Consider the following 282657-nt stretch of genomic DNA (forward strand, 5'->3'; position numbering starts at 1 on the left):
TACATTGGATTCAATGTACTGTACTGTACATAATATCAACACTGTTGGGCAGAAAACTTGTTTGTCCAAATTTTTACTTATTAAAAAAAAAAAGGAAATCTGGATTACAAGCTCACAACATGTCGCATTGTGATTTATGGGAAATAATTAAATTAAATATGGAAGCTAATGCCTCAACTCGTAGTGCTCGTAGGGTGGAGGGGTCCCCAGTAAAAATATGATTATTTCAGGGTTCGCGGCCTGAAAAGGTTGAGAACCACTGCTCTACTGCATCGCACAAAAGCATCAATAGCAGATCCACAAACAAGGCGCAAAAGACACATTTTGGGCTTGTACTATTACTGCCCTTCAAAGGCAGAGTGAGTGCAGTAAGTACGTTGTACACCGACTTATTTGTGTCATAATATATGTGGAAGAACAATAAGTTCAAGAACAGATATACAGTCAGTGTAATATTATCACTTTTATGCCTTTATCTCATTTGGCTGACCAGCTGTAAGACTTTTAACCAATTGTTTTAGTGAAATTCTTGGACATAGTTACTGCACTCTGCCTTTGTAGGGCAGTGTAGATCTGCTACTTTTGAATTTGAATCCTGAAAATGTTTTGGACATGTGAGGTCACATTCATGACATGTGAGGTCACATTCATGACATGTGAGGTCACATTCATGACATGTGAGGTCACATTCATGACATGTGAGGTCACATTCATGACATGTGAGGTCACATTCATGACATGTGAGGTCACATTCATGACATGTGAGGTCACATTCATGACATGTGAGGTCACATTCATGACATGTGAGGTCACATTCATGTGAGGTCACATTCATGACTCGAAGCTTGTTAGAAAAATACATTAAATTAAGCCATTCAGATTTCCTTTCTTTGAGGCGCATTTACTGTAGTCAGCGGCGTCAGCGATTTCTCATCAACTGTTCACATACAAACTTCATAAATACATCCTTTAATGTACAATTTGTACTTTCTGGTTGCCTTAACATGCAAGAAAATGTCATGTTATTTATGTATATTTTTAAATAAAGAAAGCCTTTTGGTTTACAGGATAGACTGCTGCTTCATTGTGTGTTCTTTGTGTTTACTGTTTATCTATAAACTACTATTCTGCTTAGTTTATAATACTAGTCCTTACCCGTTCAAAGATATGAGCTCTGAAATGATGTGCAGTGTGTGGGTTATGGGATGTGCACTGTGCACACAGTATATGAGGGATGGAAAGTAACTTTAACTGGTGCTTCCATGATAATATGTAGGAGCATCAATGTAAGAAATACCCGTTTCGTTTAATGGCTACAGAGATACTGTGTACCGATCTGCATGATTTTTGGACAAAATCTGTAACAGGGCCAGACAACAGACCCAGTGAAAGTGACAAACGGGCTTCACAGTTACGGTATGTCAGGTGTGTTCATATGCTAATAGGGATGCGATTTCAGATCAATTGCTCCAGCCACTGAGGAGAAACGCTGTGACAGACACTCACTCAGACAGACAGACAGACACTCTATAGTTTATAATATATCGGTGCTGTGGGGTGGGTACCTCTTTTGCGTCAGTGTCAGACAAATGTATTAAAAGTATCAGATCCACAGCCTGGGCTGGCGTGTGGTAGATCTAAAATGTTTGATGCTTTTGAAAGATTCCTGAAAAGTTTTAGAGACATGAGGTAGTCTATATACACACCACAGATACAATATGTTCCTAGTGTTTTCCTCATAGTAATCTGTCTAAGTCAGGGCTATGAGGTCTTTGTCTGCGAAGCTCTTTGAATAATGCAACGACAAAGGAAAAAAGAATGCAATTTCAAAATAATTTGAGCATCAGCATGTTCATTAGGAATTCTGCAAGCTACATTTAGATTCTAATCTGAGATTCAATTGACCACAAATTGCCAATGATGAGAACATTTGGTGATGGGACCATAGACCAGTGTTTCTCAACCTTTTTCTGCATGAGCACACTTTTCATGTCCCAAGAATCCATGGGCACACCAACACAATATGGGGGTGTAAATATCGTCACTGTCGGGAAGAAACCTCGTATCTCCAAGTTTCAAATTTGTACGTTTCTTCGCAAAGTAAAGCCCTGTTTTGTCATACAAGGCTGTCGCACAACAGTAGTGAAAACAGCAGATCTGCTGTTTTTACTAGTTTAAATCATTTTTAAAATGATAAATACAATACTGGCTTTCAAGCAGTTTCAAGGGGCACACTTGACCCTTCTCAGGGGCACACCAAAGGTCCCCAGGCACAGTGGTTGAGAAACACTGCCATAGAGGTAATATGGGTGGATCCCAATACACAGTCCCAACAAGCTAGTTTTATTTGTGTAGAGGTGGATGGCAAATGAAAAGACAGGAGAGAACATGGCTTCTTGGCTTTGTTTAGCTTCTCAGCAGCATGGCATAACATTTTCTACAGGGAACCAACAGTGACACCAAGTGGTGTAGAAAAGTAGCGCATGTCAAAGCACATGTCAACAACAAGGGAATTCACAGATCAAGCAAAGGAAACGAATATACCATGAAATTAGGATGCATCAAACTAAACAACTTAAAATGACGTTATGATTACCATCCGTTATTAGTTTTAAAACTGTAGGCAAAGTGTCTGTAGGTTTTATAATTCAAGAAATTCATCAAGTTTGAAGTCCACAACTCCACATCTTCCATCTTCAATCGTCCAGGAAGTCTTTTACTCAGGTATTCAAGGAACTGGTTCAACCTGGAATGCTTCACACCAACACACAAACCAATGTGAACTTGTGGGAACCGAGAGGGTTTAGGCTTACAGGTTCATGATCCCTTCTTTGTATATACTGTTTGTTTAGACTTACTGTTTTCTTTTTTTCTTTTTCTTTTCATATCTACTGCATAGTACTGTGTTCTATTTGTCTGTCATTCAATGTTATATGAGATACTTCAATGGTTTCCAGTGGAAATAAGCTTAGTCTTGAACTGTACCGTCATGATGAAACTGTACCTTTTCCTATGCAAACTTCTAATAAAGTCTTCAATCAATCAATCAATGTAAAAGGAAAGAAGAAAAAAAAGATTAAGCTACTTTTACTTTTTACTCAAAGAGTAGTTTTTAAATAGCCTACTTTTTACTCAGTACTACTCTGCTCAATACTCTTACTTTGATTAGGATTTCTCAGTCTTTCCACCTCTAATTTCATGCTTTCATTATTTTTGGTGTCTTTTGCATTATCTGTCAAGATCTGACAGATAATGCAAGGTGGCCATTTTCGATTTAGTCAATAACTCATTCCTGTAGGAAGTGAGTTATTTTGAGCACCCCTTCTAGGATGTCCTAGGATGACCCAAGCGACATGTGCCAAATGTTATGCTTTTATGAGATTCTTTTGTTGTCTTTTGACTTTTGAGTCAATCGCCAACACTGTAGGTGGCCATTTTCGACTAGTGGAGAAGAGATCCAGTAGAACTAAAAGCAGACAAGTCATTTTATGTTTGGTTGTGCTTGTGTTTCGCTTTGGTTGTGCTTGTGAAAATAGCAGATCTACAAGCTCACAAGTTCACAACGTGTCGAAGCGCCACTCGTTGTGAGCTTGTAGATTGACTATTTTCAGCATGGAACCAAGTGTAAAATCAGTCATTACCACGCCATCAAGGCCTGCCAAATACAATTTAGGTGACTAAATTGATGTGGATTTGGTCGACAAAAAATGTTTGAAATGTACAACTAAAAATAGACACTAAAACATTTCAGATAACAAAGATATGACTAAAACTAAATGGAATTTCATTCAAAAGACTATATGACGAAAAAACAAATCAAAGTTTGCTGTCAAAATCAACATTGAGCGGAAGGTGTGCTCAGCCAGCAGTTGGTCTCTGAGTCAAACACTCTGATGTTGTTGTAGTTTGTGTTTGTCCCCCCGCGAAAAATAAACATCTTTGTCCCAATGACAGTGGCAGAGTGACAAATGAAACAGGTGCCACTACAGTGCCTCTGATGTTAATTAAAGACCAGACCATTGTGGCTGCGTCCTCTTGGGTTTAAATCCTATTAGTAGACCCAGTGGTGGAAAAAGTACTCACCTTTTTTTACTTGAGTAAAAGTATAGGTCTACTGAAATGTAGAAATGCTCTGTTAGGACAGGGGTTCCCAAACTTTTTTGGCTCGGGGCACCCCTATAAAAAGAAATCATCCGAGGCACCCCTACATTATTATATTCATAATTTACACTCCCAGCACCTTATATTTATAGCATATCGTCGTTGTCGGGTGGAAACCTTGTATGTCCAAAACCGTTCGTTTTGTATTTATCATCTATAAAAGGTACTAAACTAGTGAAAACAGCAGATCTACAAGCACACAGCGCCTCGCATCACCCCCATTCTGATTGGCCAGTTGACCATGCTGTATTTGACTCAGGGACGTGCTGGCAACTCCCGAACGACCGGTTCATTCCCGGCCGGCACAGGCCGGCCATTAGGAAAAATAAATAAATAAAATGTCGGCCTTCGTTCCATTTTGGGGGCTGGGCGGCCAACAAAGTAAATCGTCACTGTCGGGCAGAAACCTTGTATCTCCAAGTTTCAAATGTGTACATTTTTTCGCAAAGCTAAGCCCTGCTTCATCATACAAGGCCGTCGCACAAAAGTAGTGAAAACAGCAGATCTACAAGCACACAACGCCTCGCACCGCGAGGCGTTGTGTGCTTCTAGATTGGCTGTTTTCACTAGTTTAAATCATTTTTAAAATGATAAATACAAAAACAGTTTTGGACATACAAGGTTTCCACCCGACAACGACGAAATATAACTCATGTAATTGGCCCGCTGGCTTGTCAATTGTCATGATCTGAAATGGCAAATCTTTGAGTAGCAGCGGCGCTATAGAGAGAGATCTCTCTCTATAGCGCGCAATGAAGGCCTCTCCAACTCTTTTTCCCGGGCCGAATCAGGGGCCCAGCATGTCCCTGATTTGACTTTTATGTTGTGCTTGACTGGCCATCAGGTTGATGCTTGCTTGGTGGACTATATATAGTGTTTATGGCTGTGCTGTGGAATGCTGTGTACACTTGAGACAAAGTCCCGGGCAGCTGAGAAGACAGATCCAAATAGCCTATTGGTGCACCAGGCTCCAGCAACCCATTTAGGCGAGCCGCGGTCACATGCACTCATCATTACTACTGAAGGTTATATCAGAGCCCCATACAGTATACAGCGGGTCATCAAGCAGAGATCACAGGGCAATGCAGCGGATAGGATCGGTTTGCCAGATTGCTTTCTGACTTTGCCATAATTTTAGTTTTTTTTCCTTTCCCAGTGTTATTATTTCATATGAGGAACGGGGCCAATGTTGATGGAATACATTGTTTTGTTTTTTAAATTCGATTTGTTGAAGCACACGCCTGCTAATTTTCTTGAACAAAACAAACGTAACTGTGTTAATTTCCTGGAGGATGAGTGAAGGGACAGGAGCGAACGCGCAGCGTCCGGCCAAACCCAGGGCACTGGAGAGCAGGCCGGACACCACCGCTGGCAGGTAGAGTGATGCATGTCCTTAAAGTAGCTGTGATATTACATGCTTCTCATGCATTGCATTTACACAGCCATCAATCACATCACACCCATGTACTCTCCAGGGGAGGGGCGTCATCGTGGCCGCAGTGCTGCCTGTGTACTCAGTCAGCCTATAATTAAGTTCTGCGACTTTTGGGGTCAGCTGTTGTCATCTAGTTTCATATCTATGTGACATTTCTGGCATAAATCGTGTGTTTAGTGAAATATCTCTGCCCATCTCTACGCGTCCGCGTTCTCCGCTGATGTTCCCGGACCCGAAATGACAGCAGGACTGAACATACGAGAACTTTCCTCTGTGAGCTCATACTTACCACCAGGCTTGGAATTTCATCATTTTAGGCCTTTGGTGTTGTCCTTTTCTGGACGGCACAAAGACCAATTAAATGCCATCAGGGCAGGAATGCTATAAAATAAAACACGATTTTTGTCATTTGAAAGAATTCATTGAATTTAAGGGTTAATGATGATTTTAAATGTAATATGTAGACTATCTGCAGAGAAATACTGGTTTTGGTTTTTCCAATCTGATCCATGCTCAGCCCTGAAACAATGAAAGTCACTGGATTGGTTTTAAGGTGGGACTTGGGACTTTAAGAATTCAGAATCTGAACAAGACACTGGTGTTTACTTGACAAGAAAGATACACTGGTGTCTACATATTGACAAGAAAGATACACTGGTGTCTACATATTGACAAGAAAGATACACTGGTGTCTACATATTGACAAGAAAGATACACTGGTGTCTACATATTGACAAGAAAGATACACTGGTGTCTACATATTGACAAGAAAGATACACTGGTGTCTACATATTGACAAGAAAGATACACTGGTGTCTACGTGACAAGAAAGATACACTGGTGTCTACGTGACAAGAAAGATACACTGGTGTCTACGTGACAAGAAAGATACACTGGTGTCTACGTGACAAGAAAGATACACTGGTGTCTACGTGACAAGAAAGAGACAGAGGAGAAAGTGGTCATGGCCTTCGTGGCCACCCTGAAATTCCTGCCCTGCTTACGAGACACACAATTAACAGGTACGTTTCTATTGGGGAACCCTGCTATAAGGAGTAGAGCTGGCGAAAGCAGGAGGAGTTTAAATACCTGGGGTCAACTATCCAAAGTAATGGGAGTGTGGAAGGGAGGTGAAGAAGAGAGTCCAGGCAGGATGGAACAAGACGGAGGGATGGGACGACAATCGCTATTATCGTTTATCGTGATAAGAAACACTCACAATAATCGTGTCGTGGAGATTTCAATTCATCGTGAAATTGTCCTCCGTCATGCAATGGGATCAATTCACCTTTCATTTGTCGAGCTGCTGGTACCACTTAAACCTTCTATATTTCGTAAAACGGACCTGGAAATAACATACTTGATACCGTCTTTTTTTCACTCTCTACCAAAATTAATCTCTTTGCTAAAAAATAGCCGATCTACAGCTCACAATGCATTGCGTTGCGGCGCGTTGTGTGCTTGTAGATTGGCTATTTTGTTGGCAAATGTTCTGCCCCAGGAAAGATAATGGATTGGGGATATTTTGATTATCTCAACAATTCATTTTGTCACAATAATCGTGACATGACATTTTCATATGGTCCCATCCGTAACGGGACAGAGGAGTGTCAGCAGTGATTTGAGACAGAAGGGTAACAGCAGGAATGAGACATGGAGATGGAGGGAACCAGAGTCCTCACCAAGCTCAGTGTCCTTGTTGACAGGAGAGATGATCAGAGGAGCAGAGTTTCTACCTCCATCATTAGGCTCAGGACTGAAGTATGGGTAGAGTCTCACAGTGAAGGTGCAGCCAGTGAATGAGTAGAGATTAACTCTGGCCTCCACATCATAAAAGGAGACCAGACCCTCCTCATAATCCACAAACACTCCCACAGTACATGTCTGGAGCTTCTGTCTTACAGGGAGGAGGACAGGAGGGTCAGCAAGAGCCCTGTACTCATTGGTTGCCGCATGCCTCAACATTATAGATCAGTAACCGTTGTTGGGACAGCCGATCTACAAGCACACAACGCCTCGCGGTGCAAGGCGTTGTGTGCTTGTAGATCTGCTGTTTTCACTACTTTTGTGCGACGGCCTTGTATGATGAAGCAGGGCTTTACTTTGCGAAATAACGTACACATGTGAAACTTGGAGATACAAGGTTTCCACCCGACAGCGGCGATATAGCAAGCCGATTTTTGCGGCATTTTGAGCCAAACTATTAATGTTCATTACAAGTTTTCACACTGAAAAGATTTGAATTTCCTGTGCTGCATTGGCTGAGAATGCCCTGCTTCACAATTCAATTCAATTCAATTCAATTCAATTCAATTCAATTCAATTCAATTCAATTCAATTCAAAGGGTTTTAATGTTATGACTTCAGTGTGGTTGGGGGATGGTCTGAGTGGTGACATTGATGCACTCCTCTAACTAACCTCTTGGCCCAGTGGTTTTCAACCCTTTTCATATCAATGTCCATTATTTATTCAGCATTTGAGCCACGGACCACCATTTGATGATATTTAGCCTCTCAGACCCAAGACTTAGAATGTTTTCTTGTCGTTGGATAAGATTCTGTCCACAATTCCATGCTGTATTGATGTTGGCACCATAGCAGAGATGACAGGCAGACACTGATCAAAATAAGAATTATTCTACATTCACTAATTGTGTAGACATCTTGTAAATTAAGTAATGCTGATCTATTTGGTTACCAACTCTCCTGGAACCACCTTAGGGACTACTGGTGGTCCCCGGACCCCTGGTTGAAAAACCACTGCTTTAGGCCACTGCGGCCCTGTCATGTGATCTGCATCAAGTTACACATCGTGCTTTGATCATTGATTTTCATTTCATTTCCAATTAGAGCCAAGAACCTGCGCTTCCATCTCAAGCAGCTTTACGTCTCAACCAAACACGGGGAGCGCAAGACCGTCGTGCTGATTTTAGGTGTGTTCAAATTTCAACTGGCTGTCAACAAGTCTCACTCCCCACACGTCTCGTGTCTTTTGATAGAGCAAATGTGTCTTTATATTTCAGTGGATGGAATAGACTTCAAGATGAACAATGTCACACCACTCTATGCTGCAGCTGAGGCATGCTGCCGGGAGATCTGTCACAGGCTCATTATACAAGTAGGTTCCAAGTTCCAACTATGCAAACTATCTATTTGTGTGCGTGCGTGCGTGCGTGCGTGCATGCGTGCGTGTGTGCGTGCGTGCGTGTGTGCGTGCGTGCGTGCGTGCGTGCGTGCGTGGGTGCGTGCGTGCGTGTGTGTGTGTGTGTGTGTGAAACCCCAGTGGAAAAGGGGTCTATGTGCAGTATGTACGTATGTCACTAGATTCATAGATATATAAAGCTAGATACCTCATCTGCTGCTGCAGTTCATTGGAGCGACCTGTACAAAATGGGAGGGTGGGACATCCGTAAGTGCAGAAGGCTATCGCCTCACAGCTAGAAGGTCATGGGTTTGATTCCTGCTGGGGACGTTGTGGGCGCTGGGGGCGTGTTCTCTCCTCAGAGTCATCAGCGCCCACACCCTAGGTGGGGTTGGCAAAAGGGCCTTTCTGTGTGGAGTTTGCATGTTCTCCCAGTGTCTCCTATGGTAGGTAGTACTTGCCTGGTTAATAAACCATGACTCTATCACACACTTCGTTTTGGGAAGAGAGTCTGGAATTTCGGGGAGAGATTATTTTTCTGGGGGGCGGGCTAAAGCCTATTGACGTAATGTTAGGGGCAGTTTAAAAAAATGTCAAGGTGACTTGCTCTTAATTGCAGTAAACCGCAGTAATTGATTGAGTCAATAGCTCGTTAGTGTTCTCTCTAATCAATGAAACATCAAAGACAACTACCTCTTTGATGCCTGTCATAGAGGGGAGGGGGAGGGGGGAATGTTTTTGTGTCCACACAGCCTACAGCCCTGATTGGCTAACCCTTTCTGGTGGCTGGTGGAAATGGATTCTCAATTGTGAGGCTCCAGACCACACTACAACACGGGGTGGTGTTGTGCGGTATGGTTTATTAACCAGGCTAAGGTAGTACCCTCACAAAAAAACATGCAGTAATCCTGGTCTCTATACTGCCTCCCCCTGGCCAGCCGGGGCGCCTGATGGAGGGGAAAGGAACAGGTTGGAATAACGTGTTCCTTCCACACGCTACGTCCTACCAGGGAAACTCCCCTGTCAGGTGAAAAGAGGCTTGGACTCCTCATGCATAGAAAGAAGCATGAAGTCAGTCTGTTGCTCTCATCAGGTTGGCAGAGGGAGTGTAGCGCCCAGGATTACATTAGACAACATGAGTACCTGAGACGAATAACAATATAAGTCCATATTTTTTTTATATATACTGGATTTACCAGACTGTAAACCACAAACTAGTCATTTTTAATCTGTTAAATTGTTAATGCAATCCCCCCTCATTTTGTTCAATTGTCTGTTTTAATGTTATCTGCTCCCTTTGTCTGCTGAATATTGCTTGTACGGACTTATACTGTTGTTCCACAAACTGTTGGAGTATTATGTCTTATAATTCTTAATATATATGAGTTAAGTAAAAAAATCTAACTCAACAACATGAGGTTGGAGTACATTAAGACTTTAAGAAATTAAAAACTTCTAGTTTGGTAAATCAAAAAAATGTCATTATCCAAAATGTTTAAGTACGGACTTAGACTGTTATTCGTCTCAGGTACTCTTTTGACACCAGGTGAAAAAATGGGTTACAAAAATGGTGGTATAATAATGTAAAGGTAAATGGTGGTATAATAATGTAAAGGTAAATGGTGGGATAATAATGTAAAGGTAAATGGTGGTATAATAATGTAAAGGTAAATGGTGGTATAATAATGTAAAGGTAAATGGTGGTATAATAATGTAAAGGTAAATGGTGGTATAATAATGTAAAGGTAAATGGTGGTATAATAATGTAAAGGTAAATGGTGGTATAATAATGTAAAGGTAAATGGTGGGATAATAATGTAAAGGTAAATGGTGGGATAATAATGTAAAGGTAAATGGTGGGATAATAATGTAAAGGTAAATGGTGGGATAATAATGTAAAGGTAAATGGTGGGATAATAATGTAAAGGTAAATGGTGGGATAATAATGTAAAGGTAAATGGTGGGATAATAATGTAAAGGTAAATGGTGGTATAATAATGTAAAGGTAAATGGTGGTATAATAATGTAAAGGTAAATGGTGGTATAATAATGTAAAGGTAAATGGTGGTATAATAATGTAAAGGTAAATGGTGGTATAATAATGTAAAGGTAAATGGTGGTATAATAATGTAAAGGTAAAAAGAGGCTGCAGACTGTAGAGGGATATAAAGTGGTTATGGAGCACAAAGCCAACGCAGGTACAGTATAGAGCAAGGGTCTTCAACAGGGGGTCCGGGACCCCTAGGGGGTCCTCAAAGTCACTACAGGGGGTCCTCCAAGTCTTTGTGTGATAGAAACCTTTTTTCTCCTTTTTTAAATTAACCACTTTAGCTTCCATATTCTGAGAACTTTAGCCAAAACTAGCAGATCTACAAGCTTGTAGATCAGCTATTTTCGGCAAATAGGTTTTGTAGAGGGGAAAAGGAGCAGACCAAATACTGAGTGAAAGGTCAACTTTATTAAGTATTGACGGTTCAAGTGGTTAAATATCTGAAAACACAAATTGACATGAATCCAAAATGCAATGATGATTGTGCTGTCAAACAATGAAACTATATATATACTCATACAGCTCATGCATTATGTTGGCCTTCACAGGGTGTCCATCAATGTTGTCCTTTTCTCTGACGTGCACCGTTCCCTTTTCAGCACCATGCCCAGAGAGCTGCAGGGTCAAAGGGGACAGAAGACACAAATAAGTCATGGATCTTTATGTGGGTTTATCATTCTGATGAATTTATCATTCTGATGAATTTATCATTCTGGTGAATTTATCATTCTGATGAATTTATCATTCTGGTGAATTTATCATTCTGATGAATTTATCATTCTGATGAATTTATCATTCTGGTGAATGATAAAGACATTCATCAGATGCGATGCCCGCTTCACTTGAAATGAATTACATAATAATAACACAGGCTGCCTGTCTTTCTTGACAAGCAGCTTCATCGATTTGACTTGATTCCTTTCATTCATCATCCAACAACAATGTCACATTAACAGAGAAGATCACCAGTTAAAATGCAAACAAATACAGACCGAAGAGAAAAAGCCTCAGTAGTAAGCTAGGCCGGTCGTTCAATAACTCTGCGCAAATGGAACCAAATGGACTCCATGCATAATAGACCCTTACGGGCCCGTTCAATTTGTGCACTCTCAGAGTTACAGACCTACTGTATAAGGTCAGCACTTTGAGAAACAGTGTCCTAAACCAACTAATCCCTAAAAAAACACAACACGACACCTGGAGGAAACTGTGCATCACGACACAGCTCTATGCTATTGCCTACTCTGTGGTACGACGGTGTTGCTTGACAAAAAGAACACAATATTGTTCTTTTTCATTTGTAATATCTTTCATATCGTTGCTGTCGGGCAGAAACCTCGTATTCTAACTTTTTTGTGTTGTTTTGTAAATTAACGAACATACAGTCACACAAAAGTATAAAAGTAGCAGATCCACAAGTAGCAATTTTTGAATTCTGAAAAGTAACTGTTTTGGTAGAAGAGCCTTTCCAAATGAGGTTTCCACCTGGCAGAGATGATATGCAACTAAACACCCCCACTACCTGATAATGCACCGCACTGACCTACTGACCCTGACTGGTGGAATATACCATTTGATCAAGAAACGGGGAATATACAAATGTAGTTTTATTTGCATTCTTTGTTATTTTTACAATCATATTTTAACAAGTGAATTTTAATTAGGGAGCCAAGGTATAGCAGCAGCCATACCTTGCCATACCTAGCCTCGTAAACCAGTCTCTTCCTGCCTTCATTCGAAGAGAAGATGGGAGGAGTCAGTTTACTAGGCTATGCCATACCCAATTAAATGACGCCCTTAAATCAAACTAATCAATTTTCCTCTGCTATATGATCATGACTGAATAAGCCCTGTTCATGGTGTGGTCCGTTCAGGCTCTGTGTGATGAGGACCGGCCCACACCACTGATGATGGACTTCTACCAGAACACACACATAGAAACAGCTGGAGCCAGGTCCACACACAGGGTAAGGAAAACAGCTGTATGCTTAAACTGATTCGTTGGAAGTTTCATTTCAAGGCAGCCAGAGTGCAGTTTCAAACAATTAGTCAATTCCACAGAGGTTTGTGCTTTTATGGATAAAGATTTGGCGAGGTTTCCCTACTACTCTGATTTGTCACCTAAATGTAAGAATACCAGTAAGAATATAGAAATATTAAGTATATTAATAAGTAAAAGTCCTGATGTCAAATGTTTAAATAGCAGATCTACAATCTCTGCTATGACGACTGAAGCAGTCATCTGGTAGCAATGTGACGTATTGTGAGCTTGTAAATCGGCTATGAATAGGGCCAATCATGTATAGTGGTTAATGTATGCCCTGTAATAATGATCTAAATCTACAAAGTAACTAGTTACTAATTGATTGATTGATTGATTGAAGAATTTATTAGAAGTTTGCAATAGAAAAAAGTACAGTTTCATGACAGTACAAATCACTGGTACAAGGTCAACTAAAAGGAGATCCTAGAAAGCCGAGGCTTATTTCCACAGGAACCACCCTTTAAGTATCTCATATAACATTGAAAGACAGACGGATAGAACATAGTACTTTATCTAGGATAATATCAGTTTCAAAAGCATAACATCAAATACAAAAGGCAGAATACAAAGAAAAGGGGGGGGGGGAGCATGGGGGCTTCTATTTACAAGTCACGGGTAGCTGCTGTCTGAAGGTGACTTTTCATACCAATTTTGAAGGAGGCTAGGGATTTGCTCTCCTTTAGGGCTTGTGGAAGGGCGTTCCACATGTTGATGGTATAGCAGGAGAACGAGTTAGCGCCTTGTTTAGTGTTAAATCTACGCTGATGATGATTAGTGGAGCTGCCTCTGGTGTTATGATCGTGAACATCCTTGACCTTTATGAAGTAGTTTGTCAGGTACATGGGAATCTTGGAGGTGTAGTGTATCTTGTACACCAGGCCCATTGCAAGATGCTGTACTCTGTCAGCTACTTTGAGCCACCCCACGCTTTCGTGGTGATGCTCGGTAAGGTGGGTCAGAGGAGGGAGACCAAGCACAACCCTAATTAGTTTGTTTTGGGCTGTTTGGAGCTTTAGCTTTAAGGCAGCTGGGGCGTCGCGATACCAGACAAGGACTCCGTAATCAATGAGGGGCCCAATAAGAGCACCTCCTAGTGTCTTTCGGGATTTAATATTGATCAGTGGGGCAACTCTTTGCAAGAAGCGAATTCGTTGATTGACTTTATTGATTACCTTGGTGGTCATTTTTTCACTGGATAGGTTAGCCTCCAGGATGCAACCCAGGTAGCAGATGTGGTTTTTTCTTTCTATCACAGTGTCACCTACTTTGATTGTGAAGTTCTCAACTAGGCTAAGTTTCTGACTAGATCCAAAGAGGATACATTCAGTTTTGCCTAGGTGAATTGAGAGTCTGTTGTCATTGAGCCAGGTGCAGATCTTGTTAAGTTCACAGTTAAGGGCCTTTTCAACCTGCAAAATGTCTCTGCCTGAGACTAGGAGAGCCGAGTCATCCGCGAACAGGAACAGATTGCAGTCACAAGCAGATGACATGTCGTTTACGTATATTAAGAACAACAGTGGTCCTAGTATACTCCCTTGAGGTACTCCACAGTTTACTGGGAGGGGGGGGGGACAGGGTTCCGTTGACTTCCACCATCTGTTCCCTCCCCACCAAGTAAGAGTGCATCCATCTCACTGCTGTGCTATCAAGACCAATAGCTTTGAGTTTTTCAATCAGAATAGAATGATCGACGGTGTCAAATGCCTTCTGGAGGTCCAGCATGACCATGCCGCAATATTTGCCATCGTGAATTTCACGTTTGATGTAATCATTCAAATAGATGAGGCATGTATCTGTGGAATGGGACTCTCTGAAGCCAGACTGGAACTCGTAGATCAGTTTATTCTCTTCAAGATATTTAGCCACCTGTTCATAGACAATTTTTTCCATTACCTTAGAGATGGAACTAAGGATTGAGATTGGCCTGTAGTTGCCAGGGTCAAGTTTACTGCCTTTTTTGTGCAGGGGGGTTACCTTGGCTAATATGAAGTCCTGGGGGACATAACCCTGCTTGATAGATAGATTAATAATATGGGTAATGATTGGGGCAATGGTGGCAGCTGAGTCTATGAGAAATTTGGGGGCAATTTTATCATGGCCAGCGGCCTTGAATTGAGGTAGGGTGCGCAGTTTTTTAAACGCTTCATCAGTTGTCACCGTGGCAAGTTTAAAGTTGTCTTTGCATACCCCAAGGTTCCTGTAGAATTTCAAGATGTGCCTAACACCAAACAGCCCAGATGGAGCGGGCAGTTTATTGACCAGATTTTTGGCCATGGAGGTGAAGTAGATGTTGAGATTTTTGGCTACATCAAGACTATCAGTGAGGAGGGTTATGGGAGTTTGGATGGATATGTTGCTGGCTATGGATCTGAGTTTAGCACCACAGCCTAGCTGGGTTTTAAATAGCTTCCATAGGTCTCGTGGTTTGTGGATGTTTTCCTCAACTTTCTCATCCAAGTAGTTTTTTTTGGCAGAAAGGATTAAGGAGGTTGTCCGATTTCTCAGTTTATTAGCCTCTAAACTGACTATTTCTAATTTGGCTTCAAGGTGTTTATTGGGGCCTTTTTTGAGTTTGTGATTATATTTGCGTTTCTCAGAGTATTTTTTGTCTCTGAGTTTCATTGATTCACAGATTTCCGAATTCCACCATGGCTGTGAGCGGGCTTTAACCCTGACCCTACGCAAAGGAGCCACTTCGTCTAGGGTAGTGTTGAAAATGGATTTAAAGCCTAGCCAGGCTTCATCGACCTGAGTGCTAGCTAGTACTGGGGACCAGTCAGATATCTCCAGTTTGTGGTTAAAGGCTTCGCTAGAGTAGGTTTTGAGGTTTCTAGCTTCAACTGTTTTGTGGCCGTCAGCTTTGGACTTATGTATTTTGCGGGTGCAGTAAATTATATCATGGTCGCTTAGACCACCACATTCAATAGTCCCACTCGCGGAGACTTTAGATTTGTCTGTGGTTACAATGAGATCTATGGTGGTTTGAGAGTTATCTGTAACCCTAGTTGGCTTGATGATGAGCTGAGTGAAACCCTGTTGATTACATAGCTTATTGAACTTTTTGAATAGAGGAGCTTCTTTACGAAGCATGTCTATGTTCCAATCGCCAATAATGTATTTTTCAACATTGTCCACCGGTGCAAGGCTCTCCTCCAGTAACTCACAGAAATCATTTTGGTCGGGCGGTCTATAGATGGCACCGATTAGTATGTTTTTAGCTTTCTTAAGAATCACTTCCACCCATACAGTTTCTAAAGAGCTGTGTTGTAGGTCAGGGCGGGGGATATACTTAATACAGTTATGAACATACATGCATACACCACCACCAAATCTGTTTCTATCATTTCGGATGACCGAGTAGTTGTCAATTTCGATCTGAGAGTCAGTGATAGAGTCATCAAGTTTGGTCTCTGAGAAGGTTAGAAAATGGACCTTACCTTCGTGAACCATATGCTTGATTTGTTCATATTTAGCAAACAAACTGTTAATGTTTAAGTGCATAATATGAATACCTCTTTTCACAAAGCGGCTGGCAAAGTCCATGGCGAGGTCTATGGAAGTGTTCGCATCGGCGTCGGTGGGGGAGGGGGGGTTGGTTGCAGTCTCTGGGGGCTTCAGAGGGGGACAAAGGGACAAAGGGGTCTCCATGTATAGTTGGGGGATGGGGTGGTGGGGGCCCGTGGTCACCGATTTAACCCAGGTTGAAAACAGCGCTCTGGCCTTCTCCGTTAGCCAGCGTGGAGCAGAGTTAATGTAGACTCTGTTCTGGGGTGCTGGGTCCACGAGGGGGTCCGCCGGGTCCATGAAGGGGTCCGCCGGGTGCGTCTGCAGGTCGGGTGGGTCGGTGGGGCCGAAGGGGTCCGGTGTTGCGTGACTTGCGTCGATGATGCTGGTCTCGTGCTGAGCTAGTCATGCGGGGGCGATCGCCGAGGGTTCACCGGGGGTCCGTGAGCCAGGGGGTCCTTCGACGATCCGTGAGTCCGCGGAGGCGACTGCCGTGTGATCGTCGGGGGTCGGCTGGTCAGGACATCTGGAGTAGCCCGTTGTTAGTCCCTCAGGATTCATCAGTGAGGAGCTAGCTAAGTTAGCATCGTTAGCTTCGCTGATCACAGACAAAGAAGGATCTGCCGTCGTCAATCCAACTGCAGTAGCGAGAGCAGCTAGTCTTCGGGTCATCTGTCTGGTAGCTACAGGCCCTGGATTCGTTTCTATATCTCCTGATTGCAGTAATAATAAGAAGATCAAAGATCGACTCATACAACCATTCAGGGGTTTGTCTCTTTTGTTCCGGTTCGCAGCCAACAACGATTCAATAACACAAGATCCAAAGGTCGGGTGCTTAGCTACCGCTTTGGCAAGGAGGTATAACTCACTGTGTTTATCGTCCGTTTTGTCCATTTCCCATAAAAGATTCTCGTATTCCAGTGGTGTTAGGATCGTTGGTGATTTATAGCATAAATCCGTGATCCATAGTAGAAATAGAAGAAAGTGTGGGATGAACCAAGCCTTTGGTGTTTTGGTTCCGGGGCGAGCGTGAAAAACAATGCGACTTGCCATGGCGATGTCCGGAAGCGAATAATGATTATTTGATTATTATTATTTGATAGCCCTAACGCTATCAAATAATTGTAGTGGAGTAAAAAGTACAACATTTGCCTCCGAAATGTATTGTATTGAAAATGCTCAAGAAAAGTAAAAGTACCTGTTTGTACAGTAGGCCTACTTGTGTAAATGTACTTGGTTTGACTGTTTTCTCTCAGGATGTTGAGGGGATGTGTCTCCACCTAGCGGCAACGTCTGGTCATTACAACATTGTTGAGAAACTTCTCTGTGGACTGCTAGACATCTGTCAGGTTAGTATTTCAGGCTATGTCACTGCCTCGTATGTGATATTATCTGGTCCCTCACATCTATACTATAATTTTGCGAATGTCTGTCTGTCTGTCTGTCCCAGCGTTTCTCCTCAGTGGCTGGAGCAATTGATCTGAAATCGCATCACCATTAGCATATGAACACACCTGACATAACTGTGAAGCCCGTTTGTCACTTTCACAAATCATATGCTGTATATTAGCATTTTTATGGTGTAACTACTATCTATTCTGCATCTAGCATGAGGCATATCTATTCTGCATCTAGCATGGGGCAACATGTTTAACCAGCTGTGTGTGTGTGTGTGTGTGTGTGTGTGTGTGTGTGTGTGTGTGTGTGTGTGTGTGTGTGTGTGTGTGTGTGTGTGTGTGTGTGTGTGTGTGTGTGTGTGGGCGGGGGGGGGTGTTGGCTGGCCCTCTTTCAGATGTTGTCATGTAGATCGGTACACAGTATCTCTGTAGCCTTTAAACGAAACGGGTATTTCTTACATTGATGCTCCTACATATTATCATGCAAGCACCAGAAAGTTACTTTCCATCCCTCATATACTGTGTGCACAGTGCACACCCCATAACCCACACACTGCACATCATTTCGGAGCTCATATCTTTGAACGGGTAAGGACTAGTTTTAATAATTATGGTACCATTGTTGTCTGTTTACTCTGTGTCTCAGAGGAGGGCTGTGGACAGTTCAGAAACGTAATCCTAAGGTTGCTCTTTAGACTCTACAGGGCACCAAGTATATTTCTGGCTTTTTATGGAATGGTAATACCAGGGTTTGTGTGCTTAATATGTCTCCAATTAGAACTGCAGACTCACTCCCCTATAGCTTCCGCTGTGGTCTGAAGACTCACCACCTTACCAACTCACTCACCAACTTAGCCCATAGCACTTACCGTAGGACTTGCCCACACTTGATAACCATACAGGTCATTTTGACTGGGCATCCTATCCTACATCCAAGCTATTGTGTGTATAGCTTTGATGCCTACAGATTATTGATGTTTTAATTGCTTTTGAAATGTATTGAATAGGTTCTTGGTCTTAAGTTTTTTAGATTACTCTTTCTATGCATTTGATGTATTAATGTTTATGTATTGATGTTTTACCATGTGCTGTCCTTGCTTATTGTGAGTCGCTCTGGATAACAGTAAGAAGAGCGTCTACAAAATGCCTAAATTGTAAATTGTAATTGTAAATTGTCTTCAGGAGGAGAACTTCTGCGTTGACGGAGCAGTGTTCAGTGACATGGATGCACGTCATAACCTTCAGACGGTCACCGTTCCTCTTCCCTTCGCTGCACCAGAGGACAGGCAGGAGAGTGTCATCATGTGAGTGATATACATTAGGACACTCACGCACACTCTCCCTGCCACCTGTTTGCTGCCATGCACACACACACACACACACACACACACACACACACACACACACACACACACACACACACACACACACACACACATACTGTATGCACTGGATCCAGCTGCACAGGCAGGGTTTGAGACGCCCCTGAGCTCATGTATCAATTTACTATGATGTTTGTCTGTGTGTTTCAATTTAAACATTTGACAGACACTCTTATCAGACTCACACGTGTTAGAACAGAGTAAATGACATGAACACTAGGCAACAAACAACCGGGTAAATGGTCACATAAAATAAAGTACAAAGAACAATGGGTGCTTCAATATTAACTAGGACAGGGGTTTTCAAAGTGGGTGACGGGGCATCCTGGGGTGCCGCAACGGCAGTCCAGGGGTGCCGCGAGATCATTTGATAATATTTGGAATTTATTTGGACACTTGAAGAAATATTTAGTATCATTTTAAACTTGAAGTACAAAGTTATTTTCAATCAGTTCTAACCAAAATGGCTATTATCTCAACGTTTTCCTCGCAACAGCCGATCTACAAGCCGATCTACAAACAGCCGATCTACAAGCACACAACGCCTCGCGATGCGAGGCGTTGTGTGCTTGTAGATCTGCTGTTTTCACTAGTTTAGTAAATTTTATAGATGATAAATACAAAAAGAAAGGTTATGGACATACAAGGTTTCCACCCAACAACGACGATATTCTATAAATTTAAGGTGCTGGGAGTGAAAATTATAATGTAGGGGTGCCTCGGATTAAAAAAATATTTATAGGGTGCCCTGAGAAAAAAAAGGTTTGGGAACCCCTGAACTAGGATATCAGGTAAACATGTCAATTTAAGTGGGAGCGTTTCTCTTTTTGTTCTCAGGCTCAGTTCGGACATCAACCCTCAGAATGGAGAGGGAGAGACACCTCCAGGCTACACAGGCTGGTGGGTCGTCTGGCAGGCTGACAGGAGAGAGAGGGAAGCCAGGAGCCTGACGTTCCCTAAGAATGCAGAAAGACTCCTTCACAGGTAGGGCTGTCACGATATGACATTTTACATGACGATTAATTGTCACTCAAATAATTGGCGATTAACGATTTAATTGTGTTTTTTTCATTGATAATTACATTTCTGTTTGGCTTTTAGGCTTTGAAGTTGTACATGGTAGATATTACACATAACCTAAATATATAAAGAAATTACTGACATATTTGACAACTTACTACTTAAAAAATAACTTTGATAGACGCGTTATGAGCTTGTAGATCGGCTATTTCCACTATTTGTGACATTTTTCAACATTCACGATTATGACGATTATGACAAAATAATTGTGATAATGTCAAATAATCACGATTAGACGATTATGTAATAATTGTGACAGCCCTATTCACAGGTCAGTCTCATGTTCAACTGTCCAGGAGTGTGTATCAGAGAAACAGGAAGTCGAGTCTAGAATGGCGAGGCGATACAGGGTCTCTCCGGGCGGTATCGAACTAACTGCGCAGATGTTGCACTCGGGTGGTCGAACCGCTTCCCTTGATAACTGTTTGGCACTTTAGCATTACTTCCGCTGTACAGCGAAATAGCTGATCTACAAGCTCACAACGTGTCACGTTTGTGAACTTGTAGTCGTACAACCAGGTTAATGATAATTAAAACTATTTCAGCCCACGGGGTGAAGTCTGTTTTCAGCTTCAGTGGGGAGCAGTTTAGGTGTGTCTTAAGTGTCTTGCTCAAGGGACACCTTGTCACATAGCTGGGGCTCAAACTCGAACTTGGGACATTCTGCTTCGGTGCTTCCTAGGTGGGGCCGCCCAAAAAGCAGTTTACAAGTGTTTGGGGGGGAGGGAAGGTAAAAGCAAAAACTTTATTAGGAAAAAAAAAGATAAAAGCAATAAGAGCAACAAAACACTGGTTCATGGGTCAATAGGACACTCAGTAGTCTCCTACTGTACCAGAGACTCTGCCGATCATCAGATTGTTGGCTTAGGAATGTGACAAATTGATATAAAATAAGTTATTGAATGGCATTTACTGTATTTTGACTGATGATGAGTTGCAGCCATCTGCTACACTTTGGTAAAACCCCTGTATGAACCCCCAGTCTGTTTCCTTTTCCAGAGACATCTCTCGGGGACAGGAGAGAGTTCCAGTTCCCTGTGTCAACACTGTGGACGGTGACGGTTATCCAGAGGACTATGAATACATCCCTGAGTGTTGTGTCGCTTCCCCCATAAGCATCGATAGGGACATCACTCACTTACAGGTGAGTGGTGTAGGACACCGTGGCATTATATAAACTTAACTGCTTGTGATTTGTGAATTTGTCTTGTTGGTATTTGTACAGTGATCAGTAGAGTATATTGCCTTTAACAAAGAGAAAATGTGAGTTTAAATGCTCAGTTAAAGGGGAATTCCAGACTAGCTGTTTTACCACATTAATCTGTTATGATGTCCATGAACGATCGCTACAAAATGTTGTTGTATTATTATTATTTTATCCTGAGTCCTCGGCAGGTCCGACCGCGAGCAGTGGTATTTTACATCTGACTACATCTGACCTCTGGTCAATGCTACGGTAACTCGGTAGATTGTTTCCACCCACTTGTTAATGAACATTAGATTACGGTAAGAAAAGGACTCCTCCGGAATTCCCCTTTAAAGGAGTAGTTCACCCCCAAAATGACTTTGTTTCTATTGATTACTCATGCCATGGAGAGTAGAGTTCAATAATATTTTTAGTTTTTTGTCACATTCCTAAGACAAAAATTTGATTTGAGTAAATTTACCCCCATTGATTCCGGATGGGGACCCGTTTCGAAACGGGTCCCCATCCGGAATCAATGGGGGTAAATTTACTTAATTTAGGGGGTGAACTACTCCTTTAAGTCTTGTTGGTACAACAATATCGTGTGCTGAAAATAATCGATCTGCAGTCTTTGTAGATTGACTATTTGTACAATGGAGTAATCAGTAATCAGGCCTAAAATGCATAGCAGCGGGAGATGACAGTTTTTCTTTCTTTGCCTCTGGGCCCACAGAACTGTGTGTGTGAAGAGAACTGCTCAGCTAGTATCTGTTTGTATGATGAAGAAATCAGTCTGCAGTGTTGGTATGACGAGGTAAGTCTTGTGCTTGTGTGAATGAATCATTGTAAAACACTTTGAGCACTTGGAAAAGCACTATACATTTTCAATTCATTATAAACAGACATTAACTGTGTACAACACGGTCTGAGGTGAAAATGTATTACACGCTAACCCCTGTGTGTGTGTGTGTGTGTGTGTGTGTGTGTGTGTGTGTGTGTGTGTGTGTGTGTGTGTGTGTGTGTGTGTGTGTGTGCGTGCGTGCGTGCGTGCGTGCGTGCGTGCGTGTTTTTTCTTCTCCTTCTGTTGTTATTTGCCCCTCAGGAAGGGCGCTTGCTGCCACAGTTCTACCTTGAAGACCCTCCGTTCGTCTTTGAGTGTAACCAGGACTGCTGTGGGAGGGGCTGTCAGAACCGTGTGGTGCAACATGGACTAAGGTACTGAAGATGATGTAAATGGTGCATTTAGATAAATGGTAAATGGTGCATTTAAATAAATGTTAAATGGTGCATTTAAATAAGATAGACACTAACTCTAGGGGAGTGTGTGGGGGGGGGGGGGGGGGTTACAATGTTCATGTGTGTTCTCTGCATATACTGTAACAAAGACTAGATAGGCCTACGTTCGCATATTGTTGTTTATTTGTGAGTTTGAAAAACAAATAAAACAACTACTAATGAGAGTTCGTCCTCAGGACCAGACTACAGCTCTTCAAGACCAGTAAGAAGGGCTGGGGTGTTTGCGCATTAGAAGACATTCCTCAATGGACCTTTGTATGCCAGTAAGTACTAAATACTTATAGTAGCCTGCAGTAGGTTCAAGACTAGTGCCCAAAACTGTTTACTTTTAGTAGACGAAATCAACACTGTCCAGCATTATAGTCCTCCCTGTAGCATCCTGCTCTTGGTTGACCATGGCGAACTGAGGGAAATGACCGACCTTACGGACCTTTGTCTTAATGAAAACATTATTTTTGGACCTTCAATATTTGTATTTGAGTAGGCCTGCTCTAGTTCATATAAAGCGCAATGAAATAAACATGCCAAAGCACTGCTCATTTAGCAGAAGATAATACAATAGCTGAAGATTTTTCTTATGGGAATTTGTGCTGAGTCTTTCCTCAATACGTTTTGGAGCTAATTTGAAGTATTTAAAACCACGGTGTATGAAGTTGTAAGCCCTGTTCTGTACTGTAGGTACGCGGGGGAGATCATCTCGGAGACAGAGGCCTTGATGAGGGAAGATGATACCTACATTCTCAGCTTGGATTGTCACAGAGACCAGGTATGTACGCAGTGGTGTAAAAGTACATTTACTCAAGAACTGTAATTCAGTACCATTTCAAGGTACTTTTAGTTCACTTGAGGGTTTCCATTTTTCGATAAATCTACTCCACTACATCTCAGAGGGAAATACTCTAGTATACTAGTATACTAGTATATTGTCTCTGTCAGGTGGAAACCTTGTTTGTCCAACACGGTTACTGTTCAGGATACACAAGCTCTACAAGCTCAAAATACGTTGCTTCATGCTGCTTTTTGAGTTTGTTGATCTATTATTTTACAGCACTGTATCCCAAATACTAATTGGGACCGCAGACACATTTTTATGGGTTGCAAGTAAATATTCCTTCCTACATTTTTCTTTTTAATTATTATTTGTTTAAGCCAAAAAACTAAATGTTTAAAGGAGTAGTTCAGTAATTTATTTCCCCTATTGATTACTCAAGTTGTGGGCTTGTAGATCGGATATTTTCACTAGTTTGGGTCCTGGGGAGACATCACATCTTTCGTTTTGGATATCAAGCTAAAAGGTTTGGGAAGCACTGACTGTCATACAATATTCAAGTAAACTTGCTGTCCACCGCTGGTTATTTCATGAAGAGCCTTCATCTTCTTTCCCCTCTCAGCTGGAGGAGTCTTACTGCGTCGACTCCCTGTTCTGCGGCAACATCAGCCGCTTCTTCAACCACATGTGCGAGGCCAACCTGTTCCCTTGCAGAGTGTTCACCACACACCAGGACCTGAGGTTCCCCAGCATCGCCTTCTTCACCTGCACCAACGTGAAGGCTGGGGACGAACTGGGGTACGTTGGGGATTTGGGTTTCGTTTTTGTTTTTTTACACACAGTGGTCAGGGCCATTTTTGACTTGTGGTGAAGATGTTTGTCAAATTCTTTTTTTTTTCTTCTTTTTTTTTGCCACGGACATACAAAATGAGTGGACAATAATATTACCAGAAACACACAAAGAGCTGAATGACCATAGCAGGTCTGTAACAGGCTTTGAGTGAAGGCTTGCATTGTTTAATAATCTAATCATTCCTCTTCCTGTCATCATCCTGTGTCAGATTTGACTACGGCGACGCCTACTGGCAGGATAAAGGCAGATATTTCAGCTGTGAGTGTGGGTCCCCAAAGTGCAAGCATTCAGCAACGGCCATGATGACCCAGCTACAGGCAGACAACAGCCCAGAGGAATGACCCAGCTACAGGCAGAATGACCCAGCTACAATCAGAATGACCCGGCTACAATCAGAATGACCCAGCTACAATCAGAATGACCCAACTACAATCAGAATGACCCAGCTACAATCAGAATGACCCGGCTACAATCAGAATGACCCAGCTACAATCAGAATGACCCAACTACAATCAGAATGACCCAGCTACAATCAGAATGACCCGGCTACAATCAGAATGACCCAGCTACAATCAGAATGACCCAACTACAATCAGAATGACCCAGCTACAGGTAGAATGACAAGGCTACAGGCAGACAACAGCCCAGAGGAATGACCCAGCTACGTGCAGGCAGACAGAGACCCAGCTATACTGTAGCTGTACTGTATTACCAGTCATTTTATGTTGATGAAAAGTCTGTGTTTCATTACAACACACAGCCAGCTGGAGAACATTGTACATTTATGTTCTGTTATAGATTATGTGTGAAATATTTTAATAACTTTTTTTTTTTTGTGTTTGCTCCTGGAGAGTAGACTCAAGTTATCAGATGAAACCTGGACTAACTGCAGTGTGTCAAACTCACCAATAGATGGCATCACTACCTCAGACTTTGCATGAAAGACCATTAGAACTCACATGCAAACAGTCAGCATTTTAATGAGGGCTAGGCTTCATCCATCAAATAAACACAAACTGACTGTGGCATATTCTGATATCGTAGTATTATTATTACCAATAATATTACCGTATTTGCTAATAAAAGAATATTACACTTACATCTGATTTACACACAAGTCAGATGTGGTATATGACACCCATGTTTAAAAACATGTGTACACATGCACGCGCGCGTGCACACACACATACAGCAGGGGTGGTTTTGGACCCCTTGGCTAAGAGACAGATGATGCAGGGACCCCCACTACATATTTGTATTACATTGTGTTGCAGATTAAACTTTTTCATTGATTCCATAGATGGCTTCGTTGAGACTAGGCCAATAGGGTTCAAATGTTTAATGTTAAAAATAAAAATCCTATTACACAAAGACCGGTTTCTTGTTTACAAACATTGAGACTAAATGCACAGCTGAATGTATCATGTAATCAATTCCCACCAATCCCCAAACCTGTTGTTTTGGGGAGCGCTGCATGGTTTCTATTTATTGGCTAATTTTGGTACCGACCCATCAGTGTGACGTGGACCAGAAACCCGTCTATAGACTAGAGAGAGAGAGACAGAGAGGTTGAAGAAAAAAAAAAGAAATCTTCTCTTATGGGGTAGGCTACCTGGTAGGACATCTTTTCAAGTCCGCTGCCAAATACATATCAATTTGGGGGTCCTAGACATGAAACCTTTTGGGGGTCCTAGACATGAAACCTTTTGGGGGTCCTAGACATGAAACCTTTTGGGGGTCCTAGACATGAAACCTTTTGGGGGTCCTAGACATGAAACCTTTTGGGGGTCCTAGACATGAAACCTTTTGGGGGTCCTAGACATGAAACCTTTTCAGAAGCACTGATCCAGACTCTAGAGCAGGCCTGGTCAGCGTGACGTCATGAGGGGAACCTGACACAGGTTCTGTCAGATCAAATAGAGTGTGTTCAGGAAGGTGCTACCAAGATGAACTCCAAACCCAAAAGCAACTAAAGTTGAATTCAAGGCTACATGGGGTGTGTGTATAATTGAGAGCAAATAATAATCTTTGGGGTGAATACTCCTTCCACCATTGCATTTCAATGGGAAATGGGAAGTGGGGAGTGGTTTCTTGCTGAAATCCGCGAATGGCAACAAACCACTCCATAACCATTGAAATGCATTGGCAGAATCTGCTCTCATGGGGCTTTTAAGCCGTGACATCATTTTGTAGGCAGAGGAGAATCTGCCCCCAGAGCATTTTCTGTCCCTCGCTATTTCAAAAAACAACGACTAAAAAATAACGACCAAAGTATAATTCTAACACTTTCCTTTCAACAACAAAGAGAAGAAAAATTTGTAAATAGTAAAAATAGTAAAAAGATTCACAGAAACTGGGGGCAGAAATTCTCCTCTGCCTACAAAATGATGTCATACTTAACAGCCCAATAGGTAGAAATAGAATACAAGTGTGGTGTGACCCTTGCCCTATAGCCTAAGACAATTTTTTTAAATATTACATGTGTTAACACTTTGGATAAAATAGACAATTTTGCATATTGGTGTCCAGATGTCACTAGTAGTGCGAACTGACGTAGAAATCCTACTTAATTTATGGACTCCATAGCAGAATTGAAACTCTCAAAGGATCAGCAAAACCTTGACTCAGAAACCATGTTAAAAGATAATAGAAAACATTTATTTACAGCGCTGTAACAGTCACACAACATTCACATACATCCTTCACCAACGACACACAAGACAAGACTGCCTTGCCCTCCCTCTCACATACATTATTTCATCTGCTAAAACAAAAACGTCTATTCCTTCTCTTTCCCTAGCTCATTAAACGCCAAGAATCTTATCTCTTTCTCACAGTCGTAAAACAAAGAGGGATTATGTCAGGCACCCTGACCTCCTTACCTATCCTCCCTTCTTCCCTAGTCTAGCAGAGTCTCAGGGTCAGCAAATAGCAGTCAACAAGATATAATAATATATTTCATTCACTTCACCACCTATCCTGTATGCTGTTATAACAACAACAACAACAACAACAACAACAACAACAACAACAACAGCTCCAGTGAGTCTGGCTCCAGTTCAAACAAACAGAACTTTGCATAGTGACCTCATGCATCCACAGCTCATTGTGCTGCTGTTGTTGTAACAGGCAGGTGGACGAATCCATCATGGGGCAGAATAGCACTATTGTCACAAAGCAACCAGACGAAAAAGTACTCCTATTTCTTAGTTAAAGGACAACTTTGTTTTTTTACAACAAGGGTTCATATTTTAGATTGTAATTAGGGAAAAGAAAAAGTGATTGTTAAAATCTTTTCATTTGCTTCGTTCTATTGTTTTATCACGTTTACCGTGCTAAAATGTGGGGCATGCGTACGCATTGGGGCATGCGTACAAGTGGCTAAATATGTCTTATTAGACACAATAAGCCAGCAGTTTCTTTATTGCTATTTACAGTAACACTTCTAGCCCCCATAAGTCACATCCAACCATGAAAGGTTGCGTTGTATCTTGGGAATGGGCTTATTCTGTGTAAAATGACATATTTAGCCACTTGTACGCATGCCCCCAGCCACTGATATAAGAATCTCTAAAGCAATAGAAAGAAGTAAATTAAATCAATTTAACACTCATCTTTTATATTCTTTAATTACAATCTAAAATATGAACCCTTGTTGTAAAAAACTAAAGTTGTCCTTTAAAGGGGAAGACCACCCATTTTCAATATTGAAATATGTCATTAATATACCTTAGAGGAGTTGTGTGGAAATAGAAAAAAAGTTCCCCCCCTTCTGTGTTGCCTAGAACTGGAGGATAGATTTTGGGGTTTGTATTGTAAAGTACAATGTGTGATGTCATCAAGTTGTACTTTACAATACAAACCCCAAAATCAATCCTCCACTTCTAGGCAACACAGAAGAGGGGGAACTTTTTTTCTATTTCCACACAACTCCTCTAAGGTAGTAATGACACAGTTCAATATTGAAAATGGGTGGTCTTCCCCTTTAAGTAAAAGTATAAATTCTGCAATGTACGCCATTTTGAGTAAAAGTACAACGATATTCGCATCAAAATTACTTAAATTACCAAGAGTAAAAGTAAAAGTATGTCCCATTTCCATGTTTTCAAATGTATAAAAGCAGATCTACAAGCTCACAATGTGTCGAAAAAGGTGACACATTTTTATTATGTTTTGAAACATTTTGAGAAAACAAATCTGGTCCCTGGCACAAAGTATGTTTAGATGGGGCGGTTCAAATGAGATACGGCCCAGACGCTTTGAAGCTTAAAAGAATTTATAAGTGGCCTCCGCACGTCATTGTAGCTTTTTACAGTATGTGTTGAGTGTGTGTGTGTGTGTGTGTGTGTGTGTGTGCGTGCGTGCGTGCGTGCGTGCGTGCGTGCGTGCGTGCGTGCGTGCGTGCGTGTGTGTTACTGGATGCTTGTGCGTGTGCGTGTGTGAGAGAGAGATATAAAGAGTTGTGTGACCTGTTTGACCCTCAACACAGGATTTGAGAATCCAAGACTAAAAGTATTAGCATTGCCACCACCAACAATATAATAATAGTAAGAGCAGCAACAGTGCTATCTGCACATCAAGGTTCAAGGTTGTACTTTATTGTTACATCTTGTGTACAGGCACATAAGTGATGATATTATGTAAATATGTAATATCACATATGGCGATACGTATCTAATCTGGATGACCAGTTGAAACACTTCTAAATTCATTTATCAGTAAAAAAACTATTCTCGTAGTTACTGCACTTTGGCTTTGTAGAGCAGTATGGGTGTATGATAAACAAATTCACCACGTCGTTGTTGCCAGAGGATTTCCGACCAAAGGCAAGGTTTGCATATTGACTGGTTGATTAAATATTAATTTCCATGCGAAATCCATCAAAAGAAAGTAACAATGATCATAAGTGCATCTGTAAAACAAGCAGTACAGAGAAAGGGTGAGGAGGCAAAGTAGAGTGTACATCATTTGGAGGATTTGCTGATTCAAGAAGACTGACTGTCTAAAGAAGAGGCTTCACCAAAACACCCGACTCAGAGATCTGAGACTCTCTGCTGGCATCCAAAAACGTGAGTTCACCTTAACCTTGTGGTTCATAGAACAGTTGTTTTCAGAAGAGCCGTTCAAAATGTGCAGTTTAGTCAATGTTGCATTGCACTCAAATCCAGCCAATTGTGTTTTTCTCTTCTGTACCAGTTGCAGCGCGCACGCACACAGCCTTAAGATGACTGGGTTCGACACAGAGGGAAATTGCACCAACTCCTCCAGCCCCTCCATATACTCAGAGAGCGACACCATTCGGGCACTGTCTGGCGGCCATCATCCTGGGTCTCCCCATCAACAGCTACGTTGTGTGGCTGATACTGAGTGGAGCTGGTGGGACGATAGCCTCCGAGTTCTTTTATCTCAACCTGACTGTTTCCTAACCTGACTTTCGCCAGATGGTTTGCAGCATTGCGTATGCCTGCATAACGCTCTGCTTTACCATCTGGGCTCGGTCCAGCACAACCGATGTAAGGGGCGGGCCATTTTTTCAAATTCTAAAGCAGGTGATTGGATATGGCCGTGCCAACTCCAACCACTCATATTGGCCTGTCTGCATGACGTTGCACCCAGAATCCGCCTCCTGGGTTTCCACGTGGTCTGCAATCAGACTCTATTGGCTCAGAGCCGCTCAGAGCCCGCCCATAGCTGCCGCTGATTGGTCCGGCCCGGGACTTTACGAGTGTTATCAACTGTGCTGGAGCGAGCCCAGATGGTAAAGCAATGCATAAGCAATGCTGCCACCATCTGGCGAAAGTCAGGTTAACTGTTTCCATGATCATCTCTTCCCTGGCCTCTGTCTTTCACGTGGCATGGTTCTACGCACGCAACTTAATTTTCCTCTATATTAGAGACATAACTTTTTATTGTATGTTATGGTTCTCTGTTCCATCATTCCAGTGTTGTATCTGTGTGGAGCGTTACATAGCGGTGGTTCACCCTGTGGTATTTCTTGGGTACAAAGCTCGTCGGTACAGGGTGGCCTGTTGCTGTGTTGTCTGGCTCATGGTGCTTGCATTCAGCTCCTTAATGTTTTGGTCAATGCAAGTGTTGGTTTACATCTCTCTGGGCTTTGACATTGTGTGCATTTCTGGGATGTCTTTCTGCTGCTTCTCGGTCCTCAGAGCTCTGAAACAGCCTGGACCAGGAGAAGGACAGAGGGACAGTGGGGCGGGAAACAACATGAAGAGAAGGGCTTTTAGAATCATTCTGATCAGCTTGATAGTAATGGTGCCATGTTTCTGATGTTCTGACTAGACTGTTTGATCCCATCTCAGTTGCTAAGTTCATCACATATGCAATAGCAATGATGTCAGGGTTTGGTCATCCTTTGCTCTTCATCTACAAAGCTGGGAAGCTGCCTTGCTTCAAGGGGTTCTGAAAGCAGGATAGATCTCTTACCAGACCTGTTGTGTGTTTTAAATCTAATCGTATGTTTTTTGTGTGTGTGCATGGCATATGTCATTAATGTATGTTGATTTACACTGCGTCAAATACTGTATTGGAGTGTGTTGATATTGATATGAGTGCTACAGTACTGCATATGATGCCTGTACGTCATTCATCTCTTGTCGTGCAGCTTGACAATAAATATATGCTTTTCGAATAATGATATTTTCATCATCTGTTTGTTGATATGAGGTCTAGATATAAATGCAGAATTTTGGTTGATTGATTGAATACTTTAATAATAGTTTGCAAAACACAATGATGCTAAAACGAAAAGCCCAGTGGGCTTGTTTCCATTGTGGCCCTTTGTATTCAATTCATCAAGACATAGAGACAGCCTTACAAGACTATAAAGGAAATCATCAATACTAGCAGCTGTAAAAGTATAATTACAGAAAAACAGAATGGGTGTAATTTATTTTTTATGTTAAGCTATAAGACTTGGTGAGTAGTGAGAAGTGTGAGGTCTAGTAGCAGTGATTAGTTTGATTTGAGAGGTCTGTAGTTTTAGTGCCAGTGGTGGAAGAAAGAACATACGTTTTTTTTTTTTTTACTTTTTAAATTCAAGTATAAAAGTACTTAAAGTACCAAAAGTAGAAAGTAGTCATTATGCAGAATGTCCTATTTCAGGTTTTCAAATGTATAAAAATCTTTTGAAAATAGCAGATCTACAGGCTCACAATGTGTTGCATTGCGGCGCATTATGAGCTTGTAGATCTGCTATTTGCAAATGGCTGAAAATGTATCTAGGACTGAATGGTTAAGGTATGTTTTGTAATAATAATCCAAATCTGCAAAGTAACTATAACTGAAATTAGTAAAAGGAGTAAAGGTACAATATTTGGATCTGAGATGTAGTGGAGTAGAAGTAAAAGTATTGGAAATTAGAAATACTCAAGTAAAGCACAAATACCTCAAAACTGTACTTAAGTAAATGGTGCATTTGTATAGCGCCTTTATCCCAGGCGCTTCACGTAGATCATACATGGGCAACTGGCGGCCTGAGGGCCACATGCGGCCCCCACCTTCACTTAATGCGGCCCACAGGTTAATATTGGAGTACTGATATATTATTGATTTCAGCTGTTACAATTCCAAACATGGAAAAAATTACCAGCTTTAATTACTTTAGTCTATATTAGTAGCTAAATGACTATTAAAATGTTATTGTATTTTTCATGTCCAATGTATTTGTATTTAAGTTCATAAAGTTAACATAAGAACACATAGGCCTATAAATGCATTTGACATTTTAAAACAAAAGAAGAAAAAAAAAAGTTTCTTTTCGGGATTCCAATTCAAAAATAGCCGATCTACAAGCTCAAAGCGCGTCGCCCTGCGACGCGTTTTGAGCTTGTAGATCGGCTATTTTTGCTACTGTATATGCATTGTGGCCCTCTGGATCAAAGTTGCCCACCCCTGACATAGATTGTGCATTACATTCACCCATTCAGACACCGATGGCGGAGGAAACCATGCAAGGCACCAACCTGCTCACCGGGTCCAACTCAGGGTTCAGTGTCTTGCTCAAGGACACTTCCACATGTAGACAGGAGGAGCCGGGATCTGAACCACCGGCCCATGGATCATTGGCCAACCTACTCTACTTCCTGAGCCACAGCCACCCCTATACAGTATAGTAGTTAAAGGGATATTCCACTTTCAACAAGGAAACAGCTTATGGGCTTCTCTCCACATACACACCCATTGTAACTTGAAACTCCATTTTAACCATGATAGATTCATTAAAAACACCCATTATTTTATCTGGTTACTCATACTACCCTCCTAATACGGGAGCAGGCTGTGTTTTATCCATATTCTTTTTCATTTCTTTTTAATAATTATTTGGGAAAATGGAAAAAATTAAATACAAAACATAATTATTACAAATAAATGAAAAAGGTTATCGAAAAAACACGGCCTGCTCACGTATTAGGAGGGTAGTATGAGTCACCAGAAAATAAAATGGGTGTTTTTAATGAATCTATCATGTGTAAAATGGAGTTTGAAGTTACAATGGGTGTGTGGGGAGAGGCCCTGGGCCTGGAGGGCCTGATAACATATACATCAAATATCTAAATATTGAATCAAGCAAATTAAAAACTGTTCAGGGTGTTCATAAAAGCCTGATTAGACGATAAAATTACCAAAAGTTTTTTTGAAAGTGAAATATCCCTTTAAGTAATTGTACTTAGTTACTTTACACCACTGGTGTAAAGCATACATAGTCAAAATGACATTCATTGATCCAGGCTAGCAGCTTCCTACAGGGCTTTCCTACTGACCAAACAAGGAGATCCTGCCCAAAGATCAAATTCTTTGGTTGACTTTCTTGGTGACTTGTTTTGTTGCCTTTTTATCACAGAAAGATTGTTATGTAAAGTATAAATGCAACCCAGATACTGTAGGTAGGCAGGGGTGTCACAAGGGAAAGTGGGACTGAGTTACTGGGGCCCAAGTTGGAGGGGCCCTAATAACTTTATCTATTGAAAAATAGCAGATATACAAGCTCACAGCGCGGCACCGAGTGCCGCGCTGCGAGCTTGTAGATCTGCTATTTTTGAAAAGTTGTGAAAATGTGTGCAAATCTTTGAATATATGTATTTTTTAAGCGAACATTTCTACCTCAAATTTTGCTTCTGGGGGTCCCTGGAACTAAATATTTTGAGATCGGGGTCCGTGGCCAAATACATATCATCTTGGGGGTCCTTGACATAGGTTTCTTGCACACATTTTCACAACTTTTCAAAAATAGCAGATCTACAAGCTTGCAGCGTGGCACTCGGTGGCGCGCTGTGAGCTTGTATATCTGCTATTTTTCAATAGTTAACATTCATGGGGGGCCCGCAGTGAATCCTTGTACCCAGGGCCCAGAATTTGGTGTGACGCCCCTGTAGGTAGGTAATCTCTTATTTCCTTACGATAACAATTTGTCACCCACTGGGGCCTTTAATAATATTGAGGTAAATTTTGGACCCAAAAAGAATGGATTCAGTTTAAATGACAGTTTGTTATCAGCCATGTGCAGATTTCTGAGACCGGAAGCATGAGTCATCCACAAACAAGAACACAATTGCAGTCACATGCTGCTGATGTCATGTTGCTAAATGACCTGACCCTGAACTTTGGTACAACTTCACATCACCATGGAAGGAGGGAGGGATGTATTCTCTACTAGTTAAGAAGACCCTGATCAACAAATAGGACTTGTATAATGTTCATATGGACAACTTGGAAATGAACTCAAAGCCTGACTTTATCAAAGCCTACCATTATTTCAGAATATCAGTTATTTAGCCTATGTATTTAATTACATTCACACTATTAATTAAACAACAATGGTCAGAAGCTATATTCTTTGTTGCCTTATTTTCCAGCAAAGGTTTACTGAAAATAATATGTGTTATTGTTTACAACAGCAGGTTTCATTCATGAAATAAGGTTGAGTTTACACTTTCCACACATCTGCCACACTCAAAACCGGTAAAAATACAAAGCCAAAGCCTGTCCATAATTCCCCCCTCTACTAATAGGTTTAAATCCTATTAGTAGACCTCGTATCAGTGAACTGTAGGCCTACTGTCTTGTGCTTTTCCTATGCGAACAGCTAATAAAGTATTCAATCAATCAAAAGCCCAGCGACCACGGCCAGTAAAGTAGCTAGCTGCACTGGTGTGTTGGCTCCCCCTGCCGGTGCATTTGAGTACATGTGTTGGAGGTGTGTGTTTACATTGAGTGTGCTTAGTTGGGTGTTTATATCAGTGGTTCTCAAAGTGGATTCCTTTCCAGGGACTCTGTGGGTTCCTTCAGGGGGTCTACATTGACCCATACAAGACTGTAACTCTGACAGTGCAGATGGGTTCCATTTGTACACTGTCAGAGTTAACCTTGAAATGTTAAAGTTTGAGAAACACTGCTGTATAATGAACTTGCTAATGAACTTGAGACTGACGTTGACTCCTCCCCTACACTGACCCCTCCTCCCAGCGCCAGGGTGATCTCCGGTAAATGACGTCGTTATTTATGTGTTTCAGTTAGTTTAGTTATTGACAGTTGGAAGCAACAACAGCTACCGGCGAGACAACAACAAACTAACGTGATGGTGATGATGTTTTCCTTGCCGTTGTTTTCAGCCACTACGTGGACACTGCTAGTCCTGTGTTTCACTCTGCTGTTATTGTGAGTATTATTTATTATTTCCTTCCTCTTCCGCCTCCACTTGACATCTTTTGTTTTGCTGCATTCCACAAGCATCGTTTCCTTGATTATGGGTTCGAATAAATTATAGGCTACACTACATCTTTACGAACCTAGAATGTTTATATAAAGCATGTTTTTTTCCCCCGACATATTTACAAACAAGTAGCATTATACTGTCTGATTGCGACCGTAGGTCGCAGTTTAGTATGTGAACCGTCACAGCTTGACCACATGTCTGTAACGCAACACTGTGGGTCATGGGTTAGGGTTAGGGTTAGGGTGACATGATTAATTACAGAATTGAAATGTTCAATACTTTTACTTCTACTCCACTACATATCTCTGAGGAAAACACTTTTACTCCACTACAATTTTAGTTACCAGTTACATTGTAGCCATGGATCACGTGACGGTGGTCTGTCATGATATGACAGTCATGGTTCAGGGCTAGCCATAAATTATAATGCTTGTATAGAGGACTTATTTTGTAGACGTTTTCACTCTACAAGCTTTATAACGAGGAGAGGGGGAGGACCACTGGTTGAAAGTTGAAAGTTGAAAGTTGAAAAACAAACAAACAAGTTGAAAAACAATACTTTCAACCACTGGTGAGCCCGTTTGATTCAAACATGTACAAATGAAAAATATAAGGTGCTTCCCTTCTTGTGGGTTCTAACTATTCCGAACCTCCTCGGGATGTGACAGTCCATATTTTTCATTTCATTTATAAAGAAGTGTTTTACTCAAGCTTGTCTCGGAATCTCAGTGCATTTCTCTATTTCCCCAAATGAGCGCAACAAGCCCAGACATGCTTGAGTAACTCAAGCATGTCTCGGAATCTCAGTGCATTTCTCTATTTCCCCAAATGAGCGCAACAAGCCTTGACAAGCTTGAGTAAAATACTTCTTTATTAAAGATATGGACTGTCGCATCCCTAGGAGGTTCCGAATAGATAGAAAACACTCTGGGCAATGCGGTGAGCACCTTATATTTTGCAAATGTGCATGTTTGGAGCAGTAAGGGCCGGAGACAAACGGCCTCGCCGATGGTCCTATACCCCTCTCACCGTTATAACGATTGTATGTAGAGTGAAACCGTCTTCAAAATAAAAGTGCTTTACAAGCGTTATAATTTATGGCTAGTTCAGGGTTATATAGTTACTTTGTAGATTCTGATTTCGTTTACAAAACACGCATGCCCTTATAACCACACCACAACATTTGGGAACTTGTGAAGTGAAATGGTATAAGAGTAGCTTTCAGATGCTATGATGTTGCGCAATCACATTATGAATGATGATGCAGCTGCTGATTGCGCAACATGTGCTACAATAATGATGGAATGGGTAACACCCCCCTTCCCCCTTTGTATCATCTAGATATAGTCTTTGGCCATATGGCTTCTTCAAAAAGCTGGGAATTCCAGGACCCAGGCCCCTGCCTTTCATGGGAACTTTGGGATACAACTTTGGAAAAAGGGTAAGTGATCTCTCCATCCATCCAATTCAAGCACCAGTGCTGACTGATAATTTGTTTGTTTTTTACAGTAGTCTAAATAGGTCGGGGAGGGTTGAGTTGCAGTTGTGACGTCTTAATACACAGTCTTATATGCCTTAATACACTATAATTTCCCTAATAATAACTTAAATTATTTCTGTATTTTAGAAATTGTTTGTGTTTTACTCAATTCAATCAAAACATAATAAAAACAGCAACACTGATGGCGGAGGAAACCATGCAAGGCACCGACCTGCACATTGTGAGCAACTATGGGATCAGTGTCTTGCTCAGGGGAGCCTGGGATCGAACTGGGATCCTTATGTTTGAGCCACTGCCCCCACAACTGCTGTCACAAGTTGATGATGTCATATATCCATGTGTGGTCCAGACCAACTGAATGTATGCAATGCATGTGCTACTAAAAAAAAAAAACGTAATACTTCCAGAGGTTAATATCAGCATCAAAGCAATATTTTCAACATTTTTCGTGCATTTCACATTCCATAGAGCTGGACCACACATGAACTTGTGACGGGAGTTCCATATCTTATAGAGGGCAGTAAATGTCCTTTTAAAGGTGAACTTGGGTGACTTTGCCCTACGTCTATCAGGTTAGGTTACATAATGCTAATGGAACCTTTACAGTTACTGTAGGTCAATTACTAAAGGATCAAAATGTTTCAAATGGCACTTTTAACAATAAGAATAAGAATATCACCATTATGATCAAGTCCATGCAATGAACACAAAAGACAATTAGTAGGCTATTCTGTTTGGAACTCTTACTTTGTTTTGATTGTCACCTGTAGTAAGCTACTATATGCTATCACCTGTGTTCAAATGTTTTGGTTACTTTGTCTTTCTTGACAAGACGTGTCTGCATCCTCTGTCTAACCCTTAATTACTCCATAATATCCTTCCTGACATGTTGCAGGGCTTTGTGGGGTTTGACAGCGACTGCTACAGCAAGTATGGGAATGTGTGGGGGTAAGTTTAATCCAATCCAATTATTCATGATGCCACTTTAACCACAAATCTGCGTCACTTTAGATTTGAATGACTTTAACCATTATTTTATGGTTTAACTACCAGTAAGACTCCCTAATCGGGAGATAACTTTAGAAGGCAATCGTAGCCAATCAGGAGGGAATTTGGGAAATGGGACAGATCCATGTTGACTTTAGAGATACTGTGTACTGCTTTGCGTGATTTTAGGGCAAAATCTGTAGGAGCAGTGTCCAAAAATGTGTTTTGCAAAAATCAGCCTGATGGTGGCGCTAGAAGAGGGCCATGTGATAAATGAGGGGTGGAGGTTGTGAGTTGCCATCCAAGGAGTATGTGTGCAAAGTTTGGCATGGATCGGGCAACGGTGCCGGAGATAAGAGTAGGGCAAAAGTGTGGCGTGACGGACAGACAGACAGACAGACGGACAGACAGCCGGTGAAGCTATTCATAGTGACTTGGGACCTGACGGTCGCAATTAAAAAATAGCTGATATACAAGCTCACCAAGTGCCGCACTGTGAGCTTGTAGATCTGCTAGTTTAGAAAAATCGATAAAATGTGTGCAAAGTCTTTGGATATATTGACCCGATTTCTATAAAGGTCTTCTAAATCATTGGTTCTCAAACTTTTTCATGTCAAGGATCCCCAAAATCACATGAATTTGGCCTGGAGTAAGAAAGAAGCAGAGATTTGAGTTACAAAAATTTGCTATGAAAAATATATATTCAAAGATTTGCAAACATTTTCACGATTTTTCAAAAATAGCAGATCTACAAGCTCGCAGCTTGAACATCTGCTATTTCTAAGCATAAAATAAGGCCTAAATGGGTTAATAACATGACAGGGAAAAAAGGCTGCATCTTCTATTTGGTGATGAGGAAGGATGAGAAAAGCCAGGCACCCAAAATCAATGTCCGTTTGCATGATTGCACGTTTTAATATTTTCGTCTTAAATGGATATTCCACTTTCAAAAAAACTTTTGCGAATTTTATCGTCTAATCAGGCTTTTATGAACACCCTGAACAGTTTTGAATTTGCTTCATTCAATATTTAGATATTTTATGTAATTGTTATCTGGCCCTCCATGCTCAGGGCCTCTCCCCACACACACCCATTGTAACTTCAAACTTCATTTTAACCATGATAGATTCTTTAAAAACACTCATTATTTTTTCTGGTGACTCATATTACCCTCCTAATACGTGAGCAGGCCGTGTTTTTTCAATAACTTTTTTCATTTATTTTTTATAAAATATTATTGTATTTAATTTTTTTCCATTTTCCCAAATAATTATTAAAAATAAAAGAAAAAAGTTATTGAAAAAACACGGTCTGCTCACGTATTAGGAGGGTAGTATGAGTCACCAGAATAAATAATGGGTGTTTTTAATGAATCTATCATGGTTAAAATGGAGTTTGAAGTTACAATGGGTGTGTATGTGGAGAGGCCCTGAGCCTGGAGGGCCTGATAACATTTACATCAAATATCTAAATACTGAATGAAGTAAATTAAAAACTGTCCAGGGTGTTCATAAAAGCCTGATTAGACGATAAAATGACCAAAAGTTTTTTTGAAAGTGGAATATCCCTTTAAAGGTGATACACCATGCATTTAAAAAGTATTTATGTCATATTGTTTATGTCCCAAAAACGTTTTTCAAAAGGTTTGAGGCTAAATTACCACTCCTGAATAGAGAGCCTCTCTCATTTTTGAATGGCTCTCAGAGCATTTCAGCTGCAGTACCACCTTTGGCCTGAACTGCGCCACCCCCCCCCCCCCCCCCCCACCCCCCCCAAAAAAAATCTTTTTGAATTTTTTTTTTTTTTTTTTTAAATCTTTTTGAAAAAAAAAATCTTCTTTTGAAAAAAAAAATCTTTTTGATTTTTTTTTTTTTTTTTGTGATGACGTCACAATCGGCAGATGACGTCACAATCGGCAGCAAATCTGAACAGCCTGTTTTGAGAACCCGTGGGATACTTTTAACCTTCACCTTCTCAAAACCAGAGAAAGACACAACGGTCAGAAATGGGACTTTGTGAGGATAGAAGGTGCGAGTGGGACCCCAAAAAAAGGTTTTAAAATAGGAAAAGTGAAATTTCATGGTGTATCACCTTTAAGCACTGGATTCATGATAATGTGATATGGTGGTGTTCATGATGTGTACAGGACATTTGAAGGACGCAAACCGGTGTTGATGGTGGCGGACCCTGAGATGCTCAAAACCATCATGGTGAAGGAATGCTACTCTGCCTTCACCAACCGCAGGGTGAGATGGATGGCTACACACTCCGTCATGCACTGGGATCAATTCACCTTTTATTTGCCCAGCTGCATATCCGGTACCATTTAACCCATTTAGAGGCCTAGAATTATTGAATGCTTTAACCAGTGAAAAATAGCAGATATACAAGCTCACAGCGCGGCACCGAGTGCTGCGCTGCGAGCTTGTAGATCTGCTATTTTTGAAAAAGTCATGAAAATGTGTGCAAATCTTTGACTATATGTATTTTCAAAGCGAACTTTTGTAACTCAAATTTTGCTTCTGGGGGGTCCCTGATACAATATTTTGAGATGGGGGTCCGTGGCCAAAAAAATATCATTTTGGGGGTCCTTCACATGAAAAGGTTTGAGAACCACTGACATAGTAGTCTCTCAAGAACAGACTAACTGAGCTCCAGTTAAGTGAAAAGGACCTTTTCTTTGACGACGGCTGGCCAGATTGCTGACATAGAAACAGGTTTTTTCCAAAAATCTCAGAAGGATTCAAAAGACACTTATAGAATCGGGTCAAAATTCAAATTTTCACGATTTTTCAAAAATAGCAGATCTACAAGCTCGCAGCGCGGCACTCGGTGCCGCGCTGTGAGCTTGTATATCTGCTATTTTTTAATATTTAAAGCATAAAATATTGCGTCATAATGTGTTCAGGCCTAAATGGGTTAAACCCTCTATTGGTGGGGACTGCCAATATACGTACTTGATGCAGTCTTTTTTTCACTCTCTACCAAATCTCTTTGCCAAAAAATATTATATTTTATTTGGCAAATGTTCCGCCCCAGGATGATGGATGTTGGGGATATTTTTGATTATCGCGATAATATCGTAAATCACGATTTCTTTGGTCACAATAATCGTGATATGACATTTTCATATCGTCCCATCCCCCACACAGTGTCATTTCGTCACTGTCGGGCAGAAACCTCGTATCTCCCAAGTTTCAACGTTTTTTCAAAGGTTTTCCACGTGACATACTGTGTCTTTGGGGGAAATATCTACATATACGTACCGTTAATACGACAGATGCTATAATGTAACAATGTCATTCAGGGTTGCCGTGGATTATTATTAGTTATTTACAGCAGTGAGCATGTAGCATTACAGTTGTGAGCCTGTAGATCGTCTATTTTCACAATTTCTGCCTCTAATATTTGACAATTTGTCCAACGTTTAATTTGTCATTATACACTTAAACTTTATAGAGATGTGACCAAATATTCGGCACCGAAAATTTTCGGCCGAATAGTGCCAAAAAACGCATATTCGGTTTCGGTTCGGTTTGATTTTACAGCCGAATAATTATTACCGAATAGCACCGAATACCAAATACCGAATATTACCGAATACTGATGACCGAATACTACCGAATAGTACCGAATAATGTATAGGATATTCAATATATTTTTTATAACAATAATTACATTGATATTTCTTTATGATACAATAATTCAACTATATGGAATGTTAATATTTTGAGACATAATTTGTCTTTTATTACAAATTTACTACACAATAGTAAATAAATAATTCTACACAAAAATAAATATGTGTGCATTCAAAAGTGAGAAATAAATGTTTTATGGAACCATATGGTGATTATTATTTAAGTTAGGTTTTGCCATAATCATGTCTTTTGCCATAATCAGGTAGCTTTACAACAAAGGTACAGCAATGGTGCAAACATTTGTAATACAAAATAAATGATATACATGTATTATTCGGCTATTCGGTTTTCGGCCAAATGTTTCCAATATTCGGTATTCGGTTTCGGCCAAGAATTTTGCTTTCGGCACATCCCTAAAACTTTATGTTGTTTTGTTTACTGTTGAGTGAGAAAGCAATCATTAAGTTCATCATCTGGGTACGCCCCCAAATAATTTGGGGACCCCCCTGGGGGTCCCGACCCACAGGTTGAGAACCACTGATTTACAGGGCCCTGCTCTATGCCCTCTTTACTGTCTCTCCATCACAGTAGTGGCATGAGAATAGGATGCATTCATAGACAAATATTTGTCTAATGGCAGTTCACTAACCCTCACTCACGTTCACAGGAAATGGATGCAGACTTTATGGGGCCTATGGCGGATGGAATGACAGTAGTTAAAGATGAAAGGTGGAAGAGAATTCGGAGTACGATATCCCCGTCTTTCACAGGTGGAAGGCTGAGGCAGGTAATGATATACAGTATGTAGTGAAATGATAAGGTAATGATATACAGTATGTAGTGAAATGATAAGGTAATGATATACAGTATGTAGTGAAATGATAAGGTAATGATATACAGTATGTAGTGAAATGATAAGGTAATGATATACAGTATGTAGTGAAATGGCATGTGTGTCAATGGTCATTCACAAATTGGCTAATCTTGAAGGGGAACCTTTCCACCCAGCCTACATACAGTAATTCTTGCATCACATTTAGGTTTGGCTGTGCATTTTTAGTGGTGAGAGTGAGAAGTGAACTCTTGCGCACTGGGAAATGTTAATCATATTTTCACACAATAGAACGATAGGATTCACGTTAAATATTGTCAAGTTCTGATACACTGCCCACAATCAGTGGTGGATAAAGTACTCACATTTTTTACTTAGGCTAAGTAAAAGTATCAATATATAATACTGCAATGTAGAAATACAGCCACACCAAACTAGCTATGAGAGTGGATTCCCCATTCCGCCAATGTAATTCAATGGGAATGGAGCCGTTTCATGCCACTAGAGGAATTCTGTGTGCCGCTATGTCGACGACAGCATAATCGGCGCAAAAGGTCGTGCAGTGTGTACGAGCCCTGAGTTACTTTCCGCCACTGCACACAATTGTACTAATGGCTTGTTTGTTTGTTTTGTTTTTTCCTTTGGTGAAGGTGTTCCCTATTGTACAGCAGTATGCAGACAGACTGGTTGACACTCTGGGGAAAAGCAATTCGGATGAATCTGTTGATATTAAAAAGTATGTTTTCAAGCATAATCTGTAGGAGCAGAACTATGTACATTTTTATTTTGAAAACTGCTCAAAATGTCTCACAACGAAACACAGCCGTTGGTTCTGTGAAAAGGACACCTCGAACCACTTAAAACATTTATTATTTTATGCTTTAGCTATTAAAATAATTGCAGATATATAAGCTGTTATTTTTGAAAAATCGTGAATTTCTTTTTGCAAATCTTTGAATGTATCTTTTTAAAAGCAAACATTTGTAACTCAAATATTTGCTTCTGGGGGGTCCCTGGAACATCATATTTTCAGATGAGGGATCCGCGGCCAAATGCATTTTTGGGGGTCCTTGACATGAAAAAGTTTGAGAACCACGGATTTAGAAGACATTTATAGAATCGGGTCAAAATATTCAAAGACTTGCACAAATGTTTAAAGGAGTAGTTCACCACTTTTCAACCTGTCTTCATATACGGTCCTCACTAATGTTCATGATAAAATATCACAATTTTTTTCTACTCAGTCCAAGTCTCCTAGGAGAGCTGTGGGAAGTTCAGAATCCATCGTCTTGTGACATCATCATTTTCCAAAAAAAAAATATTAATCAATATTTTTGAAAAAGATATTTAGATTTTTATTATCGCGAGAACAATGGCTTTTGCAACTTTTCAGGAATAGAAAGCCTGCAGTTTCTATAAGCTGGATTGGCAATCGATGATGTCACAAGACGATGGGTTTCTGACCTGCCCACAGCCCTCCTCTGAAAAAGAAAAAAGAAAAAAGCTATTTTTGAGTGAGGACCAATTATATGAACATAGGTTGAAAAGTGGTGGAGTGCCCCTTTAAGTTTTTTTTTTAATAGATCTACAAGATCACATATCTCTGCTTGTATATCTGCTATTTTTTTATTGTTAAAGCATAAAATAATGCTCTTACTGGGTACATTTTCATGCTCATAATACATTATGTATCTGGTTAAACCCTGTTATGTGTCAGCTTCGTGGCGCCCTACAGTTTTGACGTTGTGACCAGCGCGTCGTTCGGTGTGGACACCAACTCCATCCAGAACCCAGATGACCCTCTCATCACTCATATCAAGAACGTTGTGACCACTGGCAGAGGCTGGAGATTAGTGGTCTTTCTCATCATGAGTATGTTAGTCCGCCTTGTTGACGTTCACTCATGTGTTAAAACATACCGTAGTTATTACCCGGCTTGGTTGAATGCTTGATTCTGATTGGTCAATCACTGAAATCAGCGGTCGTTATTTCTGGATAACAGGCCGCTGCTCTATAAAAGACCGATGCATAATCAAAGACTCAGAGCACCTGCAGCACTCAGGCTGCACTGTGTGAATTTAGTGCCATATCCAACCTGTCAGCCATGTAAGCAAACGTCATTTCCAACTAAACGTTGCTCTCAAGAATGTTTTAAAAAAATATTTTAAGCGAGAAATAGATGATGCAGTAACAGAAAATGGATTCTATTTGATCAGCACTTACTTGTTTTCCAAGGCGACCCGTGTTGCGCCTGGGGGGGGGACCAGCGCAACACAGGAAATACTTTGTTTTGTTTTTAGTTTTTGAGTCAAATTATTAATTTGATTGAGTAGCCGGAAAATAAGTAAGGGATAACGACTAGCAGATATACAAGCTCACAGCGCGGCACTCGTGAGCTTGTAGATCTGCTATTTATTAGGCTGAAGGGATCTTTATTTCTGGAGAAGGACCGAGGAGCCAGTCCAATTACACACCCTATGAAGCCTTGAATGTTTCAAGACATTCCTAAGTCAATAATCTGATGACTGCGTCATCGATCAAGAGGAGACAAGTCCCTACGGGAGACCCCACAGGGGCGTCACAAGGGGTGGGAAAGTGGGACTGAGTTACTAGGGCCCAAGGTGGAGGGGCCTGTCTCAAGCTCACAGCGCGGCACAGAGTGCCGCGCTGTAAGCTTGTAGATCTGCTATTTTTGAAAAGTTGTGAAAATGTGTGCAAATCTTTGAATATATGTATGTTTTAAGCGAACACACAAATTTTGCATCTGGTGGATCCCTGGAACTAAATATTTTGAGATGGGGGTCCGTGGCCAAATACCTATCATTTTGGGGGTCCTTCACATGAAAAGGTTTGAGCACCACTGACATAGAAACATAGGTTTTTCAAAAAACCTTAGAAGGATTTGAAATATTCAGACTTCGCACAAATTGTCAAGATTTTTCAAAAATAGCAGATCTACAAGCTCGCAGCGCGGCACTCGGTGCCGTGCTGTGAGCTTGTATATCTGCTATTTTTCAGTAGTTAAAGCACAAAATGTGAGCGAATCCTTGTACCCAGGGCCCAGAATTTGGTGAGACACCCCATCTCCATGAATTCAAGACTTCATACGGTGTGTAATTGATAGAAAATAAGTCATTTTTTGAGTGAACTACTTCTTTAAAAGTGTGATATTTGAGAACTTTCACACACAGAATCTCTAAATACATGGCCTCAACAATCACAGGCTCACAGCACAAAGGCTGAAGCTGATTCTTTCTCCTTTCAGTGTTCGTCCCCTCCTCAAAGTACGTCTTTAAAGGACCTACACCATGAATTTTCACTTTTTCTATTTTAAAACCTTTTTTTGGGGTCCCACTGGCACCTTCTATCCTCACAAAGTCCTATTTCTGACCATTGTGTCTTTCTCTGGTTTTGGGAAGACAGAGATGAAAAGCTTTCCACGGGTTCTCAGAACAATGCTGTTCTGAGAGTTGATCCGTGTGACGTCACACGGATTCCCGTTTTTTTTTTCAGAGTAAAAAAAAAAATGTTTTCAAAAAAAAAAGATTTCATTTTTTTTTTTTTTTCCAAAAAAAAATTCTTTTTTCAAAAAAAAATTTTCAAATTTTTTTTTTTCAAAAAACTTTTTTTTTTCAAAAAACTTTTTTTTTTCAAAAACTTTTTTTTTCAAAAAACTTTTCTTTTTTTTCTCAAACTTTTTTTTTTCAAAACATTGGGGGGAGGGGTGGAAAAACCCCACTAGATGCGCCCCTGAGCAAACAGAGGCTGTTTTGGTATTGCAGCTGGAGAGCCTCATTATAGTAGAGCTAGAACACACTAAAAGAATGGTCAGAGTGTTTGTTGAGGGTTAAAACCTGTCTAAGACTCAATTTTGAGCATATATTTATACAAAAATGATAGTTTTAAAAGCATGGTGTAGGCCCTTTAAGATGACTCTTTCTCCTTTCAGTGTTCGTCCCCTCCTCAAAGTACGTCTTCAAGATGTTCGGTGTGTCCATGTTCCCCAAAGACAGCGTGGACTTCTGCATGAACATCATCAAGAGATTCAAAGGCCAGCATCAAACGGAGAACTCTGTAAGCCTCATTCATTTACTCGTACGTTGTAGGAAAAGTTGCAATGAAAACAATGACCTTCAGGTGTCATCTATACTATAATTTTGCGAATGTCTGTCTGAGTGAGTGAGTGAGTGAGTGAGTGAGTGTCTGTCTGTCTGTCTGTCTGTCTGTCTGTCTGTCTGTCTGAAACAGCGTTTCTCCTCAGTGGCTGGAGCAATTGATCTGAAATCGCATCACCATTAGCATATGAACACACCTAACATAACTGTGAAGCCCGTTTGTCACTTTCACAAATCATATACTGTATATTAGCATTTTTATGGTGTATCTATATCTATTTAGCCTACAGTACCTTTTGTGACCACACATGTTAAGGGAGGGGCGCTGTTGTTCAGGCCATGCACAATCACACACAAACCCACACACACACACACACACACACGGGGGGGTGGGGTGGGGGGGGGGGGGGTGTGTGCGTGTGTGCAGGCGGGCGGGCGGGGGGGGGGGGGGTTCTGGCCCTGTTACAGATGTTGTCCAAAAATCATGCAGATCGGTACACAGTATCTCTGTAGCTGTTAAATGGAACGGGTATTTCTTACATTGATGCTCCTACATATTAGCATGCAAGCACCAGTTAAAGTTACTTTCCATCCCTCATATACTGTGTGCACAGTGCACATCCCATAACCCACACACTGCACATCATTTCGGAGCTCATATCTTTGAACGGGTAAGAGCTAGTATTTGTAATTTAGAATAGCCGAGCCAATCATTTTTACCCCCTTTTCTCCCAAATGTAGTTACCGGTATCAACAGGGGGTCCGGGACCCCTAGGGGGTCCTCAGAGTTACTACAGGGGAGACAATTTGAACCCTCACATTCCTATTCTGAGGAGGACTTTAGCCAAAAGTAGCTGATCAACTAATCGGCTGTTCGGCTAATTTCTGCAAATAGGTTTGGACCAAGTACAGATTGAAAGGTCGACAATTTTAAGTTAAATGTCTGAAGAAGAAAAAAACACATTAAAGGTATATTCAGTGATTGTATTTCATTCAAATAAAAAATATAATTGGTACATTTTCCATTCATTCTCCTCACTAGAATGTGTGCTGACCATATAAGGACTTCCACCATGGCCCGTGTTACGAGCATAGCTAGATTCGGTTTTCAGAGGTAGCTAGCCAGTCCTCGACCAATCAGGGTAGAGTATGGCCATAGTTATGTTATGATGTTTAGTTATGATGGTCAGAATAAAGGTTTTGAGAACCACAGTCGCTCTGAATTAAGAACGTCTGCTAAATGCCTAGATTGTAAACTACTGAACTCATAAAATCCCACAGTCTCGTAGTAAATCAGTATCATACATATCCTGAAGCTGGAGACGTAGGCCTACCGATATTCAGTGATTGGGTCTAATGATCAAAATGAGAACATTATTATGGTGTAAAAAATCTATAAAAAACTAAACATTTCCACGCTGTAAGGCCAGTAAGGGACAAGATGACCCCCGGCCACTTTCATTATCACTGAATACACCTTTAACATGAATCAAACATGGACAGATGACAGTGCTGTCAAACAAGTCTATGAATCTGTCTATGAAATCGATGAAAATCTACAACACAATTTTATACAATACTGTATGTAGTGGGGGTTCCCTGCTGTATCTCCCTCTTAGCTAAGGGGTCCTTGGCCTGTTGAAAACCCCTGCTCTAAATGATTAGATTCCACCTTGCACTGTATGCACGTCCACTCTAGTGTCCAGGTACTGCACAAACACATAAAGATGTACACATAAAAAAGGGGCTTATAGCCCCTTTTCCACTGGCCCAACTCCACACCACACCACTCCACACCACACAGCCCACTTGTGTGAGGTTTTCCACTACAAGGACCTGGGTAGAGAAAGGACCTGGTTTGAAAGTGGTACTAAACGGGGTACTAAAAAGTATCCACTCTAGAGTAGGTCTGAGCTAGGCCACACAGGGCCAAACACTCATAATGACTGATCACTCACTGGCTTTTCATTTAGACCACCAGGATATAGTTGTAATGCACTAGAAGTTCGCGGCCCTTTGGGCCGCTCACGTCTAGAGATCGCGCCCGCTTTGCGGGCGCTCACAGCTAAATTGCAGCAGTGTTCCAACTGATATGGGCATATATGGAGATCTGTATCTGTCAGTCCTTTCACACTGCCAGAGAAACATAAGCATATATGCTAATGGAGAAACATAAGCATATACAGTGTATAGTATATGCTTATGTGAGAAATATGTTTGCGTCAGCAAAATAAGCAAACTTTCATTTTGGGAGGATTGCTCCCCCAAAAATCATGTTTTGGCATGAAACGGTTGCATTTTGTGCATTTGTGGCACGCCCTGCTTCTGGGAATTCGTTGAGCATACAACCCTTGACATGTGATTCGAATTTAGTCTTGACTGGATGTTTTGTTTGTGATTTTTGGCCTTTTCTGATAAATAGGCCCCTCCCACTAACTTTGGAAGCATATTACAGGAACAATATGGACTTTGAAAATTGTCGCTTGAATATGTTTATTGCATGGGTCCAGAGAACATGTGTACCGATTTTGGTGAGATTTGGAGGAAATATGTCGAAAAGGAGCAAAAAGTGTGTTTTGAAGAAAATGTAAAATGGCGGAAAATCTATCCTGATGCAAATGGGTGTGGCCTATGTGGGGACATGTGTCATGACCCAAGGAATCCTGGGGAAAATACATTTTGATTTTCCGACCTATGGTTAACACCTTGACGTCCGAAATAGAATGGTGGTTGGTAGATTAGCCGTGACATTTCTATTATTGTATTGTGATCTGAGACATAATATTATGTTTATAAACATGACCCCGCAGCCCCTCCATCTTGAACAGCGCCGCTGTTTTTTCTTTTTTTTTTTCCCCAGGCCAGTAACTCACCATGATTTTCTCGATTTCCGTTGGGATAGAATGGGGGTTTTGGCCGATCGTCGATGTCCCCGTGCGTTTCGCGTGCGCGATCCTTTCACGTAAATGTCCCCGCAAATAGTCCATGTGTGACTGAAGAACAGAACTGAAAAGTTTCGCTAGCATAGCCCCAAGCATGGCTGCTGTAGGAGCTCGAGTGTGCAGACAGCAAACGGATGGCTGGGAGTAGCCTTGGAGAAGGAGAGGCGCTGACGTCACCTCTGCTTCATGCACGGTCTGCATGAGCTATCAGTGCACGAGTGGTGACTAGGGAAGGTTAGACGATCGCCGATTTTCGGATCAAAAGCTTTTATTCCGGTTTTAAAGACAAAGTCCGGGAATGTACGACGTGGCTGAGAGTCCCTGGGGGGATGTGCGATATAGTACGGTTTTAACATTAAGGGGCTCCCCGTGGCTTAGAAGGTGTTAAAGAGTTATAGGGCAAAATGTGAAGTGGGCTGTTATAGCACCACCATGAGGCTGACCGTAATTATTATGAATCTCCCCTCTAAGTTATGCATTTTGAAAACATGACATTTACTTTATTACTATTCAAACCCCTCAGGTACAGGAAAGCTTGCTCTGTGTTGGCTTGGTGTGTTAAAATAAGGTATGATGTTAATGCGCAAGAGCGACAGGTAAATGCCACTAATGTAGATTTTGAAGTGAACCACACCGCCAGAGTTCTATATCTATGTATCTATGTGTCTGTCTGTCTATCTATGTATGTATCTATCTAGCTACTGGGCAAAATGTGTAGGAACAGTGTCCAAAAATGTGTTAGAAAAAATTTGAGGGTTCCTGATATGAACAGAACCACTGTTCCATGGTGTATTCCTAGCAGCATGTAAAACAAAAGCACCTGATGGAGTTACAGTTGACTCATTTATTTCCTATGCAATCAATCAATCAATCAATCTCTCTGGAAGAAGTTGCACGTGACTTCTGCAGCAGCACTGAGGCGCTCCAACGACCACTCTGACAAGCTAAATGATGGGTGCAGTAAATGTATTTGTCTGCATACAGCCCAATGAGCCCATAATATTAACATCGTAACAGTGCCCGTCATTTCAGCTGATCTGGTAGCCCAAATTACCTGAAAACTGCTAATCAAGAAAATGTGTGACAGCTGTTTCAAAAGCTGTAGGATCAAAACGAATTTATTTTATTACATAAATTTAACTTAAACATGTTGACAACAGTCCTTATTAATCATAAAAACAAATTCAGTATCACACATTGCTTTTTCTTAGTTTCCTAGGCCAATTACCAAAAAGCGGACCAAATTACCTGACTTCTTTTCAGATTCTAATGAGCTAATGTTAACCCTCACCCTCACTTCAACTGTTCTCTGTCTCACAGTTGAGTGCTCAACTGGGGCCCCCTGATGGCCATGTTGGTTAAAAAATAAAATAATAATAATAATCTCATGAGGCCCCCAGGCTGTGAGGGGGCCCCAGGCGGCTGCCTATTTTGCCTGTATGGGCTGCACGGCCCTGCTTCACCCTATACTTTGCGCTTCCAAAAAGTGTCCCAATTTACCTGACTTCACCCTATTGTTTTACAGCGCAGCCTACTGCTGCTGTACAGTCTCAGTCTTCATTTGGATCAACAGATTTACAATCTTTTCTTTCTTGCACAAACATGTGATTTATAGGGGAGCTTTAGCAACACAGAGGATTTACAGCTCGTTTTATGTTGACAGCACGGCACTCACAGCAGGCAGCGGCTTGAAAAAAAAAGAGAGAGAGAAAAAAAAACTTTCACTCTCTTGCTTGGACAGAACGGGAGACAAACACACATCAGCTGATCTTCACGCAGATAACATCTCGATGTGCGTCTTGCGCGAGGCGTTGTGAGCTTGCAGATCTGCTCTCCAGAATTACGTCAGAAGTTGAACTCTCTCTCTCTGAAATACGATTCTCTCTCTCGCGCTCTCTTTCTCTCTCTCTCTCTCTATTCGGTAACACTTCCCAACGTTAGGTATCAAGTAAAAGTACAAAAGTATCGCTACCAACATACCATGCTTGTTAACGGACTACACAAACACACACGCGTGTCTGGTCAAACATCGCATGCATAATCTACTCTTTATGGAGGGAAGCAATGTTTTGTTGAGAACATGGAGAACTGACACACGCGTGGCTTAAATAAGTCATTTTTCTGCTGTAAGCTGCATCTTTAAGGTTGTCATTGCAGAAAGGGTAAAGTAGAAGGTTTAAAACACGCTATTCCTATCATATTCCAATGGCAGTGTGTGTCCCTGTGTAGTGTTTGGTGTGAAGCAGAACAGCGTGATGGTGCTCTCTCGAACTGCCCCCCCCCCCCCCCCCCCCCCCTGCTCCATCTCTGCTAGCAGGCAGTTGGGAGTGCGTTGTGTTTACGCCCATTTGTGACGTAAATCGCGTCGCCGGTCAACTTTGGATCACTCCGTCAGGAGTGGCTGCTATGCGTAAGGCGAATTTTGATAAATTGAAATAAATGCGGTTCAAAGAGTGGCATGTTTAAAATGTGGACAGTGGGAAATTTTCACGTTTGTTCGACGTGGTGGCTATGTTTGTGAGAGGTGTTTGTGAGAATATGTAGCTAAACATTCTGGTTTAGGATTGCCTCCAAATGCTCCAATATAGGTGTTGAGATGATAATAGATTCTATTGTGTTATAACCTCTATTATAATCTATTATAGTGTATTATAATTATCATAGTAATCAGTGTTGGGCAGTAACGAATTACTAATAATATATTACTGTAATATTATTACTTTATCCAGTAACGAGTAGTGTAAGGTATTACTCTGTCAAAAACGGTAATATATAACGCTTTACTCCGCCAAAAAAACACCTTGTTACAACGTTACTCGTGCCTCTCTGGCCGGAGAGGAGAGCACTCAGAGCAGCGCTTGCAGCTGCTTAATTGACGGTCGTTAACTTCTTTTGATGTTCTCTGAGAGCCTAGGTCAACTTGACACAGAGTTGCGCAGCGAGTCGTAGATTGCGCAACACACACACACACACACACACACACACACACACACACACACACACACACACACACACACACACACACTGAAGAGAGAGAGAGAGAGAGAGAGAGAGACGGTCAGTGAGCCCCTCTTCTCATTTACACACAACGACACACAGGGAGAAGTAGTTTCTCTTCATCTCCGTGGTGCTGGATTGTTTTTCAATTTACAGATACTCCTAATAAAGTAGGCTGCTTTCTGATTAGGCCTATATCCTTTATTCTGAGTTAAAGACCATACAGAGCCTAGGATCAAAATTACTGACAGTTTTAAATGTCTGGTAAATGCACTGATCACAGCTGTCAAATAAAGCTTGTTTGGCTGATTGGAGACTTATTTTTCCAATAAATTGGATTATTTTCTAAAAGGAGCTGGCTAAACAGATTGTGTCATTTTACCCTACATCTCTTTTCTTTTGCGGGGTAAAAAAAACAAAAAGTAATATAACTTAATATATTATATATTACTCTTGATTCCAAGTAATAAGTAATATAATATTATTACTTTTTCCAAGGAGTAATAAGTAATATGTAACGATTACTCTCCTAAGTAATATTGCCCAACACTGATAGTAATACATTAATACTTTACAATGTATTATAATCACAGTTATAATCCATTATAGTGCATTATAATTAGGATAGTTGTAATACAAATGTATTATGTATTATAATCACAGTTAAAAGGGTCAATTTGTTTCTTACCGATAGGGGTACTTTTGTGTAATGGAAAATGTAGATATTTTTATGTGGTGCGGTGTGGTGTGGTGTGGTGTAGTGTGGTGTGGTGTGGTGTGGTGTGGTGAGGTGTGGTGTGGTGTAGTGTGGTGTGGTGTGGTGTAGTGTAGTGTAGTGTAGTGTAGTGTAGTGTAGTGTAGTGTGGTGTGGTGTGGTGTGGTGTGGTGTGGTGTGGTGAGGTGTGGTGTGGTGTGGTGTGGTGAGGTGTGGTGTGGTGTGGTGCTAAAACTGCAGTGGAAAAGGGGCTTAATGTCCGCTCCAGTGGTGTACAGTAACTAACTACCATGCAGGTGACACTTAGGGACCCCCACCTGACCACACCACTGTTCCACTCGTAATGTTTACAATACATTTCCATCACGTCATCTTCCATCAGGTTAAGGTCCAGGGCGTGATCAAAACATTTAACTTGCAATAAACAGTGTTTTGGTAGTTTTCTCTTTTATAGACCGTGTAAAGTGAAAAAGATAATCGTATAGCAATTAAGAGCTACACACCTTTTTTTGTTTTACATTGTATTTGTTGTCCAGAGTCGAGACTTCCTACAGCTGATGATTCAGAATGAGATACCAGAGACGGCACTAGAGAATGATCATCCAAGAAAAGGTACTTTATCATTTTAAAAATGATTTAAACTAGTGAAAACAGCCGATCTTGTGTGCTTGTAGATCTGCTGTTTTCACTACTTTTGTGCAACAGCCTTGTATGATGAAGCAGGGCTTTACTTTGCGAAAGAACATACAAATTTGGAGATACAAGGTTTCCACCCGACAACGACGAAACACTAGTGTTGTTGCTGCTCTTATACCACCATTATTACTGGGGTTGGTGGGGGCCAGACAGTAGCCCCCCGCGGGCCGCCTTTTGGGGAACCCTGGGTTAGAGTTTGGTGGTGGAGCAAGGTTATAATAGTTTTGGATTTTTCCATTAGTTTTTATTTTTATTAGTTTTGAGGTTTTGTTTTCAATTACAGTTTAGTTTTAATTCGTTTTTAAAGTGAGGTTGCTAGTTTCGTTTCGTTTTTATTTTTTGAAAATGCTTAGTTTTAGTTTAGTTTTTATTAGAGATTAAAAAAAGCTCTGGAAAAATTATTGTCTAATAAAGAAAATCTACAAAACATGATATTGTTGAGAGTGGCAGGAATGTTGAGACATACAACTAGAGCCCGACCGATGCCATATCTTTTGACCGATGCCGATGTTGAGTGCTACACCACCGATTGCCGATGTTTAACCGATATTTTGTAATAATATAAAATAATAATAAATAGCCTAAATTTCGAAAACATCTTACCTTCAAAATCTTTTTTCCGTTTTTTTTTTTACCAATGGTCTGGGGGCCACCAGTGGTCCTTGAGGGGTTTCCAGGTGGTCCCCAGCAAAATGATGGAGATTTGGTAACCAAATGGACCCTTTATAATATTTTTAACTCATGAGTGTAAAATGAAACCCAATGGATCCTTACGAGCAACGACATGTGGTCTGAGTGGCTAAATGTCATCAAATGGTGGTCTAATATTACTTATAAAAACGACCGATACATCGGAGAGATAATGACCGATGTCCGATACCGACATTGAGGTCCAAAAACGACCGATATATCGGTCGGGCTCTAGTCCAGATACCCTCATGGTTCCTTGAAGGGGTTCCAAATGGCCCCTTACGGGTGTGTAACTCATAGAGGGATTAAATAAATCTTAGTTTAGGTTTAATCAAGGGTTTGTTGATCTAGGTTTTATTTTAAATCGAGGTGCGTTGCACCACTTAAATTTAAGCATTGCTTAACAAATCTGTGATTAAACCCTTAACCTGTGATTAAAACCATAAACTGTGATTAAGTCATGGTTTAAATGTCCTCCATCTTGGATTTCGATATAAACAAACTGGAACATGCTATTCTCTTGAGCCTAATATCATTAACGTTACTCTTTTATTCATTTCTAGGAGAATGTGGGCAGGCCTGTGTTAAGAAGAGCGCCTGCAGCCAAAACAAAACAAAACAAAAATATAACGCTCCCCGTCATACGACGGTGACGCTCGGACGCTACAGTGCGGCGCGGCGATGCGATGCACGGCTAGAAGCAAGAAAAGACCACAGTTTTGATCACATTCACATTTGAGTCGATTATGAAGCGATTTCAAAAATTAAAACGTCTCCATGTTGCTTGGGAAGTCCACACGCTTCCATGACAAATGTCTGTATGTCCCTGTAAATATTTAAATGTTCGCTCATTTAAAATAGCCGATGTACAGTACTACAAGGATGTGATGAGATGTTTGTTTTCAGCTGTGAAACGCTGTCTGCAGTTTACCTGCTGTGGGGTTTCCCTCACAGGAGGGGGACCCCCATTCATGTCAATGGCATGTTTGCATTTAAACCACCTCTACAGCAGGTTTAAAATTAATCCCTTACTGATGTTTAAATCAAAGTTTAAAGTAGTGGTGCAACAGGATTAACAGTAATCCAGGTTTACAGTGAAAATTCAAACCAAGATTAAAAGGATGGTTTAAAACTAAACCTGATTAAGAAAACTAGATTTAAGGTTTGGTGCAAGCTGATTAAAAGATAAACCTTGATTTAAACCAGTTTAAGGCTTAAACCGTGTTGGTGCAAGCCGCCCTGAGAGTGTACAAATGTGTCTGTGTGTGTGTGTGCGCGTGCGTGTGTCAGTCATGCTTTTTGGAGCGGTGGAACAGCGCTCCCTATGGATAGCTTTGTGTGTCTCCCTGTCCTGTACAGCATAAATAGCTGCGATGACAATGGGTGACCAGAAGAGGTCACTGTTGTGCAGCCTAGCCACACCAGTACTGTACTGTAAACTACTGACAGACAGGAACGGATTGAGAAGGGCACTGTTGTGCAGACTAGACGCACTCGCACACACACACACACACACACACACACACACACACACACACACACACACACACACACACACACACACACACACACACACACACACAGAGTATAGCTGCTTATGGGGGCACTGTGGCACAGTGGTTAGCGCTTCGCCTCACAGCTAGAAGGTCCTGGGTTCGATTCCCGCCGGGGGACGTTGTGGGTGCTGGGGGCGTGTTTCTCCCTCCGCGTCATCAGCCCCCACACCCTAGGTGGGGTTGGCGATAGGGCCTTTCTGTGTGGAGTTTGCATGTTCTCCCCGTGTCTCCTAGGGTTGATACCCTCACAAAAACATGGCAGTAATCCTGGTCTCAATAATGCCTCCCCCTGGCCAGCCGGGGCGCTTGATGGAGGGGAAAGGAACTGGTTGGAATAACGTGTTCCTTCCACGCGCTACGTCCATCCCGGGGAAATCCCCACTGTCAGGTGAAAAGAAACAACTTGGACTACTCATGCACTGAAGGAAGCATGAGGTCAGTCCGTTGTTTCCCCAGGCGCGGCAGAGGGAGAGCAGAGCCCAGGATTACATAGGCAATTGGCACTACTGGGTGAAAATGGGTTGCAAAATCGTGGGATAAAAAAAACAGAGTATAGCTGCTCAGATTCACTGCTCCACTTCGAACCGAGGTTTGATTTGTGTTTGTTACTCTGCCACAGGACTGACTGAACCAGAGATCCTCTCCCAGTCCTTCCTGTTCATCTTCGGTGGCTACGAGACCACCAGTACCACGCTGAGCTTCATCTTCTACAACCTGGCCACCAACCCTGATGCACAGCACACACTGCAGGAGGAGATAGACTCCAGCTTCCCACAAGATGTACTTGAATTTAGGCATAGAATTATTGAATGCTTTAACCTGTGAAAAATAGCAGATATACAAGCTCACAGCGCTGCACCGAGTGCCGCGCTGCAAGCTTGTAGATCTGCTATTTTTGAAAAAAAAGTCGTAAAAATGTGTGCAAATCTTTGAATATATGTATTTTCAAAGCGAACGTTTGTAACTCAAATTCTGCTTCTGGGGGGTCCCGGGAACAAAATATTTTGAGATGGGGGGTCCGTGGCCAAATACATATTATTTTGGGGGTCCTTCACATGAAAAAGTTTGAGAACCACTGACACAGTAGTCTCTCAAGAACAGACTAACTGAGCTCCAGTTGAGTGAAAAGGACCTTTTCTTTGACGATGGCTGGCCAGATTGCTGACATAGAAACATAGTTTTTTCAAAAAAATCTTACGATTCAAAAGACACTTATAGAATCGGGGCAAAATTCTAATTTTCACAATTTTTCAAAAATAGCAGATCTACAAGCTCGCAGCGCAGCACTCGGTGCTGCACTGTGAGCTTGTAGATCTGCTATTTTTCAATAGTTAAAGCATAAAATAATAATACACAATAATGTGTACCCGTTCTAAATGGGTTAAATCTTATGTTGTGAAATATTTTACATTTGGTGTGCTGCGTAACTCTGAATAGTTCTAACCATCTACTTACCCTCATACCAGTTGAAACACGTGAAGTTTTCGGTGTCTTACACCAGTGGTTCCCAAAGTAGTTTCTGTGACGCAATTTAATGCTTATTTAATGCTTTAACTATTGAAAAGTAGCAGATCTACAAGCTCACAGCTCACACACTGCAGGCTTGTAGATTTTCTTTTTCTTTGAATGTATCTTTTTAAAAGCGAACATTTGTAACTCAAATATTTGCTTCTGGGTGGTCCCTGGAACAACATATTTTGAGATGGGGGTCCGCGGCCAAATACATGTAATTTTGGGGGTCCTTGACATGAAAAGGTTTGAGAACCGCTGATTTAGAGGAACGATTTAGAAGACATTTATAGAACCGGGTCACATATTTTCAAAGACTTTGCACAAATGTTCACGATTGCAAGCTCGCTGTGCTATTTTTTAATACATTTGGGTCCTCATCCGGAATGAATGGGGGGAAATGTATTGCAACAAAAATGTTGTCTTAGGAATGTGACAAATACAAACAAAAATATATTATTGAACTCAAGTCTCCGTGGCGTGAGTAATCAATAGAAAAAAAAGGTCAATTTGGGGGTGAACTACTACTTAAATCCAGTGGCGCTTTGGTGTTTTCTTTTCATGGGGACGTGGTCATTTATTGACGTCAAGTGCACTGCACCCGCGCCTCTATATGTGCGCATGTGAGCAATTAGAAAATACTGCGCTACAGTAGAGAAACTAAAAGTTTACTTTGAACGGAATCTCAAACAGTAATGGAACCATGTATGAGGATGCATGCACATTCACATACAGTCACCGCTGGAAACCTAGGTGTTAAAGTATCCATATGAATAGGGTACTTGGGCTGCTTGTGAATCTAGGGGGGATGAGTCCTGCGCTGCAAGCTTGTAGATCTGCTATTTTTGTCTTTGAATATTTTGACCCGCTCCTATAAATCCTTCCAAGGTTTTTTTGAAAAACGCATGTTTCTACGTCAGTGGTCCTCAAACCTTTTTCATGTGAAGGACCCGTATTTGTATTGTATATGCATTTGGCCACGGACCCCCATCTCAAAATATTTCATTCCAGGGACCCCCAGAAGCAAAGTCTTAGTTACAAATGTTTGCTTAAAACAAAAAAAGATTTGCACACATTTTCACGACTTTAAAAAAAATATCAGATCTACAAGCTTGCAGCGCGGCACCAAGCGTGTATATTTGTTATTGTTCAATAGCTAAAGTATAAAATAATTCCAGGCCTAAATGGGCTTAATCTTAACCTTTGGGCCTCCACAGGCTCCGGTGTCCTACGAGGGGTTGATGGACCTTCAGTATCTGGACCAGGTGATCAGTGAGTCCATGCGCTTGGTGCCCCCCCCACGGCTGGAGAGGATGTGCAAGGCCACGGTGCAGGTCAGCGGCTTCACCATCCCCGCCAACACCATGGTGGGGATCCCCGTGTTGTGTTTGCACAAGGACCCCAAGTACTGGAGCGACCCGGAGCTCTTCCAACCAGAGAGGTACGGTCGGTGCCAACATGGCAGTTTTGTTACATCAGTGGTGGGGAAAAAGTACGTAATTATTCACGTAATTCAATTCAATTCAATTATCACTTAACACAAAAGGAATCTGCTTTAACCCATTCAGAACGGGTACACATTATAGTGTATCATTATTTTATGCTTTAAGTATTGAAAAATATTCTACAGCGCTGTGAGCTTGTAGATCTGCTATTTTTGAAAAATCTTGAAAATTACAATTTTGACCCGATTCTATAAGTGTCTTTTGAATCCTTCTAAGATTTTTTTAAAAACCTATGTTTCTATGTCAGCAATCTGGCCAGCCATCGTCAAAGAAAAGGTCCTTTTCACTTAACTGGAGCTCAGTTAGTCTGTTCTTGAGAGACTGCTATGTCAGTGGTGCTCAAACCTTTTCATGTGAAGGACCCCCAAAATGATATGTATTTGGCCACGGACCCACATCTCAAAATATTTAGTTCCAGGGACCACCCAGAAGCAAAGTTTGAGTCACAAATGTTCGCTTTGAAAATACATATATTCAAAGATTTGCACACATTTTCGCGACTTTAAAAAAAATAGCAGATCTACAAGATCTCAATAATTCTAGGCCTAAATGGGTGTAGTAGCATGTGAGGGGTCTAACTAGGGGTTTTTCCTGATTCTGAATCCATTGCAAGCTTCTTTTTTTTTTTTTACAAAAAAACTTTCATTGGGCTAAAAACGCGCAGAAGCCCGACATAGCCGGTTGCACCACAGGGGATTCGAACCCACAACCTGGTGGTGGGCAGGGACTTTACCATGGACGTGCTGGCCATTGGGAAAAGCGGGACAACTCCCGAACGTCCGGTTCATTCCCGGCCGGTCCAGGCCGGCCATTAGGAAAAAAAATAAAATAAAATGTCGGCCTTCGTTCCATTTTGGGGGCTGGGCGGCCACAAAGTAAATCGTCACTGTCGGGCAGAAACTTTGTATCTCCAAGTTTCAAATGTGTACATTTTTTCGCAAAACAAAGCCCTGCTTCATCATACAAGGCCGTCGCACAAAAGTAGTGAAAACAGCAGATCTACAAGCACACAACGCCTCGCGGTGCGAGGCGTTGTGTGCTTGTAGATCGGCTGTTTTCACTAGTTTAATTACATTTTTTAATCATTAATACAAAACAAACGGTTTTGGACATACAAGGTTTCCACCCAACAACGACAAAATATAACTCTTGTAATTGGCCCACTGGCTTGTCACTTGTCATGATCTGAAATGGCAAATCTTTGAGTAGCAGCAGCGCTATAGAGAGAGAGATCTCTCTCTATAGCGCGCAATGAGGGCCTCTCCAACTCTTTTTCCCGGGCTGAATCAGGGGCCCAGCACGTCCCTGGACTTTACCACTGTGCCACCCGAGCGCCGGTAGCCGTTCTCGATGCAAAGAAGTCAGAGATTACAGTAAAACATACAAAAGTTGCAAACTACTTTTGAAGTTCAGTATGTCATAGTAGTCGGGCGGAAACCTTGTTTGGTCAAAAAACGTTTGTTTTGCGCGACAGTCTTGTATGATGATGAAGTAGGGCTTTATTTTATGGAAAAAAATATAATAATAAAGAAAAATGTACACATCTGAAACGTGGAGATACAAACACGGTAGTCAATGAGTGTATTCTTGTTGATAAATGTATTTGTTGATCTTGGATGAACTCCATCATTAAACATTTTGTGGGGGAATGCAAAATAAAACACATCACGTCAAGTAACTGATACACAAATTATACTTTTTTGTGTGTAGAATACCTTTAATACCAGTAAGACTCCCTAATCGGGAGATAAGCGACCGTAGGTCGCTTATCTCCACAAATAGGGCAAACATTTGTTTTTCCTAAATCTTCCTGATCCATGTTGATGACATGAGTGTAGACATGCTGTGTAGTGATTTTCGTGATTTTAGGGCAAAATCTGTAGGAGTTACGGCATTTTATGTGAGCTGCAGTGGAGGGGGTCCTCCACTGGGGGCGCCACCACTTTTGCATCCGTTCTGGAGCACCAGGAGTCGGTGGTCCCCGGGAATTCCCCGTGAGCAGCCCCGTTGGCGTGGTCATTTGGTCATTTTTGCACATTTGGTCATTTTTTACATCTGGGGGTCCCCCAGGGACCTGGGGGTCCTTGGAGCTCCGGGGGTCCTTGGAGGAGTTTGGCAGGCAAGGAACGTGTGTGCAAAATTTGGCATGGATCGGGGCAACGGTTGCGGAGATATGAGCAGGGCAAGAGTGTGACGTGTGAGGTGTGACAGACAGAGGGACTGACACTACTTACACCAGTAAGACTCCCTAATCGGGAGATAAGCGACCGTTGGTCGCTTATCTCCACAAATAGGCCAAAAGTTTGTTTTACCAATTATTACACTCTATGTGAACATTTACATCAACAAATCCCAAGTACTATGCAGAACGACCCATTTCAAGTTTTTAATGTACAACAATATTTAGAAAATAGGTCTACAAGCTGACAGTCCTCGTCCCTTATATTCCCATAGGTTATATGGAGATCTCAGTGTTTGTCAGTCCTTGTTCATTTATGCCCATATATGGACATCTCTATATCTACTGTAACAGTCCTTGTCCCTTTATGCCCATATATGGAGATCTCTTAACTGTAAGTCCTTGTCCCTTTTATGCCCATATATGGATATTCCTGATGTCATCAGTATATGAACATATATGGGCTTTCTGATATGCCCATATATGGAGATCTCTTAACTGTAAGCCCTTGTCCCTTTTATGCCCATATATGGATATCCCTGATGTCATCCGTATATGCCCATATATGGGCTTTCTAATATGCCCATATATGGAGATCTCTGTATCTCCATATATGGGTATAAAAGGATACTTCAGGTCTGACATCAGGTTTGTTTATATTGGGTTGCTAGGTTTGACATCACAAACTCTATGGGCCATCTGACCTAGAAATCTATATTTGGGCATAGATGACTCATCGTGACCTCATCACACGTCGACCGCACGTGTGACGTGCGGTCGACCGCACGTGTGACCGACGGACTGCCGGTGGAGGTTTTCATACTAAACTGCGACCTTACGGTCGCAATCATTTTAAAAATGATTTAAACTTGTGAAAATGGCCAATCTACAAGCACACAACGCCTCGCACTGAGAGGCATTGTATACTTTAAGATCGGCTATTTTCACTAGTTTTGTGTGACAGTCTTGTATGATGAAGCACGGCTTTATCTTACGAAAGAACCTACAAATGTGAAACTTGGAGATACGCGTTTTTTGCCCGACAGTGACGATATGATTTTATAAAATAAAAGGTAGGTATTACCTACTAAAGTATTATTCAATAAAATAAAAATACAGTTAAGAATGTGTGCCTTTTTTGCATTTGCAGGTTCAGTAAAGACAACAAGTCCAATATCAACCCATACGTCTACATGCCGTTCGGACTCGGCCCTCGTAACTGTGTTGGGATGCGCTTTGCCGTCCTGACCATGAAGATGGTGATTGTACGCCTGCTGCAGACTTACAGTGTGGAGACCTGCAAAGACACAATGGTGAGCTTAACTTTGCACTCACATGCACATTTCACACACTGGGCTTCCAACAGCGGTTCTCAAACTTTTTTTGACTCGAGGCACCCGTCAATAACTTTTCTTCCACGGCACCCCTGAATTACACTTAAAGGGATGAGAAACCCCACCTCTTTATTTGTTTTATTAGATTTCAGAATATGAAAAGATATCTAAAATGTAGGCGTGGTTATCTGCTGTTGTGGGGGGAGGGGCGGAGTAATGTGTGCATATGAGGGCATTCACCAAATATTCGAATATTCGAATATCAAAGTCACTATTCGACGTTGTTCATCGAAGTCGAATATTCGCTTTTTTTTTTCTTTTTTTCTCTTTAAATAAATATATAGTTTATAAAGCTTGGCTAGATAGGAAGTCATAAGAATGAGTTGTCAAAGCCACTGGTGGATGAATTTGTTAATGCTCTATACCAGGGCTTCTCAACCTTTTTAGGCAGTGACCCCCAAAATAAACATATTTGAACTGGGGGCCCCCACCCTGACAAGCACTTGGAATTGTAGGTATTAATGTGCTTTGGTTCCACAGATAAATATTGTGAAAATAGCAGATCCACATGCTCACAACGCTTCGCAACGTGAATGAGATCGGCTATTTTCACAATGTTTGCCTCTTGCTTACGTAAGCAATTTACCCCGAGTGAGAGGACATTATGCTCTCATAATGTCCTGTGTGAGGGTGTTATCGGACGAGGCGCAGCCGAGTCCGATAACACCTCACACAGGACATTATGAGAGCATAATGTCCGACCCCGAGTGGTAAATAGCTTTTCTACCACATCTACCATATACACGAAAGAAAACACAGTTGTAACTTGCAAAGTTCATCCTGGAAGCAAGTCCTCACACAACTGCGGCGGTTGTTCTGCCATAACCTCCGGAATTTAGCCAATCAGAATCCAGTATTTGAACACGTGACCGCAATATGTGGTAGAATTATTATTTGACAGTTTGGCCAATCCTGTCGAATATTCGACTATTTGAATACTTTGAGGTTGAATAATTCGAATACTAAAAATCACTATTCGTGAATGCCCTAGTGCATATCATGTTAGGGTGAAACTAGACTCAGAGAGAAGCTGCCCGCACTTGTTGCTGTTTGCATTTCGGAAACAAATTTTAAAACCAGCCATTGGAGGTGTAAAAAGTATAACAATTCGGCAACTCCATGTTGTATAACCAGTAAAAATGTGCTAGTATTTTACAAACAAGCTGTCTGAGCTTTTATCCGTTGTTAACTTTCTCCAGCTCTGTACTGTTTACCGTGGGGACAACCGGAGCGGAAAGGACGCTGCGCTGTGTGTGTGTGTGTGTGTGTGTGTGTGTGTGTGTGTGTGTGTGTGTGTGTGTGTGTGTGTGTGTGTGTGTGTGTGTGTGTGTGTGTGTGTGTGTGTGTGTGTGTGTGTGTGTGTGTGTGTGTGTGTGTGTGTGTGTGTGTGTGTGTGTGTGTGTGTGTGTGTGTGTGTGTGTGTGTGTGTGTGTGTGTGTGTGTGTGTGTGTGTGTGTGTGTGTGTGTGCGCGTGCGTGGTGACAGTGCGCGCACACACACAACGTCCACATGCACGAAAAATAGCAGATCTACAAGCTCGAGTCGCAACGAGTCGCTTTCGCGACGCATTGTGAGCTTGTAGATCGGCTATGTAGCCGAGCTAGCCGTAGGCCACGGCAGTGCATTCTACTGAACTTCCGGCTGCAGTTTGGCTCCCATGGTGCGACGAATCTGCCGGGTGGAATTAGCCCTATTCACGACCCGCCCACTCAGCATCCCCCGGGTGCTGAAGTCCCGTTTTGAAGGGGTAAATCCTACCATAGCCTATGGAGTTAGCACAGAAATCGCAAATGTAATGCAATTTCCGAATAGTAAAGTATAAAATACGGCTAGCATGATCAAGAACACAAGATACTAAACGGCACAAAGCACTATAATTTACTTTACTGTTAGAAATAATGATTTGTTGGCTTTAAGTCCAGTATAGTTTCCCCTTCTAAATTGAAGTCAGCACCCGGGGAAAACTGAGAAACGGAAGTAGGTGGGCGGGCCGTGAATAAGGCTAATTGCGGGATAGCGAAAATGACGTAGATGTCTGTACCTTCTTTTTATTTACCTTGGGGCAAGCTGCCCAGATCACACATGTCTTCTTTTTCTTTTTTTTTTACTCTCAAAAAGTGCCTGTAATGTAGTGCATTTGAAACTACATTGCAGTGCACATCATGGTGTGATCACTGCTTCCCTCCTGTGAATTGTTTTATTTTTTATTTTTGTTTATTTTCTGTTTATTTCGTTGCTGAGTGAGGTCAGCAGACAAAGTGACGTGAGTGAGATGAAAAAACCTGGGTGAAATCTGCCAATCTCAACTGGAAACAAATGTCTGTCCTTGCCAAACATGAGTTTCCCTGAGTTCGGCCATTTCAGTAAAGACAACAAGCCCACTATAAACCCCTATTATATGCCGTTCTGATTTGAACTCCATGCTCTCCTCTTTCAGGTTCCCTTGGAGTTCAGCGCTCTGTTCCAGCCAGTTAAACCAATCCAACTGAAGTTTGTTCCGAGAAACGGTAACTAAGGAGAAGAAGAAACTGCCTCTACAAAATGAACGCTTGATGATGCTAAATCATTTGGTCTATGATTATGGCTAATTCTCCTTTTGCACAAAGTAGTGCAGCGCCAGATCCCTTATAGGCCGGCTTTACACTGCCACTGAAATCTAGCCTGAATCAGATCTGAGTCACTTCAAAAGTGGAATCCGATTTTTTTTAAATAGTCTAAATCCAAACATGTCACATGCAGGTCACATGAAATCCGATTTTGAAAAACCACATCCAGAGGTGGTTTCATATCCGATCCATATCGGATCTGAGGACATCTGACTCAGTCTGAAAGCAGCAACCACATCCACCCCATTGAGTTATATGGGTTATATGCAGGTCACATGCAAGTCACATCAAACTGGCCAAGCGTCACTTGCTGCGCAACCCGAGCGCGGAGCGCCGACGTCATTACAGAGCGCGATTATTTACTATTTGATTACAGCGCATATTACAGCGCGCTGAGCACATGAGAAAAACAAGAGAGGAGAGAGAAAACACGTGAGCTAAATAGATACAACCAGAGAGGAGAGCGAAACACAAGAGTGAAGAAAAGGAGAGAAAAAGTTTTTGTTGTTGTCGCTTGTCTGTTATGTTGCATTTCCTGAACACGTGATCAACTAGCATCAACGTTGTGACGTGACGTCATGGCGCCGACGTCGTTACCACGGTAACCAAAGCAGATATGTAGGACGCAGGGCAGCTTTGGGCTGACTCTGTTAAAATCAGTCAGAACGCACAGATCAGATCTGTGTCACTTGCAAATGCAGTGTGAAAAGTCGGGCCAAAAGATCAGATTTGAGAACCAAATCAGATTTGGGCTGGATTTGACTGCAGTGTAAAGCCGGCCAACCCTACCACTACTTCCTGTTCATCCACAGAGCATTGATTCTAGTTGTTTTCTCCAAAGCCCTCTCTGTCTCAGTGTCAAAGAAGCTTCACTCTACCCAATTTAACCCATTCAGAACGGCTACGCATTATTGTGTATCATTATTTTATGCTTTAACTATTGAAAAATAGCAGATTATATACAAGCTTGTAGATCTGCTATTTTTGAAAAATCGTGAAAATTGGAATTTTGACCCGATTCTATAAGTGTCTTTTGAATCCTTCTAAGATTTTTTTGAAAAACCTATGTTTCTATGTCAGCAATCTGGCCAGCCATCGTCAAAGAAAAGGTCCTTTTCACTTAACTGGAGCTCAGTTAGTCTGTTCTTGAGAGACTACTATGTCAGTGGTTCTCATACCTTTTCATGTGAAGGACCCCCAAAATTATATTTATTTGGCCACGGACCCCCATCTCAAAGTATTTAGTTCCAGGGACCACCCAGAAGCAAAATTTGAGTTACAAACATTCGCTTTGAAAATACATATATTCAAAGATTTGCACACATTTTCACGACTTTTTCAAAAATAGCAGATATACAAGCTCACAGCGCGGCACTCGGTGCCGCACTGTGAGCTTGTAGATCTGCTATTTTTCACTGGTTAAAGCATTCAATAATTCTAGGCCTTAAAGAGAGAGAGAGAGAACATGGTCGTGTGACCATCCCTTTGCATTGAGAGGGAACAGTGTTTCTCCTTTTAACCGTGTCTCGTCGTCTGTGTGTAACTGCGGCTGCCTGGCTGCTGCTGGGAAACCCTTCAGGTAAATGGTAAATGGTGCGTTTATATAGCGCTTTTATCCAAGGCGCTTTGCATAGATTGTGCATTACATTCACCCATTCACACACACATTCATACACCGGTGGCGGAGGAAACCATGCAAGGCACCAACCTGCTCACCGGGAGCAATTAGGGGTTCAGAGTCTTGCTCAAGGACTCTTCGACATTAACTCAGGAGGAGCCCGGATTCGAACTGGGAACCCTTCGGGAACCCTTCGTGCTCTAATAAGGGTTTCTCTACCCCTGTGCAGTGGCCTCTCTGCTGTGATGGGTTGTGTGATGCCAGCTCCAAACAACTCGCACAACAGATAAACTTTATTCAACTTGAAGAATGTATACGCATATTCGCGTCGCGCTAGATGTGTATAGCCAAACGCATAAACATTTCCTACCGTATTTTCCTCCTTTTTTGGGTTGTTTATTCACGTCGCATTGCTAATTCGCCAACGTGTAAAGATGACCTTTACTATGCATTCCATGTCTATAATTTGTTATAAACATACTTATATAATGCATTATACTCTGTATAATTATGGTTATAAGCACTCTGAAATGCTCATAATGCTTCACAACAATCATTCACAAGCGTTGTATGATGTGCTCACAGTCAAATTATTGTTATGATCAGTTGTAAGTGTATTCATCATACAGTCGGGAGTATACACCTGATCATCATACAGTGCCTAATGTACACTGGTGGTGGACATTTTGGTACACTACACACGTCTAGCATCCCATGTGGTCAGCAGGGATCCATTTTTCCACTGTAAAGGTCTTTGCACACAGGCGCGTTTATCCGCGCGGATAAAACGGACAATTTCATTTTTTTTAAAAAGAAAACAATGATTCTCTACGACCTCATGCACACCGGATCCGAATTAGCCGTGCGACGAGTGGCTGCGGCCGTGCGTTTCTCTCTCTCGATTGAACCCAGTTCGATTCGTGCGTCTTGTCGCATGCGGTAAAAAACTCATCAGTCCTTTTATGACTCCTTTTGGGATCCGCAGCGCCGATTCCGCACAGCATTGCACACCAAATCCAATGCGTTTTATTCATGCAGCAAACGAAAAAAAAAACGCAACTGTCCTGTGTGCAAAGGGCTTTATGCTGACAACATGCAATACATGGACATCGCATGGACATCGCACCAAAGGCAATGTGTCCTAATTTATTTATTGTCATGTCTCTCCAATAAGCACTGGTTTCCCCAGAATTTCCTCTTGTTAAATGAGGCAAATTCTGAGATTATTTTATTTGCCTTATTAAACTGTATTTGCCTGTGACAGCTGACATTTTACCCTTTGGTGATTATTGTTTTATTCAAAATTTGCTTTGTTTGCTACTGTACCTCTCTGTAAAGCACTTTGGAACTTTATCTGGAAGAGCGCTATACAAATAAATTAATTGTTAATTATCATTTGTAATTCATTGTAATAATTTTTATAAGACTTCATTATTGCACCTTTAATGCATTATAATCACTGTTCAAATGCATTTATACTGTGAATACCGTGTTGAGAGTTACAAAGGTTACAGAGCAAGGATTTGGGGGTCATCAACATGTCCATACATTTGTCTGTGGCAAGACTTGCTTGGTCTTCTCTATTTTAGGGACTGCTCTGGTAGAGAGCATTCTCTCCCTTAGCCACCATGCAGCCATGTGGCCCACTGTGTTTAGATTTTTAGTTATGCTTTGTTTTTGCATCCACCACCTCGCACACCACCTCGCACAATGCAAACATACGCCACACTACTGGTTACTAACTGATCTTTGTACATTTTCAGTAATTCTTTTGACTTCAGCTAATAAACGTGATTTTTCTGCTTTAAACCAGTGTAGACTCTCTCCTTTTGTTGCTAGCCTCGAGTAATAATCGAATAATCAGCTTTCATAAGCCAAAGCACATGATGTTAGTTATTTGTCTTGGTCAGAGTGAACTGCACACTCACAGAGGGAACTATTTCTGGGCAAATGATGTGTTTTATATGAAAAACATTTTGTTATGCACATACCAATTTTGGTCTAGTAACCAAATAAATATTGAGAAACAGAAATTGAAATCGATTGCCGACTGAAAAGAGGGGGATAAATAGTAGGCTACCTATGTGTGTTGTAATAGGGAGATCTGAATCATGACTTGCTTGCGTATATGTGCTACTATTTGTAACCTAACACGTAACAAACTATTGAAGATCCATTACTGACTTGTTTCATTTATGTCGATACTTACATCAGGGGTTTTCAAACCCTTTTGACTCGGGACACCCCAGTAAATAATCTCTTCGTCCACAGCACCCCTGAATTCCCCTGTTTTTTTGGGGGGGGAATTTTATGTATTACGCTTCTTAAATATGCACATCTTTCCACCCGTGATACGGCATGTCACTGAGAAATGTCCGTTTCCATCAGAACTGACTGAAAATAACTTTGTAGTCGATGTTTAACCACTTGAAGCCCCGCAACCCTATTCTGGGGGGAAGGTTCACCAAAAATATCTACAAGCTCACAACGCGTCACAAATGGATCTGTAAGTTATTGTTAAACACCTGCATTGCTTAAAGTTATACTGTGTAAGTTGCTAAACTAGTGGTCAGTAGCGGTATTGCTTTTTTCGGCCGTTTTTCGCCCGGAGTCACTCGCGGACCACCGCCGCGGACCACCGGAGCGGCGCCGCAAACCCCCGCGACCGATACAAATCCGTGGAGGGGTAGAACGCATCTTTTCTGGCCAGGATTTGGGGATTAAGAGGTTAAGAATCCTTCACCATGGAGCGCTCCCTAGCTCCGCTTCAGCCAATCAAAAGCTTCGGTGGGCGGGGTTTCCCTGGAGCTCGGGTGTCATTTCCAATCACGCGTAGCTGAGCGAGGCTACTTCCTGAAGACGCGGCAGATAAGCTGTGATTGGCCGGTAGTGTATCATGTGTGTATGATTCGCAATGTGATTGGCCAACGTATACAGATGACGCAGATGACGCTATTTTTCCGCGAAAACCGGACCCCGGCAAGGATCATAGAAAACATATAAAGAGAAGGCTTTAGACGCTGAAAATAACGGCGTGGGTGTTCTAAAACTTTAGCGATTTAACATTTAGGACAATTTTAAGATTTGTTTTATAAAAAAAGTTACATGGTATAACTTTAAAGGGGAAGACCACCCATTTTCAATATTGAACTATGTCATTAATATACCTTAGAGGAGTTGTGTGGAAATAGAAAAAAAAGTTCCCCCTTTTCTGTGTTGCCTAGAACCGGAGGATTGATTTTGGGGTTTGTAGTGTAAAGTACAACGGTGTGATGTCATCAAGTTCTACTTTACAATACAAACCCCAAAATCAATCCTCCAGTTCTAGGCAACACAGAAGGGGGGGAACTTTTTTTTTTCTATTTCCACACAACTCCTCTAAGGTATATTAATGACATAGTTCAATATTGAAAATGGGTGGTCTTCCCCTTTAATTTACAAGAGGTCAACACAATTAGAGAATGAAGAAGAAATGTTATTTTGATCAACGGTTGCCTGTTATCTCTCCTATTTTACCACATCAATGTGGACAAAATTGGACTAAATCTTTATCCGACCGATAACAAAATAGTTATCCCAAGTTTGGGGTCTGAGAGGCTAAATCTCATCAGATGCTGGTCCGTGGCTCAAACACCCAATAAATAATGGACCTTGACATGAAAGAGGTTGAAAACCTCTGCTGTAGGCAACCAGACTTAATTGTTCTTGTCCATTTTTGAGCGGTGCAAGCGCTCCTACACACTGGAGAGTGTCTGTGTGTTACTACCTACCGCTATGTTACTATCCTACTATTCATGCAATCTGGCTAACCATCGTCAAATAAAAGGGAACGCCCTCTCTGTTTTGTTCCTTTTCATCTGATCCATTCTGACTTGCGCTGCATCAGAATCTGTTCTTGAGAGATTACTATCTGTTAGCCTGGCCTGCAACACAGCTGCAGCCACCGGGTGGTGCTGTTGAGCAGCCTTGAAATGTACACATGCATGCATGCATGCATGCACACTCATGCACACACACACACGCACACACACATGGAGTGGTATTGGTGAACAATGAATGCTTCCAATTGATCCAGATGATAAAGGAACCTAGTCATGAGGTAATTTGTACCTAATTTGGTGAACTCGAAGCTCTTTGGGCGGCCGAGCGTCTAGTCGGCGCCCTGGCCAACTCAGGAACAATGTAAATAGGGAATGAATGCCCCGCCCTTTAATGCAAACCCCATTATACCTGTTGTCATCTCATCTCATCTCATCTGTTTGCGTGTATGCCCATATATGGAGATATCTGTCTGTCTATGTCCATTTTATGCCCATACTGTAGGCCTATATGGAGATCTCTGTAGGACCCGTTTTGACCATCTGTTTGCCTGTGTCCATTTATGCCCATATATGGAGTTATCTGTCTGTCTGCGTCCATTTTATGCCCATATATGGAGATCTCTGTAGGGCCTGTATTGACCATCTGTTTGCCTGTGTCGCATTAATGCTCATATATGGAGATATCTGTATCTCTCTGTCTGCATCCATTTTATGCCCATATATGGAGATCTCTGTATCTGTTTGTCTGTGTCCCTTTATGCACATTATGGAGATCTCTGTATCTGTCTGTGCCCCCTGTTTTTGTTTTTTTGATTGATTGATTGATTGATTGATTGAAGACTTTATTAGAAGTTTGCATAGGAAAAGGTACAGTTTCATGACGGTACAGTTCACTGGTACAAGGTCTACTAAAAGGAGATCCTAGAAAAGACTACGCTTATTTATTATCTCTGGGTTCCTGCGCAAGTGATGACATTTCGTTACCATTGAGCTAATAGAGCCTGCCTGCTTGCTCAGGGGATAAATTGAATCCTGACCGTCTTGCATTGCATCAGTCACACGGTCCTGTAGGTTCACACTCTATAACATCCGTAAAATCAGACCTTTCCTCACCCAGGAGGCAGCCCAGCTCCTCATCCAGACATCTGTCATATCAAAACTTGACTATTGTAACTCTCTCCTCACTGGTCTCCCGGCATGTGCACTTAAACCTCTCCAACTGATCCAAAATGCCGCGGCACGACTGGTCTTCAACCAGCCTAAGTTCTCACATGTCTCTCCCCTTCTCCGCAGCCTCCACTGGCTTCCGGTTGCGGCCCGCACGGAATACAAAACACTGATGCTGACCTTCAAAGCAGCCAAAGGTATGGCTCCTCCATACCTCCAAAACCTGATCAACCCCTACACCCCCACCCGTTCACTTAGATCAGCCAACACAGGGATGCTGACAGAACCCTCGCTAAAAACCCCAGGGCAAAAATCCACTCGTCCATGACAGGTTGCCCTCCTGGCCCCCAAGTTGTGGAATAAACTCCCTGTCGCACTTAGAACAACGGACTCACTCGCTAGCTTTCACCGTGGACTGAAGATTCACCTTTTCAGACTCCACCTAAACCCTTAGCACTACTCGAAAAATCAATGACCATACATGAAGCTAGTTAGCATTTGTTTTTAGGTTTTTTTAAGAAACCTTTTTTCTTTACGGATTATATTGTTTTTTCTAGATAGATATTCATTTGCATTTGTTATATTGCTGTTGATGTACTGACATATTATCTTGTTTATTATTGTGATGTTTTATCTGCTTATTGTAAGTCGCTTTGGATTAAAAGCGTCTGCTAAATGCCTAAACTGTAAACTGTAAACTGACCGTCAGGTGAGAATTCGTGTCAGATCCTGTGTGTAGGTGAGACATGACCTTTGACACAAAGGTAAAAACACATTTGTTTCTGTACTTTGCATTAGTTTATTGTTGTCATCCCGTACAACCCACCTGTGCTGCCCCCTGCTGGGTCACTCATCACAACCCACCCACAATTCTCACTCTACTCTGCTCTCTGCTCTGTAGGCCAGTCAATCTAAGATAAAAAAGGGCCTGACCCAAAAGAAATTGCAATAGTAATGGTTCAAGGTTTTTTATGATCCTTAGGGTCATCCAAATAACATATTAAAATTTGTGAATTATATATTTAGTGGATCAAGGTGAATTCAGGGGGTTCAAGTTTAGGTCCATTCACTTACTATACAGGAAAAAAAGACCCCCAAATAATCTTATTTAAGTAGCATGTGAGGGGTCTAACTAGGGTTTTTTCATGATTCTGAATCCATTGCAAGCATTTGTTTTGCACGCAAAACATTCCTTGGGCTAGAAACGGACACTTCAAAACTATGGATTAGTGATGAGTCATCACTTTTCTGGGGCCAGCTCCGTTTTGTGGTGTCTGCTTTTAACCTGACGAATGTTTTTCATGCAAAACAAATGCTTGCAATGGATTCAGGATCATGAAAAACCCCTAGTTAGACCCCTCACATGCTACTTAAAGAAGACTTTTTGGGGGTCTTTTTTTTCCTGTAGTGAATGGACTCAAACATGAACCCCCTGAATTTACCTTGATCCACTAAATATATATTTCACAACTTTTAATATGTTATTTGGATGACCCTAAGGATCATAAAAAACCTTGAACCACTATTGCAATTTATTTTGGGTCAAACCTTAGATTGACTAGCCTACTGTCACCAAAATGTGGAATGAATACCCTGACACCATCCAACCCATTATAAATCGTCCTCAAGTAAAGACCCCCTTAGACTGTGAACACATCCCTGTCACTCTGGATTTGAACCACTTTAACAATCATTTTTTATGCTTTAACTATTAAAGAAATATTTTTTGAAAAATCATGAAATGTGTGCAAATCTTTGAATGTATACTATCTTAAAAGCAAACATTTTTAACTAATCTTTCTTTCCCAGGGTCCCTGGAATAAAATATTTTGAGATGGGGGTCCGTGGTCAAATACGGTACATATACTTCTAAGGGTCCTTGACATTAAAAGGTTTGAGCACCACTGATATAGAAACATACGATTTTCAGAAAATGTTAGGATTTAGAAGACCTTTTTGGGGTATTTTTCAGGTCTTATCATGGGTTAAAGATGTGAATCACTGGTGTCTCTTTCAAAACTCACCTGACAAAACATCAAGGTGACTCAAAGAGGAGGTCAATGTTAATTCCAATTGAAAGGAGGTGTCATTCACTGCTGCTGTTTTTCCTTGTTATCCTTTGTATCAGAGAGGTGTAATATCAGACATATAGGGGGTGGCAAAATAAATGGTTAATATAAGCCTATTTCTAAAATAGCAAAATTAGTTGATCTACAAGCTCTCAACGCGACGCGTTGATCCACTATTTTAACTATTTGTTTGGGAGCGAAAAGAGAAAATGTTCAACTATAATGACATTCCCAAAATAATACCTGGAACACGCCTGAGTCACGTTAGATTTTAACCACTTTAATCATTATTTTATGCTTTAACTTTAGAAAAATAGCAGATTTACAAGCTCACAGCGAGCTTGTAGATCTGCTATTTTTGAAAAATCGTGAAAATGAGTGAAAGTCTTTGAATATATTTGACCCGATCTTTGCCCCAACTTCCAAATCCTTCCCCTAAATCATGCAGTTCTCAAACTTTTTCATGTCAAGGACCCCCAAAATTACATGTATTTGGCCATGGACCCCCATCTCAAAATATGTTGTTCCAGGGACCACCCAGAAGCAAATATTAAAGTTACAATTGTTAGCTTTTAAGTAGATATATTCAAATGATTTTTCAAAAATAGCAGATTGTATATCTGCTATTTTTCTGTAGTTAAAGCAGTCAATAATCCTATAGGCCTAAATGGATTAAACAATGAAAGGCTTGTCTAAATGTTGCCATGCCCACTGACAAGTGGCATGCCCAAAATAGGGACTCCAGTCCCAACGCTTGTGACAAATGCTTGTAGTGTAGTGGCCCTGATCAGTGTTGCCAGATTTTGCGAGAGAAACAAGCAACCAGCTCTATGAAAACAAGCCCAATAGGGCACTAATAGGCCATTATGAACACTCTAACCTAATGTATACATTGAAAATAGCAGATCTGGGGCGCCTGCTGGCCTACTGGTCCAGGCGCATACCACATATAGGCATTGCCACATAAGCATTGATGCCTGACGGCGTCGCTGGTTCGATCCCCGATCCGGACGACCTTTGCCGCATGTCACTCCCCCCATTTCCTGTCAGTCTACTGTCCTATCCAAATAAACAAATCTTTAAAAAAAGCAGATCTACAAGCTCTGAAACATTCTAACAACTCAAATCCGGTACGATACGGGGCTCCCTGGCACGAAACATTTTCATGACATGAAACTATGTGAGAACCACTGGTTAGAATAGTGAAGCAAGCTCAAATAAGCAACTACACTTTGCAACTACTTTAGAAAGAAAAAAAAAAAAAGCAACCCACAACCAATATTTACCAGCAACTTTACAGAAAAACAAGCCCAATGTCACTTATAATAATGGGACATGGCAACACAGGCCCTGATGAGGGTCTTGTGAGATGGCCTGTAGAAGAGAGCAGGTGCTGGGGGGGGGGGAGCACAGGTGTTGTAGTGTTGATTGACAACCATCAACTGCAGTTGTGATTTTTCTCACTTAGTAGTCAAGGACCCACAAGCCCAAAAGCTCAAGGAATAGGGGTGATACCTGTGATGTCTTGCCGTACTTTTTATTTCTGTTTTATCTATTAGTTTGTTCATTAAGGTCGACAGAATGAGAGGCCTACTCTGCCGGAAACATTGCGAAAAAAAGTTATGGCCATTTGTATATTCACTGTCCCATTGACTTCACTATACAGGAAATGAAAAATATTAAAAGAAAATAAATGTGCTTTAAGTAGCATGTGAGGGGTCAAACTAGGGATTCTTCATGATTCTGAATCCATTGCAAGCATTTGTTTTGCATGAAAAACATTCCTAGGGCAAAATATCGGCCCCCCCAAAGCTGTGAAAAGTGAAGATTTTTTGATGACTCATCACTTTTTACAATTTTGGAGGGCAAAAATTTAGCCCAAGGAATGTTTTTCATGCAAAACAAATGCTTGCAATGGATTCAGAATCATGAAGAACCCCTAGTTTTACCCCTCACATGCTACTTAAAGCACATTTATTTTTTGTATTCTTTTCCTGTATAGTGAAGTCGATAGGACAGTGAATATGGTCATAACCTTTTTTCGCGATGTTTCCGGCAGAGCAGGCCTCTCATTCTGTGGACCTTAATGACTAAACTAATAGATAAAACAGAAATAAAAAGTACGGCAGAACATCACAGGTCCCCTCCCATTATCAGGGACTGGGTCCCTGACTAGAGTGGAAAGTTGGCTTTTTGGAGACCATGCAGACCTCATCCCTCTCCAGGGGAGTCAATTGGGTATGGCAGGGGTATGCAGCTGCCATACCCTGTGTCCAGGGGGGTCCAGGGGTATGCAGCTGCCATACCCTGTGTCCAGGGGGGGAAATAAAAGTTACTTTTAAATATAAATCCATGAATGTCTCTTTGTCTAGCTGTGCTGGTTACAAATGGAACCAAATGGTTCCATGTGTACACTCTCAGACCCATAAGGGACCATTTGGAACGCCCTCAAGGACACCTTGAGACCCACTGGTCTAGTGAAGTTTCCAGTGAGCCAACATGACACAATATCAGCACCCTGACTCTGTTTGAGCAGAATGGAACAGAGCCTTCATAAGTATTGTTGTTAAGACCTGTGTTGGAAGTAGGGAAGGGGCCAGATTTCTTTCCATTATGCCTGCTGTGCATAGAACCAATCCAATTCAATTCAATTCAATTCAAAAGGGCTTTATTAGATTAAGAAAATGTAGCTTAGGCCTACATTGCCAACGCAAAAGTGGACCAAAACAATAAAAAACAAAACAATTTACAATTAAATGGGAATTTGTAAACAGAGCTGTCTTGCATTGCAACTCAGAGGGAAGACTACCATCATGTGAAACTATAAACATTTAGCATTTAACATCAGAAATAGTTATGCATCTAGGATTGGTATAAACTTTTGACACCAGTGTTTCAGTATTTTGCATTCACTTGGTATGAAAACCATTGCTAAAGAATAGCAAGTTTTTTCAAATGAAATTAATGGTAGTTCTTCTCTCTCTCTCTCTCTCTCTCTCTCTCTCTCTGTCTCTGTGTGTGTGTCTCTCTCTTTCTCTCTCTCTCTCTCTGCATTCTCTCTGCCCCCCACCCTCTCTCTCTCTCTCTGTCTGTCTGTCAGTCAGTCTTCAGTTACAACATTAGAAAAGTGTTCACACAGTGATATGCTGATACTGATGCATACACTGTAGATCATTTTTTACAGCAGTCGCTGATGGGTAGACACAGCTGAAGGTAATAATAACATTAATTGAGGGTAATTGAGAACCAGTACTAGTTAGTTAATGCAGTGTTTCTCAACCACTTTGCCTGGGGACCTTTGGTGTGCCCCTGAGAAGGGTCAAGTGTGCCCCTTGGAACTGCTTGAAAGCAAGTATTGTATTTATCATTTTAAAAATGATTTAAACTAGTGTAAACAGACGATCTACAAGCACACAACGCCTCGCACCGCGAGGCTTTGTCTGCTTGTAGATCTGCTGTTTTCACTACTGTTGTGCGACAGCCTTGTATGATGAAACGTACAAATTTGAAACTAGGAGATACAAGGTTTCTTCCCGACAGTGACACCCCCGTATTATGTTGGTGTGCCCATGGATTCTTGGGACATGAAAAGTGTGCCCATGCAGAAAAAAGGTTGAGAAACACTGTCCTAATGTACCATACATACTGTATCATAGTTAATCAGTGTCATACATATTCTGAAGACATCCTGGAGACTTGACATTCAGTAATTGGGTCTTATGATCAAAATATTATTAATATCTCAAATTTTCCATGGACACATTTGTGAGTTGTCCGTGTGTACGGACATATTGATGACCACTGACAGATACAGGGAACACCTCAAGGAAACAATTAACCATTTAAGACTTTAGACTGATTCTAATGCCTTCGAAACCAGTAGTTCTCACACTTTCGACATTTTTCCAAACACTTTCAATTTCAAACAGCAGATCTGCAAGCTCAGCTTGTATATCTGCTATTTTTGAATATAGCCAAACGATTAACCTATTAAGCTTCTATTTGATTTTGGCTGCCTTCAAAAGAAAAGGGCGGGTACCAGGTTCATGTCTGCTGTGAAAAGTCTCCATTAATTAACCATACAATCGAGAGAAATGGGAATTAATGGGAGACTTTGTCATCATTTGTGTCTATAGGTGACACAATGTAAATGTCTCAATAGAAGAGACAAAATACAACCACCTTATACCAAGTTATATGCTCTACCATACAGATTGGAAAAAATGTAAATGTATTAATTAACTTTAACAGAGAAATTCCCCTTTCTGTCTCTATCAGCCATTTGAATTTTGCTCCTACATTTCCCATCATGCATTGTATCACAGGAAAGCATCGGCATGGGAAACGCATTCCACACATCAGTCAAATGGCGATCAAGGACATGTCACTTCCACTGACGTAGCTGCTAAAAACCAGGAAGTAGTAAGGATTGTAGTTTTTTAGTTTTTTTTTTAAACACTCACAGATTTGACTCCAGTGCCATCATCACTGTAGTAAAACCTTTCAGCGAAACTTCAGCAGCATTTCAGAGACACAGACAAAGACTGTCCATCAACTATGTTTTTATTACATCACTTTATATTCACGTTCTGTGTTGTTGACACAAACAGAAGTTCGAACAAATAAATGTAAAAATCACACCCAATGTGAAGTGATACACAATTTGTGTTCATTTCATTAAAGGAGTAGTTCACCACTTTTCAACCTGTCTTCGTATAATAGGTCCTCACTAATGTTCATGATAAAAAAAATGTGATATTTTATCATGAACATTAGTGAGGACCTATTATATGAAGATAGGTTGAAAAGTGGTGGAGTTCCCCTTTAAGCGTCCAGCGAAGCTTGGCCAATGTGATATGTACAAACAGACACTTATTGACCAATCACAGTCCAGACAGACACGGGACAAACAGACAAAGCCAGATGTAGGAGCGGTTAGCACCGCTCCAAAAAAAAAAAAAAAAAAACAATACAGATGAATTAACCTTACGGAACAAAAATCTCCTGGTGCATATAAGAACCTGTCCTGTTATTTTCACCAGAAGATCAGATCTTTGGAATCCCCAGGAAGAAAGGTGTAAGGCTATTTTCCACTCTACTCTGAGTCTCCAGCTGCCCCTGGGAATGAGTTAAGAGCTGTCAGCTGTGCCCTACAGGGCTGCTCGGTCGGCAGGACCGCTGGGCTCTGGGTTCAATACCCGGGTATGCACCACCAGCTCAGCGTTTCAGTACACAGCACGTTCAGTAAGCCTATGGAGAGCTGATGGTAGGTGTGGCGCTCCACCTCAACAATCCATCTCCCAGGGGTGCATCGGGGCAAAGAAGAGGACTGACCCAGCTAGCCTCGTTGCTCGATCGATACCGTCTACGTGTAAAAAGAAAGATGTAAAAATAAAAAGTGCAGCCAGGTGGACAAACAAACACTCCTTTGAAGAGGAGTTGGTGTCGTCCGTCAGTCTGTCTCTACTTCCAGCTGGCTTGAATGTGAGTCTTCTTACTACGTCTAACTACTACACCTGCTGCACCCCCTCCACCCCCCACCCCACCCACGTTAGCCCCACTGACCTCCTCTCTCCTCAACAACTGCCTACCGAGTCGACCCCCCCCCCCCCCCCCCCCCCCCCCCATTTACATTTTAGGCGTTTCGCAGACAGACTCTTGACTGCAGCAACTCACAACAAGTGCTTAAAAGTAGCTTACCACTCTCTGCCCCCCCCCCCCCAACCCTCCCTTTCACACACACACACACACACACACACACACACACACACACACACACACACACACATGCACACGCACACACACAGGGGGGTCGCACCAAATTCTGGGCCCTGGATGCAAGGATTCACTGCGGGCCCCGGCCCCCCCATGAATGTTCTTCATAGGGGGAGGGGGGTTTAACCCATTTAGACTGGGAACGCATTATTATGCAATATTTTGTGCTTTAACTATTGAAAAATAGCAGATATAAGCTCACAGTGCGGCTCAAAGCGCTGCGAGCTTGAAGATTTGTGCAAGTCTTTGAATATTTCAAATCCTTCTAAGGTTTTTTCGAAAAACCTATGTTTCTATGCTAGTGGTGCTCAAACCTTTTCATGCGAAGGACCCCCAAAATGATATGTATTTGGACACGGACCCGCATATCAAAATATTTAGTTACAGGGACCCCCAGAAGCCATTTTTGATTTGCAGACATTTTCACAACTTTTCTAAAAAATAGCAAATCTACAAGCTTGCAGCACGGCACTCGGTGCCGCACTGTGGGCTTGTGTATATCTGCTATTTTTGGAGCTGTGTGCAGCTCCCTATTCGTGGCTGTGTGGGTCTGTGTGTGTGTGTGTGTGTCTGTGTGTGTGTGTGTGTGTATGTAGCCTGACTTCGGCGCGTAACTAGTGCCGCACCATTTACGCCACTCGCGCAATATATACATCAAAATGTGCGGCTCGGCCGGGAATGGTGTTCTATTACCTTTCGTTCCGATCCGCCTTACCATGCCGACGTAATCGGCAAAAAACGACGCTTAATTGTCCCCATTGACTTATAATGGGACAATGCAAGAAATCACTTTCAAGTATTTTTCTCTCGTAAACCATAGGAGCTACAGTTTCAAACCTCGGAGAGGAGATTCATAATGATTTTAAGAATGAATCGAAAAATAATTACATCACTCGGCCTCATGGTGGCGCTATAACGGCCCACTTTACGTTTTGCCCCGTAACTCTTGAACCGTAGATCGGAAAATTAAAATTCTTTTTTCCCTGGATTCCTAGGGTCAAGACGCATCTCCCCATATAGGCCACGCCCATTTGCGCCAGGATAGATTTTCCGCCATCTTGAATTTTCTCCAAAACACACTTTTTGCTCCTTTTCCTACATATTTTCTTCAAATGTCACAAAAATCGGTACACATGATCTACACACACACACACACACACACACACACACACACAGCTCCACTTCACACGGGTGTGATTTTTCAATAGCTAAAGTGTAAAACAATTAAGGCCCCTCCACCTTGGGCCCTAGTAACTCGGTCCCCCACCTTGTGACGCCCATGCACACACACACACACACACACACACACACTTGCACATGCGCGTACACACACACACACATACATTCTCTACCTCTCTCTGCTCTGATCCTTACCCCACCCATACCTCTCTCTCTCTCTTTCTAACCCTTCTCAGTTTCTCTACTCCTCTTACGGTGTGTCCCATAACCCCCACCCCACCCCACCCCCAACGGAGTGCCAGTGCCTACGGAGTGTCCCCCGTCCCACCTCCTCTTACGGAGTTGCGGAGTCCCCATGACCCTATTGGGTTAAGCTGGGTAACAAATGATGTGTGTCATTCTTACTGTGAGACCATAAAACCTTTGAATATTAATGCTGGCCTAGCGGTTAAGATGTGTATGACACACTTTCCTGCATGTCACTCCCTGCCTCTCGCTCTCTCCCTGTTTCCTATCACTGGTTCTACCTATCAATAAAGGCAGGAAGGCCCAAAACATGTCTTATGTAATCCCTAGCCTCCTTCAAAATTGGTATGAAAAGTCACCTTCAGACAGCTGCTACCCGTGACTTGTAAATAGACTAAGCCCCCCCCCCCCCTTTTCTTTTTTTCTGCCTTTGTATTTGATGTTATGCTTTTGAAACTGATATTATCCTAGATAAAGTACTATGTTCTATCCGTCTGTCTTTCAATGTTATATGAGATACTTAAAGTGTGGTTCCTGTGGAAATAAGCCTCGGCTTTCTAGGATCTCCTTTTAGTTGACCTTGTACCAGTGATTTGTACTGTCATGAAACTGTACTTTTTTCTATTGCAAACTTCTAATAAATTCTTCAATCAATCAATCAATCAATACATTATACTGATACAGGGAACAGAGGTCAGAGAGAGGGGAGACATGCATGGCGGGAGTGGGATTGGAACTCAGGTTCAGTGCACTAACTGTGTGAGTCACCAGGCAGGCACACATGGTTCTACGTATTTCATTTGGGTTTTTATCATTCAAACAACAACCTACAATAGCCAATGAAAACGGCATGAACCTACGGACACCGGAAGTGGCGGAAGTGCTGCGGTTAACGGAGGTTACGTCATGCGTTGCAGTCCGTTTACATAAAGATTGTAGCTCTTAACTCACTCTTAATAGGTGTCCTTTGTCAGAATCCATGTTTTTGTTTGGATATTGTTTATTATGAGCGCAACCGATGGGTCGGGAGAAGTAGAACAGTTTTTTTCGCCAGCGGGAAATATGAAAAAAACAATAACATCCGGTGAAATTCTCCCGGCGGAAGTAGCACTGTTTCATGCCGTTTCAGCCTATGGTCGTTAATAGGCTTTTCTCTTCGCAGATGAGTAAGCCTGGCTATGCGAGGCTACATATATATAGGCTCCTACATAGACGGGTTTCTGGTCCACGTAAGTTACACTGATAAAACTAGATGCGTGCGCAGGGTCCGTACCAAAATTAGCCAATGAAACCAGCGCTCCCCAAAACAACAGGTTTGGGGATTGGACGGAATTGATTACATGATACAGTCAGCTGTGCATTTAGTCTCAATGTTTGCAAACAAGAAACCCGTCTATAGGAGCCACAGGTTGTTGTTTGGTTGTTGTTTGGTTGTTGTTCAGAGGTGAACTTCCATTGAAAGGTTTAAGAACTTAAATCCTTGGCCTACCCACCCTACTCTATCCTTCAAAACTGCCATAAAAGAGCACATGTCTGCAAGTCTTTTAACTTGCCAAAACAAATGATCAGGGCTGTTTTTTCTGTAAATATACTTGTACTGCTCCTAGTTTTGATCTCTTCCATGTCTTTATATGTCTTGATGAATTGAATAAACAAGACCACAATAGAAACAAACCCTCTGGGCCTTTTGTGTTATCCTTTTAGCATTATTGTATAATTTTACCTCTGTATTTTTTGCCAACTTTTAATAAAGTATTCAGTCAATCAATCTATGACAGGAATTGAATCCTGACACATTTTCTATATTACAATATGTGAGAAACCTTTCTCACACAGACCATTATTACATGCATATAACTTTAATGTAATTGATACACTGACACCAAGGATCTCACTTTGTGTAAGGTCATGTAGATTTCCTCTACGGTTCCGAACAAATGTATATTTTTCATTCATTTTCTTTTTGAGAAAATATTTTTTTGTTTTGTTTTTTTTTTGCACTGATTTCCTCAGCTTTTTTTCTTGCTTTCTACACATTGTCTCAATTTCTTTCATGTTTATCTCATATCCTGTCTTTAGCCAAATTCAATCATTTGCACGGCAACATCCTGATTGTCAGTCAGATTGTAAACATGGAATTAAACATACTCTCCTGTCAACTCTAGCCAGTTGACAGGAGACCCCCCCCCCCCCCCCCCCCCCCCCCATGGGCTCTATATTAGCCCCCCTCCTTTTTCCCTTCTACACTGATCTCATCCCCCAAGATGTCAACAAGCTCACAACAGTTGTGCAGCTTTATAGATCATGTGTTCTCAACCTGTGGGTCGGGACCCCCAGGGGGGTCCCCAGATTATGTTGGGGGGTCCCCAGATGATTAACTTAATGTGCAACATTGTTTTCTCACCCAACAGTAAACAAACCAACATAAAGATTAAGTGTATAGAGGGTATTATACATTGGCCAAATTGTCAAATATTAGAGGCAAACATTTTGAAAATAGCCGATCTACATGCGAGGCGTTGTGAGCATGTAGGCTAGATCTGCTATTTTCACAATAGAACCGTGTTATACAAAATGTAATGCCTCAACTCTTAGTGCTCGTCAGGGTGGTGGTGGTGGGGGGGGGGGGGTCCCCAGTTAGAATATGATTATTTTGGGGGTCGTGGCCTGAAAAGGTTGAGAACCACTGTTTGTCAGTAAAAATAGCTGATCTATAATATAGATCACCTATTTTGGCTGAATGTTCACGCCAGAATTGGGACGCTCTGATTTGCTGTATGTCAAAGGATTGATTTCAAAATATTTCTGTTGGTCTATGAGGCTTTAGATCAGGGGTCTTCAACAGGGAGTCCGGGACCCCTAGGGGGTCCTCAGAGTTACTACAGGGGGTCCTCCAAATCTTTGTGTGATAGCTTTTTTTCTCCTTTTCTATATTAACCACTTGAACCCTATAGCCTCCATATTCTGAGAACTTTAGCCAAAAATAGCAGATCTACAAGCTCACAACGCCTCGCGCTGCAAGGCGTTGTGAGCTTGTAGATCGGCTATTTTCGGCAAAGAGCTTTGGTGTAGAGGGGTAAAAGAGCACACTAAGTATAGAGTGAAAGGTCAAGTTTATTAAGTATTGACGGTTCAAGTGGTTAAATATCTAAAAACACAAATTGACATGACTCCAAAATACACTGATGATTGTGCTGTCAAACGATGAAACTATATGGAATCTGGGGGTCCCTGCTTCATCTCTCTCTGAAGGTCCCAGAACCAGAACCAACTCCATACCATTGTCTAGGTCCCAGAACTTTTATGCCAGCTAAAGTGAAACATGTTTTTTGTTAAAGGAGTAGTTCACCCCCCAGAAAGGCTTTTTCTATTGATTACTCGCGCCATGGATATTTGGGTTCAATAATATTTTGTAAATTTGGATATAGTAAATTTACCACCATTGGTTCCAGATTTGGGTCCCCATCCGGAATCAATGAGGGTAAGTTCATTGTAAACAAATTATTGTCTTAGGAATGCGACAAAAAACTAAAACTATTATTGAACTCAAGTCTCCGTGGCGTGAGTAATCGATAGGAAAAAACATTTTTTCAACTGAGGTTCTCTGTGTTGTAAGGCCAGATATCTTGGACATTATAACGTCCAATCAGACAGGACTGGTCATGCTTCACTTCATCACAATGTATAATATCAGGGACGTGCTGGCCATTGGGAAAAGCGGGACAACTCCCGAACGGCCGGTTCATTCCAGGCCGGCCATTAGGAAAAAATTTAAAATAAAATGTCGGCCTTCGTTCCATTTTGGGGGCTGGGTGGCCAACAAAGTAAATAGTCACTGTCGGGCAGAAACCTCGTATCTCCAAGTTTCAAATTTGTAAATTTCTTCGCAAAGCAAAGCCCTGCTTCATCATACAAGGCCGTTGCACAAAAGTAGTGAAAACAGCAGATCTACAAGCACACAACGCCTCGCGGTGAAAGGCGTTGTGTGCTTGTAGATCAGCTGTTTTCACTAGTTTAAATATTTTTTTAAATGATAAATACAAAACAAACGATTTTGGACATACAAAGTTTCCACCCGACAACGACGAAATATAACTCATGTAATTGGCCCACTGGCTTGTCACTTGTCATGATCTGAAATGGAAAATCTTTGTGTAGCAGCAGCTCTATCCACAATTTTCCCCGGGGGTTTACTGGAGACTATCAGGACCAAACTTCCGGGTTTAACAGCAGACATACAAGCTCACGTCGCGTCGCAGATGCAACCCGTTGTGAGCTTGTAAATCGGCGGCGGAAGATCGGTGCAAACGTCTGCGCAATGCACTATGGGGCGTAGGAAAATCGTGGATAGAGAGAGATCTCTCTCTATAGCGCGCAATGAGGGCCTCTCAAACTCTTTTTTTCCCGGGCTGAATCAGGGGCCCAGCATGTCCCTGTATAATATAAATGGTAAGACGGAATTCATTTCCCAAGAGTGGATTCCTCGCGACTCGTGTCGGTGCAACACTTGCAATTTCCCAGAATTGCACCTTTCTAGTTTAACTAATGACCTTTGGGTTTGCCCGCTGCCATTGATTGAGGTGCTTCTGTTGATTTGCATGAGTTGCTGATAATCACACTTTGACATCACTGCTGTATGTTTGTCACCTGTCTCTCTCACTCCTGTTGTACCTCTATAGACAGGGGCGTCACAAGGGGTAGGAAAGTGGGACTGAGTTACCAGGGCCCAAGGTGGAGGGGCCCTATAGTAACTTCTTTAACTATTGAAAAATAGCAGATATACAAGCTCACAGCGCGGCACCGAGTGCCGCGCTGCGAGCTTGTAGATCTGCTATTTTTGAAAAGTCGTGAAAATGTGCATGCGCAAATCTTTGAATATATGTATTTTTTAAGCGAACATTTTTAACTCAAATTTTGCTTCTGGGGGGGGGTGGTCCCTGGAACTAAATATTTTGGGATGGGGGTCCGTGGGCAAATTCATATCATTTTGGGGGTCCTTCACATGAAAAAGTTTGAGCATCACTGACATGGAAACATGGGTTGAATTCTTGCACACATTTTCACAATTTTTCAAAAATAGCAGATCTACAAGCTCGCAGCGCGGCACTCGGTGCCGCGCTGTGAGCTTGTATATCTGCTATTTTTCACTGGTTAAAGCATTCAGTTGCTAATAATCACACTTTGACATCACTATATGTTTGTCACCTGTCTCTCTCACTCCCGTTGTACCTCTATAGAACACATGCATTAGCATGTTGTGTCATTATTACCCCATATGTCACTGGTTCAACACCTCTGTCCCTGGCTTCCTCCTGGGGTCCCGCCCCCCCTCCTCTCTCTCTGTGAACATGTGTCATCGTCACTTCCTTGGAGTTTATTCTGAGCTGCCTTGCACCTCCCTCACCCCCTCTCTCTCGCCCCTCACACCCCAAGTTAGGAACCAACACACACACACACACACACACACACACACACACACACACACACACACACACACACACACACACACACACACACACACACACACACACACACAAGCTCCCACAAACATATGCTGTAAGACAAGCTGTATTTCCGTCTTTGTCTCTGCCTGTCTGCCTCTCCCCCTCTCTCTCTCTCTCTCTCTCATGCACCGTGCACACACACACACACACACACACACACACACACACACACACACACACACACACACACACACACACACACACACACACACACACACACATGCTCCCATCCACCACTGGAGTTAAAATTAATCCAGCTCCCTCACAGATACAATTTCAGTTGGCCTGCTTTCTTTTAATGGTTTTCTTCCTTATTCATACATGATGACACGTTTACTATCATCATCAGAATGTTGCACTACAATTAATTAATTGGAAAGAGAAATATACCAGAATACCAGGATTAACTCTGAATTGATTTGTAATGATTTTGTAATGAATGTTGCATAATAAACAATGGCATTGATTAGTTAATAAAGAGAAGACATTCCACCCTACAAAAACGCCCATGGTCAAATATATATTTTTGCAAGCCTTTGGCAAAATTGTAAGGAATGCTATTGTAATTTATTTTGGGTACAGTGTTGCAATATTTAAATATTACACGTCTTGTATCATCGTTTTTTTTTCTCCACATGGCTTTATAAGCGCCATTAATGACCTGAATGAATTCAATGAAATCATGTGATGACAGTTATTTCCTTTTTTAATAAATGTACTTTCATAATCACATGCACAAAAAAACGAGTTTCTGAAATGAGATTGAACTTCCTGCATAGGCCTGTATATTAATTTGTGAACCTGCCTGTTTATAGCCTTCTTTGCAACGAATTAAACCTTTTTACGCACAGATCGCAATGTCAATCAGTGCGTCATGCTGCATGGAACCTAAAAGTGTTCAGCAGACGAGGGCAGCATTCTGCCGGGTTTCAGAGGCTCGATGTGGGCCCTAAAGCACCAAATCTCCTGGCCTCCTCGGTACAGAGCTCCATATACGGCCACTGGAGAGGGGGGACACCGCCGAGGTGCAGCCAGAGGGAGGTCAAAGCGACAGTTCCATATATGGCGCGCGCTCTCTCTCTCCTGGAAACCCATGGGGTCGGGAGCGCGCAGCGTCCCCCTCTCCCCAATCTGTCTTCCGACCCTCTTCCGTCTCCCCCCGCCCCCCCCGAGATCCCCCTCGACCTGTCAACAGCCTAATATGGCTTGAGGGCCGGGATGAGGGCCAGTGAATGGTGGAGGTCGGGTATATAAGCCAGAGCAGCGGTACTGAGGACCGTAGCTGGTTCAAGACGCAGTAGCAGCATTACCTTGGGTCTTTCTCCTCCTCCGAGCAACAACTCCCCCCTAAGGTAAGAGACCAAGAGACCACCACCACCACCACCACTACCACCAGGGACAAGCTAACAGGACCAAGGATAGCAGAGATAGCCAGGACCAGGCAAGCTGCCTCTGGAGCCGCAGGGGATCCAGGCATAGAACTAATGGAACCAAAACTACTGAAGACTTCTTTCTAGCGGAGTCTGAAGTCTGCAGTTAGCCTGATAGAGTTCATCTGGGACCAGTTACCACTGGGGAGAACACCGGGAACTCTTTTCTTGTTTGTGGAGGATGCACTGTGAAATATACTGAGTGTTTCGTTTAACTCTGAGTGTGCGCAAATGTAACCAGATCTTTGCGCTTGGTTACATTTGCGCATGTTACGCGCCCTGCCTTTTGGGTCCACGTGGGTCCACGAGTCCATTTGGGTCCATGTGTACACTCTCTGAGTGACACATGGGCACACGTGGTTCCATTTGTACATCTGTCAGAGTTAAATTGACACTCAGGGCTTTACAGTGTAGCTCTAATATTCTGACAGTGTAGTGTTTGGATATAATAGACAATGATGGGACATGGGAGACGCCATGCGCCTTTTTTAACTTTACCTAAAGAGCAAACTTTAATATTATTTATAATAGAGCTAATAATTAATATTAGTTAGTATTATTAATATATAATAATAGTTAATATTCATTATAATAGAGAGATAATAACTTTAACCAAAGGGTAGACTTAACATTCTTTCTAATCGAGAGAATAACTTTATAAAAGGGCAGACTTTAATATTCTTTCTAATAGAGAAGAAGGTGGAAAGAATAGCGAGAATAACTTGTTTACTATATAATATATCATAATAATCATCATAATTATTATATAATAATATTATGAATATAGCAATACAATCACCACTCAACTGGCATTTTTGAAGTGCGTTAGAATAATTTAAGCTGTGGGCCTAAACTTCGGCAGATCAGGTCTAGGTAATAAAGTAGCCTTTAGGTTTGTTTACATGTTATTACACTTATAGATTGTCAAAGGGAAACGAATTAGATGCCCATTGTGCCATGTCGAGTGATTTCTGTTTACAGGTGTTGTGTTGTGACTGTCCACTGCCACGCGTAACGGCGTGTTGTCAGTGGTTCATTCACACCACACATCAACTAGACAACGCTGAGATTAATTTAAAGATTTAAATATTTCAACTGCTTAGCAGCTAAAAGTAAAGTGTATTATTTTAAGATAGGTCTAAAGTCAGAGTGGAGGCTAGAACAAACGTCAGGGCAAGTAGAAGTAGGCCTTACCTGTCATCATCGTCTTGGAGTGTCACTTATGTCACCATTACGCAGCGGCTGCTGCTGCTGCTGTGACAACAGGTGACACTGATGATCTCATTGTTCGCTCCTCTCACCTCCTCTCCTCACAGAAGCCATCATGTGTGACGACGATGAGACTACCGCCCTCGTGTGCGACAACGGCTCCGGCCTTGTGAAGGCTGGCTTCGCCGGAGACGATGCCCCCAGGGCCGTCTTCCCCTCCATTGTTGGACGCCCCCGTCACCAGGTAAACCATAGGGATGAAAAGAAACAATAGCCTAGGCCTTCATACATGGAGGACATCTTTAGGAAAGGATTAGCCTTGGATCAAGACTATCATGGATGTATTTTATCGAATCTGACTTTAGTCAGACTCGATTAAATACATCCATGACATTCTTGATCCAAAACTATAATTCTTTCCAAGGATTAAAACAAGAATTAACTGTAAACTAGAACCATATTTTTAATGATATATCGGGATATAGCTACCTGATAATATTGCATTTTAAACATTATTCAAACTAATATTCGTTTGAAGCAAATTATGCGTCACATTGCTTCCAAAGTGACTGGATGCATATTTTTAGTTGGCTGGCACGTCTCTGGAAACTATGCAGTTTATTGTTAGAAACATAGAATGTATTACACTGGGCCTGTATGCAGGCCTCCTGCTGTATCTTATTCCACAAGGAAACATTACGCACAGGGCGCAACAGTAATATAGCTCTCCTTATAGTCTTAATTTAACATTGAGCTCTTACAGGTCCATCGTTACTCTCTCGGAGTCAAATTAACACCCAGGACTTTTACAGTCTGTCCGTGTGCATTTGGCCTGCATGTTGACTCCCTCTCTCTGTGTGTGTGTCACGATCTTTGTGAGACGCTGGCAGCCGCACAATTTTTAGCTCTCCTAAATGCCGACACGACATGCCAAGCGTGTCCGTGTCCTTTCTGACATGTAGCCTACGCGTATTTGGCAACATTACGCAACCAACCCATCGCGCGGTAAAGACTTTAAGCTGCGCTAGAAGGTCACTGTGATCTGCGCGCTTTGGATTGTTGCGCTGCCTCGACTGACCCTCCCTCCCTCCCTCTCTCTCTCTCTTCCAGGGTGTCATGGTCGGTATGGGTCAGAAGGATTCCTACGTCGGCGACGAGGCTCAGAGCAAGAGAGGTATCCTGACTCTGAAGTACCCCATCGAGCACGGCATCATCACCAACTGGGATGATATGGAGAAGATCTGGCATCACACCTTCTACAACGAGCTGCGCGTGGCACCCGAGGAGCACCCTACCCTGCTCACTGAGGCCCCACTGAACCCCAAGGCTAACAGGGAGAAGATGACCCAGATCATGTTTGAGACCTTCAACGTCCCCGCCATGTATGTGGCCATCCAGGCTGTGCTGTCCCTGTACGCTTCCGGCCGTACCACTGGTGAGGACCCACACGCAACAAACATACAACTACAATATAACAACAACAACTACTACTACTACAACAACAACAACAACAACAACAACAACAACAACAACAACAACAATAAGAAATAACATTACAACTATTAGGCTACTGACAAAACAACAGACACAACTTCCCCACCGAGGATTTCAACTTAAAACACAATCACATAAAACACATATTAGCCTACATAGTCAGCAAACCTTGTTAACAAATGCTAACAGATGAAATAACAACACGGGTATGAGCAGGTGTTACTATAGAGCACTGATCTACTTCCATCCGTGCCACTGCAGAAGCTAATTGTTTAAATTAATCAGATAAGCGCTGCATGATGCTCTACGATTCAAGTATTTTACGCACAACCTTTACGCGCAGACAGATGTGACCACCTGTCGCTGTCACGCCACAGGGCCGCTGATCTAACCCCATCCTTGCCTTGTTTTCCCCTCCCCAGGTATCGTGCTGGATGCTGGTGATGGTGTGACCCACAACGTCCCAGTCTATGAGGGTTACGCTCTCCCCCACGCCATCATGCGTCTTGATCTGGCTGGTCGCGACCTGACCGATTACCTGATGAAGATCCTCACCGAGCGTGGCTACTCTTTCGTCACCACCGGTACGGGAATAATAGCAATAATAACAACAACAACAACAACAACAATACATTAATAACAAACTGGATAAAATAATGAATACACATTGGAATCAATTAGCCCACAACTCTGCAACACAGTTTAATGGGCATACAGATGTAGACATAGAACCGTTAGAACATCTCGTTATGCAAAGCTAGCGCACCTTGCGCGGTGTGATAATTAAGTCATACAATTAATAGTCAACAGACACATTATTTCTCACCTTTATTATATTTAAGATATTGATATTGAGAGTTGATTTTGTATTATAGCCTAATTGGATTAATCGTTTAAGAGTATGGCCAAATTAATTAGCCTAATCAACATTGATCTTGGTGCAGGTGCAGCTATTGATCATGATAATTGCTTACAATAAGTTTCAGAGCTGCACTTTAGACTCCATCACGTTAGGCTATGCTATGGTGTCGCGTTGTCAAGCATGCAGGTAGCTTTGTTTTGTTTGACAAGCGACACCGTGCCTACTGCGGAGCATTATAAAGTGACACGGTGAGTCGCCGCTGAACTTGTCTGACTCAAACTCCGACTTCTCCCCAAACAGCTGAGCGTGAGATCGTGCGCGACATCAAGGAGAAGCTGTGCTATGTGGCTCTGGACTTCGAGAACGAGATGGCCACCGCTGCCTCCTCCAGCTCCCTGGAGAAGAGCTACGAGTTGCCCGACGGTCAGGTCATCACCATCGGTAACGAGAGGTTCCGTTGCCCCGAGACCCTCTTCCAGCCTTCCTTCATTGGTACGAGAAAAAGAAAAGAAAAACACAACAACAACTTTACACATTGCATTTAATGGAACATAACGAATGAATGCTTGCTTGCGCTTCTTTACTAATTTATCTTCTTCATCTTCTCGCCTGCCCAGGTATGGAGTCTGCCGGTATTCATGAGACTGCCTACAACAGCATCATGAAGTGCGACATTGACATCCGTAAGGACCTGTACGCCAACAACGTTCTGTCCGGTGGTACCACCATGTACCCTGGTATCGCTGACAGGATGCAGAAGGAAATCACTGCCCTGGCCCCCAGCACCATGAAGATCAAGGTGAATATAATGTTATATAGGCCTACGCAAAGCAGGAATTAACTAAATGATATTCATAATAATAGCCCAATAATAATAATAATCATTTGGCTAATCATTTGGCCTATGAAAAACATTGCATTTTGAAACTTTAGATTAGGATATGCTCATGGTTCTCAAAGATCTACAAGCTATTTTCACTACTTCTTAAACATTTGTTTTCTAATTTATGGAATTTCTTAGATTTCTATTTTATTTATTAATTCAATTACTTATCATGATAGATTTTGTTTTTATTCATGGAAATCTCTTATGGAATTTCTTAGATTTCTAACTTTATTTATTAATTCAATTACTTATCATTATAGATTTTTTTTTTTGTTAATTCATGAAAATCTCAGATTTTGGGGGAATGTTTTGACAAAATATCAGGACTGTCATATAGAGCTATACTTTGATGCCGTGCCATTCATTACGGAAGCTGCTGGATGCTCCAGGTGTTTGGCTGTATGATCCACCTGACTCACCCATGTTCTCCTCCTCCTCCCTCCATAGATCATTGCTCCCCCTGAGAGGAAGTACTCCGTCTGGATCGGTGGTTCCATCCTGGCTTCCCTGTCCACCTTCCAGCAGATGTGGATCAGCAAGCAGGAGTACGACGAGGCAGGCCCCAGCATTGTCCACAGGAAGTGCTTCTAAATACACTTTCCTTCACCTCTGCAACATCATCTCCCCGAACCGCGCCTCAAAACCACCAGCTGTACCTGGAGATTCTTTTACGGAGGACGACCCTAGCTGTGGCACGGCAACATCACAACTGCTTGTCAATGGACTTTCTGCCTGCGCTGTTGACATATGCATTTATACAATCTGCATATTTTTAAATATTGCTGCCATGTTGTCTGTGTTGCACTTGTGAACAAAGCTGTGAATACCAACCCTGAACCATGCATCCACAAACCCAAAAAAAAACTAATAAAAAAAAGTTCAATAACGACACGTAGCCCAACACATGTGAATGTAAGTGTATATACATGACTATTAATAATTTATTAAAGTCCATTATTTGGTATTTTTCCATCCTGGTCTTTGTCTTTATAATAGACTTGGGGGAAACAAGCATTATTATTTATACTGGTACTCTTAAACTTCAAGGAATTCTCACTTGAGAATGTCTCTACTCTCTTGGTCAAAAGGTGACCCTCGGTGGCCATCCTTAGCATAGCAGCATAACGGTCTAAATGTCAACCTGTGAAGAGTCAAATATAGACATTAGCCAACCACAAACCATGTTCATGACAAGCATGAGCCGAGGACAGACATTAAACATGTCCCTGGGGGAATAACTGCAATGCCAATATCAATTTGAAACAATTCTCATCGCCTCTAGGCTGGGACAAATACAGTGACATGGCTTTTAAGCCAATTCCCATAGTGATCGGCCTAACGGGCCTACATTTCCATCCTGAATCAAAACCCAGACAAACAAGATCTTTAGGGAAAGTCAGGAGAGGTTGACAGGTGAAGGAATGGTCGCCTCTCTGGCCCATGCACCCCGAGGAAGAGGAGGGGTCCGAGGGCCTGAAGAAGACCCCCTCCCTCCGACCCCTTTCCTTCAGCTGCTGGCCGCCTTCTATAACGGGTGGGTGGGTGACTATAACGGGTGGGTGGGTGGGTGGGAGACGCTGCGAAAGGCGACCCGTCACACCAGCCCCCCTCCACAGTTGAAGCTTGACTTGCCAGGAATGTGCCTCGACAGCAACAAGCAGGTCTACTTTAGAACGGGCCGGGCTCAGAAGCACTGGACACCCGACACCCGGCTCTGAATCCATGTTGAGCTCTCCCTGCCCACCTGCCCATGCCCATGCCCATGCCCTGCCCGGCTGCATTCAGCCCCGGACCCCCTTACAACCCAACCCGCCAGACCATCTTTAGACAAAACCAGAGCCCCACTGCGGGACACCTCAGCTCAGTGCAGTAGCCATGCCTTATATGCATGGGAATGGCCTGGGGGGACATTATGATTGGCCTGGCTGTGGAGTTGTAGGCCTATAGTACACACTTTCAATTCATGAAATATAGCCTCAATTAGACCTATGTGGGACGGCAGCTTGGTAGCCTATACATAATGGACTGTAGGTTTTAATAATGATATGCCCTATGATTTTGAATATGAAAACATTGATTGATTGAATACTTTATTAGGAATATGGATAGGGAAAGCACAGGATAATACAATTCAAACCTTCAAATACAAGGTCTACTTAATACTTATAGTATTTAAGCAAGAAAGCACAATGGCTTGTTTACATTGGGGTTCTTCTTTTGTACAGTTTTGTATTCAAACACAGTTGCAGCCTCCAGTAAGTGCCTTTTCAGAGTGGTTCTAATAACAAGAACTTCATAATTGAACTTTATATGATTGCATGAAGGGCCAGACCTTTACTTGTCTGCCACTCTGATAGACTTATGTTCTCCCCCGACATAGAAGCAATGAATCACTCTAATTAGGCTATTATTGGCAAGTAAAGGCCCATGCTCCTACTTGAAGATGAGGAGAACCTTGATAGCATTAAAGTTTAAAAGTACAATAGGCTATTATTAGGCTATTGGATTTCCTTGGCAGAATAAATAGTTCAATGCAATATAGGCTTGCTGTGATGTAAATCAGTGGTTCTCAATGTCTGTAGTGGGATCTGGCCTGTGGACCCCTAGGGGTCCTTAAGGGGGTTCCAGGGGGTCCCCAGCAAAATGAAGAACAGTAGAACCACAATATTAACACTATTTTATACTTTGGCCATTCAAAAGTATATCTTCAAATCTCCAATTCGAATGTGTGTGCAGCTTGCAGATTGGCTTTTTTTTTTTACAACACAACAACAAATCTTCTTTATGACAGACAGACAGACAGACAGACAGACAGACAGACAGACAGACAGACAGACAGACAGACTGTCAGTCAATCCTCCTGGGCACCAGATCTTGTTCGGGTGGGGGTTAACGGTCATCTAGACAGGCTAACTGTGAGGTGCTGATAGGTGCCATTGTAGAGCACATAATAAAACACCACCCATCACATCACTCCTGTTAATATAGTAGTCTGATATGATATCAATTATGTAAGAGATGCATTCCTCACATGCACGATGCATCTCTGACCCTTTACTGTCTCTGTCTGCTGCCACCTGTTGAGGGGTGTGTTTGGCTTTTTAAATAGACTATAGCCTACGTCCTAAGCGGGCGGAGCTAAGAAGAAGACAGCCACAGTTTCCGACCTGGTGTGTAACGGTGTAAGTATTATTATTGATGTAACCTATTATTATTAGGCCTATTACTAGCCTAGGCTACTACACCAAATTATGAACATTGTTTCAACTCCGGCTATAACTTGTGCGAGTTTCTGCTGACATTTAACCGTCACAATAAATTATTCTAAATGAACGCGGGTTAGATTGACAGTTAGACGCATTTTGCACATTTTTGAGGCGACGTACGCAGCCCAAAGACCTCTGTAAATAAACATATAAAGCAACCATCATTTGATGAGGCTACAGGCTGTGTGTGACATAATACCGTTTTTTATTTGTATTTTCATTTCTACTGTTGTAGGTTGTTGGACTATCACTATTTAGCAATTGTTTAGTTCAAAACAAATATTATTTACAGACTATGTTGCAGAGGCGTCGATTGGGTATGGCAAGCTATGGCAGCTGCCATACCTTGGCTACAGGGGGGGAAATAATAAAATTTACTTTTAATCGTGCCTGTTGCTAAGGTATGGCAACATGTTGCCAAACCTTAGCTTTTTAGCTGAACTGACGCCACTGCTATGTTGTGCGCAATATAAACATTATTACCGTACCGCACATGCTATAACGACGTGGTATGGTGCCTGATGATATTAGCCTACCAGTCTACAATGCCGGGGTTGTGTATTTCTTGCTGTACAGTCGCATTTTGACAGAAAGTAGAACATGGCATTTCTATTCCAAGATGCTAGAAACAAATGGAGGGCAAGCAGATAAACGTCCCGTCCACCTGGCCAGGGAGAAGTGAAGTCACCTCGCGTCACCCAGCCTTGGCCTGCTTTCTATTTACTGCTCAATGCTCAGGTCTGGTCTAAAGCCCGCCTACTGTATCCGGTCATTTGAACCCTCACATACATTGACACGCAAAGGCCATTTCCGTATCCTGTTTAGACCGGAACTGCAATCTGCAATAGTGAATTGATCCGTTGGTCTTCAGAAGGAGAAGGGCTTCTTAGATTCCATAGCCCGGAAGGGCAGTCCGTTACTATTATTACTAGCTGCCTGGTTGCTATGTTAGCACTCTTTTGTAGTCTACAAATAACATAGTATCAAATACAAAATAAAATATGAATACGAAACTCTTATAATCCTGGAACTATTTACTGTGTACTGAAGACATTACACAGTAGACCTAAATAGCAAATATGGTCGATAAAGACTAATTTAGCTAGTAAGATAAGTGAGTTCATGAATAGGCCTACATCACCATATATTAAATGTATAATTCATCATAAAATGTGACTTATCTGTATTTACATTCTAAAAAAAACATTCTTCCCAAAGACAAACCTGTACAAAATAAAACAAACAGTCAGACAAGGTGTTCTTTTTGTGATATATCCATATCCTATACTGTAAGTGAATTGTTTACTGTCTATAATCAAGTGAATTGTTTACTGTCTATAATCAAACCCTCGTTGATTTTCTCTTGCCAATAAAGCTCCTTTGAATCGATTAATGTTTATATTATTAAGAAGGTAACAAACCAATCAAAAGGCGTCCTTCTGGGCCATGTTATCTCAATTCTTTTCAGAAAAATGCAAATCTACAAGCTCACAAGGCGTCGAAGGGCGGCGCCTTGTGAGCTTGTAGATTTGCTATTTCGACCCCTCGTCGCGACACCGGCGACGGCTTTGCGGCAGCCAGGGGGCGTGTCCTCCACGCGGCTCGCCTCGCTATTGGTTGAAGTCATCTGAGAGCTTGGTTTTAAACGTCTGGCTGCTTGCGGGGTGGAGTTCTGGGGAAGTGAGTGTGAATGTGTTGTTGATTTGTTCACGGAACGGATTTATCCTTATTTTTATCGTCATTCGCATAGTTTTTGTCGTTTGAAAAGCCTCGTGTTCGTTTGAAATAATCTTAAAATAATCCTAAAACAACCTGTCTTTTATTTAAAGATGTTTATTTGATAAAAGAAGAAGAAAGGAGATTAAGAAGACGCTACTAACTGTTAGTAAACAATGGTGACCAGGAGGATTCGGACGGAGTACATGAAGAGGTTCAAGGACCCCAAGTGGGAGACGTACAGCCGCTGCTACGAGGTTCAATTGATTGATTTATTGAACACATTACACATGATTAGAAGGATGCATTGGAAACAGTACAGGACTGATTGATTGATTGAATACTATTAGAAGGATGCATAGGTCAAGGAACAAGTACAGGACAGCACAGATTTACAGTTCACTGATACTAACTAGTCTACTAACTAAAAGGATAAAGACCACAAGAAAGCTGTTAGGCTTGTTTGGATTGGGGTCCCTTTGTACTCAATTCATACAAGCATTAAAACAGTTCACTGATACAAGGTAGACTAAAATCAAATCTTTGCTTCTGGGGGTCCCTGGAACAAAATATTTTGTGATGGGGGTCCGTGGCCAAATACATATCATGCTGGGGGTCCTTGACATGACAAAGTTTGAGAAAAAAATTACAGCAACATAAGTTTATTTTCAGAAAACTGCCAGGATTTAGAAGACATTTGTAGAATGTGCTTATCAGTGGTTAAGGGCCCCCAAAATGTGTTTTTGGCCGCGGACCCCCATCTCGAATTATTTTGTTCCACAGATGGACCCCTATCGCAAAATATTTTGTTCCAGGGTCCCCCAGAAGCAAAGATTAGATTTCGGTCTATTCTGCATCTAGCTTAAGGCCACAGACCCGTTGGGAAACGAGTTTGGGTCAACTTTTATTTTAGGTCGACTTTTCATGTATTCGATTAAACCACATGAAAGCTCAATGTCTTGTTTAAACTTGGGTCCATTTGTACTCCATTCATTCATACAGGAGCTGCACAACTACCGTCTGAGTCGCAGGATGCTGGAACACTCCCACAAGCCCTGGTTCTGGAGCGGCTCGGACACCGACTCGGACGCGAGTCCCACTCCTCATCATCCACGGAACCAAGTGGACCCTCTACGGGAGGACGGTGGGACGGGGGGGATACCACGGCAGCAGGAGGAGTACAACCAGTGTGGGGGAGGAGGAGGAGATGGAGGTCCAGCCGGAGGAACCTCCACGGTGGAGACCCTGGTACCCAAGATCTGCCTCCCGGACGACGAGGAGGAGGAAGATGGTGAGGGCGGTGTGTTTCTGGTAGCTGATCATACTATACCAGAGATTGTATTTGATTTGTTGAATACTTTAGTTGGTCAGAAATGTAAACAGCACCTGGTTTAATTGATTGATTGAATACTTTATTATCAATTCTCATAGGAAAACTCAACAGTTCAGATACATGGTCTACTAATAGGGAATTCACGAATAGTGATTTTTAGTATTCGAATTATTCGACCTCAAAGTATTTTCGAATAGTCGAATATTCGACAGGATTGGCCAAACTGTCAAATATTAAGTAAGCAAGGGCAAACATTGTGAAAATAGCAGATCTACATGCTCACAACGCCTCGCGTTGTGAGCATGTAGACACATAGGCACATAGACACATAGGCTAAAGGATAACACCCAAAAAAAAAGTAATGTGGACTTGTGTCCATTGTGTTCCTGAGTTTTGGGATATTGTATAGTATTATATAGCATAATGTATTATTATTATCATATTACCCAGCACATTTGAAGTGGTGGTAGAAGTACTTTTTTTTGCACCAGTAAAAGTAGCAATAAGCCTACCACAGGTTGAAAATACAAAAGTATTAAGCATCAAAATATTGTAGCTAAAGTGAAATTACTCATGCAGATTGGTTCATATTGTAACGTTTAGCAGACTGAGTGAGGCAGCTCGCTCCCTACTGGGACGCAAACCCCAGTCCCCCACTCAGCAGACAAGGCAAGCAACCCGCAACGCCAAGAAGACTAGCCCGCTTGGCGGAGCGAGTTACGGCCTGCTCTCTTGCAGGGTCGTTACACTATCATGTTTTGAGAACTATAAGTATTGATCCATAACCTCTGAAGCCCTATTCTATCCACCTCTTTCCGCGGGAGTTTACTGGAGATTATTTGGACCACACTTCCGGTTTAACAGCAGACATACAAGCTCACGTCGCGTCGCAGATGCAGCCCGTTGTGAGCTTGTAAATCACACTCGGCTGCAGCGCCGGAAGCTCGGTACAACGTCTGCGCAATGCACTATGGGGCGTTGGGAACCCGTGGATACTTCTAGTGGGAAAAGATCTTGTGACAGGGACCCTATGAGAGAAGACTTGTGTTGTCGATTAGATTTAGTAGTAGTTTACAGAATTCTTCAAGATTCGAGATTATTATTGCATGGTATAGGCTTACATAAGAGGGAAATAATTGTTGTTCCTTCTTTGTATTTTGGTTCCTACCAACATTAATATTGAACTATAAACAACAATAAATATCTGTATAATATGTAAATATCTATTTTATGTATCTCTGTATCTGGCAGTTGCAAGCTACAACTGTCTATTAGAGATGTACCCATACCATTCCCCCCTCCTGATACCCATAACTTACCGATCTGATACCAATGTGCAATTTAAAAACGATCTAGGACAATGTGGGATGTAGGCACCCTCAGGGTTCCTTGAGGGTTTGTTACAAAATGCACCTTTGGCCTTAAAGGTCTGTAACTCTGAAATAGTATAAACTAGTCCTTACCCGTTCAAAGATATGAGCTCCGAAATGATGTGCAGTGTGTGGGTTATGGGGTGTGCACTGTGCACACAGTATATGAGGGATGGAAAGTAACTTTCTGGTGCTCACATGATAATATGTAGGAGCATCAATGTAAGAAATACCCGTTTCGTTTAAAGGCTACAGAGATACTGTGTACCGATCTACATGACAACATCTGAAAGAGGGCCAGCCAACACCCCCGCCCGCCCGCCCACACACACACACACACACACACACACACACACACACACACACACACACACACACACACACACACACACACACACACACACACACACACACACAGAGAGCTGGTTAAACATGTTGCCCCATGCAGAATAGATATGCCTCATGCTAGATGCAGAATAGATAGTAGTTACACCATAAAAATGCTAATATACAGCATATGATTTGTGAAAGTGACAAACGGGCTTCACAGTTATGTCAGGTGTGTTCATATGCTAATGGTGATGCGATTTCAGATCAATTGCTCCAGCCACTGAGGAGAAACGCTGTGACAGACAGACACTCAGACAGACAGACACTCACTCAGACAGACATTTGCAAAATTATAGTATAGATGGAACCAAATTCCATGTGTACACTCTCAAAGTTATGGGGATCCTTGAAAGTTTGAGAACCACTGATCTAGGAATAAAAATAAACATTTGAGAACCACTGTTCTGAAAGATGACTTCAGTTTTGTGGCCTTCAAGAAAAATAGTATGCTAATGATTAATATAATGAAATCTGTCCAGGAGCTGAATGAATGTCCTCTTAATCTAGAATTCTATGAAGCTGGCATGTTACATTCATATTATTGTGTTGTTTGCGTTTTCATGTGAAACACCTTGTTACTGACCAGCACAGGGACAGTTACATGAACATTGGCTTGGTGTGATGATCCAAGGATTTTGTTGTCACGTGCACTTAAGACGACATTGCATATACACAGTGATATTCTTGTACTTGGCAGTTGAGGTGGGGAGGTATACTGGTATTCCTGAGGAGCAGCGTTTGTGTGTGCTTTGTGATCTGGGAGTTGTGGAGGATGAGTTTCATTTTGTTTTTCACTGTCCGCTGTATCATGACTTAAGAAATGTCTTATTTGAAAAAATGCAAGCCAAGAACCCAGATTTGTTTTGGATGTCTGAATGTTCCATGTTACGCTGGCTGTTCACTAAGGAAGTTTTTGTTTTAGCAAAATTCATAGAGAAGGCATGGCAGTTGCGTTGGAGAACATTGTATCCGTAAATAACGGCATGGACAATCATTACGTTTTTCTTTTGCATTTTATTTTTGTGTGGTTTATCTTGGTGTATGTATGTACTATGTTTGTGAGTGTCTTGTAAGCCTGTACGGGCTGGGCATCGTTTGGTGCAGGACACTTTAATAAAAACCTCTATCTATCTATCTATCTATCTATCTATCTATGTACTTGAGAGTCTCCTTAAACAACCCATTCAGAATGGGTACACTATATTGTGTATCATTATTTTATGCTTTAACTATTGAAAAATAGCAGATATACAAGCTCACAGCGCGGCACCGAGTGCCGCGCTGCGAGCTTGTAGATCTGCTATTTTTTGAAAAATCTTGAAAATTAGAATTTTGACCCGCTTCTATAAGTGTCTTTTGAATCCTTCTAAGATTTTTTTTTTCTCGAAAAACCTGTGTTTCTATGTCAGCAATCTGGCAAGCCATCGTCAAAGAAAAGATCCTTTTCACTTAACTGGAGCTCAGTTAGTCTGTTCTTGAGAGACTGCTATGTCAGTGGTTCTCAAACCTTTTCATGTGAAGGACCCCCAAAATTATATTTATTTGGCCACGGACCCCCATCTCAAAATATTTAGTTCCAGGTACCCCCCAGAAGCAAAATCCGAGTTACAAACGTTCGCTTTGAAAATACATATATTCAAAGATTTGCACACATTTTCACGACTTTTTCAAAAATAGCAGATCTACAAGCTTGCAGCGCGGCACTCGGTGCCGCGCTGTGAGCTTGTATATCTGCTGTTTTTCACTGGTTAAAGCATTCAATAATTCTAGGCCTAAATGGGTTAATGGTGTGGACAGAAGATTCCAAGTAATATGTTCCTTTCTCCTCTCTTGTCTTGTTGTCTCAGGTGTGCAGGGTGCAGCAGCAGGAGCAGTTCGTGCAGAGGAGAACACCGAGCAGAGAACTATCAGTAGAGCAAGTAAACATCCAGGTAATGAATGATCATATGAACCTTTCTACACTGGACACTCAACAACTACACCATCTGGCTAGCCATCGTCAAGGAAAAGGATCCTTTTCATTGACTGGAGCTCAGTTTTAACTCGAGCTCAGTTTGGCTGTTCTAGAGAGACTAGACAACTACATGACTACTACAGCAGTCACTGTTCAAATGGTGATTCCGAAAGTAATAACGGAATTAGCCGAAAACGCTTTTAAATCTGCTGCCCCGAGTTGATCACTGTGGGAGGGAATTTAAATCTATTTTAGGGTATAGAGAATTGCACTGTTGGCAAAAGTTATTGCTTTTACAACTGCCGCACTTTAAAGTTGTTTGTAATCACCATGGGAAAACACAGCGCAAAATTCTCTGATTGGACTTTCCAAAACCTGTCGAACTGAACCCCGTATTAAAGAGAAAAAAAGAAGAGCTTTAACACATTAACACAACTTGTGTTACTTGTTGGTGCGGTCACGCATCGACGCGTTTTTAATGGGTAAAATAGTGCATTATTGAACACATTTCCTTAACGGTTATGTAACCAATAAGACCTTTCAGTTATCAGTTAAGAAAATGTCTCCATTTGGCCATCCCTAGGATAGTGTGTTCACTTGTGTAGTGTGTGTGTGTGTGTGTGTGTGTGTGTGTGTGTGTGTGTGTGTGTGTGTGTGTGTGTGTGTGTGTGTGTGTGTGTGTGTGTGTGTGTGTGTGTGTGTGTGTGTGTGTGTGTGTGTGTGTGTGTGTGTGTGTGTGTGTGTGATTATAGGTATTGGTTTGTATTGTTTGTCTATTGTTGTATTATGTCCAGATCATTCAGAGGAAAGAGATTTTAATCTCAATGAGATAAAATGAGTTAAATAATGGAGATGATGATGATGATGATTGGAGTGGACAGCCATCCACATTCCAACAGTGAAATACTGACATGTCTGCTATGTCAAATATGCTGTAACAGATCCTGTTTAACCACTTACTGTAAACCCTATACTTAGTTGACCACAGTCCCCCAAGGCTCCATACTAGGCCCGTCTTGCTTTTTGCTCTGCACTAAATTCTTCTCCGTTGTGTTGTAAGCTTGTAGATTTGCTATTTTCAGCGTGCGACACCATCATATAATGTACATATTAATGACTTAGTTGATGAAACTAAACAATGCAGAGATACAATACAAATAACGGCATTGCAGAACCAATGTAAAGATGTTAAGGCAGGGCTGTTCTTGATTTTGAGCGGTTCCTCTCAGTGCTCCAAAGCTTGAATTCATATAGTTTAACACTGCTCAAAGGCACCGCTCACTTCACACTGTGTGTGTGATTGTTTTTTGTTTTTTTTCAAAGCAGTAGGCTTGTTTGCGGCCATTCTCACTGCTGTTCTGTACAGTAGATGTGTTATTTTGGGTGAAGGGGACCAAGTATTAGGGATGCCCCGATCACGTTTGTTTTTGCTCCCGATCCGATACCGATCAAATATTATTGCTTCCGATTCGATCCCGATCTTTCCCGATTCGATCTTTTGGCAAGGCATTAAGGAAAAAAAATCTATTCATTCTATCACTTAGTGCAGCACTGAATCAACAAATTAAAAACAAAGCTTATGAGTAGTGTATAGTGATATAGGCCTACTAGTGCAGTGTTTCTCAAGCATTGTGCAGCGGACCTTTGGTGTGGCCTTTGAAATTTGGCAGTGAAGTCACAATTTAAGGACTTTTAAAACCTGTTTAATACCTCAAAAAAATAAAATAAAATAGACCATTACAGCATCAAAAATAATCAACAAACTATATAAAAACTGGTAAAACATTGGCCATTTTTAAAGTCGAAACAAAATAAGTTAAGAACCAATTAACCAGTCTGCTTGAAAAGTATGCATCTGTAGCAGCTAGTTGACAGTGCAGAGAGACATAAATGCCTTCCTTTGATCCATTAACAAGGGGCCATTAGTACTTCTTGGCATCAGCTGCCAGCTGGACACAGAGTCTGACACAATCACCTCCCCTCTGCAGGGCTCTGTGTCTGTCTCATTTCTTCAAAAGCCCTTGAATATGATTGAAAATGATTAAGGATTACTGTGATTATGGTAATCTTACGTTTCATATCGCATTCACCTTACCTGTAACTTTCACTACTCCCAGAAAATATTTTTTTGAAAAAAAAAAAAAAAACTTTTTTTTTTCCCGATATTTTTTTCCCGATCTCCGATCTTATAAAAATGACCATATCGGCGGCCGATCCGATCACGTGATCGGGATCGGGCAACACTACCAAGTATAGACCCATGGGGCACACCGCCGGTCAATGAAGTATTCAGGGTTAAATCAGTGGCCGCGACCCCCAAAATAATCATATGTGATTGTGAACTGGGGACCCCCTCACCCTGACGAGCACTAAGAGTTGATACCCATAACTTACCCATCTGATACCAATGTGCAATTTGATATACATTTTGTATATCACGGTTCTATTGTGAAAGTAGCAGATCTACATGCTCACAACGCCTCATGTGGCAAGGCGTTGTGAGCATGTAGATCTGCTATTTCTGGCTCTATTTCTGGCTCTAATATTTGACATTTTGGCCAATGCTTAATTTGCCATTTCAGAGGTATTAAAAAGTCCTCAAATTGTCACTTAAGAAATATGCTGTACACCTAAACTTTATGTTGGTTTGTTTACTGTTGAGTGAGAAAACAGTGTTGCTCTGGGGACCCCCCCAAAATCATTTGGGGACCCCCTTCTCAACCCACATGTTGAGAACCACTGGGTTAAATCACTGATATGTTCCTGTTTGTTCCCAGACAAACCACCCGTGGGTTCTTCTCATGCACAGCAGACCAAACAAGGCTCCAGTAAGACCCGTAAGTCGTGCGTGCGCGGCTCCTCGCGGGTGCGGCCCTCCTCTCCGCCGCGGAAGGCCAGCGAGGACGCCAAGGAGAACAGGCACCCGTTCGCTCTGTACGGATCAGGAGAGCAGCAGGCTGAGATGGCCGGCAGGAAAACACACAACGTTGGCCCCGCGGCCTCCACCCAGGAGGTAAACGTTTGATGTTTTTATACTCTTTTAGGCACTATTTGTTTTATTCACTGTAGTCTAGGGCACTATTTGTTTTATTCACTGTAGTCTAGGGCACTATTTGTTTTATTCACAGTAGCCTAGGGCACTTCTCAACCTTTTCAGGCCACGACCCCCAAAATAATCCTATTTTAACGGGTGACGAGTACCGTACTAAGATTTGAGGAATTACATTTCGGTTCTATTGTGAAAATAGATGATCTACGAGGCGTTGTGAACGTTGTGAGATCGGCTATTTTCACAATACTATTCTGTGGAATCAAAAGTTGAATGCCTCAACTCTACATTCCAAGTGCTTGTCAGGAGGGGGGGGGGGGGGGGGGGGGGGGGGGTCTCCAGTTCAAATATGATTATTTTGGGGGGTCACGGCCTGAAAAGGTTGAGAACATTGGTCTCTATGGCAGCGTGTTTCTATATTATACTGTATATGTTTTAATTTTGTGTCTGTTTTATGTAGATGTCTGTCTATCAACAAATTCAGTATTCACTTAAGCCCTATTCACGTCACACAGCGGTGTCATGCAAAAATAGTGCAAACGGCTGATCTAAAGCTCACAACACATCACAAAACCACAACCAGAAACCACTTCTAGCGTTCTACAGCAAGGGTTCCCAAACCTTTCTGTATAATAAAGCTGACTGGTACAAATATCACGTTGTCATGGTGTTGTCATCATCCGATCTCCCTGATGACCTGTGGTGTGTGTTGTTATCATTCCTTTGTCAGATCCACGAGTCGGCGCTCCGGGCTAAAAGCAGACGCGAGGCGGAGCGACAGATCCAGGCTCAGCGATCCGAGCGCCGCAAAACCAAATCTGCCGATCTGGCAAAGAACAAAAGCAGACTGTCTCAACCTGAGTTCAACCCCTGGCTCACAGAGTACATGAGATGCTTCTCCTCTTGCTCCCGATAGTATAGACCAGGGTTGCCCAATTAGTTTTCCCCAAGGGCCAAATTATGTCTAGGGTACCAAGCCGAGGGCCACAACATTGCAGGGGGCGACGGTGGCGTTCCCGCTACTCCAGCGACAGTTCAGATATCGTCGTTGTCGGGTGAAAATCATGTATGTCCAAAACCGTTTGTTTTGCATTTATCATTTTAAAAATGATTTAAACTAGTGAAAACAGCCGATCTACAAGCACACAACGCCTCGGGCGTTGTGTGCTTGTAGATCTGCTGTTTTCACTACTTTTGTGCGACGGCCTTGCATGACGAAGCAGAGTTTATACTTTGCGAAGGAACGTACACATTTTGAGATACGGGTTTTCCACCCGACAACGACGATATACTAGTGTTGTTGCTGCTCTTATACCACCATTATTACTGGGGTTGGTGGGGGCCTGACAGTAGACCACCGCGGGCCGCAAATGGCTCGCGGGCCGCCTATTGGGGAACCCTGGTATAGACACACACACGCACACACACTCACTATTGTAATCACTCATAGGGATGGGATGATATGAAAAGTGCACGCCACAATTATTGTGGCAAAAATAATTGCAATTATTAACACTATTATTGCGATAATCAACATTTGCTTGAAACTTAAAATGCCACTTTTGTGACTTGAACCCCCGGCATCCCTATTCTGGGGGGAACCTTTGCCAAAAAAGTAGCAGATCTACAAGCTCACAATGCGTCACAGGTCTGTATAGGTCAAGTATAGAGGGTTTAAGTGGTACTGGATTTGCTGCTCAACAAAAGCTAATTCATAGTGTATTACAGAGGACAATTTCAGAAAAAAAAAATCTCTGCGATACAATATATTTTTTTTGTTTTTTTATGATAACGGTTATCATCCCATCCCTACTCACTCACACACACACTGTAAAACCCTCAGTGTTAATTTAACTGTGTACAAATGGACTCAAATGGACAAATCAACACTGAGGACAATAACATCATTTCACAATTATAGTTTACCTAGAGAGGTATTTACAATGATGTGTCATAGAACAGGGTAAGAGCTTTGTAACAATAATTGATGAATAATACTGTATATATTGCAGAGGAATTGAGCCATCCTTCTAAATGCTTCAAGAGACTTCTATTCATTGTTAATGAATGGAACGGTGAAGGTTTTAACAGTTTAAATCACAATCATATCTGTGATATGTTGCGAGGTGTGTTCGTTCCTAAAACGTGTCACCACTTTGTGTTCATCTTAATGTTTGATGCTTCTGAATGGGTTTTGGTTACACCATGAGAAGTTTCCTGCTTACTACCGCGTGCAGAGTATGTAATACAGCTAAGGTAAACTGTAATAACATTTTAGCTTCCCTTCACTGTACAAATGCTACATCACATTCACCTATTAGTCTCACGTAGCTAGATGATCAGAGATCTTCTGTCTACTGATGTGTCGTGCTGACATCTAAATTCAATGTAGGGCTAAAAGATGGGGGGAAAAAAAGAGATGGGGGGGGGGGGGGGGCAATGCAAAGATGTCAGGGTGGCCAAAGAAAGAAATAAAAGATCTGAGTGCTAAAAACTGTTAGAGAGGAATTAAATCTAAATGAACTTTATTGTAAAAGTTCCTGGTCCTCCTATTGGGACGCATCAGGATTGGTTTTCATGGCATCGGGCATAAGTTTGTCTGTGCACTTAACAATAAACAAACCAACATATAGTATAAGTCTCTAAGTGACAATTTAAGGACTTTTAAGATCTGTTTAAGTCCAAAAGGCTGTTACTGCATCAAAAGTAGAGAACAATCTTTACTATTTTGTCAAACATTTGCGAAATTGACAAATATTACCGAAGAAAGTTTGGGAACCCTTGGCTATTGAATTTAGATTTCCCCAGACATACCAGTACTAAGGCAGAGCTCTCTGATCATTCGGCTAAGTGAGACTAGACTACCCATCGGTAAATACTAAATAACATTGCAGTTGCTAACTAAGACAATTCACTTCACATTCCAATGTTCGTTCATCTTATTTTGTTTACATGACATAAAATGAGTGCAATAGTCTTGTTGAGCTTGTGCTAAACAGTCCTTGAATGAAAATGAAAGGTGCGTGTCAGTCTGATGTTTGAATGGACAGGGTGATGATGCTACTGTAGATACCTCTATGATGTTTGAATGGACAGGGGGATGATGCTACTGTAGATACCTCTATGATTTCTTCCTGGTCCATTCAGTGGTTGTAGGCTAACGGTAACTTTGGCATATTGATTTGAATATCTCCATAGTCGGGCAGAAACCCATTATCTCCTTATTCATCAAAAGTGGCAGATCTGCTTTGTGCCGTGTTTCCAGCTTGTAGATCTGCTACTTTTGATGCTCTTGAATTTGAATCCTGAAAAGTTTATAGTTTTGGACATGGGAGGTTAAATTTACACCTGACGTGTGTGCGCGCGTGCGAGGAAGGACCATGTTTAATTGCAATGATTTTATCATTGTCTTTCTTTACCACCACCGTTTCAGTGAGATCCAAGCCGGTTTGTTCAACTTAGCCAAAACTTTTACCTGGGAAATGCTTGAATTCTATGGTAATGTGGTACAAAAGGCATGATGTACTATTTCATGGTTTGAACAAAATCAAACCATGAAATAGTAGTACATCGTACTTTTTATACCGCGGCTGTGAACCTAAATATCTGATCTTCCTAACCACGTCTGATCTTCATCGCGACAGCCTTCAGAATATTCACTACCCTTCCAGTTGTTCCAGACTACACCTGTCCATGAGCATTGCGTCTGTCCCCAGAGGTAAACATCATTGGGATTAGCAACGTTACAGCTCTTGGACCAGAATACACCGTATTGAAGACTTGCACTGTTGACGCTATTCTTGCCCTGATCTTTGTCAAACGTTGTGAATTCCATTCCATTTCTGTTGATGTACTGACATATTATCTTGTTTATTATTGTGATGTTTTATCTGCTTATTGTAAGTCGCTTTGGATTAAAAGCGTCTGCTAAATGCCTAAACTGTAAACTGTATTTCCGTATGTATGGGTGTCCAAAACTGTTCACTTTTCAGTGTGCAAAGAACAGGGTTCCCACGGCCATGAAATTCCTGGAAATATTTTGAAATTAGAAAAATATTTTTCCAGTACAGGAAAAGTTTTGGAATTGATCAAGGGTCCTGGAAGGTCCTGGAAAAAATAGCTATGCATTGTCTTTGGTTAATAGTGCGACGATTCGTAAGGATCAAAGCGAGTTCAGGGGGCGGTCCCAAGGGAGCGCGCGCGCGGAGGGGGGTGGGTCACTAGGTCCTGCCCCCCCCTTACCCATAGTTCTTAGGGAAGGCAGATGGTGGGACTCAGTCTCGTTGCATAGCACTGCTGCTTGCTACCATGCTGCAGTACACACACAAGTGCCACACTTGTTGCTTGCAGGTAGCTGTGCTGCTGCCCACCGCTTGGAGAGGGTGCCTAACTTGGCTGAGTATTTCTGTCTGTTTCTGCTATTTTTCTATCGCTCAATTCATGTATGTTCAATGACCATACATGAAGCTAGTTAACATTTGTTTGTTAGGTTTCTCTAGAACTTGATTATATTGTGTTTTTCTCTAGATAGATATCCATTTACATTGTTATATTGCTGTTAATGTACTGACCTATTATCTTGTTTATTATTGCAATGTTGTATCTGCTTATTGTAAATCGCTTTGGATTAAAAGCGTCTGCTAAATGCCTAAACTGTAAACTGTAAACTGTAAACTTAGCTGCCAAACTAAGAAGCTGTGTTCTTGGCCAGGTTGTATGGGAAGTTTGAGATTGTTATTCTGGTAATCGCTGAATTCTAAACTGCTGTTTCAAGGTTCAGATTTCTTGCTATCGTTGCTGGTGCCTAGCTGATTTCTGTACTTTCAGTTTGTTGCTAAAGCTATTTCAAAGGTGTTACAGGCTTGCTAAAGTTGCTAAAGGTAAACTCCGTATCATAGAAGTTGGCTGTGGCTACGGGCTAAATGCTAACTTATTTCGTGCCCTGGTGGGCCTTTACTGGGCTACCATGAGTTAAAGTAATCTCAGTCGTTGGGTTTGTCGATAACCATGTCAGTACTTTGCAACGGCGCGGGCCGTATCGGCTAGCGCGGAACAACAGGTTTAATGTATAGTCAGCTAGGAGCTAGCTGGTGGCTATTGCTAGCCGGCTATTTCGGTAAGGATGCTGTTAGCTGGTAAATCAATGTGCTAGCCATGTCAGGCATAGAGCGGCGGCCCGCGTGAAAACACAGCCCCGTAGCAGGTAATGAATCACGCTAGGAGGATTCAGTTTGTAGGTTGCAGGTGTCTGTAAACGGCAGAGTTCACCTAGCTCCTGAGCTAGCCGAGTCACGTCAAGCGGTGATTTACGGCATGACGTTCGGCAGCAAATACTAAGCGCTGCGTGTGGGAAATGTAGTTCTCTATCATGCCAAGCCTCGGCGTCGTGCTAGTAGCAAGCTTCGCCCGCAGCGTGCTTAATCTAGTTAGTATGGGGCCTATATTGCTTCTGCCTCGCCTCGGGTTATGTGTATGTTTTCCTCTTTTTGCACTGTCTGGCCGTCTTAACAGCTGCTGCTTATGAGGTGCTAGTTGCTATACCTTAGCAGCTACTAAATGGTTCCTGTCGCTTCTTGGACCATAGTAGGGCTGCTGCCATTTACCGTGGCGTAGAAGCCCTCGCGGGAGGAACTTTTAAAAACAGTAATCGCCTCTCTTTGAGAAGCCTATTAAGGATGTTTTCCGTGTGAGCTCCTGGGAGGAGGAAAACCCGCAGGCTATACAGTTTACGTGCAAACTTGTTTTGCTTCCGCTAACACAGTTGTGCCTGTCTGTCCTGACGTCACCAGTTGAACTCGCTAGTGCATGCAGGGAATCGTAGTCTACTCTAAATGCTCGATAGACCACCCTCCCTCCCTCCCATCCAGCTAAACATTCTCTTTCAGTTTCAGCATCCATCAGCTGTAGCTTTTCCTCGCATCGTAGGCTTTTAGTTGATAAGTTCTAAGTTGTCAGCGGTACTGCTATACTAAATGCTATAAAAACCAGCAAGTTATTGTTTCTACTGCATGTCAAGCTGTTACCAGGGTGTTGAGTGTTTTCTGCTAACATGTTGTCTTTACTGCTCCAGTATGGCAGCTCCAGGCTAAAGCGGCACAGGTCCAGCTAAATCACTTTCTTAACAGCGTCTCGCTGCGGCGGCTATAAGGGCGCGGCTAACACCAGGTCTACGTTTTAACTTCAGGTTCCTAACCTAACATTATGTTTATTTTTCAGGTTCCTAACCCTAACATCAGGTCTATCTTTCAGCTTCGGGCTAAAGCCGACGCATAGCGACAGCTACAGCAGGTCGTCTTTGCAGCGTCGCACGGCAGCTGCGGGGTGTTTCTACTGCATGTTAAGCTGCTACCAGTGTTTCAGAAGTTAAAGGGGTTTAACTCAAATATTTGTTGCAAACTAAGGTTATAGTACTGGGTCTCATAGCACACCGTATGTTCTAGTGGTGTTTCCGTAGCCGCTGCACTTGGCTTCAGTACTGTTTTCCTTCAGTTCATGCTAAAGCTAATACTTGCTGGTTGCTATTCATCTGTCTATTATTCCAGCTTCAGGCCGGCGCGGCTGCAGGCCCACGGCTAGGACAGCAGGTTATCATGGCAGCTTTAGCTGCAGGTTCCACTAATCATGTCATGAAGGTTATGTTTCTAGCTTCGTCTAATGCTGTGTGCGGCTGGGAGTCCAGTCGGGAGTCGGTCGGCACCACGGAGGGTATCGCTGCGACGGCCACAGCTGCTTCCGCTGCTGCCTTGGGACAGCCGGCCCGCCAGCCTCCTGACTTCCCGGCGGCCCGCGAGCCCACGACGGAGGCACGTAGGGCACAGGCTCATCTTCCGGGGGGAGCGGCACACCGACACCGCCGTCACGCCGCAAAGGAACGCCAGTTCTAGCGCCAACGGCGGGAGCCAGTTTTCTCGCCAGCGACGGCTGCCCTGGAAGCACGGCGGAGCCAGACTCTAGCAGGTAAATAGCAGCGCATTTGCTTGTTAAGTTCTGTCAGGGTGCAGTCGCTCTAAGCTGGGGAATTTACGCATATCGGTTGGGCCACGTTTTGGTATGGTTTGACTTTAAAAGTCAAGAGATGGGTTGTAGAGTTTCTTATGTGTGCATCAGCAAACTCTGCAGCAGAACTAACTCACTTTTCCGTCCTGTATGTCCATGCTGAAACACCTGGCTGTCCGCCCGATGTCTGCCCCAACGACCCTCTGTTCCATGACGCATGCTGGTTCGCCGCGAGACTGAGGGAGCAGGGCCAGAGTGAAGGCGTCGCGCCATCTCTCTACACGCCGCATTCCCTGCGGAGCGGAGCAGTTTCGGCAGCGGTGCCCCGGGCGCGGAGCAGCTTCAGCGGCGGCGCTCCGGGCTCCCTCGGGCTCAGCCAGATGCCCTGAGGAGCCACACTCTAGCAGGTAAATAGCAACGCATTCGCTTGTTCGATTCTGTGAGCGTTCAGCCGCTCTCTAAGCTTGCTAATAATAGGCAACCATAGTTACATGGCAGCGTCTTACTTGTACTGAATGTTGGGCTTTAGCCGCTCTCTAGGCTTGCATAGCTTGCCTTTAAAGGTCAAGACGGGTATCTCGTGGAGATTCTCATATGTGCAGCAGCAGACTCTGCAGCAGAGCGCTCCGTGGGCTGCGAAAAATTTCTCTGTGATCCTAAAAGTCAGCGTCCTTAGGCGTGGTTTCATTGTTATGGTCAGCTAAAGCTAAGATTGTAATTTCTGCGGCAAGCACATGCGGTCACCAAGGCCAGGCTTAAGATGCGACTAGCACATGGCCTCTGAAGATTGCAGCTCGCAGTTTAAGCAGGGAAGGTACACCAGTGTCAGTCGCAGAACTAACTCTCCCTTCTGTCCTTTCATGTCCATGCTGAACACCGGGACGTCTGCCCGACGTCCTCGTCACACGACCCCCGGAGAGAGCTGCCAGATTTGCGGCCCGCCCCTCTTCACTCTGCATTCTCTCCGGATCGGAGCAGCCACACCACCAGCACTTCTGGTGCCCTCAGCTAACTCAAGATCCTGCACGCCAAGCTATCAAGCACACACAACACAGGACTGACCGAAGCGTAATGGTTCCAAGCTGGAGTTGGACGCGTTTCAGTTAACGCTTCTGCTGCTGATGTTAATAGTGCTGCAGGCACTATTAGCACGGTTGTTCCATAGGGTTTTATTTGCTGCTTCTGTTGCGTTACTCGGGGCTCGCGCCCCTGATAGGTTGCGGGCCACGATAAATATTACGCTTAATATTTCAATCTTGCAAAAGCTAGGTGGTTGCTGGGGTGTTAGTTAGGTAGGATGTGAAGCTGTATGGCGCTGTAGTTATATGAATTAAAGGTTTCATTGCTGCTTCTGGTTCTGCTGTCTATATATATACGTCCATGTTGCTGCTCCGCTTTTCTCTAGGGTGTTTTAGTATGGCTTCAGTCAGATTGCAGTATATCGTTATAGTCAGCAGTACCACCTTCCTCACCGTTGGGTTCGGTCTGCAGCTGCTAACATTCTTAATTATTAAATTGCTTTAGCAGTACTTATAGCGTTTTGGCAAGCTGCCAATATCATTGCTTAATATTTTGCTTAGTAATATTGGCTAGCACTGGCATGGGATTCTGAGATTTTGGCGTGCTTTGGGGGTTTGTAGTTTTGGGGGGTATCGGGCCAGGGCTCGCTGTAATTAGATTATGCCCTCGATGCTCATGGTAACATGAGGATCGTGGGTTCAGCGAGCCATGGCCCGAGGCAGAACCCCATGCCAAACCATGCTAACTTAGGCTATAGATTCTATGCTGTCTTATAGTAGAGCTAAGGTAGGCTGCCAATACTATGCGCTTAGATATAGGCTTAGATTCTATGCTGTCTCTATAGTAGGGTGCTCAATATGCCATGTTGTGTGATGCTTGCTTTCTGCTTCATTCTGGTCAATAAAGTATATCTTAACCCAAGTGATCGTCTCCTGAAATAGTGCGACGATTCGTAAGGATCAAAGCGAGTTCAGGGGGCGGTCCCAAGGGAGCGCGCGCGCGGAGGGGGGTGGGTCACTAGGTCCTGCCCCCCCCTTACCCATAGTTCTTAGGGAAGGCAGATGGTGGGACTCAGTCTCGTTGCATAGCACTGCCCCGCCACCACCCCAGCGCCACCTTCAGGTTCTGCCTTAGATCCCCCTCGGGGGGTATCGGGCCAGGGCTCGCTGTAATTAGATTATGCCCTCGATGCTCATGGTAACATGAGGATCGTGGGTTCAGCGAGCCATGGCCCGAGGCAGAACCCCATGCCAAACCATGCTAACTTAGGCTATAGATTCTATGCTGTCTTATAGTAGAGCTAAGGTAGGCTGCCAATACTATGCGCTTAGATATAGGCTTAGATTCTATGCTGTCTCTATAGTAGGGTGCTCAATATGCCATGTTGTGTGATGCTTGCTTTCTGCTTCATTCTGGTCAATAAAGTATATCTTAACCCAAGTGATCGTCTCCTGAATTGATTTTGTTAATACCTCTGAAATGACAAATGAAACATTGGCCAAATTGTCAAATATGAGAGGCAGAAATTGTGAAAATAGCAGATCTACATGCTCACAACGCCGCTGCGAGGCGTTGTGAGCATGTAGATCGGCTATTTTCACAATAGAAACGTGATATACAAAATTCCTCAACTCTAAGTGCTCGTCAGGGTGCCGGGTCCCCAGTTAAAATATGATTATTTTGGGGGTCACGGCCTGAAAAGGTTGAGAACCACTGGCATACACTACCTGTCTTTGGGCATTGCACATAGGACTAAGCAACCTGTTATTGAGCTGAATTATTGTTATATAGTTCTGGAAATTGGGTTAAATATTCTGGAAAAGGTTTGGAAATTAATTGGTAAAAATGTGTGGGAACACCTGTTATTATTTTCTACAAATTAACGAGGTTATGCTGGAGTGGCCTGACGGCCAATGATGAGTGACCTGCCTGAAATAAACGCACACACACCTTCAAAAAGTAATACCAGTAAGGAAAAAAAGAGTCACAACAAAAGATACGTTTACAATACTTTTTATCTTAAAAACATCTGCTTTTATCATATACAATAAATTAAAAATCTATGCGATTGAAAAAAAAAAAGAACAAAACACAAACAGAATAAAAGAAGTGATGATAAAGTCTAAAGCACAGTTGAGCATCAGTCAGTGGTCAAACCTGGAGTAAAAACAATAACTGAGAATCATTACAGGATAGTATTTATTATTTAACCACTTGAACCACAGAGTCTCTATTCTGGGCTGAACATTCTGCCAAAAACAGCAGATCTACAAGCTCGCAGATCTGCTGTTTTTGGAACAAGATGTAGATTATGGTGACCATATATTCAGCCCCTCAAAGCCGGTACCCATTTAGGCCTAGGATTATTGAATGCTTTAACTATTATTGAAAAATAGCAGATATACAAGCTCACAGCGCGGCACCGAGTGCCGCGCTGCGAGCTTGTAGATCTGCTATTTTAAAAAAATCGTGAAAATTTGAATTTTGAATCCTTCTAAGGTTTTTTGAAAAACTAGCAATCTGGCCAGCCATCGTCAAAGAAAAGGTCCTTTTCACTTGAGACTACTATGTCAGTGGTTCTCAAACCTTTTCATGTGAAGGACCCCCAAAATGATATTTATTTGGCCAAGGACCCGCATCTCAAAATATTTAGTTCCAGGGACCACCCCCAGAAGCAACATTTGAGTTACAAATGTTCGCTTTGAAAATACATATATTCAAAGATTTGCACACATTTTCAAGACTTTTTCAAAAATAGCAGATCTACAAGCTCGTATATCTGCTATTTTTCACTGGTTAAAGCATTCAATAATTCTAGGCCTAAATTTAAATCAATGTGCATGTTGCATACGGGCAACGACTGACTGACAAACTGGTGTTGAATTCAGACAGGCACTGCATTTGATCATTCAGATGCATGTTTACATGAACAGAACATGATAAACGTCTATACCAGGGTTCCCCAATAGGCGGCCCGCGGGGGGCTACTGTCTGGCCCACACCAACCCCAGTAATAATGGTGGTATAAGAGCAGCAACAACACTAGTATATCGTCATTGTCGGGTGGAAATCTCGCATCTCCAAATTTGTACGTTCTTTCGCAAATCATACAAGGCCGTCGCACAAAAGTAGTGAAAACAGCCGATCTACAAGCACACAGCGCCTTGCGGTGCGAGGCGCTGTGTGTTTTCACTAGTTTAAATCATTTTTAAAATGATAAATTCAAAACGAACGGTTTTGGACATACATGATTTTCACCCGACAACGACGAAAACTGTCGCTGGAGTAGTGGGAACGCCGCCGTCGCCCCCTGCAATGTTGTGGCCCTCAGCTTGGTACCCTAGATATAATTCGGCCCTTGGGGAAAACTAATTGGGGAACCCTGGTCTATGCAAACCACTGAAAACAACAACTATTAGTTTTAATTCTTTTAGAGAGATTTGTTGGGACACGCAGCTTGAAACAGGGATACTCCTGGCCAAACCGGTACGTCTGAAAGGCAGTGTTTCCCCAGCTTGTAATGGATTGAAAAGGTTTCTTAAATGTAGATTCTTTCATAATCTATAAAGATTCTTCCTGTTTATTTTCTATAATGTTTTATTTTCCATAGGTTAATTTCTATAGATTATATATATGTACTGTATGTATAATGAATACACATCCAAAATGGGATTTTTTTTAAGGAGGTGAAACAACTTTACAAGATGATAAATAATGCATTTTCTTTTGTTTCTAATAGTTCATTTATGAATTCATTCATTTATACAATTATATAATACAAATAAAATAATATAACAGTGTCAAAACAACCACCATAAAGAACATAATGAACAGGTTAGCCATGATTTCAAAGGAATGTAACCATATGAACCCTAGAATCTCATATTCTGGACATTATGTTATAAATGGGTGAAAATACCGGTAGCAGCTATTTTCGGCAAAGAGATTTGGTGCAGAGGGAAAGAAAAAAAGGCTGATTGAAAATGAAAGATTTACAGAGATTGTGAGACAATATAACAGTCTGAAGTGAGTGTCTTACAACAGTGGTTCTCAAAGTGGGGTCCCGGTGACCCCCATTTTGTTTTGACATCCGCGAAGAACGATGCGTTTCCCCATCGATTATTCTATTACAATATTTAATTATTTTCTTATGAATCGATTAAATTAGTGGTTCTCAACCAGATCTTCCTTTTGAGAGCGTAAAAATCTGCATTACTTAATTTACAAGAATCTCTACAACACACATCAATACAGCATGAAGTTGTGGACAAAATCCTATCCAAAGATAACAAAATATTCCAAGTTTTGGATCTACGGTAAGCAGTGTTCATTTTGACAGCAACTTATGATATAGTTTTATTCTTTAGTCTTTTGAATACATTTCCATTTAGTTTCAGTAACGTTTTAGTCATCCGAAATGCTTGTTTTAGTTGACTAAATCTACATTGTGAGCTGGCATGTCGGCTGTTTTCAGAGCACGACCAAGCATGAAATGACTTGATTTGTTTTTGGGCTTTTTATGCCTTTATTTGATAGGACAGTAGACTGACAGGAAATGGGGAGAGAGATGGGGAATGACATGTGGCAAATGTCATCCGGGTCGGGAATCGAACCGGCGACGCCAGCAGGCATCATAGCCTAGTATGTGGTATGCGCCTTGACCACTAGGCCAGCGGGCGCCCCTCCACTTCTCCTTCTTTAACATTTTGGTCTAGTTTTTATATTGACAGAATTGTCAACATATTTAGTCTTAGTTTTTAGTCATCATAGCTTAGTTTTCATTTTGTTTTCGTCAATGAAAAACGGTAGTCTGCGAAAAATCATCATCGTAGTTTTAACAAAATTAACACTGATGGCAAGGGGGAAGAATTGGTTAGTTGGTAAGAAGATATGTAGATCAGTGGTTCTCAAACATTTTCATATCAAGGACCCCCCAGATTGATACGAAAGGCCCACTTCACCATATGTTGTGCCAGAGACCCCAGTAAGAATTGCAGAATTCTACATTATTGTCTACACTGTCTATACTTATAGGTTAGGTTGATGACAGTGGAGGGAGCAAAACCTATGATCTGAATAAAAAGTCATTCTTAAACATTTATCTCATTACGGTAGTTTAACTTCTGCTCAGTGAAATAATAATTAAGGACATACATAATACTAGTGAGATTAAACTGTTTTTCTGTTCTGTTTCTGTTCTGTTTCTCTGTTCTTTTCTGGGGACCCCCTCAAGGACATGCTGGCGAGAACCACTGATATATTGAATGTGTTATGAATGTTGAGTGGATAGCGTAATTAGTTTGGACGTGAAGATAAAACAGACGAGAAGGTAGTTTTTTTTGGTAGATAGACGTTATTAGTAGAAAGGTAAGAATACAAGTCAGGGTGGATTAGGGTGATGTGTTGAAGAATAGATCATATTTGTTAGGTAATGTAGGTAAAACACATGAACACCATGTACATGGGAAGAGAGAGAGAGAAGGCAGGTAGGTTTGTGGCACAGTGGCTCACTTTGGAAAGCTCTTTTTATTCAGCTGCAGCATTCAGTCTCCACCTTGCCGTCTTTGTCGACCCATCAAAACCTGATTTTAGCTAAGGCAACATAAGCTTTTCAGGAAACTGTCTCAGGAAATCAGGTCTTTATATATTGAATACCCAAGGTGTGGACAAATTGGTCAACAGCCCCACCTAGTGACCAGATGGCCTTTTTTTGTTGTTGCTGAATAAAAAGACTAGGAGCATTCTAAAGTGAGCTGCGAGCCACCAAGATTTTTCTTTTTCCTCATGATTTCGCTATTTGCATTTTGGCCCGGCACCAAAGATACTTTTGTCTTTGGAAGGTTTCGTGGCATAGACATAATGTATGTACGTAGTAGACACCACATTGGCCACTGAATTGTATGTCAACGTCGCTGCCATATTGGTACTCTAAGCAACTTGCCATAACTCCACTGTGAGGAATGTGTCTGTGTTGTAGATCAGTGGTTCTCAACCTGTGGGTCGGGATCAAATTATTTTGGGGGGGTCCCCAGATGATGAACTTATCATATTATGTGCAACATTGTTTTCTCTCTCAACAGTAAAACAAAGCAGCATAAAGTTTAAGTGTATAGAGGGTATCAGCACTTTTCTAAAGTGACAATTTAAGGACTTTTCAATACCTCTAAAATGACAAATTAAACATTGGCCAAATTGTCAAATATTAGAGGCAGAAATTGTGAAAATATCCGATCTACATGTTCACAAGCCTCGCAACGCGAGGCGTTGTGAGCATGTAGATCTGCTATTTTCACAAATAGAACCGTGTTATACAAAATGTAATGGCTCAACTCTTAGTGCTCATAGAGTGGGGGGGGGGGGGGGTCCCCAGTTAAAATATGATTATCTTGGGGGTCGCGGCCTGAAAAGGTTGAGAACCACTGTTGTAGTAGTGAAAAGTTACGCTACCACCGTGGTTAGAGTTGTGGGTTCAAATCCACCGTGGTGCAACCAGCTTTTGTCCAGCGCACATACGAACACAACTGGTGTTAGGGGAGGGAATCACAGGCTGGGGGCGGAGCCTGTCAGCAGGGAGTGTTGGGCGGGAGGAGTAGAATGAAGGCTCTACTCTACATCCTCCCGGTGTGTGTGTGTGTGTGTGTGTGTGTGTGTGTGTGTGTGTGTGTGTGTGTGTGTGTGTGTGTGTGTGTGTGTGTGTGTGTGTGTGTGTGTGTGTGTGTGTGTGTGTGTGTGTGTGTGTGTGTGTGTGTGTGTGTGTGTGTGTGTGGGCAGGAATCAATAGGCATAATAACTAAATTGGGGATGTAAATAAATAAATAAATAGATAAGAACAAGCGCTTGGTGACTAAAACCTTCTCTGTTTTATCAGCACTAGGCTAGTGTGTCCAGACTGTCCACCAAAGGTATTACTTTCCAGCTGAAAATACTTTAAAAAATATTTAAAAATGTCTTTCAAAAAAGTAACAAAATGGCAAGAAGGTTTAGGCATAAGGGGTAACGTTGGAAACGCAAGATAGGGCCCCAGCGCCTCGTGATTCGGCGGGGGTTTATTTAAATTAAATAAAAACACAGGGGGGAAAATTCAATAAAAAAAAAACATCTTGATTGACACGGCCCGGCCCCCCTTACTGTTACAATCTAAGTATGATAAGATATTTTGGCATGCAAACCCACGTTTCTACCATAATAACTACATTGTCTAAGATGTGTTAATAAACCAAACCGCTTGAAAAATGTTGGGAATTCAGTGAGTCTCGGCCAATGAGGTACCTACGTTTACCTGTCTATGCTTGCGGCTTGGGGAGGGGAGGGGGGGGGGGGGGGGGGGGGGGAACAACACATCAGCAACATACTGTACATCCTGATTGGTGCGATGGGAAAGGTTTGGTCCAATAGCGGAGCAGGTTGTTGGGAGGTGAACAGTCTCTGTGTTGTGTTGACCAGGGTTGCTGTGGCGACGACGCTGCTCGGACTCCTGGGAGAGGGAAAAAAACGGGGGCGTGGCCAAGTGGCGGTGGTTTCTCTGCAGCCAATGATGACGAAGGACGAAGGTTCAAAAACACTGAAGGTTCCGTGCAAAAGGTCAAAGTTCAAAGAAGAGTTGCCACTCTGTTGCAGCCTGAAGCCAACGTTTGTTTCTGGGTCCCCGACACCTGTCCTTCTCATGGTCCTCACACACCTGCCTGCAACACGCACACGCACACGCATACACACACACGCGCGCGCACACATGCACAAACACAAACTTTCAACCTGGGGTCCCGACTTTGTTAAGTCTCGTGAGCCAGTGGCAGTGGCTCTGGGGTAGAGCGGCCGGATGGCAACCGCGAGGCTCCCAGTTCGATCCCCGGCTTCCCCCTAGACTTAAGCCCTTTGCACACAGGACAGTTGCGTTTTTTTTCGTTTGCGGCATGAATAAAATGCATTGGATTTGGTGTGCAAGGCTGTGCGGAATCGGCGCTGCGGATCCAAAAGGGAGTCATAAAAGGAGTGATGAGTTTTTTACCGCATGCGACAAGACGCACGAATCGAACTGGGTTCGATCGAGAAAAAAACGCACGGCGGCAGCCACTCGTCGCACGGCTAATTCGGATCCGTTGTGCATGAGGTCGTAGAGAATCATTGTTTTCTTTTCAAAAAATTATATTGTCCATTTTATCCGTGCGGTTAAACGCGCCTGTGTGCAAAGGGCTTTAGTGTCGAAGTGTCCTTGAGCAAGACTCTGAACCCCTAATTGCTCCTGATGAGCAGGTTGGTGCCTTGCATGGTTTCCTCCTCCATCGGTGTATGAATGTGTGTGTGAATGGGTGAATGCAATGCACAAGACTGTTGCATCCCAACATTTTCAAATGTCAAATTGTCAAAAGCTTATAGATCTGCGATCTTTTATATATAGGGTTTTAAACAGTGTTTGGAATGCGAGTCAAACTTTCAAAAGCAATCTCCACTCACTCACTCACTCACTCACACACTCACTCACTCACTCACTCACTCACTCACTCACACACTCACTCACTCACTCACTCACTCACTCACTCACTCACTCACTCACTCACTCACTCACTCACTCACACACTCACACACTCACTCACTCACTCACTCACTCACTCACTCACTCACTCACTCACTCACTCACACACTCACACACTCACTCACTCACTCACTCACACACTCACACACTCACTCACTCACTCACTCACTCACTCACTCACTCACTCACTCACTCACTCACTCACTCACTCACTCACTCACTCACTCACTCACTCACTCACTCACACACTCACTCACTCACTCACTCACTCACTCACTCACTCACTCACTCACTCACTCACTCACTCACTCACTCACTCACTCACTCACTCACTCACTCACTCACTCACTCACTCACTCACTCACTCACTCACTCACTCACACACTCACTCACTCACTCACTCACTCACTCACTCACTCACTCACACACTCACTCACTCACTCACTCACACACTCACTCACACACTCACTCACTCACTCACTCACTCACTCACTCACACACTCACTCACTCACTCACTCACACACTCACTCACTCACACACTCACTCACTCACTCACTCACTCACTCACTCACTCACACATGCATAACGTTGTTGTCGGGCGGAAACCTTGAATCTCCAAGTTTCAAATGTGTACATTCTTTCACAAAGTAAAGCCCTGATTCATCATACAAGGCCGTCGCACAAAAGTAGTGAAAACAGCAGATCTACAAGCACACAACGCCTCGCGGGTGCGAGGCGTTGTGTGCTTGTAGATCGGCTGTTTTCACTAGTTTAAATCATTTTTTATAATGATAAATGCAAAACGAACGGTTTTGGACACACAAGGTTTCCACCCGACAACGACGATAAGTCCTCTTACCTTTGATCCTGTGCGTGCACGTGTGTGTGTGCGCGTGACAGTGAGTGCGTGCACTAGCAGCCACATTCCTGCGTGCCCTGCGACTGGGCGCGGCGCGGGGAGCGCAGCTGTCTCAGCGCGGCGTCGCCGTACTGGATGCCCGACCCCATCCTCTCCGGGTCCAGCTCTCCTGGGGGCGACACATGCAGGTCTGAACTCTCCTTTGGAATGCATCTGAACCACCTTGACCATTAGGCCGGCTTTACACTGCAGTCAAATCCAGCCCAAATCCGATTTGTTCTCAAATCTGATCTTTTGGCCCGACTTTTCACACTGCATTTGCAAGTGACACAGATCTGATCTGTGCGTTCAGACAGCGTTAGCCCAAAGCTGCCCTGCGGCGACATGTATGCTTTGGTTACCGTGGTAACGACGTAGGCGTCATGACGTTACGTCACTACGTCGACGCTGGTTGATTACGTTCTGATTACGTTCAGGAAATGCAACATAATAGACCATAGTAAACACACGTTAATATTGTTTTCTCTCTTCTTTTCTTTACTCTTGTGTTTCGCTCTTCTCTCTCGTTTTCACTGTTTAGCTCACGTGTTTTTTCTCTTCTCTTTTGTTTTTCTCATGTGCTCAGTGGGCTGTAATCAAATAGTAAATACTCGCGCTCTGTAATGATGTAATTTACAGCCGCGCTCGGGTCGCGCTGCTCGCGCAGCAAGTGACGCTTGGGCCAGTTTGATGTGACTTGAATGTGACCTGCATATAAGTCAATGGGGTGGATGTGGTTGCTGCTTTCAGACTGAGTCAGATGTCCTCAGATCCGATATGGATCGGATTTGAAACTACCTCTGGATGTGGTTTTTCAAAATCGGATTTCATGTGACCTGAATGTGACATGTTTGGATTTAGACTATTTAAAAAAAATCGGATTCCACTTTTGAAGTGACTCAGATCTGATTCAGGCTAGATTTCAGTGGCAGTGTAAAGCCGGCCTTACTGTATGCTTTAACTAGCAGATCTACAAGCTCAGCACCAAGTGCCGCGCTGTGAGCTTGCAGACCAGCTATTTTTGAAAAATCTTGAACATTTGTGTAAGTATTTGAATATTTTTGACCCGATTCTAGAAATGTCTTTTAAATCCTTCTTCTAAATCAGTGGTTCTCAAACCTTTTTATGTCAATGACCCCCAAAATTACATGTATTTGGCCGTGGACCCCCATCTCAAAATATGTTGTTCCAGGGATGAACCCCCCAGAAGCAAATATTTGCACGAGAGCCACTCAATATTTGAGTTACAAATGTTCGCTAAAAGATATATTCACATCCACAAGGTGCAACGCTGTGAGCTTGTATATCTGCTAAGGATCAAATAGTTCCAGGTTAACCATCATTTCATAGTTTAGCTATTCAAAAACAGCAGATAATATTATATAAGCTCATAGCGCGGCATTCATGAGCTTGTAGATCTGCTATTTTGAAAAATCATGAAAATTTGTACAAATCTTTGACTATATTATTTTTTAAAGCGAACATTTGTAACTCAAGTATTTCTTTCTCGGGATCTCTGCAACAAAATATTTTGAGATGGGGTTCAGCGGTAAAATACATATCATTCTAGGGGACATCCTTGACATTAAAAAGGTTGCAGGCCAAATGATAGAAACATACGTTTTTTTAAGAAAACTGTTTTAGAAGTACCACCCAAATTGAGAACAAACATGGGGAAATTCTTATTCTACTGCTGAGGTGTCATTCACTGCTATTTTGATTAATTGAATACATAGGACCACAATGGAAACAAGTACCCAGGACCTTTTTTGTATAATCCCTTCAGCTTTAACACATTTAGAACGGGTACACATTATTGTGTATCATTATTTTATGCTTTAACTATTGTAAAATAGCAGATATACAAGCTCACAGCGCGGCACCGAGTGCCGCACTGTGAGTTTGTAGATCTGCTATTTTTGAAAAATCGTGAAAATTATAATTTTTGACCCGATTCTATAAGTGTCTTTTGAATCCTTCTAAGATTTTTTTAAAAACACCTATGTTTCTATGTCAGCAATCTGGCTATAGCCATCGTCAAAGAAAAGGTCCTTTTCACTTAACTGGAGCTCAGTTAGTCTGTTCTTGAGAGACTACTATGTCAGTGGTTCTCAAACCTTTTCATGTGAAGGACCCCCAAAATGATATTTATTTGGCCACGGACCCCCATCTCAAAATATTTAGTTCCAGGGACCACCCAGAAGCAAATCTGAGCTACAAACGTTCGCTTTGAAAATACATATATTCAAAGATTTGCAATTTTGCACACATTTTCACGACTTTTTCAAAAATAGCAGATCTACAAGGTCGCAGCACGGCTGTGAGCTTGTATATCTGCTATTATTCACTGGTTAAAGCATTCAATAATTCTAGGCCTATGTCTGACTGTATCGTGCCGTTTCTGACTGATACACGTTTAAGTATTCAATCAGTCAGAAAGGAGGACAGATAGCTGTGTGCTCACCTGACTCGATCTTGTTGAGGATTTTGCGGGCACACTGGACGAAGGCCTCCTCCACGTTCTCTCCTGTCAGAGCACTGGTCTCCAGGAACATCAGCTCTGACACACGCACACGCACACACACACACACGCGCACGCACGCACACACACACACACACACACACACACACACACACACACACACACACACACACACACACACACACACACACACACACACACACACACACACACACACACACACACACACACACACACACACACACACACACACACACACACACACACACACACACACACAGGGTCATTCTCTTGCAATACTGTAAAGCACTGGTTCCCAAGCCCTGGGATTTAGTTTTTTTGTTAAGTTAAGTAAATTCCATAAAATTAGACAAGAAATGTTTAAGAAGTAGTGAAAATAGCTGATCTACAAGCTCACAACGCGGCCCAAAGCAACGTGTTGTGAGCTTGTAGATCTGCTGTTTTCACTAGTTTGGGTCCCGGGAAAACGTCCAATCTCTCTTTTGGGTCTGGAGCTTGTAGGTTTGGGAACCGCTGCTGTAAAGCAACATTACACTAGGAAAGACACTAGGAGGTGCTCTTATTGGGCCCCTCATTGATTACGGAGTCCTTGTCTGGTATCGCGACGCCCCAGCCGCCTTAAAGCTAAAGCTCCAAACAGCCCAAAACAAACTAATTAGGGTTGTGCTTGGTCTCCCTCCTCAGACCCACCTTACCGATCATCACCACGAAAGCGTGGGATGGCTCAAAGTAGCTGACAGAGTACAGCATCTTGCAATGGGCCTGGTGTACAAGATACACTACACCTCCAAGATTCCCATGTACCTGACAAACTACTTCTTAAAGGTCAAGGATGTTCACAATCACAACACCAGAGGCAGCTCCACTAATCATCATCAACGTAGATTTAACACTAAACAAGGCTCTAACTCGTTCTCCTGCTACACCATCAACATGTGGAACGCCCTTCCACAAGCCCTAAAGGAGAGCAAATCCCTAGCCTCCTTCAAAATTGGTATGAAAAGTCACCTTCAGACAGCTGCTACCCGTGACTTGTAAATAGACTAAGCCCCCATGCCCCCCCCCCCCCCCCCCCCCCCCCTTTTCTCTTTTTTTGTTTTTGATGTTATGCTTTTGAAACTGATATTATCCTAGATAAAGTACTATGTTCTATCCGTCTGTCTTTCAATGTTATATGAGATACTTAAAGTGTGGTTCCTGTGGAAATAAGCCTCGGCTTTCTAGGATCTCCTTTTAGTTGACCTTGTACCAGTGATTTGTACTGTCATGAAACTGTACTTTTTTCTATTGCAAACTTCTAATAAATTCTTCAATCAATCAATCAATCAATCAATCAAACAAACAACCCGAGGGCCGGAACCGAACCATCGACTCAACAGCAGAGGGCGCTCCACTGATCTCATTCCCCCCAGATTGGACACAAACATGGGGATGACTTCTATTTACTGTTATGCCATCAGAATGTGGAATGCCCTGCCACCAGCCATCAAAAAGTGTGGATCCCTTCCCTCATTCAAAATGGAAGAAAAGTCATCTAGCTTGCCAAAAGACACCCACTGTTTTTCACTAGATATACTTTCACTGCTCCCAGTTGATGAATTGAATACAAATTCAGAACCACACTTTTTGTGTTATCCTTTTAGTTTTAGCATTATTGTATAAATGTACTTCTTGCAAACTGTTAACAAAGTATTTAATCATTCAATCAATCAAAAGACCATCTCAATCGAAAATGTAAAAGGCTGCATTATGTTCACTGACTTAAAGGACAACTTTAGCATGGTAAACGCGATAAAACAATAGAACGAAGCAAATGAAAACATTTTAACACTCACTTTTTCTTTTCTCTAATTACAATCTAAAATATGAACCCTTGTTGTAAAAAAAAACAAAGTTGTCCTTTAATCTAACTGGATTAATGTATTTTTTACAATTTAGATACATACCTGCATTCCAGTGAGGCAGGTATGTATTCAAACAATAAATATTTATAATTGCTAAACATATTTATGACATAATATAATGTATAGTCAGTGAACAACAGTATGAAGTGGAGCATTTCAGACAAATGGCAAGATACAGTATTCAACATTAGTATAATGTAATAGTTGTCTTTAGCAGAGAGTGTGCAAGAACAGGCCACAGAGAAGATGATCTGTTGTGCTGCAGCACAGCTAATCATATTAACAATCACTGGATTATCTTTAGATGAGAAGGGGAAATGAGGAACGCTATGGCACCCACTGCTGCATTTCTAAAACAATACAATTTAACAGAGGTTTAACCCCATTAACTCTGGCGTCCCTATTTTGTGCACACACTGTGTGAGCTTGTAGATCTTCTATGCTGTGTACAGCATAGTATCAGACATGTTGCCATGTCTGCTATTTCTGTAAAGTCACTTATTTTCAAATAGCTGCTACAGGTTTAAAGTGCTCATGTATTCAAGTCGCTTCTGTTGGGCTTGTTTTCATAGATATGGTTGCTTATTTCTCTGGCAACACTGCATAGTATATAGTATAGGGCTTAACAAAAACAAACTTAACCCATTTAGAACAGATACACATTATTGTGTATCATTATTTTATGCTTTAACTATTGAAAAATAGCAGATATAGAAGCTCACAGCGCGGCACAGAGTGCCGCGCTGCGAGCTTGTAGATCTGCTATTTTTTTTAAATCGTGAAAATTAGAATTTTGACCCGATTCTATAAGTGTCTTTTGAATCCTTCTAAGGTTTTTTGAAAAACCTATGTTTTTTATGTCAGCAATCTGGCCAGCCATCGTCAAAGAAAAGGTCCTTTTCACTTAAATGGAGCTCAGTTAGTCTGTTCTTGAGAGACTACTATGTCAGTGGTTCTCGAACCTTTTCATGTGAAGGACCCCCAAAATGATATTTATTTGGCCACCGACCCCCATCTCAAAATATTTAGTTCCAGGGACCACCCAGAAGCAAAATTTGACTTACAAACGTTCACTTTGAAAATACATATATTCAAAGATTTGCACACATTTTCACGACTTTTTCAAAAATAGCAGATCTACAAGCTTGCAGTGCGGTACAGTATGTTGCTGTGTTGTACAGTGCCACGCTATGAGCTTGTATATCTGCTATTTTTCAATGGTTAAAGCATTCAATAATTCTAAACCTGCATCACACACACACACACCATCTCTAAATCATTGTCCCTCCCACACTCCCACATACAAATGAATACTGCCAAAGTAGCAAGCTAGACACATGTTAAGAAAGCATAAGCCTGGGAAACTCATGTGAAGAACAATGCCTGGGACACTGTGGCACAGTGACTTTACATCATCATCATGTGTACGCTCACAATACTGTATGTTTACATGAGATGGTTGATAACCCAGGAGTAAAGTAACTTCACACACACACACACACACACACACACACACACACACACACACACACACACACACACACACACACACACACACACACACACACACACACACACACACACACACACACACACACACACACACACACACACACACACACACACACACACACACACACAACCTCCAAGCACTAAGCCTTAGCACTTTAATCTTCAAGTTGAGTGCTAAAACAATGGTCAAAACAGTTCTATTTCTGTAATAATCCCCCCTTCTCTTTTCGTGTTATTCTTGTTGTTTGCTTTTTATTCATACATGTTTTATATGACTACGGCTGCTGGTACAAAGTCTGAGGAGCAGAAAAAGGACACAAGCTTAACAACCTTGGAGAAAGAAAACAAGTATTTTGGCAGGAGTTTTGTCCACTGCCGCATTAAACAAACGGCTTTGCTATCAATCTTGTGTGTAAGGAGGTATGGATGTGATTCTATGAGAATCTATTGTGTTGTCTTTACGTGTGCATTGCTGTGTTGTACAGTATGTTGCTGTGTTGAACGGAATGTGTAAACTAACCTCCCTCGCATTAAGTCTAATCTAATCTAAGGTTAAGTGCTTAATAAAGTCCATTTGGTTTGTTTGTCTGCTGGCTGAGTGAGTGGAGAACAGACTGCCGGAGGTCCATGGAACTCGATAATAAAGAGAGGTTGCAGTTATTTGAGATAATTGCAATTATTCTTGCAAGAATCGTCAAAAAAGCATTTTGAAACATCAAACATATCATTTTGCGAATGTCTGTCTGTCTGTCTGTCTGTCTGTCTGTCTGTCTGTCTGTCTGTCTGAGTGAGTGTCTGTCTGAGTGAGTGTCTGTCTGTCACAGCGTTTCTCCTCAGTGGCTGGAGCAATTGATCTGAAATCGCATCACCATTAGCATATGAACACACCTAACATAACTGTGAAGCCCGTTTGTCACTTTCACAAATAATATGCTGTATATTAGCATTTTTATGGTGTATCTATATCTATTCTGCATCTAGCATGAGGCATATCTATTCTGCATCTAGCATGAGGCAACATGTTTAACCAGCTCTGTGTGTGTGTGTGTGTGTGTGTGTGTGTGTGTGTGTGTGTGTGTGTGTGTGTGTGTGTGTGTGTGTGTGTGTGTGTGTGTGTGTGCAGGCGGGTGGGCGGTTGTCTGGCCCTGTTACAGATGTTGTCCAAAAATCATGCAGATCGGTACACAGTATATCTATAGCCATTAAACGAAACGGGTATTTCTTACATTGATGCTCCTACATATTATCATGCAAGCACCAGTTAAAGTTACTTTCCATCCCTCATATACTGTGTGCACAGTGCACATCCCATAACCCACACACTGCACATCATTTCGGAGCTCATATCTTTGAACGGGTAAGGGCTAGTTTTCAATAAATAGCGGAAATAGGCGATTTATTAGCTCACAACATTATATTCATGTTCCAAACGACCACAAAACAATGGCAATATTTTGTCCTTGAGGGGGTTCCAAATGGCCCCTTTTGGGTCACCACCATAACTCTGAGAATGTACAAATGGTAAAAAAAATCCATTTGGTTCCATTTGTACACTCTCAGAGTTAAGCCCATTGCACACAGGCGCGTTTATCCGCACGGATAAAACGGACAATTTCATTTTTTTTAAAGAAAACTATGATTCTCTACGACGGCTCATGCACACCGGATCCGTTTTTTTCTCGATCGAACCCAGTTCGATTCGTGCGTCTTGTCGCATGCGGTAAAAAACTCACCACTCCTTTTATGACTCCTTTTGGGATCCGCAGCGCCGATTCCGCACAGCATTGCACACCAAATCCAATGCGTTTTATTCAGGCAGCAAACTAAAAAAAACGCAACTGTCCTGTGTGCAAAGGGCTTGATGGTGGTCCTTGAAATCAAAACATTTAAGAACCACTGACCGTGCTTCACCAAATGGAACAGAGCCTTGATCAGAATCATTGGTAACACCTGTGAACAGCGTCATGTAAAATGTCATAATGGGTGCCAGCCCTGGTGTGCAGCGCTCAGTCAGTGGTAGGCCTACCGTTCTCCTGGGCTCAGTCAGTGGTAGGCCTACCGTTGGGCTCAGTCAGTGGTAGGCCTACCGTTCTCCTGGGCTCAGTCAGTGGTAGGCCTACCGTTGGGCTCAGTCAGTGGTAGGCCTACCGTTCTCCTGGGCTCAGTCAGTCAGTGGTAGGCCTACCGTTCTCCTGGGCTCAGTCAGTCAGTGGTAGGCCTACCGTTCTCCTGGGCTCAGTCAGTCAGTGGTAGGCCTACCGTTCTCCTGGGCTCAGTCAGTCAGTGGTAGGCCTACCGTTCTCCTGGGCTCAGTCAGTCAGTGGTAGGCCTACCGTTCTCCTGGGCGAAGCGCGAGGCCTCCAGGAAGGTGACCTCCCGGTCAGCGTCCAGGTCCTTCTTGTTGCCACACAGGATGATGACGATGTTCTGACTGGCCAGCATCCTGGCATCACTGAGCCACGTGGTCAGAGAGTTGTAGGTCTCACGGCTGACAGGAGAGAGAATAGAGAGAGACATTTTAGGAATGGTATTAGATCAGTGGTTCTCAACCTGTGGGTCGGGACCCCCAGGGGGGGGGGGGGGTCCCCAAATTATTTTGGGGGGGTCCCCAGATGATTAGCTTAGTGTGCAACATTGTTTTCTCACTCAACGGTAAACAAACCAACATACATTTTAAGTGTATAGAGGGCACATTTCTTAAGTGACTACTTTTTAATACCTCTAAAATAACAAACATTGGCTAATTTGTGAAATATTGAAGTCAGAAATAGTGAAAATAGACGATCTACATGCTCACAACGCCTCGCAACGCGAGGCGTTGTGAGCATGTAGATCAGATCATTCCTACTAACGGGAGTGTGTCGCTGTTACTACATGTCATCTTTTCGACACCCGACTCTAAACCTAACCTTAACCTCCGTGGAGTGAGTCGCTAACCCTCCGGTCGAAATGACGGACGTTCGAAAGAGCGCGATTTCCCCCCTACTAACAACACCACTACATGTTCAGGGGAGAGTATTTTTTGCAGTCCGTTCAGTTCGTTCAGTATCAAAAAAGCAACTGGGTTAAGCACCAGTTTAACATTCACCAGGTTAGCATTCACCAGCGTCGGCAGGTTAGCATTACACCAGGTTAGCATTCACCAGCATTAGTTTTACTGAGGTTATGATTAGGGTTAAGGTTAGGTTTAGGTGTATCTCCGTCCCCCAGACTTTCGGCACCTCCACGCAGCCAATCACAAGCCTTAACCCAGTTGCTTTTTTGATCCTGAACGGACCGAACGACCTGCAAAAAACCCTCTCCCACATGTCCAGGGCAGGGGTGCTGACAGTGGACTATGCTGTTTCCCAAACAAGGGGTTGGGACCCATGTGTGGGTCATGGATACATGTGAATGTAAATATCCCTTTTTCCTCTGTTTGTGGGTCATGGATACATGTGAATGTAAATATCCCTTTTTCCTCTGTTTCCTACAACTTTTTTTTTTTTTTTTTCAAGTTACATTTTCAAAATACCCCCCCCCCCCCCCCCCCAATGCTGCATTCACACTGAGAGAAGCCAAGCTAATGGTTGGCTTGGTAATTCAATGTAATCTCTATGCAAACCCATTAGCTTGGCTTCTCTCAGGCCATGGCTACACGGAGCTGGATATTGTTTTGTGCTGTTGGGGCTTGCAGCCACATGAAGCTGGATATTTCGGCCGCGAAGCTGGATATTTTTTAAACCGGATAAATAAGTGGAGACATTGAAAAATATCCGATTCACTGGATCCGTGTAGACACGGTACCCGGATATCTCTGAAGACTTTACTTTGTGTGTGCTTGTCCCCCTATAGTGGAAGTCTGGGGACTCAGATTATTTTAGACCTAGATATCTTTCTCGTGTGGACCTAGATATTTTTCTATGTGGATATCAGAAAAACCGGGATAAATGAAAAATCCAGCTCCGTATAACCATGGCCTCAGTGTAAATAACCAATCGTACCTGGTGATGTCATAGACCAGCAAGGCTCCTGCAGCTCCCCTGTAGTAACTTCTTGTAACAGACCTGACCAGACGCACGCACGCGCGCACACACACACACACACACACACACACACACACACACACACACACACACACACACACACACACACACACACACACACACACACACACACACACACACACACACACACACACACACACACACACACACACACACACACACACACACGTTTAGCAGACTGCGTGGGGACATTTCTATTGTTTGATGATGGGCATCTTTAACCCATTCGGCACGAGGCAAAGCAAACATACAGTCAAAGCCACGATACATCATATTATCTAAGACATTTAACCACTTGGACCCCATACGTTGTTGAGTGGAGGTCGAGGAGACCCTCAAGGCTCTGTACTAGCAACTTTTAAATAGCATACATTAACCCATTCAGAACGGGTACACATTATTGTGTATCATTATTTTATGCTTTAGCTATTGAAAAATAGCAGATATGCAAGCTCGCAGCGCGGCACTCGGTGCCGTGCTGCGAGGTTGTATATCTGCTATTTTCTCACTGGTTAAAGCATTCAATAATTCTAGGCCTGAATGGGTTTTAAATAGCTGATGTTGTGAGCTTGTGGATCTGCTATTTTTTCACTGGTTAAAGCATTCAATAATTCTAGGCCTAAATGGGTTTTAAATAGCTGATGTTGTGAGCTTGTGGATCTGCTATTTTCTGCCAACCATATTACGGATAGTGGCGTTTCAAAGTGGTTAGTGTGATTGTCCCGTGGTACCTGAACCTCTCCTGGCCAGCAGTATCCCAGATCTGTAGTTTGACCATCTTGTTGACAACACTGATGATCTTGGAACCAAACTCCACTCCAATGGTGTGGTTGGACTCGTCTTTAACTGGAAGACAACACACGTACCGTCATATCAACGTCATTAAACCCATTTAGACTGGGAACGCATTATTACGCATTATTACCCCGCTTGGTTGAATGCTTGATTCTGATTGGTCGAGCGCTGAATTATAGGCGTATAATGACCGCTCCACTCTATAATTCACCGCTGCTCATCAACGGCTCAGAGCAGCTGCTGCATTCAGGCTGCACTGCGTGGATTTAGTGCTGTATCCAACATGGCAGCCATGTAAACAAACACACAGCGTCATTTACAACTAAACGTTTCTCTCAAGAATGTTTTTAAAAACATTTGAGGCGAGAAATAGACGACGCAGTATCAGAAAATGGATTCTATTTGATCAGCACTTCCTTGTTTTCCAAGTTGACCGTGTTGCGCTGGGGGGGACGCCCTTTCAGCCGTCTGTAAACAAGGAAATACTTTGTTTCGTTTTTAGTTTTGAGTCAAATTATTAATTTTATTTATTAGCCGGGTAATAAGTGCTATAACGTCTTGCTGCTCGCCTGCTTGGTCATTATGGCTTACTAGAAGCTGGGCCGCCCTTCGGGCGGCCCAGCTTCTAGTCGGCGACCTGGCCAACTCGGAACAATGTAAATAGGGAATGAATGCCCCGCCCTTTAGGACCCGTTTTGACCATCTGTCTGCCTGTGTCCATTTATGCCCATATATGGAGATATCTGTATCTGTCTGTCTGTCTGTCGGCGTCCATTTTATGTCCATATATGGAGATCACTGCAGTTATAGTTCTGGGTCCATTTTATGCCCAGATATGGAGATATCTGTCTATCTGCGTCCATTGTATGCCCATATATGGAGTATCTGTCTGTGCCTCCAACTGTGTTGCAGACACAGTGCCGGTTCCCCCTTTAATGCAAACCTCATTATACCTGTTGTCATAGGACCCGTTTTGAACATCTGTTTGCCTCTGTCCATTTATGTCCATATATGGAGATATCTGTATCTGTCTGTCTGCAATCCATTTTATGCCCATATATGGGGGCATTCATTTTATGCCCATATATGGAGAACGCGCGTGCCCGTGGGACGAACGGTTCTCGAGATACGTGGATTACATACATACATACACACTCACAGAGATTTTTTGTTGACTCATGTGGCGTACGTGATGTCAGAGCCTTTTATGAAGTGATGTCACAATGAGTCAGAGCTTTCGCCGATTTCCTCCGGAACAGCCTGATGTCAACAATCAACCCCGCATAAGGAGTTTCCGAACGTTTCTCGCCGGTTCGGGAAAAACGCGCGTCGGGTCGGGTCGAGACCCGGGCACTGCACTCCGTGCCGCGGCGGGGAACGCACGTGCCGAATCTGAAGCCGGTGGGACGAACGGTTCTCGAGATACGCGGATTACAGACACACAGACAGACAGAGATTTGTCGCATTTATAGATAGATATGGACACTTCAGGCTAATAATTCCATATACCGGTAAGCCATAATGACCTTATCACTTACTTACTACTTTAACCATTATTTTATGCTTTAACTTTTAAAAAATAGCAGATATACAAGGCACCGAGTGCCACGCTGTAAGCTTGTATATCTGCTATTTTTGAAAAATCTTGAATCTTTGAATATTTTTGACCCGATTCTAAAAATGTCTTCTAAATCCTTCTTCTAAATCAGTGGTTCTCAAACCTTTTCATGTCAAGGACCCCCACAATTACATGTATTTGGCTGCGGACCCCCATCTCAAAATATGTTGTTCCAGGGACCCCCCCAGAAGCAAATATTTGAGTTACAAATATTCATGATTTAAAAAAAATAGCAGATCTACAAGCTCGCAGTGCAGCACACTCGGTGCCACGCTGTGAGCTTGTATATCTGCTATTTTTTGATAGTTAAAGCATAAAATAAAAGGTTAAAGGGGTTCCAGGTCTAAATGGGTACAGTGGGCAGCGGTGACCTAAAGGTTATAGGAGTGCAATTGTTGCCCGAAAGGTTCCCGGTTCGATTCCCCGGACAGGCAGAAAGAAATCTGTGTGGGGAAGTGAGTGGCCGCCACTCAAGACTGTGGTTGTACTGGTCAGCTCCCAGGTTCTAAGGGGTGTGTCTGTCTATGTGTGCACTGTGCAGGCAGGGCGTTGCTGGAAATGAGCACTTGTGCCCAGCTACTACCGTGGGTAAATATTTGGTTGGTGGTTTCGTTTATCTAGGGTGCCAATAGTCCTGGAAGCAATTCAGTAGGAGCGAGATCATTTAGCGACCTACAACTGGGTTGCAACCTGGTCGGTAGTTTTCACCGACTGGGTCGCTAAATCCACCGACTGGGTTGCTAAATCTACCGACTGGGTCGCTAAATCTACCGACTGGGTCGCTAAATCCACCGACTGGGTTGCTAAATCTACCGACTGGGTCGCTAAATCTACCGACTGGGTCGCTAAATCCACCGACTGGGTTGCTAAATCTACCGACTGGGTCGCTAAATCCACCGACTGGGTTGCTAAATCTACCGACTGGGTCGCTAAATCTACCGACTGGGTTGCTAAATCTACCGACTGGGTTGCTAAATCTACCGACTGGGTCGCTAAATCTACCGACTGGGTTGCTAAATCACCGACTGGGTTGCTAAATCTACCGACTGGTCGCTAATACCGACCAGGTCGCTAAATCTACCGACTGGGTTGCTAAATCACCGACTGGGTTGCTAAATCTACCGACTGGGTTGCTAAATCACCGACTGGGTTGCTAAATCTACCGACTGGGTTGCTAAATCTACCGACTGGGTCGCTAAATCACCGACTGGGTTGCTAAATCTACCGACTGGGTCGCTAAATCTACCGACTGGGTCGCTAAATCACCGACTGGGTTGCTAAATCACCGACTGGGTTGCTAAATCTACCGACTGGGTCGCTAAATCTACCGACTGGGTTGCTAAATCTACCGACTGGGTTGCTAAATCTACCGACTGGGTCGCTAAATCTACCGACTGGGTCGCTAAATCCACCGACTGGGTTGCTAAATCTACCGACTGGGTCGCTAAATCCACCGACTGGGTTGCTAAATCTACCGACTGGGTCGCTAAATCTACCGACTGGGTTGCTAAATCTACCGACTGGGTTGCTAAATCTACCGACTGGGTCGCTAAATCTACCGACTGGGTTGCTAAATCACCGACTGGGTTGCTAAATCTACCGACTGGTCGCTAATACCGACCAGGTCGCTAAATCTACCGACTGGGTTGCTAAATCACCGACTGGGTTGCTAAATCTACCGACTGGGTTGCTAAATCACCGACTGGGTTGCTAAATCTACCGACTGGGTTGCTAAATCTACCGACTGGGTCGCTAAATCACCGACTGGGTTGCTAAATCTACCGACTGGGTCGCTAAATCTACCGACTGGGTCGCTAAATCACCGACTGGGTTGCTAAATCACCGACTGGGTTGCTAAATCTACCGACTGGGTCGCTAAATCTACCGACTGGGTTGCTAAATCACCGACTGGGTTGCTAAATCTACCGACTGGGTCGCTAAATCACCGACTGGGTTGCTAAATCTACCGACTGGGTCGCTATATCTACCGACGGTTAGGGTTAGGGTTTGGGTTAGGGTTAGGGTTTGGGTTAGGGTTTGGGTTAGGGTTAGGGTTAGCAGCCCGGTCGGTGGATAAGCGACCCTGTCGGTAGATTTAGCGACCCAGTCGGTAGATTTAGCAACCTAGTCGGTAGATTTAGCGACCCAGTCGGTAGATTTAGCGACCCAGTCTGTAAATTTAGCGACCCAGTCGGTAGATTTAGCGACCCAGTCGGTAAATTAAGCGACCCAGTCGGTAGATTTAGCGACCTAGTCGGTAGATTTAGCGACCCAGTCGGTAGATTTAGCGACCTAGTCGGTAGATTTAGCGACCCAGTCGGTAGATTTAGCGACCCAGTCGGTAGATTTAGCGACCCAGTCGGTATATTTAGCAACCCAGTCGGTATATTTAGTGACCCAGTCGGTAGATTTAGCGACCCAGTCGGTGAAAACTACCGACCAGGTTGCAACCCAGTTGTAGGTCGCTAAATGATCTCGCCCTCTCTCCAATTCTATATAACATGCAGTGTGTGAGAGACAAGTGTTCAGCTTACATCTCTTCTCTATGAACTGGTGGAGGAGACAGGATTTGCCCGTCCCTGCGTTGCCGATGACCAGGAACTTAAACAGGAAATCTGAGGGGGAAAATATAAATACAAGTCATGTTATCATAATCTACACTACAGCAGATATAAATACAAGTCATGTTATCATAATCTATACTACAGCAAATATAAATACAAGTCATGTTATCATAATCTACACTACAGCAAATATAAATACAAGTCATGATATCATAATCTATACTACAGCAGATATAAATACAAGTCATGTTATCATAATCTACACTACAGCAAATATAAATACAAGTCATGTTATCATAATCTACACTACAGCAAATATAAATACAAGTCATGTTATCATAATCTACACTACAGCAAATATAAATACAAGTCATGTTATCATAATCTACACTACAGCAAATATAAATACAAGTCATGTTATCATAATCTACACTACAGCAAATATAAATACAAGTCATGTTATCATAATCTACACTACAGCAAATATAAATACAAGTCATGTTATCATAATCTACACTACAGCAGATATAAATACAAGTCATGTTATCATAATCTACACTACAGCAAATATAAATACAAGTCATGTTATCATAATCTACACTACAGCAGATATAAATACAAGTCATGTTATCATAATCTACACTACAGCAAATATAAATACAAGTCATGTTATCATAATCTACACTACAGCAAATATAAATACAAGTCATGTTATCATAATCTACACTACAGCAAATATAAATACAAGTTGTTATCATAATCTACACTACAGCAAATATAAATACAAGTCATGTTATCATAATCTACACTACAGCAAATATAAATACAAGTTGTTATCATAATCTACACTACAGCAAATATAAATACAAGTCATGTTATCATAATCTACACTACAGCAAATATAAATACAAGTCATGTTATCATAATCTACACTACAGCAGATATAAATACAAGTCATGTTATCATAATCTACACTACAGCAAATATAAATACAAGTCATGTTATCATAATCTACACTACAGCAAATATAAATACAAGTTGTTATCATAATCTACACTACAGCAAATATAAATACAAGTCATGTTATCATAATCTACACTACAGCAAATATAAATACAAGTCATGTTATCATAATCTACACTACAGCAGATATAAATACAAGTCATGTTATCATAATCTACACTACAGCAAATATAAATAAATATATATCATAATCTACAGCAAAAAAGCTTATCATTAGTTATCGTTGTTGTTGGGCAGAAACCTCTTCTCTCCATATTGTGTTTTACGTAAATTAATGCTCCTACTTGATCATACTACAACGTCACACAAAAGCGTCAAAAGTAGCAGATCTACAAGTAGGGCTGTCACGATTATGACATTTTACATGACGATTAATAATTGCGATTAACGATTTAATTGTGTTTTTGTCATTGACAATTACATTTGTTTGGCTTGTAGGCTTTGAAGTTGCACATGGCAGAAATGAGACATAACCTAAATATACAAAGAAATGAAAATGACTGACATATTTGACAACTTTGAACCTAAAAAAGAACATTGAAAGTGGAAATAGCCGATCTACAAGCTTGTAGATCGGCTATTTGCACTATTTTTGATAATGTTTGAGACTATATGAACAGTTTTCAACATGGAAACGATTATGACAAAATAATTGCGATTATGACAAATAATTGCGATTATACGATGAAGTAATAAGTGTGACAGGCCTATCCACAAGCTCAAAAGGCGACTCAGATCCACAAGCTCAAAGATGTTCTTTTATTTGAATCCTGAAAATTACAAGTTTTGGATATATGAGGTTTCCAACCAACAGTGACGTTATATAACATAGCACATTTAAATAGATTAGAACTTTGAAGATTTGCATAATTATATATCTTAAGGGCTAGGCCAACATTATGAATATCATAGTACAATACAACAGAACAAAACAGAATGCAAGTTACAGTAGTTTTTAATAGAACATAAATGTTACCCAGTGACTTATTAACACATTTAATAGTCAGAATATTTCAAATAGAATCTTCTTTTAATCCAGTGATTCTCTACGTCTCGTGTCATGTGGTAACCTCATACAGTCCAAAATGGTTACTTTTCAAATTCAAATTCAAAAATAGCAAAAGTAGTAGATCTACACTACAAGCTCTTATTTTTTAATCTCTTTGGTTCCAAGTGTACACTGACTCTCAGAGTTACAGACCCATAAGGTTCCATTTGGTTCCAAGTGTACACTCTCAGAGTTACAGACCCATAAGGTTCCATTTGGTTCCAAGTCTATTGCACTCTCAGTGTTACAGACCCATAAGGGTCCGTTTTGTTCCAAGTGTACACTCTCAGTGTACACTTACACATACACATGCATACATATTACATATTTATGTCTAATGAAAATAACCACAAACTTTCTTAATTGGCAGCCATGGGAATATGGCTATTGGCTATATATATATGCATAAAGCTGAACCCAGTAGCACAGAAATACATCCTGCCTTCCTTTCTTCAATACAGAATATCACCATGGAAGCAGAAGCTGGCCATTGGGAAAAGCGGGACAACTCCCGAACGGCCGGTTCATTCCCGGCCGGTCCAGGCCGGCCATTAGGAAAAAAATAAAAATAAAATGTCGGCCTTCGTTCCATTTTGGGGGCTGGGCGGCCAACAAAGTAAATCGTCACTGTCGGGCAGAAACCTCGTATCTCCAAGTTTCAAATATATAATTTTTTTTCGCAAAGCAAAGCGCTGCTTCATCATATAAGGCTGTTGCACAAAAGTACAAAAGCACAAAAGCACACAACACCTCGCGGTGCGAGGCGTTGTGTGCTTGTAGATCGGCTGTTTTCACTAGTTTAAATCATTTTTAAAATGATAAATACAAAACAAACGGTTTTGGACATACAAGGTTTCCACCCGACAACGACGAAATATAACTGTACAGTAATTGGCCCACTGGCTTGTCACTTGTCATGATCTGAAATGGCAAATCTTTGAGTAGCAGCAGCGCTATAGAGAGATCTCTCTCTCTATAGCGGGCAATGAGGGCCTCTCCAACTCTTTTTCTCTGGCTGAATCAGGGGCCCAGCACGTCCCTGCCACCACCATCAGATAACATTCCTAAGTGACAGCTCCCTCCCTACTCCTGCCTTCCTCCCTTCCTTCAATAGAATATCATTATCATGGAAGCAGAAATCAAATAAATATGACCCAGGTCATAATGTATTCTTTCTGCATCAAGTCAGCAATGATGTGTGTGAGCGTATTATAACAAACTATATGTCTGTGCTGTCCTATAGCAGCACAGACTATATGACAGCACAGACTATATGTCTGTGCTGTCCTATAGCAGTCCTATAGCAGTGGTCCATGTGGTCCCCAGCTAAATGATGGAGAGTTGGTAACCAAATGGACCCGTAATGTTACACTCTCAATAGTTAAATTATTGTTAAAACAAAACACCTGCATTTTGGCCTACTTAATTTACAAGAAAACTTCACAATTAGAGAATATAGAAGACTTCTCTCCTATGACAACATCCCATCCAAAGACAAGAAACTCTGTTGGGTCTGAGAGGATAATTCTCATCAAATGGTGGTCCATGGCTCATCAAATGTTTAATACAAAAAATGGACCTTGATATGAAAAAGGTAGAAAACCACTGATGTACTACCATCTAGACCTCCACCTTCATCACCAGCACCATCATCACCAGCTAACATTCCTAAGTGACAGCTCCCTTCTCCTCCTCCTCCTCCCAGCCCATTTTACCAACATCCTTCCTTGAGTTCCTTCCTTCCTTCAATAGAATATCATGGAAGCAGAAACCAAAGAAATATCACCCATCACACAGTAATCCTGCATCAACCTCAGTATAGTGAGCATGTATAACAACCTATAATGTCTCTGGTATAGGAGCAGATCAGGTCAGTCAGCATCGGCCAGCAGAGATTAGCCTGCTGACGGCTATTTTGTTTACGATCAGAGAGAGAGAGAGAGAGAGAGAGAGAGAGAGAGAGAGAGAGAGAGAGAGAGAGAGGGATGATGATGATGAGAGCCATATGTCTCTCTACCACCTGCCTCCACCCGTCCCGTGCGGTACGGTACCATACCGTCCCGTCCCGTCCCGTCCACTCACCGTACGTCTCCGACATGGTCGCACCAAATCGCTAATGAATCCTCTTCTTTGATGGGATCAGGACGGATGGATGGACACACGAGCAGACAAACAGACATGGACCAGATTTCACTCCAGTGATGATGATTATGTTTCCTTCCGCGGATTCACAGCGGATTGTCCCCTCCGACTGCCCGTATAGTCCCGTTATAACAACATAGAAGCCATGTCCGTCAACAGGCCACAGGAGGGCGCTGTTGCACAAGGGTTTATCTGTGCTTGAACCCTATTAGGCAAGGGTGGGCAACTTTGATGATGGCGAGGGCCACTATTTTTCCACCTTCACTCCAGAGCCTGAGGCATATTGCTACATTGTACTTTGTCATTCTAGTATCGCGTACAATAGAAGCAAAAATAGCAGATCTACAAGCTCAAAACGCATCGCGCTGCGATGCATTTTGAGCTTGTAGATCGGCTATTTTTGCTTGGATTTTGGAATCCCTGAATAATTTTTTGTTATTTCTTAATTGGAATCCTGAAATGTAACATTTTGATTTAATTTCAAATGCATTTAGTTATATACTCAAAAAACATTTTAATACTGCCATACTAGTCATTGAGCTACTAATATAGACTGACAGAATTCAAGCAGGTCATGTTTTGAATTGTAACAGCTGAAATCAATAATATATCAGTATTCCGGTATTAACCTGCCACATTAAGTGAAGGTGGGGGCCGCATGTGGCAGTTGCCCATGTATGCTATTAGGACTACAAACGGTAACCACTGACTGAAGCAGGTAGAATGAGGTTTGTTGAAAGAGTGTCATCTGTGACAATAGTCACTTTAATTCCTCCCCAAAAGGTGGAAGGCAGCTAGTGATGATGAACTTAACAATGCTTACTGACTGTGTTTATGGTAAGCTTTGATTTAATATAAATAAAATGTATCTGCACAAAATAACCATTTTCAGAATGTATTTGACACCCCCAAATAATTTACAAACCATTCTTTGGAAAACCAAAAGTGAGTTACACGTTCTTAAATGCATTTAGCAGGACTGTTCCATAATGTTAACTCTAACAATATAAACATTGCTTTGTGTACAATAAATACCTCATGGATCACTTACTTTTTTTTTTTTTTTTTTTTACTTTAGGAGATAATATTATGGTAAATGTCTGTATTTATACAGCACCTTTCTCCAAAAGCACTTTACAATGTATTTTACATTCACATTGAAAAGGATAAAACAAAAGCCCTGCCCTGAGGGCTTGTTTCCATTGTGGTCCTGTGTATTCACTTCATCCATACATATAAAGACATACAACACTATACAAGAGATCATCAATACTAGGAGCAGTAAAAGTGTATTCACAGAACATTTGGGGTCATTTATTTTGACAAGCTAAAAGACTTGTCTTGGTTCAGGTGCAAAAAGGTTCTCTTTTATGTTTATGATAGAACACTTTGACACGTAACGGAGGAGCCAGGGGTCAGACCTGGAAGCTTCTGATTCCTAGACGGCCATTGCAGTTACAGTCACTACCTTATGGCTCAGCCAGGGGCCTGGTGGAATTCTGTTGGGAATTCTCTGTTGGAACAAGGTGTATGTTGTGTGAAGTCGTTCTGGTGGCGTGTGTTTGCAGGTTCTCCAGGACCACATAACCATGTCTGCTGTAGTCCATCCTGACCCAGTTCAGAGCGTTGCCTGGTCTGAAATTACCTGACTGAATGAACGAACACTGTAATGTTAAGTGCAGTCAATTCAAACTTGTCAACTTTACTGTGACAAACATAAAGAAAAGCCATCAAACCTGCATGTAGGTGTGGATCTCGTCCGGAGAGAGCACATAGTCCCACATGTGCACGTTGGTTGTCATTCCAACATATGATTCAGCTAAAACAAACCCTCCACCATAGGTGTCTTGCTCCTGTCCTAGGATGATGATAGGAGTAGGAAGAGAGCCACCTGCATGCAGAGACTTCCTGACACTTGCTTTGCCATTCAGCCACACCTGAACCAGTCCTGTACCAGAGTCCCATGTGGCACACATGGAGTTCCACTCGTTTAATTCTGCTTTCATCTCATTAAAATACACAAAAGTATCTCCAACCCAGAGCTCTGTTTTATCTACCAATGGATGCAATAGGAAGCCATTGGAATAACTGGGACAGGACAGAGAGAACAGACAACTACGTTGGTCTATAAAGAACCGAAGACAGACAGAGACAGCAAAGAATATCTTCTCCTGCTGAGGGTACAGTCTGACGTAGGAGTCAACACTCTGACGAGGGAACGTAAACATTCTCCCACTCAGATCTGTCAAGACAAAACACAGACAGAAAGTACAGTTATTATATTCTTATTCTATGATGAGTTGTCATCATTACCAGCTCATCAAGATATTTCATTTTCATGCTATGAGGAGGCATCATTTACCTTGCTGTAGGGCAGTCCCACACAGGAACAAAGACACCAGATAGAACAATGTCTTCATCTTTATGGTTTGTAGTCAACACAGCGAGATGAGGAAATGATGATCTCTGTGTAGTATCTGCAGGGTTGTGAAGGACTGGACACAGAGGCTTTAACAAAGTTCTCAGTCGGTATACAGAAAGTGGAGAATAGAGGGATAAAGGGAAGATGTAGTAGTAATGGGCGACAAATATATAAGAGAAGAAGGAAAGCGTGAGAGGGGGAAGCTCTGAGGTTCACTTCATTCTATCAGGGCTTTATAGCAATGTTCAAGGTGTATGTGTGTGAGTGGATGTTGGTGTAGGATGGGAGAAAATCCATCTGTGAACAAGTTATCTGTCATGAACTGGCTATTTATAGACGCTGTGTGTTTGTTCGTCGATGATAATTCAGGGTTGAAGCTGCTTTTGTTTATCCTGCGTGTACCTGGCTTGTACTGGTTATGTGTGTGCTTCTAATTTGAACCTGTAATGAGGCATTATACTGTATACACAGTATTATAATGTGTGTATGTTAAAGATATACTACATCTCCTACAGAAAAGAGATCCATATTATATAGTATGGGGCTGATGTGTAATTCATGAGCAGATGTATGATTTTATCTATTAACTTTATATGATGAATAAATGCCGACTATCATTGTTCCTTAATAATCTTAACTGCCTGGTAGCTGTGCCTCTAGTCTGTGGACCACAGTTCATCTGTGTACTGTAGCTTGACTACATGGTCAGATTTATTTTTGTGACAACTTCAATCCTTTGGGATGTTCTGGTTTCAATTAATAATATAGTTGTGAAGTCCACAGTAACCCCTCTGTCCTTGATTCTTCTCACAGATCAGCAATGTCACACACACAAGAGGAGGATGCCCAAAAGGGCTAAGATTCCATGGCCTCCAATAGTGACATGAACCATCTCATCAGTTGTTGTTCTTGGGATACAAATATATACCGTATTTTCCGGACTATAAGGCGCACTTAAAAGCCTTTAATTTTCTCAAAAAACTACAGTGCGCCTTATAGTCCAGTGCGCCTTATATATGGATCATTCATTGACATTGACATTCCCTTTAGCACAGCTCCATCTGTTGGATGCATAACGCAACGGTAGCGTCTATTATGTGCGCCTTATAGTCAGGTGCGCCTTATATATGAAAACAGTTTGAAAATAGACCATTCATTTACAGTGCGCCTTATAGTCAGGTGCGCCTTATAGTCCAGAAAATACTGTACAGTATGCTTTTAATATGGTGGACCACAAGTCCACAACTACTCAAATCAGGATATCTGAGACATACCAATATGGGTTAAACGATTATCAAACCATGATTGCTGTTAAAAAGATAAACATTTGTAAGCATACAGGGGCATGCCCACTGTAGTAAGTAGTTTGTAGTAGTAGTAGAAGAAGTATTTTATTCAGTCATCACACAGTATGAACACTATATACAACAATGCAATATACAATTATGTATAAACAGTATAGACAGTGTAAACAAAAGTCAATACTCTATGAATTTAGTAATGATTGAAATGGCACAGGCAGAAAATAAAGGCTTATACTGTATATGCATGTCCTACATCTTTCTTTATCAGATTAAGCTGCCCTCCAGAAATACAAATAAAAACATAAAAAAAACATTACAAAAATAAATACATTATAAAAAAGCTTTACAAACCATTCTTTAGAAAACCAAAAGGGAGATACACATTCTTACATTTATAGTAGCAACACAGTTCCCAATCAATAGACATACATCACGGAGCACCAAATGTAAATGTTGGTCCTCCATAAAAACGTAGTTACAGATTCTTAAATGTATATAAGCAGACTGAGCACTGTTCAATATTTAATCCCAACTATTAAAAATACTCCCTGTTTTTCTTAGTAGTAACTTAACAAACATGATGTCAGATCATATTTGTATATATTGTCACTGTCGGGCAGAAACCTCATATCTCCAAGTTTCAAATGGGTAGGTTCCTTCGTAAAGTTAGGCCCTGCTTCATCATACAAGACTGTTGCTCAAAATTAGTGATACTAGCAGATCTAAAAGCACACAACGCTTTGTGATGCGAGGCGTTGTGTTCTTGTAGATCATCTATTTTCACTATTTAAAAAGAAAATGTAAATAACAAAAAAGGGAAGGTTTTGGACAGGGTTTCCACTCGACGGATTTGCATTATTTTTACAATATACCATATGTCATTACATTTCAGTGTGGCACACTCAGCCGCTCGCAACTCCACAGACAGATGGATCAAGTTCAAGTTTACTTGGCCTCACCACTGACACACATCATTTACACACACTGTCTGTGTGGTTCTCAGCTGATCTGGGTCTGTTGCCTGCCACGCCTGTTCCTCAGTCTGAATGTTGTACCTCCAGCTGCTGTGTCAGCCTCGAACCCGGGTCCAGCACAGCATTACTAAACAGAGAGAACCTCATTAAACAACAATTTGAATCTGTGTACCGTTCGCTTGCCACTCAATAAACCCTGGCTGACACTGATACTGCTCACGTGAGCCACTGTCCAGCAGAGCCCTCAGACACAGCCCACTACCATATTGTCACTGTCGGGAAGAAACCTTGTATCTCCAAGTTTAAAATGTGTATGTTTCTTCGTAAAGTAAAGCCATGCTTCACCATACAAGACTGTCACACAAAACTAGTGAAAATAGCCGATCTACAAGCGCACAACTTGATGTGGGTCTACAAGTACACCCCCTGGATATGACGCTAGTACAGTATGTCACAGGGACATACCCTCAATCCAACCCTTGATGCCGAGTGCCAAGCAGGGAGGCACTGGGTCCCATTTGGTATGTCCCGGCCGGGGATCGAACCCCGACCTCCCAGGCTCAGCGCGGACACTCTAATGGATGGACTGATATTATTAATGACTGATTATGGACTCTGGCAGTTATTTCAATTCCTTAGCTTTAAGAGATAGTATCAAAGATAATTTACAATATTCAAGAACAATGGTACACCTTATGGCTCAGCCATGTGCCTGGTGGAATTCTGCTGGGAATTCTCAGTTGGTTCTGGAACAAGGTGGATGTTGTGTGAATTCATTCTGGTGGCGTGTGTTTGCAGGTTCTCCAGGACCACATAACCATGTCTGCTGTAGTCCATCCTGACCCAGTTCAGAGCGTTGCCTGGTCTGAAATTACCTGACTGAATGAACGAACACCGTAATTAATCACCTCAATCATTCAAGTACAGGCAATTCAAACGCATCAATTGTTTTATATTGAAATATCTTCACAAGAAAAGCCATCAAACCTGCATGTAGGTGTGGATCTCATCGGGAGAGAGGACATAGTCCCACATGTGCACGTCTGTCATCATGCCAACATAAGACTGAGCAGCATCAAACGTTCCACCATAGGAGTCTTGCTCCTGTCCTAGGATGATGATAGGAGTAGGGAGAGCGCCACCTGCATGCAGAGACTTCCTGACACTTGCTTTGCCATTCAGCCACACCTGAACCAGTCCTGTACCAGAGTCCCATGTGGCACACAGGGAGTTCCACTCGTTTAATTCTGCTTTCATCCCATTCATAAACAAATGGCTACCTCCAACCCAGAGTTCTATTTTATCTACATGTGGTTTCAATAGGATGCCATTGTCAAAGCTGGGACAGGACAGAGAGAACATAAATTGGAACTGATCTGTAAAGAACCGAGAACAGACAGAGGCTGCGAAGAATATCTTTTCCTGCTGAGGGTAAAGTCTGACGTAGGAGTTGGTACTCTGACGAGGGAACGTAAACATTCTCCCACTCAGATCTGTGAAGACAAAACACAGACAATGAATCTCAACTACAGTTATTCTTTTCTATGAGTTGTCATCATCAAAATGAGTTCTACAAGGTGTTTTTCCATGCAGAGGCATCATTTACCTTCCCGTACAGCAGTCCCACACATGAACAAAGGCACCAGATATAACAATGTCTTCATCTTTCTTATCTTGTAGTCAACACAGTAAGGAGGAAATAATGACATCTACGATAGCAGACCAAGCTTATATAGCCTGGGAGTGAGGTAATTTAAGAGCTTACTATCTTATCTATCAAGGACATTGTTGTTTTATCTGTCAGGGAAATAGTTTACTATACTGTATCCAGGAATAGCAATGTTACAACAACAACATGTATTCAGGTCTGATGTGCATGTGTAGGAATTGTCTTTCTTTAATCTTTTACAATATCTGACTGTTCAACAAATAGGCTATAATGTCCAAACAGAGAATCTATTCTAGCCGCACCTGAAAAATGCTTTTATCCATGTTGGGAATGAATGGCAGGGAAGGCAGGCAGCAATACACCGTTTCTCTCCATATAACCTTGAGCTCCTGTTCTATAAGAGCTTGTTTATCTTGTTTGAAAGGGAGAATGACAGTCTTTTAACTTGGTGTCAGATACAGTACATTGGTTGAATGAAATGATTCTGCTGTAGTCAATCCTGGCCCTATTCAGGGCATTGCCTGGCCTGGCTGAAATGACCTGGCTGAAGAATGAAACATCACCTGAATGAATCACCTCAATCATTCATTAAAGTGCAGACAATTCAAACTTGTCTCTTTTTTTTGTTTTTTTGTCTTGCTCCTGTCGTAATTATGATGAGAGTAGGAAGAGAGCCACCTGCATGCAGAGACTTCCTAACGCTTGCTATGCCGTTTAGCCACACCTGAACCAGTCCTGTACCAGAGTCCCATGAGTTCCACTCATTTAATTCTGTTTTATTCTGCTTTTATGGGTAGAACAATAAACGTCTGCACACCGATTTATGCTCCCAAACATTAAGTTTACTTGTGGTAACGTTTCGAGCCTAACGGCTCTTCATCAGACATTGAAGGTCTTCATGGATATGTTTTATTTTTTGTCGCATTCCTAAGCCAATACTTTGATAACCAACAGTGATTCCCTATGGAGACACAAAGAGCCTGCTTTGTTCCCTATATGGACACACAAAAGAGTCTCCTCAAATTAGGAATGTGACAAAAAACTAAAACATATCCATGAATTCAAGTTTCCATGGGGTGAGTAATCGATAAAAAGAAAAGAAAAAAAATGTCAGGGGTGAACTTTAAGCATACTGAACATATCTATGGGTGTGATTTTAGACTCTGAGCTTATTTTATTGTTTTATTATGACATTGCATTTTTATGCTCCATTTTGTTTTCATGCTTATCTAGTTTACCGTAATCATTATTTTTTCCTGTATTGTCTTGACCTCTTTCTTACTTGGATATCATCACTGTCGGGCAGAAACCAACCATGTCCATTTTTACCAAAACATTGAATTAAAATCCTGTGTGTGTTTTTCACAAATATTGAACCAATGAAAAGTATTAAAAAGCGCTTAGTTCTGACTAAACCTCCTAACTCTATTGGATCCTCTGTCAGTCAAACCATATAACGGCAACTTGGGTTCTTCGTCATTCTAATCAATGACGGACCAAACCACCGTCTCCACATTAATGGTCAAAAACCTCCTAACTCCACTTGAGCTGTATTTGGGTAAAGTGATGATAATATAAAAACCTCCTAACTCCACTTGAGCTGTATTTGGGTAAAGTGATGATAATATAAAAACCTCCTAACTCCACTTGAGCTGTATTTGGGTAAAGTGATGATAATATAGGACACATTCAAGTATCTGACGATGTATAAAGTCACCATACCGACTTTGATGAGGCAGTATTGTTTTGTTCTAAATAAAATGTTTTGTTTTGTTTTTCATTTCCTGAAAAGTTAATATTTTGGACATACTGTTATGTAGCCTACGTTGGTTTGTGTCCGACAGCAGAGGTATACAAGTCATCAACCAATATGTTTATGGCTCTGCAATCTGTTCACGTGCAACCTGAACAGAACGTTGCTCGGAAATACTTATATCCTCGTGCTCAAGGAGGACAAAGGTTCCCCATGACACACAAACAAAGCAGTAAAAGGATGAGAGAAAGAACGATACAATTATATAGCATTCTGTGGATGTGGGAGAAGGGGGTGGGTTTGTTGGTGGGGATTTGGGATGCATGCTTTAGATAGGATTGCATAGGCCTACAACATTATTGTTCTACTTTAGAAAGTAACAGATTATGATTAAAATGGATGTTCACACATTTGTTATTCATTTATACTCACTTTTAAATGACACCATCAAGACTAATGGGGATCTAAATACACAACAGAAAATAAAACATTCCAAAACAAGGAAAACCCAGACTTTTCAGTATAAATGAATTATGCATCAATCTATGTAAGCCTACTTCCAGTTTTACGTGTTTGTACTTTTACATTTATTTTATCTATAATCTATTTTCATAGAGTTAAAGGGATATTACACTTTCAAAGTCATTTTATCGTCTAATCAGGCTTGTATGAACACCCTGAACAGTTTTTAATTTGCTTGATTCAATATTTAGATATTTGATGTAAATGTTACCAGGCCCTCTCCACACACACACCCATTGTAACTTCAAACTCCATTTTAACCGTGATAGATTCATTAAAAACACCCGTTGTTTTTTCTGGTGACTCAAACTACCCTCCTAATACGTGAGCAGGCCGTGTTTTTTCGATAACTTTTTTCATTAATTTTTAATAATTATTTGGGAAAATGAAAAATATTTAATCCAAAAATGGATTATTAAAAATAAATGAAAAAAGTTATCGAAAAAACACGGTCTGCTCACGTATTAGGAGGGTAGTTTGAGTCACCAGAAAAAATAATGGTTGTTTTTAATGAATCTATCACGGTTAAAATGGAGTTTGAAGTTACAATGGGTGTGTATGTGGAGAGGGCCTGGGCGTGTCGGGCCTGGTAACATTTACATCAAATATCTAAATATTGAATCAAGCAAATTAAAAACTGTTCAGGGTGTTCATAAAAGCCTGATTAGACGATAAAATGACTTTGAAAGTGTAATATCCCTTTAACACCGAAATCGCAAATTGAATGCAATTTCCGAATAGTAAAGTATAAAATACGGCTAGCATGATTAAGAACACAAGATAGTAAAAGGCACAAAGCGTTATAATTTACTTTACCGTTCGAAAAATAATGATTTGTTGGCTTTAAGTCCAGCAATTTCTGTGTTAGTTTACCCTTCAAAGCTGACGTCAGCACCAGGAAGTTGCTGAGAAATTTGCTGACTGAGCGGGCCGTGAATAGGGTCTATTTACACTGGCAGCCAAATCCATCCTGAATCAGATCTGTGTGACATCCAGATTGGAATCCGATTTGTTCCATGTGACCATTTAAACCAATCAGATTCCAATCTGGATGTGGCACAGATCTGATTCAGGCTGGATTTGGTTGCTATAGTGTAAATGGGGCCAAAGAGGCTCCTCTAATTGTTGGCTTATCCCTTTAATACCTTATAATTGCCCTCTAGAACTAATAAATGTAAACATTTTAGAAATAGAGCATCTTTAACCCAAGGGGGACAACACTAACTGTCCATGTGTAGGGTCAATTGCCCCATATATGGAATGTATCAAATGCATGTGCTAATAAAATAAACGTAATACTTCCTGAGGTTAATATGAGCATCAAAATATAAATAAATATTGAAATGCTTTCATTAGCATGTGCACTCCATACGACATCAACTTGAGTAAAATATGAACCATTTCTAAAATAAAATATTTAGGGTGTTTTTAATGTTGGGGGCAATTATAATGTATAAAGATGCACTGGCTTATAGCCAGTGCTTTCAATGATATACGCTGAGACCATGGGTTGACTACAACTTCTTTGGACTCAGAACATTTTGAATCTTCGCACAAGATATGAGACATGTTATAATCTCCTGCTGTGACCAATTGCTGCACACTGCCACCTACTGGTCAAATGTATGACAGTAAGAATAGTAGGCCAATACACATGTCAACAAGGGAATTCTATGGCCATTTATGAGAACTATATATATTGATCCATTTCTACAGCAATTAAGCTTGCTTTGAAAATATATATTTTTTTAACCTATATTTTTTTGCTTATTAGTTTGTTCCTTCAAAATAAGTTCCAAAAGTTCCATCAAAAATCACCACCTGATCCCATCTTCAAGAGTTGGTCATTTTAGTGTTCTATACCCCACATATAGTACTTGACAGCAATTTGGCCTTTCTAGCTCAGAAAGTGTATTGTGGCCCTCTCACCAATGGTGGTTACCGTAGTCAGTCTTGAAATTGCAGAAACACTGGGAAGCCTGCCTACAGTGAGTACACAATCACAACTGTACAAGTAATTTAGCTCAAAGGATGCAATCATATCACAGGAATGTGAAACTCCCACCAATACTGGAATCCAGTGCCTTGAAACAATTCACAGGCGGCGGTCAAATTAAAAACCGTTTAAAATGAAGAATCCACATAAAGCTTCACTCCTGACTAGGGATGGTCCGATCAGGTTTTTTGGAACCGATCACCGAGCACAAAAGTTTGATCACCCGATACCGATCAATCACCGATCCGATCAAGTTATTATTTATGTATTATTTATATTTTCTAAATGTTAATGTTTTAACTTTAAATAATTAATTCACTCATGAATTCATTTATATATTTGCCTTATAGTTATTTACCAGCATTACTATGTATTTATTATCATAGCAGTAACTAATTATTCCTTCAGCACTGTGGAAATCAATACCCCAAAATGGCCTCAAGTGGGCATACTGAACGGCTGGTTGATCGGATGCACCGATCGGATCGGTGAATTTACCTTTTGATCTAAACCACCGATTATCGCCGATCACGCTTTGATCGGCCCGATCCGATCCATTGCCGATTGATCGGTAACATCTCTAGTCCTCCTGACAGATATTTTACTTTAACACAAGTTGTCCGTGGAAAGTTGGTCTTCACCACCCGATGAAGGCCAAAACACATCAAGTGACACTTTATATCAAGTGAAAAATAGATGTCAGTTCAGTTTTAAACCGTCAACTGTTTGCACCAATGACCAACTGGTTGTGCACCACCTTCACTTTTGAACAAACTGAAAGCCACCATAATTAAAACAAACGCCAGTTTTACATTTCAATAAAGAACCCAGAACGCAGTCGAAGTAATGCTTCAACACCTTTATTGTGCCCAATCTGAACATCCTCCACATCTGTTAAGTAGCAGCAAACTTGGCAGACCACAATGAGGTAGACTTTCAACTCTAAAAAGCAGCTGGGCTAAAGACAGAGAGCTCAGTATGACAAAAAACCTGAAGGTAAAGGAAAAGTAAAAAGAAAAACAAAACAAAGAACTAAATCAGACGGCTTTGTCTTTGGCACAGCTCAATATGCATTTCTGCTCAACTGGAACATGAAGTCCTATCCTATAAGAAAGCAGGGGTTCAGTAGGTCTACAGTAGGTCTACAGTAGGTCTACAGTAGGTCTACAGTAAGTCTACAGTAGGTTACAGTAGGTCTACAGTAGGTCTACAGTAGGTCTACAGTAGGTCTACAGTAGGTCTACTCAAAGCAGTGTGGAAGTTCTTACAGTCAACAGGAGACAAGCAGCTGTTCAATGCCTGCCTCGTTCTGCTGATTGTACAAAAAAATTAAAAACTACTGCCACCCCTCCTGAAGTGCAAATTAAAAAGTGCAACAATAAAACTATACAATCGTAAATGTCAATTCTAGTCTCGGTTAAGTAAGATCCATCAAATCTGATCTTAAAATGATGGGCGACCCAGTTGATGCAGAGTCCAGTGATCATGTTTGCGTTGAATGACATGAGAACTGGACAAGCAAAAAGGCAGGCTAAAGTAGTACTTTAAACGTTTTTGTGCCCGTTCAGTTATAACTCGGGGAAGGTTAAACGGAAATAAACAAAAAGAAATAAATCAACCCCAAGGAATGTGTGTGGGGGGGCGGTGGAGAGGAAAAACAAGGGAGGGGAGAAAATTAAAAAGCCGCCGGATAGAATTGGTCAAAAATGTATCCATGTCATGACTTAAAACTGTTTGTGTACAAATTAGTAAAAAACCACGTAAAAATGTTTGAAATGCGACTGGTTAAATGAAGCCCATCTCTCATTTTCCAAAAGTAAGAAACACCAGCTGGCTTGCACAGGAAAAAAAGAAAAAATTGCCAACTTGAGACTGGGAGGAGGAGGGAAAAAAAGAAAAACGTAAATTTAAAGGCACTGTATGGCATTTGCCAATGACCGGCTATGAGACTCGCGTGATCGCTCTTCACAATGCAACACATGTAAAACGAAGAAAAAATATTATAAACTGAAAAAAGGCATTTTCATTTCACTTGCGAACCCTGGGCTGACACCCATCTTTCTGTCTGGCCACAGGTCTGGGAGACTGCGTAAGAAAAAAAAGTGTGGGGGAGGGGAGGGGGGGTGGGGGGCCCTTGTCTATATTCCCAAACAAGGTCGTCAGGTCTGTGCATAGTGCCATAGTGAACAAGTAAACAGCAAAAATGTAGCAAGTGCAATCGTGAACATCAATCTTCTACAGTGTTTTTTTCCCCCAGTGCCTGGTGAAGAGTGCCCCAGTGCCCCTCACGGGGCCGTGAAGGACAGCTGGGCACTCTGGTGCTCTGCTTGGCGGGTAGCGTTGGTTCCTACCCCCATCCATCCATGGCGCTCCAGCTGAACACTCCTTCTAGCGAAGGCTCTAGTTGGAGTCCCTGTTCTTCTGGTTGCGCATCAGGGGCCGATGGTTGCTCAGGATGTCCATGGAGTGCTGCCAGTGCCAGCAGGAGCGGCAGTAGTACTTGAAACAGGCCTGGACACCGAGACAAGGAGGACACATGCATCATCCTTACAACCCACTAGAATACAAATTATGAGCAAATTCTTTTTGTTTTGGCCACTCAACAAGAAATATGGCAATGAAATAGAAAGACGTTTAAAAAAAAACCTAAGGTTAGGCGCATTCTTTTAGGTCCTACAAACTTGTTGGGTGCCTGTATCTGGGATTTGTTAGAATTATATGAATGAATGTCTAAATCAGGGGTTCCCACACTTTTGACTTGACACTTAAAATGACCAGCTCAACATGATCTTCCAACCCACTTTACAGAGGGCTTTGGAATAGCGGCACTGGCGTTACATACAAGACAAACGGAAGGGGAGGGGAAGGGAAGGTGAAATGGTGGGGAGAAGAAAAAAAAAAAGGTTTTAGTCCCATTATGTATGGAAGTGGTAGGTTTGAGTTCTTCGTAATTATGCTACAGACTCTTGAAAAGGAAGCCGACAGACCCTTCTTGATGCCAATCAATCAAGTCATCTTGATTCCAGTGACAAATGCCAATAAGAGGGGCTTTGTGATTCGCTTATAAATATTTTAATTAAAGAAAATTAGGTGCATGTCATGGGGTCTACCTACATAGCCTCTGTGCAGAGCTTGAGATCGATTGAACAGATGAGACAAATCCAGTGAAACCAAGTGGTCGACTCACCTGGTCTCTGCAGAAGAACGGCCCGGCCTGGCGACTGCAAACTTGGCACATGGAATCTTCCAGGTAGGGGTCGATCTGGACCTGAGGAGGGAGGCGAGGCTCAGTTCTCAGGCCAAACACCACAAACACTGTGCTTAAGCCCAAGCATAAAGCTTGATCAGAGTCAACAGTAAAACCCTTTCTTTACCTTCTTTGTAAACTTGGGGGTTTTGATCTCCACAAACGCGGCACAAACTGCCTTAAGGTAACTGCGCTGATTGTTGAAGGTCACGCGCCCAGAGCCTGCAAATAGAAACAGTCCAAGGTGAGGGAATCATCCAAGCGCCTTACATTATAAACTGCAACTCAGTTTTAACGACTACACACCAATATCAGGACAGATCAAAGTCGTAGCTGCCTGCAGTCTTATGCAAAGGTCGAAAATCGTGACATTTTTGAAAATCTTATTAAAAGTGAACATTTGTAACTCAAATATTTGCTTCTGGGGGTCCCTGGAACAACATATTTTGAGATGGGGTCTGTGCACAAATACATGCAATGTTGGGGGTCCTGGACATGAAAGTTTGAGAACCATTGATTTAGAAGGATTTAGAAGATATTTATTGAATGGGGTCAATAGTCAAATTTCATGATTTTTCAAAAATAGCAGTTAATGCGTTCTAGGTCTAAAAGGGTCATGTACATTATTTATGTCTTATTATGTTTAGACTGATGCCATGTGGTTTCCCATGATCCCAGATTACTGAGGCAGCTCACAGTCTATGCATTTGATGCATTACCTTCTCGATCTGGATTAAGACTAAAAGGCTAAAGAGAAACGCATCACGTGTCAATCTCTCACCTATGGGATATTTATGCTTGTCCGTGTCGATGCCAGCGTACATGACCCCTCCAAAGAGGTCGTTCATGATGCTGGCGAGGGCCTCTGCGTTCAGCATGCCATGCAAGGCACCCACGAACACCGTCTTGCTGGGGTCCAGACGCTGGGAGGGGCAGCGCACGTAGTTACTGTCAGAGATCACCCAGGGAATGACCTGCACCTGCACACAGGAGCAGAGGAGGGGACCAGGAGGCATCAGCAGAGAACAGGGTTCCCACACATTTTTACCAATTCATTTCCAAAACTTTTCCAGAATATTTAACCCAATTTCCAGGACTAATTCAGCAAGGTTATTATAGTAAACGAAAACTAACTAAAAAACAAAAACTAGAATGAAAAAACATTTTAGTTAACTGAAATAAAAATAAAAACTAAGCTTTTTAAAAAAACGAAAACTAACTGAAACGATATTGTGTGTTTACAAAACTAACTAAAATAAAATAAAATTATAGAGAAAATCTCCTTAGTTTTCGTCTTTTGTGGAAAAAAAAAAAAAAAAAAACACCAGATGGTGTTGTCAAAGAGAGAAGTTGTATGTCTCAACATTCCTGCCACTCTCAACAAGATGTTTTGTTGATTTTCTTTATTAGACAATACTTTCTCCGGAGCTTTTTTAATCTCACCGCTGACAAATACCGTAAAAGACTAAAACTAACACTAAAACTAATAAAAACTAAACTAAAACTAAGCATTTTCAAAAAATAAAAACGAAACGAAACGAAACTAGCAACCTCACTTTAAAAACGGATTAAAACTAAACTGTAATTGAAAACAAAACCTCAAAACTAATAAAAATAAAAACTAATGGAAAAATCCCAAACTATTATAACCTTAAAGACAGGTAGTGTATGCCAGTGGTTCTCAACCTTTTCAGGCCGTGACCCCCGAAATAATCATGTTTTAACTGGGGACCCCGGCACCCAGACGAGCACAAAGAGTTGAGGAATTTTGTATAACACTGTTCTATTGTGAAAATAGCAGATCTACATGCTCACAACGCTCACATCGGCTATTTTCACAATTTCTGCCTCTAATATTTGACAATTTGGCCCATGTTTAATTTGTCATTTCAGAGGTATTAACAAAATCAATAACCAAAGACAATGCATAGCTATTTTCGTGCAAACAAAGTATGAATTGTAAAGTTGTGTACAAACAAACCCAACACTCAATACAATTAACGCTGGAGGTATTTAGATTGGGGCCCCAGAGATAAAATTATTAAAATGAGTCCTTGACTTTTCCTTGAAATGAAAGGTTGATTTAAGGCAGGGGTTCTCAACCTGGGGGTCCCCCAGATGATTAGCTTAACTCATTCGTAGTTTACGGCCGTAAAGCCCGTAGTTTACGGCCGTAAAGCCCGTTAATTTCTCTATGTCTTTCACTGCCGGCTTCTCCAAGTCCTAACTGTTAACGTGGGCGCTCGTCCAGTTCCCATCGTGCGTGATCGGACACTGCTCGTGTGTTCGCGTATTCCATCAGCTTCTCAAATCCGTTGAAACTTTTTCAATTGATCAATAACTTCTCCATCTGTAAGCCGCGGAGCTCAGACAGTAAGCTGGGCCAAAATAGAGGACGGACTTCCGCTTCCGGTTCAGGGACTCCAATGTTAAAGTGGTCCGCTCAATAATGTGTCCGTGTAGAAACCGATCACGGAGCATTAGTTCCGGCCTATTTTAGTTGCGCTTCGATAAAAAATTTTTTTTTAATTAATTTTTATTACATTTACGGGTTCTACGGGCATGGCAGAGAAGGGGTACAAAGGGGTATTTTGATGGCAGAGTTTGTGTTAACATTTAACATTTTTTCCTCACTCAACATTAAACAAAACATACATTTTAAGTGTAGAGGGTATCTGCACATTTCTGAAGTGACAATTTAAGGACTTTGAGACCTTTTTTAATACCACTAAAATGAAAGATTTAACATTGGCCAAATTGTCAACGATTAGAGGCAGAAAGTGTGAAAATAGCAGATCTACATGCTCACAATGTTTTAAGCATGTAGATCTTCTATTTTCACAACAGAACTGTGTTAAACTAAATGTAATAACTCAACTCTTCCAACTCCAAGTAGTGCTCGTCAGGGTGGGGGGTGTCCCCAGTTCAACTAACTAAGATTATTTTTGGGGTCACGGCTTGAAAAGGCATTTAGCGTGGCACACTCACATCCTTGCATCGCATCCTGCGGCTGGACATCTTGAAGTAGTACTCCCCACTGTCCTCTGGGTGGAGCAGGTCCTGGGTGCAGGCCTGCAGCAGTCCACGCACAGACTTCTCGTTCTCAAACACCAGGTAAACGTAGCCTGCAAACACAACAGGAACGCTTTCAAAGTGTTTCAAAGAATGTGACAATCCCATTACTATTAAGGTGCAAGGAAAGACCTTCTGACAGTGAATGAGTCAATATTGAGGTGCAAGGAAAGACATTATTATAATAATTTATTTGTCACTGTAGCAAAAGCAACCAAAATTCCCTTTTCAACCAGACATTTATCATTATATGTACAGTGCAAATATGATTGAACTCCACAACAATCTAGAAGGCAGGGACGTGCTGGCCATTGGGAAAAGCGGGACAACTCCCAAACTGCCGGTTCATTCCCGGCCGGTCCAGGCCGGCCATTAGAATCGTCACCGTCACTGTCGTGTTTCAAATTTGTACATTTTTTTTGCAAAGCAAAGCCCTGCTTCATCATACAAGGCTGTCACACAAAAGTAGTGAAAACAGCAGATCTACAAGCACACAAGGCGTTGTGCTTGTAGATCGGCTGTTTTCACTATAGTTTAAATCATTTTTAAATGGTTTTGGACATACAAGGTTTCCACCCGACAATGACGAAATATAACTCATGTAATTGGCCCACTGGCTTGTCACTTGTCATGATCTGAAATGGCAAATCTTTGAGTAGCAGCAGCGCTATAGATAGCGCACAATGAGGGCCTCTCTCTTTTTCCCGGGCTGAATCAGGGGCCCAGCATGCTAGAAGTCGCCCATGCTAGAAGTAGGCCAGCGTTTCTCAAATGGGGTTCCAATACATAATATAAAAAGGTCTATATTGGTTATGATTGACTTATCCCATGGTTCATAAAAGCCGTTTCTGGAAATCATGTTTGAAAAATCGTGTATACCATAAAATGTTCAAAACAAACGAGCACCAGTATATGTCGGCCACCCACTAACTACCATTTGCTACTGTAGGTTCAAAATCTATAAAAATCTACTTCTAAATTAGCCTTTGCATGTCTGTCTGTGTTTAAAGGAGTAGTTCACCCCCAAAATGAAATTTTTTCTATTGATTACTCATGCCATGGAGACCTGAGTTCAATAATATCTTTTGGTATCTGTTGCATTCCTAAGATAAAAACAATATTATAGTACATTTTCCACTATTGATTCCGGATTACTTTCTATCCGGGTCCCCATCCGGAATGAATGGGGGTCAATTTATTGTAATACATTTTTTGTCTTAGGAATGCGACAAACACCATTTTTTTTACTGACCTCAAGTCTCCATGAGGTGAGTAATCGATAGAAAAAAGTCATTTTGGGGGTGAGCTACTCCTTTAAGCGCAGTAGCCAATCACGGGCCACGACGGGCCATGTATGCCCGTGGCCAATCAGAGGGGCAAAGAGTGACACACTATCAAGGTATATACTGTACAAGGTATATACTATACAAGGTATATACTGTACAAGGTATATACTGTACAAGGCTCCATACAGGTATTTATCCACTTTATAAATGGGCCATATCTAGACGTGAGCGGCCTGAGATGGGACAGGTAAGGATCCTCTAGGGATGGCTGAGGAGAGGGGCAAGGATCTAGTATTAACAGGGTTCCCACACATTTTTACCAATTAATTTCCAAAACTTTTCCAGAATATTGAACCCAATTTCCAGGACTATATAACAATAATTCAGCTCAATAACGAGTCGCTTACTCCTATGTGCAATGCCCAAAGACAGGTAGTGTATTGCCAGTGGTTCTCAACCTTTTCAGGCCGTGACCCCAGAAATAATCATGTTTTAACTCGGGACCCCGGCACCCTGACGAGCACTAAGAGTTGAGGAATTTTGTATAACACGGTTCTATTGTGAAAATAGCAGATCTACATGCTCCCAACACCTCGCGTTGCGAGGCGTTGGGAGCATGTAGATCTGCTATTTTCACAATATTTGACAATTTGGCCCATGTTTAGTTTCAGAGGTATTAACAAAATCAATAACCAAAGACAATGCATAGCTATTTCTTTCCAGGACCTTCCAGGACCCTTACTCAATTCCAAAATATTTCCAGGAATTTCATGACCGTGGGAACTCTGTATTAAGGATAAACTAAAAGAAGACTAATTAGTTGGACCGTACAACTGAAAAAGGACAAAGGAGAACCAAAAGTGTTGCTTGGTGCTGGTGATTAGTTATTCATAGCAGGGGTGCACCTGTGAACTGGATGTGCGGTGCACTTGTGAACTGGATGTGCGGTGCAGAGTTTATCGTCCTTCTCAAATCTCCCGCTCACCGTGCGCTCACCAAAGTGCAACCTTTGAGTCAGTAGTAATGTAAAATGCATAGCCTACCAGCCTGTCTTTACCTTTAGGCATATTACCTTTTGGAGGACATCGGGGGTGTTTGCCATCCTTACCCGGCCACTCCACACTCAGAGGGCCATAACCGCTGAACGTGTTGATCAGGCCAGCTGAAAAGCAAAACACAATTTAAATTAATACAAATAATTGTGATTAACGATTTAATTGTGTGTGTCGCTGAACACTGGAGCATAATATGAATAAAAAATACGTTTTTGGCTTTGAAGTTGCACAGGGCAGATATGACGAATAACCTAAATATACTAAGGAATGATTTTATTAATTTATACATTTATGGCGGAAATGGCAGATCTACATGCCAGATCTGCCATTTCCACAACCTTTTGAAAGTTTTTAGCTTTGCATCAAGTTAACTGAAAAGTAGGCAATGATTAAAATAAGAAATCAAATGTATTTAGTCAACGTCCCCTAGGCATTTAACCCATCCTAGTGTCCTCTAGTCTACATTTAAAGTAGGAGAGCAGCCAACAACTCCTGTTGTAATGCCAGTACCTTGGTCAAGGGCACTGACATCAATACCAAGCAGCACTTACTGACGCGGGAGGAAACCCAACGTAAACATGAGAACACGCAAACCCAGAGCCAACCACCACGCAGATACAAATAAACCGACGGGGAATAAAATTAATATTCAAGGCAATATGCTCCATGCACAGCAGCCATATTGTAAAGAAATTGGGCCCCTTCCTTACTTCTTCACAGGTGTTACCAATGATTCTCATGAAGGCTCTGTTCCGTTTAGTGTGGTGCAGTGGTTCTGAAACATTTGGATTTCAAGGACCACCATAACTCAGTGTACAAATGGAACCAAATCCATTTGGTTCCCTGTGTACACTCAGACCCATAAAGGGCCATTTGGAACCCCCTCAAGGACACCGAGACCCACTGGTGTAGCAGAGTGTTTCCAGTGAGCCAACATAAACAAGATCAGAACCCTGACTCTGTTTGACCAGAATGGAATTTGTCAGCATCATTGGTAACACCCGTGAAGTAAGCAAGGAATGGGGCACAATTTCATTACAATATGGCAGCTGTGCATAGAGACAATCAGGGATGTAGTGGGGGGGGGGGGGGGGGGGGCGCGGGGGTACGGAGTGCCCACACTTCTCTCAAGTCAAGTCAGTTGATATTATATTTTCAGGTCGTTCTGACCCAGCAATTGGTTGAAATAGGCTCGCCAGCCGTGCTGAAATGAGCATGACTAACAGCAGATGGCAATATAAGATTTGAAAATGGATTAATTAATTGGAAATATCAGTTGTGGAGCCATTTTGCATGGGAAGTTTGGCTGATGATCCGGTCATCAAATTATTGGTTGAGAACCACTGGTCTAAGGCCATTTCTGCTGCCGCGCAGACCCGTTTTAAGCCAGCGAAAACGTTATGTGCACGCGCACGGACGCACATGCGTGCACGTGCGTGCGTGGGGAGTGCCCACACTTTCAAATTTAGCACTACAACACTGGAGACAATTAATTGTAAACAAATTACAAAAATATTGTTCACCCTCTACGGAGTGTAAGACGCGGTGAACGTACCTTCAGTGATGTCCCAGGGCACGCCTCCAAGGAACACCTTGCAGGAGTACAGAGGGTTCTTGTCGTTTCTGGGAGGCAGCTGGCCGCTCCAGGTGAACGTGGCCTCGTTCACGGCTGGAAAACAAAGCCAAAACAAACTGACACGACTTCTCGGCCTGAAGCCCATGTGATCCACCTCATCCCAACACACGCTGCTAGATTGGGACGCTACGTTGCAAGGTAGAAGACAGGGTTAAGCAAACGTCAACTATTCCACAATCTCCAAAAAGCTATACATAGTCTTGGAACTATGCCTCCTGAAATCCGGAAGCTGGCATTTATGTTCACGAAGATACATTTTAAAATATCATTTCTGCTAAGCAGCAACCTATATATGCTTACAGTAGATGATTTTGATTTATATTAGGATGAATGTGTGCCACGTTAAAAATAAAAATGGAACATCCGCTTTATCACTTATGATCAGAGTTCCGTTCCCCAGACTGTATGGCCATGCGAGACTAAGCAAATATCAAAGGGATTGTCATTTAGGCCTAGAATTATTGAATGCTTTAACCAGTGAAAAATAGCAGATATACAAGCTCACAGCTATTTTTGAAAAAGTCGTAAAAATGTGTGCAAATCTTTGAATATACAGTAATGTATGTATTTTCAAAGCGAACGTTTGCAACTCAAATTTTGCTTCTGGGTGGTCCCTGGAACTAAATATTTTGAGACTGGGATCCGTGGCCAAATTCATAATTTTGGGGGTCCTTCACATAAAAAGGTTTGAGAACCACTGACATAGTCTCTCAAGAACAGACCAACTGAGCTCCAGTTGAGTGAAAAGGACCTTTTCTTTGACGATGGCTGGCCAGATTGCTGACATAGAAACCTTAGAAGGATTCAAAAGACACTTCAAAAAATTCAAATGTTCACGATTTTTCAAAAATAGCAGATCTACAAGCTCGCAGCTTGTGAGCTTGTATATCTGCTCATTTTTAATAGTTAAAACATAAAATAATAATACACAATAATGTGTACCCGTTCTGAATGGGTTAAGAGGTTAAGGGACAGAGCTGTCAATACCCTAATACCTGTCTAACTACCACAGCCACAACTCTAGAGGGAGCAACCATGATCTACTGGCATCATTACAAATTTAGAACTGGGAACAATTCTCATTCTACTACTCTGCCACCAAAACATGGAAAGTCCTGACATCATCCATTAAAGAATGTGAATCATTAGTTTCTTTTAAACTGACCTGAGAAAACATCAGGAGACCACAAGAGGAAGTAAATGTAAATTCCCATCACTATTCCCATCGCTATTCTCAGCAAAGAGATTTGGAGTAGAGGGAAGAAAGGGGGGAGCCGAGGTTTGAGCCCTGGGGGGACTGAGTGGAACAAATTATAACCGTTTAAGTGGCTAAGCAATTTCACTTTGGGATAAGTTGTGATAAGCATTTAAGACACCACTTTGTTGTGATTTCTCTACTCAATTAATGCCATGTGACGACCTACTGTATTCCCAATGGTCAAGGCTTTTGACGACCCATCCTTATTTTGATGCCGTTCGCTAGCTTATGGGTCACCAATTACTTCCGGGGTAACCAGAAGCTCACCTGACAGTGACGATGTAACAGGAAGAACGTTTCCCCTTTTTTAAGGAATTAAACAGAAAAATAGCCATAACGCATGTACCGGAGAGGGGCTGGGCAAGCACGACACGGAAGCAGCCATCTTTGGAGTGGATTGTGGCGAATGGACAGGGATTCTTTTCCAATTCCAGGACACCCAGGCACATCTTTTGAGGGCTCCCACGAGCTAATCGGAGCGACGCGTGATATTCTATGATTTTTCAAAGGTTAGTGGAAAACAATATTGGCAGTCAATGAGTTAACTCATTGCCCATCACGCGAGGAGTTTTGATGCTGGAAGGCGCCGTTCGCTGGCCTATGGGTCACCAATTATTCTCCGATTCCACAGGACGTCCCCCGACACATCGGTGACGTAACCGGAACAAAAAGCTTTTCCTTTATAGGAATTAAGAAAAGAAAGTGTATGTGGCGACGAGCTGGACCCAAGGTTGACCTGGCTGAAGCCTTTCAAATGGATGGTCACGCCTGGGCAAGGATCATTTTCCGATTCTAGAACAGTGGTTCTCAACCTTTTCAGGCCGCGACCCCCAAAATAATCATATTTAAATTCAGGACCCCCCACCCTGACGAGCATTAAGAGTTGAGGCATTACACATTAACAGTTCTATTGTGAAAATAGCAGATCTACAGTACAGTTGTGAGCATGTAGATCGTCTATTTCACAATTTCTGCCTCCAATATTTGACAATTTGGCAAATGGTTAATTTGTCATTTAGATATATTAAAAAGTCCTTAAATTGTCATTTTAGAAAAGTTCAGATACCCAGTCTATACGCTTCAACTTTGTTGGTTTGTTTACCGTTGAGTGGGAAAACAATGTTGCACATTAAGCTAATCATCTGGGGACCCCCCCCCCCCCCCCCCCCCCCCCCCCCAAATATTTTGGGGACCCCCTGGGGGTCCTGAACCACAGGTTGAGAACCACTGTTCTAGAACACCCATGGCCATCTTTTGAATGCTCTGGTGAAAAACGCTCTGAACCCTCAATTGAGTTAATACATAAACGGATAATTCACCCTTTGTCAAGTCCCGCCCATTGTCCTGCCCCTCTCCACACCCATTGGTTGCTTTGTCTTGGTGGGACATTCAGTGGGACATTCCATCCACTGCCATGTTAATTCAGTTGCTTCATATTGTTATTCTGTGTGCTCAATTCTAATTTCAAACTTTGTTTCAGTCAATTGGAGCTGCTCAGTGGCAGCATAGTGAATCAGCATGTTTTTAAACGTTTTTATATCTCCAAAAATTATGTTTTAGCTAATTCAACATAAAAAAGGCGGAACCAGGGCGGGACAAGGCAGACAGAGCCTGCTGGTTGGTCAGTCAGGGACCAACCAGGAGGCTAACAAAGGGTAAATTCAATTATGAAGAAGAACGAATTCCCCCCAACTTCCATGGTCTTCCCATGTGTGATTCACCTGCAGCCTGTCTGTGCAGGCGAGCCTCCCTCTCGATGCTGAAGGAGTCGTCGTGCTGGTCCAGCAGGTCCAGGCCGGGCCACAGGGAGCCGGTGGGCCAGCGGCGGGACAGGGCCATGGAGGTGGGGCTGGCGCTGTGCGGCGGGGTCAGGGGAGAGCTGCAGTCCTGGGGCTCCAGGATGCGGCGCAGCGGATCCTTCTGCAGGCTGGACATGAGGTAAGGCAGGGGAGGGGAGATCCTCAAGGTCGACTGATGGGAGAAACAAGCCACAGAAGAGATTGTGCCGTGTTAACTGGGGACGTGGAACTTGTGAATGTACATTTTTATGACACATTTGGCATCATTACTAGAGCCAGGCCTGGGGTAAGAACATTTTGACGACATCTGTAATTAGGGATGGTCCGATCAGGTTTTTTGGAACCGATCACCGATCACAAAAGTTTGATCACCCGATACCGATCAATCACCGATCCGATCAAGTTATTATTTATATTTTCTAAATGTTAATGTTTTAACTTTAATTAATTCATTCACTCATGAATTCATTTATATATTTGCCTTATAGTTATTTACCAGCATTACTATGTATTTATTATCATAGCAGTAACTAATTATTCCTTCAGCACTGTGGAAATCAATACCCCAAAATGGCCTCAAGTGGGCATACTGAACTGCTGGTTGATTGGATGCACCGATCCGATCGGTGAATTTACCTTTTGATCTAAACCACCGATTATCGCCGATCACGCTTTGATCGGCCCGATCCGATCCATTGCCGATTGATCGGTAACATCTCTATCTGTAATTATGCAGTACATTTGAGGTTGAAATTTCAACCTGCTCTTCCCATTTACAAAAGTGTTTAAAAAGCTTGTGAGCTTGTAGATCTGCCAATTAGATTACATTTTTGTCTTAGCTTATCGTTTTAGTCTGCTCAATTCTTTTAGCCCTTGAACTCCTCTCCTAAATATAGTTGTTTATATTGTAAAGTGACTTTGGGTACCATGAAAAACAGCATGACGCACTGAGCTTTTGAAAAGGGTGGTTAAATAATAAAATTAACTTTTTTGATTTCCATAACCCATTAAAACCTTTAAAGCATCTGTCATTTTAGATTTTAGCTATATTGTCCGTCGGCTAGAAACCGTGGATGTCCAAAACAGTTACCGTATTTTCCGGACTATAAGGCGCACTTAAAAGCCTTTAATTTTCTCAAAAAACTACAGTGCGCCTTATAGTCCAGTGCGCCTTATATATGGATCATTCATTGACATTGACATTCCCTTTAGCACAGCTCCATCTGTTGGATGCATAACGCAACGGTAGCGTCTATTATGTGCGCCTTATAGTCAGGTGCGCCTTATATATGAAAACAGTTTGAAAATAGACCATTCATTGACAGTGCGCCTTATAGTCAGGTGCGCCTTATAGTCCAGAAAATACTGTACTTTTGAATAGGACTCAAAAGTAGCAGATCTACAAGCTCGAAAAGCGGTCGCTTTGTGCTGCGTTTGATCAAGTAGGGCAGGGTTCCCCAATTAGTTTTCCCCAAGGGCCGAATTATGTCTAGGGTACCAAGCCAAGGGCCACAACATTGCAGGGGGCGACGGTGGCGTTCCCACTACTCCAGCGACAGTTTTCGTTGTTGTTGGGTGAAAATCTTGTATGTCCAAATCCGTTTGTTTTGAATTTATCATTTTAAAAATGATTTAAACAGCCGATCTACAAGCACACAACGCCCCGCGGTGCGAGGCGTTGTGTGCTTGTAGATCTGCCGTTTTCACTACTTTTGTGCGACGGCCTTGTATGATTTGCGAAAGAACGTACAAATTTGGAGATACGAGATTTCCACCCGACAACGACAATATACTAGAGTTGTTGCTGCTCTTATACCACCATTATTACTGGGGTTGGTGTGGGCCAGACAGTAGCCTCCCGCGGGCCGCAAATGGCCCACGGGCCGCCTATTGGGGAATCCTGGCACTCATTTATGAAAAAACTAAAAGGAGATATGGTTTCTGCCCAACAGCAACCATATAAAGAAACATAGGTTTTCGATAGCTTAGAATTGGCCTCAGGTCTCAACTCACTGAAACCAGGAAATCATTTGTGTGATCCTGTTGGCTATTCAAAAATGGCAGATATACAAGCACTGTGAATTTTTTACATCTGAAAAATCTTGAATGCCATTTAGGTGGTCCTAAGCACGAAAACGTTTGAGAACTACTGATTTAGACTGCATTTATAGAATCTGCCTCAAGTAAGCAGAAGTTCACCTCCGAAATGACTTTCTATTGAATACTCACGCCATGGAGAATAGATTTACCGACATCGATTCCGGATGGGGACCCAAATGCATTGAACTACTCCTTTAATTGGTTAACTGAGACAAACGTAATTTTTTAAATTGATCAGAATTGTTTTTACTTTGGACTAAATTGGTCAAAACACGGGTAATCTCTGGCATCGTCGTGCTGTACAGTTACAGTATTTTCGCTCAGCCCAATTGTCTTTGTAATGACTGTTAGGTATTTTGTTGTGGTTTATATCATCTTTTTATCAATTCATATTGATGACCAACTGACCTAAGGCACAGCTTATGACTGTCATGCTATAATGTCATGTACAGTACCCACAAGGTCTCTGTCTGGTAGAAATGAGGCCTTATCTACTGCCATGGAGCCTGTACCTAAAACAATGAGAATTGTTTTGGGTTATAAGGCTCAGCCTGGTGTCATGCAGACACCAAATGATGGAAGGACATCCCTTCAGCAACCTATGAACTCTTTGCCACGTATATGGAACCCACTTGTGGACCAGAAACATCCTATGAACTGTTGAACTTCATCCATTGACTGACCAAATGACCATACTTATACTCATGTCAAAACATCATTTGTCAGAGAGAGCACGAACCATTGAACCATTATTTCTGAACTGTACCCGTCTTGAATTCTCTCTCTCCATAGTAAACATTCCATTCTCACTCTGAATCACTCTCCTGTCTTATTGCTTTGTGATGGATTATTGTATCTCATAGGGGAATAAGAAGGTGTTGTTGTTTACAAATAATATATTTATCAATGACATTGCAACTGCATTCCACTTGGTTCCGGTAATCCGGGCACATACAGAGTACAGTACATACCAGCAGGTCACACAGATGCTCAGAGCCAGAGCTGAAGCCGCTGGTCTCTGAGTCCCCTGGGCTGCTGGAGCGCGAGTCCATGAAGGAGCGAGAGTCCAGGCGGCTGGTCATGCGAGCCATGCCAGGGAACTTGTCCAGGAAGTCGGCCGGGGTGCCCACGGGCTCGTTGGCCACTGGGTACCCCGGGGGTTTGCCCAGGATGTTATGCAGGGGACTGTTCAGCATGGCTAGCACTGGAAGACAGGGGTGGGACAAGACAGTGACACAGCATTCTTCAAGCTGAAATGGATATTAAGCATGACCTTTCCTATTATGACTCGACAGTTACAGGAGGAGGACCAACATTTGGAACCAATTACAGGCAATAAGGCACAAAATGGATACACAAATGGGAAGTGAATGTGATGATGAACAAACGGTGACAACATTTGCATTGGCGTCACAGCCATTTACGAGAAGACGAGTAATCTCCTGGTCACTGCAGACAGCTCAGCTGCCACACTGCAACTGTAAGCTTCTATAATAGCGCATGTGGAAGCGGAACGGGTATGTGAGATCACTGCCAACAAACTGCGATTCTAAATGCTCCCAAACATCTACAAATGCAATGTATAGTCTACATCTGAAAACTTGAAATGGGACATAATGAGTAGGCTACTTTTACTTTTGGTACTTTGTGCAACTAGAATACCTTGACTAACAGTCAGGTAGGGTTGAAGATGCCATGCGTTCTTAACCACTCAAACCCTATACACTTCCCTCGTGGCTTTATACTACTGTAGGTCCACTAGCCTTTCCCTCTACTCAACACCTAGTCTTTGTCGAAAATAGCCAATCTACAAGCTTACAATAACATGATGTGAGCTTGCAGAGCTGCCATTTTTCACCAAATGCGTTTGCCCCAGAATAAGGACGCTAGATTTCAAGTAGTTAGGCATCTGTGGATCTCAAGAGATTTCACAGAGAGGGGGGTTTGAAAAGACATCTGAACAGTGGCTGGGTGAGGCGCTTGCTATTTTTGATAAGAGTGGGTCAGCAGCAGAAAAAAGAAGAAAAAAAAACATAGCAAATGATACTAGTCTTGTAGCAGAACACGCACAATGTGAAGTTGGAATATTCTGCTTTAGGCAGCAATCAGAGCTCTGGCCCACTTTGCAGGCCCAGTTTAGGATGCTCTTAATGAAAACTTTGGTCCTGTTCATTGGCATGGACATGTGCCAGCATGACCATAGCGCCACAAATGGGTCAGAAAAGAAAATGGGGCAGGGTGGTGAAATCTTTGTCATTGGCATTTCCTTCAAGGCCACCAAAAATAGCCAGAAAATCGAAATCCTTGTCAAAAGTCAACTGACACAATCCTAACCAAGTACCACCCACATTAAACAGCATATGGCGTCACTGCAGAAGTGATAATACACAGAAACTATACTGAAGCCCAAATAAACCTCTTCTAGGGTTAGGTGTTGTCATTTATAACGGGGGTCTTCAACGTTTTCAGGCCATGGACCCCTTAGTCGAGAGAGAGATGAAGCAGGGACCCCCACAACCCAACCCATATATACTTTATAGTTTCATTGTTTGACTGCACAATCATCAGTGTAGTTTGGATTCATGTAAAAAAAAAAAGATCTTCGGATATTTAACCACTTGAACTGTCAATACTTAATAAACCTTCACTCTGTACTTAGTCTGCTGTCTTTCCCCTCTACACCAAAGCTCTTTGCTGAAAATAGACGATCTACAAGCTCACATCGCCTCGCGCTGCGAGGCGTTGTGAGCTTGTAGCTCTGCTATTTTTGGCTAAAGTTCTCAGATATGGAATAATTCAATAAATCAAGTGATTAATATAAAAAAGAGGGAAAAAAAAGCTTCTATCACACAAAGATTTGGAGGACCCCCTGTAGTAACTCTGAGGACCCCCTAGGGGTCCCAGACCCCCTCTGTTGAAGACCCCTGATTTATAAGATTGACCATTACTCAGGGCACAGTATAAAGATTATTATGTCAAATCAGTCAATTCATGACGATATTCATGAGACACTGAACATTGTAATAGTTTAGCCAACACTAGTTTTGTCAAATCATTAAGTAGCAACAGGTACTGACAAGCCTAAACTTCAGACAATATAATAAAAAGATCTGTAAGTGCAATAGTCCAGACAACTTGATAGCCAACAAGTTTGCTTCCACAGGTCAAGAATACAGGTATGATGTGCAAATACAAATAACCCCTCAAAAAACACACACGGCAGCTAAAATGTTTTGCGGTCTCTCTGAAATTTGTTTACCCTGACTGATTGCCAAAGGTGCAGCAGAGCGAAACTGCCACATCATCCTCTCTACCGATGCTACACACAAAAATACCCACACACCCCCAGGGGACGAAGAGAACAGCTCACAAACTAAAGCTGTACAGTAAAGAAATAGCACCAGTCACAACACAGACCCGACATCTGAAGAACTATTAGCACGAACCATACATACCCCCCCACTTTACTACAAACAATCGTTCCTTTATTTTATTTTCAGCTCATGCAACCACAGCAAACCAGTCTGGGTCCCATGGTCACGTAACGTGTCCTGTCCTACAATAGCAGTTATTGTACAATATAAAAAAAAAGGATCTTTTGAACAGTACTCACTAGCGGCCGAGTTAGCTTGGGCGGTGGTGGCTGGGGCTCCACCGGTGTTGGCGGAGTATGTGGTGGAACGGTCTGTGTCCTGGCTGCTCCAGGGGCGTTCCCAGCCAGTCAGGTTGAGAGACTGGAGGCCCAGGCCGAGGTCCGAGACATCCAGAAGGCCTCTGGGCGATGACATCTCCTGGGAGAGCGACATACCACCGCCGCCTCCACCAGCACTGCAGCTGGGAAAGAGCATCCTGCTGCCTACCACAGCAGACAGCTCTGATTCTTTCCGATCTGACGTCCGGCACAGAGGGAAGGAAAAAAAAGTACAAATAAAAATTTAAAAAGGACAAAGTGTTAGGACAGCCAGAAATACCAGTCAGTTATACTATTCATTCATGTTCTAAGAAGAAAGGGCAGTCAGTGAGAGCTGATATTCTCTAGAAACAGTCACTGTACAGGAAAAGAAAATACATAAACCAAATCCAAGTGACAGAACCAATATCCCCATCATGGTAATCAATCATCCTGTCTCGCAGCCTCCCCCGGTTGAAGGCGGGCGAGCTAACCTGCCACTGTTCCTGGTGCCACTGCCATGCATCTCCGTCCGCATCACTGGCCCACCTAGCAGCATGTGACCCAGCTGCTCACGCACTCACACACCCCTGCTAATGACATCAGCTGCGCACACGCGCGCACACAACACACCCTGTCCTCTGTTCGGTCTCTTAACAACTGTGTAATGAAAAATTCCTGTAGATGTTGGCTAGCCGATACATCCCCTCTCTCTAGTGGGTACAACGCGTTTTGAATGGAGTCGACAGATCTCTCCGCTGCTGCTGCTGCTCGCTGTCTAGCCTCTTTGGAGTGAGCTGGCAAAACAGCACGGTAGGGGAGGGGCAGAGGAGAGGCAGAGCTACAGCAGCATGGGGAGGAGGTACGTGAGCAGCTGACTCTGCAGGGAGACTAAAAAATCCAACCAAACTATGTCGTTTTTAAGACATGGGGGGGGGGGGGGGTCAAATATTCTGTTGTTGAAAAAGGGTTAAACTGAACAATAATGGGTTCTTTAATATTGGATGGGGTTATTTAAATTCCCTGGAGTTCTACCCAGTTATCACACACCACTCACAGAATAGCAACGCAGACAGACACAGGCCCTGCCTTGCTACAGTGGCAGCTGCTGACCGATCAGATGTTCGGAGGACTGGGCAAGTTGCACTGCCAGCTCCGCCCATCGCTCTCCAGACCTGGAAAGCCTCCAACTGCTAGCTACAGCCCTGATTCAGCAACTCCCCACAGGCCAGAGAGGGGCGGGGGGGGGGGGGGGGGGGGGCTGAGGTGATATACCAGCCATACTAAAAAAGTTTGGTCGGAGCTGGATTCCACTGCCAGACTGACTCTGCATTGTTTCCCAAATCAAAATAATGGGGTCATACCAGAGTTTACAGGCCATGGGCTACTCTACAGTGTCTGGTGTCAGTCATGTTGGCCAAAGGTTTGGCCAACTTCACATTCATTCAATCTTATAGATCTCACTATCCTCATATAATGGTTATTCATTTTAGAGAGGGTGTTTATGGCTATGGTGGGGGGGGGGGGGGATGTGAATTGGAGATGACATGTGTGTCACCATCAACGCAAAGGAAAGCTACTCTTAATTATGAAAAGGCCTCACACTTAAAAGTATGGAAGTGCTGCAATGCAGCATGAATCAGCTGCTGGCACCTGAATCATAAGGTGACAGGGAGGACTTCTTAATTTTACATCAAAAACAACAAAACAAGTTAAAAGCATATTGCACAATATTTTAAACACATCCTTGACCTCTACCTTGCAGTTCTGTGGAGCCAAGACATTCACTCAAATGGGTATAGTTCTGAGATTGTGTAGAGCAGACCACTGGTTCTCAAAGTGCATCCAGGGACCCCCAACAGGTCTGGCATTGTTCCAGGGGTCCCCAGCCAAATTAGGTAAGGTTTAAACACTTTAGTCAATTTATTTCAGGCTCATTGAAAATGGACATCTACAAGCTTGCAACATGGCATTGCGAGCTTGTAGATCTGCCATTTTCGGCAACTGTTGACAAATCTCTTAATGGCGTCCCTGGCACAAGCTTTTCGGGGTCCTGGGGCCAGTCAGTTTCAGGGGTTCCAACATGAAAATGTTAATTGAGAACCAATGGAGTAGAGCAAGGGTTCACAAAATGTTCAGGCCGCGCGACCCCCCAAAAGAATCATTTGAACTGGGGACACAGACACCCCACCCTGATAAGCATTTTGAATTGCAGGAGTTGATGCATTACATTTAGTTTGATTCGGTTCCATAGATAAATATTGTGAAAATAGCCGAGCGAGGTGCTATGAGCTTGTAGAATGGCAAACATGTGTGCACTCATTCTTAGGTAATTTGACAATTTGGCCAATTTAGTATTAAAAAGATTAAAAAGATCAAAAGTCATTAAGTTGTTGCTTAATAATACTTTTACTTTAAAGTATATTTTGATTCCAATACTTGTACTTTTACTAAAGTACATTTTTAATTCCAGACTTTTACTTTCAGTATTTCAATATTGCAGTATTGATACTTTTACTTGAGAAAAGAACACGAGTACTTTTTCCACCACTGCACATGTGTAGCACCAGTAGCTTCCCTGTCAAAGTTAAATGAACTAGTTTTTACCAGCCAGCAGGTGGTCTCTCCTCCCCTGGCCCTGGGTGGTCTTGGGTGTGGTGCAGACCCCCGTCAGGTCCAGAGCGTTGCCCAGCATGGTGTTCATCCTGCGGAAGATGTCTGCGTTGCTGCAGGTGGACAGGGCCGGGGAGTCCCCCAGGCCGGGGTGGTGGGGCCTCATGCTGCAGGTGGACAGGGCCGGGTTGTCCCCAGGGTGGTGGTCCCAGGCCGAGGCCCGGTCACAGTGCATGCTGGCTCGAAGGTCTTCTCTCTGTGGGAGACCAAAAACAAAAAGTTCAGTTGTTGAGAAAATGTCAAATAAATGACCAATAAGGACAATTAAAACAGCTCTGAATGTTTGCAAAACCATCCTTTGTTCAGAATCAGCAGACACTGACAGTGCTCTGATTACTAGTTAGGTGAGCACTAGGGACACCTGGGTAAAATTGGCCATTGTGTCCAAAAAAAATAGTCTCAAGCAAACAACTAAAACATGACGTGAACATAATTATCCTTAAAGTTCTTGCTTTTTCCCCCAAAAATTACACACATACAGGTGTTGTAGCAATTGTAGAAATATTAGACATTAAATGTCGAATGTTTAAGCACGTAATGACCATGTATGGTCTATTTTACGCTAGGCCACTTTTCAAATATGTTATCTTTTAACAAAATTATCTTTTAGACAAAATAGCCAATTTCACCAAGAGGTGCCCACTAGTCAGATGTCCGAGGTGCCCACTTTGGGTTTAGTCAAGAACGGCGTGCCGGCCAACTAACTAGAATCCTCGCCGTGTGTGTAATTTATATCTACATAATATCATTTTATTTCATCTCAAAAGGACAACTCGCCAACATGTAATGAAAGGGTGAGAGACAGAGCTGAGCCTCCTCGTTCAGAGCTGCAGTTTGTTTGACTCACCAAGGAGGAAAACGCCATGATTATACGAAACGAGTTAAGACTATTTTAGAAGAAATTAGAAATGTACCAAACACGAGCTGCTGCTGCGGACGACTGCTGACTTTTATCATACATGTGTGTTAATTAGTGGTGAATTAATGACACATGTGCTGCTGCTGACCCGACATGACACCAGCCCTCCTCCTGCCGTCACATCAAAGGCCCGCCCCAACGAGCACTGGTGTAAAGTAACTAAGTATATTTACTCAAGTACTCACAAATTTACTCAACAGTTTTGAGGTATTTGCACATTTACTTGAGTATTTCCCCATTTCCAGTGGGCCTACTTTTACTTCTACTCCACTACATCTCAGAGACAAATATTGTAGCCTACTCTTACTCAACAATTATTTTTTTTATTTTATATTATTATTACAAGACACACATTCCATTTAGGCCATTTGAAAATAGACCATCTACAGAGCTTTTAGATCTGCTATTTTCAAAAGATTTGTATACATTTGAAAACTGGACATTCTCCATAATGAGTATAGAGGCTACTTTTACTTTTGGTACTTTAATTCATTTTGATACCAATACTTTGTACTTTTAATCAAAACATTTTGAATTCTGGACTTTTACTTGTAAAACAGAGTGTGTCTACATTGCAGTATTGATACTTCTAGGCTATGTGAAGGCCTACCTGTTCCACCAATGCCAATTATAGGTCAACAAGTTGCACCCTGGTTGGTTGGTTACTTACAAAGTTTCATGTTAAAAGTGTGCAATAGTTAAAAACACACCTTTTTATACAGGACAGGACACGTGTCTGGTATTGTTCAATGCGGTTATTTTTGTTGTTGCATTATGAAGCATGCTGGATGTACATGAGCTGTCACGTGACGACGATGAGCCGGTGACATCAAAGGGCGATGACGTGGGTGGTCATGTGACAACATTAGTCAGCCAGTAGTCAGCCACCCTCATTCTTTAATTCATTTTTATTATTTGAGTTTTTGGTTTATCTGTAATATCTGTATTAATTCAGAAACTTTTATTAATTACTTGTATTATTATTTGTAATTTTGTATTTATTATTTTTCTCATTTAATTTCAGATTAATTTACATTTGAAAGACAGGGCAACTGATCATTTTAAATGGTGGAATTTGGAAAGTCAAATAATGTGGAAAAATGATCCTATGTTTAATAGGCCTATAGGTAAACTCACTCAAGCTCTCTATTAAACAAATACAATATGCATTTTGTAACATTGTAGAGAGGGTTACAGAGTGTTGAAAATATATCTGGACTGGTTTACTGTTTTATGTACATTTAAAGTGTAGAGGCCAATGTTGTACCATGTACCATGTACTGTTAATACAATATTGGCTCAGGTCACCCCTGTAAATAACCTTTTCATCTGTGTCACCCATGAATAACAGTCAATGTTTCAGAACACTATGTCATATTATTATAGTACGTATATGTGTGAATTCCCCCCCCTAAGATAGGAAAACTTGAGAGAATGTAACTATTTCCATTAGGACGGATTGAAATTTACATTATACTTGGCGTTTAACCACTTAGCCGATCTACAATGTCTCTCCCCTTCTCCGCAGCCTCCACTGGCTCCCGGTTGCGGCCCGCACTGAATACAAAACACTGATGCTGACCTTCAAAGCAGCCAAAGGTATGGCTCCTCCATACCTCCAAAACCTGATCAACCCCTACACCCCCACCCGTTCACTTAGATCAGCAACAGGGATGCTGACAAAACCTTCGCTAAAAACTCTAGGACAAAAATACACTCGTCCGAGACAGTTTGCCCTCCTGGCCCCCAAGCTGTGGAATAAACTCCCTGTCACACTTAGAACAACGGACTCACTCTCTAGCTTTCGCCGTGGACTGAAGACTCACCTTTTCAGACTCCACCTAAACCCTTAGCACTACTGAATCACTCAATGACCATACATGAAGCTAGTTAGCATTTGTTTTTAAGTTTTTTAGAATCCTTTTTTCTTTACTGATTATATTGTTTTTGTAGATTGATATTCATATACATTTGTTTATTGTTGTTGATGCTCTGAAATATTATCTTGTTTATTATAGTGATGTATTACCTGCTTATTGTAAGTTGCTTTGGATTAAAAGCGTCTGCTAAATGCCTAAACTGTAAACTGTAAACTGTACAAGCTCAGGTGAAGATATTTGGTGGTGTAGATCGAAAAAGAATGCATCAAGTGCAGTGCAACTCAGGTCATTTATACCAAGTCTATAGAGGGTGATTATGCTGAAATATTATTGATGATCCCAAAAATTATCAAAGTATTCTGCGGCGCCCACCGCTGGACTTGTGTCATGGCACCCCAGGGCGCCACAGCACCCACTTTGAGTCATGATGTCATTACTGCAGGGGTTTTCAAAGTGGGTGACAGGGCACCCTGGGGTGCCGTGAGATAATTTGATAATATATGGAATTTATTTGGACACTTGAAAAAATATTTAGTATCATTTTAACTGACTGAAAAAGTTATTTTCAGTCAGTTCTAACCAAAATGGCTATTATCTCAACGTTTTCCTCGCAACATAATCACTAAAATATCGTCACTGTCGGGCAGAAACCTTGTATCTCCAAGTTTCAAATGTGTACGTCTTTTGGTAAAGCAAACCTGTTTCATCATACAAGACTGTCGCACAAAACTAGTGAAAACAGAAGATCTACAAGCACACAACGCCTCGCATCATAGTACATTTTCTAGATGATAAATAGAAAACAAACGGTTTTGGACATACTAGGTTTCCACCCGACAACGACGATATGCTATAAATATAAGGTGCTGGGAGTGAAAATTATAATGTAGGGGTGCCTCGGATTAAAAGAATATTTATGGGGTGCCCTGAGACAAAAAAGTTTGGGAACCCCTGCATTACTGTGCAGTTCCATACTACCAGTCACCTTTTCAGTAATATATACAGTATACATCATTGCAGGAATTTCATGGTGGCCATGAAGGCCATGGCCACCGTTGCCCCTCAGTTTGGCCTTGTGCCCCTCAAACCAATGGCTTGAACTGAGGCCACAGTGGCATTAATGCCCCAGATGACTATACCACTTTCTCCCCTGTCTCTTTCTTATCAATATGTAGACAGTAGACACCAGTGTTTCTTTCTTGTCATATAGACACCAGTGTCTTTTGTTGAGATTCTGAAATCTTAACTCCCCCGAGTCCCCATCTTTAAACCAATCCAGTTACTTTGATTGGTGCAGGGCTGAGCATGGATCAGATTGTAAATACCATAATTTATCTATTTCACTGCAGATTAAGTTAGCATCCCTAAACCTTAGATTCAACAAATTCTTTCAATGTACTTTTATTTGATGGCCTTCCTGCCCTGACATTTGGCCTTTGTGCCCTCAAAAAATGGACAGCACCAAAGACTTTTTTCTGCATGGGCACACTTTTCATTTGATTGATTGATTGAAGGCTTTATTAGAAGTTTGCATAGGAAAATGTACAGATTCATGACGGTACAGTTCACTGGTACAAGGTCTACTAAAAGGAGATCCATGAAAAGACTAAGCTTATTTCAACAGGAAACCATTTAAGTATCTCATATAACATTGAATGACAGACAAATAGAACACAGTACTATGCAGTAGATATGTAAAGAAAAAAAAGAAAACAGTAGGTCTATACAATCAGTAAGTACAGTATATACAATATATACAAGGAAGGGGCAGGTAACAGTAAGTCTAAACAATCAGTATGTACAGTATATACAAGGAAGCCGCAGGGAGGGAAGGGTTGGGCTAGGTTTTTACCAGTTGTGAACGGCTGCTGCCTGTAAGTGGTTTTTTAGGGCAATTTTAAAGGATGCTAGTGATCCACACTCCTTTATGGCCTTCGGTAAGACATTCCACATTTTTGTGGTGTAGCAGAAGAACGAGTTCGACCCTTTCTTTGAGTTGACTCTGGGTTGAACGTGATCTGTGGCACTGCCTCTGGTGTTGTAATTATGGACATCCTTAACGTTTATAAAGTATTTTGACAGGTACTTGGGTATCATAGTGGTGTAGTGTATCTTGTACACCAGGCCCATTGCAAGTTGCTGTACTCTGTCATCTACTCTGAGCCACCCCACTCTTAACTGGTGAGTAGCGGTGAGGTGAGTCTGATTGGGAAGGTTAAGCAGGACCCTAATTAGTTTATTTTGGGCTGTTTGGAGTTTAGTTTTTAGGGCTTGTGGGGCGTCACGATACCATACGTGGACTCCATAGTCAAAGAGGGGCTGGATTATTGCACCAGCTATGGTCTTCAGTGTGTTGAAGTTGACCATTGGGGCGATCCTCTGTAGGAAACGAGTTCGTTGGTTGATTTTTTGTATTACTTTTGAAGTCATCTTTTCGCTGGAAAGATTAGCTTCAAGGATACATCCTAAGTAGTCCCAAGAATCCATGGGCACACCAATACGGGTGTGTAAATATCGTCACTGTCGGGAAGAAACCTTGTATCTCCAAGTTTCAAATTTGTACGTTTCTTCGTAAAGTAAAGCCCTGCTTCATACAAGGCTGTCGCACAACAGTAGTGAAAACAGCAGATCTACAAGCACACAACGCCTCGCACCGCGAGGCGTTGTTGTGTGCTTGTTGACTAGTTTAAATCATTTTTAAAATGATAAATACAATACTGGCTTTCAAGCAGTTTCAAGGGGCACACTTGACCCTTCTCAGGGGCACACCAAAGGTCCCCATGCACAGTGGTTGAGAAACACTGGTCTAGATATGGAGTATGTAAATATCTGAAGTTGTCCCTTGTCTGTTCCAAACTAAAGCTTGTATGCTCAAATGGCCTAGTTAGTTTTGAGACAAAATTGAGACAATATGTACAGTACAGTACAGTACAGTACAGTACAGTACAGTACAGTGTACTTCCAGTTTGAGTTGAACACATTCCTGCTCCCCAGAAGAACAATCCTGTTGATGTTGGTGACCTCATGACCTTTCCTCTATAGCAGCTACTGTACACCATCAGGCCAAACTTGTGTCACACACGCACGCACGCACACACACACACGCACACACACACACACACACACACACACCTTTTAACCATTCTATGTCCACATAAGGGAGAAACATAGAAGGAAACAAATATTATTGGTGCAGCAAGAATACATTCACAAAATCATGGCATACGTTTTCATGATACAAAGGGCATGTCACACAGTAATCTAAGGGTATAAGTAAAAGCTTCTCCTGCTCTCCGCCATATGTGGCGGCTGCCAATTATGACACAGCACAATACTTGCTTTTTTGCCTCCTTTTTGGCAGTTGTTGAAACCCTCTAACGACGATTGAGTCTGGTGGTGGGAAGGACTTCTGGCTTTAACTGAGACAGAGTGGTCAGCATAGGGAAGACATACGCGCACGCACACGCACACGCACACGCACACACACACACACACACACACACACACACACACACACACACACACACACACACCTGAGCAGTGCTGGAAAAGGGTTATTTAAAGTAAAAGTAGCCTACTACTAATAATAATAATAATACCTGAAATGTATAGGGATTTTCTAAGTTGTCGTGTGTAAAGCTAATGGGGAGAGGAGAAAAAGAAAACAACTTTATTTGAAAATTACATTTAAAAGAAGAATTAAAAGCAATAAAACACTAAAAACCAACATGTGGGTTTTCAGGGCGGTTCTGAAGGTAGGGGAAAAGGGGGTGTCTCTGATATGTTTTGGGGTGTGCATTCCATAACCCTGTCGCCCCAGGTTCAGAGACTGGTCTTGGGGACTCTAGGAGGCCGGCATCACTGGACCTATGGGAACGGGACAATACAAGACAATGTAGAAATACTCTGTTACAAGTAAAAGTCCTGCACTAAATCTTTTTTTTTAGTAAAAGTACTATGCCTCTGAGATGAGTGGAAAATATAAGCTTATAATGTACCTATGTACTTTTTTTTAATTATTATTATTATATTTGCTTTACTTAGATTCCACCACCACTGCATCTAACCTAAAGGCTATGCCATGATGGCCTATCGACTAGTAACCTAATCATTGTGGTAGAAGACCTTTATGTCCACAAGAGGGCGTGCTTGGTCTATTTACATTCACAGTGGGTTGGTTAAGTCTGACATCATTTTGTAGGCAGAGGAGAACTTTTGGGGCCAAAAGGCCCCATCGCCCGTGCATCTTTTTACTATTTTTACTATTTACAAATTTTTCTTCTCTTTGTTGTTGAAAGGAAAGTGGTAGAATTATACTTTAATCGTTATTTTTGTCTCGGATCTGTTGAAATAGCGAGGGACAAATATTGATAATAAATCTCCTTGGAGGTCTGCAATGATGTCACGGCTTAAAAGCCCCATGGTTGGGAGTCTTGGGAATGGGACCATAGGTTGGAACCCTATGGTTGGGACCCATTTGTGGGTTCGTGGACACATTTTTATGGGTCCCTTTATTTTTTCTTTCCTACAATTAGTTGTGTATCAGGCAATCAGTCAACAGTTCTCCTCAAAACTTCGGTTCCTTTCTACTCCTACATACTTAGACAGAAAATGAAAATAAAAACATCAATGTGTTCAGCTTACTGTGGCGACGTTATATGAAAAACAGTAAAAATCTATCTCCTCCTGGGATTTTTGCGTTACGCACACAAAACTTTTTTTACATGAACTTTGTCCAAGACGGTCAAACTGATCAACCAGATTTTTTTTAAAGTGAAACATTATTTTTTAATAATTCACAAAATATTGCAGTTTTATGCAAATTATTCTTTTGCCTCTAAATCATACATGCAAAGTTACACGTTCATGGCATTTGGCAAAGATGTAGAGGGTTAGTCAAAATATCACTGAAACCAATCTTATTCCAATTGGCCAAAGGGGGGCGCTATACGAAGCGTTTGAAAATTCAAACTACAAACGGGCATAAGTCATGACTCGTTTTGTTTGAAGACATGCAACTTGCTTACATGCGTGCTTTGACTCAAGCGGAAGACATCTGTGTCTTTGTTAAGTAAGCTCCGCCATTAGATTTTCCACCATTTTGAGCAGTTTGTAAAACGCTTAAACCCGCTTTTATTCTGGAATTTTCGCGTCACGTGCACAAAACTTTTTTTACATGAACTTTGGACCAATATCTAAAGATCTGTCAGATTGGATTCTTTTTTAAATTGAAACATGCTTTTTTAATAATTCAATGAATATTGCAGTTTTATGCAAATTATTCTTCTGCCTCAGTCTAAATCATACATGCAAAGTAACATGTTCATGGCATTTGGCAAAGATGTAGAGTGTTAGTCCAAATATCACTAAAACCAATCTTACCCCAATTGGCCAAAGGGGGGCGCTATATCATTTTGAGCAGTTTGTGAAATGCATAAAACCGTTTTTATTCTGGGATCTTTTTGCAATTTGCATGATACATTCTACAAACAATCTAAGGACCTTTATCTAACATGCCGATGAAGTGCACACAAACAATTATAAAATAATAATAATAAATATAGCTGCAAGCAGCGATAAAGTGGCCAAAAACACCTCAAATCATGAACACAGCCTGCGATGTGCGGGAAATCTTGCAAGCACATTCCCACTAGGTCAAGGAACAGATGCCACCCTTCTCACATTGGCCTGTTATAGCGCCACCAGCGGGTCAACTTTTGCATAACACATTTTTGGAACAAAATGCCTCAAATCATGCATGCAGCGTCCAATTGCGTCAGTAACATCAAAGAGAGCACTGGCTGCGATCTTGACATTTTGTACTTTTATAGCCATTGTTTTCTGGCTTGAAGCGAGCCCACAATTGTTTCGAAGGAACAATATTTTCTAGTTTTTAATTATTATTATTTCCAAACATTTTAAATAAACATTCCCAAAAAAGCAAAACATTTCATGATAAAGAAATCAAAGAAAAATCAAAGAAATTCCATCAATTAGAAAACCAAAATAGTCGATCTACAAGCTCGTAGATCTGCTTTTTTAACTAGTTTGTGTCCTGGGCCGAATATCTAATTTCTCTTTTGGGTCTCGAGCTAAAAAGTTTGGGAACCACTGATTTAAATGGTTTGATCCTGTGGAGGAGAAATCTTTCATCCTAATACACCATTCCACGACTATGTAGTCTATAAATCAGGTTGTAGGCCTGTCACCTGTAGATGGCAGCACTGCACTAGCCTACACTACAGCACTATGGCCTTCTTGAGTTCTGTGATCTCTCTTCATTACTGAGCATAAGAATATAGGTCAAACAGCTCTAATGGTTTATCACATTGTGATGAATAGTTAGTCTTGCAGTTATACATTTAGATTCATATATCTTTACACAAATTGTGACTTTCTTCCTTTCTTCTTTCAGTCATGAGATATACTATAGCCTAGTTGTAGGTCTGTATTATCTCTCCGTGAGGAAGAGGACTAAGAAAGGGGAGGAGAAACATAGTTCCCTGGAACTAGATATTTTGAGATGGGGGTCCGTGGCCAAATACATATCAGTTTGGGGGTCCTTCACATGAAAAGGTTTGAGAACCACTGACATAGTAGTCTCTCAAGAACAGACTAACTGAGCTCCAGTTAAGTGAAAAGGACCTTTTCTTTGACGATGGCTGGCCAGATTGCTGGCATAGAAACATAGGTTTTTAAAAAAACCTTAGAAGGATTCAAAAGACACTTATAGAATCGGGTCAAAATTCTAATTTTCAAACATTTTCAAACATAGCAGATCTACAAGCTCGCAGCGCGGCACTCGGTGCCGCGCTGCGAGCTTGTACGCGCTGCGAGCTTGTATATCTGCTGTTTTTCAATAGTTAAAGCATAAAATAATAATACACTATAATATGTACCCGTTCTGAATGGGTTTAAAACTCCTATAACATTGAATGATAGACAAATAGAAGAACACAGTAGGCCTACTATGCAGACTATATAATCAGAAAAACAAAAATAAATGGTATGTGCAAAAGAAAGGTCAAGGGGAGGTAAGGGGCCTTCGGTAGGGCCTTCCACATTTTACGGCATAGCAGGAGAACGCATTTGACCCTTTTTTGTGTGCCAATCTGGGTTGGACGTGATCTGTGGAGCTGCCTCGTGGTGTAAAGTTGATCTACATTCAACGTAACAGAAGTGTATTATTCTATTAGACCAGGGGTTCCCAAACATTTTTTGTCTCAGGGCACCCCATAAATATTGTTTTTAATCCGAGGCACCCCTACATTATAATTTTCACTCCCATTAGATTGTGTAAAAGAGTTTGCTTTAACATGTGGCAAAGGGCAGAGATGAAACATGATAGGACTACTTACTCTTGACATATAACAATTCATAAATGTCACCCAGTTCTGTTCACTTCTAGTGAAATAGTAGGGACATTAAAGAGTGATTCATCATGAAATGATGTATTTGGCATCAGGATGTGATGCTCCCCGGAGCCGGACCCTCCTCAATGATCTCCAGGTGTATGTGGACGTCATCATCATCGTGCTTCGTGCAGTGGCTTTCTAACGTTTCGAGGTCAAATCGACATAATGTATTTTAGAGCAGTGGTTCTCAACCTTTTCAGGCCATGACCCCCCCAAAATATGTTTTGAAGTGGGGGACCCCCCCCCCCCCCCTCCCCCAACCCTGATAAGCCCGGAATGTAGGAGTTGAGGTATTTGATTTATTTCGACTCAGTTCCACAGATAAATATTGTGAAAATGGCCTTATATTTTTTGACAATTAGGTCAGTGTTTGACTAGGTTTTATAGTATAGTTTGTTGATTACTTGGTCTTTTTCTTTTCTTTCGTATCCTTTTTCCTTTCTTTTTTTAGGTATCTTCAAAGTCCTTAAATTGTCACTTCACTTGTCATCTGGGGGACCACACACCCCATAGGGGGTCCCGACCCACAGATTGAGAACCACTGAATCAAAGGCCACGAACACACATCTGCAAAGGCTTTGTACCAGACACCCCCAGAAAGAGATTTGTGTTAAAAACTAATTCTTCTAAACTTAGAAAGGTGCATTTCTGGGATTTCTGTGGTTGCGAGTCGCCAGGAATCCACTGGGAAATGAATTCCATCCATCCATCTTCAACCGCTTATCCAGAATCGGGTAGTGGGGGTAACAGTTACAACTGAGATTTCCAGAGTTCCCTATCCTGAGCAACTTCCTCCATTCCTTCCGGGAGTATAGGGGCGTTCCCAGGCCAGTGTGGAGACATAATCCTTCCATCTGGTTTTTGGTCTGCCACGGGGTCTCCTCCCAGTGGGACGTGCATCGAGGACCTTCCTAGGAAGGCGCTCGAGAGGCATCCATACTAGATGCCCGAACCACCTAAGCTGACTCCTTTCCCAGCTCTACTCCAAGTCTCTCTCGGGTGACTGAACTTCTCACCCTATCTCTAAGGGAGATACCAGCCACCCGTCTGAGGACACCCATTTCGGCCGCTTGTACCCGTGACCTTATACTTTCGGTCATGACCCACACTCCATGACCATAGGTGAGAGTAGGAACGAAGATTGCTCGGTAGACAGAGAGCTTTGCCTTCCGGCATAACAGTGCGATTTAGTGACAGTAAAACCGCTCCTGCTGCTCCGATTCCCTGGCTGATCTCCTTCTCCGTTTTCCCCTTTCTCTCATTCGTGAACAAGACCCCGAGATACTTAAACTCCTTCACCTGGGGTAAAGTCTCATTCCCTACTTGGACTGCACAATCCATCGGTTTATTGTGATGTCAAGTGAAGCATGACCAATCCTGTCTGATTGGACATTATTGTCTAGGGTATCTGGCCTTACAACCCAGATAACTTCAGTTAAAAGGTTAACAAAAATCGAACCTCTGTTCGAAGTGGAGCTGTGTGTGTGTGTGTGTGTGTGTGTGTGTGTGTGTGTGTGTGTGTGTGTGTGTGTGTGTGTGCAACAGCGCCCCTCCCTTAACATGTGTGGTCAGAAAAGGTTACTGCAGGCTACAGACAGACACGGAGACACGGAGACAGACAGACCCACACACACGGCCACGTATAGGGAGCTTGTGTTCCACACAGCTCCAAAAACAGGTTATCTTTAGCTGGCATAAAAGTTCTCAGACCAGGGCGCCTGCTGGCCTAGTGGTCCAGGTGCATACCACATACTAGGCTATGATGCCTGCTGGCGTCGCCGATTCGATTCCCAATCCGGACGACCTTTGCCACATGTCATTCCCCATGTCTCTCCCCATTTCCTGTCAGTCTACTATCCTATCAAATACTGTAAAGGTATAAAAATAATAATAATAATAATAATCTTTAAATAAAATAGTTCTCAGACCTATATAGAACCATAGTTTCTTGCCAGCTTTTTCTAGGTATAATTATTTCCAAGATTCTTTTCAAAATCGTTCAAAATCTACAAGCTCTAGATTGGCTATTAATAATAACAATATACACCTACCTGCTCCCAGGGGGAATTCAGTTTCTGCTCATCCTATTATAGCTGATTGCTGCACACAAGGGGCGCGGAGGTGTCTTGCTCAAGGAAACTTTCAACAATTGCTGGTCAAGCCTGGAATCGTACCCCTACTAACCGCTCCTACATCTGGCTTAGTCTATATGTATGTATGTACATATATGTATGTATGTATGTATGTCCCACACATGGCATGGCTCGGTTAGCCAATGGGTTCGCCTCTTGCTTACTTAATATTTGACAGTTTGGCCAGTCCTGTCGAATATTCGACTATTCGAATACTTTGAGGTCGAATAATTCGAATACTAAAAATCACTATTCGTGAATGCCCTACTTCACAGTAACCATGCCAACACAGAGAGGTAAGGCTGAATTAACTGAAAAGCGTTGGTAACTCAACTGAGTGATTATATGAAACAGGCACGTGCTGTCTGTCTCAGTGTCGGTACCAAGAAATACATCTACTGTACATTGACTCACCTCCCACCCCCTCTCCCCCGACTACCCAGCTCGGATTTTAGGCCATGATGATCATCTGTGGGCCAAGAAAGCACCTGTAGACAACAGAGGAGGGGCCCACACATTTGATATTTGATTAAAATATACATATCATTTTAGTAACGTTTCAATGACCACGCGGCCCAGTTCCCCCAAGGGCCCCTGAGAGCTAAGGGCCCCTGGCAAAGGCCCCACCGGCCCAATGGTTAATCCAGGCCTGTTGTGCAGGCCCATCATTGCCGTGTGGAGAGAGTGGAGGGCAACAATTCAGGAGTCCAGAGTTGGTGTTGGCTAGACCGCAATCTCGCATCATGCATCACATCGCATCATAGCACCTTTGTCAAATGGTGCTATATAATTCATAACCATTAGAGGTGTCAAAACTAAACTTTAGAATCAGTAAAGAACCTCTACAGACATGCAGAAGCTCTACAGGTTGCTTGCTATAATAGCACCTCAACCACTCAAAAGAACTCTCTCTCTTTAGTAAAAAGAAAATACATTTTCTGTTGGGACACCAATTTCATTAACAGGAGAGAGAAACATTTATCAACTTCAGTATATTAATCAGTTAGCTACATACTCTTCAGCTCGCAAGATCTTGTATATCTGCTATTTTCAAATAGTCAATTACGGTATATGGGGCTGAAGTTGTAATTTGTTTTGTCGCGACCTGAAGGACGCAGTTTAGTATGAGAAACGGCACACGCTGACTCTGTCTGGACGTGTACACTTTTTTCTTTTTTACGGTCTATGGGTTTGCCGCTCTGACATCACGCTGATGTCATGGGAACCACTCTAAAAGGATCCCTTTCATGCCCACATATGGAGATCCCTGATGTCATCAATATTAAGCCCATATCTAACAGGACTTCATATAGGAATGCCCATATATATATACAGTATATGAAGGAAGACAGCCCATATAAGTGTGGCTGGTTCAGACAGGGATCTCCATGTATGGGCATAAAAGGGATTGTATGTATGATGTCAGATGTGATAGACGTCATAGGCTTTTCACATAACGAATAACTGAGTAAGCATGTTTGGAGTCTCACAGTATATCTCCATATACAGTACATGGATCTCCATATATGGGTACCAGGGGTCTCCATATATGGGTAACTCGTTCGATATACATGGCCAGACGGCGAGGACATGGCACCCTGAGGCGTCTTACTAGTAATAATCAAAATCTACAAAGTAAGTTTTCAAGTAAGTGGAGTAAAAGTATACTTGATTCTGAGATGTAGTGGAAAAAACTAAAAGAAAAGTAAAACAAATGTGAAATACTCCAGTAAAGTAAAAGTATAAGGAGACTCTGTGTCTCCATATAGGGAACCACTGTTGGTCATCAAATTATTGACTTAGGAATGTTGAAAAAACAAAATAAATATCCATGAATTCAAGACTCCATGGGGTGAGTAATCTATAGAACCTTTTTTGGGGGGTGAACTATCCCTCTAAGTACAGTACTTGAGTAGATACAGGTCACTTCGCCAAAAATCCAACTGAAAAAACCAACTTTTGTGCATGTTTGATACTTTTATCAGGCTTGCTTTACTAGCATGGGTACAATTTCAGCCTAAAAATGACAAATGTAGGTGTACAGATTTGATGACTGAAGCAAAGTAAGACATCCTTAATAATGACTTCTCATCTGGGGGTCCTCCCCCAGAAAATATTTAACATAGTAGATGTAATTGCCAAACATCCATGGCAAATCCAGGAGCATTGACAAGCCTGTCCAATGAGCGTGGACAATTTGGCGAGTTGGATTTTTTTTTTTTGTACATCTACTTAGTTACATTTCCACCTAATCACTGCTTGTGCCTTTCTGATCAATTTAAATGCAAAGACGGGTAGACTGCCTACTTTCTTTAAAAAAAAGATTACGGGTAGATAAAGAAAATGACAGTGTTCATCCTTTGAATCCATACCACCCTCATCCAAGCACGCCCTATTGATTTCCTGTCAATTCAACTCTTCTTTGTGAAATTGATGTACGACGGGTCCTTTCTACATGAAGATGTAACACTGATTATGTCCAATAATCTTTGCTTCACCCTCTTTTTTTTCCTCATTTGGATATTAAACAGACTGAATGTATTAAACAGCAAATATGTATATCATAATTAGTCTGATCCATGAATTCTGTTTTTGTAATCAAACACGGACATCATATAAGAAATAGTCAAGCTTGTGGCCATTCTGCCATAACAGTAGTACATATTTATGAAATACTGCATATGCGTGCAGATTCACATCAGATATTCTGAATTTTCCTACTAATAAATTAATACTGTATATTGCCATTTAAAGTACAGTACCATCTTGAATGTTTGATACTATAGTAATTTAATAGCTAAATAACTTGTGAGATGCCACTGTAATTAAAGCTATACTACAGGCAATATAACATTAAAACATGCAGTAGGATTAGCCACGAAGTGGTACAAAATATGCCATTAATATTATATTTAATAATAACTAGAACAGAGGGTGGAAAACACATTATGCCCATTATTCAAAGTGCATTCATTGTATTTTTAAGTATTCTTTAGGTGCAGAGTCAAACTAGTTACGTACATTTTACTTGAAAGTGTCTCATTGGGTTCTTCTTTTTTTGTCTCAGCTAAATTAACAAAGGAGGAAGTTCAATAATATATTCAGTAGACCATAAGTTCATAGACGGCCCCCAAAGCTGCCACCTAGCTCTCCAGCCACTGTAATTAAGCAGCTGGTGGGATTGAGAGGGGCCACTTTAAAGGGCCACTTAAAGGACTCCCTTGAGAGAGCATCACGGTTGGCCGAGCGGAACAGCTTACCAGCGTTATGAGCCTGGAGTGCGGAGGTCAGGTCCACTCATGATGCGAGCAGACACTAATGCAACCAACGCTGCATTCCAAATGAACAGGGGCCATGAATTATTGACATGCCATATCCACAAATGTACAGACTGGTTTGCGCTTCTGCAAATGTGTCGTCGTGTGACATGTCGCCCAACAAGACACATTGTTTTCCTTCCCTCAGTTAAAAATACATCATTGCAAAGCAATGTCACACTTTAACCGAAGCATAAATTAGGCTTAACCACTTAAACCAAGAGAAAGCACTGCAAAGCAGAATGCCTGCAACACAGATTAAATAAGTCTCAAGGTGTTAGGGATAAACAATGTCATGAAACTGAGAAAACAGCCAGTAAATCCTTTCCAAGGACAGAGCAACGGATGCATGAGGAACACCTGTTAGGTTGAAACGCGTCCGCTGCCCTTTCCATGGAGGTAAAGAAAAGAAAAAAAGGACATCGTTTACTGGCTGTTAACCTCTAAAACCCCTAGACTTTTTGGACCAGAGTTGGCCCTGTACTTTCCTCCCCACCCTCTACACAAAATCTCTTCGCTAAAAATGGCAGATCTACAAGTTCACATTGTGTTGTTGACGCATTGTGAGCTCGTAGATATCTCCATCGGGTGTAAACCAAATGTCCAAAACGTACTTTTCAAAGTAGCAGCTCTACAAGCTCAAAACGAGTCGCTTCGCGAGCTTGCAGATCTGCTACTTTTGATGCTTGCGTGATGCTGTAGTATGATCACGTATAGGGCATCAATTCACGAGAATAAGTAAATATGTTAACATGGGGATGAGGTTTCTAGGTTTCCTTCAGAATATTGACGCTGTGGTTCAAGTGAACATTTACTGTAATGCCTAGCGTCCTCATACTGGGCATAGCAAACAGGCAAAAATTGGTGACCATTTGGCAAAAATAGCAGATCTATTGCGAACTTGTAGATCAGGCTTCTTCAACAAAGATTTGGTGTAGTAGAGTGAATAGACCACTGGAGGACCCTAGTCAACAAAGTATGAAGGATTTAAAGCAGCACTATGTAGACTCATGAATACTAGTGATCGACCGATTATCGAAACGGGCGATAATCGAAGTCGATATTCATAACATTTATTAATATCGCAAGTTGAAAGAAATTGATATATTTTTTTATTATTTGCATCTTGGTTACTGATTTTCACCTATTTCCTGCTGCGGAATAGGTTTTTAATGCTATTCTAGTATGTGGCGACTAGTTGTGAGCCTCTAGACATTTAGGATGGGAAAAATATATAAATTAATTAACCACCATTTCAAATTGGGGAATACATTTTCTTCTTTAAAATGCATATCCGTTCATAATATCGGTCGGCCTCTTTGAACACGACTTATCGAAATCGAACATGAGAATCCCAAATCGGTCGACCCCTATTGAATACAATTCAAATTTGTCCAATTTTATGGTAGAGCATGTTATTATATTAGAGTGGTTGTATCATTTATTTCTCCCTGCTACATTGAGACATTAAGATTGCGTCAAGGTCATGGCTCACCCAGACACAGGATCTGACATGATTTTTTTTTGACCAGATGGTCAAGATTCAATTCATCCCCTGAGCAGGCAGGCAGGCTCTATTAGCTCAATGGGTTGAAAACAGCACCAGGTTCAAATCCAGAGGAGGACAGTTACATACAGGGTTCCCACGGTCATGAAATTCCTGGAAATATTTTGAAATTAGAAAAATATTTTCCAGTACTGGAAAAGTTTTGGAATTGATCAAGGGTCCTGGAAGGTCCTGGAAAAAATAGCTATGCAAGTATGCATTGTCTTTGGTTATTGATTTTGTTAATACCTCTGAAATGACAAATTAAACATTGGCCAAATTGTCAAATATTAGAGTTAGAAATTGTGAAAATAGCAGATCTACATGCTCACGTTGTGAGCATGTAGATCTGCTATTTTCACAATAGAACCGTGTTATACAAAATTCCTCAACTCTAGTGCTCGTCAGGGTGGGGGGTCCCCAGTTCACATATGATTATTTCAGGGGTCACGGCCTGAAAAGGTTGAGAACCACTGGCATACACTACCCGTCTTTGGGCATTGCACATAGGAGTAAGCGACTCGTTATTGAGCCGAATTATTGTTATATAGGGATAGGGAAATCGGGAAATCGGGTTAAATATTCTGGAAGTTTTGTAAGAGTTTTGGAAATTAATTGGTAAGAATGTGTGGGAACCCCGTACATAGTGCAGCTTTAGGAGGTTATGTGTAACATACCTGTACGACCAAACGTGTTCACAGTTCATCCAAACGTGTTCACAGTTCATAAGTTACACAGACAGACGACACAGGAATGCATTCACTTGCTTCTTTTATTCATAAGATGGGAATATTTGTACATCTTATGCACAGCAGATATAAAGACAAATATTTTTTTTCTAAACCACAAACTTAAATTCCTCCATCACTCTAAATCCTGCTTCCCATTTCACAATGGCCCCCACACAAAAAAACAAGCCATAAACGTTTGTAGTCCAGTTTCACATTCTGAAAGATCAGCGTTTTACAGCAATCTCATTTTAGCAGTCAGGATGGCACAAGCCACGTTCAGAACACTTCTCTTTTTTTTTATTGACAGACACACCTTCCCCTTTAAAACAAATACAATTGCACTTTTTTTCTTTTTTTAAACTACTTCAACAGGATTATAGGATCAAAAATAACACCAAAAACACATGAGACTAAACATCCAACTTATACAACTTCATTATTTAGTTGCACAAAATAATAACGCATAAATATACATTACGCAAAAAAAGTACAAAAATACTTGTACTTGTTCTTTTGCTCAAATAATACATATTGATATGGTCAGGTTAAGGGGCAAGGGACTGTCATCTGAACATAGGGATGCATTCACAAGGGTCCATGCAAGATAAGCCATTTACACAACAGCCTAGCTTTCACAGAGGTATTAGACCGGGTTCTACAGGAAAACTAAACTTCATCATCTAGGCCAAGGTAAGGAAGCAACACAAACACTAAGTAAATTAGGGTACACAGAACTCTGCGTTCTAAATTCATGCCAAAAACGACTTCAACATGCAATGACTCGACTCTCCTAAAGCCTCAGAGCCACAACAATAGCCCATGGAAGGACTAGCTTAAGAATGGGACAACTTCATCAAACGGGACACGGTCTCCCCAGCAATTATCTATCATCCATCGTTTACTTTGCCCGAGGTGTGTTTTGAAGTGCTATATAAGACGGTACCGCAAATAGTTGCCAAAAGAGGAGTCCTAAGCTCAGTCTCTCCACAGCCAAGATAGTTTGGGCTGGCTCCCTCCAGGATAGCCCGGAGGGGAACATAAATACTGTATGTTTGTAATGCACAATTGTCCATTAAATAAACCTGATTAAATTAAACAAAAGAACTTGGTAAACCTCACTTCAGCTGGAGGATGGCGTCATTTCCATGGAGTCCTGGGGAAAAGGGGGGGGTATTTTCAGATGATTTTAAAAACATTACATAAGTGTTGAGAAAATATTTTTGATTCATCATCACTGCTGATAATGAAGATAAAGTGTCATTTTCTGTGTGAACAATATCATTATTAATAAACTCCATAAATGGGAGTTTTCAGCTTGCATAACATCAGGTTGGCAGAAATAAACGGTTACTCACATTCTAACAAAACTGCCGGGATTTCCATCCTGGCTGGGACGTCTCAGAGGGTGTGGGGTACCAGCGCATCTACAAACACACATCCAGAGACAAGTCAAGTTACTGTGTGTAACAGACCCAGAGACAAGTCAAGTTACTGTGTGTAACAGACCCAGAGACAAGTCAAGTTACTGTGTGTAACAGACCCAAAGACAAGTCAAGTTACTGTGTGTAACAGACCCAGAGACAAGTCAGTTACAGACAAACACAAGTCACTCACTTAAAGACCCCAAAACAAGTCAGTCACGTACAGATCCAAAGAGAAGGCAGTCATGTACATGTAAAAACATTTATCTTCTGTAACTTATGTTTTTAATCAAAGCCACTGTGCAAGTACATCACAATACCGATACTTCAGGTTTAACCACATTAAAGGGTGTGTAAGTGAAAAGTTAAAGCTCTTGATAATCATCATTGTTACAGTGTAGTGTTTCAGGAAACAGGTGTCTCGCCATCTCTTTGTACACAATTCTTTTTAAGGTCTGGGTACCAATTTGAGGTCGGTGTTCCAGTTCCAAATCTGTCTTGTTTCATGACTTTCCAATTCACTAGTTTATCCTGTATGAGTTCTCTCTCCTGATTGGATGGAGGGGGACCGTCAGTAAACAAAGTATCGATTACCAATAAGAAATACACTCCTTTATGCCTGGTGTCCTTACTTTGAGCATGTCATTCTAGGTGAAATTTATTTTAAGAGGGGAAAAAAGGTTAACTATAATAGCAGATCTACAAGCTCATAACATGTTGTGATGCATTGTGAGCTTGTAGGTTGTCCATTTTCGCTACTAGTCACATGACCAAGTACACAGGGCTTCAGAGGTTTAAAAAGATGCAGGAATGCATTTGCGGGGACTGTCCCTTTAAAGCCATGAGAATGTGGGTCACAGCTCCTCCGTCCGCGAGGACAATTAGTCCCAGAGTAATTAACAGGCATGGAAATGGTGAGTGGTCTTAACGACCTCTCTGTGTTAAACATTTGCACACAGTGACAAAACGACAGTCCCCATCCCCACCATATGCATCCACTACATGACTAATCCATGAGGTTGCTTACATTACCACCGGGGGGCCATTTCCCAACAAATTCTTGAAAAAGTAAAGAAAAAGGGCAAAGAGGTCAAAGTAATTGCAAGGACAAACGACCATAATGTAGACAGATTCAGAGGTTAGAGAAATATTAGTCTGACAGTCTCTTGTCGGGCGGAAACCTTGTATGCCCAAAACCTTTACTTTCAGGAAATGGGTAAAAGAATTAACCTGTGTTCCAATGAATACAATGTTGTTTAGTCACACCAGGACAGATTTAACCAAGGTTGCATCCAATCTAAGGTTTCATACAAAAGTAGGGAATATACATGATCTGCAAGCTCACGTGTTGCTATGTGATGCATTGAGCAGTGATGTGTTGAGCTTATAGATCTGCCATGTTTGGTAAGGTTCAAGTATGTCGGTCCGTATTTTGGGCCGTTTAATTATAAGGCGATTATTTCAATGAATCACATCGCAATACGTGAGCTTGCAGATCATGTATATTCACTACATTTGTGCAACACTGTCAAACGAAGTATTAAAAAAAAACAATTTACGGAGAAAAGAAAAGCTGAAATATGGAGATACAAGGTTTCTGCCCGACAGCTGCGATATTATGCAGTCTGACAAACGCGGGTCTTAGCATGCATCCATAACAGACGGCATCAGTGGGAAGAAAACTCGCGGTATTTTAGGGATCCATCACCAGATTGCAATTAGCGGAACGCTGCCCCCCCCCCCCCCCTCCTTTGTACAGCTACACAGAGCTTATATTCCAGTAGGGGGGGGGGAGAGACACGTCGTGGACAGTAAGTTGGCACCTCTAGAGATGGCCATCACAACTCTCCCTGCGAATAAATACCTTGCATTCCTTCGCCCGCTGTCCCCGGGAAAAATAGGCTACATAAGAGCTTGCAGCAGCGCGGCACTCAGTGACGTGCTGGGCCCCTGATTCAGCCCAGGAAAAAGAGTTGGAGAGGCCCTCATTGTGCCGCTGCTGCTACTCAAAGATTTCGTCGTTGTCGGGTGGAAATCTTGTATGTCCAAAACCGTTTGTTTTGTATTTATCATTTAAAAAATTATTTAAACTAGTGAAAACAGCTGATCTACAAGCACACAACGCCTCGCGGTGCGAGCCGTTGTGTGCTTGTAGATCGGCTGTTTTCACTACTTTTGTGCGACAGCTTTGTATGATGAAGCAGGGCTTTGCTTTGCGAAAAAGATATTACAAATTTGAAACTTGGAGATGCAAGGTTTCTGCCCGACAGTGACGATTTACTTTGTTGGCCGCCCAGCCCCCAAAATGGAACGAAGGCCGACATTTTATTTGTATTTTCTTTCCCAATGGCCGGCCTGGACCGGCCGGGAATGAACCGGCCGTTCGGGAGTTGTCCCACTTTTCCCAATGGCCAGCACGTCCCTGCCCCTGGCGGCACTCCCTCCCTCCCTCCCTCCCCGTCGCTGTGTTTCATATGTTGCGGGAGGAAGTTAGCTCAGCAATGAACTTCCACTGACCCATTCAAGGGAGAAATATTTTCCATTGCTATTGTTTATTGAAAAAGGGTTCGCAGCACAGAGCTTTTGGGGTAGCATTACTAACATCTAGACAACAATTAGCCTGACAATGGAAGCACTTCCTGTGACTTCCTTTCCATCTGCTGAGGATTCTGTGTGCTCATTCAATTAAAAAGGAAAATTCTACTTTGGGGTCGAAAGAATGTCTGTGTTGTTACAACTATAGAACATTGTTGAGTTGTTTTTAATTTCTAGAACATTTGAGTGTCAAATAGTTTTCATTTCATCACAGAGGGTGTGGGTAGGTTGCTATTGCTTCTTTAAGTCGAGCCAAGTGTCAAACTTATCTTTTGGAACAAAACTCTTATTTTTGTTTCCAGTTATGCATCTTGCACAATAATGTTTTCCTATCAAAGACACAGGCCACGGTCACACCACACCTTTATTCTACCTATGAGGGCGGATTCTACCAAAGCAGCGGTTTGGAGTCGTTTGCTGCCATTCGCAGATTTCTAAAAAAAAAAAGAAAATAAAACTATTCCCATTGAAATTCATTTACAGAATCCGCTCTCATACAGTAGGTGGAGTGCGGTGTGACCGTGCCCTTTGGCCATGTTTACCCAGCTCAGCTGAAAATAAAAAAGAAATCCATGTAGGCTACACAAAGTTGAAAATGTTTCAACTCTCAGCAACCAAAGAATAAACGGCTGATGTGCACAGCCCTGCACAGAATAGACAGATACAAGAAGTTGACAATCGGAGAGGGCCTCCATTAAAACCTAGTCATATTTGGTCACCGCTGGTGTCGGGCACCTCATAAAACAGCAGATCTATAAGCTCACAAAACATCCCGCTGTGACATGTTGTGAGCATTAAGATCTGACATTTTTGGTGTGCCGTGTGCAACACAACCTCACGACCAAACTTAAGTCAGGCAAGATGCTGGAACCAGAGCACCTCCAAGTGTACACACACACGGGAAGCAGTGGGCTTAGGTAGGGGTGTTTGTGTGGCGGAGGGTCTAATTAGGTGGTAAATGTCCAAGCTACAATGTATAGGTCTGACAAGTTCACAACGTTGTGAGCTTGCAGATCAGCCCAAAATAGCAGATCCAACGCGTTCACAACTAACACGCCATGAGCTTGCAGTTCAGCCATTTTCGGTGAAAAGAATTTCGTTGCAGATCAAAAAGAAACAGCGCACCAAGAGGCTGGAGGGTTTAGGTCAGTGGTTTTCAACCAGTGGTCTGGGGACCACCAGTGGTCCTTGAGGGGATTCCAGCTGGTCCCCAGCTAAATGATGGATTTGTTAACCAAATGGACCGTTAGAGATCTTATACTCTTGAGTGTAAATTGAAGCCTGCCTACGGAACTCGGCCCCGCCTCGTTCCTGCAGCAAGGCTGCAGTGCCAATAACCACAGTAATACATACTAGTCGGGGGCCTTAGGGTTTTTTTCGTGCTAATCAGTCTAAAAGTGCCAGATTTTGCACAGATGTAGCCCAGGGCATGCTCTAATGATTTAGCTAGGGCGCCCGAGTCTGCGACCTTCGAAAGGGCCACATCGGCCAAATCAAGTTGGACTCACATTGACTTTCTATTTGGTTTGTCATGATTCTGAATCCATTGCAAGCATTTATTTTGCACAAAAAAACATTCCTTGGGCTAAAAATGGCCCCAACAAAACTGTGAAAAGTGATGACTCATCACTATTATCACTAAACCATCGTTTTGTGGGTCAGTTTTTTTTTTTTTTGCCCAAGAAAAGTTTTCAGAATTATGACAAACCCCTATTTAGACCCCTCAGATCCTACTTAAAGCAGATTTTCTTTCTGGGTATTTTCCTCCTGTATAGAAAGTCAATGGGAGCCCAACTTGATTTGGCCGCTGTGGCGACCCCGAAGGTCGCCGACTCGGGCGCCCTAGCTAAATCATTAGAGCATGCCCTGGGCTACATCTGTGCAACATGTGGTGCTTTTAGACTGATTAGCACGAACTTACCATTTTATCTCCCTAAGGCCCCCGACTACACCCCCTTTTGTAATATTACTTAATTAAACATCTGCATTACTTAATTTACTAAATGTTTACACAATTAGAGAATTTAGAATTGTTATCTTGATCAACCTTAGCCTATCCTATGGTACCGCATCAATACAGCACAGAATTTTGGAACATTTTCTTATCCAACTATAACACAATATTCTACGCTTTGCGTCTGAGAGGCTGCATCTCCTCAAATGGTGGTCTGTGGCTCAAATGCCAAATATATAATGGACCTTGAAGTGAAAATGGTTGAAAACCACTGGTTGAGGTGGTTAAAACAGGAAATAGAAAAAGGAAAAAAGATGTGACACACCGGTTGGTCCCTCACCTGGGCGTGGAGGGCTGCGGCGGCGGCGGCGGCGGCAGGGTAGGTGAAGGCGTGGGGCAGGCCGGGGGTGAGCTCCGTGGTGTACAGAGGGTAGGGGGCCCAGGCGTCTGGGGACGCGGGGATCAGTGCTGCCCCCGTCAGGTCATCTGGGGTCGGGTCGTCATGTGGAGGAAGGACGAGATCATTAGGCCTAGAATTATTGAATGCTTTAACCAGTGAAAAATAGCAGATCTACAAGCTCGCAGCACACGCTGCGAGCTTGTAGATCTGCTATTTTTTTGAAAAAGTCGTGAAAATGTGTGCAAATCTTTGAATATATGTATTTTTAAAGCGAACGTAGGTAACTCACATTTAGCCTCTGGGTGGTCCCTGGAACTAAATATTTTGAGATGGGGGTCCTTGGCCAAATACTTATCATTCACATGAAAAGGTTTGAGAACCACTGACATAGTAGTCTCTCAAGAACAGACTAACTGAGCTCCAGTTAAGTGAAAAGAACCTTTTCTTTGACGGTGGCTGCCAGATTGCTGACATAGAAACATAGGTTTTTCAAAGAAACCTTAGAAGGATTCAAAAGGCACTTGTAGAATCGGGTCAAAATTCTAATTTTCACGATTTTTCAAAAATAGCAGATCTACAAGCTCGCAGCGCGGCACTGTGAGCTTGTATATCTGTAATTCAATCAAAAATGTAATCAACTATAGTAAAGTATAGCAGACAAATTAAAGTCACCGTGTAAGCGTTCCTATTAAACATTATTTTTCACAACCACCGTTGCACGTTAATGTGTTCTCTACCATTCAGAGAGCAGGCATGCGCGTCCCGATTTAGCCGGTCGATTTGACTGACATATGGTCCAAGTGCGACTTCACCCCAAAACCAAAACTGTGGGAGGAGTAGTAGCGCAGCAAACAAAAACGTTAACTTAAGAGACGATGGAAGATGGAATAAAGCCCTACAGGGGCTGATAATCGTATAGTTTCTCACAATGCTACTGTTGCCTTCCAAAATATCCTCGTAGCTATAAAACTACAGCACTCATTTTGGAGCGGTTCCTGGGAATGGCAGTTCTACTGACAGACAACAGAGGTACCGGAGGTGCCAACACAAATATAACGGATGTTACACAGTTAAGACTTTAAAGTATCCTTCAGTTTATATAATCCTTCAGTACATGCATATAATGGAGGCCAAAACAAACCAGTTTGCAGCTCTGAATGGACCCCACGCCACCTACAGTTTCTAATGACACAAACTTCCTCTGAAAGGTTTACATCAGTACTATTAAAAGTTTCACCAAGAATAGACCATATTCACACGCCGGCAGCTAATGAAATGCCAACGCCGTTGGTCTGGTTTTTCAATGCAAACATGGCCCGCTCTGTGAATATGGTATATTGCGCTTTTGACCAGAATTTGGCCATGACAGAGGAATTTGAAATGACACCCCAAAATAGCGCTATGAACAGAACTGTGCCAACTCCTGACTATAGCACATTGCAGGGTTCCCACACATTTTAACCAATTCATTTCCAAAACCTTTCCAAAACTTTTCCAGAATATTTAACCCAATTTCCAGGACTATATAACAATAATTCAGCTCAACAACAAGTCGCTTACTCCTACGCGCAATGCCCAAAGACAGGTAGTGTATTGCCAGTGGTTCTCAACCTTTTCAGGCTGTGACCCCCGAAATAATCATATTTTAACTGGGGACCCCGGCACCCTGACAAGCACTAAGAATTGAGGAATTTTGTATAACAGTTCTATTGTGAAAATAGCCGATCTACATGCTCACAACGCCTCGCGTTATTAACAAAAGAGGTATTAACAAAATCAATAACCAAAGACAATGCATAGCTATTTTTTCCAGGACCTTCCAGGACCCTCGATCAATTCCAAAACTTTTCCAGTACTGGAAAAATATTTTTCCAATTTCAAAATATTTCCAGGAATTTCATGACCGTGGGAACCCTGACATTGGAACAAGCAGGTGCAAAAGCCAATAGCCGAGGCGCAGCGGCTCTCTAGCCTCATGTGAAACAGTGGGACTGGTCTGCTAGGGAACACAAAACTCAAAAGATGATGCATGCATGTGGAGAGTGAAGTTAGTCGTTTTGATCAGCATATTGCTCCCCTTCGCACCCACTTTACATTTACCCACAAGTTTGAGTGTGTTAAAGAGGAACCGTGACGATATTTATCATCAATCCTGTCATTCATTTTGAGGAGGACATGTGAGAATGTGACAACACGTTCCAAAGCGCCCTGCAACCCTAGTTATTTCTTTAAACGTAGAGTAGGCTGCCGGCTGGTTCTGGACATTGATTTCTTATCTCACTATATTGCGTTTCCTTTGCTTGAAGCCCTGTGTAAAGCACATTGGATTGCCTTGTACAAATAAAACTGCCATGCCTATTATCCATTGAGTCCTTATTTTTTCCTTTTACTGATGCAACTCAATTATAATCAACTCTCCTGTCTGGCTCTCCCCAAACTATGTAACCACACTATCTGGACGTGCGGGACGCATTGGGAAGTGTCCCATTTTCACTCGTCCCCCTCCTCAGAACAGAATGACTAAAGACTCGCATCAACAATTGGCCAAGTCCCCCTATAACCCCCGAAAGGCGAACGGAGGAACGGCGCCGCTTGGGGTGAAAGAGAGGATGAAGAGTCTAGGAGCCGTGCAGCCAGTAAAACTTACATGGGTCCCGTGCAATGAAGTGAGCTCCTAGAGCAGGGTGGATATTTGTGGGGTTCGGTGTAGCCATCAGCTTACTCTTTGCCATCTTCGTGTTGGCTTTAGCAAACTCTAAGCGCAGGGTCTGGGGGCTTTCGGGATCAAAGCGGACACCCTGCGAGGGGAGGGGGGGGAAGAAACGGAGGGGTGGAGTGGAGGTACAAGAGTATTCTTTAAAGGGAGGTGGACTGAGTTTGAAGGGGGCGTGACGTAAAAAAGAAAACTCAGGTCTAACATGGCCTTGTTCCTTAGCCCCGTTTAAACACTCACAACGTATCCTTCACACTCCTCGAGTTATGGTGTGGTTCTGTCAAACCCTTATGCCCTTCAAATAAATTATGTTGAGGATCAGTCAAGATCGTAAATTAGAGGGGAGAGAGAAAGAAAAAAGAAAGAGGGATAGACTGAAGGATACGTTGTAGGAGCGTTTGAACATGCTTGTATCTCTTTTGGCTTCATGACCAGAACAGATAAGCGGTTCCACACCACTGGGAGGTACAAAGCATCCACCCTGATGATCCACCGGTCAGGAAGGAAAAGAGATGAGGAGCAGGGCTCAAAGTCACAGCAACATCAAGAGGGCTCATTTAACTCTTTGAGTGGAAACAAAATGGAACGGTGTGAGTGAGGGTCCACTTGTTCCCACTGTCAAGAGTTGAGGTAGGGCAAGTGATATTTCTTTATCAAAATAAGTGTTTAACCCATTTAGGCATAGAATTATTGAATGCTTTAGCTATTGAAAAATAGCAGATATACAAGCTCACGCTGTGAGCTTGTATATCTTCTATTTTTCAATAGTTAAAGCATAAAATAATGATACACAATGATGTGTACCCGTTCTAAATGGGTTAATAGCTCCATATTCTGACGGTACTCATTGATGGAAATAGAATGTCTGTTCAGTTACGGGAGTCTTCCTGTTCTCTCCAGCTCTTCAGTTAGCAGAAAATGCATTGTTCAAACCGGTATTCAATCAGCAGAGAGAACTCGCACTGTATACTGTACAGATTAAACAAGTGAATGTCAATGAGCAGACAAAATGGAACTGGAACACTATAAAACTGAAGCTGATAAATGCGTACTCTTCTTATGGCTGATGGGGAAGAAAATGTATTTTCTGTTTATTAAAGAGCTGGAGAGACAGGGCGACACCCGTTACTGAACACTCTAGCAATGAGTACCATCAGAATTAAGTGCTATAGCTACCTTTTTACCAAAACATTTTGTTTTAACCCCCAAAACACATCACTTACTCTACCTTTAAATAAACACTCAGAATTTTGCTGTGCACAATACTTTGGTGTAATTTACTTTTCTGGTGGTTTGGCCCTGCTTTGTGTGTTTTGTGCCCTAAGCGTTGTGCCCACATGCAGGTGAGTAGCCTAGTACTTCGGTGTGTGTTTTGTGTGTTTGTGTGGTGTGTGACTGCTGGTGTATCTAAGAGGTGATGCGTTAGACACTATGACAGAGAGAGAGAGAGAAGTGTTAGATAACTGCCAAGTGGTCTACTTGGTGAACAGAATTAAAACGGGGTTACTACAGAAGACGGGGTGGTAAATTCTACCAATGTGGCTATTAAGTTAACATGTGTTACAGTTAAAGCAGTGATATGCAAATGAGGAAGGCTATACCAGACTTTGGGATGGGACGTGAACCAAGGCCAAAGGTCAAAGTTAAACTACCGTAAGCCTACAGGACTCTGGTCTGTGTCCGAAAAGGCCCTGCCCTTGAATTGTAAAAGACAAAATGGGTTGACTTTGAGAAATTGTATGGGATTGGTTTATTCAGTGATATATATATTTTTCCTTTATTTCCCATAGATTCACTGCAAAATCCTGAGAGTTAAAATGTTTTGACACTCTAAATTGTATTAACCCTCATAATTTTGCAGTGTTTTCAGTTTGGAGAAAAGGACAAGAAGAAATGTCAAATACAAGCTATGTTACAACACAAAACATTACAAGAGAACAACCATCAGAAACAGCAGCCTACAGTCGACAGTGTGTTGTGGATGGATAGATGCTTACGTTTAGCGCATTTTTCGCTGCTTCGGCTCCAGATCGACTGTCAAAGGTTACAAACCCAACAGGCTGGAAGAAGAGAAGAGGGCACACATCACTGACTGCACCCCTCCTCAACAGTTAACAGCTTACATTCCTTATAGGGCTGGGTGAGCAAATGGGATAGTTCCGACCCAATTACCTTGATAAGATATTTTGACAACAAAAATCGTATTTTGGCCATAATAATATTGTGACCATAATAAATTCTTTAAAAAATGTTCACCAAATTAAAGAATTGTGAAGATGGCCAATCTTCAAGGTCACAATGCATAATGCGCTTGTATTTCCATCTTCTGAAAATACCGCCATCCACAAGTTGAGTCACAATATATCACAATTTAATTGTGGGGGGAATTCAGCAAAATCTAATTAATTTGATTGATAACTTACAGCCTAGCCATAATCAAGATTAAATTAAATCCAATAAGTGCATATGGACTGAATATACTATAGTATTAAAGTTATTCCTAACACTGACAAGAGAAAATCCTCACCTGTTTTGATGTTAACTTAATCAGTGACCCTTCATAACCCTGTGAAAAGGAAAGACAGCCAATTATCCAACATGGAGTCACATGAAGCTAGCCGTGCACCTGCATGGTGTGCACGTTGAGCAGGCTCCACTAGCTCCTCATGAACGCATGTGCATCATAGGTCTTGCTTAACCATATATGGTAAAAAAAGGAGAATTTACAACTACTAGTATGTGTATAAATGTAGCCTTCGCTGATTTGCTTTAAAAGCATGCCACAGAACACACAAAGTACTGCGTGTGTACATTTTGTTTACAATGAATGATTTATACGCAACATTTCCAAATAAAGCCATTGCTTTATGCCAAGCGTGGACAGACTAAAGACTGGTTACAGCACAAACAGCTTGCTGGGAAAAGAGAAGGGGAGTTGTGGCTCCAGAGTTCATTGATAGATGGGATCGCTCCTAATCCTGATTTACAACCATGGAAAATTAAACAACTTTCACCGGCTGTGTCTTTAGGAACACAACCCAGAGCAGACTCTGCTTCAAGAGACTTCAACATGGAATCATAAGAGGTAGAGTCTTAAAACATTCACAACACCACACTTTAATGTGGCATTGCCAAGTACGGATAAACGACGAACAAGAGCCTTCTGGAGAAAACTGCTATGACAGTTTTAACAGATACAGTAGGTGACCCAACACCACTTTAAACTTGAAAACAGATTAACTGAAAGCCAGATTTAAAATGTTACACACTTAGCTGAACACCAGATTCAAAGTTACAGGTTTTGAGGACTAATGCTTAATTTATACTCCCAGCGCACGACAGCGTTATTTTATATTAAAGGTATTTGTCGGCAAGCGACACTGTTGGCTGCACTCAAAACTGGACATTTGAGTGCAGCTCCATAATAAACGTGTGAAAGCAAATGGAGGCATGAACCGTTTTCCCTGAGAGGCAAGCTAGGTCACAGGGAGGTACGGTTGGCCAATCGCAAGGGCTACTCATTTACACATTCCACAAGCTCATCCATGCGGGATGATACCACTTCCAATTTGGTTAGTTAGGAGGAGTGTTTATGGAATCGGAGGAGTCCAGTCACAAACACTAGCCATGGACAAACAATGGCATGGCCTCATTACCATACACAGTCAAACCCTCTAGTGTTAGTTTAACTCTCAAGAGCGTACAAATGTAACCAAATGGACCCTTTAAACTTTTAAAGGGTCCATTTGGTTGCAATTGTACACTGGGAGTTACAGATTGATAAAAGTTAACAGGATTTTACCATTTACAAACAAACCTCCATATGTAGACCACTTGTATACTTCCACTTGTATCAAGGAATGAAGTAGTAATTTAAAGTATCGTCTCATGAATTTGCGTCATTATAAAAAGGGCCTGCTATCACTTACCTTGAACGGTCTGAAGAGGAGATACAGCTCTCGTGGTTTGATGTCTACTGGTAAGCCACTGACAAACAGCGTGCGGACCTGCAATAAACACACAAAATAAAGATACTTTGAGACAACATTCCATGTACAAAACTCAAATCTTGTCATGAAAATGGACCTTAATTCAGTTCTTCATTTTTTCCACAACGTTGTAAAGATATGGTATCATCCATCATAGCAACAGCACAAAAACGTATTTACTTTTAATTCCCCCCCATCCCCCAAGTGTCAGATTTACTTGTAACCCCCCCGTGTCAGTTTTCTTGTAGGACTTAAAGTAGGATGAATAGGAATTAATGTACACGGTACAATCATAAAATAAAATGCTCTTCCTCTGAAGATTTAAAAACTACAAAGATGTGATGTGCTTTGTTGAGGGGGGGAAGGGGGGGGGGGGGGGGTGGAGACGTGCTTGCATTTGATGCACTTGCAGATTAAATACAAGCACAAGCAGTCAGTGTCAAGTTGTCATGTCTGATGTCTGAAAGTCTAATGGTTGTGTGTGCTTGGAAATAAATAAACAAAAAGTGCTCATTTATTAAAGCCCTGAACAAAAGCAAGAGCTTCGCGACACGTCCCCGAGCTTGTAGATCTGTCCATTGTTTCGGCACTGCGCGGCACCGCCGTACGACGGAACACAAACAAACAAGGCATTAGTTCCCACTCGGCAGGGAGGCCAGGCCCCACCAACACAATAGGCTGCCAGAGGAACAGCGCCCCTGGACAACGGCGCACAGCGTGACACCATTTCCTTCCTTTGACCCACAGCCTCGACCCCGGCCGGTGGGGTTTGGTCCTTCCCCGGCATGATTCAGGTGCTGCACAGCAGCCAGCTTCTTGTCCATTTTAAAAGTCAGCGTGAGCACGACTAGACGGCCTTGACGCAAACTCAATGGAGTTGCTATAATCGGTCCGCTGACTTCTCTTGCTATGGTGTGTGTGTGTGTGTGTGTGTGTATGGTACTAATTGCCACATAGAAAAAGAATGGCTCAAGGGCGTTTCTCCAAGTGCCAGCACGACAGACAGCGGAAACAAGTTCCCCCGGAAAAATAGATAAATTGTTGGATATTTTAATTTAAGACTACAGCTCTTAAAAGCCATACGAAAATCCTCAGTGAGGGATAATTTAACTCGAGCATACAAATTTGACTAATTAAGGCTACATTTGTCACAGATGCATCTTGCTTGTGGTGTGTATATTAATTGTCTCACAGAAAAAAAAAGGACAGACTGCCATCAAAGACCATACCAAACTTGAGCCATTACGTCATTGTCAACACCCCCCCCCCCCCCCCCACACACACCAAATTGCACCATTTTTGAGACCGTTTGTTTTATGTTTTGACCAAATAAAATTAAAATTTCACAAAGCACCTCACATCTAACTAAAAGTCACTCGCTAAAATTAAGACATTGAAATGCAATTTTTTTTCCTTTTTTCCCCCAGGCTGGATGATTAAAATAGACCCACCTGTAATTGTAGATAAAATAAATAGCATAGTCACTTTTCAAAGGGGTGAATTAGCTATACATATCTTTGTTAAGAGTGTTTTCCCCTGGCTTTTCAACATGAATTTCTGTGAATGATGTACAATTTAGACAGATCTGCATAAAAATGTTTAAGACAGGGGCACGGTCAGTCAATATGGATTGGATATTTGCCTGATAATATACAGGCCTAATGTCCGTTATCTCAAAAGGGTGGAATGCATGATAAGGAATTCAGGAGCATTACTCATCCTGGAGAAAGAAAAAAAACATTTATTTAATAAGATACATTCTAGTTGACCTTGGCCCATGAAGAAAACATTTTTTATCTCTCATTTTTAGACTAAGAAATGTTTAAAGCAAATGGGAAGTGATAGGTTTTAGGAACAGCCATTTCATGTCCATCTACCTTTTTTTTTTAAAAACAAATACAGCTATGCCATGGTTTAATTTAAAAAAACATGCAATGTTCAACATAAAAACTGAAAGTTAATTATTTTTTAACAAGAATGAATGATTTAAAGGTTATAGTCTTCTGGGCAGGTATAATGTGACTTGTCCTTCCCCAGAGGGAACTACGCATGTAGTCCGTTAATTGTTAATCCTCAACAGCCTGTGTATATAAAAAATGAAAAAAAAGCTTCCTTTTTAGGCCCAAATATATTTTAGATGGGCTATAGGCCTAGGTTGAGAATTAGCTCACAATTTACAAAAATAAAAGAATAGAAAGTGTTAAATCTGATAATTGACAGACAGGTGACAAAAGCAAAAAGCAGAGATTTGTGCGGCTGTCTGCTAATCTTTTAGGATAAACCCACTAAAGCCAAAGCCCAAAGCCGAACAAAGCTACACGCCAATAAACCTTCATTAACAAGGGAATTACGGACAATTTAGCGCAGTGGTTCTCAAACTTTATCACGTGAAGGACCCACAAATTGACACGTATTTCGTGGACCCCCATTTGAGATTTTTTACGGCTTTAGTTTAGTGATTCTCAACCATTTTAATTTCAAGGACCCCCAGTTAGTTTGGCATGCATGATGCTAGTACGGACGGGCATTTATCTCTGGGACCCCAATTTATTAAGTAACAATTTAGGCCTATTTGGTTCAATTTGTAGGCCTACACACTGAGTTACACACCCATAAAAGGGTCCATTTGGTTACCAACTATCATTTAGCTGCGGACCCCCTGGAACCCCCCTCATTAAGGACCCCTGGCGGTCCATGGAACCCACTTTGAGAAGCAGTGCTTTAATAGCGGAACAAACTTCTTATAAAAAAGCATGGAAGTTTATCAGTTTGTAGACGGCGTTGTTTGTCGGTGGCTTTGAAGTTTGAACAGGATACAAAGAATCAAACGCGGCGGTGCTGCGAGTGTCGCACTTTAAAAAAACACAGAACTTTTATTTATTTTTTTGTAATAAAAAAAACTAAATGACCTTAATAATTACCTCCTCTTCAATGGAGACCTGGTTGTTGTTGTTGGTCTCGAGGCTGCTGGGGTCGCCGGACTTGAGGCTCATGTTGCTGCCGAGACTCGCTGCTTCTGCCACGGCTGCTGCTGCTGGGGACGTCGTGGTGAAACACGGAGGAGGAAGGTGGAGCAGGAGGTTATGGTTATTATTAATATTACTATAACTTCTCCTGCTGGGTGGATATGTCCCCCCGAATGCAGCGGCAGAAGTAGAAGAGGAGCGCTTGTAGCTGCAGAGGAACTCCTGGTGCCTCCTGAACTTCAGCAGAGACGTGGAGCTTCCTCCTCCTCCGAGGTGGTGCTGCTGGTGGTGAGGAGAACCGAGTGCTAGGATCTCAGCAGCCTGGGTGGAGGTGGTGGAGGAGGTGGAGGTGGTGGAGGACTCCAGCAGCAGAGAAGACGACGAGATAAAGTTGTGGTTGCCAGAGAGAATCATTCATAAAAATGTTATGTTTGTTTTGGGTGAGGTTAGAATATATAAACTTAATAAAGTGTGTGTGAAGAAAGAAAGAGTGTGGATATGTTTTTAGATGAATGCTGTGCGGTGTTGTGTGTGTGTGCACCGTGCAGAGTGGTGGGTGGAAAAGAAGAGTGGTGTGTGTGGTGTGTTTGTGTGAAGTGGACGGTGTGGTGTGGAGGAAAGAAGTGAAAAGCTCTCTCTCTCTTTCTGTCTCTACATCAATGTTGTGTGGAAATGCTGTGAGATGGAAGGAACAACTAAAGCAGGCGAGTGGAACTTTTTCATGTGAGCGTCTATCTATCTGGTGTGTGTGTGTGTGTGCGGTGCGTCCACGGTGCGTTCTCCCCCACTACTCTACACCCCCTGGTACTCAATTAGGTCATCAATTATGTTCTGCGACACACCGTGTGTGTGTGTGTGTGTGTGCGTGCGTGCGTGCGTGTGCGTGCGCGCGTGCCGTAATCAAAGGCCAGATCCGCCTCAGCTGCTTGTGAAAGCCCGGCCCACTTCGGAACTACATCATCACTGTCTGCTTATTCTAAAAAAAGAACCTCCTCCTCCCCAAAGATTGAGAAAGAACACATTTATATCATAAAACCTGCATTTATTTTATTTTTTATTTTAAAGACAGGTGATCTTTGCTTCCTAAACCCCATGTATTTGTCAAATTTTAATAAGCCACAGATGATAACTAAAGCGTGTAAATATACTACCCACATACATGGGATTCATAATAAGACTTAGTTTGTTTTATGGGGGAAGAGAGGAAAAAGAAAAGAAAGAATACAAATGTTAAATGGTGAAGACAATTAGCTGCTCGTATTTTTTATGAACAGCGTTGTTAATAAAGGCATATAGTCCTCCAGATAAATGTTCCCAAATCCACTCTAAAGATAAGATCATTTTCTCTTAAAACTTGCCATAAATTTCGATGTACCAAATTATTTTTTTCATATGTGATAGCCACCTGCAAACATAATTCATTGTGTGGAGCCTATACCATGATGACAAAAGATGTATTCTGCTTTATTTAATTTATAACATCAATCTGATGAAGTAAGTCAATAAGTAAGTTCATGATAATCAATTTATCAAACGAAATCACATGATGGACTTAATATGCAATAGCTGCTAAACATTTATAGGAATGTTAGTGCTTGCCAATTCATCAACAGGCAATTAATTAAATGATGCATTCAGAAAAAAAAAACACAAGTGACAAAATGTTTAAAAATGCTCTACTCTCACTTTGAATATTCATTCATGTTGATATAGGCTACACACTTAAACAACAGATCATATTGGCTTGAATCAGATTTACGCTTATTCAAATCTAAAGAAAAATCTGTAATTGTTCAATGTTGTTTTTATTGCAATATCGTTATTATTTCAAATACCTTGCTGGGCTACCCTTACTTAAAGGAGGACTTCACCACTTTTCAACCTATCTTCATATATGCCTAATTGGATGTCTCCTTTCCGACATGTCTCCATTCCGACACTAATCCTATCTCTAACCCTAAACCTAACCCCTATGGGAGTGTCGCCACTCCGACAATAATAAGTCAATTTCGGAGTGGCGACATGTCGGAATGGAGAGAGCCTCCCGCCTAATTGTCCTCACTAATGTTCACGATAAAACAGCAAAAAAAATAATAATAATAATAATAATCTACTCAGTCTTTGTCACTTTTGGGGCAGTTCAGAATCAGAAACCTGTCAGTGACATCATCGTTAGACAGATTCTTTTTCTAAAACAATTATTTTAAAACTAGACTGCACTCTGTTGAGGTGCCAACTTGCTCCTTGTGCACGTGTGGCCATGTATGGCCACAAGTGCAAGTACTGCATTGGGTGGCGTATCTGTCACGTATCTGTTTGCCGTAGCCAATCAGGGACCAGCATTCTTGGGTCCCATTTACACTGGCAGCCAAACCCAGCCTGAATCAGATCTGAGCCACATCCAGATTGGAATCTGATTTGTTTAAATGAGTCATGTGACCTATTAGACGAATTAGATTCCAATCTGGATGTGGATCAGATCTGATTCAGGCTAGCCTCGCGTAGTCAGGCTTACTCATCTGCAAAGAGAAAAGCCTGGTGACAATATAAGGCAGAAAGCGTTCAACTTCCGCCGTGAGAATTTCACCGGAAGACTGCAACGCATGACGTAACTTCCGTTAAACGCAGGACTTCCGCCACTTCCGCTAGAACCAACCGGAAGGCATATTGTCTACAGGGTGGATTCAGGCTGGATTTGGCTGCCAGTGTAAATGGGGCCTTAGTGACTTCAAGTGTGACCTGATATAAATACCACTGGGCAAACAGATACGCGACAGATAACGCCACCGAACGCAGTATACTACTTGCACACTCTGCTGGCCCAAGTAGAAATTATATTTCGATTTTTATTATCACGAGAACAATAGCTTCCATTCAGGGACGGGCTGGGCCTGGGCCCCTGATTCAGCCTGGGAAAAAGAGTTGGAGAGGCCCTCATTGCGCGCTATAGAGAGATCTCTCTCCATAGCGCTGCTGCTGCTACTCAAAGATTTGCCATTTCAGATCATGACAAGTGACAAGCCAGTGGGCCAATTACATGAGTTATATTTCGTCGTTGTCGGGTGGGAACCTTGTATGTCCAAAACCGTTTGTTTTGTATTTATCATTTTAAAAACGTATTTAAACTAGTGAAAGCAGCCGATCTACAAGCCCACAACGCCTCGCACCCGCGAGGCGTTGTGTGCTTGTAGATCTGCTGTTTTCACTACTTTTGTGCAACGGCCTTGTATGATGAAGCAGGGCTTTGCTTTGCGAAAAAAATTATACATTTGAAACTTGGAGATACGAGGTTTCTGCCCGACAGTGAAGATTTACTTTGTCGGCCGCCCAGCCCCCAAAATGGAACGAAGGCCGACATTTTATTTTTATTTTTGGAGCGGTGAAAGCGCTCCCAATAGACAGGTATGTCCGTGGGTATGTGGGTGGCTGGGTGGCTGGCTGGCTGGCTGGGTGGGTGGCTGGCTGGCCATGTCCGTAGCCTGGCAATACCTTGAGTGGCCACACACAACACACTAGTTAAAGGAGGGGCGCTGTTTTGTGCAGGCCAGGCACACTCACCACTCACTCACAGGCACAGTTTACTCACTCACTCACTCACTCACATAGGGTACAGCTGCTCAAATTCACCGCTCCACTTCGAACCGAGGTTTGATTTTTTTCCTAATGGCCGGCCTGGACCGGCCGGGAATGAACCGGCCGTTCGGGAGTTGTCCCGCTTTTCCCAATGGCCAGCACGTCCCTGCTTCCATTATGCCATGGTAACCTTTCAGGAATAGAAATCCTTCTGTTTCTATTAGCTTGGATTCCCCATCGATGATGTCACTGGTAGACAGGTTTCTGAACTGCCCACTGGCCAAAGAGGAAAACATTATGCTATTTTATCATGAACATTAGTGAGGACAAATTATATGAAGATAGGTTGAAAAGTGGTGAAGTCATCCTTTAATATCAATCATGGTATATAAACTAGTACGCCTCAGGGCGACAAGCGACCTCGCCCACCGTGACTGGGCCGTCTGGCCAGTGATGTATATCGGACCAGTTACCCATATATGGAGACCCCTGGTACCCATATATGGAGATCCATGTATTGTATAAGGAGATATGCTGCGAGAGCCCAAACATGCTTTCAGTTATTCGTTACGTGAAAGTCCTATGACGTCTATGACATCTGACATCATACATACAATCCCTTTTGTGCCCATACATGGAGATCCCTGTCTGTAAAACCAGCCACACAGATATGGGCTGTCTTGGCCATATATGGATTCTGTTAGTGTGGTATGTGGCCGATGTGGCCTCCATACATGGGCATTTCCATATGAAATCCTGTTAGATATGGGCTTATTGATGACATCAGGGAACTCCATATATGGGCATCAGAGTGATGTCAGAGCGGCAAACCCTTAGACCGTACACTTGTACACATCCAGGCGGACGGAGTCAGCATGTGCCGTTTCACATACTAAACTGCGACCTTCGGTCGCATTAACAAATCTGAAATGGACTAATGCCTCATTCACATACAGAAAAGCCAAGCTAATGGTTTGCTTGGTAATTCAATGTATTCTCTATGCAAACCGGCTTTTAAAATTTCCAAGCTGGAAAAAAAGCTTGGAATTTTTTAAAGCTGGTTTGCATAAGCCGGTTTTCCATACCACTTTTTAGCCCGACACTACACGACACGACACGGCACGACACCGCACCGCATTTTTTATGTAGGTTTTCCACTACAGTGCCCCCCCCCCTCCTCTCCTCCTCCCCTCTCCCCCTCCTCCCCTCCGCTCCCGAAAGAAATCGACGCCCCTTTCAACATACGGATACCACTCGGTATCTTTTCAGTCTGTAAACACAACGGAGATGCTAACTTGCGCTAATTATTTTTAGAGATGTGGTGGACAATGTTTTATGCCACACACTCACACAGGTCTTCATCGAGTCTTTACAACTATAGCGACGACTAACGTCGGGGTGAACATAGTCAAATAATAACTTTATTGGCCAAACTACACAAAGAAGAGTAGAGGCTAGTTGCGCTAGCATACATGCTAAGCTACAGTACAGTACATGTAGGCTACTGTAGATTCTTTTCCCCATTCAACACGGAGATGTGGTGGACAATGTTTTAGATGCCACACACTCACACAGGTCTTCATCAAGTCTTTACAACTATAGCGACGACTAACGTCGGGATGCTCATGGTCAAATAATAACTTTATTGGCCAAACTATGCAAAGAAGTAAGCTAATGTAGAGGCTATGCTAGCGCAGCAACAGTACAGTACAGTACATGTCATGTAGGCTACTGTAGATTCGTTCCCCCATTCAACACATGCAGTTACAAATACAAACAGGAGACATCACACTGAGATCTATATAAAATAACGGATTGCCGACGCATTTGCCGTTGATAATTGCGACTTGCGATGATATAGCCTATGTCCACTGTTTGTGTTGGTTAATGTTCTTGGTGCTTCGTGGTATCTCAACTGCAGGGCTGGGGAACACAATTCTGCCTAATCGTCCTCTTTATAAACAGATATATAAAACAAACAGGCTTTGCTTTTATATTTGATTTGCAGCCGTGACTGCATACTAAAATCTGTCAAGTTGTTGTGTTGAAAGACACAGCTCAGCCGTGAGACTCTGTCTCTGACCAATCAGTATCAGCAGCGTGTATACGTCACTGATTTGGCCTCACTTAGCCCAGGCCGAGTGGACCCGAATAAGTACCCCGTTAAGTACCACTTTCACACCACTCTACCCAGTTCCTTGTAGTGGAAAACCTGACACAAGTGGGCGGTGTGGTGTGGAGTTGGGCCTGTGGAAAACCGGCTATAGAGAATACATTGAATTACCAAGCAAACCATTAGCTTGGCTTCTCTCAGTGTGAATGCAGCATTAGGGATGGAAAATACAAACATCTTACTGTATCCCCAAGTGTTTCATTTTTGTTTTGTATTCATTCTTTGGCTTGGAAGAGTTCCCAGAATGCACTGCATGTGTTTCCTTAACCCATTCAGAACGGGCACACATTACAGTGTATAATTATTTTATGCTTTAACTATTGAAAAATAGCAGATATACAAGCTCACAGCGCGGCACCGAGTGCCGCGCTGTGAGCTTGTAGATCTGCTATTTTTGAAAAAATCATGAAAATTTGAATTTTGACCCGATTCTATAAGTGTCTTTTGAAAGGTTTTTTGAAAAACCTATGTTTCTATGTCAGCAATCTGGCCTGCCATCGTCAAAGAAAAGGTCCTTTTCACTTAACTGGAGCTCAGTTAGTCTGTTCTTGAGACTGCTATGTCAGTGGTTCTCAAACCTCTTCATGTGAAGGACCCCCAAAATGATATGTATTTGGCCAGGGACCCCCATCTCAAAATATTTAGTTCCAGGGACCCCCCAAGAAGCAAAAATTTGAGTTACAAACGTTCGCTTTGAAAATACATATATTCAAAGATTTGCACACATTTTCACGACTTTTTTCCAAAAATAGCAGATCTACAAGCTCGCAGCGCGGCACTCGGTGCCGCGCTGTGAGCTTGTATATCTGCTATTTTTCACTGGTTAAAGCATTCAATAATTCTAGGCCTAGCAGAACTTAGACATCTCTGAGGCCTCTGGTCTGCTAGCTTTAGTCAGCTTCCTGACTTTGTACAGGAACACAATAACACGCAGAAGAAGCCCTTTCTACACTGGAGCCCCATGCATGCATGCATGCACTGGAGCCCCATGCATGCATGCATGCACTGTTTGGACGGAACATCTAAAAATAGTGTCGTCGCTTAACGATCATCATGGGTTGAATATGTTTCTGTTCATCTGGGGACCTATGTGATATATATATATATATATATATATATATATATATATATATATATATATATAGGTCATATTGGTCCCATGGCGACTCGGCCAGAGATGTATTTATATGTTTGGCATCCACTGCACAAACTGAACGATGGGCAAAACAGATAGCAGTTTCAGTTGGACAACAACAAAGCATTAGCCACTTAAAGCCTGTATAGTATAGGTTGTTGACCGGAGTCCCACAGGGGTCTGTGTACCAACTAGGCCCCCTTCCTTTTTTCCACCTCTACCCCAAATCTCTGTGAGCTTGATCTACATGAAGCTCACAATGCGTTGCAATGCTTGTAGAATGGCTTGTAGATCGCCTAGAGTTTTTGCCCCAGAAATGATGAACAACAATAATATTGATAACAGGCTACCCATTTATTTATTTCAGAGGCAATGAGTCATTGATTAATGGATCGTGACGCTTGGGTTAGACAATCCAGGCATTTTTGACATACTTAACTTAAATGCAATCTCAGGAATTTTAATTACCATGGCAAAACAATAAATAATAAGCACTTCTTTATGACGTATATACTGTGTTTGGACATGTACAGTACTGTGTAGCCTATACATACCAGTAAGACGCCCTAAGGGTGAGAAGCGAAGTCGCGCACATGGGCGCGTGCACCCATCCGCCTGGGTGACAGCAGACTTCTGGGCGAGCGCTGGTGCTTTGGCATGGGATCAACTTTGACCCCCCAAAAAATTACCAGACCTGCATGGTTGGTTGTTTAAGTTGGACAGAATGTGGCCTTTTTTTTCCAAATATGGAGATGACTGACATCTGACATCATAGATGTTTGATGTCATAGACCACATGAGACTGACACAGTATGTCCATATATGGGCATTCTGCATTCCCATTATGGACGTTGTTGACGTTCCGTTGAGAACGCTGAGCTGGTCGAGTCATCATTTTGATGTCAGAGCAGGTCAGCTATATCCATCTGCTGATGGATATGAGCTATGACCAGCTCTGCTGAGCTGGTCAAGTCATGAGTGTGACATTGTGATATCACGTTAGACATCTATGATGTCAGACGTCAATTTTACGAATGTCTTGACCATATATGGAGCATGAGATGTGACAGACAGACGGACATGAGCTGCACATTTTCATACTAAATAGCGACCTACGGTCGCAACCACAGTTGTGTATACAATAATAACCTGTGTGGCACGTGACTCACACGTTTGTAGTGCTAAAAAACAATCAATGACCGCGGGTCCTTTTAAACAACTGGTGTCTGCAGAGAGAGAGAGAGAGAGAGAGAGAGAGAGAGAGTGTGTGTGTGTGTGTGTGTGTGTGTGTGTGTGTGTGTGTGTGTGTGTGTGTGTGTGTGCGCGTGTGTGTGTGTGTGTGTGTGTGAGAGAGAGAGAGAGAGAGAGAGAGAGAGAGGAGAGAACGAGTGGAGAGAAAGAGAAAGACAGAGGTAGAGGGTCAGGGAGAAAGAGTGAGAGAAGAGAGCGTAAGCAAGAGCGATAGAGAGAGACGAGAGAAGGAGAGAGAGAGAGAGAGAGGGGGGGTTAGCCTTGTTTTCTAGCATTCCTTAGTGGTTCTTCCAGCATGTCTCTCCCACACAATCCATTCTGCAGCCTCATTACTTTGGCAGTTTAAAAGTACCTTCTATGTGTGGGCTACGCTACGAGTTTTAACATACAAATCAACAATGCTGCATGTTATGGCAACAAACTGCACTATAGTACCTACTTTAGCATTCTGTGTAGGCTTAGAGCATGGGTGGGCAACTTTGATGATGGCGAGGGTCACTATATTTCCACCTTCACTCCAGAGGGCCACATTGCATATTGCTATACTTTGTCATATCACATACAAAAGAAGTATTAAAATATTAAAAATATTTTTGCCTCTTTTGAATTGGAATCCTGAATTGTAACATTTTGATTCAATTTCAAATGCATTTAGTTATATACTCATGCTAACTTTATGAACCTAAATAGAAATACATTGGACATAAAAAAAATACATTTTAATACTATACTAGTCATTAAGCTACTAATATAGACTGACGGAATTCAAGCAGGTCATGTTTGGAATTCTAACAGCTGAAATCAATAATATATCAGTATTTCGGTATTAACCTGAGGGCCGCATTAAGTGAAGGTGGGGACCGCATGTGGCCCCCGGGCCGCCAGTTGCCCATGTATGGCTTAGAGCATTGGTTCTCAAACTGGTGTCTGGCCATCCCCAGGGCGTCCAGGGGATTTCACTATTATTTCACCAGCTAGAAGTTAAAACAGCACTTGTTTTGCATGAATAAGTGTGTAATGTTGTCCAATCTGTATAAAGGTCTGTTAAAGGGATATTTCACTTTCAAACATGTTTGGGGTCATTTTAACGTCTACTTGGGCTTTTGTGTTTCATCACAGATAGTTTTGTGGGGTTGCTTGATTCGGTTTCATTTTAACCATTTTAGATTCATTGAAAACACCCGTCCTTGGTTCTGGTGACTGATATTGTCCTTCTAATGCGTGAGGAGATCGTGTTTTTTCATTTTATTTATTTTTAAATAATTTCCTGGGGGAATAAAATAAATAAATAAAAGAGTAATTGAGAAAACACTGCATCAAGCAACTTAAAGAGGTGGTGCCATATTTTTGTACCTTTTCTGTTTTGTATGTGTCTATGGAGTTAACATTGCTCTAATAGACCCCCAGGTGTGGTTATAATATGCAAATATGTCTTCCCTGTGTATTTTTGGTTACTTCCTGAAAGCTGAAAGCCTCTGAGTCAAAAGGCCCAACTGAAATACACTGATATAATGACATCACAATATCATCTCCTCCCCTTTTCACCACACAACAACACTGTGGGTGTGGCTAACCTCAGCTGGGTCACCGCCCACCTGACAACCAAGCATACTTAATGAAGGTGGGTGTGGCCACATAAAAACATAATTTTAACACTTTATGTACACTTTTTTGAAAAAAAAGTCTTCCTCCAAGTATAATCATAATACTTGATGATTATGGTGTAGGGGAGAAAAGAATCACGGCACCATGTCTTTAAAAAACCTGGGGTGCTCACTAAAGCACTAGTAGTCGTTAAAATCACCCCAAACATGTTTGAATGTGAAATATCCCTTTAATACAATATAACTTACAGTATACAATTGAGGTGGTTGTGTTTTGATTCCCTGCGCTTCTATTGAGACATGGAGATTGTGTCAAAGGTCATGTCTCACTTATCCCCTGACCAAGCAGGCAGGCTCTATTAGCTCAATGGTAAAACATGTCAGCATTTGCACAGGAAACCCTTTTCAAATCGGGTATAGAAGTTAATGACTAATAAGATCATAGGTTAGACTGTTATCACTAAAACTAAAATCTACATTTGATGACATTTAGCCTCTCAGACCTAAAACTTTAATCGTTGGATAGAATGTTGTGTTGTATTCCATGCTGTATTGATGTTGGTACCATTAGGAGAGATCTCTTGAGAGCGTAAAATCCAACCAAATGGACCCATAATGGTCCATTTGGTTTAATTTTACGCTCTCGAGTTAAGAGAATTGGTCCATTTGCTTACCATCTCTCCATCATTTAGCTGGGGACCACTGGAACCTTCAGAGGAGGAAGAGAGGAGCACTCGTCAACAAACAACAAAGTTCCAATACCAGTCTCGGGTGCACGGCTCAGGGAGCGAATGTGCTTTAGAAAGGATGCCAGCACTCACTTGTGATCTTTCTCCTTTTTTATTTAGTTATTTGCCCCAGCAGCTGCAGGCGAACGGACGTTTCGGCCCTGCCGGGCCTTCCTCAGCGTGTATCACTGGAACCTGGAACCCCCCTCAAGGACCACTGGTGGTCCCCGGACCACTGGTTGAGAAACCACTGGGTTAGAGAACAACAAGGCGCGACGTACACATTATGCTGTTTGACATTTGAACAGCACTCACTGACTATGAAATATTGACTGTGTTACTGAGGGACCTTTAATTTATTCAGCAAGGACGTCACGGTACATACACTAACACAGTTAAAACCCCCAGTGTTCACTTTACTCTGAGACAGTGGCGTCAGTTCAGCAAAAGCTAGGGTATGGCAAAGATGGGAGTCCTCATGGAAAAGAGGCATTACATTTTGTATAACACGGTTCTATTGTGAAAATAGCAGATCTACATGCTCACAACGCCTCGCGCTGCGAGGCGTTGTGAGCATGTAGATCGGCTATTTTCACAATGTCTGGAAAAAAAACGAGTTTTGTCAGTTTTTTACACAGGTTTCTACGGTTTCTTGGGCTGGATATGGCAGCCTGGAATGGTTGTTCAAGTGCAGCTAAACTTGGCATGTTAGTAAACGTGCCACAATTAACAATAATGCATTGCACCTGTGCAGCTGACCTGCGGAAACCTGGGAATATACCATTGTGTCAAGATGGTGGAGAATACATGTGTGGAGAATATAATTATAATACCTTGTTAAAGTGACCATTTTGTAACATTTTACATTTGTAGTTATTTTACTGTAATTTAACAACATAATAACCAGAACAGATAGACAAAGAGACATTCATGGATTTATATTTAAAAGTAACTTTTATTTTCCCCCCTGGACCCAGGATATGGCAGCTGCATACCCCTGCCATACCCAATTGACGCCCCTGCTCTGAGAGTGTAGAAATAGTCCATCTCACCGAATAACAGTCCATCTAACCCTTAAGTGCTGTTCGGGTCATTTTGACCCGTTTTACATTTTCATTTGAAAAAAAAAGGTAGAAGTTAAAAATGTTTCCACCTGAAACTCACTGGCCTTAAAGATTCTTCTGAGATGAACATGTAAAAAAAATATTTTTGCACTACACCCATGCTACACCCCCCTCATATTTTTTGAACCTTAAGTGCTGTTCGGGTCATTTTGACCCGAAAGCACAGAAATACACAGTATTATGCCAAAACACAGACACACAGTCACCCCCACTTCTAACACCCCCCTTCCGAAGCCCCATTCCGAACCCTCCCCCCCTTCCTATAAGCATGAGCAATATTGCCCAGTATTAAATGAAGTAGTTTTTTTTACATGGATTTCAGCTAAATCAGTAAAAACGCCTAGCTCTTTCAGTGTTTAATGTGATAGAGCAAAGCAGAAATGCAAACATTTACCAAATATATCATATGAATTGTTTGGTATTGAGTCAAAGTCAATGTATCATGATGATTTGTTAAGTTAAAATTTATATTAGTGTTGTTTTTTTTAAACCAAATATCCACCGGGTCAAAATGACCCGAACAGAACGAAGGTGTAGTGAATCTGAACAGAACTTAAGGGTTCATTTAAAGTCTTCTAAATCCTAATGTTTTCTGAAAAACTTTTTTTTTTTCTTTCCCTAAAATCTTTATCTCACGATTTTGTAACCCATTTTTCACCCGGTGCCAATTGCCTAAGCTATAATCCTGGGCTCTGCTCTCCCTCTGCCAACCTGGGGAGAGCCTCGAACTGAGCTCATGCTTCCTTCCGTCCATGAGGAGTGTGCAGGCCGCTTCTTATCACCTGACGGGGGGGGGGGGGGGGGGGGGGGCCTCCCCGGTTGGACGTAGCGCATGGAAGGAACACGTTATTCCAACCAGTTCCTTTCCCCTCCATCAGGCGCCCCGGCTGGCCAGGGGGAGGCAGTATTGAGACCAGGATTACTGCATGTTTTTTGTGAGGGTATCTACTATAGGAGACACGGGGAGAACATGCAAACTCCACACAGAAAGGCCCTTTTGCCAACCCCTAATAGCCAAGGGTGTGGGGCGGGCGTTGATGGAGGAGGAGCGAACACGCCCACAGGGCATGGGAAATCGAACCCAGGACCTTCCAGCTGTGAGGCGACCGCGCCACCGTGCCCCCTGTTTTCTGAAAAACGTATGTTTCTATATCAGTGGTTCCCAAACCTTATCATGTCAAGGACCCCTAGAATTATATGTATTTGACCGCGTATATCTGCTATTTTTTAAAGCATAAAATAATGGTTAAAGTGGTTAAAATCTAGAGTTACACGGATGCGTTCCTTAATGAGTTAAACCCTCTATACTTTGCTGACCAACACTCCCAATGGGTCTTGTCCTGGGTCCTCTCCTGTCCCCCTATTAAATCAAATCTCTTTGCTGAAAATAGACGATCTACAAACGCACAAAAGTTAGATAGATAACTTTATTAGAAATTCAATGTGTTGCGATGTGCTTGTAGATCTGTTATTTTCGGCGCTCTAAGGTTCGTGTGGATAAAGAAGCCAAGCGGTTGTTTTCATAATAATAATAATGTCTTTGAATACTGAATATGCCTTTTGTCAACTTTGTAATATCTTAATGACAACTGGCCTGTAAATAACTATAGCTCTGTGAATCCATTTAATGGAGAAATGTAAAAATGTAAAAAAGAGAAAAGCTTAGAGATGGATACGATAAAATGGGGAGGAAAAACGAATATAAAAGATTCAATAGAAAGTTGTTTCATCCATTTTTACGTCCAAAGATAGCATAGAGTAGATGTTGGGAGTACTATGTCTTATTGATGCTACTCTATAGACCATAACTATTCAAGTATGTGCTTCAAACTTAAATGCAGACTCCTGCCCTTTCTAAACCACAGAGCTTTACATAACTGAACATTGAAACTTTACCAAAACAAATCTGCAGTGCAAATACTCAACTTTTAGACTTGGATGTGATGATCTAATGCAGGGGTTCCCAAACCTTTTTGTCTCAGGGCACCCCATGAATATGTTTTTAATCCGAGGCACCCCTACATTGTAAATCTGCTGTTTTCACTAGTTTTGTGCGACAGTCTTGTATAATGAAGCAGGGCTTTGCTTTACCAAAAGACGAACACATTTGAAACTTGGAGATACGAGGTTTCTTCCCGACAGTGACGATATTTTAGTGATTATGTTGCGACTTGCGAGGAAAACGTTGAGATAACAGCCATTTTGGTTAGAACTGACTGAAAATAACTTTGTACTTCAAGTTTAAAATGATACTAAATATTTTTTCAAGTGTCCAAATAAATTCCAAATATTGTCAAATTATCTCGCGGCACCCCTGGACTGCCGTCACGGCACCCCAGGGTGCCCCGTCCGTCACCCACTTTGAAAGCCCCTGATCTAATGGTCTCATAATGCAGTAGTTCTCAAACGTTTTGATATCAAGGACCCCCAGCCCCAAATTGACACACATTAGACCACAAACCCCCATTTCTTTTACAGCTCTAGCAGTGATTCTCAACCTTTTTAATTGCAAGGACTCCCAGTTTGATATGCATTAAAGCCACAGACCCCGATTTAATGGCATTTATATCTCTGGTAAGCCGATCTACATTTGGTTCAATTTGTACACTCTCAGTAGCAGACCCATAATAGGGTCCATTTGGTTCCTAACTATCTATCATTTATCTGGGAACCCCCTGCATCGCCTTCAAGGGCCCCTGGGGGGTCCCCGGACCCCACTTTGAGAGCCACGTACACTGTATCTCTCTCCAGATTTGATATAATTCAGAAAGATCTTGGGTCGTGGCAATAGCGACAAGAATTCAGTTGAAAGAACTGCCAATCTACAAGCTCACTATGCGTCACGTGCTTGTACAGTAGATCGTCTTATTTTCGCGATCCGCTGTACAACGACGTATAGATAGAGTATAGATACTAGATAGACCTTTATTGATTCTCTCAGCAACAAGCCCCTCCGACCTACTTTCTTGCTTACTTGTATATTGATCCTATGAGGGAACTTGGGTTGTCATAGCAGCACTGGTGTATGGCAGCACAGGACAGATAGAGATACTGTAGGGCAAAGAGACATATCACCTTCAAGAATAACACACCAATAATAAATAATAAGAGGGAGTAAATAAACCGGTACAGTGTACAGTACAGGAGTGATTAAATGTCTTCAATAATAAGGTACCAAAAGCTACGAATCAATGTATATAGTGTGTGCCAGCGGTTACGTCATTGTAGTCCTTAGCGGCCATTTCTTGGGTCAAAACACAGGTGTTTCAATTGTTTGATTGCATAGAACTAATACTATAGTCTAATCAGAACACCTGTGTAAAGGTGGTTGCACACTGCTGCGTTTTTCGGGCCGAATATCGGAGTGAATTTCGGATCACGCAAAATAAAAAATCAACCTCACGTTATGTCAGTCACGTTTGCACACTGCCGCCCGTTTCGCGCACCTCTCGGTCCCTTGCTCTCTCTATCTCTCTCTCTCTCTCCTTGCCCTGAAAAACGCATTTCGCAACGAAAAACGCAGCAGTGTGCAACCACCTTAAGGCTGCGTTTACCCAAGAAATGGCCGCTCTTAGAACTACATTTGGCACACCCTATAGAGCTTAAGTGGTTAATTTAACTCACAGGCGTCAAAACAGACCCCTAATTGACTTGATGTGTAACTATATAGGCCTACTATATGTGAAAATGTCAACATCATCACACTTTACACAATTTGGAAAATGCAAGGTGTCTATTAGGGATGGGTATCGTCTGCAATACTTTTAATGGTATCGATTGCATGACGTTGATACTATCGGGTATCGGTTCACGTAAAAACGAACGATACCTCGTTTTGATACTCTGGAACGCACCCCTGGCCGGTCGCATCTGTAACAGTTGGGCTACTGAGAGTTTAATGACTGCTTTAGTAGGCTACACTCGTTACTGTGGAAAATAGCCGACAATAGCCTATAATGTTTATTATTATGATGATTATCCAATGTCTATACTCTCCGCTCCGCCACACTGTGTGATCATCATCATCATCACCTCTGCTCTCCCGCAGCAGCGAGTCATAAAACATGATTGGCTGTCGCGGGATGCGTAGATACATGTGTCTGTAATTCCGACCGCCTGGAAAAAGTAATTGATCGGTTGAAACGAACTTTTTAAGCAAGTTAGTTTCGCCAGCCACTGTCTGCCAGCGAGATAGCCCTGAAACATAACGATCTGGCTGAATAACTGGCTTAATAACCTATTTTGGTGTGTAAAAAATAGCCCATAGAAAAAGGCAAATAATAATTATAATAATAATAAATAAAAAGTATCGAAAATGGTATCGAAAAGGGTATCGTATCGATTCCCAGGTATCGAAAAAGGTATCGTATCGATTCAAAGGTGAACGATACCCATCCCCAGTGTCTGCGGTTTGATGATCTTAAACATTGCATCAGTCTGTGGTTCAATCATTGAATCCAGCGACGTCTCTGTTTTAGATTGCAGCTTATAGAGTATGTTCTCGTCTCACAATCAGACATGGCATAAGTCAGTAGCGCGGGAAGGGGGGGGCTATGGGGGCTATTATTAATATTATAATTGTTATACAGTATAGGCCTATATAAATATAAAACAATGTATTTAACTTTTGGAAATAAAATAGAAGTCGAAAAAGGTGTTATGATCACAATCACATGGGTGGTCACCTGCTCCCGGAACAAGGAAGGCGGCCGTGCGCGCATGGACACGCACGCAGGCGCGCGCGTGCGTGTCTCAAAGCTCAGCCCAGTTCACCCTGAGATTTATTAGTTCCCGCGCGCCTGGCATAAGTTGTGTTTTCACTACAGTGCAAGTATTTTACACGCAAACACAATGTGCATCAATTGGCGATGGGAGAGAGACAAAATTGCGGTATTGCCTGCTGACAAGTGGCCGTTTTCATTAGTTTATTCTAACGGTACTGTATAGTGCTGTATGCTCCCGCAAGATGGTGACTGTAAGCACGCGAGACCGTAACTTTAACCCATCAAAATAACTGAGGAGATGCGAATGGTTTTCTCTCTTTTTTCTTTTAGTCCAGGAAGCTGCCATGATGTTTGAGGAAACATGAGCATCACAGTAAAAGAGCACTTTGGCCAGGCTTATCACAGGTTGTATGTACAGTAGTCAGGGGCGTCACAAAGGGTAGGAAAGTGGGACTGAGTTACCAGGGCCCAAGGTGGAGGGGCCCTAGTAACTTTAGCTATTGAAAAATAGCAGATATACAAGCTCACAGCGCGGCACCGAGTGCCGCGCTGCGAGCTTGTAGATCTGCTATTTTTGAAAAGTTGTGAAAATGTGCGCAAATCTTTGAATATATGTATTTTTTAAGTGAACATTTGTAACTCAAATTTTGCTTCTGGGGGTTCCCTGGAACTAAATATTTTTAGATGGGGGTCCTTCACATCACTGACATTTTCACGATTTTTCAAAAATAGCAGATCTACAAGCTCACAGCGCGGCACTCGGTGCCGCGCTGTGAGCTTGTATATCTGCTATTTTTCAATAGTAAACATTCATGGGGGGCCCGCAGTGAATCCTTGTACCCAGGGCCCAGAATTTGGTGTGACGCCCCTGACAGTAGTGTTGTGTTGTTGGATGTGTTGGACTTTCATTGTCTCATGCAATTCGCCCTGACCCCTTGACCCCCAGGTCGGCTACACAGCTTCTGTCAAGTGGTATTATAGTCTATAATACAGCGGAAGCCATTGTTGTGATGCCTGCTAAACATCATTTAAGAAAAATAATACATTCTTCTTTCAAAGTTACAGAAAAATGTCAGTTGAATTATTACCCCCCTGATTATCTCGAAATAAACACAAACCCAAACAAAAATGAGTGGATCATTTCCTCTTCCTCTAGAGCACTGGTTCTCAACCTGTGGGTCGGGAGTCCCCAAAATAATTTTGGGGGGTCCCCAGATGATTAACCTAATGTGCAACATTGTTTTCTCACTCAACAGTAAATAAACCAGCATAACATAAGTATGACTGTACCTGACAATGTAAATGACAAATTAAACCTTGGCCAAATTGTCTAATATTAGAGGCAGACATTGTGATAATAATAGCCGATCTACATGCTCACATGCTCATGATCTACATCTCTCATGATCTACATGCTCACAACGCCTCGCGTTGCGAGGCGTTGTGAACATGTAGATCTGCTATTTTCACAATAGAACCTTGTTGTACAAAATGTAATGCATCAACTCTTTGTGCTCGTCAGGGTGAGGGGGTCCCCAGTTCAAATATGATTATTTGGGGGGTCGCGGCTTGAAAAGGTTGAGAACCACTGCACCCAGAGCACCTGACACACACACACAAGCACCAGACTGTATCGTTCGGAGAGGCTGCTGCATGCGGATGATAAGCCTCATGTTTTATTTGCGAAAAGCGGCCCCATTGTCCCATAAGTCACCTCACACAGCACTCTTCTGCTTCACGCCACAATGCGCCCGTCCCAGCGCGTTAGCGTCACCCGCTGCCGGAGCACTTAGCCCTGTGTTCCCCGTGCCCTCTGTGGCAGCGCCAAACATCCATTTGGAAGTCCTAGGAAACTTTGAAGCCTTCTCTCACCCAGGGACGTGCTGGCCATTGGGAAAAGCAGGACAAGCAGGCCAAAGCAGGAAAAACAGGCCAAGCACACAACGCCGTTGTGTGCTTGTAGATCGGCTGTTTTCACTAGTTTAAATCATTTTTAAAATGATAAATACAAAACAAACGGTTTTGGACATACAAGGTTTCCACCCGACAACGACGAAATATAACTCATGTAATTGGCCCACTGGCTTGTCACTTGTCATGATCTGAAATGGCAAATCTTTGAGTAGCAGCAGCGCTATAGAGAGATCTCTCTCTCTATAGCGCACACACAATGAGGGCCTCTACAACTCTTTTTCCCGGGCTGAATCAGGGGCCCAGCACGTCCCTGCTCTCACCCACACACACACACACACACACACACACACACACACACACACACACACACTCATGCTGAGCCAGGGAGGGAGGGAGGGAGGGAGGGAGGCAGGCGCACAATGCCTTTGTGACGCTTTATGAATACCTCGCCCAATAAATAGCTCTCTCTTCACGAATACATGAAAGCTAATCAAGGAAATGTACAGCAGGCTTGAGACATCTACTTAGTGCCATATATTAAAGGAATATGTGTGTACTATTAATACACATACTATACTTCTGTTTCACTAACAGGAAGGAAGAACTGAAACGAATAGCAGCAGCACAGTATGTCCTTGTGATAGCATCACTTTGCACGTTTCATCCGTCGCCATGTAGCGTACACTTGTCAGTCCATGTCAGACCTGGACAAGGATATGAAAAGAACAGAGCTTGAAGACAGACAGACAGACAGACAGACATGCGCTTTGTCACATGATGCCTTTTCTTTATTTTCCACTGGAAGATGATTGCAGAGGGTTTAGTGGTTGGACACAGACACTGCACTGCCTTCACACGCGGGCTGCCGAACATAACAAGTTATTTATTATCTTTATTTTCCAGTGACAACAGTGTCAGTGCCAGCGTTAGAGCATGTTTGTTGATTTATATCAACTAGAAAAAAAAACTATGAACCGAAAGAATGTCAAGGAAAACATTCCAGATGAGCAAACTAAATACACTGCTATATTCAGATTGCAAACTTATTGCAATTTGTCACAGATTTAAAATAAAGTGGGTGAGATTCGTACAACACATATATGCAGTTACAAGAAAGAAAGGAAGAAAGATTATAGAAAAGTACACCGGTCATTTGTGTCAAATATCCTAATGTAATAGCAATGTCAAATATAAGATGCAAGTTTAAAAAAAGAACAATAGTTAAATAGCAGCAGATATAGAAACAGTCCTTTGTGCATATTTGCAGTAGTATACAGTAGTTGCTTGTGCATCACTTAGCAGCAGATATCAAACATGTCAGTCAGTGTATACATGTAACAATAAACATATACATATACATAAATGTGTAAATGTACAGTATATCATATGTTTAGACTAGTAACAAAACCCACCCATATGATCCACCTTTAAGCCAAAATGTTAGTCCATTGTCCAACAGTGTTGCATATAGAAAATATCCCATCTATTTTCAGCATGCGACACACCATCATACAATGTAGTATAAATGATGCCATAGGAAATGTTGTTAGCCTCCTGTGAAAACCCCTTTAGAGCAGGGCTCTTTAAAGTTTCTCAGGCCAAGTACCCTTTAGCTGAGAGAGAGATGAAGCAGCACTACATATTGTAGGCCAGGGGTCTTCAACGTTTTCAGGCCAAGGACCCCTTAGTTGAGAGAGAGATGAAGCAGGGACCCCCACAACCTTCATGGATTCCATATAGTTTCATCATTTGACAGCACAATCATCAGTGTATTTTTTTGGGATTCATGTCAATTTGTGTTTTCAGATATTTAACCACTTGAACCGTCAATACTTAATAAAGTTGATCTTTCACTCTGTACTTAGTCTGCTCTTTTTCCCCTCTACAAAACCTCACAACGCCTCGCAGTGAGCTTGTAGATCTGCTATTTTTGGCTAAAGTTCTCAGAATAAAGACACTAGGGTTCAAGTGGTTCATATAAAAAAGGAGGAAAAAGTTTCTATCACTCAAAGATTTGGAGGACCCCCTCTAGTAACTCTGGTTGTTGCAGATGAAAGGTTTTCATACTTTTCCTTGATAGCGTCATGGACTTGTTTGACAGCACTATCATCAGTGTTGTGTAAATCAATGTGTTATTGTTTGTTCTATATTGTCTTTTCTCTTTCTAAGTTGGATTCATGGACTGGATTAATGTGTATATTCAGACATTTAACCACTCAAACCCTCAATACTTTGGTTTGCTCCTTTTTCCCTCCGCACCATCGAAAATAGACAATCTTTGCCAGTTCCAGGCTGTGCATGGGACCTCTTTCTTTGATATACAGTATCTATATCATTGATATCAAAGATCCCCTTTGTGTGCATTTGGACCTTCCTTAACTTTGAGGCGTGCTTTTCAGCCTTCTTTTCAACTGTATATTATAATAAACAAAATGCTCTGACTACCCTGAGATATACTGCAGATTCCTGAAGCAGAGAGGAAATGTTGAGCAAGCTTCCTTCTCCACTGGGATCAGCTGAAAGTAGTTCTCACGCAGAGAGAGACCAAATACCAGATAAATGCAAATCCCTCAGTGCTGTTGGGGAGGCATCATCATGGGAACGATGGGAGAACCGAAGGCTCCCAGCAACACACAATTCAAACTCAGTGAGGGACTGCTGTCTTCTAACCCTATGTAAATACCTCAAGTCACGGCTTCAAAACAATCAACCTCTCAGGAAAAATAGAATCCAGTTAACCTATAGGATTGGCAGCCCAAAGGTTATGTGAGTGAGTGAGTGAGTGAGTGAGTGAGTGAGTGTGTGTGTGTGTGTGTGTGTGTGTGTGTGTGTGTGTGTGTGTGTGTGCGTGCGTGCGTGCGTGCGTGCGTGCGTGCGTGCGTGCGTGCGTGCGTGCGTGCCTGCGTGCGTGCGTGCCTGCCTGCGTGCGTGCGTCCGTGCGTGCGTGCCTGCGTGCCTGCGTGCGGTGGAGGGAGGGTAGTTTATTATTGGAGTATTTCATGTTGTATATTTCATGTATATATTTGTTATTTTCTAAAAATGGCAATACATGTGTATATAAAGAAAGAGGATAGACATAATAAAAGATATCCTTCACCTAAAAGTACACAGTCAGTTTTATTGAGCGCGAGAGGCGATGTGAACGAAGAAAACGTATACTACTGTCCGTGAACTGACTTGGTGAAAATAAACACTTTGACAACGTCCTCGTCGTCCTAGCAATAAGTAAGTCCCCAACTTCCTGTTTGTGTATGGATGGAACAGGGACCCACAGAGGGTTACGCTATTAAAACTAAAGGGCAGGAGATTCCCAGCTCCAGCAGGACTGTTGATGTCAGGGGGACGCAGAGAGAGAGAGACTGCAGAATCACAGCACTACAAAGTCATAATGCTTTAACCAGTGAAAAATAGCAGATATACAAGCTTGTAGATCTGCTATTTTTGAAGAACCGTGATATATATATATATATATATATATATATATATATATATATATATTTTTTTTTTTTTTTTCTTAGTCTTTGAATATATCTTTTTGAAAGTGAACATTTGTAACTCAAATATTTTGCTTCTGGGGGGTCCCTGATACAATATTTTGAGATGGGGGGGGGGGGGTCCCTGGAACAACATATTTTGAGATGGGGGTCTGTGGCCAAATACATGTAGTTTTGGGGGTCCTTGGCATGAAACATTTTGAGAACCACTGACAGAAACATAGTTAAAAAAGAAAAAAAAACCTTAGAAGATTTAGAAGACACTTATAGAATCGGGTCAAAATATTCAATGATTTGCAAAACTTTTTAAGATTTTTCAAAAATAGCAGATCTACAATATCTGCTATTTTATTTTTTGTTAAAATGTTGCATTTTTATGGCATACAGCTCATGAATATCAAAAGTCCATATTTTAAAATATTACAATATTACATGAGACCACTGAAAAGATTTATAATACAGAAATGTCAACCTTCTGAAGTCAGAGTTGCTTTAAGTCCAGTGGGAAGTTTCCGCAGTCCGTTATGATTTGGGCTGCTATGGCATCTGCTATGCTTTTTTTTACACAATATTCTAATTTCTTTAGATGGATCTGTAGGGGTTTAAGTGTTTAAACTAACAGGAGAACAAATGTAACTTAAAAAAAAAACTTCACTTCTGGTTTCCAGTAAGACATACAGTGCTGGTATAAAGTAACTAAGTAGAGATTCACTCAAGTACTGTACTTAAGTACAATCTTTAGGTGCTTCCAATTTTCAATAATGCTACTTCTAATGTTACTTCTTACTACTTCTACAAATATTGTACTTTTACTCCACTATAATGATTTGAAAACCGTAGTTACTACAGTAGTTACTTAGTTACCTTAGTTACTACAGTAGTTACTTTGCAGATTTTGATTATTCAGACATCGGACCTACAGTACAGTATATATAATACTTTGGCTATTTTAAAATAGCCAATCTACGCATCGCAAACACATTGTGAGCTTGTAGATCTGCTATTGTCAAAAGATTTTTTTTTTTTTGAAAACAGAGTATTTTTAAACTTTTATTTTATTTATTTATTTTAAGCACATTTTGAATACTGAACGTGTACTTGTAACAGACTATTTCTACAACAGGGTATTGATACTTTCCAGTGGCGGCTCCAGACAATTTTTAATGGGGGTGCTGGAAGGGAGCTTGGCTATTAATGGAGGTGCTAAGTAGTTGTGGATATAGCCTACCAATTTATATACAGTATACAAACACAAATGTATTTATCTTTATTTTTGCTGGGCTCAAAAGCCTATACGTACAGCCAAATATCTTGTGCTGCAGTGCAAAATCTGCAATTCTGTTAAACAACCAATAAAAGAAAAAAAGCCTAGTGTACTATTATTGACAAAGCAAATCACTGTTCAATCAGTATAGGCTATAGGCTGCACACAATGCAGATACTGATAATTTCTGGCACATTTTATTTTTCTCCTAACTTATCATGAAGGACTTCTAGTGGGCAGGAATCTTTTTGTCACCAATGTCACAGATTTGAACAAAGATAATTTTATCTTATGACTGAAAAAAAATAAAAAAATTGTCGGAGCATTTCTTGGGGGTGCTACAGGGGTGCTATGGGCTTCTTTGGAGGTGCTAAAGCACCTACAAGCACCCCCCTAGCACCGCCTATGATACTTTCACTTAAGTACAGAATCATTTCTTCTATCACTGGATGTACACATTTACAATCAATTGAAAACATGCTGTTAATTTCAAAACGTAAGCTTTGTGATTCCTTGTTTATTTCCTCATCACCAAGCAGCAGCCCCGCCCCCACAGAGACCCAACTAGAGAGAAATGTCCTCGGACTTTGCACTGGCAGCCCAAGGCCACGGTTCCCACACTTCATTAGATTTTTTAACTTGGAGCCCCCCTTCTTACATCTGACAAAAGCTAAGACCCCCTGGGCGTACATACACACGCACGCACACACACACACACACACACGCACGCACGCACGCACGCACGCACGCACGCACACACGCACGCACACACAGCACACACAGCACACACACACACACACACACACACACACACACACACACACACACACACACACAATGACTATTTTTGACAACATAATGACGAGCCCAAAATAGGGATGACATTTAACAACGTTATTTGTGTGCTGCACAATGATGTGTACACATGTGGGAGTTAGCGATGTTAGAGTTACAGCATAATGGATATTGTAAGACCATTTGGACTGATGTCACATTGAGAACATTACAGGATGACAATTTTGAATTTACATTAGGCATTTAGCAATCCAGAGCGAGGCTAGGAAAACACAAGTTTATACATCAAATGCATAGAAATAGTCATCTAGGATCATAGATAAGCCAAGAACCTATCATCAGTCTGAACTCTGAAGTAAACAGTATAATATAAAATAAAGCAAGTTATGATTGTGTGCAGCAGCAGTCATATAGCTCCAGCTCCAAACAGACAAAGCCTCAAATCCCCCCCACTTGGGAAACACTGACCTTAAGGCAGTGGTTCTCCAAGTGGGGTCCAGGGAGTCCTTAAGGGGGTTTCCAGGGGGCCCCAGCAAAATGAGGAACGGTAAAAAACAAACAAACATGAAGAAGAAAAAAAACTAACACTTAAAGCAGTGCTATGTAACTTTGGTCTGCCTGTATGCTTGCTCAGGGGATAGATAAATGTAATATTGACCATCAGGTCAAAATTCGTGTCAGATCCTGAGGTGAGACAAGACCTTTTTTTATATAATTTTTATCCCACGATTTTGTAACCCATTTTTTTACCCAGTGCCAATTGCCTATGTAATCCTGGGCTCTGCTCTCCCTCTGCCGCGCCTGGGGAGACAACAGACTGACCTCATCCTTCTATGCATGAGGAGTCCAAGTTGCTTCTTTTCACCTGACAGTGGGGATTTCCCTGGTTTGGACGTAGCGCATGGAAGGAACACGTTATTCCAACCAGTTCCTTTCCCCTCCATCAGGCGCCCCGGCTGGCCAGGGGGAGGCATTACTGCATGTTTTTGTGAGGGTATCAACCCTAGGAGACACGGGGAGAAGATGCAAACTCCACACAGAAAGGCCCTATCGCCAACCCCACCTAGGGCGCAGATGACTCGGAGGGAGGAACACGCCCCCAGTGCCCACAGCGTCCCCCGGCGGGAATCCAACCCAGGACCTTCTAGCTGTGAGGCGAAGTACTAACCACTGCGCCACCGTGCCCCCGAGACATGACCGTTGACACGATCTAAATGTCTCAATAGAAGAGCAGGGAAGACAACATACAACCACCCTAATATAATATAACAGCCTAAAAGCTGTACTCGTAAGTCCTTTTGGGAAACACGGTGCTACTGTATGTCATTGTGTTGTGCATGTGTGTACTGTAGTATAGCTGTAATGTGTGGCTCCATTATAAAGGCAGTGGGCACCGGGCCCGCGGCCACGCAGGCCAGCCCAGGAATTTCAAAGACAGGAAGGTTCTCTTCTTGATAACAATCGACACTCCCTGGGCATTGAAACGCCCACAGTCTGCAGGGACACACAGTTCTCTGGGGCACCACAGTGTTCCAGAGGATCTTCTATAGCGGGTAATTACAGTACATGACGTTGAGACAACTTCCAGGATCTATTTTTCCCTCAAATGTCAACATTGTCTTTATCTATGAGCAGCATCTCTGAAATGTAAACCACCCATTAACTCACTGGTAAACATACTGGTTAAGATGGTCAGCTTGAACTAAACTCAGTTTGTCTTTGTGTTAAGGGACAGATTAAGACTCACAGGAGGCCTCTGGGCCACTCAATTATTAGAGCCCCCCCAAAACGCTGCCCACAACGGGCAGTCAGGTGGGCACACAAAAAACACACATACAGTACTATTCTACTTGTCAGGTATGTGAGGCTCAAGAAAGCACCTGTAGACATTTTTATTGTACAGGATTTACAATCTATAACCGAACATATTGACATGATACTTGTCAGCTTGGTTAGTCAAACAGCCATAGAAGGAGCTTTGTACCATACAGGCTGAGCTGCCCACAATCCCAACCTTACAAAAAGGTATTATGAATGAATCACCCGTTTCATAAATATCGAAAATATCCCACCTACAAGCTCACAACGCGTCGCATTGCGAACTTGTAGATTGTTGACTGTTTTTGCTATTTTTTAAGAACAAAAAATATATATAATTTCTGAAACATTGGTTTCTACTTTCTAGTCCTCAGATTATTAGAGTTAAATAATGCAAAATGAATAAATGTGAGGCATGGAGTGGGTGAACATCATGCTGGGTGAAATTGGACATCAAGTAAACTACGCAACCTAGCAGAGCTACACGCTCGCGAGCTTGAAGATCTGCTATTTTTGGACTTGGTGTATGATAACGGGAAGAAAAATAGGGTAACAAGTATAGAGCCCTGGGAGACCCCGGTCAATGACGTACTTTAGGGTTTAAGTGGTTAATTAAAATAGAGTGTCCCCCAGAGGACTCATATATTACTTGGTCAACCACATGAACCCTGGCCTCCCTAATCATGTCATAATAGGCAAACATTCTGAGGAAACGGGAGGACGAAGCCCTTGTGAGCTATTATAGATCGGCTATTTTCAGAGAAGAGATTAGGTAGGCTATACTCTGGGTCAGGGGTTTTCAAAGTGGGTGACGGGGCACCCTGGGGTGCCGTGACGGCAGTCCAGGGGTGCCACGAGATAATTTGATAATATATTTGGAATTTATGGACACTTGAAAAAATATTTAGTATCATTTTAAACTTGGAGTACAAAGTTATTGTCTCCACCAGCCGAAGGCATGGGGGAGAGTATGTTTTCCCCTTCGTCCGTCCGTGCGTCCGTCCGTGCGTGCGTGCGTCCGTCCGTCCGTCCGTCCGTGCGTCCTCGCAGTTTGTGTGCACCAAATCTCAGTCGCCGTTGGACCGGTCGCTGCCAAAGTGAGCACACACATTCCCTGGATGCCAATCTAGAACCTCTGCCTTAAATTTTTCAAATAGGCCTTTTCTAGCGCCACCTAGTGGCCGATGTTCACAAAACACATTTCTGTGCACTACTCTTACAGATTTTGTCCAAAAATCCTACAAATCAGCAGGCAGTATCTCGACAGTCATGTGATCGACATGGATCTGTCCAATTTTGCATATTCCATCCTGATTGGCTAAGATTGGCTTCCAAAGTTTGTAGGATTGAGCCGTTTTGAACAAAATGCCTCAAATCCCAAACGCAAAGTGCAATTATCATGAAATCGCGCACACACGTTCCCACTAGGTCGAGGAAGAAATGCCACTTCAAATTTTTGAAATCAGCCTCATGGTGGCGCTATAACAGGCCGATTTCTGGTTTTACCTATAACTCCACCGATCAATTTCAAACTTTGTAAGCGCACTCCCTAGAGGCTAAGGATAAACCTTTGCCCTGCATTTCTCACATCAGCCTTTTATAGCGCCACCTTTGGGCCGACTAATGTAAAACACATTTTTTAATATTACTCCTTGAGATTTTATCCAAAAATCACGCAAATCGGTACACAGTATCTCTATAGTCATGTGATCAAGTCCGATCCGTCTGATATTTCATATTCCATCCTGTTTGGCTAATATTGGCTTCCAAAGTTTGCAGGATTGCTCTGTTTTTGAACAAAATGCCTCAAATCATCAACGCAGCTTGCGATTACCGTGAAATTTGCCACACATATTCCCACTAGGTCAAGGAACAAATGCTACCTTTTTCACATTGGCCTGTTATAGCGCCACCAGCAGGTAGACTTTAGCAAAACACATTTTTGGAACACAATGCTTCAAATCATGCATGCAGCGTCCGATTGCCATGAAAGATCTAAAGTGAAGAACATATGCCACCCTTTTTTACATTGGCCTATTATACAGTAGCACCACCAGGATGCACGGCCTGGTGGAGACCTGTGCTCGGAAGAGCACTGCTTCTAGTTTTCAGTCAGTTCTAACCAAAATGGCTATTATCTCAACGTTTTCCTCTCAACATAATCACAAAAATGTCGTCACTGTCGGGCAGAAACCTCGTATCTCCAAGTTTCAAATGTGTACGTCTTTTCGCAAAGCAAAGACCTGCTTCATCATACAAGACTGTCGCACAAAACTAGTGAAAACAGCCGATCTACAAGCACACAACGCCTCGCGGCACTCGGTGCCGTGCTGTGAGCTTGTGTATCTGCTATTTTTTAATAGTTAACGCATAAAATAATGATACACAATAATGTGTACCCGTTCTGAATGGGTTAAAGAGAAATGAGTGTTAAGGAAAACGCTGAGAGGAAGTTCAGATCAGCTATAAGACGTGTTTCCTGTTTATACAGCACAGAACACTGCTATGGACCATAACCCTATGAAGTCACTGATACTGATGTTTAAATCATCTCTGACAGATTAGTGGTCTGCATTTTGTCAAGTTTTCAAATCTCTTCCCCTCAGACTTTTGCATAGTCATGGAGGATTGTTTATACATACTGTACCACTGGGCCTATGACAATATAATCTATACTATAATTTTGCGAATGTCTGAGTGTCTGTCTGTCTGTCTGTCTGTAACAGCGTTTCTCCTCGGTGGCTGGAGCAATTGATCTGAAATCGCATCACCATTAGCATATGAACACACCTGACATAACTGTGAAGCCCGTTTGTCACTTTCACAAATCGTATGCTGTATATTAGCATTTTTATGGTGTATCTATTATCTATTCTGCATCTAGCATGAGGCACATCTATTCTGCATCTAGCATGAGGCAAAATGTTTAACCAGCTCTGTGTGTGTATGTGTGTGTGTGTGTGTGTGTGTGTGTGTGTGTGTGTGTGTGTGTGTGTGTGTGTGTGTGTGTGCAGGCAGGCGGGTGTGTGTGCAGGCGGGTGGGCGGGCGGGCTGGGGGGGGGGGGGACAGTATCTCTGTAGCCATTAAACGAAACGGGTTTCTTACATTGATGCTCCTACATCATGCAAGCACCAGTTAAAGTTACTTTCCATCCCTCATATACTGTGTGCACAGTGCACATCCCATAACCCACACACTGCACATCATTTTGGAGCTCATATCTTTGAACGGGTAAGGGCTAGTTTAATAAGTATTACATTCAAGTTTGAAGTGGGAATTGTTGCGTGGAAGGAGCCAAGATTGTTTGTACAGAAGGATCACTTTATTGTCTCCACCAGCCGAAGGCTTGGGGGAGAGTATGTTTTCCCCTTCGTCCGTCCGTCCGTCCGTGCGTCCGTCCGTCCGTCCGTCCGTGTGTCCGTCCGTGTGTCCTCACAGTTTGTGTGCAGCTAATCTCAGTCGCCGTTGGCCCGGTCGCTGCCAAAGTGAGCACACACATTCCCTGGATGCCAATCTAGAACCTCTGCCCTAAATTTTTCAAATGGGCCTTTTCTAGCGCCACCTAGTGGCCGATGTTCACAAAACACATTTCTGTGCACTACTCTTACAGATTTTGTCAAAAAATCCTACAAATCGGTAGGCAGCATCTCGATAGTCATGTGATCGACACAGATCTGTCCGATTTTGCATATTCCATCCGGATTGGCTAAGATTGGCTTCCAAAGTTTGTAGGATTGAGCCGTTTTGAACAAAATGCCTCAAATCCCAAACGCAAAGTGCAATTATCATGAAATCGCGCACACACGTTCCCACTAGGCCGAGGAAGAAAAGCCACTTATTTTTTTTTAAATCAGCCTCATGGTGGCGCTATAACAGGCCGATTTGTGGTTTTACCTATAACTCCACCGATTAGTTTCAAACTTTGTAAGCGCACTCCCTAGAGGCTAAGGATAAACCTTTGCCCTGCATTTTTCACACCAGCCTTTTATAGCGCCACCTTTGGACCGACTTATGTAAAACACATTTTTGGATATTACTCCTTGAGATTTTATCCAAAAATCACGCAAATCGGTACACAGTATCTCTATAGTCATGTGATCAAGTCCGATCCGTCTGATATTTCATATTCCATCCTGATTGGCTAATATTAGCTTCCAAAGTTTGCAGGATTGCTCCGTTTTTGAACAAAATGCTTCAAATCATCAACGCAGCTTGCGATTACCGTGAAATTTGCCACACATATTCCCACTACGTCAAGGAACAAAAGCTACCTTTTTCCCATTGGCCTGTTATAGCGCCACCAGCAGGTAGCCTTTAGCAAAACAAATTTTTGGAACACAATGCTTCAAATCATGCATGCAGCGTCCGATTTCCATGAAAGATCTATGGTGAAGAACATATGCCACCCTTTTTACATTGGCCTATTATACAGTAGCACCACCAGGACACACAGCCTGGTGGAGACCTGTGCTCGGAAGAGCACTGCTTCTAGTTTGTCATTTGTTTATAATGCTAACCACTCAAGCCCCATTTTATTGTGTGACGGTGTCATGGACAACACTAGAATAGATGGATTACAGCTCAGAATCAGTGCAAGAAGAAGGGCTGAGTGAGTGGGTAGACAGAATTTCGGAAACTATGCCATCTAATAATGAGCAATAGTTCGGACAATTTATATGAAGATACGTTTGAAAATGGGTGACATGGTCCTTTAATCATCCCATGCAGCTCTCTCTCCTCTTTTAACCACTTGAACCCCAGGCATCCTTATTCTGGGCAAGGAGGCTACGAGGAGAAGTCACCCGGTGACGTGTTGGTGCCCACGCCTATCCGCCATGACACTTTCGGTGGCAAAACTGGCACCGGAAGTTCGGTGAATAACATTAGCGTCTATGAGCGTCGGCTGGGACAGCTCAGTTACAAAAAAAATATCTGAACGATAGAGACCTTTGTTGTATAATCGCTCCAGGAATATAAAAGAAGACATATCACAGGTATTTTTATAATCACTTGCTTTTCGATGTGCACGGTGCATAATGTCATTGAGGCAGCTAAACAGCGGCGAGTATAGTTTCTGTCTCTGCGAGATTTGGATTCCAGACAGGGAATGGTGGAGAGTCTCGCGATACTAGCAAGTTCAGAAACGTAAATTGTGCTCTTTAGATGCCTCTATAATGTTATACAGTGTACTCACCGAAAAGCAACACAGCAGAAAACAATGTGTGACATGTTTTCTTTTATATTCCTGAGCTGAGTGTTTTATAAAGGTCTCTATCGTTCAGAATTATTTTTTGTTCATGAGCTGTCCCAGCCGACGCTCATAGACTCCAATGTTATTCACCGAACCTCCAGTGCTAGTTTTACCACAGAGAGTGTCATGGCGGATGGCCATGGAGCCTAAACACGCCCCTGTGTCCTTACCTTTTGATTGATTGATTGAAGACTTTATTAGAAGTTTGCATAGGAAAAGGTACAGTTTCATGACGGTACAGTTCACTGGTACAAGGTCTACTAAAAGGAGATCCATGAAAAGACTAAGCTTATTTCCACTGGAAACCATTGAAGTATCTCATATAACATTGAATGACAGACAAATAGAACACAGTAGGTCTACTATGCAGTAGATATGTAAAGAAAAACAAAAAAGAAAAAGAAAAACAAAAAAGAAAATAACCTTATTTGAATTACCTTGATTCTGTCTGGAACATTTTCCAAGGGTTGTATTTGATTCCTGAAAGTATAGCTAAGTCTCCCTGTGTTGATTTACGCACAATTTGGCACAATAACAGAGCAACCAGATACTCGCAGAGTCGCAGGAGATAAAAAGGTTACTATGGTAAAAACAGTAGTGCTCACAGATCAAACAAGATCAAGACATATGAAAAAAACAAGAGACGATCCGACCTTGCTGCTTTTGATGCTTTTTGTGCACCGAGTGCCGCGCTGCGAGCTTGTAGATCTGCTATTTTTGAAAAATCGAGAAAATTAGAATTTTGACCCGATTCTATAAGTGTCTTTGGAATCCTTATAAGATTTTTTTTGAAAAACCCATGTTTCTATGTCAGCAATCTGGCCAGCATCGTCAAAGAAAAGGTCCTTTTCACTTAACTGGAGCTCAGTTAGTCTGTTCTTGAGAGACTACTATGTCAGTGGTTCTCAAACCTTTTCATGTGAAGGACCCCCAAAATGATATGCATTTGGCCACGGACCCCCATATCAAAATATCTAGTTCCAGGGACCCTCCCAGAAGCTAAATTTGAGTTACAAACGTTCGCTTTGAAAATACCCATATATATTCAAAGATTTGCACACATTTTTACGACTTTTTCAAAAATAGCAGATGCTGTGCTATTTTTCACTGGTTAAAGCATTCAATAATTCTAGGCCCTAAATGTACAGGAAAAAAAACACACAACGAGTTGTAATATGGAGATAAGAGTTTTCTCCAGGCTGTGAGAGATGCAGCGCTGCAGAGTCTGTGTTAGTGTTGTGCGTAGGTATACGTCTCGCAGCGCATCAATCACACGCGGCTCCAATCCAAACACTCGTTGGAGGCACAGTGTCCTGTTACCTATCCGCCGTGCCAGACCCTAGGTATGGCTCTCATCTAATGGACCATAACAACGTGGTTAATAGCAGCGAGACGTCGCTCCGTTCCACTTAGAGGCACTAAATCAATCTGCTTCACATAAACACCAGGGCTCTTCTTCCCCTCCGGAGCTCGTCCACAAACTTTTTTTTTCGTGTGCGTTTAGTTTAGTGTGTGACTGTGACCTGTCTTCTGTCTTTTCTTTGTTAGCCTGTAGCAGCCAGCCAGGACCCCGCTATTATGGAGACTATATTCGTACTTCATACAGGGTTAGGCGTCAATTGGGTATGGCATGGGTATGCAGCTGCCATACCCTGGGTCCAGGGGGGGAAATAAAAGTTACTTCTGAATATAAATCCATGAATGTCTCTTTGTCTATCTGTTATCTTTACTGTTTAAATTACAGTAAAATAAACTACAAATGCAAAATCTAACAAAATGGTCACTTTAACAAGGCATTATAATTATATTCTCCACACTTGTATTCTCCCCATCTTGACAAAATGTTATATTCCCAGGTTCCGCAGGTCAGCTGCACAGGTGCAATTCATTATTGTTAATTGTGGCACATTTACTAATAGGCCAAGTTTAGCTGCACTTGAACAACCGTTCCAGGCTGCCATATCCAGCCCATGAAACTGTAGAAACGGGGGAGAATGTTGAATGTACTTCTTAAAATAAATGTATCATGCCTGTTGCTAAGGTATGGCAACATGACTGGTGAAGGCGCGCGTGCAAGTTGCCATACCGTAGCTTTTTCTGAACTGACACCACTGACTTCATAATCAGGTCTGCTTATTATACAAGTGCTTTGGGGCTTGTTTTTCCTGTAAACTGGCTTGTAAATGTTGGTAGTTGCGGGGGTTACGGATTGTGGGCTTTTTGGGGGTTGTTTGTTTCCAATGTAGTTGCTTATTTGGGCTTTCTGTCTAATGTTTAAAGCGGTGCATTCTTAGATATTTTCATGTCATTCTGTTGCGTTAAACTCTATCTGAAGATAATTATGTTGTGCCTGGGACCACCATGAAGATTTGTGTATTTAAAATGTTTCAAAAAATATTTCACTTTTTGTTTTTTGCAGAAACGCCAAAAGTGAAAGAGCCAATCATCTGTCGTCTGGGCCCAAAACTCCCACCTAGCGCTTGGGGCCGTACCGGTCTGCAGCAGACACGTGAAAATAATGTGAATTCACGTGACCGGAATGGTTTGCCGGGCCACCCTTAGACCTGTAAAGCCCGGATCATAGTCGGGTAGTCTTTTCGGGTCTTTTTGAGTCATGAAACTACAACGTTACATCATTCCTCACGGTGGAGAGCTTTCCACCGCGAGTCCCAACACATCTCTCTGTTTTTACTATCAGACAGACAGGCTCTACACCCCGTTCACTGATTGGTCGACCTGAACCGGTCTAGACGGGGTAAAGGACTTCACCGTGGGCCGTGACTATGATGGCCTGCACTTATTTTCTGACTTGAGGTGGAAAGCTTTCCACCTCAAATTTGCGGTGGATAGCTCTCCACCGTAGACTCTGATCCGGGCTTAAGGGTCCATTTGGTTCCCAACTATCAGTCTCTAAGCTGGGGACCTCCTGGAACACCTCCAGGGTCCTCTGGGAGTCCTCGAAACCTCATGTTGAGAACCAGTGCTGCTAGTCATCTGACCACTTCCTCAGTCCTAGAGATATATGAACTTCATTCCAGCCTCTAGTGGTTAATTTGTTGATACTTTGTTGCTATATACTTTTCGCTCGACGGTCGTTGGATTTGTTTGTAGAGTGGCATTTGTCCAAAGGGGCGTTACGTTAACTCTAAATCTACTGTTCAATGCAAGTCAGTGCTCTATTAAGCTTAATTTATTACACTCCATCGCGTCCGGCTGTCGCTTGCCAAAAAAGTACTACAGAGCATAATTTAGGTTTCATGCGTGCATGTTTTGGTTTGTAACCACTTAAGCCCTATATATTTCATTTACAGACGAATAGCAAAAAGTACTGTATAGCCTATCTACAAGCTCACAACGCATTGCATTATAATTTGCTGTGAGATTGTAGATGTCTTAGTCATTTTATGTCACGTTTGAAATGTTTTGCTTATGTTGTGTGCACAACAGGGACACCAGGGTTAAAGTAGTTAAAAGATCCATTATTTTCAAAAGTAATTTTCTCCAGTGCATCGTTTCAGATCGTCACTCCAGCTCTGGCAGCCGTGGTTCAGGGGTAGAGTGGCCAGTAGAGCGTCCAGATGGCAACCGTGAGGTTCCCAGTTCGATCCCGGGCTCCCCCAGAGTTAGTGTCGAAGTGTCCTTGAGCAAGACTCTGAACCCCTAATTGATCCCGGTGAGCAGGTTGGTGCCTTGCATGGTTTCCTCTCTATGTGTGTGAATGGGTGAATGTAATGCACAATCTATGTAAAGCTCCTTGGATAAAAAGCGCTATATACTGTAAATGCACCATTTATGAATGTATTGTGTCTGGCTTTGAATGTTTCACCCTGCCTACCCCTACTTAAAAAAAATCACACTCGTGTGAACTGAGCGGTGGAGGCTGCGTGCGTGCGTGCGTGCGTGCATGTGTGGGTGTGTCTGTGTGAATGTGAGTGTGCCTGGCCTGAGGCTGAACAACAGCGCCCCTCCCTTAACATGTGTGGTCAGAAAAGGTATTGCAGGCTACATACAGACAGACAGACACGCATACACACACGGCCACGTATAGGAGACGGTGTGACCACCGCTCAAAAACACACAGTGAAATAGCATACGGTATATACCAGCTCACAACACGTCGCATTGTGAGCTATTTTGTGAATTATTTTACATGTTTGTGAATTATTTAAAAATGGTTGAAAACTTTCAGCTATAATGCCAAAAATAGGTACACCAGGTAATAATGAGGTGTTATGTGGTTTGTGGAATGTCTCTGTAGAGGCTGAGAGAGAGAGAGAGAGAGAGAGAGAGAGAGAGAGAGAGAGAGAGTCAGTGCAGCAGAAGTAACAGCCAGAAGCATGTGAGCAGAACTAATGTCATCAAATATTAACCCTGCTGCTTGGAGTGGCGGGCGGCAGCGCTCAGCGCTGGCTGCTGCTTCTCATGGGACTCGCTGCAGTCAGACAGAGCACTGATGCATCATGGGACACTGTGTACAGGAAGCGGCGTACCGTCCGTGGAGGCAGCCATCTTGAGAAAATAATGTAAACAGATTGTGACTGCGTGTACCTGCGGACATTAACCCACTTAATAAACCCTCTTATCATCGTATCGTTGTCGGGTGGAAACCTCGTATGTCCAAAACCGTTCATTTTGCATTTTTATTTTTAAACTAGTGAAAACAGCTGTTTTCACTACTTTTGTGCAACAGCCTTGTACGATGAAGCAGGGCTTTACTTCGCGAAAGAACATACAAATTTGAAACTTGGAGATACGAGGTTTCCACTCGACAACGACGTTATGCTTAATGTAAAATGGACCTGAGGTGCAACTGTAGGCTACTTTTTCCATCTACACATGATATCTTCACCAAAAGATTGCAGATCTATGAGCTCACAAACATTGTGAGCTTGTAGATCTTCTATTTCTTTCCCCTGGGACGTTCCTTGCAGAATAGGGATACTGGGGTCCAAGTGATTAATAGTCTACTTTGTTTGTGCCTCAAGCAAGAAAGATTGAATGATATAAATGAGTTCAGTTAAATTAAGTTGTATTGTCAGAAAATAGAAGAAATGCAAATGTACCACTGTTTTTTCAAAGCCGTTTCTAAATAAGTTATAGCCACTCCTTGTACATAAAACACTATACGCAAACATTACAGGTTTTTCATTATTTAAGTACATTCATATCGCATAGCACCTGAGGATGCACAATGTAATGCCTAAAGCCTGATTTAGGGTACGTTCAGTCGTGTTCCGTGGAGGACTGCAGTGTCTGTATGCGGCGACTCTGCGCCTCATGTGCCGTGGCATGGACTTCATCTTCATTTCATCTTTGATACATTCAACGCCTCCTCTGCCATCGCTGGCATGTGTGACCTACCATTATACTTTGTCATAAAACCGTTTAAAATCGCATTCCGAAAATAGCCCAATCTGCAAGCTTGTGATCGTGCGGCGCATTCCTGAACTTGCAGATGAGCTGTTTTGGTATAGGATCACAAGTAGTAGGATTGGGGGCTTCTGAGATTTCAGAACAATTGGACCGTAAGCTTTCCATCTGTACACTCCCAGAGCTGACCCACTTTATACCTGTCCTGTATGCCAGAGGTTTTCAAAGTGGGTGACGGGGCACCCTGGGGTGCCGCGACGGCAGTCCAGGGGTGCCGCGAGATCATTTGATAATATTTAGTATCATTTTAAAGTTGAAGTACAACGTTATTTTCAGTCAGTTCTAACCAAAATGGCTATTATCTCAATGTTTTCCTCGCCACATAATCACTAAAATATCATTACTGTCAGGCAGAAACCTCTGTCGCACAAAACTAGTGAAAACAGCCGATATACAAGCACACAACGCCTCGCAGTGTTTTCACTAGTTTAGTACAGTTTTTTTTACATTATACTTGGACCCCTCCTTTCCCGCCTCCTCCTACACCAAATATCTTTGTCGAAAATAGCATAGCAAGATCCATATCATATGGGGGTGCATGGCCTTAACGTATATCAAACTGGGTGGAGAATCACTGTTGTATATGAGTTAAGGTGGTGTTATGTACTTGTGTTGAGTGGGGTTAAGGTGGTGTTAGGTACTTGTGTTGGGTGGGGTTAAGGTGATGTTAGGTAGTGTTGGGTGGGGTTAGATACAGTTTAACAAATGTAAGTTTATTTAATCATCTTCACAGTATCAACTAGACTGCACTCTCTGTCGAGGTGCCAACTTGTGCATTGTGCACAAGTAGGCCTACTTGTGCATTGTGCACAAGTAGGCCTACTTGTGCATTGTGCACAAGTAGGCCTACTTGTGCGCCAGCAGAGCTGGTCCCTCATTGGCTGTTAATGATGACGTCACCTGGAATGCTGGTCCGTGATTGGCTATGGGCGTATACAGACACAGATACCCCGACAGGGACATACTTGTGGGTTACATAACCCTATACCTAACCCTAACCCTAAACCTAACCTCTATGGAAGTGTTGCCACTCCGACAATAAGAAGTCAATGTCGGAATGGAGAGCAGTCCTTGTGCACTTGTGCACTCTGCTGGTGCAAGTTAGCCTCGTACCCGCCCCTCTTCCAGAAACCATTTCATTTAATCCTCCTGGAGAACGGAAGTTGGTCGTTTACTAGGCTAGGTGCAAGTAGTACTACGATGATCATACACCAGCTAGAATAGATCATGCTGCACATCAACACAAACAAACAGTTACTCTGTTAAAGGTGATCAAAAGGAGTAGGCTGAAGCTAAGGTTGGGTGCGTGGTGTACTGTACTGTAGGTGGAGTTAGGGGTCTTGGGTGCATGGTGTTACTGTAGGTGGAGTTAGGGGTCTTGGGTGTGCATGGTGTTAGGTGGTGTTAGGTGGGGAGACAGAGCATGTTGGAGAGTTATAATAAAGTGCAGTGCATTAACCCAATAAACCCATGCTGCTGCAGGGCACCCCTGGCATCATCGCCCCCCGTCGCCTCCACTCACTCCCTACATGCCCAGGCTGTTCTGGTCCTGTACTGTACTGTACTTATCATCAGCATCCATAATGCATGGCCACCGCCTCACATGGGGGGGGCTGTCAGGGCATGTTCCCTTCCACAACTCAGCCCAACTCCACTTTGGCCCCTGAGAGGATGCTGTGCACTTGCATAATTTAGATAAATCCTGCCCCGCTGCTTTCGGTAGAGAGCCTCCCCGTCTCTTATCAAAAATGTAACAGAAAGTGGGGTTTTCTGGGGGATTGATTTATTTATTTCATTTGATGGGGGCGACGATGGCGGATGTGCCAGATGATGAGACAATGGATGTTGCGCTGGTGGGCGTAAGTATGGAGAGACTTTTCTATTAGAAGTTTCTTTAAGAACTCGTGCGTGTGGACATGTGAGTCCAAGATATAAGTAGTACCTGCAACAAGCCACTTGTGATAGTCTGCGTCATCTTTTACTGCGTGGTTAGGACGTGTGTGTGTGTGTGTGTGTGTGTGTGTGTGTGTGTGTGTGTGTGTGTGTGTGTGTGTGTGTGTGTGTGTCTGGAGCTAATCTCACAAACCACTGGACACTGCACACGACCAGTAGGCAGTGTTGCCAGATTTATAAGCAACCATGTCTATGAAAACAAGCCCAAAAGAAGCGACTTTAATAGGCCACATAAACCTGTATACATCGGCTATTTAAAAAAAAAATCACACCCGTGTGAACTGAGCGGTGGTCGGTGTGTGTGTGTGTGTGTGTGTGTGTGTGTGTGTGTGTGTGTGTGTGTGTGTGTGTCTCTGGCCTGAACAACAGCGCCCCTCCCTTAACATGTGTGGTCAGAAAAGGTACTGCAGGCTCTGCAGGCTACATACAGACACGGACACACGCACACACACACACACACACGCATACACACACGGCCACGTATAGGAGACGGTGTAACCACCGCTCAAAAAAGCAATCTTCTTTTTTTTAATATATTTTTTATCCCACGATTTTGTAACCCATTTTCACCCAGTGCCAATTGCCTATGTAATCCTGGGCTCTGCTCTCCCTCTGCCGTGCCTGGGGAGACAACGGATTGACCTCATGCTTCCTTCAATGCATGAGTAGTCCAAATTGTTTCTTATCACCTGACAGGGGGGATTTCCCCGAGATGGACGTAGCGCGTGGAAGGAACACGTTATTCCAACCAGTTCCTTTCCCCTCCATCAAGCACCCCGGCTGGCCAGGGGGAGGCATTATTGAGACCAGGATTACTGCATGTTTTTGTGAGGGTATCAACCCTAGGAGACACAGGGAGAACATGCAAACTCCACACAGAAAGGCCCTATCGCCAACCCCACCTAGGGTGTGGGCGCTGATGACGCGGAGGGAGAAACACGCCCACAGCACCCACAGCGTCCCCCGGCGGAAATCGAACCCAGGACCTTCTAGCTGTGAGGCGAAGCGCTAACCTGTTCTCCCTGTGTCCCCTAGGGTAGGTACTCTCACAAAAACATGCAGTAATCCTGGTCTCTATACTGCCTCCCCCTGGCCAGCCGGGGCGCCTGATGGAGGGGAAAGGAACTGGTTGGAATAAGGTGTTCCTTCCACGTGCTACGTCCCACAGGGGAAGCTCCCCCTGTCAGGTGATAATAAGAGCTCTCTCCTCATGCAGAGCTCAGTTCAGGGCAGGGGCGTCAATTGGGTATGGCAGTGGTATGCAGCTGCCATACCCTGGGTCCAGGGGGGGAAATAAAAGTTACTTTTAAATATAAATCCACAAATGTCTCTTTGTGTATCTGTGATGGTTATTATGTTGTTAAATTACAGTAAAATAACTACAAATGCAAAATGTAATAAAATGGTCACTTTAACAAGGTATTATAATTATATTCTCCACACTTTTATTCTCCCCATCTTGACAGAATGGTAAATTCCCAGGTTCTGCAGGTCAGACACGTTTACTAACATGCCAAGTTTAGCTGCACTTAAACAACCGTTCCAGGCTGCCATATCCAGCCCAAGAAACCGTAGAAACCTGTGTAAAAAACTGACAAAACTTGTTTTTTTTCCCCAGACATTGTGAAAAGAGCATGTAGATCGGCTATTTTCACAATAGAACCGTGTTATCCAAAATGTAATGCCTATTTTCCATGAGGACTCCCATCTTTGCCATACCCTAGCTTTTGCTGAACTGACGCCACTGGTTCAGGGCTCTCCCCAGGTTGGCAGAGGGAGAGCAGCGGCCAGGATTACAGCTTAGGCACTGGGTGAAAGATTACAAAACACTTTTTATAGAATAGTTTGTACTTTTGATGCAGTAATGGTCTTTTTCCCCATGGGGGACCCGACCCACAGGTTGAGAAGCACTGTCATAGACAGGCTGGCTGGCCACATGAAGACTGGTCCCCACACCGCTCCCATGTGGAAGCTGTCATCGTGTCATCTGGCTAGGGCTGTCACCATGATGACATTTGACATGACAATTAAATCATTTGCGATTTACGATTTAACTGTGTTTTTGTCGTTCACAATTACATTTCTGTTTGGCTTGTAGGCTTTGAAGTTGCAAATGGCAGATATGACACATAACCTAAATATACAGAAATGATTGACATATTTGACACCTTTATACTTAACAGTTTTACTGCCAGATGTTATTATTTATTTATTGGGTCTTGTGCCAGCAAAAGCAGCTTACCTTTGCGAGGTTATAGACAAAGATCTATTCGTTTATTTTTATTTTTTTTTTTTTTTTTTTCCTCATTACATAGTGCACTTTGGTCATACTAGCAGTAGAGGGCAGCCTCATGCAATAATTATGTGTGAAATGGCCGCGGCCGGCTGCCGTCCGTCAAGACCACTAAATCGCTACAGAGTAATAGACGCAGAGAAAATAACAAGGAAGTGCTTTGTTACTCCATTGATGCTAACGTCCAGTGGGTTTTTTAGAGCACTTTTACGGGAGATGTGTTAGCGGTACACACCCGCGCGACCCCTCATCAGTTTACAGACATCAAAACAAGCTACAAAAGAACGAGCCAAAGAACGTACAATTGGCATCGCGCCGCCGTAAAAAATGGGGCGAACGGGAACATCCAAAGCGGTAAAAGAGTTAAAAAAAAGAACATTAATAGCATTGTGAGCTTGTAGATCTGCTATTTCCACTATTTTTGAAAATCTTTGAAAATGTGATCATTTTTCAACATGGAAACAATTATGACGATTATGACAAAATAATTGCGATTATTGTGACAGGACTCAGGAGGCAAAGAAGATTGTGACAGGCCTACATCTGACGTGTCATTTCGTTTACATCTTCACCAAGACTTCCTTTGTTGCGACCGTAAGGTCGCAGTTTAGTATGAAAACCTCCACCGGCCGTCCGTCGGTCACACGTGCGGTCGACCGCACGTCACACGTGCGGTCGACGTGTGATGAGGTCACGATGAGTCATCTATGCCCAAATATAGATTTCTAGGTCAGATGGCCCATAGAGTTTGTGATGTCAAACCTAGCAACCCAATATAAACAAACCTGATGTCAGACCTGAAGTATCCTTTTATACCCATATATGGAGATACAGAGATCTCCATATATGGGCATATTAGAAAGCCCATATATGGGCATATACGGATGACATCAGGGATATCCATATATGGGCATAAAAGGGACAAGGGCTTACAGTTAAGAGATCTCCATATATGGGCATATCAGAAAGCCCATATATGTTCATATACTGATGACATCAGGAATATCCATATATGGGCATAAAAGGGACAAGGACTTACAGTTAAGAGATCTCCATATATGGGCATAAAGGGACAAGGACTGTTACAGTAGATATAGAGATGTCCATATATGGGACTGGCAAACACTGAGATCTCCATATAACCTATGGGAATATAAGGGACGAGGACTGTCAGCTTGTAGACCTATTTTCTAAATATTGTTGTACATTAAAAACTTGAAATGGGTCGTTCTGCATAGTACTTGGGATTTGTTGATGTAAATGTTCACATAGAGTGTAATAATTGGTAAAGCAAACTTTTGGCCTATTTGGCCCGATTAGGGAGTCTTACTGGTTTCTTATTCCTTGACAGATTTGAACTCTGTGGCTCAAGAAAGACATTGCATGATAATGATTTTGTAAACTCAGCATATTATGATAAGAACAGACATCAGCACCACAGCCTTATGTGGCAATAAGACCAATGCTGCAACAGGAATATTTCATTATAGTAAAGACAACATTCCACCCAAAGCATGCTTTTACCACAGATTCACAGTATAAAATTGATCATATTATTATTCATGAAATGAACCTGCATGTGTGCTGTTGTTGTTTGATGTGAAAACAGAACACGGCCGTTTCAAAGGTACAATGAATATTCTGTTCACCATTCCAGAGCAGATCAGAATTGAACAGCTCTGTTTAAAAACACCCTGCCAGAATATAATAATACCTAACCTGCTATTATGATGTCAGTAGCAACAATAGCTTCATACATCAGCATGACAGCTCATTTCAAGGAGGCTTGTAATTAACGTTTATTGTGGTGGAAGTACTTGCTCCATATTATGGTGATTATTTTGTTATTAAATTAACCACTTAAATCAGTGGTTTGAGACATGGACGGATTAACCCCCGCGAGGGCCCCTGGCCTATCATTTTTTAGGGGGCCCACCCCCCATCATAACCCCCCCTCCCTCCCGAAACGCACTACCCAGCCCATGATGATCATCTGTGGGCCAAGAAAGCACCTGTAGACAACAGAGAAGGGGCCAACACATTTGATTTTTTTTATTAAAATATACATTTAATTTTAGTAAATTGTCAATGACCCGCGTGGCCCAGTTCCCCCCAAGGGCCCCTGAGAGCCAAGGGCCCCTGAGAGCCAAGGGCCCCTGGCAACGGCCCTACCGGCCCAGTGGTTAATACAGCCCTGGTTTGAGAGGCCCAAAACGTTGAATATTTTGTTAACGTTGGTTAAGATTTTGTCCACAATTCCATACTGTATTGATGTTGGTGCCATAGAAGAGATGACAGGCAGACGCTGATCAAATAACAATTATTCTACATTCTCTAATTGTGTAGACATCTTGCAGATGTTTAACAATAATCTTTCATTTTACGCTCTCAAGAGTTAAAGATCTAGAAGGGTCCATTTGGTTACCAATTCTCCATGAGGGGGTTCCCTTCCAGGGACCACCTGGAACCCCCTCATGGACCACTGGTGGTCCCCGGACCACTGGTTGAGCACCACTGAAGTAGGGTAAGACAGTAAGCAGATAAATCACTGCATTATTATTAATAGTTATTATCTTCTTCAAAGTAACTCCATGACAGCTTAGTTATTGTACAACATTGACCTCTAAAAACACTGTGGTTTTCACTGCAAAACAAACGTGCTTTCAAATAAGACCATATTTGGGTTTGTTATTTCTATCTTGTTATGTGGAAATAAAAGTACTTTATAATCTGAGAACCAAATACATCAGGTATGAACACTGTGCTTCCAAGGATCACTGGCCAGGCTCCATAAATGGACACGGTAACGGATAAATAAAGACATTTTTGAGGGATGAGCCTTTTCTCTCCGGTGAGTCTGTTGACCAAGTCTACATCAAGGTGGTTTATGTTTCTGCCAAGGCCACTACAAAGATTACATTTATTTTTAATACCTTTTACAGCATTTAATGTCTTTTAGTTTTATTCTGCTTCTCTTAACTTTGAGACTTTGATTTATTTGTTTTAGATTTGGATTATACTTTACAATTTAGGCATTTAGCAGACGCACTTAATCCAGAGCGATTTACAGTATTGCGGTAAAACAGGGGGTGAAACATCAAATACATAAGAGATAGTAATCTAGGACAGGGGTTCCCAAACTTTTTTGTCTCAGGACACCCCATGAATATTGTTTTAATCCGAGGCACCCCTACATTATAATTTTCACTCCCAGCACCTTATATTTAAAGCATATCGTCGTTGTCGGGTGGAAACCTTGTATGTCCAAAACCGTTCGTTTTGTATTTATCATCTATAAAATGTACAAAACTAGTGAAAACAGCCGATCTACAAGCACACAACGCCTCGCATCGCGAGGCGTTGTGTGCTTGTAGATCGGCTGTTTTCATTAGCTTTATGCAAGTTTTCTGCCCGACAGTGACGATATTTTAGTGATTATGTTGCGAGGAAAACGTTGAGATAATAGCCATTTTTATTAGAACTGACTGAAAATATGTTTGTACTTCAAGTTTAAAATGATACTAAATATTAGTATAGTGTCCAAATAACCTGCTCAACAGGAGCAATTAGGGGTTAAGAGTCTTGCTCAAGGACTCTTCCACACTAACTCTGGGGGAGCCTGGATTCGAACTGGGAACCCTTCGGGAAACCTTCATGCTCTAATGACGGTTTCTCTACCCCTGAGCTATGCCCCTCCATAATGCATGTCAAACTTGAAATTAAAATGGTTGGTAATCACTGCTAGAGCCGTAAAGATCTTCTCCTACGGGGGTCCCTGGCATATCTTTTCAAATGGGGGTCGGTGGGCTAATAATAAGTGTCAAGTTTGAGAACCACTGGTCTAGACTCTAAATAAATAACATGCTACAGTATCTCAGGTTTATGGCTATTATCACGTTGTTACGGTGTTCTCCTGGCTTACAACTCTGTGTTGTTTTAAACCAAACGTGCTGTTTAAATAAAGATCACTGATATCATATCTCTACATGTTTGACCTGCAGCCAGAGAGGAGAGGAGAGGAGAGGAGAGGAGAGGAGAGGAGAGGAGAGGAGAGGAGAGGAGGTTTGTGTCCAGACCAAAGCTCTGCAGATCAGGAATCACCATCAAGGACATTGAGATGGCACCCGTCCCTGTCTTGTTGTTTACCCTCACATTGCTGACCCCCCCCCCCCCCCCCCTCCTCCTGGGATGATGGAGGGATGATTACACATGGAGGGAGAGGGGAGGGAGGGAGGGAGGGAGGAGAGGGGAGGGGAGGGAGGGAGGCAGTGGTGGAAAAAGTACTTACATTCTTTACTTAAGGAACAGTATCAATACTGCAATGTAGAAATACTCTGTTCTTACGTCATCGGTTGACTATTTTTGTAGACCAGCTTTGCAAGCTGGCAAAAACAAAAATATCCCCAGTTTGCTATGCATTAGAGATTAGACCACGGACCCCCATTTCATATACCATCTCTGGGACCCCAATGAATCTACTATTTGGTGAATGCCTTACCTTAGGCATGGTGCCAACATTGGCACAAGGGTGGGTGATCACTGGCACACTGGTAGAAGTGTGAGAAAGTATACACATATCTATATGAAATGTACTGTCCATTCTGCTTATAATAAAAAACTTTGACTGGGGAGAGATTCTGCGAAATAAGTGGGTTATTGCTTGTGTCTAATGATCATTAGGCCTACATCCTAATGTAAAAGAATATATTTCTAGAGAAGAACAAAAATAAAGGTTGTTATTTATAGCCTATCAAAATCAATTGGGAATATGACATTTTGATGTGGTGTCATAATTAAACCAAATGTTGACGTGGCACACTGACTATCGAGAGAATGCAAACATGGCACTTCAAAAAGGGCTGCCGACCCCTGCTCTAAGAGAATGTTTGTTCATTTCTCCCACCCTTAATTACTATGCCTCTGCTCAACCGTCTCCTCCTCCTCCTGCTGCTATAGCCTAGCAGGCAAGGGCGTCACAAGGGGGGGGGGGGGGGGGAGTGGGACTGAGTTACTAGGGCCCAAGGTGGAAGGGCATTCATTATTTCATACTTAAAGGAGTAGTTCACCCCCAAAATGTTTTTTTTCCCCTATTGATTAGTCACGCCATGGAGACTTGAGTTCAATAATATTTCTTTGTATTTGTCGCATTCCTAAGACCAGGCGCGTAGGCAGCGGTAGGCGAACGAGGCGCCCGCCTACTAACTGAGAAATGATCTGGCAAAAAAAAAAAAAATCTAAAAAAAAAAAAAAAGTCTCTTATTTCCATTGTGTAAAGGCCTGACTGGGCAGTAGGCCTACAGTGTGGAGAGGACCTTAGGCCTATAGAATGTCGCTCAACCAGTTCCATTCATTGACTAGTAGGCGGCCTGGCCATTGAGAAAGTGTTACCCTTTTAGAGATGTAAATTTGGACTGCCGGGCTATTTAACTCAAGTCGCAACAACAGAGACAATAACACACTGAACAAAGTCCATTCTGCTTTCCTCCTACCTGTAGGATATCCTCTGTTCCAAATGAATAAAGTCCTTAATGTAGTAGGTAAACAGCTTCCAAACAATACGTGATCATTGTGTTGTTTAAATCCAGCACTGCTGGATTAAGAATTGATGTCTTGTTGTCTCTCCAGCTGTAGCATATTACAACTCGTTAAGCAAGCCTCTTCCATAAATGTAAGACCCATTCCCACTGGGCCAGATAACAGATAAAAAATATATCTATAATATCTACCACAGATAAAAGTACCTCTGTGGCAAATATCTGTGCATGGTAGATATTTTTTTTTATCTGTATCTACCATCCACTTTGAATGGAAAAATATCTAAAGAAAGAGATTTTTTTTATCTGTTATCTGGCCCAGTGGGAATGGGCCTTAAATAAAAATAAAATGTATTTCATTAAAGGAGTAGTTCACTCTCAAAATTATCGATATTTTCAAGCTCAAGCCCCGCCGCATGTTGTTGTGAGCCATGTATTTTAAGGGACACATTATGTTTACTTTGAACTAATTTAGCTAGTGTTGTAATCAGAAGTTGAAATAGGCCTATGTCACTATTTGGGAGCAATGTTCGCCTTGTTTGTAATGCTCCATAGGCCTACTGTGCTTTTTGAAAATAACTAGCCCTTACACTGAATATACTGGAATAGTGTTTTAATTATAACGTTAGAAGGGGGGGGGGGGGGGGGGCTGGCATTTCGCCTACCAAAATTTAATTCCTGGCTACGCCCCTGCCTAAGACAAAAATATTTATTAACTCATACAGTGCCCCGGGCCCGCCCACAAGTGGCCGCTAGAGTGCCAGAAATATCTGTATAGGCCTTCGCTCTAGCTACCGTAGAAGAAGCCAGTACTGCCTTTTGTTTTCACAGCAGCCACTGCTATGGGGGACGAGAGGAGGAAGTTAGCTAACACTTAGCCATTCGCTGTTTTTTTTTTTTTAGAAGCCCGATCTAAAGCTATTTCAGTCGCAAAAAAACTTTGTTGTTGGTCTGGGAACACAATTCAGAGAAAATCCTCTCTAAAGATGTGACTTATTATTGGATTCGGCGGCGCGATGCGGCGGCGTTGCCCGATTACGGCCCGTGGATGGCCGAGTCTCGGCCCCGGCCATGGATGGAAATTTAGACCGGGGCTTCGTTGAGGCCTCCGATTAATTAATTCATTTTATTAAATATCCCGGACTAGATCGGAATAGGCACCCCGGAATACGTCGCGCCGCCGACGGTATAGATTGCGGTTTTCTTGGGGGGGCTCTAAACTTTATTTTAAACCATTTTCAATGGAATAAATCGTCGGACCATCCAGCGTCTCTCGTTGGTAAGCGCTGGACGAGCCAGGACCACCCACGTTGGTCCAAGCAGCTCAGGGTAAGTAAAATAGCAAATAAAATATTGTATTGGATTGAAAATATCCCGGACTTGTTCGGGATAGGCACAAGAAGGGTTAAAGTAAATTTACCCCCCATTGATTCTAGATGGGGACCCAAATGCATGGCCCTGGATGGGGACCCAAATGCATGGCCCTGGATGGGGACCCAAATAAGGCCCTGAATGGGGACCCAAATAAGGCCCTGAATGGGGACCCAAATAAGGCCCTGGATGGGGACCCAAATAAGGCCTTGAATGGGGACCCAAATGCATGGCCCTGGATGGGGACCCAAATGCATGGCCCTGGATGGGGACCCAAATGCATGGCCCTGAATGGGGACCCAAATGCATGGCCCTGGATGGGGACCCAAATGCATGGCCCTGGATGGGGACCCAAATGCATGGCCCTGAATGGGGACCCAAATGCAGGGCCCTGAATGGGGACCCAAATGCATGGCCCTGGATGGGGACCCAAATGCATGGCCCTGGATGGGGACCCAAATGCATGGCCCTGAATGGGGACCCAAATGCATGGCCCTGAATGGGGACCCAAATGCATGGCCCTGAATGGGGACCCAAATGCATTTGTGTCAGAATCAATGGGGGTAAATTTAGGGTCAAGGGTCAAGTAAATTTACCCCCATTGATTCTGACCCAAACGCATCCAGGGCCTTGTATTTGGGTCCCCATCCAGGGCCTTGTATTTGGGTCCCCATCCAGGGCCTTGTATTTGGGTCCCCATCCAGGGCCTTGTATTTGGGTCCCCATCCAGGGCCTTGTATTTGGGTCCCCATCCAGGGCCTTGTATTTGGGTCCCCATCCAGGGCCTTGTATTTGCGTCCCCATCAAAAACCAATGGGGTTACATTTACTGTAATACAATTTTTATCTTAGGAATGCGACAAATACAAATACAAAAAATATTATTGAACTCAAGTCTCCATGGTGTGAGTAATCAATAGAAAAAAAGTCATTTTGGGGGTGAACTACTCCTTTAAGCTATTGAAAAATAGCAGATATACAAGCTCACAGCGCGGCACCGAGTGCCACTCTGCAAGCTTGTATATATATCTGCTATTTTTTAAAAGTCGTGAAAATGTGTGCAAATATTTGAATATATGTATTTTTTAAGCGAGCATTTGTAACTCAAAAAAAATTCAAAAATCAAAAATTAGTTTTCAAAAATTGCAGATCTACAAGCTGGCCACGCTGTGAGCTTGTAGATCTGCTATTTTCCAACAGTTATAAAGTGCCCAGGGCCCAGAATTTGGTGCGACACCCCTGCTAGCAGACTATCCTAGCGCATAGCGTAGCGTAGCGTAGCGTAGCGCTGCCTGTCTCTTGTTTGGATAAGTTAGTGCTGCAGACGTCAGCCCGCCGTGGCCCGGGTTCTGATGTATACCACCTGCCTTGGCCTCCGGCTGACCCCGCACTCCGGCTCCCACTGCAGAGACATTCCTGTGCTTTTTCTGGGGGCCGTGTTTATACTCCAACAGATTACCCTGCCTCCCCCCCTCCCCCCCCCGCCGCCTGTCCCCCCTTAACCCTCCTCCAACCCACCCCCGCCCCCCGCCGCCTGTCCCCCCGTACCCCTCCTCCATATACTCCAACAGATTACCCTGACCCCCCCCCCCTCCCCCCGCCGCCTGTCCCCCCGTACCCCTCCTCCAACCCACCCGCCACTAACAGCGGACCCTCTTCTCTAGTGCAGGGATGGGACGATATGAAAATGTCATGTCACGATCATTGTGACATCGCGATTTGTGATATCATCCTGGGGTGGAACGTTATATATTTTTTGGAACAAAAAATAACAGATCTACAAGCTCACAATGTGTCGCAATGCGACGCGTTGTTACTATGAAAAGCTCCACTATCCATGCCAAACTTTGCACACACACTCCTTGGATGGCAACTCACAACCTCTAGCCCTGATTTCTCACATGGCCTTCTTCTAGCGCCACCATGAGGCAGATTATTGCAAAACACATTTTTGGACACTGCTCCTACAGATTTTGGCCTAGAATCACGCAAAGCGTTACACAGTAGCCTATCTCTAAAGTCATGTCATCAACATGGATCTGTCCCATTTCCCATATTCCCTCCTGATTGGCTATGATTGCCTTCTAAAGTTTGTATATGCGACCTGACAGTCGCTTATCTCCTGATTAGGGAGTCTTACTGGTAGACCGGCTATTTTTTGGCAAAGACATTTGATAGAGAGTGAAAAGACTGTATCAAGTATGTATATTAAAAGTACCTTTTACCAATTATAGAGGGTTTAAAGCTATACTGTGTAAGATGCTCAACTAGTGGTCATTAGCCCTATAGCAAACCGCGGTCGCGTCCGCGTCTTTCGGCCGTTTTTCGTACCTTCACACCCCCGCGTCTGCCTCCACCTCGCCGAGAGCTATCTTTAGAGGGGTCCCTGGTTCCTGTGCGTTCAGGCATTCTGGAGAAACGGACTCCTTCACCCTGCCTGGTAGGCGAGATTACCTTTTGAGTATAGACACACGGGCGACTACAAATATGGCGACCCCACTTCAAGATGCGCTGTGATTGGCCGGCAGTGTATAACCCTCGCTGTGATTGGCCGGTAGTGTGATGACGTAATTTTGCCGGGAAATCCCGCCCCTGTCACGGCTAAGTAGAAAACATATAAAGAGAAGGCTTCAGAAGCTGAAAATAACGGAGTGGGGGTTCTAAAACTTTAGCGATTTAACAGTTAGGACAATTTTAAGATTTGTTTTATAAAAAAAGTTACATGGTATAACTTTAAGTGGTACCGGATATGCAGCTTGGCAAATAAAAGGTGAATTGATCCCAGTGCATGATGGAGGACGATATCACGATAAATGAAATCTCCACAATGCGATATAGTGTTTTTCATCACGATAAACGATAATACCGCTTATCGTCCCATCCTAGTAATGGGAGCAGTGCGCATTGCGGAGCACGGCCAGCGTGCAGTACGGCGCCGCGCGGCCATAGCGATTTCGATCACAAGCTTCAACAGCCTGTTCACATGAACCTTATCAATGTAACTAAGAGTTTCGATTGGGTACATATATTTCAAATGGGCAGAATTACGACAGCCAGCCTATTATGTAATGGAATTATAGGGTGGCTGCCAGCTTCCTACCCAAGATGCACTGCGCTTTCTGTCTCTATTTCTGTCCTCTGCCTGTTCCAGAAGATTAAACTAATTAAAACATATATTTTCATTTCCAATATAAAAACAACCTGCCCTGGTGTTTCTGTCCCACTGGGATTAAACTAATTAAAACATATATTTTCGGGGGAAAACTCCTGTTTTGCAATGTAACTACTGTACCTTTGTCTTCCCTTTGTATTAATATCACGTAGATGTGTTTCTTTTGGTACTTTAAATAGCTATAATGAGGCTATGAAAAATCTTTTTTCCCCATCCACTTCCACTATAAAAGAATCTGCCCTGGTTGTTTTGTACCACCTAGTAACAAGAGCAAAATGGGGTGGGATTTGACAAAGAGTGGATTACTTGCACCAGCAGAGTGATGTTCCACTGCTCATTTCAAACTGGGTTTAATTTTTTGATTTTTAAAGCGAAGCTCCGGTGGGGGTCCCTGGAACAACATATTTAGAGATGGGGTTCCGTGGCCGAATACATATAATTTTGGGGGTCCTTGACGTTAAAGAGTTTGAGAACCATTGATCATAGAAACTTGCGTTTCTCAAAGACCTTAGAAGACCAATTAAGACCTCAGGTCTTAATGGGTTAAACAACACTTAATGAAACAAGCCCAAATAAGCAACTGGACTTAAGAAACAAGCCCCTCCCAAATAACAAAAAAAAAAACAATATTCACAAGCGATTTTACAGGGAGAAAAAGGCCCAAAGTCGCTTCTAATGAGTGAAAATGTCAACACTGCCCCGAACTCACCCAGTCATCCTCCCTGCTGCCACGACCCCCCCCCCCCCCCCTCCCTCCAACACCACACACAGGATCAGGTGAGGAGGTCAAACACCATGAGAGTTACTTCACCGGCTCTGCCTTGTGAAAGCAGAGCAATAGCACTGATTTACTGGTCCTGGGGACTCCCTGAAAACCCTGTAGGCCTACAGTACGTCGCACACAAAAAGAATATAAAACTTTCGGGGATAAAGAACTAGAGATATATTTTCGTCCATGCCCTACCTCTTATCCCTAAACTTCTTTTCCTTTTTGCCGATCTACATCGACACATTGTGAGCTTGTAGATCAGCTATTTGAAATATTTAAAAATGTTTTTTCAAAATAGTAAAAAATGGCAAAAGAGTTTACGGATAGGGGTTAAGGCATGGACGAAAATAGAGGCCATTGATTTTGTCGACTGAAAATGGGACGAAAAATGTTTGTTTGTCGACGACTACTACTACTACTACTACTACTACTACTACTATTACTACTACTACTACTACTACTACTACTACTACTTTTTTCCACTGACAAAAACTAAATAATAACTAAATAAAAAACAATCTATCATGACTAAAACTATAGACCAAATATACTGTACATTTCGCCAAACAAATACAAACTAGACAGAAATATTAGGTACTCAGGGAAGAAGTGGAGAAGAGATCCAGTAGAGCTAAGACAAGTCATGTTATGTTTGGTTGTGCTCGGGTGTTGCGCTCTGGAATAGACAATATACAAGCTCAAAGCTTGTATATGAAAAGTAAAACATTTCAGATAACTAAAATATGACTCAAACTAAACAGAATGTATTCAAAAGCCCATGACTAAAACAAAATCTAAATTTTCTCTCAAAAAAAGAGAGAAAACAGCCGATGTTTTCACTACTTTTGAGTGACAGCCTTGTATGATGAAGCAGGGCTTTGCTTTGCAAAAAAATGTTCAAATTTGAAACTTGGAGATACGAGGTTTCTGCCTGACAGTGGCCGGCCTGGACCAGCCGGGAATGAACCGGCCGTTTCGGGAGTTGTCCCGCTTTTCCCAATGGCCAGCACGTCCCTGGCTACAGTGGAAGCTAGAAATGATTAGACTATGGTTTTAATAACCTTTATTGTTGGTGGTGCCTTCCACCCTCATCCTGAACTATTCAATAACAATATTGTTTTGTTAGAGTGTATGCAAGTTTAATGATTCATGAGAGATTGTTGCGTTAATGGGAATGTAAAGCAGGGTTTCTCAAAGGGTGTGCTAGGGTGCCATGATGCAAGTCTAGGTGTCCCGCAGGATACGCTGATAATATTTGGAATTCATCAATATCACTTCAGTTTAATCACTTAGACCCTCTATACTTATTACACGCAATGTACTTGGGTGGTTCTTTTTCAATCTGTCATGATGATGGAAACAAATATTCTCTCACGTTTTCCTTGTGACATTCTGTATTTTAGGGGGAAAGATTTACGTATTTATGTACCGTAATGGTTCTCAGCAGGGAACCGATGGATTGTGCAGTCCAAGTAGGGAATGAGACTTTACCCCAGGTGAAGGAGTTTAAGTATCTCGGGGTCTTGTTCACAAGTGAGAGAAAGGGGAAGACGGAGAAGGAGATCAGCCGGAGAATCGGAGCAGCAGGAGCTGTTTTGCAGTCGCTAAATCGCACTGTGGTGAAGAAAAAAGAGTTGAGCCGTAAGGCAAAGCTCTCTGTCTTCCGAGCAATCTTCGTTCCCACTCTCACCTATGGTCATGAAGTGTGGGTCATGACCGAAAGTATAAGGTCTCGGGTACAAGCGGCCGAAATGAGTTTTCTCAGAAGGGTGGCTGGTATCTCCCTTAGAGATAGGGTGAGAAGTTCAATCACCCGAGAGAGACTTGGAGTAGAACCGCTGCTCCTTCACTTGGAAAGGAGTCAGCTTAGGTGGTTCGGGCATCTAGTACGGATGCCCCCCGAGCGCCTTCCTAGGAAGGTCCTCGATGCACATCCCACTGGGAGGAGACCCCGTGGCAGACCTAAGACCAGATGGAAGGATAACCCTACTCCCAGAGGGAGTGGAGGATAAGGAAATCTGGAAGGCTCAGTTGGAACTGTTACCCCCGCGACCCGATTCCGGATAAGCGGTTGAAGATGGATGGATGGATGGATGGATGGAATATGACATAAATGTATGGCACTGTAAAGTAACAATGTGATTCAGGGGTGCCATGGATGAAAATAAAAACGTTTTATTTCGGTAGATGATTAAAGGTCTTTGCACACAGACGCGTTTTTCAACCATTGCGTTTTTTCCGTTTGCTGCATGATTAAAACGCATTGGAGTTGGTGTGCACGGCTGTGCGGAATCGGCGCTTCGGATCCCAAAAGGAGTCATAAAAGGAGTGATGAGTTCTTTTACCGCATGCGACAAGAAGGCACGAATCGAACTGGGTTCGATCGAGAAAAATAACGCACGGTCGCAGCCACTTGTCGCACGGCAAACTCGGATCCGGTGTGCATGAGGTCGTAGAGAATCATTGTTTTCTTTAAAAAAAAATGAAATTGTCCGTTTTGTCCGTGCGAACAAACACGTCTGTGTGCAAAGCCCTTTAGGCATCACGCCTCAGGTTACTGTCTGGCCAGAGGACAATCAACTACATCAGGTCCAAGCAGCGTTAGAAGAAACGCATGAGGCACTGACAGGCCTCGACACTGACTCATACATGAAGCACTGACAGGCCTCGACACTGACTCATACATGAAGCACTGACAGGCCTCGACACTGACTCATACATGAAGCACTGACAGGCCTCGACACTGACTCATACATGAAGCACTGACAGGCCTCGACACTGACTCATACATGAAGCACTGACAGGCCTCGACACTGACTCATACATGAAGCACTGAGAGGCCTCGACACTGACTCATACATGACTCATACACGTTGTGAGCTTGGAGGTCGTCTATTTTCGATATTTTCACCAAAAGGCCCTTTTAGAAATTCCAGCCCCTGCCTCTCTAACATCCTCTACACGTCCCTGACAAGGAGGACACCCCCTATTACCCCCACAGACACAGAAACGTAGACCCGTCCTTCGGCTCTGAGGCATACAGTATGCATCGATCGTGGGACCAAGGGATTCTGCATTGCTTCCACGTGCATCACAGTAACGGAAGTTGGTAGGCCAATCAGAGGCAGGTGGGGGCGGGCCTTTACGTACGCACCCTCTAAGAACAGCTGAGCCGCGCAACATCAGGAACTGGATGTAAACATGGTATGGCTCCTCCATACCTCCAAAACCTGATCAACCCCTACACCCCCACCCGTTCACTTAGATCAGCCAACACAGGGATGCTGACAGAACCCTCGCTAAAAGCCCCAGGATAAAAATCCACTCGTCCGAGACAGTTTGCCCTCCTGGCCCCCAAGCTGTGGAATAAACTCCCTGTCGCACTTAGAACAACGGACTCACTCGCAGGCTTTCGCCGTGGACTGAAGACTCACCTTTTCAGACTCCACCCAAACCCATAGCACTACTGAAACACTCAATGCATTTGTTTTTAGGTTTTTTTTTAGAATCCTTTTTTCTTTACTGATTATATTGTTTTTTTAGATTGATATTCATATGCATTTGTTATATTGTTGTTGATGTGCTGACATATTATCTTGTTTATTATAGTGATGTATTATCTGCTTATTGTAAGTCGCTTTGGATTAAAAGCGTCTGCTAAATGCCTAAACTGTAATGTCAATAAAGCCCTGAATTGAATTGATAAGTTACCCCCGTGACCCTATTCCGGATAAGTGGTTGAAGTAAGATGCATGGATGGATGGATGGGTACACAGGGACCATCAGATAGAACCTTCTGATTTTAGAGGTTCACGCCTGTAGGCTATCAGTAGAAACAGGTTATCAACCCCCTGAATTACAACAGAAACATTTTGATAATGGCACATTCCTCAAACCTGTGGGACTGTTGCTAGTCTCTCTACTAGGCCTATATAGGCTATATTACAGTGTTTTCACATTGTTTATGCTGACAAACAAGCTCCAAAATGTCTGAAAATCGAGTATTAATCAGTATTAAAAAACATGTACAGTATATAGCAGGGGTGGGCAACTTTGATGATGGAAAGGGCCACTATATTCTTACAGTCACTCCAGAGGGCCACAATACATATACATTCAAAAATAGCCGATCTACAAGCTCAAAACGCGTCGCAGTGCGACACGTTTTGAGCTTGTAGATCGGCTATTTCTGCTATTTTTGAATTGGAATCCTGAATTATTTTTAGCTATTTTTGAATTTGGGATCCTGAAAAGTAATTTTTTAATTTAATTTCCAAGGCATTTATATGTTCTTACGTTAACTTTATGAACTTAAATACAAATACATTGTGCATAAAAAAGACTAGTATTAGTCATTAAGCTACTAATATAGACTGAAGTAATTAAAGCAGGTCATGTTTGCATGTTTGGAATTGTTACAGCTGAAATCAATAATATATCAGCATCAGATATTAACCCGAGGGCCGCATTAAGTGAAGGTGAGGGCCGCATGTGGCCCCCGGGCCACCAGTTGCCCATGTATGGTATATAGCGATGGACTTCTCCTTGTTCTAACGAGTCAAGACACATGTGGTCAACATCAGTGCAGTGTTTACATGATCATGACCCTTACCTTACAGGATGTTATTTGTGTACCCGCTTAAAAGTCACGTTTACTCTGTAATGTGACAGTGTCGCCTGTCGCTTGTCCAAAGAACTGCAAGGCGTTGTTAGCTTGTAGATTTTTGGACAAGTCACACCCTCATGCAATGGAGTATAAATACAGCTTCTCTCTCTTATAATCAAGGCAACAGCTGACTTCACCTATTTATCCCTAATGTATACTCCTTGGTGCAAGGTGTTACATACGTCACCTCCACCTCACAGAGTTCATCAATATGTACGTACACGGACAAATGTCTGTGGAAAAGACTTGTCCTTGTCCGTGGCAAATTTTAGATTTTCTATATACCTTTATAATGTTCTTATTATGATCATAAGACCTAATTACTGAACGTCAAGTCTCCAGTCTTCAGAATTATGTATGACACTTACAACACTATGGAACACTAGAGTCCAAATAGTACTAGTGCAGGGTTCCCCAATTAGTTTTCCCCAAGGGCCGAATCATGTCTAGGGTACCAAGCCGAGGGCCACAACATTGCAGGGGGCGACGGTGGCGTTCCCACTACTCCAGCGACAGTTCAGATATTGTCGTTGTCGGGTGAAAATCTTGTATGTCCAAAACTAATAAAATAAGAAGCAAGAATGAACAAATCAAGTTGATGTGGTAAAAGTAGCCAACACAAAGCGAGGCCTTAACAGGCAGTGTAGTAAGTAGTAAGTAGAACTAGCCAGTTGGAAATGTTTGCATTGGATTTCCATTACCATCCTACCAGAAAATAAATGTTTTGCTCATGATTTATATTAACAGTGGACATGAGATGCCTTTATGTGGATCAATGTTGTTGCTGTTGTAGGATTTTCCTCTCAGAGTAAAATACAGGAATGTCTCATTGTGATGAGGGTTACACAATGTCGCCATCTAGTGGCGACTGACAAAACTATGCAGTTCGAAGGCAGCAATCACAGCCCTAAAAAGTAAACAGTTTTGTGGGCTTCCACACTGAACAAACTGAAGCACACTGAGGCATCAAATACTGTACCATTCAAGTTGTTTAACTATATTTAATTGTTTATTCAGGGTTCCCACACATTTTTACCAATTCATTTCCAAAACCTTTCCAGAATATTTAACCCGATTTCCAGGACTATATCAAACTTATATAATTTCCGAATGTCTGTCTGTCACAGCGTTTCTCCTCAGTGGCTGGAGCAATTGATCTGAAATCGCATCACAATTAGCATATGAACACACCTGACATAACTGTGAAGCCCGTTTGTCACTTTCACAAATCATATGCTGTATATTAGCATTTTTATGGTGTATCTACTATCTATTCTGCATCTAGCTTGAGGCTCATCTATTCTGCATCTAGCATGAGGCAACATGTTTAACCAGCTCTGTGTGTGTGTGTGTGTGTGTGTGTGTCCAAAAATCATGCAGATCGGTACACAGTATCTCTGTAGCCATTAAACGAAAAGGGTATTTCTTACATTGATGCTCCTACATATTATCATGCAAGCACCAGTTAAAGTTACTTTCCATCCCTCATATACTGTGTGCACAGTGCACATCCCATAACCCACACACTGCACATCATTTCGGAGCTCATATCTTTGAACGGGTAAGGGCTAGTAACAATAATTTAACAAAGACAGGTAGTGTATGCCAGTGGTTCTCAACCTTTTCAGGCCGTGACCCCCCGAAATAATCTTATTTGAAGAGAGTTGAGGAATTTTGTATAACACGGTTTTATTGTGAAAATAGCCGATCTACATGCTCACAACGCCTCGCGTTTCGAGGCGTTGTGAGCATGTAGATCTGCTATTTTCACAATTTCTGCCTCTAATATTTGACAATTTGGCCAATGTTTAATTTGTCATTTCAGAGGTATTAACAAAATCAATAAGCAAAGACAATGCATAGCTATTTTTTCCAGGACCTTCCAGGACCCTTGATAAATTCAAAAACCTTTCCAGTACTGGAAAAAATATCTTTCTAATTTCAAAATATTTCCAGGAATTTCATGACCGTGGGAACCCTGGTCCTCATAATGACTTTATCTTATGGATCCCAGAATTAAAAAAAGAACAGCGACACATCAATTCATTCCAATATTTTAATGAAAAAAGAAGAAAACAAACACATACTATCACAGGGTTTGGTGAAATCTGAGGATGAAAAGTAAAACAGCGGAGGAGACCCCTTTTCTTTCCGCTCCACAAACATCACCCATCTTCAGGCGAGAACACGTCATGTTTGTGGAGCGAACGGTGGAACTGAACTGAACTGCAACAAACAAAGTAGAAGTTTAAGAACTAATAAGTTGCTCCTCCTCATTTGTCCTTCTCCTTCTGCTCCTTCTCCTTCTTGACCTTCTCCTCCTTGGCCTCCTCCGCCTCGTGCCTCTTGATCAGCTCCTCCACCTCCTTCTGCTTCAGCACCTTGATCCTGGTCTTCCCGTCTTCTCTGGTCAGCGTGGCGATCTCCACTGGACCATGGAGAGGAGACAATGGACCACGTTAACACATTTATTCTCCACTGGACAATGGTGAGGAGACAATGGACCACGTTAGGACATTTATTCTCCACTGGACAATGGTGAGGAGACAATGGACCACGTTAGGACATTTATTCTCCACTGGACAACGGTGAGGAGACAATGGACCACGTTAGGACATTTAGTCCAGTCTATTTCTTTTTTTAACCCATTTAGAACGGGTACACATTATTGTGTATCATTATTTTATACTTTAACTATTGAAAAAGAGCAGATATACAAGCTCACAGCACGGCTGCGAGCTTGCAGATCTGCTATTTTTGAAAAAACGTGAAAATTTGAATTTTGACCCGATTCTATAAGTGTCTTTTGAATCCTTCTAAGGTGTTTTGAAAAACCTATGTTTTCCATGTCAGCAATCTGGCCAGCCATAGTCAAAGAAAAGGTCCTTTTCACTTAACTGGAGCTCAGTTAGTCTGTTCTTGAGAGACTACTATGTCAGTGGTTCTCAAACCTTTTCATGTGAAGGACCCCCAAAATGATATTTATTTGGCCACGGACCCCCATCTCAAAATATTTAGTTCCAGGGACCCCCAGAAGCAAAATTTGAGTTACAAACGTTCGCTTTGAAAATACATATATTCAAAGATTTGCACACATTTTCTAGCCTGACACTCAGCCTGAATTGACATTTTGTTTCACTTCATTATTCAGTCTGAAAGTTCTTCCCCTGAGGGCGAATGCAAGGATGGGCGTTGCCAAAAAGAGGCAGTCTTCAGCGATTGGTTCACCGACCAACACATGACATAGTGTTGTTATCATGGTTGTTATGTGTGGCTGGCTAGTGGCTAGCCTGTTGCTTGCTAGTGCTACTTGCTAACCAAAGAAACAGTCAGAATAGGATTACTACGAACTAGTAATCAAACACAACATAACATGCCTGCTACTGGTGTTTCATAGCGAGATCGATACGATCGCATTTTACCGCAATTTACCGCATTTTACCGCGACACGATGCGCGGTACGACGGCGGCGCTGGTTTACTTGGAAACACACATGAGTTCTGGGAAACCCCCACCCACGCTGATCACAAGACGCTGATTCACGACACTGATTCGCCGTACAGATTTTCAACCGAGGCAGGCCTCTTCAATGAGCACTTCTAGACCCTGAATCGCCAAAACAACATTTTTAAAGGGGTGTGGCTAGCGATTCAGGGTCTGGAACTAGACTACACATTTTCACGAATTTTTCAAAAATAGCAGATCTACAAGCTCACAGTGCCACGCTGTGAGCTTTTATATCTGCTATCTTTCACTGGTTAAAGCATTCAATAATTTTAGGCCTAAATGGGTTAATATAAATGATGTTATTTTCTCAGACAAGACCACCGTATGTATCAGACACCATTTGTTTCTCAAACCTGACCTTTATGACCGACTGTCCACTATGTTATTTGTAAAGTCTTCAGGTTGGATTCGTGTATTCAGGCAAAGCCAAAAAATACCCAATCTACAAGCCCCATCAAGACACTGATCTGTGAGACAGTGAGCTGACAAATCTACTATTGTTGCAGAGTGAATCACATTTCAAACCACCTTGGAATGTTGCTCAGATCTGATTTCCAATCAGATCACAATCTGGATTAGGCCAAGCATCTGAATTGGATGGCCAGTGTGAACACAGCCGTGGTGCACGGGATTAAAGCCAGACGCATTGAGAGCTTGTAGATCGGCTATTTTCGCTGCACAACGCGCTTCCATAGAAGACATGCTGCCGGCTTCTTTGGAATCCAAATGACTGAACTCAGTGGTGGCGACTGACTGAGAACTCTAATCTAGGGGTCTTCAGCGTTTTCAGGCCGAGGACCCCTTAGTTGAGAGAGAGATGAAGCAGGGACCCCCACAACCTATTCATAGTTTCATTGTTTGAACGCGCAATCGTCAGTGTATTTTGGATTCATGTCAATTTGTGTTTTCAGATATGTAACCACTTGAACCGTCAATACTTAATAAACTTGACCTTTCACTCTGTACTTAGTCTGCTCTTTTCCCCCTCTACACCAAAGCTCTTTGCCAAAAATAGCCGATCTACAAGCTCACAACGCCGTTGTGAGCTTGTAGATCTGCTATTTTTGGCTAAAGTTCTCTGAATATGGACGCTAGGGTTCAAGTGGTTAATATAAAAAAGGATAAAAAAATGTTTCTATCACTCTAAGATTTGGAGGACCCCCTGTGGTAACTCTGGGGACCCCCTGTTGAAGACCCCTGCTCTAATCCATGCGTAGCGACTGAGTGATGCGAGCTCACCTTTCTCCGCTGACAGCTTGCTGACGTCCATGGTCTTGTTGAGGACTTTGACGGCCAGGGCCAGAGCTGAAGACAACGTCATCTCCCCTTCTTTGAAGTCCTGCTTCAGCATGGACACTGAAGCCTGACGCACAACAATTAGATATTTATTATTATTGTTATTATGAAAGATGTACGATACAAAAATGTCTTATTCGATACGCATAACTTGTGTATCGAACGTTTGATACAGAGTACCCATCCGAAACCAGTGTGTAATATTATAAAAAAAAGGAAAAAAAATCAAGGACACATTCTCAAAGTGAGGTCCAGGAACTCCTTGTGGGGGTTCCAAATGGACCTTTACAGGTTTGTATTCGAGTTGAACTCTGAGTGGAACAAATGGAACCAAAAGGACACAACAAGTCCGTTTGTACACTCAAGAGTTTTGAGGGTGTTTTGTTCATGTTAACCGCCTTCATCGTGGCATCACCATTTTGGGCAGATTATGTTAACACATTTGTTGCTAAGCATTAAAATCTTCAATGTCTTGCATTGCCAGAATTGCCAGAATCTTACCTTTTAATGTGCACGGGTCATGTCGGATAATGCATGGATGATACACCACACGTGTGCATGCCATTCACAGCTTTCAAATAAAGAAATCCACTTGGAAATCCGTTCAGGCATTCAAAAGATATATAGGCTATAGTGTTTTCTTCAAATGTAAACAAACATGGCTGCCATGGGAGCTGCCATGGGCTGTTCTAGGAGTCAAACATGCATTTTGCGAGTGCGATCATCATGCCCAAACCGAAGTAGGGAGAGTAGGGAGAGCAGTTTTTTTTTTAGACGGCCAACTCTGGAAACTCGGGCTTGGCAAGGCGGCAGGCCCATTACAAACTCGGGGAAACTCGGGGTTGGCACCATACAGTATGTGTTAAAAAAAAGGTTGTGTCGCAAGCTTGTAGATTGGCCATTTTCGCCATGAAATACAGTATGGCTTACCTGGTGCGGCGTATATTATAGTGTTTAGTGATCAACAATCAAGACAAAGAAAGCTGTTGCATTTTGACATTAAATCCTCGTCTTCAGACATTTTTTGGAAAATGAAGAAGACGCTTGGATACAGTCTGGTGTTTTGTGTGTTCCACTTCCAAGCAACAGCACCTTCAGAGTGACTTTAGGAACACACATCGCCATTTTTACCAATTACCATTATGTCCAATGTACGGTAGCATATAATCTATGTAGATGTTTAACCCATTTAGGCCTAGAATTATTGAATGCTTTAACCAGTGAAAAATAGCAGATATACAAGCTCACAGCGTGGCACCGAGTGCCACGCTGCGAGCTTGTAGATCTGCTATTTTTGAAAAAGTTGTGAAAATGTGTGCAAATCTTTGAATATATGTATTTTTAAAGTTAACGTTTGTGACTCAAATTTTGCTTCTGGGTGGTCCCTGGAACTAAATATTTTGAGATGGGGGTCCGTGGTCAAATACATATCATTTTGGGGGTACTTCACATGAAAAGGTTTGAGCACCACTGACATAGTATAGTCTCTCAAGAACAGACTAACTGAGCTCCAGTTAAGTGAAAAGGACCTTTTCTTTGACGATGGCTGGCCAGATTGCTGACATAGAAACATAGGGTTTTTCAAAAAAAATCTTAGAAGGATTCAAAAGACACTTATAGAATCGGGCCAAACTTTTCAAAAATAGCAGATCTACAAGAATCGGGTCAAAATCTTTCAAAAATAGCAGATCTACAAGCTCGCAGCGCGGCACTCGGTGCCGCGCTGTGAGCTTGTAGATCTGCTATTTTTCAATAGTTAAAGCATAAAATAACGATACACAATAACGTGTACCCGTTTTGAGGTTAAATGAAAACAGTGCATCTGAACAGAGGTCCAGAACTCACAGCGCTGTTGTTGCCGATGCAGGTAGCCTTCCAGCCTCCGTAGTTCCCACTGGGGTCGCTCTGGTAAAGCTGGAATCCGTAGTGTTTGTCCCAACCCATGTACAGCAGAGACACGCCGAACGGCCTCTTACCTGGCAACACAACACGCATACAGGGATTATAAGCCTCTTACCTGGCAACACAGCACGCATACAGGGATTAAAAATCTCTTGTATCCTAATGTGCGATTTTGAGAAACAGCTCCCCCATATTAGCGCTGTTTCCTACACAATTAACGCAATATGATGATGGCTAATATTGTTCCTGTTGTTCTACATACTGCCAACCAGGTAAAGTAATCACGGATTGAGGCGCTAACCTTGGTTTTTATGAAATATCCCAGACCATTAGTATTTTATGGAAGACGCTTCTGCACATGTTGCTAGTTTTGCCACTTCAAATGCTCCAATCTTAAAATAATTAGCCGATCTGCAAGCTCTCAATGTGTCTGTGACGCATTGAGAGCTTGTAGATCGGATACTTTCGCTGCGCAACATGCTTCCATAGAAAAAATGCTGAGTTCTATGGAATCCAAATGACTGAAATTAGTCATGGCGACAGAAATGTATTCCAATGAACATAGGAACTGCATTAAATGGCAGGACCTTGAGACTGAGACTTTTTCAAGTTTGTGGCCTAAAGCTACGACGTTAATTCTTTTAAATTGGATACATCCGTCTCCTCCTACTCACAACAGGTGGATCCAAGACATTTTGTATTGTATAAAATTGGAGAGGCTCAGAGCCTCGCTTGGTGGCCCATAGTCTACAACCTTTCCATCTAGGCTATAAGAGCAGAGAGACCCCCTCCCCCCTCCCCCACCTTGGATGAATGTGTTTTGTTCTTCTTTATTGGAAAAAAAAGCAGATATGTAATGTTATAAGATTAACCTTTTATCTTGTTTATCTGCCAAAAAACAATAAAGAAATTTGTAAAAAGAAGAAAAAAAAAAGGTTTGTGGCCTAACGGCTAACGCATATCAAACTGGGGGTCTTCAACATTAAAGAAAGGTTGACCAACACTGGCTTAGAGACCACCAATCAGAAATTACCTCCAAACTGTGTGTAGGCCTGTTTGATGTCACACAGAGCTGTCACCAACTGCTCACAGGGGATTGGTTCCTCATACTGCAACAAATATCTGTCAACAGACAAGGTAAGACAAGTGTCACTTAAAGGGATGGTTGAGGTTTGCTGACACGGTGGTATGGATAGAGATGGTTCAGCTAACTTAGCTTTTAACTTTAACTTAAACTTTGGGGGGGGGGTTTTATGCCTTTATTGATAGGACAGTAGACTGACAATTTCTGCCTCTATATATTTGACAATTTGGCCCATGTTTAATATGTCATTTCAGATGTATTAACAAAATCAATAACCAAAGACAATGCATAGATATTTTTTCCAGGACCTTCCAGGACCCTTAATAAATTCCAAAACTTTTCCAGTACTGGAAAAATATTTTTCTAATTTCAAAATATTTCCAGGAATTTCATGACCACGGGAACCCTGAGTTCTGGAATCGAACCGGAGACGCCACCAGCATCCATACCTATGTGGCAATGCCCTGGACCAGTAGGCCCGCGGGTGGCCCGGTTCAGCTAACTTAATGTCCAAACATAATCAGTAACTCATAACCACATTGTGTCACACAAAGCCACACAATCAATTTTGAACAGAAGCAAACTTTAGGAAACAATATGGTGTCTGGAGTTCCTTCTGAACTGAAGCTTACCTCTGTGCAATTAGCCGGAGCTCGTTTGTGAGCACATTGGCATCTGATGTGATTCCAGCAACGCTGCAAGCCATGTCTCTGAATTGGAATAAGCAGAGATACAGTGTGAGCTGCAGATCTGACCGAGGATGCTTTACCTAAACCTTGTTTTGTTTTATGGACCATAAAATGAACACGTTTTATTCACTGATGACATTCTAGGCTTACTATGTAGTTGTAAGAATGATCATTTTAATCAGTGAAAATTTGCATGACAAAAAGAGGTGTTTGTAAAATCACAATTTGAATTTTCATTGACTAAGCACGTTTATACAGTACTTTGTTTTACTAGTAGTTGTGACCTTGGGACATAGCAGTGTGAATAGTGTTGTGACGTGTTGTGAGATGAAAGAGACTAAACGACCAGTGGAATAAGGGCTGCTGGTGCTGGGTGGAGGTTCTGTTCTTACTCGTTCAGCTTGTAGATCTTCTCAGAGAAGAACACTTCATCCAGCAGTTTGTGGATGTTGCGTCTCTCTGCGGCTAAGAGGACACCGTCGTTGGCTAGAATGCCAAGACATGTTCCTGCGTGGCCGATGGCTTCCATGGCGTACTCCACCTGGTACAGACGCCCTGGGAGACAAGCACAGGATGATCCTAGGTCAGGGTGGGCCATATGGTGATACATATTGTTGAGATGATACAATGTCTCCACGATGTGCCTTTTCAGAGATATCGTATATATCGTGATACACTGAGGGATCCTTATAAAAAATCCTGTTGAATTGTTAATACAGAGATTCATTGCAGAATTCATTTAAACCTACATTTTGGTCTAAATCAGTGGTTCTCAAATGTCAAGGTCTCCCCTTAACAGAACATTTTGAAAATCACTAAACAAAGGATATTTATTAAATGTAGCATATCAAATAGTTAAATATTAAAATGTGTTTTCATATAGGACCAAAGGTTTTATGGTCATTATTCACTGCAATCCTGGATGGCTTGGTTCTAGGCTTAACATAATTGTTATAAATATTTTTGGAAAAGTCTATGGGGAAAATGAATGGGGGATCTTTTGGTGGGACCAGTAAACCACTTCCGCTGCGATGCTCTAAAATGCCTGTCACATTTATTACATAATAATCATCTAATCGCAATTATTTTGCCATAATCGTCATAATCATTTCCATGTTCTTATATTTTCAACAATTTAAAAGAATTGTGGAAATACCAGATCTACAAGCTCACAACGCATCGATCGCATCGAGACACGTTGTGAGCTTGTAGATCAGCTATTTCCACTATGAATGTTCTTTTGAAAGAATAAAGTTGTCAAATGTAAGTAATTTCTTTGGTATATTTAGGTTATGTGTCATATCTGCCATGTGCAACTCCAAAGCCTAAAAGCCAAAGAGAAATGTAATTGTCAATGACAAACGACAATACGACATGGGTCCATTTGGTTACCAACTCTCCATCATTTAGCTGGGGACCACCTGGAACCCCCTCAAGGACCACTGGTTGAAAACCACTGTCATAGCTGATTATGTAGTCTCATTCTGATCATGTGGTGTAGGGTTGGGATCCGACCGAATACTTTAAAATTTGGAATTCATCAATATCACTTCAGTTAAACCACCTCCTAGACCTAAACCCTCTATGCTTGGTAAAACAGACCCGAGTTGAACTGTACTTGAGGAGAGGACCCCAACTCTCTTCACCAAAAATAGCAGATCTACAAGCTCACAACGCGTCAGCTTGTAGATCGTCTAATTTTGGTAGGATGCTGGGGTTCCATCATGTGTATAAATGTCAAGTATAAAAGTTTCAATCTGTTCTAATGGAAACGGATAATCTCTCAAGTTTTCCTGTGTGACATACTGTATCTATACTGTATCTTATATACTATAACCGTGTAATTCAGGGGTGCCGTGGATGAAAAAAGTTATTTACAGGCCAGGGTGCCTGAGTCAAAAAATATTGAGAACCACTGATCTAGAGAGCATGTAATTTACCCATTTAGAACGGGTACACTGTATTGTGTATCATTATTTTATGTTTTAACTATTGAAAAATAGCAGATATACAAGCTCACAGTGCGGCACCGAGACGAGTGCCACGCTGTGAGGTTGTAGATCTGCTATTTTTGAAAAATCTTTTGAATCCTTCTTAAGGTTTTGTCAGCAATCTGGCCAGCCATCGTCAAAGAAAAGGTCCTTTTCACTTAAAGGGCCATTTCACCTCTGGGACAACCCAATCTTTATTGTTGTTTGGGAGACGATCAATAAAATCCTGAGTAATTTTTTGTGTTTAATCTGTGTTTTTTAGAATGTTAGTATTTCAGCATGTACTACTAGTGATGCGTTTTGCATCATATGATGCAAAACACATCACTAGTACATGCTGAAATACTAAAATATCTCAAAACAGATTGAACACAAAAAATAAATCAGGATTGTGTTGATCGTCTCCCAAACAACAATATAATAAGATTGGGTTGTCCCAGAGGTGAAATGGCCCTTTAACTGGAGCTCAGTTAGTCTGTTCTTGAGAGACTACTATGTCAGTGGTTCTCAAACCTTTTCATGTCTAGGAACCCCAAAATGATATTTATTTGGCCACGGACACCCATCTCAAAATATTTCGTTCCAGGGACCACCCAGAAGCAAAATTTGAGTTACAAACGTTCGCTTTGAAAATACATATATTCAAAGATTTGCACACATTTTCACGACTTTTTCAAAAATAGCAGATCTACAAGCTTGCAGCGCAGCACTCGGTGCCGCGCTGTGAGCTTGTATATCTGCTATTTTTCACTGGTTAAAGCATTCAATAAGTCTAGGCCTAAATGGGTTAAAAGGATTTTGGCCTTACCTTCAGGGGAGAAAATAGTTGTTCTGGAATCATATCTGCGAGACTAAATAAAAGAACCAACAGTTAGCAACAGTACTATGGTTTTGTTTTTGTGAATAGCAATACCACATGTGCATCTGAGAAGCAGAGGGAGAAGTACAGTAAAATGATTATGAATATAATGTTCAAGCAAAAGTGAAAGCACCAAGTAGAAAGACTGTACTTAGGAGTACAGTATCTACTACTAGAGTAAAATACACGTATAGTAACTTTAAACCACAATGGCAATAATGCACATTGAAAACAAACAGTGGCAAGATTGAAATTGTTATTATATTCATTAATGTAAACGAACCATTTTGTCTTGAGTGTTGAATCTCAATCCTGTCAAATAAAAAAACACAAGAAGTTACTGACAGAGCTGCAAATGAACCATGAGGGTCCACTACTTTTATCTAAATATGTTCAAGAGTTACATTAACACTCACGATTAACAGCAGATCATTTAATCATACACCAGGGAGATTAGATCAATAACGACACATTAACATCTCCTAATGAAACAACTTGATGGATGAGAGCTAACAACAGCTAACACTGGAGGCTAGCAGAATGAATCTGCAATATCTGCACATGCTAACGTGTTAGCATCTCAATGGACTTAATGAAAAATAACCACACATTGAATTCCAACGGCGGCCAATTAAGACCCGTCGTTTGCACAGACCTCCGACACGACTTTAATTGATAACAATGCTTGTTAATGAATGAATTAAACTAAACAACACGCGTTAGCACCGGGTTAGCATCGTTAGCATACCTTGAGCAGCACTTCCACTACTTTCTGTTGCTGTCTGTCTACTTCTCTTGACCGCTGTTAAACAGCCACACAGTCTACAGCCGAACCACAGCGCCCCCTAGCGTCCGATGGGGGTTATGCTCTTCTTCGACTTCTCGTATTGGCGCATTACCGCCACCTTCTGTTCCAGCATGTGGATCAGACGGAACAGAATTCTTTTTAAAGACATAAGAAAATAATAATAAGGGTAATAATAAAAATAATAATAATAAACCTAATGCAATGAATAAACACATTCATTAATTGATTAATTAGTGAATGAATGAGTAACAATGACGTAAATGAATGAATATCTGAAAACAATTCGCAATGTAGTAAATAAATACATGGATTTGAATTTATTTAATTGTGTTTTTATTAGTATTTCATTGAGACCAATGGACTATGGCACTCGGTGCCGCGCTGTGAGCTTGTATATCTGCTATTTTTCAATAGCTAAAGTATAAAATAATTAAGGGCCCCTCCACCTTGGACCCTAGTAACTCCCCCCCTTGTGAGGCCCCTGAATGCACAGCCTGCAGTACAAGGTGCTCCAGTACGGTAACGGTGTAGTGAGCAGTGTGTTAGCAGCTCCAGAAGCCTGTAAAGGTCACGGGGAGATGTGAGCTGTGATGCTGCAGGGAGGCCTCCCGCCACGCCGCGCAGCTCAGCGCGCCGCCAGCAAGCTAACGCTGCATGCGCTCACGCAGTAATGAAGTGGAGGCTGACGCTAACACAAAGCACAGGTGTTGTTCATTACTTACTACCACTGCACTGTCTGCTGGCAGGAGCTTCAGCGAGTGCAAGCAAGACGCACGCACGCACCGCACGCACCGTACGCAGCCACGAACGCACCGCACATAGCCATGCAAGTGTAGTAAAATTTGATTAAAGGAGTCGTAGAGGTTTGACGCAAGCGGTTGAACAGATGTGACAAAACACCAGACTTTGTGCAATATGGAAAAAAGGTTTAATACTCAAAGTTGCACTTGCATCAGTCAGCTTGGCGATCCTGTCCTCTAAGTGCCGCCGAGGACAGTGGCCCCGTTTCTGGGGTCTAGTACAGGGTATCTACGTACTTGAGAAATTACATATCTGTACACTCCCATAGATGTGCGTGTGCCTTGGTGGTTGTGCATAATGTCCTACGTGTGTGCATGAGAATACATGAGACTAATTAATGGTCAAGATCAATGTACGTGGCACTGGTCACCACGGTATCTCTATGTGTAAAGGTGAAACAGGTGTCTTGAATGGCCAGTCATGGTTCTGTCTGAGTGTCTGGTCATGGTTATATGTTAGTGAGTGGGAGAAAAGTCATTACTTGTGTAATGTGTTTTGAAGACAGGTGTACTGGAATGCCTTTAGTCCATGAGGTCAGCTAGGCATACAGGGATTTTTGTACACGTGTATACAGGTGTCTATAGGTGTGTGCAAGGCTTCCCACACACAGTCAGGCACTAAGTTGTGTGAGAGTTGTGTGGGGGAGGCGGGGGGCAGAGACAGCACAATGCATTCCGGATGGAAGTCACATGGTTTGAAGTCTAGTGAGAGTCCTGTGGTTGCACAGAGCACCATCCAACAAGCACACAACACGCACTCAGTACGCACAGAGACAGTTGTAGGCAAACATTAGAGGGCAGACAAGCTGCACTTGATGAGACAGAAGGGCAGGGTTCAACTGCCAACCAATAGGGAAGAAAGGCCATGATGCAATCCCACACAGCTGTGTTCACTTGTAGTTTGTACTCCACAGCAGCAGAGTTTGTCTGCACTGCATGAAACCTCCATTTCAGAACGAAAAATATTATAAATAAATTAAAGTTAAGTCTGTGTCACAGTAAGCATTCGACAATAACAATGAATATTACAAATATTTCTTTACATGTCATACATGGTGACAGTGATGCCCACACAGATGCAATTGATTGAATGTGCTATTCATAATAAAATGTAAGCTTTATACAGTGGTGGAAAAAACATCTCCAAAAGAACTACATGGTCAAATACCATATCTGCTTCCTCCTCAAGCGGAAGCGCTCACTTCCCGCAAAGCATTGTGGGAAATGTATTATTTTTTGGAAGAGACTTTGACGCAACTTTGACTGAACACACAACTTTGACTGAACTTAGTGCGTTACAGTGTGAGTGCAGCCAAGATGTTTAAAATAATACACTACACAAGCATGCACGCACGCACGCACGCACGCACGCACGCACGCACACACACACACACACACACACACACACACACACACACAGTGGTGGTGGAAGAAGTAGGCTACCCACATCTTTACTTAAGTAAAAGTATCAATAACACAATGTAGAAGTACTCTGTTACAAGTCAAAGTCCGGTATACAAAATCTACTTTAGTGACATTACCAAAGTGTTGTCATCAAAATATGCTTAGAGTACCTGATGTTAAAGTACAAACTATGCAGAATGTCCCCATTTCACAAGTTTTAAAATCTTTACAAAATGTATGTACAAATCCTTTGAAAATAGCATATTTACAAGCTCACAACATGTTGTCTGTGAGGTTGTAGATCGGCTGTTTATAAATAGCCAAAGTATATTGGCTACAGGGCTGAAGTGGTTAGTGTATGTTTTAGAATAATAATCCAAATCTACAGTCTAACTATGTACTATAAAAGACATTTTCTAAAACATTTTAAGTGTGCCTGCAGTTCGCTAAGTGTGTGCAACCTTGTGTAGCGGCTGGCGTTAGCAATTTTTAGTTTTAGCATTCTCATTAGCATTTTAGCATTAGTATTTTTAACATTAACATTTTTAACATTAGCATTATCATTAGCATTTTTGGCATTAGCATTAGCATTTTTGGCATTAACTTTAACATTAACATTTTTAGTATTAAATGAAAAGAGACGGTACCATGCTGTGAACTGTAGTTATGGCTGTTTGAAGCCCAGCCAGTAGGATTCCGGGGCCCCGGAATCTTCCTCTTCCAGTTCTTGGACCAGCGAAGAGGAGGACGACATCGAGGACTTTTACTTCCCCGAGCGGCACCTCGCCCCAGCTCGGCAGCCGCCGTGCGCTGCTCAGGCGGAGGATGGGTCCCCTGGGGGTCGGGCATTCCGTCCGGGCCCTCAACGCGGTGGCGCTCCTGACGGACTACGTCAAGATCCTGCAGGGTCCTCCTAACCCACCGCCTAACCTTGACATCCAGGCTGAGCTCAGAGCAGCCATGGATCTCCTGACTGGGCTGGCAGGGCCATGGACCACATCATGACACTGGAGGTCTGCCACTGGCTGGACCTCATTGACTGGGGAAAGGATGGACCGGACAGGAGATTTGTCTTCATTTTGCCCCATGTGGGGACGGAACTTATGGCCGGAGCGTTTCAGCTCATCCTGGCACACAATACGGCCAGGAGCGAGGCGGAACGGGCCGGAGTCGAACCATGGACGCCATCTTGCAACGTTTCTCTGCTAGGCTCAGAAGCGTCTTGTCTACAACGAAACAAAGTTTTCTTCGTTTCTTCAGGGCTGAGTGGGGTTTGTGCCCCTGATGAGGCTGTGCTTGTGCACGGGTAGTTCTGGGTGCCCTCGAGTAGAGAACAACCGTCAGACCCTTTCCTCCTCACTGATTGAGGGTTGGCGGGTGTCTTCAGGACTGTCTGGGAGGTTCTGGCACCGGAAGCTGAGGCTTTCTAGATGGTCCTACTGCTGCACAGTGGGCCGTTGACGGTTGCCCCGTTGGTGTGGTCCGCGGAAGTGCGGGGGTCAGGAGACCTTTTGTCTCCGGCCCTGGGCGTTGAACCGGCAGGTCTAGCTCAGGGAAAAGACCGGTTGACGGTAAGCGTCCGGTCACCGACCGTATCTTCTTCTGCCTCGGACGGCAGAAGCTTCTTCTGCATGTTGGGCTCCGTGGGTTTGGTTGCGGGCTTGTTTTGGAGGAGGGTCTTTGTTCCACCAGTCCCACCTCTCGTTGAGGCCCTGTCTAAACACCTGAGATGCTTGTTTGGAGGGGATGGAGACTGGAGGGTGTGTCTGTGGGCTGACCTTCGTCTTACTTGGACTTCACTTGGAAACTGACGGAACTCAGGATGAGTTCCGGTGGTTTTGTGGGGAAGCTTGGTTTACCACTTCTTGGACACGGTGGTTCCCCTGGGAGCCTCGATGGTGGTCAAAAGGAGATCTTGGTCCTCTGGTCCTTCTATCTTTTTGGGATTGCTTGGGACTTTCTCTGTCTGTCCGGAGAGTGCTGGGCACCTTTGCCTGGTCTCCAGGGCTGTGGTGGAGAGAGTCCGATCTTGGCGTCCTGATCTTTTCTTTCCTCCTTGCTTGGAGGGAAGGCTTGGTTTGGGTCTTGGTCCTGTAGGACGGGTAGACCTTCTTGTTGAGGAACTTAGTAGGATAGGGACACGCTGAACGGTTGTTCCGGTGTTTGGTTCCACACCTGGACATGGGTCGTCAGAAAGGCTCGTTCAAGAGTGTTTGTGGGGGAACGGTGTGGTTGTTCTTGTTCAGAGGATTGTTGCCGGGACCTGTCGGTCCTTCGGCTCATCCTTTCATTTGAAGAGACGTGCTTCCATCTTAGGACCTCTGGTAGGGGGTCCTCTTGTTGATGGGGGTCGGTAAGACACTTGTTGTGTCCGTATCCCTTGCAGCTTTGAGTGGTGGATCAGCCTGCAGTGCCCGCTGCTGTGGTACCCTCTGGTTTGCTGCTGCAACTTCTTTAATTGCTTTAGGTTGGGTTCCCTTCGTGGGAGTCCTTCAGTAAGGCCTTGCTCTTACTGGGGGGGGGGGGGGGGGGTCCCTAATCTTCTGAGAATTTTTTTCTGTATTTTGGTGCAATCTGACGATTCCTAGGAAGGAGTTCCTCCTTTCAGACCTAAATAAACGGGTGTTTCGTTCGAAACACTTGTGTTTAAAGGCCAGCCAATAGGAAGACAGAGGGGGCGGGGCTTCAGCAATTAGAGCTCGTCCCTATTGGTCATCTAAGTCCAGACACCAAGTTTCGAGACGGTACTATGCTGCAAACTGGAGGTATGGCTGTTTAAAGCCTGGCCAATAGGAAGACAGAGGGGGCGGGGCTTCAGCAATAACAGTTTGGAGACGATACCTTGCTGCAAACTGATGTTCTAGATTGGTTTTCCCTCAAGGCCCTTATGAAGAGCTTTCTGAATGTCTTGATTGTTCCAAAGAGCTCCAGTAGGGAGAGCTGTTGAGCATCTTCACATAGGTACACGGCCAGCTCTTTTCTCTTTCTGTCAATCTCAGAGAACCTCTCTTCCAAACTTCTGCATGCCTGGAGGCTTTCCTCAATGACCGTTGTATATTGCTCCACAACATCTTCCACAGAGCTGGCGACCTCCTTCGCAGTGTTCTGCAGTCGTTTTAGTAAAGCGCCAACCTCTGCTTGACTATGCTTCAGGTTAATTCCTGCTGCCTCATCACAGATCGCCATATCATCTTTTAGTGCCAACAGTTCGGGGTGGTTCAACTCTGCTTCCTCCAGGATGTGATGAAGCAGTGTGATCTGGCTCTTGTTGGCTTTGGTGTCAGCAAGCTTGGGCAGAGAGCTAATTTTAAATCCAACTGCGTTCCCTATGTGGCTTCTATAGTTAAGGAAGTTTCCCACATCCAAGATAAGTCTGCAGAACCTGGGCAAGAGGAGGCTCTCCCTGAGGGACAGGCAGGCGTCCTCCACCAGTTTGGCTTGGGGTATGATCATGTTCAGCATTTGACTTGTTTCTTCACACAGAAGCATACACTCAATCCTCAACTGATAACAGGGGATCTTAAGTAGTGAGTAGTAGAAGTGGTCTACATAAGCCAACGTGTCTTTATTTCCTCGGAATGACTTCAGATTTTCAATCTTGTGTTTTTCCGGAAGATGTTTCAAGAGTTGTTTAAGCACCTCCACGTCAAACATGCTCCGTTCTCCATTCTGGATCATAGCTACAAAGTCATCTGTCGAGCATTTGAAATGCTTCAGGAATATGCTCAGATTCAGGTTTTTCTTCAGCTCAACAAACGTAATCTCCTTGATAGGAGCAGGAGCAGTTGGCCCTTTGGCTTTGTACTCAGTCACCGGCAGTGTCGCCGCTAAACAGAACTGCTGCTCAAGGGAGAGCTGCTGAGCATCTTCACATAGGTACAGCTCTCCTCTCTTTCTGTCAATGTCAGAGAACCTCTCCTCCAAGCCTCTGCATGCCTGGACGCTTTCCTCAATGACCGTTGCATATTGCTCCACAACATCTTCCACAGAGCTGGCGACCTTCTTGGCAGTGTCTTGCAGTCGTTTTAGTAAA

At 42.3% G+C, this 282657-nt stretch overlaps 7 protein-coding genes across 10 annotated transcripts; 3 read left to right on the forward strand and 4 right to left on the reverse strand.

Moving 5' to 3' along the window:
* The first annotated feature begins 34792 nt into the window (after positions 1 to 34792).
* Positions 34793 to 66232, forward strand: LOC308288306 (cytochrome P450 3A56-like). Of its 2 annotated transcripts, XM_080729709.1 has the most exons (13): positions 34793 to 34973; positions 36373 to 36472; positions 37428 to 37480; positions 39666 to 39765; positions 41828 to 41947; positions 42643 to 42728; positions 43710 to 43864; positions 45942 to 46066; positions 53298 to 53373; positions 56323 to 56483; positions 58430 to 58653; positions 62047 to 62209; positions 64728 to 66232. In XM_080729709.1, exons 1-13 carry the CDS (start codon positions 34894 to 34896, stop codon positions 64803 to 64805), a joined length of 1521 nt encoding a protein of 506 aa, XP_080585835.1. In that variant the 5' UTR covers positions 34793 to 34893; the 3' UTR covers positions 64806 to 66232. The 2 variants fall into 2 exon arrangements, with proteins under 2 accessions (XP_080585835.1, XP_080585836.1); XM_080729710.1 differs by lacking the exons at positions 62047 to 62209; positions 64728 to 66232 and adding an exon at positions 59382 to 59465.
* A 22797-nt stretch (positions 66233 to 89029) lies between these two features.
* LOC308288311 (actin, alpha skeletal muscle A) lies at positions 89030 to 92747 on the forward strand (the record flags this gene model as incomplete). The annotated part of the gene is made up of 6 exons (XM_080729717.1): positions 89030 to 89158; positions 90025 to 90349; positions 90831 to 90992; positions 91571 to 91762; positions 91888 to 92069; positions 92604 to 92747. 6 exons carry the CDS (start codon positions 89030 to 89032, stop codon positions 92745 to 92747), a joined length of 1134 nt encoding a protein of 377 aa, XP_080585843.1.
* A 4508-nt stretch (positions 92748 to 97255) lies between these two features.
* On the forward strand, positions 97256 to 106374 carry ccsapb (centriole, cilia and spindle-associated protein b). Its single transcript, XM_080729723.1, has 5 exons — positions 97256 to 97395; positions 98141 to 98429; positions 102079 to 102162; positions 104963 to 105198; positions 105965 to 106374. Exons 1-5 carry the CDS (start codon positions 97315 to 97317, stop codon positions 106148 to 106150), a joined length of 876 nt encoding a protein of 291 aa, XP_080585849.1. The 5' UTR covers positions 97256 to 97314; the 3' UTR covers positions 106151 to 106374.
* Positions 106375 to 120483: 14109 nt separating this feature from the next.
* On the reverse strand, positions 120484 to 141892 carry rab4a (RAB4a, member RAS oncogene family). 2 transcript variants are annotated; one of them, XM_080729731.1, is made up of 8 exons: positions 141775 to 141892; positions 137592 to 137672; positions 133376 to 133490; positions 132582 to 132644; positions 130932 to 131086; positions 125144 to 125239; positions 122641 to 122806; positions 120484 to 120932 (listed from the first exon to the last, which is right to left on the reverse strand). In XM_080729731.1, the coding sequence occupies exons 1-7, from the start codon at positions 141788 to 141790 to the stop codon at positions 122694 to 122696; spliced, it is 639 nt and encodes a 212-aa protein (XP_080585857.1). In that variant the 5' UTR covers positions 141791 to 141892; the 3' UTR covers positions 120484 to 120932; positions 122641 to 122693. The 2 variants fall into 2 exon arrangements, with proteins under 2 accessions (XP_080585857.1, XP_080585856.1); XM_080729730.1 differs by having other exon boundaries at positions 122641 to 122809.
* A 12982-nt stretch (positions 141893 to 154874) lies between these two features.
* cpeb1b (cytoplasmic polyadenylation element binding protein 1b) lies at positions 154875 to 175135 on the reverse strand (the record flags this gene model as incomplete). The annotated part of the gene is made up of 12 exons (XM_080730400.1): positions 154875 to 154985; positions 155662 to 155742; positions 155849 to 155943; positions 156503 to 156701; positions 158710 to 158846; positions 161137 to 161241; positions 162690 to 162803; positions 165750 to 165999; positions 168899 to 169131; positions 171541 to 171816; positions 174205 to 174466; positions 175118 to 175135. 12 exons carry the CDS (start codon positions 175133 to 175135, stop codon positions 154875 to 154877), a joined length of 1881 nt encoding a protein of 626 aa, XP_080586526.1.
* Positions 175136 to 192343: 17208 nt separating this feature from the next.
* Positions 192344 to 208887, reverse strand: LOC308288312 (RNA-binding protein, mRNA-processing factor 2a). Of its 2 annotated transcripts, none has more exons than XM_080729719.1 (8): positions 208204 to 208887; positions 205223 to 205300; positions 203821 to 203859; positions 203291 to 203353; positions 201228 to 201378; positions 198521 to 198666; positions 193566 to 193634; positions 192344 to 193363 (listed from the first exon to the last, which is right to left on the reverse strand). In XM_080729719.1, the coding sequence occupies exons 1-7, from the start codon at positions 208660 to 208662 to the stop codon at positions 193569 to 193571; spliced, it is 1002 nt and encodes a 333-aa protein (XP_080585845.1). In that variant the 5' UTR covers positions 208663 to 208887; the 3' UTR covers positions 192344 to 193363; positions 193566 to 193568. The 2 variants fall into 2 exon arrangements, with proteins under 2 accessions (XP_080585845.1, XP_080585844.1); XM_080729718.1 differs by having other exon boundaries at positions 208192 to 208887.
* Positions 208888 to 266330: 57443 nt separating this feature from the next.
* psma4 (proteasome 20S subunit alpha 4) lies at positions 266331 to 276411 on the reverse strand. The gene is made up of 9 exons (XM_080729726.1): positions 276361 to 276411; positions 275896 to 275924; positions 275562 to 275604; positions 273155 to 273317; positions 272706 to 272783; positions 272023 to 272111; positions 270933 to 271063; positions 269031 to 269154; positions 266331 to 266712 (listed from the first exon to the last, which is right to left on the reverse strand). Exons 2-9 carry the CDS (start codon positions 275896 to 275898, stop codon positions 266558 to 266560), a joined length of 786 nt encoding a protein of 261 aa, XP_080585852.1. The 5' UTR covers positions 275899 to 275924; positions 276361 to 276411; the 3' UTR covers positions 266331 to 266557.
* Between the last annotated feature and the right edge of the window lie 6246 nt (positions 276412 to 282657).

Source organism: Nannobrachium achirus (genome assembly GCF_963921795.1).
Source record: "Nannobrachium achirus genome assembly, chromosome: 7".
NCBI lineage: Eukaryota > Metazoa > Chordata > Actinopteri > Myctophiformes > Myctophidae > Nannobrachium > Nannobrachium achirus.

Coding starts and splice junctions, on each gene's coding strand:
- LOC308288306 (XM_080729709.1), top strand. CDS start 34,894: ATGGTGATGATGTTTTCCTTGCCGTTGTTTTCAGCCACTACGTGGACA. Junction 37,481..39,665: donor AAGTATGGGAATGTGTGGGG/GTAAGTTTAATC, acceptor TGATGTGTACAG/GACATTTGAAGGACGCAAAC. Junction 41,948..42,642: donor CAGGTGGAAGGCTGAGGCAG/GTAATGATATAC, acceptor CCTTTGGTGAAG/GTGTTCCCTATTGTACAGCA.
- ccsapb (XM_080729723.1), top strand. CDS start 97,315: ATGGTGACCAGGAGGATTCGGACGGAGTACATGAAGAGGTTCAAGGAC. Junction 97,396..98,140: donor CGTACAGCCGCTGCTACGAG/GTTCAATTGATT, acceptor TCATTCATACAG/GAGCTGCACAACTACCGTCT. Junction 98,430..102,078: donor CGACGAGGAGGAGGAAGATG/GTGAGGGCGGTG, acceptor TTGTTGTCTCAG/GTGTGCAGGGTGCAGCAGCA.
- rab4a (XM_080729730.1), bottom strand. Junction 133,491..137,591: donor CCAGTTCATAGAGAAGAGAT/GTAAGCTGAACA, acceptor GTTGTCTTCCAG/TTAAAGACGAGTCCAACCAC. Junction 131,087..132,581: donor CTGGTCTATGACATCACCAG/GTACGATTGGTT, acceptor CTCTCCTGTCAG/CCGTGAGACCTACAACTCTC.
- LOC308288312 (XM_080729718.1), bottom strand. CDS start 208,662: ATGATTCTCTCTGGCAACCACAACTTTATCTCGTCGTCTTCTCTGCTG. Junction 201,379..203,290: donor CAGCGAAAAATGCGCTAAAC/GTAAGCATCTAT, acceptor CTCCCCTCGCAG/GGTGTCCGCTTTGATCCCGA. Junction 193,635..198,520: donor CCGCAGCCCTCCACGCCCAG/GTGAGGGACCAA, acceptor GTGTGTTTGTAG/ATGCGCTGGTACCCCACACC.
- psma4 (XM_080729726.1), bottom strand. Junction 273,318..275,561: donor AACTATTTTCTCCCCTGAAG/GTAAGGCCAAAA, acceptor CTTGTCTCCCAG/GGCGTCTGTACCAGGTGGAG. Junction 271,064..272,022: donor GGCCTACACACAGTTTGGAG/GTAATTTCTGAT, acceptor TTGTGTTGCCAG/GTAAGAGGCCGTTCGGCGTG.